This window comes from Sturnus vulgaris, chromosome 4, assembly GCF_052056855.1.
Source record: "Sturnus vulgaris isolate bStuVul1 chromosome 4, bStuVul1.hap1, whole genome shotgun sequence".
In the NCBI taxonomy this organism is placed as follows: domain Eukaryota; kingdom Metazoa; phylum Chordata; class Aves; order Passeriformes; family Sturnidae; genus Sturnus; species Sturnus vulgaris.
Genome location: NC_142246.1, coordinates 14,558,010 through 14,816,998, shown reverse-complemented (window position 1 = coordinate 14,816,998; position 258,989 = coordinate 14,558,010). Strand labels below are relative to the sequence as shown.

Below are 258,989 nucleotides of genomic sequence, written 5' to 3'. Positions count from 1 at the left end.
GAGAATACAGAGCCAGGCTCTTCACTGGTGTGTTTGATAGGAGAAGAGATCCTGGTCAAAATTTGATAGAGATGAGGTTCTGACTAAGTGAAAGGGAAAACATTAAGGAGGATAAACACAGGAATGGATTCCTCAGAGCAGCTCTGGAATCTCCATCTGTGGAGCTTTTCAAGACCGACTGGACAAAGTTTAAAGCAACATATTCTGAGTTGATGACAGCTATGCAGTAGTGCACTCTGGTGTTTTCTGAGAGAATTGTTCGGGTGTATTTTCTGGTCATTCTTGCATTGTATGCAGCATTACGTTTTGCATTCTTGATTTTTCAGTAGATGTCATAGTTAATATGGCATGGATTTTAGGGATAGATATCTCTCACAAAAAGAAAAAGGAAAAACTAAAATTTCCCCAAAGTTTCCCATTGCTATTCCTACTCATGTGGAAGCTTTATGGTTGTCACTTCCTTTTTTTCTGTTTTCTCTCGCTGTTGTTATTCCCGGTCTCTGCTTTCTTTCTGGAAGAGAAGTCAGGCACAGCACAGGAGATTTTCTTTCTGAGTTCTCTGATTTTCCCCTTACAAATGAGAATTGTTCTAATCAGACTTCACAGATCATTTTACAGTGACAAAAAGTATATGGTACCTACATAGAAGTGGCATATACAAGAAAAGGAGTAAGAACTCAAAGCAGAGGAAATGCAGTCAGTAGATGACAGGACATTGGTGTTATCTCATGGACATGTTGTTCACTTTCCCATCCTGAATATAAATTAAACTTCTTTAATGATAGGCAGGAGGCCAAGTCTCGATTTCCGGAGTGTGGAGCTGTGCCACTGCATATACAGAGCAAGAATAAAACTAAGCAGTTGTCTGATTTGGAGCAGAAGTTTGTGCTCCCCTCCCCGCTGCCCTCCTCAGCAGGTTATTAAACTGTTTTTGTAACCCGCTGCCCTCCACAGGAGTCACTGCCATGGTGGCTCCTGCTGCCTCAGGGTTCACAATGATTGTAGTCAGGAAGGGAAACAGAGGTGTCCATTTAGATTCTGCTGGCTGCAGACGTAAAAAATCCTGCATTGCTCTGTCACTACTGCTGTGGCCTGTAAAAATTAATGTGCTAGTGGTGACATTGGTTGCCCCTGTATTTGTCTTACTGGTGTAACATGAGGGCACTCCAACAAATGCAGCTGTAATAAAGTGAGGAATGTGCCTAGGGCCTAGGCTAGGAGCCTCACGATAAAGGAAATGGTGAGCAAAATTCAGGCTGTGAATTTCCTCTCTGTTTCCTCTGCCAAACAGCCCAGCAGGAGGGCAGGAGTGCTGCCCCATCCTCCCCTCTCACCCCACTCCAAGGCACCTGCAGACAGTATGGGGGCTCTCATTTCTTATACTCCAGAAATTTACCACGGGAATCCACAAATGTGTGTTTGCAGATGGAGAAGGTTATCAGATGCCATCGGAATAATTTGGTTGGTGTGAGAAGGTGACAGTACAGACCATAGAGTTTCCACATCTGTGTGCAGGACACATCACCTGAGCCTGTCGTGGCTGTTTCGTGCCTTAGATGGCACAGATGAAGCTGAAGCCCAAGTGTGTGAGCAGGACCTGTGTTTCCATGGGGGGAAGTCCCACAGCCTCCAGGAGGGATCCTCTGGAATGAGCTGAGCTGCCTGGCCCGGGAGAGAGGGGCTGTGCCAGCCCTGGGGGCTGTCCCTGGAGTGCTGTGGGGCCATGGGGGCTGTCCCTGGTGTGCTGTGGGGCCATGGGGGCTGTCCCTGGTGTGCTGTGGGGCCCTGCTGCCATGCTGTGGCTCCAGGGTGCTGAGCAGTGCTGAGGATGGGGTTTGCTGCCAGGTGCTGGATTTTTGGCTGCTCTGCAGGGGCTGCCTGGGAGCAGCTGTGCTCAGGGGAGGGGTGACTGGCAGGGCCCTGCAGCAGGGTGGAAGCTCCAGCAGGAGGGACACCAATGCCTTTCAAGTCACCGTGGTAAACTTGGGCCATGGGCTGGTGGGTTTGCCCCAAAGGTCGGTGCCAGAGCAGGTGGAGATGTGGTTTTTCAGAAAAAGATATCTGTCTTTCTCTAAGACCTTCTCTAAATACTGCTGTCCCCCATGACCCATCCCATGCCACTTCCTCACATCAGAGAGATGCTCCAAGACTTGTTGTTAAAGCTCCTCTGCACAAATCCACATGGGGCCTGCCACAAAGGGAAGCTATTCCAGGATGACAAGAGGTATTTTTCACAGTATACCAGACCAGGAGAAATAAGAGCCATTAAATGACAGAACATCACCTGCAGTCACGCTCTTCCCCTGCCTTCTCGGGCCTGAAATCTTTTGCATGGTTGGAATCAGTTCAGTATCCTTTGGTTTTGCTTCACACTGATCACATGGCATCTGGACACCTCAGCTCAGAGTAAATCACCAGCTGAACGAAATCAGAAACACTATTTCCCTTCGCCTTAGGGAACTATAAAACTTTTTATAGAACTCTACATATTTCACCTCAGCAGCAGCAGAGCAGTAGTGTTCTTTGGCAGGAACATACTTCATTTGAAGCACAATAGAAACAGTCATAATAATTTGAAGAAAAAAGCAATATTAGTAATATTTTTTCTTCCTCACTATTAATTTTTTTTTGTGGAGGATTATGTCATAAGTGTTTAATGATTACTTTTAGTCTTTACCACCAGAAAAAATTATTCTTCTGGGTATATCATGGCCCTTTTTAAGCATCTACATTTTAGTTTAATTCCAATAGCAAAGAATAGTATGACTACTTTGGAGCTACAGTGTAATTTACATGAGCAAAGAAAAATCAACTGTCTTGGACTAGAAAGCAGTGTACAAAACTACTTTAGCATCTCTGATAAGAAAGGCACATTGTAAATATCTGAGAGACAGGAAGAAATTCATCTGAAGGGAAATCCTCAGGTTTTTCATGTCTGTGTTTCTTCTGCCATATATAAAATTTATTTAAAATTAATTCTTGCCATATAAAGACACATAATATTTTAATTTCTAGTGTGCTTTCTGCAACAGCTTTGTGTGAGTGCATCACTTCTCAGCCCATAGACCTGGAAGTGAAAACTGAATGCAACAGAATACTGTTCTCAGCTACAAATTTCTCAGTGGTAGATATTGTTTAAAACTGTAATATATTTTATTTCCACATTCCCTTCTATTTGTACATTGCAGAATGTTTAAAGAAAAAAAGAAATATAAACATGGCTTCTTACATCTGTTTGACATAGGCATATATCATTATGTCTTTATAAGGTTAGGAAGGAGACGTAAGGGAGCCTCTGACAACAGATATATCGACAGAAACTAGGATGTTAAAGAGTTCTACAGGTGTATTTAAGCAGAAGCAAAAATTTAACAGACAGTTTTGTCATTCTGCTAGATGAGGACACATGTGAACAAATCCTGTCCCTCGAGTGTGCAGCGAGGGTTCCCATGCTGAGCCAGCCTGTCCCACTGTCTGTCATCAGGGGCTGGTGCACACGGCTACAATACTGCCCTGCAAACCCTCCCTTTCTCAGCTCTTACTGCTTGTGGTTATATCTGCCTGCATATCTTTTCTTCCAAACATAAATCTGTCATGCTGCAGAATGCAGATTAATATATATGGTGTGCCATTAATAATTACATTGAGCCCAGTGAATACAGTCCTGCCTATGTGTGCCAGCATAGGATTTAATATAAATCTCCCATCTGAATGCAGCAGTGTTTCTCTGGTTTAGTTATGTTTATACTTAATTAAAACCATTACTCTTCACTTCTTTCCATTCTTCACCTTAAATACAATGATTTGGAGAAGGGAGAAAAAGCTGATAAGGAGAGGAACAAAGATAATATTAAAAAACCTAACCTTGTGTTTTTATATTTTATAAAAACTTTGTGCAAATACTAAGCAGCTAGTCTGGAGCAGCTGGACTAACAGAGAACATACTGATGGGTTAACAGGAATGGTGCCAAGGTTTCACTGAGTATTCCAAAACTAAAATTTACAAGTGTCTATATGGCAAGAAGACAGAAATTAATAAAGTGGCTTTTGCCCTTTGTAATAATTCCATTTTATGTAATACTTAAATAAAATATGGTTTAAATTATTTTGTGAGATCATTTCATTAATTTTGCTGACCTTCAGAAATCTCTTTTTGTCCTTTCAGAAGCTGTCCAAATGTTGCAATTTTTATTCTTGATCCTGTCTGGTGCACCCCATCTCACCCCTACCACAGCGATGGGTCAGTCATTGAGCCCCTTTCTGGCTGTGTGGTGTAGACCACAGTTATACAGAATTCTTCAGTCAGCAGCTTGTCCTAGTTCAGAGCAGTTTTAGACTTTTAGTGGTGTTGAAATCAGGCAGGTCTAAGGGTACTTTGCTGAGCTCAACTATACTGTAAAATACTGTTGTCAAAAGGAATTGGGTAGCTTCAATTATTTTCATATCTGAGGTCAAATCCTGACCTAGCACCACTGTTTACACCACTAAACCATACAAGTGTCACATCCACATGGCTTTTGAACACTTCCAGGGATGGTGATTCCACCACTTGGAAGTCTGTACCAATACCTGACCAACCTTTCAGTAAGGAAATTTTTCCTAATATCCAACAGAAACCACTGGCAGAACTTGTGGCTATGGCCTCCTGTTCTGTCACTTGTTTTCTGGAGGGAGAGGTCACCCCCAACCTGGCTACCACCTTCTCTCAGGCAGTTCTAAAGAGTGATAAGGTCTCCTCTGAGCCTCCTTTCCTCCAGACTGAACACCCCCACCTTCCTTAGCTGCTCCTCATGGAACGTCTGCTCCAGACCCTTCCCCGGCTCCACTGCTCATCTCTGGACTTGCTCCAGCACCTCAATATCATTTTGCAGTGAGGGGTCCAAAACTAAACACAGGATTTGAGGTGTGGCCTCACCAATGCCCAGTACAATCACTGCCCTGGTCCTGCTGGCCACACCATTGCTGATACAAGCCAGGTGCTTTTGGCCTTCTTGGCCACCTGGGCACTTTCTGGCTCATGTTCAGCTGCTGTCACCCAGCACCTCCAGGTCCTTTTCCATTGGGCAGCTTTCCATACACTCTGCCCCCAGGCTGTGGCACTGCCTGGGGTTGTTGTGACCCAACTGCAGGACCTGGCACTTGGCCTTGTTGAACCTCATAAAATTGGGCTTGGCCCCCTGATCCAGCCTGTCCAGTTCCCTCTGCAGAACCTGAAGTCATTTGGACTGTGTCATCAATAATACACACATAATCTAGTAATTAAAGATTGTGTTCAATAGTCTAGGACTCAGTTTGGACAAAGTGGGAAGTGGTTATGGGAAGGCTGTTCTTTAACAGATACGGCTTTCAGCCCTGTTCCCAATCAGCAGGTTCATTAACAAGGACTTAGGTCCTCTTTACCCACATACAGGAGATAAATCCCTGAATTCCCTGACGGCATGAAGTAGGACAGAGAAGTGACATTTCTCTACAGGCACAGAAGAACAAATAGAATTAAAAATTAATAAAAGGTTACTTGTTTCAATTCATGTGATATCAGAGGGGAAAGCAGTAATTTACACTAGAATTGGGATTGCAATGCTGCACCTTCAGCAGTGACATACTGATGCACTGCTTTTTACCCATTTTCAGAAGAGTTCTGGCTGAAGGCAACTGAATTATTCTATAAAATGTCCTAAATATTTAGAATATTGCTAGTACTCTGCAAAACCATTAAAAATGCATTAATACTTGATGTTTAGGATTATTAATTTCTTGTCTGTTGATGGTGTCCACATGGAGGAGCTGTAGAGTTAGAAATGATCCAAGAAAAAACTCTTCAGAGATGTCATATCTTCTCTAGGTTAACTGAGCAACCCCCAGATCTATCATAAATGTTGAGGTATGTGCATCCTTTCAGCTTTTGCTAACCATAACAAGTTGCACTAGAACTTGGAAAGATGGATCAGGAAACTTTTTTACTTTCTTACTTTGGCTTCTATTCACTACATACCTGAACTTACTGAGATCACTACAATGAAAATGGCAAATGAGATTTGTCCACTTCCTTTCTCCTTTCTCTGTGCCTTCAGAGGGTTGTGTCAGATGTGGGAATGCTGAAGCTGCCAGCCCTCACAGCAGCTGTGAAATGCAGACCTCTACAGTCATTCTTCTGACTTGCTGAATTTTCAGCAGCAGTTTTCAGTCCCTTCCAGATGTGAGCTCCAGAGCCTTTCAGCTTATACTGTGTTTCAAGGATAACCCCAAGGATCATGGAAGATAAACTTTGTGGCTAATCCTGGCAGTGGACAGGTCACACTTTGGGGCTGATATGTCTTGTAGAGGCATAGCCTGTGTTAGCCCAAGACCACTTCTTCTATGTAGCTGAAATACTTTCTTCAAAAGAAGAAGTCATAATCTGACTCAGTCAAATAGTTGTCACAACTGTGACTGCACCTTCTTGTCTTTGTTGAGATAACTGCTGTGGTTTAGGAGCCAAGGCAGTGTCAGTGTAGCTTGGGCATCAGTATTTTTAGTGACAGAAAAGTTCTGGGAGTGAACCCTGTGTTCGTTCCTTTTCATCTGGAATCCACTGAAATAAAAATTCCTGTAGGTTTTTGCAGGATTTAGGTCTCTGTGATGGGTGACCTCAGGCATCAGTGAAGCCTCCCACAGCTCTTGCTCTCTCCAGTGGGATGGAGGAGAGAACTGGGAGAGAAGTAGGGAGGAAAGAATGTGGGTAGAGATCAATACATTATAATAAGTGAAGAGAAAAGGGGAGAAACAACAGCAAGTGATGCAAAGACATTTACTTTACACCTCCCCCAAGCAGGCTGTGCCCACTAAGTCTGTGGGCTGGGGTTACTCTAGGAGGACACCCCCCAGTTTTACTGCTGTGTGCAATGTCCTACAGCATTGGAATATCCCTGTGGTGAGCTGGGGTCAGCTGTCCTGGCCCTGCTCTTTCCCTGCCTCTGGCACACCCCCAGCCTCCTGGCTGGAGAGGGGGCACGGTGAGAAACAGAGAAGGCCTTTGTGCTGTTCAGTGACAGCTAAAACACGGGCATGCTATTAGCACTGTTCTAGTCTCAAATTCAAACACAGCACCATATGGGCTGCTATAAAAAAGCTAAATCCATCCCAGCCAGACCCAGAACAGTCTCCTACACCATGAAATGCCTGGTTTTCCATTCCTCTTTCCTGGTTTCCTTTTCCTGGAGCAGTTTCTTGGTTCCTGTTTCCAATTTCCCACTGTACTTAAAAAGTGTGCATGAAATGAGTATTTATTCCATAGCAAGTTCTAGAAACATCTTGCTGTGCTTTAAACAAGTGCTAAACTTCACAAAATTATAAGGCAATGATAAACTCATGAGAGTTTATGCAGTATGGTTTCTTAGTTGAGGTAGAACCATCCGTTCTTCTCTCTCCACTCAGAATATGCACCAGTCTTTTCAACAAATATACAAATAAAACCACTGATATTAATGTCCATAACAGAAAGAAATAAATTATTTCATGTATATTTTATGTATATTATATTATCACACGTATATTTATTGGTACAGCTTTATTTATTTACAAACTTCAGCTTTATGGAAAGGGTCATGAGATGAAGGCCAGAGCTATCACTGATATAATTACCAGACTTTTGAAAGTCCATGTATTCTGACCAGGACTGCATTAGAGAAAAACTAGAAATGAAATCCAAGTGTCTTTGATTTCTAAAAGTAAAAGGTTCAGATCACATGTGGCTTACAGAAGCCCAGACATAACCTCAAAAGAAGTTGTCAGCAGCTGGGGAAGAATGTCCCTCTAATATACCACATCTTGGTACATCCTGTACATACTCTGTCTTCAATTCTATTTATGTTGATCTGTGTCGCGCTGCAATGCTATCACCGTGTGGAAGAACTTCACCACTGATCTAGTCAGAATTTGAAATGTTCAATACTATAACCCTTTGCTGGTCTTGGTTCCCTTCACCTAGGCAGGATCAATTGGTATTTCTGCTGTGTCTACACGAAGTAATTCAGTACTGATCAGTGCATACCTCAGAAAAAAAACCTAAAATAAATACCTAAGTAATTTAGAAGTCCCACTAAGAAAAATAAATCTTACCTTTATGAGAAGGTGGACTACAACTAGAAGAGGGCTGAATCTCATTTCTTACCTTCATCCTCCTGAAGTAACTCTACAAATACTGCCTTAATGCAAAAATGTTTTTCTGCTCTTCTTCTGGAAGCATATGGGTACTTTTTTGGTGCAGTGCTTTAGAGAGAGCTCAGGCACTCACGACAGCTGAAGGAGGTTTGAGCATCAGGCTCAGTGCTTATGGCAAGCAGGACAATCCCTTGTGTTTTAGTGATACTGTCTGATGATTTCATGTAATGTGTCCATTTCTGCCTTCTCAGAGTTATGCATGACTTGCAACCACCCTGAGCAGACTAAAGGCAGTCAGTAATTTACAATGGCATCTTTTTGTTATTTTACTCACTTTATCTCTCTGTAAGAGACCCATCCTTTGTCTGATTGCATTGCTGAAGCTTTTCTGGTCAGACAGAGAGGCTCTAGCGTTGCTCTAAGTTATGAAAGTTTTAGCAGACTAAGACAGCAATTAGTCAAAATTTTTTTCCCCTGGCTGCCAAACCAACTTGAGCATGTCCTGAATATCCTGAATCTGTGCTAATAAATCTAGCAGGCAGCCTGGTCAAATAAAACCACAGGACGTTGAAATTACTGTTCTTGGAGAATCTTTAGCTAAGCTTAAGGTAAAGAAGTGATTAACTTGTATTAGAGCCTTTGATATATTTATCAAAGTAAATGAAAATATACAAATTCAGGTTCTGAGGATAAGTTCTTGCTGATGTTGGAAAGATCACTATGAAACACATTTAAGTCTAGTATAATTTTTTAAATTTATTTTTATTCTAAGATTGTTTTCCTTTTATATATAATGTATCCCCTGTATTCTGTAAAAGATAAATCCTAGAGAAGAAGACAAAGAAGTTGAGGGTTTTTTATCTATCAAATATCATCTCTTATTTGGTGATCCTCTCGCATTATCAGAAGCAATCAAAATCTTAGGGTCTGCTTAGATGTGGATATGTTTGCTGCCAACTCTTGTGTCTTGTATACTAACAATCATTTTTATCATGGCATCAGCATTTAACATCCTGTATAGAAGATCGTAATCGTGTTTATTTAATGGCACATATTTATACTTTGAAATTTTTCAAAGTCAAGGCAAACTTTCTTAAGGTTGGTCTGACATACTTTCACAATAAAATGAAGGGAGAGGAGACATCTCAAATGTCCCTTGTTTAAATTTGGAAAGCCTCCTCCTGCCAAGGCAGAACATTTTGTAAACTCCATTAGCATCAAAATGTTGGGTCTTCTGTATAATATGTGGGTTTTTTTCTCTGTATTATCTTATTAAACAAGAGGAATTTTCTCATTATTTCAAAAACATTCCTCGTGGCCATGCTCCATCATGGGCTTGGATCTGCTTGAGTTAGTCAAAACTGCCTGTATTTTTGTGAAAACACTGCTGTCCTTGCCTACAGAGACAAAGCAATTCTCTGCAGGTCTGAAAGCAAGCTCTGCCTTTTCCAGCTGCCAGTGACAGTGTGTTCAGTGAGCAGGTCAGTAACAGATTCACAACTGCTGACTGCCACCAATGAGCTGGGAGCCAAGAGGGCTGAACCTCTGCTGAACAGAGCCTTGGCAATAATGATGTCAGGATTAATTAGAATGTTCCCAACATAATGCATCACATAAATAAAGAAGCACTACAAGTTAAAACTACTGACTTCACAGATGAAGAAGGTAAACAGCAATACTAGACTTACAAATGATGGATAAAATGATTAAGCTGTTAGTCTCACTTAGAGATGACCACTGTATGAAGCAGTGTTCTCTCCATTTACTGATGTTCCAGGAATTTAGTTCTTAAATGCAAATATGAACTGGAGTTTGCTATAAAATAACCTTACTACTAATCTTCTAAAGTGCTCTTTTTTATTAGCTTAAAATATAAAGCAGTCATTTGATTTTTGTTGTTCTTTGATTAACTTACAGTTAATGCTTTTTTGAATTAACAAGTGGTTTTTTTCTTTTTATTTGGGTTTCATTACATTAGTTTTCATTTGGATGCTGCTCTGCCAAACTCAGTTTTCAGTTTTGGCCAGCTTGTGAAATAACTTGACAGTGTTAAAGACTCGATGAAGAGGGAACCAGATGATTTTTTTTTTTTTAATTTAACTAATGTGAATTTAACCCCAGGTCAGAAGTAACTGAAAATTGCTAACTGATGAGTTTGCTTCCACTTGTTTCAAATAATTGTGCCTCCATGTAGAATAATTAATTAGCAGATCTCAGTGCACTGAAACCATCACTACATTTTAAATTAAACAGCCACTTCCAGAGAAAGGCCAGTAGGCTATGGAATATTCTTCTGAAGTGCTGGGCACAGGCAGCGAGATGCAGAAGAGATGGTGATGGTGTCAGTGCCCGTGTGATAAGAATTTTATTGCTGTGTAAAAGGGCTGCAGCACTTAGAGCTGTTAGCTTACTGTCTTTTGTAAATTCTCAACTCACACGATCAAGAAGGAAATCAAGTTAGGAGTTCATTGCCTGGAGCTTGTTTACCTAGGGACGGGAATGCCATGCAGGAGAACAGCCCACAGTCACTGGCTGTAAAATGGTTATTGCACCGGGAGGTAGAGGTGTGACTGCCACATCTGTTAATTAGCACATTTAGTCTTTCAGCAGGTATTCCTAGAGAAATGATGTACAGCCTGTGCCTGATCATATTCTGTTAGTGCGCAGCACAAGAACAGGCTGCTTTGTTTTAATTACAGTAAGAATTCAGTTTTGATGATGTGTGTACACCAAAAAGTTATTGAATGCTGCAGGACAGTACTGATGGACCTTAATTTGAAATGTAAGTAGCTCTTCACATCACTGATGTAGGATCTGTTCTAATTCGCTCTGCCTGAGCATTTGCAAAGAGAAAAATATCCTGTTGTTCACATGTATGACTGACAAAAAGCTGATATTCTATGGATCCTTATTTTCAGGTGGTCAAAGGAGTTCAATCAACCATTTACTATTCATAAATTAAATTAAAGTTTTACTGTTTGTATATAAAATTTATATATATATAGTTTGTATATAAAATATTCTGTGGGGAAAAAGCTATGAATGAACAGTAGCCTCTTGATGTCACAGAGATGACACCACAAGAAACTGCAGTTTGCACATAATGCACCACTGCAATTAATAGTATAAATTATAATAACTTCCTATATAAAAATACATGTATGTGGATAATATTTAAGCAGAAATAAGAACTAATTGAGAAAATAGCATGATTTTTCCACACCAATGAATCATAGCTAGGAATTAGGATAAAACCTCTTCTTCTCTTTGCTTAAACAGCAGAATATAATTATTGATCTAATTATAACAGTTCTGATGAAAAACTAAAGATGCTAATTACCTGTCTGAAGTTTCAGTCAAAAGGCACAGGATTATCTCTGGACTGAGATTTTCCATACAGAATTTACACTGGGATTTGAGTATCCATGTTTGTAATTCTCAATGACTACTTTTATTTGCTAGTGTTGCCAATTTTTTCCTATACCTTTTTATTTTAATAACTAAACAGCTCTCCATAAATTTTACCTTGCCAAATTAGCTGTTCAGGTTTGCCATTTGTTGCATGGACCAAATTGTCTTTTGATGAATTGTCTGCATTGTTTGTTCTGTGGCAAATCTCTGTGTGTAGTTTACAAGTAAACAGCATTTCAGCTCAGCAAAGGGCACAACTAAGGTGTATTTTTAAATGTGCATGATAGAAAGGAAAAAACCACTTTTTTGGAAATCATATCATAAACAGGTTTTTGCAGAAACTTTTTGTTGGCAATTAGGTACTAATTAAGCATCTAAGAAATTGATCTCATACTTTAATTTTATGTACTTTCTTTGCAAGATGAAAATTGAAGAAAGTGACTGTCCTGGTCACCTGATAGGACAGTTCCCAGAAGGATTTCTGAGGTACAGGATGAATATGTACTATATACCCAGGTAGATAGAAGACAACCACAAAACATCAGTTCATATCTAATGATAACAAAACAAAGCAAAAAGATATTCTGAAGGCATAGCAATAAAACTGCCTCATGTCCAGACCAACCTCCATACAGTGAGGCTGCTTTTTATGCACCCAAATGTGTAAATCTCGGTTTACTGAGATTTTGAAGTCACCTAAGCAGGTCAGGTGAGAGCTCCAGCTGACTCAAGACAGATTATCCCAAAGATGATAACACCCATGTCAACAAACACTTGACTGCAGAATTCTCTACAGAAGCTTTTGCATGCTAAAGACAGGAAGAACTGACATGACCAACTTGCCACAGCCTCGAGGAGGGAGTACCAAAGCAGCAGAAAGCAGATCTTCACTTTTGCAGCCTTTTCTCTGCCTGGGCTCCCCCATTTTTATGAAGTAGTAGGACTAGGCTGATATGTCCTATTGACAATGGGGCAGCTGAACTGAGATTGACATTGAAATTTATTTTGCTTTTTAAAGCCATCAATGCAGGGAATTTTGGAAGTGATGAATGGTGGAGTGCTTAAATATTTTCAATACTTTGTCGCTGGTTTCACCAGTAAAGGGCATTTTGTAAACACTGACAAAAAAGTCATTGCAACATCATCTACAAGAAAATTTCCTTTTCAGGTGAAAAACATCTGGCACCTCCTAGTGAATATCTGTGAGAAAGTCTGTGACACAGCTGGAACAGGAATACATTGCTCCTTCCTGTGAATCGTGTGCTTGGTCACATTTTCCCATGGTTCTTTACATACTTGTAACCTTCCTCTCGTACCTTTCTGGAGATATAGTTCAGCCCCAGTAGGAGGGCATGGCCTGGTGGTTTGGTGAGGTTTTTGGCTTTTGCAGTTCCTTGCCAAAAGAGCATCTTGCTCAAAGCTCTTATAGCTGAACCTATGCTCTCATCTGTCAAAATATTTCAATTTACTGTATGTTTACCCAAGCAACTGGGCATGTTAAAACTGTACCTAAATTAGTACCAGAACATAAGGTTAGCACGGCCCTTTGGCTTTATGCTGTCCCCAGAGTAATTAGCCCTGATGAGAGGCTCATTAGCTACGGCACAGAGCCACACTAATGCAGCTGCTCAGTTTTGAGGATCCCAGCTAAACACTGTGCCTGCTGTGTGGTATGAGGCTAGGATTCCTGAACATGACAGTGCCTCTCTTACTTACCTCTTACTTGGTTCTACTTCTCTGATTCCCTTCCACCACACATTATATTATATTTTCTGATCCCTGAGTCATCCTTGCCCTCAATTCATCATCCCTTGTCAGTGTTAGCTACAAATCTTTCACATTTATGGACTATTGTGAATAATTTCATACACACTCATGCCAACCAGAAGTGCACAAGGCACATCTGATGACTGAGCTTGATCAAAAAGCAGACATATCTTAGTAGATATTCCTGAAATACAGATCAAACCTTTGGATTTCAAGTAAATTCATCCCATTCTCCTCATTTCTGTGCTGCACATGTTGCAGAATTGCACTTTTTCTTCCTAATTTTTGGTTGTGACTTTTTAAAAGAAAGTTAAGTCTCCTCATTGCCAAACTAGTCCAGACAATGCCTTGCCTATAGCTCTGTCCCTTTGTAGCATTCCTTTTACACTGGATGGAAAAGAGCCAAAGAGGAATACCTGTTTATATCTTACACCAGTTTCTGCTTTTGTCTCTTTTTCCCTCCTTCTTTTATTCTGATATTCCCCAAACGTACACAAGAAATACATTTCTTCAGTAAAACCACCTGAAGCAACAAAACTACGAAAAGGGATAGTTGTTGAATAAGGGATCCCCAACTCTGAATGTGTTTTTAGATTTATCTAATGCTTTTTCTTTCAATCTGGTCCCATAATGAGCACTCATAATGTTACCCACATCTTTACACACACAAAAGTTGGCATGGGAGGAACATAGATCATTGCTGTGCAGCTGAACCTTAGATCTGTCTGTCACTAATTCTGCAGGAGCTTGAATTTTTTTCTGAGTTTCATGCTTATGAACACTGTCCTAAATGCAGTAATAAAATCAGAGAATGGTTTGGATGGGAAGGGACCTTTAAATACTATCTAGTTCCAACCCTCTGCCATGGACAGGGAACCTTCCACTAGACCAGTTTGCTCAGAGCCCCATCCAGCCTGACCTTGAAATTTTCAGGGGTGGGAAGTCCACAACCCCTCAGAGTAACCTATCCAGTGTCTTGCCACTCTCATCATAAAAAAATCTCTTCCTTATGTTTTATCTAATCCTAACATCTTTCAGTTTACAGCCATCACCCCACCCTATCATTACAGACCTTGTACAGAATCCCTCTCTAGCTCTCTTGTAGACCCCCTTTAGGTACTCAAAGGCTTCTGGAAAATCTCACTGGAGTCTTCTCCAGGCTGACTTGCCTGCTTCAGTCTGTATTCACAGGAGAGGTGCCCTCTGATCAAATTAGTGTCCCTCCTCTGGACTGGTATTCCTTTCTACTCAAATATTTATTTGAGTGTTTCAAGTTCTTCGGTACTGGTTTTTTGTGACACAGGGTAACAGAAAGTTCAAAAGATAACTTTGAAATACTTTGTGGAATTGTTTTCATTATCATTATCAAATTCTGCTAAACACAATGATAGTGCAACATGTTGAGGGCGTTGCAGGATACATCCTTCAATAGCTAGTAAAAGATGTTTTAGAGAAGCTCATGATCTGATAAAGTTCTTATCATTGTTCAAGAGGAGGGAAGGATTCGGCTGAAGGAACACCTAAATTACGCAAGCTCACCTTGCCACCCCCATAGCCAGGTACTTTTTTTTGTACTAAGAATGAGAACTGGCACTTTTCCAGGGAGGTGTGTCAAAGGTAAGTGAGCATGGCACTGAAGTATCCTATTGTGTTGTAACAGTCTTTCTGCAGACCCGAAGGTGTGTCCCTGCCTTTATAAACACCGCTCTGCTGCTCCAAGGAGCTCTGACTCTTTAGGAAGAGGGGAATTTCATCAGGAGTTGTGTTTGGGTGTCTCCAGGCCTTCTGCAAGGTATGTATTTTAGTTATCTTACTTTTGCACTATTTTACTTTCAGCAGAAAGTTACTATTAAATCGTTATCCATTTTAATGTAATTATTTGCTGTGTTTTCAACAAAACTGTGAATACCATATGAGGTTCCCTAAAGAGGGGTATATGGAATGAAAGTTTGTGTTATAGTATAAAGCATGAAGCAAGTCGAGTAAGAACTAAGTAGATCCTGCTCACATAAGCTGCTACCTGTGTATTGTACATTTCAAATTCATGTAACTAAAGATATTTGCTGATAACTGAATGTTGAAATAGATTCTTTATTAGTGTGGCTGCATTTGAATCTCTGCTTTCTAAAGCAAAACTTTGTTTTCTAACACAAAAACACAGAGATAACTATGATGGAAACATCTAAAAAATGTATTTAGTTATTTAATCATCAAAATGCCAGGTTTAAACCCCTCTCTGATCCTGAAAGCTGCTTTATGAAGGCAAACATCTAAAGAAGTAAGCATTCTCTGTGCAGAGGCAGGGATCACCTCCATAATAATTTGCTAACTAGCTACATTTCAAAACTGGAGTTGCACATTAATCCCTGGAATTTAGTGGCTTTAAATACAGCCCAGTACACTGCAGGTTATCCTCAACAGCAAAAAGGTAGTTCTGTTTGTTTAGCAGTCAAGGTGGAAAAGGATGCAACAATAGTTACTTTTTGCTGTCTGGAAAGACAACCATAACTTTTTTTTCAGAGAAAATTTGAAATACTGGCATAACCAGTGAATAATCAGGATTTTCAGGATGCCTGCTGAATAGTTTTCCTCAATTCGAACCAAAGAGTTTCCTTTCTGTCTGGCATATTTTTGAAGAATAGCTAGAGGTTGGAGGCAAAAATGCTTATGAGTCATTTTACAAAATGGGAGATTGTGAGAACAACTGCTTTATTGTTGTAATTTAAGATATCCATCTGAGATTGGCAAATCCCAGGTTCAAATTCCTTCTCTGACTGCAGAAGAGACTTCAATTAAGGTACTCAGTCCCTGGGCAGTAGCATGTCCTGGCAGTGATTCTTCTGTTCCCCATTGCATTGGTAGCAAAGTAACTGAAAGTTACACCACGCCTCTTATAAAGATAATTCATAATGGTATTTAAACCAGGTATTACTTACACAAAGGACAGATCAATTTGCTGATGCCACCACTTTAATAGGTACCAAAGAGCAGTGTAATGCCTTGTCTGAAAAACTCCAACTGTCAAATGTAATGCAGCATTAAGTGAAAACATTTTAATCTTTTTGTTTGTCTGTTTGTTTGTTTGTTTGTTTGCTTTGAAGGTAGATAGCAAGCAGAACAGAGACCATGAGGATCAAAAGCTTTGGACTCCTTTGTGTGTTGATTCTGGTCTCCCAGATGCTACTAGCCAACTGTGAAAGACAGAAGGAAAGAAAAAAAGGAAGACAAGACATAGAACATGGTGGAAAAAAACAAAAGGAATCTAACCAAGGAAACGAAAAAGGGCAGAAGTCAAAAGGAGGAAAATCATCTCTTAAAGGCAAGTTTAAAACTAAAGAAAATGCTGAGTGCACCTGGTCAGTGATGGACACAAATGCTCTTACTGTGCATGTAAAGTGCAAGCATGGTGACAGTGAGTTCTGGTGTGAATTCTCTGGAGACCCTTCTAGCTGTGCACAGTATGCAGCAAACCAGAAATCCTACTGGAAACAAATCTCCCGATCCCTAAAGAAGCAGAAGCAGATTTGTCAAGACCCCAAAAGTGTTCTAAAATCTAAATTATGTAGGAAAGGCCCACAAAGTGCTCACCTCAGGTTGACTCACTCAAGCCTACTAACAGCAGTGGGTCCTGCCAAAGAGAACACAATGCATCACACAAAAGAAACTGCTCAGACTCCAGCAGATGCCTCTGTGACTGAAAAAAGGCTAGAACACAGTCCTCAAGACTGTGTTGAAGATGTAGATTACATTGACCAGAAAAAGGTGGCTGAGGAATACTGTCCAGAAAGCTTGCTTTCTTTCTGCAACTTTTTTATCACAATGGTCCAGGACAAACGATGCTGAGGAGGTGTTCCTAGAGCTCTGAATCGTGAAAGTCTGGTCTCTTTTAAGTTACTGCAAACCATTCCAGATTTTATTCTCATGTTATATAGTGTATATAAGGAAGAAGGAATATATTTTTCTGATTTTGTATATACACAACAGACTACTGTGACATAGTTGAAGGTGTTATAGATATGTGCCCACAGATTGCTACCCAATGGATGTGTTACCAGTGGATGTTACGTACTCTGTGCAGAAGTGTATCAGTAATCTCCTTGTCTCTCTTTGAGCTGTGCTAGCCAAAGTGATGAATTCAGTGCCATGCACTTCTTGGTTATGTACAATGCTTTTGACCTAAAAATTATTAAGGAAAATAAACTCCAAAATACATTAAAAAGTATTCCTTCTCTCTCTCTGTGTTTTACTGGATTTCTCTGTAAGTGCTAAACCTTTGTCAAAGAATGATCTTTCACAATATCTAGTGAAGTGTTGTTTATAAAATAGTTTTAAAAAAACTTCTGCAGCTTTGCAGACTTCAGCTTTTGATAGCAAACTAAATTATCCTTGGATTTTCATCATTGTAGTAATGAAGGGCAACAAGATTTTCTGATTTGTCAACAAGTGGACAAATCTTCAGGTTTTAATCTCACCAAAGAATGTCAGAATACTTTGGAAACATCAATTCCCTCTTTTCTCCTACAGTCTGTCTGAAGCACATTGTACAAACTTTCTGGTAGCTACAGAGAGACATGGGGATAGAATGAGTTATATGAATTTGTACATAGATCCAGGACTGGATCCCTTATTCAACAACTAAAGAGCTCATATTCAACCCTGCCTGCATGGTTTTTTGAAATTCCATATTCTTTTATCTTTCTATATGGAGGACACTAATATTTTTCTGTTCATTAAACTTTATCTGTTTTAAAAACTCAAACAAGCAAACAAAAACCCATAACGTAAAAACCTCTCCCAAACCCCCAAGAATAAAGGTTTTAGAAAATGTAAAGCTAAGTAATGACAACTGATCTTTGCTAATTTTTGAAAATTCAGCTGGAAAAACTGTAAAATACAGCTTACATTTTTCTTGTGGATCTGAGAACAGAAGTATGGTCTTCTGCTAGTGGTCCACTTGAGGAAACTTGAAATTTCAAGAAAGACAATTTCCCTGATAATTTTACCAAATTAAACTAGCATTTCTGACTCTTGAGAAAATGTTTCCTTCTGTTAATATGTCATTGCTGGAATATTTTAAAGATGGGTAGTTGTGAGTTGAATGTGTGATGCTGTTATTAGTCAGACAAACTGTGTTTGAGGAGGATTCAGATGTATTTTACCAAGTAAAAACGACAAAAAAAGAAGCAGATTCTTCTTACTGAAGTTCTAGTCTCTGCATGCCCTGTGGAAACACTGGCTGTTAGCAGGCTATGCAGGATAAATTTGGTTGGACTGGAGCCCACAGCAAAGCAAAATTCCAGTAAAAAGGGGCATCAACAGTAACACTTGCAGTGAGGCTGGAAGACACAGCTACTTTGGTGCCAAGTAGGGTGGGAAAACAGCTACCAGCTCTCTATTATTAAGGGAGATACAAAAATACTGAAAGGGCAGGTAAGTTGCAGCTGCTAGACACTTTGTGTGTTGGTCTACACCCCTTCACATTAGGAAATTATTGAGATAAGAAAGTAAAAAATGCAGAGGAAATATTAGGAGCTTTATTTGGCCCAAGTAATCATACACTGCAGTAATTAATGTCTACTCCAGTATACAGACACCTTTCTGTTAGTTCCAGATTATAACCAGAGCACTGGAAAGGCCTGATTTAAGAGGCTTACTTGCTCCAGATATTTTGGAGGATGTCCAATCCTACCCACCCTTAGCTGCTGTTACTCTGGGGAGCACTATGGTGAGGACTTTGCTGCCTGAAGCGTGATCACTCTGCTCTGAGCTGCCAGAAGGCACTGCACTCCCTGTGACTGCCAGCCATGCAGGCACACTGGGCCAGTGACATATCCCAGAGCTAATTCCAGCCCAGGATTCCAGAGCTGTGAGTTACATCTCCATGTGCAGGACTGTCAGCACCTGACCCACGTGCTAGAGTTGCACGTTCCTCTCCAGGGATGCATTATATTTCTTCTGCCTCATCTTCTTGTTTCCATTCAGGGCTGACTTTTATCTTCACATGTGGCTCTTTGCAGGGCTCATTCTCAGGAGTTCATGGGTGCATTTCACCTTCAATGCAAGCAGTTGTGCAAGGACAGTATAGAGCATCAGGAGAAAAAAGGGATCTCTGTGCAGCCTTTTTCCTCAGAAGGTGGGGCTAATGTGAGAGTGAAAATCTCAAAACTGTCTCAGACAAAGTATGAAATTTTTTACCTCCCTGAGTGTATAGTTTTGAATGTTCTTCAGAAGGGTACATTTCAGAATAGCAGGGTCTGAGGCAGATATATTTGGAGTCTAACTTCATTACAGCCTGTTCTATAACTGTACTGATCACAGCTCTATGCTAAGAGGGTCTAAGGTCTCATTGCAGTTACCAAGCCTTATGTTTTTTTCAGACGACATCCACAAAGCAATCACTTGACAGCGATCACATGAGTCTTTGGGGCATTTACAGAGTCACTGAAGTCAGTATAACTTTGGTGATTGTGGAGTCAAGCTACTTAACATCAATCAAACATTTCCTGGTATTGTTCAACTTAGGACCTCTGCTCATTATGAAAAAGTTCACAGCTGAGCTTTATTCTCTGACTCTCTGTCCCAGGTGCCCCAGTTGTTATTGTGTCAGAACTTTGTGTTTGAAGAACTTGATGATAGTGACTTTTCTAACACCCTTTCTAGCAGGGCAGGCAGGACTGCAGTGAAGGAAAACAATGAATGTGTTCAAATTCTGAGTCCATGGTCCAAGCCCTACCATGTTGAAAACATAACAGTCTCAGCCTTCTTAATGTTTATGTGAGTTATGGAAAAATCAGCCCTATTTTACACCTGGGGAAACAAAGTACAGGAAGGCTGGATGACCTTGACAATCATGGGTAGATTTGTTTTCTGGACAACCCTGGGTGTTATAATTTGAATATTTACTTGGGAAGAAAGATAGGGCTTTTGAAGAGAGGAAACTCATTTTAGCTTCAGAGATGAAGTTTCAGGGAGTTTCTCTTCTCCTGCAATATAGAATACTTATACATTTGGTAAATTCTTTAGAGGATGGATGATCTTTATAGATAGACCCAACCCCCCCCACACCCACAAATTCTTAAACTTTCCTTAAACTTAGGAAAGTCAAAAAAATCAATTTTATTTTAAGAAGAAAAGAGGAAAATTTGGAATTTTTCCAGGAGTTATCTCCTAACATATGATGGTTCTATCTGGAAAAAGTTACGTATTTCTTTGTATTCACTAGGAAATGGGAAGACATTATTAATGCCCAGCAAATAGCTTTGGCAGTGCAGCACTACCTAAGAATATGTAAAATTTCAACTCCTTCAAAGTTTCATTCATTACTATTTACTGCAGTGTATTTTATGCCCACTTTCATACACAATTTCATTTAAATGAGTTTCCGCTCCTTTTGCAACCTCCTTTATTCATTTACCACTTTGGCAACAGCACAGATTGCATATCTAATCTCGTATGTTGCTTGACTGCTTGAAGGAGAATAGAACTGAGTGACTCAGCCTTCCTTCTTGCGGGAGTTCCCCACCCTCCTCTTCCCCCAGGGGGCCAATGGGTACCTGCCACCTGATATCACCTCACCTGGAACTGGCCAACCCTGGTGGAGACTGTGTTCAGACAAGACACATTTCACATTGCCTTGCTCCCTCCGTGTAGACAGAGCTGAGCCTTGATAATAAATTCTCCTCCCTTTTCCACTTTTGCCTTGTTTTTTTCCTGATGCTGCCCTGAGCAAGGCAGCTCAACACTTGTTGGTTGCTGCTGCACCTCACTCGTACCTTTGCTGGGTTTGCATTCCAATTCAGTATCTTAAATAGTTTGTTCCTCCAGGCTATTCCGAGAATGATACCGGATCAGGAATTGACCAAAAGGAAAAATCCAGCTTCAAGGATGGGAAATTCAGCAAGTTCCAGCCTGCAGGGGTTCCTTGCAATCTTGTCACTTGGATGATGCTCCTGACGAGAGCATGCATGTCCTCAGCCTGTTATCACCATAAATGCTGCAAATCCTAGAGGGTATTTCTGTGTTCTAACATCCTGGAGCTTTTTTCTGCTCCCTCCTTGACCAAGCAGGAGAACTCTGAGCCCTGGCTGCAGTCATCACCTCTCTGCAAAGAGCCAGAGAGGAAGGAGAAGGCAGAATGCAAGGCTCCTAGTAAGGTTAGGGCTGTCAGACACTGGACACCTGGAGGGCTCAGAGGAATATCTGTGTGTCTCTCCTGCTCCTTCCATTGCTATTACTACTGTGAGACAATACATGGCCACAGATAAAGAGAGGAGACTGGCCATGTCATAAAGCTTTTTACCTTCTTTGCAGAGCAGGATGCATTAGGGCCCAGCTTGTCTCTTAAACAAGGGATTTCTTTGGAAACATGCTGTTATCCATGCGTGTGTTTTATTTCGCCATCAGAATTTCTTCCGAACTTGCTTATCAACCCCACTGGAAATACCTGGTCTTTAAAGAAATGATAGTGAGTAAGTGGAAGAACAGTGAAATGTTCCCATCAAGCCACTGTTACCTGCCTGCCTTGGCCACAGATCATACCAGGCCCCTTGTGGAAATGATAAACTTAATTAACCCAAAGCTCCCAGGGGAACATGTAAGACTGACACTGATTTCCAGGCAACAAACAGACACATCAAAGGAACTTTGTTATATAATGAGAGCCTGTGACATGTTCAAAACCATTCACCAGCATGCACATAGAAGTACTGTGTGGTGTTTTGTATGTGCCAAGGAAGAGAGTTGTTTCAGCCAGTCAGAACTTTTGATGTTAAAATTAATCTTAAAATGAAGGAATTGCAATATTAACTGTAACAAGAATGTATTCTATAAATCCATAATATGTGCACTAATTACATGTAATAAGCGTGCTTAGATAATAGAATATCATTTAAATAATACGAGTTACCTTTACATCTTTTGCCTGAAGGTGCTGTGGTCTCTAGAGTCACTCTAGAGGTGGTGTGGATCCCTGAAAAATCTTGCACTGCTTTTGGGGCACTCCACATGAGCTGAATCCCTACAAACGTGCATGCCTTATCAGCTTTGTTCCTACTGCTTGTTCAAAGCCTGCAGTCCTCAGTGTGTGCTAGGGAGGCCTCCAGGTAAGTGTTACACTCAGAAACACTCTATTCCTCACTCACACGTGCAAATGACACAGAGGAGAGCTAAAGGGTAAGCTCAGAGACAGAAAGCACTTGAACACTAGGGATGCTGGATTTGGTGCAGTTCCAGAGGAAATATTGTCTCCAAAGTAACTGTGACACAAGGGCTGCAGGTGCTGGTGCAGGTGGGGTGTTGGGGGGCACAGCCCCCGTCTGAGTTAGTGATCAGGTCCCTAGAGCTCCCAGGCCAGTCCCACTGGAAGTGAGAACATTGGCTGATGATGTCCTGGCCGATGTCCAGAGAGGTAATTACAGTGTGCTGCCCAAGCTCTTCTCGGAATTTCAATCAGATGCAGCTCTCTTAAACTGCTTCGTGCTCTGACTGTTAATACTCTGCTGTGGCTGATCCCACCTAGGCAGGAGACTGGGAGAATATTTACTGAAGTTCCCTAGGTCTGAAGGAGGATCAGTAACTAAGGCAATTTTCAACTCTTATTTAGAGAGAAGATACTAAAAAAAATTAAAAGTGATGTTTTAAAACCAAAAGCAGAAAATCATTGTTTTCAGAGAGGCAGATTTAATACTAACAATTGGAAACATTGTTTTCTCATCCTGTGGTTTTATTTTGAACGTCCTTGTGCTTGATGTTTCATTTATACTACAATCCACAGAATCCTATGAAAATGTGAGTATCTTTGCCCTCACAGTGTGAGGCTTAAAAACATAAATTAAGTCTGTATCAGCAGTTCAAAAGCCAGTTTCCAAACACAAAGAGCCTCCTATTTATTATTACCTTAAAAATTACTTTCTAACCTAATCTCATAAGGGTTATCCACAAATTTTGAGTGCTTTATGCTGTGAGGAGAGAGATACCAGGCAATCAAATGTGAGCGGTATTAGTAGAAATTACATTTGCAAAGTTGATTTTTTTCAAAATAAACAAGCGAAAATGTACCTGCAAAAGAGATGTTAAGAAATTATCACATGAGATTCTGTGAGAGTGATTCTTAGTGGTGAATGAAAGTGTAATTCACAGAAAACAGGGACTGGTAATGTAGGAGCTGGTGATCCTACCTGCATGGCTCATCTGAAATTGCCCCATACCTGCTCCTGTAGAAAGGTCTGGCAAGAGTACAGCTGACATTTCCATTAGTGTGTTGGCTTCACCCTCTGGAGCATTGAAAGGTATTTGGAGATTAAAGCTCTCTTACTTTCCTTATAGCACCTGTCTACATATCACCCTTCCTATCTCTCGAATGTTGAATTTGATTTCTCTTTGCATTTGTATTCCTTGAGTGGCCTTGTGTTTTCCTGCTGAGCTCCAGCCATGTACAAGAGCACTGTTTTCAAGGATATGTGTCCATTCAGTGCTAATGAAGCTCCTCGGGACTTGCATAAGCATAGCTCAGAAGTAACACTGGCTATCATTAGGATTAATTTTATCTTTTGAAATAGCTACTGTAATTTACTATTGATGAGTAAGTGAGAAGAGGCCAAATAATTAGGTGCTTGCAAATAGAATTAATTGAAAAATTGAAAACAGGATCAAAGATGAAAGTAGCAGAGGCACAATCAATGTCTATCTCTCAACAGCTCTCTCTTTCCACACTCTCATATGTCATGTGTTTTAGGCCATGTCTTTTAGGATTCTTCATGAATACAAGACACAAGTGCTGCAGGAGCTCAGCACACACTCCAGCCGACATGACCCCACTGGTACCCAGAGGTAATGGACCTGACCTGATGGGTAGGGAGCCATTGCCTGACCAAACAGATCCAAATGTGCTCATTCTGGCTGGTTTTGTGTCTGGGACACCCAGTTATCATGGAGTGTTATTCCCACTCTTAGGCTGGGGGCATCCTGATGGGACATTCTTAGGGGTGTTACTCTCCTGCAGCCCAAAGTTCAAATGATCATTGGTAGCGAGCAGTGGTGTAATCCAGTGGCTGCTCCTCATAATTTAAGTACAGAAGGAAACAAACTTCACTGTTTGCAGCAACACTTGAAATATTTGCTTTCTTTAGGCATGTTCTCACTAGTTTAAATGTTCTTGTTACTGCAACCAACTATGACGAGTTACTGCTCAGCAAAGTCACCTCAGATTTCATCCACCAATTGCAGGTATGCAAGAGACCACAACATATCTGATGTTTGTAAGAAACATCTTTGAGACTAGGCAATTTCATGGTCCTATTTTCTCTCCTTTATTTGGGATGGTGGTGTTTCCAAATGCCTCTGGTTCTCAGAAGTCAATCAACATGCTCTAAAACTTGATCTCTGAACTCTTAATGCCATAAGAAAAGATATTTTCATGGAATCTAGGAATCTCTGGGTTTGAGCCATCAGATGATGAGTTGGAGGGAGCTGTATTATGCTTCAGAGCTCTGATGGAGGCTGTTTAGTTCTCTTTCTCCTGTGTTCTGTTTAGTCACAAGGCACTAAATCACCAAGCAGACATACTACTGGTGCACAGAAACAACAAACAACAGCACAATCTGGGCAGTGCATCGCAGTGCACACCATTCAGGAGCTTCAGAGGTCCAGACTGGAGTTATAAAATAAATCTATTTTGATAATCATTGTTGAAAAATTATTACTAATGCTCCTTTTGTACCAAGTTGACTTACTGCACATGGGATATGCATCTGTCTGGCAACAAGTAGGACATATGAGCAATGTTTTCTTTGCTCTTTCCAGACTGCAGTTTGCTTTACTGAGATTTAAGGAGATGTCTCACTGTGAGGGTAATAGAAAGTGAAGTCTGTCTGATGAAGATATCATTGCTGGTGAGCTGCTAATAAAGTTCAGTTTGGAAAAAGAGTTTGAAAATACCTTTTTCACCTATTGGGAAGTTCATGTGCCTCTTTTGTGGTCAACATCTCAAAATCCATGACCAATGGATGTGACAAATTAAATAAGCCAGCAATCCCACTGCGTGCAAAATTTTTAAATGCTCGTGCAAAAACTACGATTTTCTGCACAATTAAAGAAGTTTCATATCTTCTACATCCACATTTAAATTATTGAAATCTGTATCGTGCAAGAAATAATTTCCTTGGCCTCACTTTTTCTTAGGGTTTCTAGACTACACTGTTGCCTTGCAGTATTCATCCTGCCTTAGAGGCAAAGCACCACATTCCAAGGAAGATCCCAGAGGTGGAGGCTAATCCCTTTCTTACAGCTGAACTTGGCTTGTGCTTCCACTGCATGTAATACATGAATTCAGGTTAGATGCTGTTGGACTACACCACAGTTATCACAAAGCTGTACATATAAAATATTGGCCTTCACCCAAATTTTTGGAAAAATCAAAGAGCAGTAATAATATAACAATAGAATCAAGTAGTGGTGTTAGACATTTTGTTTAATGACCATTCATATGAAGAGGTGGATCAAATGTGAAATGAAACACTCAAACTGTCACGCCTAAGTCTTCAGTTTAGTCAAAAGCCTACAGTTATTCATTCCTCTTTCATTCTCTACCATCTGTTAATGAAGAAAGGTGAAATGCCTCGGGACACGAGGGACGTGTTTGACTGCGTGTAACCAAATATTTGCTGTGCTTAGTTACAAGCAGCAGTACAGAGTACCCTAACAGGGCAAGGTGTTGGTGTTTTGGAACAGCAGGAGCAAGAGTTGGGAGAGGAATAAGATGGGAAATAACGAGCAGCAGCAGAGCAGCAGCAATGGCCATGCTGAGCAGTGCTGCAGAAGGCAATGGGACATTGCACGGGCACAGCCCTGCACAGGCACTCTCATCCTGTCTGAGGATGCTGAATACCTCTTTTGCTGATAACAGCAGAAACCTCTTACAATAAAAACTATAAAGATAGGGGGAAAGAGAAACGTGCTGCAGCATGATTTTCTTTTGGGGAAATAAACCATAAGACCAATGGGCAAGTTCAGCCTTGCCTGAACTTGACCTATTTTTCCATCAAGAAATGTAGACCTAGATTTCTCCGAGGACTGCAGCAATCACCCAGAATTCTGAACACCTCATAGTTTAAACAAGCTGAGGTAAACTGCAATGCAAAGTATATTAACATATTTTGGACAGACTTGTGTCTTCACATCCTGCCTGCAACCACAGTTAATTATGTTACTTTTCTGAGAGGAAACAGAGAGAGCAGCTCTAGGAGCGTGTGACAGCAATGCTAATCTTATCTGTGCTTCTTGCAGTTTAGACATGTGCCTTTGATGTGTGCCATTGTCCAAGGTCCTATAGGTAACAGACTGAGTTTCTGTTACTGCTGTGTTATTTCATCAAAAGATTTACCCAAAATAACCCTATGGCTTGCAAGCAGCATGCTTTCCACAGAACCTGCTGATTGCAGAAAATTTTAAAAATTAAAACTGAAGTTGACAGGTTAAAATCCAACAATAATCAGCTTTTGTTTGCTTAGTTCTATAGCCACGAAAAGAGCCTTTACCTGAGGCTAACTTGTGAATTTTGCAGGCAGGAACATCCCATGAAACAATATTTCTATAGGGAACAATTTGTTCTGTTTCAGTTGGTAATAAGAGCTGTGGTTTTGTTGAGACCTGTGTTAAGATACTATATCCATGACAGGTAAATATATAGTTGCAAAATTAAAAGTTCTTTATTATGCTAGTCCATCATCATAATTAGTAATGTGTGTCAATAATCAGTAAATATGTATTATTTCATTCAAACAATGATTTTTTATTTAAATTAGCTGCATTTTCTGAGCATCAAAAAAATGTGGGCGTGTGGGGAGTTTTGCTGGCTGCTAAATGTGAAAGTGGTCAGAGAAGCTGGCTAATCCCCCTTTCCTCTGGCTGCACTTTCAGCTGCAGGCTGCATGGTGAAACCTCTCAGAGATTACATTTTTACCAAGCACTGACTTTTCCAGGGCAATCAAAAATCCTGGCAATCACACAGGGAATAAAAATTCACCCCTGCCAATAATACATCACATTTCTTCACTGGTCCTACCGCTCTTTCTTCTGGGAAATGCTGGGTCTCTACTGACAGGGCTCCTATCCAGCCACTGGGGACCTTTTCCCTGCAGTGGTTCTTGTTTCCTCCTCCTCAGGTTTGAGCAGGCCCAGGGAAGAGCTGCTGCTCTCCTTCTCTGGGTATTCTGTCACTGCCAGCACTGCTCTTTGCAGTGGTGCCTGTCAGGGATCGTGGCATGCCATGGATGGGGCTGTAGGACAGTCAGGACATTAAAGGCTCTGCTCCCTCCATGTGCGTGGGGCTGGGCTGTTTCCTGGTTGGACTCGGGACAAAGCAGCACTAAAGGCTGGGCTCTGTCTCAGTAATGATTAACTGGAATATCCCTGTCAGTACTAACGAGGGTTTTAACTGAACTCAGGTAACAACAATCTGGATATCTCTGGATATCCAGTATCTCTGGATAGGGATGTTTTGCAACAGACTCTGCCGTGGGTTCATTGACCCACAGGTGCCAGTGAGCTCAGGGGACAGCCCAGGCATTAATATTCAGTACAACCCACCCACTGCTGAAAACAATACAGGAACTGATATATTAATAATTTCTTATTAATTTTTAATTTGCTGCATCAAGGTTTATCATGTCGTGACCACAATAACTTTTCCTGAACTGATTGAAGATTATCATGATTATTATATGTGAAGATTATTATAACTGAAAATAGAGAAAGGCAGTTTTAGAGAGGCAGACTGGTATGTTCCTACTGTGGGACTGTATAATTTTTGAAATTGTAATTAAAAAGCATTTACCTTTAAACTGGCATGATTTGTCATGCTGCACATCCTGAGATCAAAATCAGTCATCTCCCAATAAATTATCTCTGCTCCTTTGAGACAATATTGTGAGACTGTGAACACAAACAGTCCAAACCAAAAGAACATCAAATATTAAGTGATTTTGGTCCTTTTCTTTGAAATGTAGGTAATCTCTTTTTGGCTTCAATGTTCGGTTATATCCCATGTGCTGTGCCTTCCACTTATCTTACTTATGGACATCTCTGTTTTACTGGAGAACTGAGTAAAAATGGCATAAACAGGAAAAATGTGTATAATGATGGCCAAATGGAACACTTGTGGAGCACCTGCAGAACACAAGTGTGGCACTTAAGCAGGGTTGGGAAGTTAAAGGTGACTGTAGAGTATCATCAGGTCTACAGCCATCTTTCCATGATTTTCTGTGCTTCAACTTAGTATTCAAACCAGGAAATAACTCAGATATTGGTAAAGAAGTCTTTAATTTCCCAGGATTATTGTTTTTCTCCTGATAAATTGAGACAGAGAAATGCTCATGCTGGTGAAAACTTTTAGGCTTTAAGGAAGGCTAATAAATAAAGCTTGATACATATAATTTGTACTTGAAGGTATATTACTGTGTAGAATTCTTTTTCTCGAGGATGGAGTGAAAAAAAGTCTGTATTAGAAAAACAATCAGCTTGTTGTAGTTGTGTTAAAGTGAAATGTTTGGGCTAATAATTAAAGGAAACGGTTTTGTAATCAATTAACCATGCTCGAATGATAAGAGAGTATTCTGATGTAAATTTGAAAAAAAATCTTGCCTATTATAATGTGTTAATTGATGCCATAATGTTACATTATGAAAAATATTGTGTGAAATAGACCAAATGAAAGACATACTTGAAAGAGTGGTTCCTTGAAACATCCCTGCAGCCAAGTATTTTAACGATGATGTCCAGCCACTCCTGCTGGTTGTTATAACAACTGGGTTGGTTTTACATAGCAGACAATTGGCCTCTCAACTTTGCCCCAGCAAACTTGTGAATACCTTCTGTAATCATTTTATTATAACTCATTACTGATAAACACTGTAAAAGTAGGGACTGCATTTCAGCCTAGCTGTGTCAGTCAACAGGCCACAGGGAATACAAGATGAATCTTTGCACTAAAAGAATAATAAGGAACGGGAGAGGGTAAAGAAGAAATATAGAGATTCTAGCAAATGTACCATCCTGAAATGCTTACAAAGGTTGATCTCTCTAATTCACCAGGAAAAGAGAATGAGAAGTGCCTGGATTAAGAATTCCTATCAGGAGGAGAAGATGCCCTTCCCCACAAAATAAATTATCTTTAGCACAGGATACAAGAGGAAGTTGTTAACACCTGAGTATAATCACAGAATGAATCATAGAATGGCCTGAATAGAAAGTGACCTTAATGATCATCTAATTCCAGCTCCCATACAGGGACACCTTTCACTAGGCCAGAGCTCAGAGCTCTATCCAACCAGGCCAATATAGGCAAACTATCAATTAATTTCCAGTTACTGGAACAGCCTGTGATGAAAAGTGCTTCTATGCCTCATGTTATCAGAGAGCATGAGACAACTGCTGCTCTGCAGAAGTTGTGTTACCTAAAGCACAATTTGGGGATAAAATAGAGGCATGACATAGGATGAAACTAAAAAGCTGTAATATTCTTAAGATCAGTTTAGACATTATGATAACCCTTATGGTCTAAAAATTTTAAAATATCAGCTTATCATGCCACCCATTCATTCAGGAAATCTCAAATCTGAAGATCAAATTGTTTGCCCAGTGTCCCATAGCAAGTCCCTAGTAGCCATAGAAATTAATCCCTGGCTAGACAGTATATTTAATGCAGCTACTGCTCAAACAAAAATGTAGTTGATTGATGAAAAAAAGATTTAAACATACCAGGAGCTGCTTAAATTTATCAAGCCATATATTATTATTTTACTTCTTCACATGAAGCAGCCCCACATATCACGTATCAACAGTGTCTGATGTTACTCAAGAAAATTTAGAGCATAAAAAAATTTAGAGACTACAGCTGTCTTCCTGCTTCTTATTTTTAGTAGCATTTTTAGCTCAGAGAATGAGTAATCTGAATTACAATTGGGTTTATTTCTATAATTTATCTCTGTCTAGACCACTTCTTAGTCTTAATGTTTTCCTACTGTAAACCAAGCACATAACCACAAGCTGATGTTCAAAGTCTGACTTAGGGAAGCAAAGCTGGCTCCTTCTGGTCACCTAACATGGGATGTAACCCATTATAGACAGTGTTATGCTCTGTGTAAGGCCTCATCATCAACAAGTTTATCATCCATGCCATGGGGATCCAAATGGCTCTTCAGTGAGTTACACATCCCCTCTGTGTCTGACCTACTGAGATCAGAACTTTGCTGATGTTTTCAGATAAGAGGCCTTTTGTTCATTCCCTGAAGTTTCAGAATTCAGCTGCAGAGGTCCCAGGTCTAACTGTAACGGAGAGCTATTGATTTGATTAGTATTCCAAGAAGAGTAGGAATGGGAATGTGTTTTCCTCCAGAGTTTTCCCAGTCCTCTGCAAACCCTTATTGTCACTCTCTTGTACTGACTAATTTCTGGATTCATTAAGAACCACCCACCCCATTTTTTGTGATCTCAGTCTTGGAAATTCAGGCAGTCAACAGAAAAAAATGTATAAATTAGAGTGAGCAGGCTAATAACAATTTATTTTCTATTTGACTGCATTTGATATGCTCCAAAGACTTCATTCTCACACAGTCAGTTCCTGAAATTGTCGGCAAATTTTAGGACTGTGGCTTTAGATAATCAGAAAATAGATTGTGAAATTATAATTTTTAAATATTTTGCAAAAACCTTTTATCTGCTGCGTTTGAGAGGATGCTTAGATGTTCTTTGCTACTTGGCAATATTTCTCACAGGGAAATATATTTGAGGTTAATTTAATGCAACTTTAACCACCCGGAAGCTAATTTTATGAATTTGAGCTGATAATCTAGGAAGTTTTCATAGGGAGTGGATAGAGATAAGGATCTTGTGTTGGAGTGCACATTATCCCTTCTGTGCTCCCTCACTGCTGCCGGGCAGGGTAAGTGCTTTCAGGAGGTGCCTGGTTTGTCCTTTTGTTTATAGAGAAAGTCTGCACAATTAGGTGAATAACCTTAAATGGTAGGAATCCTATCTAAAGCATTTAGCATGGATTTTAACCCTCTCTGCTCTCCAAATACCAGTAATTAAGTGAACTGGGGGTGAAGTACCTGCATTGCTGTGAAATATGCTGGTATGGAGCACATACTGCTCTCTGTGCTTCTTGGGTCTTCTCACTTAGGCAACCACTGCAAGAGAGGAGGAGCAGCAAGCAGGCAGCTGCCCTCCCCTGCTCCACAGTGCAGTGCTGAAAATAACATGCTCTTCAAAATATAAAACCTTTTTCCCATTAGATATAAGATCTTTTTTTCCTAAGCAAGGAAAAAAAGTATTATCCCAGACAATTTGCCTTTCTTGGTTCATCAGAAATTGAATGAAATTTCTGTTGGCAAAGCAGAGGGACAACCACTCAGACGTACTATTTGTTTTTAATCTTTTCACCAGCCTTCATAATTTACATGCAAAGAATTTTCTTTAGATTAGCCATTGCTCCTTTCAAGATATTTAGTAAGAAGGATCAGCCTCTTAGTCCATTCAATTGTCATTTTAAGCCTGTAAATGATATTGCTGTTAAGAGAAAGTTCCTGAAATTCAGCCTATTTGCAGGGGTTTCCTCTCTGAATACTTGCTGATCTCATTTTTCTATTCTTTCTACTGAGCTCTTGTCTTGTTGCAAGACAATGTCCCTGCTTTGAGTATCAGGGAGTCTTCCCATGTACCTGCATGAAGGGTAGCCCAAAAAAAGTAAGGGGAAAATTTCTGCCTCATACTGATAGACACTGCAATGCTGCCACTACCTCAGGTTCCATCCAAAACCACTCCAGAGTCCAGGGGGACCCAGACCCACTGCACAATATGCTGCCACTATACATATAAACAAAATCAGAACCCTCTCAAAGATTGTCTCCCATATTACAGTGCTCAAGGCCAGGCAGCACAGGGCTTTGAACGAGCTGCTCTAGTGAAATGTGTTCCTGCCCATGGCAGGAAGGCTGGAACTATAGGATCTTTAAGGCCCCTCCCAAGCCAAACCATCCTGTATTATATTAAATCAAACATAAAGCCAAGTGCTGGTTGCCAAGGAGAACAAATCTTTCTATATTTCATTTTTTTTCCTAATAAGTTTAATGATTGCAGGCTCTGGTCAGGTGAAGTGTATCAAAGACCAGGGGAGCAGCAATGCTGTTGTCACAGGGTCATAGAAGTAGCTTTTCCAGCTCTGTGGTTCTGGGAGTGATAACATTGATATCATCTTATCACACAGTAATTCAGATTCCTCTCGTGTTTCTGAGCAGCATTCTTTAGCAGTGCTTGATGTGGGCCTGAGGCACAAGCCAGCCTATTTACTTTGAACAAATTATGAGAGTTAGCTTTTTCAGACTATAGGCATATTTTCAAAACCCAACCTTTTCCAAACCATATTAAGAAACATTTATTCCAAGTAGTGGGGAAAATGCATGGTTATTTTTTTCTTTTATTAATTTTCTATGGATTTGGAACATTTTGTATCAGTTTGGGATGGATTTTTCTTGATAACTCTTCAGCAAAGCAATAGGATTTGCAAGCATAGTTTTCTGGCAGGGCATGTCTGTATGGCCTTTCAGATGTGGATCATGCATAAAATTGTTTTGGAATTTGTTGGAAATGAGCTTGCTCATGTTCTGCCATGTATGTGATCCTAGCAGCCCAGACTTGCCAGCCACCTCATTACAAAGCCATCACTTACTCCAGTACAGTTGCCCATATTAACTGTGCACCTCAGCTTCCAAAAGTACAGTTTGCTTCTCAGCATCTTAGTACATAATCACTGACAAGAACAATCATCTTTTTCAGCTATTACGGCCAAGAACAATCTATGCTCAAGATAAAGATGCTTCAATTCCAGCCACCTACAAAGACAGTGACTTCTCTGTATCACGTGGAGAACACAGCCTGGGAAGGATGTGCTCTGTTTCTCTGTTCTCCTGGGTGGTTGCATAAAGTGTTTCATACACTGAACAGATTTCTCAGTTGTTTTTAAGAAGTGACCTATTTTGGCCTTCTGAGAATCTTTCTTTCTTAACTTTCTGAGGTTATGTACAATGTGAAACTGAATTAAGAACATTTTTCATCATCAATTTTATTATAGATCTTGATTTTACAGTCAATATTTTATATTGCAACAGAAGAGGTACAAATGTGAGCATGAGGACAAATTTTTAACTGATAGTCAGAAATAACCTACATAAAAGTATTGGTATGTGTCTATGTTGATTCATCTAAGCAGTTACATAACAGATTGCAAATAAAAATACATTTCATTTAATGTACACATTATGGGTGAAGTCTTGGGTTGGTCCAGCCAGGCTCAGTGCAAGCCTTCTATTGCTATTAACAAGATGAAGTTTATCTGGAGATGCTCAGAATTACACCAGCTTGTGTAGTTCCATAATGATGTTTTGCACTCTGGGTAAAACACACTAAAACATGTGGCAGTACAACCTTCTCCCTGTGGGATCATGGAAAACCCTAAAGTCTGCCTAAAGGCTTGGCAACTGCTGGTCACACTGTCACCTCAGCACCGAGGAGGGCAGCTGTAGCAAAGCCTGCTCTGCTCTCTTAGTGTCAATGGCACTGCACAGAGGCACTACAGCCATGGACTCAAGCTGGCTCAGATATTTGTTTTGCTATAAACACTGCACTTGAGACTGGTAAAATAGAAATCAAAGGAAATGAGTGAAACCTGTTGTTTCAGTGCACTATGGCACGCCGGTGCTTGTGAATTATGCACCTCAAGGCATCACCTTTCACTGTAGAAACTGAGGTCAGGAGAGACTCCTTATTGTGGCAACCATTTGGTGTTTGTTTCTATTCCAGGGGATGGCCAAGTTGTGTCCTGAGGGACCTTTTATGAAAGTTGGAAGGCTGTTTACTGCTATATTAAGAACAAAATGTAATCTGACCAGCAATGGTGTATGCAGTAGGATTTTAATGGAGCTATCTGAGTCAGTCTCACTATTTTCTCTCCCAGCTGCACACTCAGCAGTTCTTACAGATGCAGGCAACCCTCTGAGAAGTTTCTGGTTTTTTCTTAGTTCAGCTCAGCTGTGTTCCCACCAGCTGCTTACTGTGATACCCATTAAAAGGCAAGAACTGCTCTGCCTATCCCATTGCTTGCTTTACCTGGTCAGCAGTGTCACAGCACCTGGGAAAGCCATGATTAATACTACGTGCCACTGGGCAACATTCCCCTCTGGGATGCAGGGAAAGTGTAGCATGCCCTGGTCATTTCCTGCTTAACCTTTCAGCAGGAAGGAAGATGAGCACTGATCTGGACGAGTTCTGCCTCTCCTGGAAAGTCTCTTTCTTCTCTGTGCATGCTCCAGGGAATCCCTGTGCTATGCCAGTGGGAAGCTGTATAGGAGGGAGCAGGGCAAAGCACCTGCCTTCAGTCACTGACCCAGCCCCAGCCCACCTGGAACAGTGTTTGTGTGTGTGTACAGCATCACATCTCAGGTATCATCTCCTGCTATTTGGCTGTTAGTACCACAGCAAGGATTTCAGGTTATGGACTCAGTACACACCATGCTACTGTTATCACTCTTAGCTATGTAGCCACTTCTTCTCCAGCTTTACACACAAGTAATGAATTTTTCAGTAGCACGGAGAGCTCTGTTTCAGGCAATTGCTGAGCTGTTGGTGCAAAGCCTGCAGTCTGTGTGGGCAGGGTTATGCACACACTGAAGGAGCTGAACAGGCCTGAAATAAGACAAAAAAACAAACAAATATTTAATAATCACTTTGCAAGTACAACAGAATTACTTCACAGTTACTGAATGTAATGTGAAAGTCAAAGTGCATGTTACATCCGTGCTTATCAAGCAGATGAATTTTCTTAGGGTAATTCTTTTTGATCTTGCTGCAGAAAAGTAACTTTGATGTTTTTAGGGACAAGGGCAAGTCAGGACAAACCAAAGTAGGACCTGACCTCACAGCATGTCAGCTATGCTGCAATATAAAATATAATTACAAAAAGAAGAAAGATCTCTTGCACAGACTGTAGAATTCCTGCCATGCTGGAAGTTCACCATCTGTCTTACTCACTGGTAAACCCTACTGCTACCACAGAAAGCTGTTGCTATGAATGTCAAATATGATGAGATTTTTTTCTAATGCATCCTGTGAATGCAGTTTTGGAATTACTTCTGGAAGATACTGTTGACATGGACAAAGAGAAAATGACCAGCACCAGTTACTACATGGCATGCAAAGGCAGATGCTCAGCTGATACAGACCCACATGGTTTTGTTTGCAATGACTGCAGGGGAGTGAAGCCAACTTACTCACTCTATCCTGAAGTTTGGCTTTACCTGTAGATTTCTTATTTTATTATTATTCTGCATCTAAAATAGTGAAATCAATTGTCCATGTTGCTCAACCAAGGTGCTTATATACTTGTTAGTTGAGCTTTGACAAAAAGTCTAGCTTGTAACTTTACCTTCAGAAGAGAGTTGTGAGACACAGAAATGAGTGAGTCAGGTTCCTCCCTGGGCTAAGCCACAAGGGGCCTAAGCTACAATATATTTCTCCTTCCTGCCTCATCCCATAGCTTATTTCATCATAGGCTGAAATAATCTGTACCTACTTACAGGTCCTGGGAGTATTGGTTAAAGGCTCCATTTACTCAAAGAGAAAGTAAGCTCATGATTTGTCAGATTTATGCCCCACACCAGCACTAGTTTTTTCACAAAGTGCAGAGCACCCATTAATCAGGTTCAGCAATACCCAGACAGGAATATATTGCTCTGCCTTCAGATTTAAAGACCTATCATTTTTCTCCTTTGCAGACCAATTTTTCTTTGCTTAAACTATTGCCACAAACTCAGAAGTTCATAGAAATCTGTTTACTTTGGAAATGTTCTTATCCAAGTATGAGTCCTTGACACTGAAAAGTTGTTCCTGACAGATAAGATATGAGCAATATTGAATGTTTGCCACTTTTCTAATGTCTCTAAAGAACAATTTTGCTCAGTGTGAAGGGCTCTGAACCCACACATAGGGATGGAGGGTCTCTGGCTTTTGTATTTCCTCAGCAGGAAGACAGAGATTTCAGCAAAGTCAGGACTTGGGCTGCTGTTTCCCAGACTCCCGTTTTTCGCTCCTGACAATGGTAAATTAGAGTGATTAGTAATGCTTATCGTGTCTCATGCCTCACTCTTTGACAAAGCAGCAGGACAAAAAGCACACTTAAACTATCTCAAAGGAAGTAAGGACCACCCTTGGCACCCTGTGTTATCTGTATGCAGCAGGTAGGAAAGCTGCCTGTTTGGTTCAGATTATTCTAGGTAAAAGCCCAGCCAGATGAAAACCTGGTGGCTGATTGCTCCCTCCCTGAAAACAACTGAACAGACCCAGCCAACCCCAGGGCTGGAGCCTGGCTGGAAGCCCCTGAGAAAGACCCAGCCACACTTTGGGGATGTCATGGCAGTGAGGTGGAAGTCTGCTCTAGCTTGCTGTAAACCTGCAATATTAGTTTTAGGTTAGCAAAGTCATCACCAATAAGAGTGGGTAATTACCTGTAATTGTCTTCACAGATGATCTTGAAGTTTCGCTGTTCTAAAATGTTTATTAACCTCTGAACGGAACGACCTGAGCAGGATTCACTGTCAAGAGAAGACTTCAGTTACTTGTGCTCCTTGTGTGCACAAAATGCTCACCTAAATTCCACATTATGTCACTGCTATATTATAGGTAAGATTCTTTAAAAGCTTGTTTGCTAATGTGCTGTAAAGTCCATGGGGTTTGTGGAGCTTTGGCTACCACTGGGCCCTTGCTGGTAGAAACGATGTGATGTTCAGCTGTGCATCTTGCATGAGAGCTTAGAGCAGGAGGACATCGGTGGGACACGACTCAGTCCCATTCACAGCTCAGGGTGCTCCAGAACTGCCCCATTGCTGCCGGTGGCTTCTGCCCACAGCAGCATAATACAAGTTTTATTGAGATGTATCAAAGGACAAAAAGGTCAAGTCCTCTGTGTAATGAGAAAAGGCCAATCATGAGAGCCAGCAGCTAAGTCCCTGGTAGGAAGTAAGATAGGAGGAAACTGATAAAAAGCAGGGGAGGAAGCAGGCTGCCTTCTGTATGTTTATGGCTGCCGCTGCTGCTCTGTTTTGGCAAGGGGCTGTTTCAACCACTTTTGCATTGATAGGAGCCCTAACTTGTGTATTTCTTTCCTATCCAGATAAAGGTTCCAAGAAGCACGTAGCACTCTCACACCTTCAAGATCTTTATCTCAATGTTTAATTTAACAGCCTAAGGGCCCCAAAGCTGTAGTGAGAGATTTGACAAGTGTCATTGGCACAGACAGAGACATGGCAAAAGACTTGTTACCTCAAGGTAAAAATCATCTCCTCATCCAGATTATAGGATTCACTTCTACTACTGGGGACAAATCCAGTTCCTAACATATGACATTAGTGGAGAGCACTGCCAGCTCTTTCTTGTTCACTAGACTTGACAAGTTATCAGTGATTCAACATGGAATACAAATCAGAAGACATAAGGAATACATACTACTGGGGCTAACCCCCCAGTCTCTCCTTAGAAGCAAGTAGAAAATATAAAGGGAATTTCTATGAGCTGGTCACAGGAGGAGGATGTGTCCAGCAAGGGGGATGGCAGGGAACTGCCTGGTTGAAGCTGTTGAGAGGGAACGTGGTGGCTCTTCTGGTGCTGAGAAATCATGGGACAAAGGATGTCTGGGGAAAGTGATGTAAAGATTACTCAATGTCCTTTTCTTCAGCAAACCTTTATGCAAAGGACCACAAGAGTAAGTCTGGTATGCTGACCCCAGTATAGATGCACACCCATGAACCTGGGCAGGTGTGTCAGCTCATGTGGAAAGGGGACACTTCTGGGTGTCTGGGCTAAGGGAGTGGCTGCAACACTGGAGCTGGAACTGTGTCAGAGACTGAGGCTGTCTCAGCAAGGTCCATGCTTCTTCCTGAGCTGTACTGCATCATCACAGCCTGCTTCCTGATCCATGGCACCAAAGCTGCTGTTTGTAGTGGAGGTTGTTAAGAATGGGTAAAACTGTGGCAGTGCATTATGACTATGTGAACCACAGAACAGGCTCTGAAAGGAGGGGTCAAAGGCACAGAGCCTCATGCTTCGTGTTTCAAATGTGGTAGATCTGCAAATGAGTCTGATGGGGATGAAAAATATCACTCAAGAAGCCTCAGATGTGATTTGAGGTTGCTGTTCTGGCATCAGTAATTCCATGGTAAGCATTTCAACTACAGACTTGTTATTAAAAATCACAGAATCATTTAGATAAGAAAAGACTGCCTGAGATCAAACCAATATGAGTTGGAAAAGGCTGCCCAGGTCCCAGTTAGGCTTTGAGTACGTCCATAGAGGGAGACTCCACAACCTGTTCTGTCATTCAAAACTGGATGTGCTTGGCATAATGAAACTATTCCTGTGGACAAACACACCCATGTTTGGATGGATACATGGACATGTTTATCCTTGCAGACATAGGCTGGTCTCTGACTTCAGTGCTGTATCCCACAGCAAAGGTCTGTAGACCTCAGTGGAGTTGAAAGGAACTTAATGGTCAGGGGACCTCTTGAGAGCAAGGGAAATATTGTGTTTTACCTGTAACCGTTCAGCAGTACCTACAAATAATACTGGAGGAAACAACGGTAGAAATGTTATTTTCTCCAGAAAAGTAAGCACCTAGAAGGCGAGTCTAAAGCAGATTTCATGAGTTTAAGAGTGTTGCTGTCAGACCTGAGCTGTGCCCTGTGCCTTCCACACACTGTTCATCACTATGCACCAGTGTGACTTACCTTTGAGGTCCATCAATGTCTTGCATAAGCCAAATGTGCACTTCAGAGACTTTATCTGGATCCAGGTTAAAGACCTCAATACTTCCAAAAATGCTGTAAGAACATAAAACAGCAAAACACCTTTAGGTATCTCGGAAAGATGTAGAGAGTGTGCTCCCCAAATACTAGTGTTTATTAATGCTGCTATTACAGTCAGTGAGAGAACATTATCTTGCCAATGGATTTTCATAGACTATTTAATTGCCTTTTGGTCAAATGTTGTCTCCCCATTCTTATTTCACTTTCAGGAGAATTTTGAAACTGCTTGCAGAACGAAACAAGCTGAAGTTTTGCCATCTTTAGTGCTTCTTCTCCTGTTCAGTTTCCTGGCGATTGATTTGGTTTGGTACCAGGGAAATGACCATGGCTGTTCCCCCAGAAATCATAGTCTTAATCTTTTGATATTATTCAAGACTGTACTTCCAGCCAGGTAGCCAAGTCTAGTGAAGTAAAATAAAATAAACTGTAAAAATCAAGTTACTTTGAGCAGTAAGAGCTCAGTGGATACCCCACCCACATACTCTCTGAAGGATTTCAGTTACAGTCTCTGTATAGAAGGAGTGAAAAGAATCAGCTTTACAACAGCCAGGGGTGGGTTTACCAAAATCACTTCTGCACTGAGTCTCACAGGCAGACAAGCACATGCAGCCCCACAGAAACAAGAATGGCTGCTTGTTGAGTGAATACCTGTTGTTTCTGAAAGCTCCAGCTTCCACTGATCCATTGAGCATCACTTGAACCACACCACACGCTGCTTCTGCAAACTGAACCAAACCAAAGGACATTACACTCTGACACTCCATGCAGTGCCATGGCAGACTTGGGGCTGCTATAATTCATTTATGTCCTCAGAACTGTCTAATACAAGCAGAGGATCTGGCAATATTTTTGCAGAACATTTCAGCACCAAAAAAAAGCCTCTGAAGGCTATGGCAAAACTGTGATAAAGCCTCATTAGACAGCTATGAATTGGCAGTGTAAGGCTGCATGGGACTAGTACAGCAGCTTGTCTGGTTTCTGTTGTTATAGGGCTTTCCAGAGCCCCTACAGCTGCAAGTCTGTAACTCACAGAAATCTTCAGACTGCTTTAGCTCAGAGAGTAAGGACAAACCAGAACAGAGGTATCACTAGTTTAAGGACACACCAACCATCACACACTTGTTTCTTGTCCTTGTGACTCATGCTCTGTGTTCTTTTGTGGCTTGGGATTTTTCTCTCTTGATATTGTAGTAAAACTGAGTTTTGCTTGATTTGATTTTTAATATACTGGATCATGTAACCACTGCTTTTTTTTCTTTAAAACTCATACCTACTCCAGATATATAATCCATTATGGCAAAGAATTTTTAAAAAGCTTAATGCAAGTGACTGTACTTATCAAATCTTTCATGTCCTCTTAAACAATGTGCCTCAAACTCAGACCTTGAGAGTTGCAAAGTTTCAGGAAGTTTCATTATGCATAACTTCCAAATGTAATAAGCATGAGTTTTAGTAGATCTGAATTTGTATGGCAAGGAAGCCTCCAGCTGAGCAAACCTGGGTTTGTGTATGGTTTTATCTCTCACAGATTCTGGAATGGAACCATTTGTACTCCTAGTTTACCCACAATTAAAGCAATTGTTTTTTATGGTGAGTAGACTTTTTCTTACATGCATGAGAGTTGGAGCATACAGGAATGTTTCTTTTCCACCTGGGCAGTCGTCTACTAAGAGTCATACCAAGGGTGAAATCTCTAGAGACATGTAAAATTAAAGTAATACAGGACATCAAGTTTTTCTGTGGCAGTTTGTTCTTGTAAAGTGCTGATTCAACAAAGCCAGGCTAATTGCTTCACTGGGACTAGCAGGATCTCATTCCTGTGATGGGAGTTGGCATGTGTCTGGGGGTGGGGACATCACAGGAACCTTGCCAGGTACTGATGTGGGAGGATGTGCTCTTCAGGTTTATACCGGGAAGTGCAAGGGGATTCTCGGCCTCTTGGAAAATGTCTGTGCCAGTTTGGGTGCTGCTTTCCACATTAGCATGCCGAAATAGATTTTACTGTAGCAATTTACATTCTGTGATTTAATTAAGGTGATTGTTATAATTGTGGGTATTACTTGCAGAGCTCCAGCTCTCTGCCAAGGGTTGTTCTAGACACTGACACTCAGCCTCTGTCCACAAAAACAATGCTCAAACTACAAGGACATCAAATGTTGTACATAAAATATGGGACCTTGGATTCCAACACGATGATTTTTAAATTCATGCTAAAAGCTTTTGTCAGCTTCTATTATTCTATCTTTTCAGTCCAATCTGCAAAATCATATTTTTTGACAATGTCAGTAACTTAGTGCCTTTCCTTGCCTTTGGATTCAGGGAGATTTAGTCTCGATCTTACCATCTTGGATGCCATTTTCCAGAACACAGAGCCAGGGTTGCTCTCACATTCATTTCTTTTTGGACAAGATTCATAGTTGATTCCTGAGAAAAAATACATTTATAGAATAGCTTAGGTTAGAGTGAATATTTTTGCAAGGTTTATGTGACTTTGTGAGCAAAATTATTTGCCCCATACCAAAGAAAGAAGGCTAAAAGGGAAGAGGGCTCTAAAACGAAAAGGAATTTGCATCTGTTCAAAAGTCTTCCTGTTTGCTCACAGTCTTTTCAGGGAGGCAGTTGCAGATCCCAAATCACAAATAATCACAAGTTATCACAAATAATTCTCAGAAAACTGAGAAGGGAAAACACACAGTCTCAAATGTGAGAAACAGGTTCTTGACTCTTGACAAGTACCGTCTGATTGCATTGAAAAATTAAACTTTGCCCAACATTTTCAATAATTCCAGCCCAGTTTAAAGGTTCCTGGCCTTAAGTACCAACCCAGGAGTCACATGGGCAGTGATACCCCCAAGGTACCTGCACACTGCCCCAGCATTTTGACTGGCCCATGGCCAGGTCCTTTTTGAATGACATTCCTGCTTTGCAGTTTGCCCCATAGGAACCACAGGGTGGAAGCAAGCAAAGTAAAGGGGGCTAGATGTGGCCATTAATTCAAGCAACGAATTGATGTTAAAATAACATCCAAAGTTGTGGTTTTAATTTAACCTGAGAAATAGGTATTATTTTCAGACTTCTGAAATATTGGACAGTTAAGGTTTTAAACTAAATCACTAGAAAATAATGTGAGAAGATTTGTGTTTAGGTGTAGGTTTGTAGATTACCTGGGGCAGAGGGGTCTCCACACCATGAAACTTTATCAGCCATATAGCCCAACAAGGTGTCCTCCAAGGTGAGGAAATTTTGGTTGGATTTTGTGTAACGATGAGCGAGGTCACCTGTCTTGCTCCAAAACAGTGACTGTGAAATAAGGTACAAAGTCTGGTAAGTGATAGCTATACTACAGCTGGTCAGAAAATTTTTCTGGAGAAAACCAGAAAGTTCATAATCATGAAGGAGGTTTGGTTTTATTGAAATACAGCGAGTGGGTCAGTTCTTATATGAACACTCTCATTTGCAGAATGTTTTGTGTGGGATTTTTTTTGGTGGAAAGGGACACGGTTACCTTTTAAAGAATTTTGAAAGAAAAGTTTGACTAGTTTTCATAAGATATATACCAAATTTGCTGTTTGCTTTTGAGCTGTGCATGGAAGAACAGCTTTCTGGAAGCAGTGTCCCTCTAACAGCATGATGGCATGCTCCTTACAGAGACCCATATCCTCAGGGAATGGGGACATCCCTGTCACTTCTTTGGGATGATCCTGGCTTGTGGCAAGCCTCATACAGGGATGATTCCCAGCAATAGAGTATGGGCCAGGTTTCTGGGGTCCAAAGGTGTACCTGCAGGACTGTTGCAGTAAATGCAAAAGTAAAAGGCCATCCCCATCAACCTAGAGACCCTCACAGTCGTTTTGGGTGAGACCCCACTGCTCAGAGCACTGCCCAGACCTGGCACCCCCCAGCCCACCCTGCACTGTGCTGTTACCTTGTTACAGGGTATAGGATGACTCGCTAGCTCCATTAAAGGCTGATAATCTTCTGGTGTGATATTACAGGGATTCTTGTAAATGAATGCATCTCTTAATGATTCCCATATTTTTAGACAATCCTTATCTCTGCTGAAAGATTAAAACATAGTTAATAAATATTTGTGAGTATTTGTGCCTGTGAAAGGTTCTCCCTCTATTGTGATCAAACACTCTGGACCGGATGTTAGAAGATTTCCAACTGTGCTCAGGCACCAAATACACAATCCATTACAAAAGCAGAGTATCTTCAGCAGATTAAGCATATACTGAGGAATGAACAGTTCAGAATCATCTTTCTCTCTTGCCTGCATTTCAAATTAGTTTATTGCAATATCTGAATGTCATCTAGATTTTTACCCCTTAAAATGATCAGTGATTTTACATAACCAAAAGATCAAATTTCTTGATTATTCATATCAAATCATGAGAAGCAAATAGCTTCTCATACTACAGGTTGTATATTTTAAAAGTATGGTCAAAGGATACTGTCCCCTGAGATACAGCAAGCCAAAAATATGGCCATGTATCTCCCTGCAGAGAGTTTGATCCTAGAGAAAAAAAATCTGTAATTTTTATCTAAAACAAAAGCAGTGATTTAGCTATTTGGGACTTGAGATTATTTTTATTTATGCATTAATTTGAAGCTATTAACTTTGCTAGAGGCACCGTTGATTTGCACACGTATAAGCAAGATCCAGATGAGATGCCACTGTACAATGCTGCCTGAAACTGAGCCTGGGAGCAGGGACAGGGCACATCAGCCTGGAGGGTCTCCAGCTAAGTGGCCAGCTGAGGCAGCCCTGGCACATCCCAAATTCCATGTCGCGTCATGCTGTCTGTCACAGGGCCAGCCCCAATTGCACTAGGGACCACACCTCTCATTTATATAAATCAAATTTACCTCCTGGTTAATAAAGATGAGTAACAATGATGATTTTTTAGCAGTGCTATCATTATCAAGAGCCTAAATGCACTTTCATTTATATCACTGTAGAAATAAGAAGGCAAACTGTGGGTGCTGCAGGGAACATGGTCATTGTTTTGCTGTTGCACTCTTGTGTCAGCAAGAATTCATGTTTTACTCAGCAAGACTTAATTTGGGTGTATTAAATTTTCTCCTTGAGGAACATTTCTCTGGCTGCAAAGCATAAATAACCCACAGAGACCATGCTCCAAACTTTGGAGCTTTATTTAGGGGTTAGGAAGTCGTAACTACATCTCCCTGCCACTAAAGATTTCAACATGGACACACTGAGTCATCCAAAGGAGAGGGTTCCTGCTGATTGAGGGGTGACATTAGAGAGTAGGCAGCTGTCCCCTTTGCTCTGCACAGTCAATGGTATCATAAAGACAATTTGTAGAGCTTGGCTGACAGCACAGGCACATCTCATAAACATTTATATGGCTCACACTTTCTAATTTGTCAAATGATTTCTCCTCCAGGCAGGCCTTTATTTTTCCTTTATTTTTTAAGCTACTCCTGAAATCTGCTTTATGTAAGAGTGTTAACAGCCACAGGCAACAGCTGAGTACCTGGTGATCTATCCTTTCATATGGGAAAGTTTTTATGCTTGGTCTCAGAAGACAAAATATTCTTCAAGAAACCATAAAAAAAATGTTTGTTTTTGTTTTTTTTTTTAATTTCCAAAGCAGAGAGGTAGGAGATAGACACAATATAAAGCATTTCTGCTGCTAGACTCAATTCATGGCCATGAGAGGCACAAAAAACCCCCATCCAGGTGATTCATGATCATGCCAAGATAATTTACTGAGTCACTAATCCAAAGCATCAATGTTCTATTCTTTCAAGACACCAAACTCAGCACTGGATGACATGTGTCAATGTCACCAATATCTGAGAGAAGAATCTTTATGCACTGTCCTGGCAGAGCTGAGCCAAACTTCATCTTTAATATCATAAAAGCTGGTAGGTCTTAGCCTGCAAGTGAGGAAGGTTCTTCTACAGCTGCTAATCTTTGTGGTACTGCAGGGAAGAATGGAAAGCCATGAAGATGGGCTTTTACAGAAACTAGGCAATTTCAGCATTGTTCTAGAAATAAAAATACAGATCACCAACGTAAAAAAAAATACATTAAAAAGCTAAAAAACCTTTTATTTTTGCTGTCCTCACTTATCAACATGGGTTTTTTTATAAATGAATAATAATAAATCATTGATTTGCCACTGGAAGGCTATTTCCCTGATACTAAGCACAAATTTTGTCTCACATCCTAAGGAGATTTCCAGGCATATGGAACTGTGATTTTGGTTTACATATGATAAGCAGTGAGAAGACTTGAGGACCTGCAAACCCCAGCTCCAGGAAGATGTGCCATTCTTTCCAGTCTCACTGTTGAGGTAGATTCTGTTAATAAATTTTCACTTGCCCTTTTTCCAACACATAAAGAAAATACTTGTCTGGGTTGCAGCATTTAACCCACACCAAGCAGAGGTGAGGGCAGAGACTTTTGTAGCTCTGGGCCTTCTGAAACAATATGAGAAGTTTGCTGGCACATGGTATGCTAAAAATTCCAGCAAGAACAGCTTCAGGTTGAAACAAGAACATGTGCCTTACACAAGAAAAAAAAAAAAAAAAAAAGTCCTGAGAAACTAACTTTGCTCTTAAAGCTGCATCTAAATCATAAAATTTGTTGATTTAGTGTTCCTTCTGGCTTTACAGGAGAAAGAAAGGCCACAAAAGAGACCCTCACTCTACCAGTTAATTAAATTTATCTAATTCAGATAATTCTGGAGTCCATGGGGAATACTCCTATGTCTCACACTGCTGTGGGACTTGGGCACTCTCTTTCTCTGGCTTTTGTTTTTGGGTTGAATATGAACTAATTCTGCATCCTATCTGCAAATGCCATATAAACTCTTCAGGCATAATGGACTTTTTCCTTTGAGGCTAGCTTTGTTTATGTTGAAATATCTAAGACATTTTATTCTACTGTAAACTCTGAAATATTGAATCCAAATTCAGTGGTATGTAACAAATATACTCTAAATTTGTGTTTAATTTTTTCAAGTTTTATTTTTATGAATAGAGTTTGGGAAATGCTGGTAAATTTGAAATACTAACTAACAGAAAGAACACTTGAAATCTTCTGTAAACTTGAAAAATGCAACATCTCTCTGGAAAACAAGGACTGAAGAACTTGCCTTAAGACCTTTTTTAGCCAGAGACTCTACTCTGAACTCAGTATAGCATACAATAAGGGTTGGAATACAAATAAACTTTTCCTTAATAAATCCAAATGTTATGCATACTGCAAAGCATATCCTCCATTTGTCCTTATGTTGGGGTAGAAGTTACATTTTCCAATAAATTTGAGTATTTCTATCCATTTGCCTTGTATGTGAATATCACATTAATCTATCAAGCAAAAGCTGGGGCCAAGAATATTTCCATTAGCATTTATCCCAGCAGCCAAATTTTAATGTGCAAATTAGAAAAATGGACAGCTTCTGCATCATTATTTCTTGCATATTTATACACTGGTCTGGCTAACCTTGAAAGAATATCCTTACACTGAAAGGAATGGGACAGCATTGAACTATCTGGTAAATCACTGTTACTATAGATTTTTTTTCTTTGCTTTACAATTTTTTTTTCTTTAACTGGACATGACGAAGCAAATTCATTCCCAATTGAAACTGATTTAATTGGTATAATATCAAGGATAAGTTTCATCCCTACTGATTTCAGTTACACCATGAATAACATCTTGCTTTCAGTTCAGCACTGGATTGACCCTGAATGCTGAAAACATCTTAACAAAGCCAGTGTTCCCTCAGGCTGTGTTGCCTCTAGTTTTCTACTCAAGAATTTGAGGGAAATGCTTAAAGTATGGGACCCATTTTAAATTTACAAGTAAAGAATTACTTCCAGACTTTGCTCTGGAGAACTCCATCAACTCTGCCCATGCTTTTAAATCACCCTTCCAGGCAGAGACAGTTTGCTAGTGAGACCTGTTCTCCCCTGCAATCAATATCAGATTTTCCAAGGTCCAGAATTTATTTCTAAAATACTGCAATATCTTCAGGCCACCCTGAGTTTTTAATTGTGGTGAAGCTCTGAAGTTACAGCTGGGAACAGCAGCCTGAGCCCATGTACCTAACCTGGGCAGTGACCAGACCTCTGCAATTTGTGTAAGAAAATCCTTTTCATTTGCTACCATCTCTAGCCAAAACAGTGATGAATCTAAGCACTCAAAAACATAACTCTTTAAAAAGTCAGCAGGATGTTTGTGGTGATAACACATAAAGCCAGTTTTCACTCTTCTGGGGATCTAAAGAGCAGGTTTCACTTGTAAAAGCCCAGGTATCTCAGAAGGAGAATGCATATCAAAGGAACTAAAAGATGTAGCAACATTTCTGCATCTAACAGACCCATCTTTGCCTGTGTCAATTTATCTGCTGCGTTTTGGTAAACTGTGATGGCTGTACACAGCAGTGAAATTTATACATCCATTGTCAATCTGTTTTTTCATGTGAGCTTATGTGTAGCTACATCTTTACATCAGAAATTATACAAGGACCAGTGATATTTATGCCTGTGTTGAGAGTAAGCCCTCTGTAACTCATAATCCTTTTGCTACCTTTTCTGCCCTAAATTTTTCTGAGGTTTTGTTTCTTCAGCTTTCCCTTCCCTACTTCCAGCCTTGCCGTGTCTCACTGCTGCTTTTTTGGGGTTGCTGCCAAGGACAGCCCAGGCAGCTGCGGTTGCCGTCTCTGGAATGAAGCTGGGCTGGAGCTGAAGGCAAGGAGAACACTGCCATCAGGTGGGAGAAGGAGCTCCTGAGGAGCAGCAGCTGAGGTCAGCCCCAAAGGTGTGGGTTCTTCAGGCCAGGTGACAGCGTGACCCATCTCCAGGGCACGGAGCCAGAAAATGGGGATACAATGGATCAAGTCTGCATGCAATGGATCGGCTTCCTTATTATTGTTGTAGCACCTAAAACCTCCCACCAGGTATCCTTGTCCTAAAAATCAGGCAGATATGAATTAAGAAAGGTCAGCCAAAACACTGTCATTGCTGAGGATTTGAGGACACTACTGCCTGCTGGTTTTAGCATTAGGATAGTAGAAACGGGGAAAATTAGGAAGGAAAAAGATGAAGGAAAAAAATCAGACCTATCAATTTCAGTGTCTTCAATAAGCACAGGCCTCTCATTTCCCATTTATTTTAATTATTGCAAAGTGTCTGCCACCATAACACGCAGACCTTTTGTCAACATGAAAATGACATGCTTGATTTTTTGGCAGCCTAATTTGGTAAGTATTGCTTTCTGCTAATTAAATAGTTTAAAAGTCAGTAAACAAAGCATTGGAGGAACTGACTGGATATAGGGAGAGAGATCCAGAACCCTGTCTCACAGGAAGATGACTTCTGGGAAGGTTGCCTGTAGACAGAGCAATTAAATTCTGCATGGCAAAGAGAGGGAGCCTGGAGGTCTGGAAAAAGAAGTACTGAGTGAGATTGCTGCTGGGTGCACCTCAGGGCTTTGTATGTTCCTGTACAGTGAATGACCCGGGGCAAGTGACAGCTCCTCATCACACCATCCTTCACCTTTGGCAGCAATGGGAAGGTTTTAAGGGCAGGAGTATTTGGTTAATAGCTCCTGGAGTATTTTATGTGAGTCTGGAATTGTTGCTGCAGGACAACACAGACCTATCATCCTTCTGGGAAGGGTTGAGCCAAGAGGTGGCAGCTGTAACCAGTGAAGGGTTCATCTACACAAGCAAATTGTTCTGCTGCCTGGATTTCAGCCTCCCTGGGAGGGAAAACAAGCTGCTAAAGCAGGTGCTTTTAGTGATGCTCTCTAAGTGGAACAGAGCCTCCAGAAGAGCAGAAGTCTCACCAGGAGTGTATTTTGACAGAGGGTTATAGCTGCTCTATAGTTTAAGCCTCCAAGCGAGGGCCATGTCATCAACAGATACAGAGGAAATACATTTTAGCTGGCAACTTACCCTTTGATCAGAAAGGGTATTTGTAGCAGAGTTTTAATACTAATACTAAACTTCTAAGAACACTTCTATAACAGTGATCTAAATTAAAGTACGAAGAGAGAAATATTAAATGGCTTAATGCACTTTCACTTTTTCCCACCCATGAACTTGCACTACATTGTTTTGTTTTGTTTTGTTTTGCTCGTTTGCTTGCTTGTAATAGAAGTAAAGCGGCTGGGATGTGGCATAAATGCAGTAATTTGGGAAGAGGCCCTGCTTCAAGTGTGGGCTCTGTCAGCAGGACACAGACAAGGGAACAGATTGGAGATTTAGTGCATCTGTGAGTGAGCTCCTTGATAATTCCTTATTCTGTGATCATCTCTGGGGAAGACAGAATGCTTCTTTGGCATGTGTTTTCCCTTGGACACTTGAGACACACTTTTCCCTAGAGGGAAAAAGGATCTATTCCTCCTATCCCTATGGATAACCAGTTATATTTCCTCATGCTCTGAGGTGTTAAACAGCTCTTGAGTTTTAACCATACCTTGGCAGTGACAGCTGAATGATATCACATCTGAGTGATGGGGTTTTTTTACTGATATATCTACAGATGTTATAGGAGAACAGAAGCAGGAAAAAGTGGGAGAAAACAGTATTCCAGTTTTTAGCAAGGAGCTCATAAAAACATTTAATAATTTCAATCCCAGGGTAGTGCCGTAGTTTAGACAGACACCAGACATTGTCCGGTAGAGTCAATTCTATAAAATCAATAAACAAGAGAGAAGGTAAAGAACAGGCAGCTAACTGACTGCACACGACTAAACGGCTGTAAAGAGTCACAGTGGAAAACTAAGTTGAAAAGTATTTCATCAGCAAATACTGCTCATTAACATGTAGAAGGTCAGTACAGACAGAATAATATTCTTTCTAGTATCTGGGATTAAAACCAAAGGAGATTTTGACTGCAAGGATATTTTAATATAGTGATGCAATATGTGTAAACTAACCCAAATGTGAAAAATTATTTGAAACCCTATAGAATCTTGCAGTAAGATCCATTAAATATCTGTACACTGTAAAATTAATGTTAAAAGTTGTGTGTATGAGAAATATAGAGTCATTTAATAACAATTTTTATATGATAAAAACTCAGTACAGAAGACTGATAGGCAAGTTGACAAATGGCTGTCAAGTGAGAGATAAATTCAGATCTCAACAATGTTTCTGTACCTTGGGAGTACATCGATGTTGGCCATGGGCAAAAAGACAGTGTATCTTTTTACATCTCCCCTTTACACTTGCTGGACTCTCAGACCTTGGTTTTCCTGTGGAGTTACAGTGTGGGAGGGTGGATTTTCAGCACAGAACTGAGCCTGAGCTTTGCACAGAACTGCATGGCTTTTCACAGCCTAGCAGCATTTATACTCCAGAAGAGCAGAAATAAATATGCTGGTGATTAATTATCTTGAGAACAAATAAATGATGGCTACCCACTGCCCTATGAACTTGTCTGTTGTTAAAAGAAAATTCTTTCTAATGAACTTCCTTTAGAAAGAGTTAACAGCAAAACCCAAGTAGAGTCTTACCTTACAGCCCAGAGTAATTATGGAAACCAGCTTTAAGCAGCATGAGGACTCTATTGAAGGACAAACTCCAGAGCCAGTAGCCCTGCCTCTATATTCTCAAGTACTGATCACTGTCTATTTGTGCCTACTAAATATTATATTTCAGCTCCCCATTAAAGCTCAGTACAGCATATTTCAATAGAAGTGTACTTTTAAGTAAGACTCAAACAATTGTTAATATTTAAAATTATATCTTTGCTACCAATAAATTCCAAGAACAGTCAAAATCACTTGTATACAATTTAGGGAAAAACAATTGCAAAAGAAGACCTTGCTATAAACATTGCTGGATAGAATAAATGAAAAGTAGAGTAATGCAGGTTTCCTATAACAAAGGCTAACACAGAAAAGGTATTAAAGTCAGCACACGAGCATATGAAATAGGGAGGGGAACATTAATGGCATACACAAATGTTAGGACTGGGGTATTTTAATAAGCAGTGTGTTATTATGATGATACAGTGCCCATCTTAATGCTGAGAGACAAACCAGATATAGGAACAAAATACCAACACCATTTTCAATAAAGAGGAGCCAAAACATTTCTTCATTGCTGTTTGTCCTAGTTTCCCAGTGGACTTCTTACAAATCTAAAAGCATTTCCTAAGAAATGAGAGACAAGAAAGGCCCTTCTGGTGATCATCTAGTCCAACCTCTGTCTCAGAGAAGGTTGCTCAGGACCAGGATCCGTTTAGTTTTGAATGTCTCTAAGGATGGAGCCTCCACAAAGTCTCCAGTCAACCTGTTCCAGTCTTTGATCACCCTCATAGTATAAAACCTCTGTTTTTTCCCCTATATTTAAATAGAATTTTCTGTACTTTAATTGTCTCTTGTCCTGCAACTGAGCACCATTGAGAAAAGCTTGACTCTCTCTTCTTTACTCCCCTCATGTGGTATTTATCACCTTGAGCGTTCCCTTCTGCAGGCTGGACAGCCTCAGCACTCTCAACCCCTCTCTGTATCTCAGACACTGCAACCACCTTCATGGTCCTTCACCAGATGTGTTCCAGGTGTGTCCCTGACTCCCCTGCAGTGACAGAACTGGGCCCAGCACTCCAGACACATCTCACTGAGGGGAAAGGTCCCCTCTGTCCCCCTGCTGCCAATGCTCCTTCCCAGGCAGCCCAAGGCACCACTGGCTTTTGCCACAAGGGCACAATGATGGGTCACGTCCAGCTTGTCACCAGGCCCCTGTGTCCTTTTCCACAGACAGTGCAAATAAAACCTTTTGTTTGCTCTGGGACCAAAAAAGATGGCACAGCAATGATAACAGGTTTTTTTTAGAAAGTGTATTCTTACAGACAGAGAAACACCAAGTCCTTTGTGGTTTGATGGATATCAAATTAGGAAGCTTTAGAAACCTGCAGAGCACTCTAAGAGAGTATAATGCATTACAATTGGGTAGTAACTCGCACTCTTCAGAAGACTGGTTCAGTAATTGTTTCTCTCATGTAAGGCACATTTTCTCAATGAAAAAAACAAATCTCAGATAAGTTTCAGTATAATATCATGGCTATAAAAATAAAGCTAGAATTTTTTTCATGGTTATTTAGTACCATTGCTTGATGTGAAAGCATTATCAGTGAACAAACACAAAGAAATTTGATTAAAAATGCCTAGTAAAGCATGAAGGCAAAATGCAAAAGTAAGCATGCAACAAACCCCAGATTTCTTTTGAGAAGAAATTATGCTGTGAATGCAATAGCATCTCACACAAAATCATGGTCCATATGTTCTTTTTGACAAAATATATCTCCATCTCCACAGGCTGCAAAGGAATGGGAAGGCAAAATGCATTCATGATTGTGCAGTCAGGAGACAGAGCTCTTCTGGACATCCACCAACTCTTACTGAGTTTAATGGAATTACAGACTGTTAAAATTTGAATGATAGAACTTGCCACTAATGATAGAAACAACATTGGTTGATTTAATTATATTTAAGGGGGAAACATATTCTGTGTCCACACAAGATTGTGTGAAAAATGTATTGAAGTTTTACACTTTTAGCTCCATCATCAGGTTTTTGCACTGCTTAGTCAGGCACAGAGGCATTGTTTGGCCTGGCAGTTACATGTGTCATAGAAATTGCTCCCTGTCTGTGTCCTGGGTGCTCTCTTCTGTCAGAAGTTAGACAAAAAGTAATCTGGTTTGACTTCAAACTATTTTTAAATAGTAGGTCCTTGCCAACTTCTCTGGACAGAAGCCTGTGTAGTGTGCTCTAGGATGATCCTGCTTGGGCATGCAGGTTGGAGCAGCTGACCCTCTGTAGTCCCTTCAAACCTGACCTATTCTGTGATTCTGTGATTCTGTGACCGAGAAGTGACTGCAGATGTGCGGGGGGAGCAGTCATCAGCTGAGAACAAGAATTCTCTCGACCTAAAATGTAAAATCAGTTATTTCTAGATCCAAAAAAGGTATAATTTATGCTTTGGGCATTAGTGACTATGACCTTTCAGATAATGTGTCCTCTCTGCTCCTTCCCCAGGTCACAAAGTGCTGCTGGTTCCTGACCTCAGCCTGCCAATTCAAATGTGGTGAGGAGGAAACCTAAATTAGTTAATTTAGGCTACAGCTGTTACCACTTTTTCTGCCCCAACAGGTACAGAGGTGCCAAACCATCACAAGCAGCATCCTGCGAGTGATGGGTGAGTTGTCATGTCACCACAACTGTGTCAGCAGGGATCTGCTGAATTCCCTGACCTGGGCAGGTGAGCCTGCAGCGCTGAGCGCCTGCTGCGCTCCCCGCTCTGATCGTACCAGGGATGAATTCTTGGGAATTTCGCCTTGCATGTCATTGGAGGTGAGACTTGCAAGCAGTTTGTTAGCCACAAGAGGGAGTCTGGATTATTAGGAAAGAGAGGACGAAGTCACCGGAGGTCAAATTGTTCCTTCAGACCAAACTGCTTTTGGCTTTATGCAGCGAAAACTACCATACATACTGATGGCCACGGGGAATTTTTACAAGACTAGTGAAATCAGAACTTCTAGCTTCTGTTAATGTTGAAAAAAGGTAAGACTGCCAAACCGTGACAAACTATTGCTTTGGAGCCAGTATTTTCCAGGGAAGTCAAAAGAGAAATATTATTCTTTACTGTCAATATGTATGTGTGTGACCCTGTACGCAGGGACCAAACCCCCTAAAGCCCGCTGCTATACCATCCACATTTCTTCCTAAAAAATACTACTAATATTGAAAGTACTTTATTGAAATATTTGGTATTCTCTTCCTCATGAACTCTGTCATGACAAGGGTTATGCAGGAAGATTGAGGAAATTGCATGTGTATAAATGTTAAGAGTCAGCCACTCAGCAGCAGAAATAAACCTGAGGATTGCACACAAGCAGTATTGTACACAAGCAGTTCAACAAAATTATTACTGGCAGATGCTGTAATACAGTACCAGAGAAATGTCCTTTTGTGAGTAAGTTCAATGCAGAGTTTTGATGAATTTGAAGAATAAGCAAATCAACAGGATAATATCTGACTGCATGAGCTGTTTACAAAACTAGACAGCAGACAGCAAGAGCCTTTCGGTGGCCTCTCTGGGCTTGGGTTCAGCCCAAAGATTGTTTTGGAAAAGAGAAGAGCATGACCGGAGTGAGCTGGGTGGGCATGGTGTAAGGGCTCCAGTAAATGAGGGAGAGTGCAAGGAGGTATCCTCAAGGATTAAAGAGTTGTGATAGTGCAGGTGTACACTAACATGTTAGAAGCCTTCTTAAATTATTTACAGCACACAGATGCAAAAGCAGAGATAAATAGAGGCTGTAGAACTCTGCTAAATCCATCTTTGATAGCCAGAAATTGTATAATATCCATAGTCATATGTCAACAATCCTCCTTTTTTCCCAAACCTGCCAGCTATTCCTATATGAAATGAAATGTGTAATGTAGTAAATGTTACTAACTTCCACAGTGAATAGATTTTCTGTTCAGAAAATATCATCAAAGTGGAACTTAGTGACTCATATAAAAAAAAGTAAAAATATAAGGAAATGTCTGTGAGTTTATTAAAAGCAGATATATTTTTAAAAATGCACGTGTCAGTCTAAGATTAAAAGGGCAAGAACAGAATATGGACAAATTTATGAGAAAATGAGAAGATTTCTTACCAAGATAATGAAGTTCCCATGGTGGGAAGTAGTGGCAGCAACAGTCCTGGCAGAGTACAGGGCACAGCTTGCCCAGCTCATAAGACTGCCCATGTTTCTGCAGTTCCCTGTTCCTACTCTTCTCTTTGATTAAGTGCACCACAGATCCCATACAACAGAGGATCCAAGGCCCACATTAATGATGAAAGAGAGAGGGATGAAAGATCCCACTCTCTGATGTGTCCTAAAGGCACCCAGGCCACTGTCAGAAAGTGCCAGTGACAGAAGTGGTTGGTTACATCACAAACCACACAGAGCTCAGAGCAATCAGAAATGAGCAGTTTTGGGTTTGATTCCCAGAAAAGCACTTGCATTTAATTATCCATTCAGGAAACCTCTGAAAATTTCAGATGTACATAAACAAGCATATTTTTCCTTCTTCTGTGCTCTGTGCTTCAGAAAAATTTGTCACTTAAATAAATAAATCAAATAAGAATCCTACTATACAGACTGAAAGAAAGTGAGCTCACAGCCACAAAGGTATTAAACACTGTTGGATTATGAATGGCCCAAAATATTGTACTTTGTAATAAAAAACTTTTAAGGAAACTTGCGATCATGGATTTGTGATATTTTTAAAACTGTCCTTGAATTAATTGCCTAAACAAATCATTCCTAAAGATCTTTGTGATCCAGATTCAGACTGTGCTGTCAGTGAAAACACACTGTGGCTGTAGCTGAAAGCATATTCACACAAAAGTGGTTTTCACATCTTCAGATGTGAAGATTCAAATTGGGATTTGAATGAAACAAGCCCATGTAATAAAGGCTATTAGGCTTGAAAACAATTCCAGATTTAAATATTGAGTGTATAATTCTGTAATAAATTAATTTATGCTTTTAGAAATGTGTATATGATTTTGCAAGTTTCAGGAGCTTTTAAATTTTATTTGCAAAAGAATCCTCCTTTCCCTCACTAAGGCCACTCAGATATTTAATATAAAACGTGGACAAGTCTCTGTGTGCTCAGGCCATGATTTTCCACGTGACCCTTCAAATACTGCAGATCAGCTTTTTCATACAGTGCAGGATATCCAAAGCCAAAAGAAACCCAAATGCAAGCAAACTATATACAGCTCTGTTCTCATCAGCTCAATGTCATGAAAACAAGAGGTGGAATTGCCTTTTTTGGGTCAAAGAGCAGGATGGTTCTGTCACCTGGCCAAAATGTGGGGCAGCCCCAGAGCACTCAACCCAGGGTGATGGAAAATTCTGCCAGAGGCCACTGCAGACACAAAGCAGGATGGCTGTTGCCACAGAAGGGATGGATGGTTCCCTGCTGAGAGACCCTGGCTACTCTGGATCCTGTCCCAAGGGTCTGGGTGTCCCCAGTACCTGCTGGGGAGCCCGGGTCATTCCTTATTCTGCAATTAAAGGGATCAGAAAATCAGTTCTCAGCTCTAATACACTGTTGCAGACCTGGGCCCATGGAATCCCTTCTGCAGGAGAGGAGGGATGGGATGTATGGGATGTTGCTCTCTACCTGTCGTGATGAGCTGAGCAAGGACCACCTCTGGGGGAAGGTGTTTCCGGGGACTGCTGAGCTGGTATTGTGATCCATCTCTATTTCTCCACGCAAGCTCTCTGGGCTCATCAAGAAATCTTATTCACATGGTAAAACCAGTTTTGGATAAACCCAAGATACTTCTCAAAGTTATTCTAACATTTTTGTCTGTCCTATAAATCTGTGTTGAACCTTCACCTTTCCCTCCCTCCTGCGTAGTTTCGGTTACAGGACTGCAGTGTCACATTACAGACTTCGGCAGATCAACTTTACAGCAAATTGCTTCACCTCCTGTTAGAATTCAGTTTTTATTTCAGCTAGCATTAAGAAAGTTGCAAAATCTACTTATAGCTATGTTTTGACCTAGAATAAGTGTTACTTTTATTGCCTCTGCGGGTAGTTTCCTTAAAAAGTCACCACTGGGGCACCGAGTTTCTTTCTGTCTGTACATTTTTCTACATAACGGGGTTCTTAACCGCCTGATTTCTCCCTCCCACTGCAAACGCGGTGGTCACGGCCAGGTGGAGGCGAGAGACAGCTCTGTCCCCCCGATACCTCAGGCATGACCCAGACCTCTACTCACCCCAGCTCTGGGTGCTGCGCCGTGATGTAGTTGTAGCATCTTCCCAGGATGACTTCTTTCAAGTTCTTAGTGGTCCCCCTGTCCCTCCACTTCAGCATTTTGGGACTGGCCTCGTGCCTTCCGTGCGTCAGGAGAGAGGCCAGCACGACGGCGAGGACGAGGGCGGCCAGCAGGACGGCGATCCCCACCAGCAGGACCGTGCGCTGCCGCACCCGGGCAGAGCCCTGCTGCAGCGGCATCGCGCTGAGGGGCGGCGGCAGCTGCTCCCCGCCGGGGACAGCGGCTTCTGCGGCCAGCCCGCACCGCCCCCGCCCCGGACGGGGCCCCGGAGGCCGGGCTGACCCCCCCCCGCCCCGGGTCAGCGCCCTCCCGGGAGCGCCGGGCTGTCCTGGGAGCGCCGGGCTGTCCTGGGAGCGCTGGGCTGCCCGGGGGTCCCTGCGCTGTCCGGGGAGCACTGGTCGGTCCCGGGAGCGCTGGTCTGTCTGGGGAGCGCAGGCTATCCGGGGGTCCCTGCGCTCTCTAGGGATCCTTGCACTCTCCTGGGCTCTCTGGGCTGTCCCAGGATCCTCGGGCTGACCGAGGAGAGCGGGGCTGACCGTGGCCAGGGGGGTCCGGAGAAGCAGGGTCCGGACCCCGGAGCCGCTTCCCAGCGCCCCGGCCCCGCCGGCTCCGTCCGTCCCGCCGGCTTTAGAGCCAAACCAGCGCTTGTCGGGGCTCGGGGTGGGAAGGTGAGAGCCTGGATGCTGTTTGCGCTCTGTGCCTTACTTTGCCGGACTTCCCCGAGTTCAACTTCGGGAAGTTAGGGGCGGTAATGCACACAAGTGAACCCCAGGAAATAACTCGTAAGTCCCGGCGTCCTCGTTCAAATAATTGCAGCGACATACTCCATCTAACGTGTGAGTAAAAGACGAATTCAAACCACCCCAGTCGGTTTGCTCTGTTTTTTACAAGACAGGTGTTGAATCTGACTTTACCTAAGACAAGAACTCAACTTTGCCGAAACAACCTTGCAATAGTCATAAAAATATAGTTTAGCAACACACAATGGGTTCCCTGCCCATAGGCTTGGATTAGCTGCCACATGAATTTCTAAGGCAAGCGTGTAAATTATGTAAATTATGGGGGTTTGAGGCTGTGTGAAATCATCTAAGGAAGCATTAAGTATTCTCTTCAAGAGGGAAGTTAGCTCCTTATTAAGTTTCTTCCTTACTTCCTTACTGTACTCTCCAAAGAGGGAAATTCTACTTCCTTAATAAAAAGATCAAAATGGAATAAGACTCAAATCTCAAAGTCTTAGCAAGAGAAGCTATGCAATTCCAGAATGTTAAATAAAAATTGTTCATAGATTTTAAATAGTTGGCTACCAAGCATCTGTCTTTAACAGATTGAATGTGAAAAAGGGCCTTTGTGACACATCTCAGCCAGGCCTAAGCAGCTCTGAAAGACCTGAGAAATGCCGTGCTCTGACCAAAGCCTGCCCATATGCTGAGCACATAATGCAAATTTTTCTGATTCCATTTTCCCAGAAATCATGTAAACTTCACAGAATTGAAACCTCAGTTTTAAATATTAGGCTGTCAGATCCAAAGTGGTCAGGCAGTTACAACAATATCATCTCTTCATAAGAGACAAACGGTGCTCTCTATGACTCTCCTTGTGGTCCCCATTGCTGATAGTGCACAAAGTGCAAGAAAGTCTGTAGGAGAGAGTTCAGTAAGAATTAACTCATAAAGTAAATTCTTCCCCATATTCCTTTAAGTGAGCATGTGGGTTTTCCTTGACAGGCTCCATTTATTGTTCTTTATTTTCACCATCCTGTAAATGTGACCGCAAGGTACTCACAGCTGCAAGAGAAGTTCTTGAATTTAGTATTTTTTGGTATGTTGTTTTTTGATTTTTTCCCCTGTGTTTTCTAGTTGTGATTTTAGTTTCATTAACTAAGAAAATATCATGTTGGGAAAACCAGCTAGTTATCCTAAGCAGTTTATACAGCAGCACTTCAATCTCTGCTTGCTCTGGATATTGAAGATACATAGCTGCAGTAGGTATAAGAATCACTTTAAGAGTGAAAAAATGGAATAATTAATTTAAAGGTTTAAAACTTAAAAAATGCTTTTTTCAGTAGCCTGACTTGTGTAAGCTTTTTCTTCTCTTCAGATACGACAATGGTTCACCAAGAATGAGTAAGTAAATAAGGTGAGTGCAGACACAGAAGCTCTGGAATGTGTCCTTGCTGCTGGTTTTGTAACACCTCGAACTACATAAGGAGTGTCAAAGACAAGTAAATGTCAAACTCAGCAAGCCTTGGCAGCCTAATCGGGGTGAATAAATAGGACAAGCAGAGTTGAGTGGGCAGCACTAAAAAACAGTAAAAGCTCATAGTCCCAGTGTTTCAGAAGATGGTAGATTCTGTCCCAGCATGAATGCAAGCATGAAATCACTCCTTGCAAACTTTCTGGCCCTCAGGTATTTCCACAATTAAGCCTCATGTCTTAAGATAATAAAAGTGCCTCAACAAAGAAGAGATGAAACAGTGTTCCCTGAATGGGATGAGAGAGGAGAACAGAAGATAAAGTGAAATGAGGAGGGCTGAAGGAAGGTGAAAAGCAGTGCAAGGACCTTGCATTCCCTTAGGTCTGTGGAGTGAGCTGCATTCCACTTCTTTCCTAAGCAGCTTTCCAATGCCAATGACCTTAAGCTGAATGACTTTATTCCACAGGAATTCGATTTTTAAACAGGACCCTACTAAAATCCAAACTTAGGACTTCCCCTATTATTGCAGTTAAGGGTTCATGGATCTCTATTCCTCTTGAACTGTTCTCCTTGTGTTTATTTTTCCATTCTATAAGGAAAATCACAATTTTTGAAAGCACAGCATCTCATAAACTGACAGCCAACTTCTGGAGAGCTCTGAGCTATGTGAATTTCCAAGATATCAAATCTAAACAAATCTTTTCATGGTGTGTGCACTTCTTTGAAAGCCTTTACACTAAATCTTCAGATGGGATGATTAGAAAGTGTGTGTAAAATATCAGAAGACAGAAATACTTCAGGAATGTAATTGCCAGCCTCTGCCTTGACACCATATATTGCAGCAGGGAACTTGATAAAAATGATTCTGTATTAAGTACAGTTTATCCAACAGCATAGGGGTATTGTAAGACAAAAGAAGCAACCTCCCACTGTTACCTGAGAGGTCTCTGGATGATATTTGTGAGGCAACTAGGGATAAAAGACCATCCTCCAGCTGTTCCCAAGACCTGATCACTGAAACTTTTGATTATATTTTTATTTTTTTTGCTGTCAAATGTAGATAGTACTGGCACCCAAAGCATGGCTGAGGAGAGAAGGAATCCCTCATGGTAGAAATTGCTGATAAAAGATGATCTGCAGTAGGTGTGACTGAATCTTTTCAGAACAACTACAATATTCACAGTGCTACTAAATACTCCCAGTACTGTGGACAACTGTAATTTCTGGATGTCACTTCTCAGCAGAACTTAAAAATGACAGAACTTGATCTGAAAAGAGCAGAAGCTGTTACAATAATTAAAGAAATTATACCTTTCCCGGATTTTGTTGGAATAGCAGTGACTGTAATCTCACTGTTTCCCAATTTCACAGGGCAAATGCTGTCATAACATTTAGAGAATGTTTGAGATTAACACTGAAAATAAAAGGGCTGGGACAAGGAAACCAGCTAGCATAAAGTGACAGCTGTGGAGAAATATGTGCCATCTAATCACACACAGCAGCTCCTGCAAAAAAAAGCCTTTGTAACTTGGTGTCTGGGCATCCAGTTCAGCTCTTCTTTCTTTCACCTCCTCTGCAGATGTTGCGAAAATGTAAATTTTCCTGGTGAGCTGTGCTGTGGGCTCAGTGCATGACCTGCAGAGTGTAGGAGTATGTAACCTGTAAGTTGCTCTCTGTTTTCCTGGTGACAGCCCCCACTGCACCTAACCTAGAGCTATAGGCAAGCAAAGACACTGGTAGAGAGACAATGTTCCATAATATTTTAAAATTATTTTAATCTCTTCAGCATTTTCTCAATTCTTTGAAAGGATATTGTCTCCTTTTGTCTCTGTGCCTTGCTGCATAAATAAGCTGTTTGAAAGTTCATAAGCCTTTCTGTGTTTCCTGTGTGGTTTGCACACAAAGTGCTCTGTGCCAGCACACAACAACTGCTCTGTATGAAATTGTGTAGCAAGTCTAGAGATAGACTTTGCTTCCTCCAAGCAACTAAAGCTGAAGGTTTGCTGCATTTATCTTATAACTTTGGACTACTACATTGAATTCCTCTTTCCTTCAAATGGTAGTTTAATTTGTACCTGACCTGTGTCTAAGTAGTTCACTGGAGCAATCAGTAACATAGATGCAAAATTGGCTATTGAGTTTAAAGACACATAGCTGTATTCTCACTGCTTTATTTTAGACACTGGCAGCTTTTAAAATCTCTAAGGTTTCAGTCCTGAACTCTTCTTCTAAGTATCCTGAAAAATTGTAGAGAAATTAGTTGTGCACCAGCCCTCAAAACTAGAAATGCTTTCTGTGTGTGTGGGAGCAGGTAAATTGTCTCATTGTACTGAATTTTTATGAGGGGGTGCTCCTGAACTAATTTGTTAGGAAAATTAGTAATTTCTTAATTGCTATCTGTCTCTGAGTGGACATTTGTGGACTTGCTAATGCACTTGTGTTTAAGCACCCAAGGCTTTTCAGTGCAAACAGAAATACTATTAGATCTTAGGCATCCTTATATTTAAGAATTGCTGGATAGAAAATAGTGTGAAACTACTTTCCCAAGTCCAGATACCTATATTACTCACAAATGTGACTATGCACTCTCTGAGTGTTCTCAATATGGCTACATTATTCTTATTTTTGCTGCAAGTAAGGTCATCATGATGAGTACTGCCCTTTCTTAGGAAGAAGGACAGGTATGGGGCAGATCATTGCCATTATCTGCTGCTCTACACGCTACCACTTGGGCAGGAGAACACCAGCTCTCATCACTGCTATTGCTGCATTGAGTTGTGGATGCATACATTGCTCCGTGCTGAGGGGCTTGGGACTAACCCCCCTGAGTTCAGAACTGGGGAGTGTGCTGGGTTACAATGTAAAGATGTACCCAAAAATATGTATTCCATCACCATCTGTTGAAACCAGGTGGGACAGTGATCTTTTCCACTACCCATCCTTCCTCCAGGAGATGTCTTCTGTTAATGGGCCACTGAGTCCCACTGCATGACTGATAAAATGACATCATCCCACTGTGAAATGCTGCACCCAGGGAGAAGAGCCAAACATTTCTTACCTAGATAAAAACAGATTTGGAATACCAAGGCAGCCCTTACCCACTGGTTTCCAGAGGACAAGAGCTACCAGACCTTTCTACAGGATCACTACTTCAACAAGACCACTTCATCTGGACTGCTACCACCACCCTAACTAGCAGGGTGTCAGGTTGTATTCTGACTCTGTTAGTCATTTTTCTTTTGTACTATTGCACGCTTTTTATTTTTCTCGGTTTTTTTTTTCCCCTATTAAATTGTATTTCTGACTTAGAGTGCCTCACTGTTTTTTTCTTTCAAACCATTACAGGAGTCATCCAGGCTGCTTCATGCACAAATCCTCTAAGGAGTTCTGCAGGCAAGAGCAGATCCACCTGACCTGTTAGGTTAATGATTGGTCTCTGATCTTAGAAGCCTTTCAAACCTAAGTGATTCTGATTCTATGACCAGAGAGCAACAGGCTCAAGCTGCTGCACCCAAAGCACAGAGATTCATCCTAGAAATTGATGAGTCATTATTTTTGTAGTTTACCCACTACCAGCTGCTGGGGCTTTCCATCTCTTTCACCTGTTTCACTTGTAAGCAGCCTGTTTTGCCATGTGGAAGTTGATCCATTTCATTTCATGAGCTCAGAGGGGTTTGGGTGGAGAAATGAGACTGCTGGATCAGCCCATGCTGATGAGCACAATGCCTGTGTCCTCTTAATAATGTATTCTGCTCTCTCCACTGGAACTGACTATTTTTTCCTATGCCTTCTCACACGAGGAGAGTGTGGGAGGACCAAATGTCACCACTGTGCCTTGTGGCTTTTGTTGGTGACCTTTTCACTACCCTGCACACACGCGTGGCTATACAGGATGTAGTTGTTTTTCAAAACTTGAGCAGGAAGTTGAAGGTATAAGGAAAGAAAGAAATAACAATACAGTTATTGTATCGTTGGAATCTAACAATTATGATAGTGCTTCTGCTTTCTGTGTTACTAATGTGGAAAAGTAATGCATAAAGAGCTTAATGCTGGACTGCACCCCAAGGTTGATGCACTGATTTTGAATTATAAAGCCAGAAAGAGCCAGCAAAACAACATGTAACTAAGCAACATCTAAAATGAGAGCTCTTGATTCAAGACAAAACCATCCTGTATTTGCACAGGTGCATGCCAGTCTCCTTCCCCATTCTTTTTTCCTCCTCTTTCTCAAATATAATACTTGTGCACTGCTGAAGGGCAGGGTGGGGGATGACATAAGGTCACCAGCACAAAGCTATGTTATTCTTGTGTGAGTCACTGGATGATTTGGTCCGTCTGCCAATCACCTGTCAGATCTGCAAATGGGAAGAAGCTTGCATGGTGCCCAGTGGACCTGCTTGGCCTGCTTATGAAGATCCCCCCTTCATGCTTGCAGCTTTTTTGCCATCTTCTATAGTGTTCTGCCTCAGCCCCACTTCTGCAGTTTGTATGTGCAAAACCAACCTCTCAGGCAGGTCAGTCCAGTGCTCTGGTGCTGGGCACCAGCAGAGACTGGGCGGTCTTTCAGTGACCTGGTCCAGTAGAGAAGTGGTTGTCTCCTGTGGTTTATGCAGGATGAATTGATCTGGCAGTAGTTTCCTCAAAACTCATGGAGTCAGTGACCCATTTCTAATGTCAATCAGTAGGGTGGGAAATTTTATGATCAGAACAGATTATTGGTCAAAAATTACTGCTTAGGGAACGTTGAAAAGTGGCTTTATGAAGGAGAACAGATACAGAACTGTAAATGCACTAAGTTTGGTGTCACAGAAACATTTGTGACTGAATGACTGTGATTCCTCCAGAGACCTGGTGGGTGTGACCAGGATGTGATGTAGAGGAGCCACTGAATATCAAAGGAGGTCAAGAGAACAAGTTGATTCAAGGACAATCTCAAAGCACGAGAGTAGCCTATTCCAAAGGGCAGGAAGTCAAAGCTGCGGCAGGAATCCAGCTTGGCCAAATCAGGAAATCCTGACCAAGCTCAAATGTTGGAAGAAAGAATAATGGGAGAGTAGAAGCAGGGACGGACTGTTTGGGAGGAACACAGAAACATTTCCCAGATTGTTAAATTATGTAGCAAAGCTTATCTGCATGGCCACAAGGGAGCTTGGAGAGACAATGCCAGGGTGGGGAAACAAGTAATATTCTTCCTGGTATATATTGTGGGATGCAGGAGAAAAGCAGTTCATGATCACAGAAGACTTATACTAAGATCTTTAGAGGGGAAGCAAAGGTGGGACAAGAGGAATTTAGGTACATTGTGAGATACAAGAGTGGTAAAATAGACAGGTAAGGGACTTAAAAAGGGAACTGCATATGAATAGTTGGCTGGTCAGTTTGTTTGGCTGTGCTCTGTCCTGATTGGGCCAGTCTGTCCTGACTTCTCCAGCTCCTTCCCAGCTCTTTCTGAGCGATTTTCCAGTGTGGTTTTCCAGTCTGTGCCCCTGGGAGTGTATGGGGGATGAGTAGAGCAGTGGGTCCATGTCCCCGGTGCTGGTGACTGCAGTGAATGTGGGTGTGGGAGTGATTGTGTGAGCTGGTGAGCAGGTTACATGACTTGGGAGCAAGGGGGTGAGTGTGTCTCTAAGGATCCATTCTGGATGTAGCAACACCTGGATGTCAGGAACTATGGAACCAGGAGAGTCATAGCTGGTGTTCTGTGTGTGACAGACAAGCTTTGATTTAACTAAATCAAAGTTAAAATTTGTGAGGTGTGGAAGGGCATCAGGAATGGCTTCCACAGACACATGCAAAGCTGAAAAAACACCAAGAAAAAGATGGAGTCACTGCTGAACAGGCAGACCCAGTCTCAAAGAACACTGATAAAGCTGAGGTGACTCAAAAACATAACATTCTATTCACTGGCAAGGTCTGTTCTCATGTCTCATAGGGTCTTTGGGCCTACAACATTCACACAGGAGTTTTGGGCAGAAAATGACTGCCCATAGTAAAGGTTGAGTTATGGACCATTTAAGTATGCTGGTTGAATACAAGTCCCAGATGAGATACATCTGAGGGTTGTAAGGACAAGCTGGCTCACATCATTGCAAAGCTGTTCTCTGAAGCTATCATTTTGTGATAATCATTTGCAGAATGTTTTATAATGACTAACTAGTGAAACTAAAGAACCTTATCAGACAGGTCCCCAAAGATACTGGGATTTAAGGAATTGAAGACAGATGGAAAACTAGCTAATGTTTCCTTGAAGAAAATAGCTGAAGTTAATTACATATAAGGGAAACCTCCAGGTAGCTTAAGGTTGAGTGTGGATGCCACATGCATTATTTGTGCTGTCTAAATTAGAACTTTAAGTGTTCTTTCTTAAAACATGTTAGGCATCAGGTTTTAAAATAAATGCATCCATTATGACTGCTAAAATTCTATGGATGGCTAAGGATGTTATAAAAATAAAGCTGTCTTTCCAGTTAGGCATTAGTGTCATGAAATAAAAAAGAGGACAATGCTATGTGTGACCAGGCCCTTCCAGAAAGAAGACATTTAGTCACTACCACTCTTGGAAAACTTAAAATATCACAGAATGATAGGATAGGAATGTGTGCAGGTTATCTGGCCCCAGCAATTGCTCAAATCATGGCTAAGTATAAGGTTAGATTGAGTTACTCAGGGTGTTCTTCAGTTCTTCAGTTTTTTCTTCCACCTCTATGGATGAAGAGTGAAGACTCTCTTTGGGAAGCCACTCTCATTGCGATTTTTTTTTAATGCTTAATCAAAATTTTCCTTCTCTTCACAGTTTGACCATCATCCTTTGTCTTTTCACTGTGCATTCCTGAAAAAGAGTATAGCTTCATCTTCTTGAAAATGCTCTCTAGGTAATAGAAGAAATTGTCCTTTCTGGATATTCTTTCTAAAGATTTGCTGCTATAGCACAGAGAAGTGTCTCATGGAGAGCTGTGGTGTTCAGACTTTTACAAGAGTCTGACACCCATCCACATGATTTTGCAAAGATTTTTAAGAAATGCTTCCTCTTAGATGAGTATTTTTTTTAAGAATTGGTGAGATTAAGGGAAACTGGGGTAAAGAGTTTCAGCATGGCTATGTCAGGATAAATTAGGTGTTTTCCTCCCAAACATTATTTCCATTAGGGATTTGGTAAAGCAGAAGTTATGGACTATGAGTCCTTGAGTCCTAGAAAACAACCTCCATCTCACCCTATTTGCATTCTTCCAAATGTCCTTACTTTCACATGGGAGATCACAACTGGAAGAAGAAAAGAAGCAAAGTATCTTTTCACCTCTTCAAAAACTGTGTTATAGCATTGACGACAAATCTTTTACCAGTAAGTTCTAAATTGTCCTGATCAGTAAATTAAAGTACAAAATCTTTCAGATTGCCTGGTAAAGTATGTTTATGTTTGTATGGATGGTTATTCCTGTTTGCCTGTTTTCCTATGAGATTCTTCTTTTAATTAATGGTTCAGGGATGTCTTGAAAAGCTTTATATATATATAAATGTTAATTTCTCTAAAAATCTTCCTGATCAGGAAACTCCTACTGGACATCCCATAGAAAACTACCTCAAATTTTTAATATGATATTGTTTTACACCAGGGTATGGAGACAGCATAAGAGAGAAGAACTTTTCAAGGCAAATAACAGAGTTTAAGATTCCTGAATTAATTTTTCCGTTAATGCTTTTTCCATTGGTGTTGTGCTCTGCTGAAATGTCACTGTAATGACAGATTTTAAATTGTTTCTTTCTAGGATGTGATGTATGAATAGTCATCTTATTTCAGCAGAATCAAGCAACTGGTGAGATGCACTGACAAGAACATAGACATACCCTGAGCAGTCTCAGAAGTGGTGACATCTGTCCTTCAGCTCCGACGTTTTAAATTGTACTGCACCTTTGCCTGCCTTACAAATTAGTAACAGTATGACTGGATGCGCATTAAAAGGGAAGTCATGTCCAGGGAAGAGCTGTTTAGGAACAGCTATTCCTTCCTTGATCATTCTCCATGCAGACAAGCACAGCCTGGTTCCTTTCCCTTGTCTGTCTGAGCAGCCCTGGCCCCTCTGTGTGCTGGCTGTGCGGGCTCGCCTGTCGCCAGCTGGAGCCCTGACAGCACTGACAGTGCTGTTCTCTGTGAGACAGGGCAACAGACACCAATTACTGATTTTGCTCTTTGTTTACTTTAAACAAGGATCCCAAAGGGTCCAAAGCATTCTTTTTTGGACCAAGCATCTTCCTCTCATTTCTGTTTCTCCTAGTGGCTCTCTTCAGTGTCATCCCATCTGCTCCTTCCCCTTCTCTTGGAGAGCCTGGAGTTTCTACAGGTGCATCCTGAGCTTTGCTGCTTCTCAAGAATTTCCTGTTGCCACCAGTGCTGCTTCTTGTATTTTGCAATTCCCAACTTCTTTTTCCTTTAGCCAAAGTGGTGGGTTTGTAACAAAACAAAGTCATAGCTGGGGCTTGCACATTGATTTTGTCAAGGACCAAAGCAAAATGCCAGGAAATCTCCTACATGCAAACTCTGCTCTGGTGGGGAAGGAGGTGGAGTAGCTCCGGAACAGTTTGGGAAAACAGGTTGCTTCATTCTTTTGTATCACCTTCATCACTTTTTGTTATGCCTTTCTATTTAGACATGTCAGAAAATGATGTCCTAGGCAAACTAGAAAAACACATTCCAAAGTGTAATGTTTAAAGCACTGCTCTGCTAGTGGGAGACCCGTGTTTAATGACTCATTTATTCTACCTGAATCAGGATATGAACAAAGTATTTTTTACTCAAGATAGATTTAATTTATAAAAAATATAAACAGCTGTGATAGTCGAGTTTGCAAGTAAGTGAGAGTTGTACCAAAGCTACATCCTATCAGTGGGGGATCTATGATTTCTGATGAGGCTGCTGTACTTTTCTTGTGCAAAGCATTTCTCAAGGTTTAATTTAATGCAGAGGAAAAGCACATGCAGTAATCCCACCAACTTTCATGAAAATGAGTGCTCGTTTTCTCGCCAGTACTAATTGTTATGCTGCTCACACATTCTGAAGAGAAATACCCATAAGGCTCCCATCCCACTGAGGCAGCCAAGGAAACAAAGTCGATACAGAATTAGGCTCTCCAACTCCAAGAAAGCGTAAATAGCACAATTACTCCTAAAAGAACTATAGAGCGTAGGTATGCCACTTGGAAAGGCTTCATGTAATAGGTCAAAGGTCAAAAAAGCAAAAAACTTGACAAAGATCCTGTCCAGTTGACAACTGTGTAAAATGTGCTTTTGTATTCATGTGCAGAAATATTTGTCTGGGCTTTGATGCTGCATTTTACAAGACTACTGGTTATCCTTACTGTCCTTAACTACTTTTCAAGTGATATATGTCAAGTGATATATGTCATACAACTCCATGCTAATGTGCAGTGCTGACAGAAAGTTCTGGGTGAAAGCCCAGAGCATACATTCTGAGTTGTGGAAATACCAGCTCTGGATTTTCTGGTACCTTTCATCAGAGGGATAAGTAAAAATGAAGCTCAACACAGGCCAGCATGTCCTACAATTGGAATTTGGTATCAGAATGTGGTAACTGTAAATGAGACTGATAGCACTGTATATTTAATTAGCATATGCAGTTTGATAACCAAGATGCCTTGGCAAGAACAGAGCCTTGAAGATTACAAGAAGATTGAATCAAGTCTAGCTGACAGGAAAGAAGATTTAACTAAGTAGAAATGTAAAGTTTGTCTGTGTGATGTTTAACTAAATGAATGTAGCAAAAAATGTCTAGCCTTCCTGAAAATGTTATATAAGCATATGTAGCTTAGAGTAAAATCCGGATTCTGATCACGAATCAGTGGTCCCTGTCTCTCTCTCAACCGTCCGTATCAGAATATTTAAATTTCCATGGGATACTTATTTCTACCCATTTGCTTCTTTGCTTGCTGCTTTTCAAAATGGCACAAGGAGACTGAGGTGCTTTTCCACATCTGCACAGTGTAGCAGATAGAATGCCTGTCATTTCTTTAGCACTCTTGATTTTACTTGCTGCAAATGGGGAAAAAAATCTTCCTGCAGTTTGGTAATCCAGAATCCACCACAGTCTTGACTTACACAATACTTACATTCTTTATGCCTACAATACTTAGATTCTTTATTTATCAAAGCGTTCATACCTGATGCCAGGCCATATCAAGTCTAATCGCTGAGAGGTGCCCAGACAAATGCAGTTAGTGGGTTAAAAATATTTCTTTGTTAAGTATTGTAATGAAGGGCATAAGATACTCCAGACATAATGGAGGAATTCTGGAGGATGGTCTCTGTCTGCACTTAGGGAACTTACCACACTGACTGCTTTCACATCCCACAGGTATTCCTGGTCAAATGGTTACAAGTGAGAGACCACTTCACAGCACTGTCTGCTGCTGCAAGGAAATGTGTACTATAATTTCTGCCTTTGTTTTCCTTTTACAGAATTTCCAGCAGCATCATTTTCTGCTCATATATTTTGCTAAAAATACAAAGTAGCTCATCTGAAGGAAATCAGGTTCACCTTAGCTGTGGCTGCAGAGAAAGGGAGAAGGTGGGAGGAGGGGGCTGCCAGGCAGCACCCTGTGCAGGCTGTGAGCCCTGTGGCACGCTGTTAGGGGACATATGTGCCACTCTCCCAGCTCCAATTTCCTGCACCAGTCTCCCTGCCAGCCTGCACTGGAACTGTGCTGCTGCCTGAAGGGAATCAGGAGCTCTGAGCTTGCCTTCATAATCTTCAGGAAGCTAGGAAATCAGATGCCTGCAGATTATAAACAAAGCTTGACAAATATTATTTGCCTCTTACATAAAATTGCATGTAAATTTAGACTGGGCAGAAGCTGGAATTAGGAAAAACCTGAAAATAAAAAAAAAACCCTTGTGAAGTGTTTGAGCCACCCTGACATTTGGCTAAATTAAGATACTGTGCCTCCCCATACTGAGCTATTTTAAACCAAACTTCTTGGCTCTGCTAAAAGCATTCTTCTTTCACTTCACACTATTGTTGAAGCAAAATATGTCAGAATTATTTCTATGTAATTCAGTTGAGAAGAACACTATCAAAAGAGTTAGCTTTCATGGAACAAAAAGTATTATTCAAATTCTTCAGGTTTCAGGTCACATTTCTCTACATTTAAGATTGTTGATTGAAAACACAGTCATGTCAGCGGAATATCACATCAAGACCACCAATATGACCAAAAATAAACATCGGCAGTATAAAAAGGGCAGAGAGGTGATTAAGTTGTCCTTGCTTTATTCTCATAACTTTTTATTCCAGAGCACTCAAGAGTTTGCATTTAAAAATAGGCAGAGCAGGTGTGAGCAGATGTACATATGTACATGCACATACATGCTGGAAAAAAGAACTACTCTGAATTAGAGTTCAGCTTCTGTCAGATACAATGTCTGAAATGCATGTAGCAAAAAGAAAAAAAAGTAGGCTAGTAGGAGGGGAGATTATATTAACTTTTACATAGGAATGAAGAATGTGAGATAACTGAGCTCTTAAGTCCACAAAATAGGCACAGAAGGAAATACTGCCTTAGACTCAGTATCTTCCACAGCTCTCACTGCAGAAATGCAGTACACCTTGTAATGCTCCTGTATATAATGTTTTCATTTGCCATAAGTAGTTGGATATTAATAGATTTACACAGGATTTTGGCATCCAACAGGACTCAAAATTAAGTGATATACATATTGTTTTCATCTGAAACATTTTCTCCCTCAAATTCACATCTGGAGACAGCTGTTTTGTAGTACTGTTTGTACAAATATGAATGGTTGAAACAGTTTGAATTTATATTTGGGAACTTCCCCAGGCTTATGAGTTTAAGGAAAGGGGCAGATGCCTTTTGTATAAAATTATTTCTCCGCATTTAGTACAGCTCTTACACTGCTAATCAGAGCATTTCCTGAGTGTTCAAAACGTAGCACAGACTCACCTGGCTGATTGTCACCACTTAAGTATAACATGTATCTGTAAATAGTGCTATTCACATCCTTATAGATAAAGAAATTTTAAAAAGACATGTTTATGTTTCTCCCTCCCTCTGGGAGTAACAAATGACCTTATTGTTTCTTGCTTTGCTGACACTTTCTGCCTCTCAGCTTCCAAGACGCCAGTCACACTGTTCTTTGCACAAATTAAAACCATTATGTTAAGCTCAGAACAAATGATTCACACTCAGCTTGAAATGCGCTGCCTCTAAAAATCTCAGGAAACCTATGTGTCTAGAACTTTGCCTTGTTGCTTTTTTTTCTAGCTATATTAGTTGGTTAGCTAAAAATCTTTACAGATCTTCCCAAGTTATTTAAGCAAGTTTGAGACACATTATTGAATAGGCATTAGAAAAGAAACTTCTGTCTTTGCTATGAGTTGAAGTAAAGGGAAAAGATGAAAGAACATTAGAAAGAAAACACTGCAAGAGGTTCTGAGAGTGTTGTTTTTGAGGTAAGGTTATGCATTAAATAACCTCAGTTGTTTAAATTGTTGCTATCCTACTTTGTATTTTAATTATTTTTTCCAAAACAGAATTATTTAGCACTTTCTACAGAGTGGTACCATGTGTAACTACCAGCACTGGCTGTGCTGCTGGAATCAATCACATGCAGAGGCTGGAAAGGTTTCATAAGCTGGAAAGCAAAAGTTGGCCAGCTGGGGGGCTTGGCTTGTGGATGGAAGTTGCCTAAGAGGCACATGGTTAATGAAGCTGTTCTCTGGAGCTCACACACAGCTCAGTAGGTAGGACACACCAGCCCTGATGATAGCATGGACACTTGGGAGCCTCACACACATGACAGTCTGTGGCCCAAAATGTGTCATGATGTCATCTGCTGTGGGCAAATAGAAGACTGAAAATTGCTTGGCTTTAGTAAGCAATGAGATGTGACTGTATTACAGATACCTTTCTTGCTACTCTGGAAGCTGCTGTAAAAAATAATACATGAAAAAAAACCCAATAAAAAATGATGAAGATGTTCAAGGAACTAATCAAAGGATTAAAGTTACAGCACAGATGGGGAACAATTCTGAGGCATAATACAGCCCAGATTTTCAAAGGTCTGAAACTCCGGATTTCAGTACTTTTGTACTTTCAGTACTTTTTTTGTGTCTGAAACAGTTATAAAAATCCTTCAAGCTGGAGCCTAAACTCACCTGTGACCTAGGCAAACCCAAATATGTGTGTAATGTAAAGAGATTTGCATGAAAATCAAATTAAAGCTTAATACAGGCAGGGAAACAAGACAAATAAGCGACTACAACATATTTTAAACATTTTATCTTTCAAACACACAATATGATACACTTGCATCAGGGATTGAAAGGATGTAAATCTACTATGGACCCTTAAATCAGATTCACTGAGATAACAGGAACATCCTCCCTAAGTTTTCTCACAACCAGTCAATACAAACACAAATAAATAATACAGAAGCTAATATAAAATGTGCAAAAAATATCTACATCAAGTTATTCTCTAGTGGAATGACTATTTTCTTCTGAAGATTTATATGTCATCTTGGTAGCTGGATGTCTTGATGGTTTAGAGGAGCATCTAGTTGGAGCACTGGAATTCACACAAGTAACCCAAGAAACCTTCAGGCTGGCATCTGCTCTCTCCTCAGTGTGTTCTGAACCCTGCTATCCAAGCTTACTGCAAGCAGGCCAATGTCTGACTTGGCAGGTTCTTATCTGAATTTGATATACCATAAATCACATTGTGGTGGAAAAACTGTGGAACTTTCTAGACCTGGTATTTCTGACTATTTGCTGTCTAGTGGCCAGGAAACAGCCAGCTGAGGAAGAGCTGTGTTGATAATGAGGCAATTGATATTATGTGGTAAAATACTGTAGGCAAGTATGCACCCAGAATCCTGCTACACCCTAGTTTTTAAGTTTGGTCCAAGTACTGGACCACTTATGAAAATGAGTTTACTTTTTCACTGTCTTACCTACTGCATCTTGTATCAAGTGAGCAATCTAAGATCTCTCACACTTGAATTTATGTTTCGGCCTCCCAAAACATGATAATCGGTCCCTTAGTTTCCAAGGTCAGATGCTAGGATGGTTTTACAAACAAGTTATCTCTGTGGGTGATGCATGACAGACATAGTATAATTTTATTATCTGAAATATGTGAACAGGAAGTATTACTCTCAGTTTAATTCTGGAGAATAAAGATAAGAGGAAATAGCAATTAACTTATTATAGAAAAAGAAATGAAAATTAAGGGTGAGGCTTTCTAGCAGCTGTGGGATAATTTTTGATACTAAAATAAGCCAGTATCTAGTATGCAAGTTTAATATGCAGGTTTGCCAGACCCAAAAGTAGAAGGAAACTACTGTTAGAAATTAGCTGAAACCAAATTTATAGCCAGCTAAGGCAAACAGAGGATATGGATTCAGTTGATTAACTTAGTACACTAAAGCAAATCTGAACAAAAAGCCTGCAAAAGAAACAAACATGAGCTTGTTCCAGCTGCCTCCTCTGTCTGAAGATATAGGTCCTCTTTGTGCAGCTGATGCAGATCTGAAGAAGAGAAAACAAACAGGATGTTCACAGCACAGAGCTGAATTAGGATTCTTTTAAATATCAGGGGTTTGTTGCCAAGGGTGAAGTTTGTGGCCCAAGTGCTAAGCTGGAGGTTTCTTTATATGCGCCTGTCAACAGAATCCCTTTGGCTGTCATGATTCTGTAAACAGAATATATTTGCAAAACCCTGGGAACTCTTCTTTCTACCTTTACACCAGAGCCTTCTTGTCTCTCCACATCCATTTGCTTTCTCTGGCCTCATGCTTGTGATTTTATAGTGCTCTTCTAGACAGCAGTGGCCCTGGAGGACTGTATTTTCACAGCACTTGGTGCAATAGTATCCAGATCCACTTCTATGTCTCCCTGACATGTCAATAATGGGAGTAATACATACCACCACTAACAGCTTGCATCTGCCGTCCTTCCTGCTTACATTTGCAAGCCATCTCTGCCATCTAGTGGGTGTTTTTTACTCACAAGTTTTTTTCTAACACCTTTACAAGCCAAAGTCCAAACTGGACTCAGCAAGTGTACAATTCAAGTCTGGAGAGGAGTTAAGGGGCACCACCACCAGGTAAGAAGCCCCAGGTACATTACAGCACCTTCTAGGCCATCCTTCTGCTGCTCTAGCAGCTCTCTCGTTTGCTATGCCAAAGTAACAGGAGTTGTGATGACATAAAAAGTCACTTGTCCAACTCTGATATTTTGGGGCTCAGGATATTATTCTCTGGAAGCTGAGAGGCCAGCTATCAGCCTTGTAATAGCAAATAGCCCTCGTGAAAGGGGATGCATCAGAGCCTGCATGCCTGTTTCACGGTTTATTATGGAAATATGAACACCGAGAACAGCTACTCTGCAAAGCAAACTTTTCCTAACAGATACACCCTCCAAATAGTGACACCCCTACTGACCAAACTGCCCCCATGTGCCCCCATCACAGAACAGGGATCCACCCACACAGAAAATGTACCTAGGAAGATAATCATCAAATACTTTATATGGATCTGCTTAAGGCTCTTTCTGAAAAGGCAGCAATTTTCTATGGAGGTGGTGTTATTAACCGCAGAGAATTAAGTGATTTTGCGAAGAATGTAAGTATTCATTGGCTTGTAGTATTTAAGTTACTTAAATTGCAGGGAGAGGCAATGATAGTTTTGCATTCAGATTGGGAAGCTCTATTGTGATTTGGGATATATAAGAAATTAATCGAACTTATTACAATGCCATGCATACAGGATGGAATACAGTGCTCGTGAAGGAAACAAGCAAGGAAACTTTTCCTAAGGAGGATGAGAACAGCTGAGTTGCTCAGGAGTTACCCCAGGAGTATGAGGAGTGTGAGACTGGTGTTTCAAATACACCAGGGATTTTGTTACTTTGAGTACCAACATGGAGGGGAAGGAAGGGGCGGCTGCTCCCTTGCGTACACACTGCAAACGCCATGTGGCAACACTGCAGAACTGCATGCTCATCCCTTAGCTGAAAGGAGAAACACGTTAATGGTTTCCAAAATGCTTCTCATCCAGGTTTACTCAGCTGAATAACATACCACATCACAAAACTTTGAGGAAAATTATTTAAAACCTGGGAGAGGAGAAAAATATTCTGTTAAAAGCTCAATGCAATATTGTATTTTTCAAAGTCCTGCCAAGTGCTTTTTCTTCCAGTTTGTTAATATTGTCACTATGTTCACAGCTATTATTTTGAAGGGGATTACTGTATTTTCATTTGACATGTGAACAAAAGCCTTACCACTCAGTGGCAGAACAAGGAAACCCCATTTTACTCCACTGTGCAAGTGGAATTTTGTAACCAATCAAAGTCCTAACAGGAAGTCTGTTCTGTGATCTACTGCCTAGAAGAAGTCTGGGGCTATCAGAGGTATCTATAAACTCACCATTTTCATAACATTGATATGCTTGTGCCAGGATATAATTTGCATGCAATAAATGTTGCATGGCAAGGTGAGTAAAAGTTCTCAGTGACCAGCAAGAACAGGGAATACTCACTTTCTCTGTATGTGTGCACCAAAAACTGTACGTATGTTACAGGAGGTGATATCCACCTCCTTTTCTGTACTGTGTGAAGAACTACAGCCCCTCTCAGAAGCAAGCAAGCTGCAGTTGCACCTCTCTGCTGCCATAATCAGGGACAGCAAATCAGGATTTTCACAGCAGAAGTTATCATTGCAATATCACATATGTATTAACAAACAAAAATTTGCATGTGCTTGAAAAGGGAAGAAAGGACAGTAAGAAATAAAGCATGGATTATCCATAAAAAGAATGTAACTACAAAACAGTGTTATGTATCTATATGTTCTACAACATTCTAAACAGTGAGGAAGTTCTCATACAGATGTTCAAGTATCTTATGTGTACCTATATATGCAACAGCATATAGATTAAGAAACACAGAACTGAAAACAATAATCTTTACTGTAAATTCACTGAAATACATAATAAATTAATTTAATGCTCTTTACATAATATAGATAAATATAGATGAGAGTTTGGGAATAATGGTTGCTAATTAAGAACTTATGTCTTGGATGTAATGTACATTTTTTGTAGATAACTCACTAGCTCAAGGTAAATACATTAAATATAGAGATTCAGTTTCACACAAAATTGAGTTTAAAAAGAAACTTCCTCAAAATTTAGAACTGAAAATTCCAGTGGCTGGAGAAATATCCTTTAGATCTGTTGCCATTTGATCTATACTTTCATTATTCAAAGAATCATATTAATGAAAGCAAGTTCAAATTTGTAATAGAGTTTATATCAGAACAGTGATATGTACAAACTTCACATCATCAATAATGTACAGTGTTGCTATGTGATCAGTGAGAACCCATCAATTTTGAACAGCAGGTGCTCACAGACAGCTGTGCACAATTTGTGAATAGAAATTGCTAACTCATTCCACAGTAAGTAACAAATTCAAGACCACTGTTTATTGCATATGGGGAATATATAACAGGTGGTAGAGGTGGGATCTGTTGAACTGTTGACTTCTGCATAATTTATTCAGTTGTAATGACACTGAGGATAGGTTGAACTTCTTTTACTTACGATGCAAGGGCACACTTAGAATCATCAGGATTACCCAGGCAGAGTAAGAACACTACAGACCTGTGAAAATACCAATTTATTTAGCACCTTTCAGGAAGACAACTGAGAAAAAAAAATGAAAAAGTGAAACAAATCCATAGTACTATCACGTTTAAATCTTCCCTTCATTAAATTTATCTTACAATCTATGGGAATGACTAGAGCTGTGAAACCTATTGTGAATAACTGGTAATTCTGAAGACATTCAGTAGAATTTTAACTGTTGTTTAGTTTTTAAATCCAAATACATGAGGCCATCTTCTGTGTCTGACATTGAGTAAGTAGAATGTCCCACTCAATCATACAATAACATGTAGTGTTTTGTTCAATTCACAACCAAAAAATGCCAAGTCTCTAAAATGTGACATCATCCCTTCAACATATCAGCCCCTCCTGAAGACACAACATTAATGGCACTTCAGTATTCAACAGTGAGAATCAAAATAGATAAGATGCTTCTGCAAATGCATCATATTAATAAAAGGTTTTCACTTACTTGTTATTGTCAGTGCAAGTGACATCATAACCAAGAGTTTTCAGCCTGGTTTCTAATGTCTTTACAGTATTAACTCCACAGGAATCTCTGTGAGGAAGGATTTCAGTATTATTGCAAATCTTTTGTTATATAATTTCTTTTCACTGAACTTGATGGAATTAGTAAAGTAAATCCCCATTACTTTGCCTCTTCTGTATCCAAAACACCTCCAGAAGAGTGGTATACATTGCTATTTATGCTTCGTTTGCTTATATTTCTGTTGTTTCACAAGTTATCCTCAGTTTACAGAGTCTGGAAGATTAGCTTCAGCCAGTGCAGCATTTTCAGATTCTATTCACCAATAGTCCCACATTTAATATTTGACTAGACAGAAAAAGATCTAAATAATTTTGTAAAATAGTAACTGTTCTGTTTGTAATACTCTTTGGCAGCTATTTAGGTAGTGATAAAGTTGATGCTGTGTGTCTTTACAGAATAAGTTCGTTATAATAAATGAGAATTATATTTGGTGTTGGAAGCTTGTTCTCTCTCTTGAATGTTGAATAATAGAAAAACACAGAGAGAAAAAACCCAGAAACAATCCTAAACACAGCTCCTATTTCTAGCACTGACTTTTTAATTTGTAGTCCAATTAGTATAAGAAAGTTTACAGAACTTACTGAGACCTCTAAACTTGCACCAAGTTAAAGTATTAAGGCCAGTGCTACTTATCTGCTGGGCAGTAAATACCCATGAATAAAGAAATCATATGGAGAGCAACAAAGTAATGGTAGAAAACAATTAATAAACATATACAATTATTCCCATGCATCCATTTACTGAAACACAAATTAACATTCAGTGCTTGCTTAGGAAGCACTTTTGCAAAAAAAAAAAAAAAAAAAAAGGGCAACTTTTGCAAAGATGAGCTGTATGTTTTTTCCCTCCCAGAAGGTATAATTCTTTGATTTAGAGAGGCAGGCTGAGAAATGCTAATCTGAACTATGCTATGTAGATTCCACAGCATTGTGTTAAAATATACAACAGACTATTCTGTTTGGACTGATTGGTTTTGTTATATTTGTTTATTAGTTATTTGTTTGCTTTAATTATATTACCAGAAATATTAGAGACTTTCAAAGCCTACATGTTATTACTGGATTAAGTATTGAGAGAAAAAGAGCCACCTGATGGTATTTGGCTGCTTCTACAAATTTTCAAACAGTTAGGATAGGTGAAAATGAAAAGAAAGCATATGGCAAGGTGAAAGAAATATCACTCATTAGCACTTAATCTGAAATTCAGATTGACTCTTAATAAAACTTTTCATGCTCTATCTTCATTCAGGGTCTGAGATTCACACATACATCTAACCAAGAGTTGGCTCCAGATCTAATATTAGAATTTATTTATATTTTCTCTAATGCTGGTATTTCTAAACTCTCTGGGAATGGCATGTTATGTCTTCTGTGTTCACAAAAGCATCTAAAATATTTTGCTTTAAGTAGTATGAAAATAGAATCAAACAGAAAGATAAGGTGAAATTTTAAAGACAGGTCCAAAAGGGAGAAACGGATTTTTTTTTTAAAGGCATAACTTACATATCTGGTCCTTCGATATCATCCACAACCCAAATGACAATTTGTGAAATTTTGTCTTTCTGGAGATTAGGTATTTCATAATCTGCAAAAAAACTGATTCAAGAAAAAAAAAAATGAACTGTAAAGAACATGAAAAATAAATAGTCTTTTCCTCCTCTGCATTAATGAAGTCACCTAAAAGTGAAACAGAATGAACTTTTTAAAATGCAAAAACAAAACAAAAAACATTTAGTATTTCCTCATAATATCTAATCTAAGAAGAAATTAAATCCAAAGGTTGATTTTAATGAATCTAGATTGATTTTTTTGTGAGATTCCGGCATTTCAAAGCCACAGATTTCTAACCCTTTTAGCAAGATGTAGTGAAACGATTTCCAATCTTTTAGGTTTTTTTTCCCTCAGAAAGTTTGTAAGGGCTGTGTCTTCACTGAATGCCTGGTCCAAGTCTGGGCCTAGGTATCTCCTCTAATTTGCTATTTGCCTATCATGCTTCTTAAATGTCTGTATGAGCACTGCAGTGTCTCTTAGCCCTTTCAAATGTTCTGAGACCTCCACGGAGAAGAAGGGACTGTTAATTGCCACTTCCTGGATGGGACCAGCAGTGACAATGTGGGTCTGTCCTCCTGGTCCTTCAGGCAAACTACCAGGGCTCTGCTATGGAAGCACAGGACATGTGCTGCTTGTCAGTGTCTGTTGGTTCATGAAGTTAGCAAATTATTTCAAATTTCTGGGGAAGTGGAACAGGAGGACAGATATCAAGAGTTGCTTCCTCCAGTCAAGTCTGGTACAGCAGTGGCTGCCCAGTAGCAGCAACAGCTGGTTTGCCTTTCTGTCCAAGGCATCCAAGCCTGTCCGACTCATAGTGAAAATATAACAAAAAATAAAGATTCCAACTCATTTACTCAGCCATGCATATGTTATTGCCAGAAAAAAAGAAGCTTGTTCCCAAATCTGGAGAAATGTTTAACTAGAGGTGCCAGAAACCGTGGAGGAACAATGTACAAGTGACTTCAGTAAAACCAATTTTTGAACTTCCTACTATTATTAAAGAAAACTACCAACTAAATTCATACTGTGTGAATGAGAAAAGTTATTTTGCCATGAAATGAGAAATAAATCTTAACTGAAATGATATCAAGTGACTTAATGATGATTTAAGTGTACAAACTTTAAAACTGAATAAACTTTGAAAGGGGCTTTGAAATACTTAAAAACAGACCAGAGAGATGGTTAGGAAGACAGGCAGATCTTTCAGATTACCTTCTCCTATTAATTATTCAACTTCCAGCTTTTTTCAAACATGAGCTCTCAAACAAATTCAGTCATAAGTGGACCAGAAGGTACACAGCAAAGAAAACAGACGGAGTAACTGGCTTTGTTTTTCTTCTTGGCAGGCTGAGTTCCAGTGGTGATTTCACTGGTTAAAATACCACCAGACTGGCAACCCAGGGAATTGGTGGAATTTATGTGTGTGTGAGATATTTTTGAATTAAAGAATCTGTAAATTAACAGAAAAAAGGAATCCATTTCTAAAATAAGGAATCTTATTTTTGTGAGATGCTAGCATTTCAAAGCCACAGATTTCTAACCCTTTTAGCAAGATGTAGTGTAACAACTTCCAATCTTTTATGGTTTTTTTTTTATCCAGAATAAATTCTGGGTATTGGTCTGCTGCCAGGTATTACCATCTGCAGAAGATCTGATCCTAGCTGACCACTTGACCAACCCAAGGAGATTGTATAAGTCTTTGTGGTTAGCTGAAAGCTGTGTACAGAGATGGATGTTCTGGGGGACAGAGGTAAGTAGTTAGGAGGTGTTTTGGAAAAGATAGTTCTTGTTTCTTTCCTATCCAGAGTTAAAATTGCCTTTTCAATGGTCATTTTTAATCCTCAGTGAATACACAGGAGGAGGATCTCTTCTATGGGTTTTTAAAAGATGTAAGTTTTTGATCTGCCTTGGACAGGACAATTGTTGAAGTAATAAAGAATGCATTTTTTTATCACAGGTAAGTAGTCACTACAGACACAGTAGAAGTTCTAAAGGGTGTACTTTTACAATAAGTTTTGAATGTAAGCGTAGATGAGCTTCTGCATGGTGGTAAACCTCTGAATCAGGAAAAATACGCCTGTCCTTAATATAAAAGGAACTAAGGAGAAGAGGAAGCTCATCTTTGCTATTATCCTCCTCAGCAACCTTTTTTTTTTCTTTCTGAAACCATAATAGACTTCAAACTATGTCCACTCTTGGTCATGGGGAATACTTTCCTTTAGAATTGACCAAGTTTGCTCATAGGCCTGACAAAAGCTACACTCCTTGTAACAATATCCTGTACTTGGACATATTCCTGAAGAGAAATTGTGTAAACACTCATCTTTTTGAAAACATATACATTTTGCCACAGTATATTGGCTGACTTGAGGGCAGCTTTCAGAGCATTCACAGTGCTTGCCACAGCAGTTTGTAAAATGCAGGAGTTGAAAGGATTGTTTCCATCCACAATGTATTATTCCTTCAGCTAGGGACAACTTACAGTTTTCCCCACAAGTCAGCAGACTTCGATGCAATAGCTCCTTTCAGCTACACTTCCCATACCTTGTGCAGCAGAAGACCCAAATAATTGATTGACTTTTCTTTTTTGTAATCATCAGACTCTACACAGAAATCAGTCAGTTCTCTTACCCTGGCTGTGGATAAGCTCCTCCATCTGCAGAACCATTCAGCAAGACATGTATCACCCCAGAGCTGTGCTGTGCATACTGCAATAGATAACAATGCTTTGCAGATCTCACAGATTTGCCAAATAACTTGATATTTTATTGCAAACAACAGCGACCAAGGAAAGAATTTTAGCACGAAGAATATCAGAACTGCAAAAAAATACTAGGCTAGCACGATAGCAGGTCACTGCAGTGAAAAGCACAGGAACCAAACAGGCCATGGTTTAATTCAATGGTTCTTCTCAAGCTATTTTCTCTCATTTATAAGTAATTTCTTCAGCACAAGAAGAAAGCACTTTGGCATTCTCTGTTGATTTTGATTTGTGAGTAAAGGGTTTTCAGAAACACTGTCAAATGTCACTTAGGACCTGTAATCAGTAGACAGTCAGTGTGCTTATTGTGCTTAGTATATGCTTTATATTAACAAAACTAACAGAATTTTAAAACACTAGCTAAGGTGAATGTTAAATTCTTCTTGCTAAAACACTGCAGCCAGTCTAAAACAGTGTATTTGTATCAGGGGAAACAATACAGTAGAGTTACAGATTTAAATCTGTTTTGAACTAGCAATGGTTTTTTTCCTGAACTACCCCAGACACACTCGCAGATGTATGAAGTCAGCACTAATACAATATTTACAGTGATTGAGGCCATCCTCCAGAAAGAGTCCACTGCATTGTTTTCACATTCCACCGTTGTAGGGCAGGATTCATAGTCCAGTCCTGTAGGAAGGCATGTGATTTGTGCTATTAGAGAGATGATAGTGACTATAAAAAGTGACATTAGAAAGCAATTAAATATTTTTGTGCATTACTCACTGAACCCACAAGATCGTTTGACATAGCACTGAAAGCTGCTGTATTTTTTCAGTAATTTTCCATCCTTCGTAGTTTACACAAACACTGACATTCTGAGCATTCAGAATTAGGCTGAAATGGTTCTAACTCTGTTCCTGGGATGCAGGGAGCTCCAGATTCAGATGACTGAGAAAGAGGTTTATCCCCATTGCAGGACCATTTAGATTTCATTGTGTGCTCCCCTGACTGCAATGTTAAATATTCACACGATACAAGAGAGAACGACACAGTGAAGCTATCGCTGATTTTTCATGGGGAAAGAGCAAATTTAGTTTCTCCAGAACACAGCAGTTGGTCTCCATTATGGTTTTACAGATAAATGCTTAACACAGGACTTATTGTCTTACCAGGGCTGTCTGCCTGCCCACACCAGTACAGAAAATCTGCAACGAAGCCAAACAGAGTATCACCCAGAGACATGTAGCGACGTCCTCTGTCAGCAAAGCTATTGACTAATAGCTGATTATTTTCCCAGAAAAGAGACTATGGGGGAAAAAAAACATAGAGAAGAAATGTACCAACACTTAGGTGTGGACACAATGAGACTATGGGGTATTGAAAACAGTTTAAAACATGCTTTGGTATTTCTTCCAAAATCAAGCTAATAACCAGAAATTTTAGCTATCTCTTTAAGGGAATGGAGTTTTTTTATGTTGGGGGGGGGATATACCTTTTGATCACAGGTGACTTGAGGAACATTACTAGTTTGATGAGAAGGGATATAGTCCTATTTTAAATATAGCTAGGCCTATCTTTGCCTGCCTCAGCAGACAGATCTAGGGGAAGGAGAAAAAAAGGAAGATATTTACAAGACAGATACATGCTACCAGAAATCTCTCCTGTTGCTATGTTGGCTTACGGTGTGAGAAAAATCATATGTCTAGATGTTATTTCTGTGTTTGTGGAACTCCTCATGAATTAAGCTATGTTGACAGTACTAATTGTTGGTTTAGCTTGTACAATTTAGAAATGAGGAATAATTGTGCTAGAGTAAAAACTGCATTAAAGCACAACACGTCTTTTGCACTTTCACAGTTCTTTGAAATTGCCAGCACCCTTACTGTTTTCTTGCATAGAACAATGTCCTCTCTCATTTCTGCTTTTGCTTGTTCAATGTTTAACATGTCACTGTCATGAGACTTAGCTGTGAGGAGTAAAAGCCAAAGATGATAGCAGGCACAGCATTTGCAGCCAGAGCACCTAACTTAGCGAAAAATAGAAGTGGAAGTTCAGTGACGATGGTAGAGCTCCCAACACAGCAGGAAAAATGGGGGATCTCTGTAGCATAAAAAGAGACATTGCTGAGAAGTAACTGCATAAAATAAATGGAGCCAAACACATTGAAACATGCTATCAAGTCTGAGTCTAGTTTATAAATGACAGAGTCTAATTTATAAACCACAGAACAGTCAAGAAGAATGACTCACAAGTCGGATAGATACAGAATGACTTGTCAATTTTGAACTGTGTCACCTAAAATCTGTTGTATGTCACAGGGCAATTAACATAAAAAATTATTACCTTGTTAGGTGGAATCGTGTGCAATGTGAGATTGATAAATAATTCATAATCCTTAGGTAGAATGCTGCAAGGATCCTTGTTAATAAATGCATTTTTAAATGCTTCCCATATCTGTGAACAATTCTTCTCACTGTAATCATTGAAACAAACAAATAGCAAAATTGTTTTTTCAAAGCCGAGCAAGAAAGATACTTGTTCTCAACTCCTTCAAATACCCCAATTAAAATCCTTATAAGGTTAAGGCAGAAAGCTGAAGTCAGGGTGGTAAAAAACTTGTAGCTCAGGAAGAGCATAGAGATCTTGTATTCTGAGTCATAACTGCAGCAGACAAGGAAGAAGTAGCAAGGGAAATATTAGCATTTACAGTGTGGAATTAGAAACAAATTATGATTCAATAAAAATCTTAGTAGGTATGGTATACATAGGGAGTTTGCTATCCAGCACTGTAGAAATACTGAAGAAAAAGCTTTCTTTGAAATTCTCTAGATTCAAAAAGCTATTTCAAATAAACCATAGCTAAATATCCAACACTGCTGGAATGCAATAATGCTCTTAAAATGTCAGATTCAAATGCAGGACGAGTTGCTAAAAAGTTTTGATGGTAGAATAAGGATTGTGACAAAGAGATGCCTTCTGCTTCTAGGCCCAAGGATTGTGCAGTTTTATATTGCTGGAACAAGTACAGTGACCAGGGACTGAGTGGGACACACACTGTCACTATGTAGTAGCTACAAGAACTACAAGAATGTTGTTAGTATTCAACACTTCAAGCGCTGAAATAAGATGCCCAGCTGTGCACTCCAACATTTTCCTTCTGCCTCCCCTTCCCTTCACTTCCTCTCTTGGGAATGATAACCTCCATGGAGGGACAAGACAGGCTATCTACAGATGGAAGTGTCCTATCCCTTTGGGCTTTCAGGATCTCACCTGTCACAGCTGTGAGCCTGCCTGGAGTAATTCAGAAGGGAATTTCTACTTTCATCACTTTTCCACAGTACCTTCCCCACATAATGCTGTGACAATGTCTGTGCCAGGAACACTGCACAACAGAATAATTATGTTATGTGCATACAGCCTTCCTAGCATGAATAGGTGTCATTGCAAAGCTCTAGCTTGAACAACAGTAGTCCTGATAGGTAAACCAAACTTTACCAATACAGTGTTTTGATCATTTAGTATCATCCATAGACAGCATGGTTTCTGCTGGTACAGGTTCTTTAGGGAGCTGCTTTGTGACACTGAATGTCACAGCCACTTTAAAGGACCCCTTGTGGTGAGCTATGGAGGAAATAGACCACAGATTTTCTTACAGAAATCTCTGGTCATGCTTCCAACAGCTATGTAAAAATCTCCTAAATACTGTAAGCAGATATGGCTCTTGACCTGAAAATTTTCAGTGATGTAATATGATCCTTGATCAGTCATTTCAAGGTTTAAACAGATTTACTTAATAAAAGAATTTGGACCCTATTTCTGATTTCAAGCTGTTATACTTTGGCTTCTGATAATTGTATATACTTAGGTCTCATTTTGCTAAAGAGCTTCCTACTTGAAGCACTTATGTTAGTACTTGTGAGTTATGATCAGCTGAACTTTTAACATCTTTCTTGACAGTTGAATCCATCAGTAATTTTCTGGTTAATTCACATATTGCTTTTGTTTTTTCATGACTTCTCATCCAGGTTTGAACAACCTGTAAATCAAAAGGATTATTCTGCTCTGATACTCAAAACTTCTTAGCTGGCAAAAACACTTTTTGAAACTACAGGGCAGAGAAGGACTGCAGTGCAAGAAAATTCCTTCTAATCTTAGTAGACACTAATAAGTCAGATTAATTTCACATTATTTAGTTTAAAAAATTGTTTTCAAAGCTTCCATGATATACTACAAATATGGAGGAAAAGCACCACAGGAACATTTGTGTTATTTAGCATACTCCTGTTAGGAAATGTCATCTATGATCTTAATTCAAATTCTTCATTTCTACATGGCCACAGCATTTTTAAAATGCCTCTCTTGACTGCCATTTTGCATATAATGTTTTAACAAGTGGGAAAGTTTTTTCCTATATTCCCATAAACATCTTTATGTTTTAACTATGTTGTAGTGTAATGGCATGTTTTGCTAGCTTCCTTTAAGTTAGCAAAGTATTTTTAGAAAATTTACTCATAAATTCAGAAGCAAAACCTATCCAGGTGGTCATGACTCCATAAAAGCTAGCCAGGGGGCAACTAAGAAACAGACAAAGAATGGAAAGGGCTATAAATAATTAGAATATCTGTTTTGCACCTATACAATATGAAATTTCCACTTTGTTTTGATTACATTATTTGCTTATAGACCTAAAGGAAAGAGATAAAACCCCACATTATATAAAATGAGTTGTGTAGCTCTTCTTTTAATAATTCAATTTTTGGTCTAAATTCAGGAAAATCATCCTAATGTCCTGCCTGGCTTCATGCTATCCTGACCAAGAATATTTTGATGAACATGTTCAAACTTCTCAATTTTAAAATCATGTTGTGAAAATGTGACCAGAATTCATTAGATCACAAAACTATCATAACCATGAGATATACAGAAATGTTGTATTTACAGAATATTGCATTTACATCTCTAAAAGTCCAGATCAGTTAATGATATGGTTAAAATTTCTATAGTAACTATCCTTTATGTTGCTCCTTCTATCATATTCTATATTATTATTCATGTTCTGCTTCAGATATAAGTGGCACCTATTAAGTCCTGCAGGAGCCCTACCTATCTAGAGCCTACTGCAAGACCAGGTTACCAATACAAGTGTTAGCTAAGTTCACATATTTCACATTATGTATTACATTGTAGGAATATAGAAATCTACACTTAAAGTTTACTTCCACCTTCCATTGCGACATGTTTATAAATTTGCCAAGCTTGAACTGTTCCACTGAATTTGCACTGTTATTTGCATTAGGATGATCTTTTTCCTTCATAAGAAATTGAAAGAAAACACTCCTGATAAGTTAAGAGTGTTATTGTGCAGAAATCTATTGTTTTGCCTTTGTTCAAAGTGAAAAATTTTTTAAAGTCATTTTTCTTCCTCTTTTTCAACAGGAACTAAAAATGGAAGGTTGAAGAAATTAGGTGATATTTGCAATACCATCTAACCCTGCTTTAAGACAGCAATTCAGTGCTACAGGAACCCAGCCAGGGGCCCCTCTGCAAATACCTCTTCACACTGTTAGGACAACTTTTTAGTGGCAGAATAAAGGGCTGAACTCCAGGAGACTGTCCTTCTTATTTTCTTCCTTTTTACTGAAGCCCTTAAAAATGCAAGGAAGACAGAAAAGTGTTCATTTTAGCAAAGTGTGTGATTTACCTCCAATTCTGTGTAATTAGCACAACCAATGAAAGCTCACAGATAATCCTACTTGAGCAGTTGATTGGTACTTGATTTTTCAGGTAGCTGAGCTAAACAGGTTCCCTCAGTACACAGGATAGCTATAAAGCAAGGTGTTGCCCTTCTTCCATACTGGCATGCAGGGCAAAGCTTGTCTTCCCAGGAGTGCTGTCAGATTTGGTACTTCCAAAACACCATCCCTGTCATTTCTGTGTGTTGTTCCCCTTACAGAAAGTAGGGCAAGGGAAGGGAGGGGGCAAAAAATGTGAAATAAAGAATTGAAGGATTAAAAGTCTTGCCTCCATTACACTACTTTACTTAAAATATGGCATTCATCAAAGTTATTTTATTGTTTCCAGACAGCTACAAGCATGTTGGTTTAAAAAAGGATCACTTTCATGGCTAGAAGCATAACATCAGGCTTCTGATTAATAACCATTTTGTACAGAACATAAATAACTAATCACAAGAAACAGGCAAAACTTACCCAACAGCAGGGTTCACAATTCTAATATAATCATAGCATCTTCCAATGACAATACTTTCCAGGTTTTGAGTAGTACCTTCACCTTTCCACTTCCTTCCCTGCACTCCTGAGAAGCTGTTCATACACAGAACAGAGACAAATAAAAGAGGAAAAAAAAGGCTCATCATCATGAATTCTTGACAATCCAAATTCTTAAAAGACAAAAAAGAAATAAAAAAGGAGAATTCAAAGATACAATTTAAATGGAAACCTGCAGTCTTAACGTTTAATATTTTCAGTTCTAGCTACAGCTCAGTACAAGGGACAAAGACAGAAAAATAAACCCTGCTGGGAACTATAACCTAACTATTTCCTGGAACGATTGCAGCACAGGAATACATCATTTCCTCATGTCTAAACTATTCAGAAAAACAAGAGACTTTTAAGGCCACCTGGTGATAACTGAAGAGAATTACAGTATATTTCCGTATATGAGAAATTACAGTATATGTAAAGGGAGGGAAAAAAACCCTCTACCACTTAAATACTTAGGATGCCTTTGGTTTACTTAATACTCCTTGCTGTGCTACACCTTCCTAAACCACCAACTAATGCTTGCAAGCAAAAAAAAAAAAAAAAAAATCTAAAAGATGCAGTTACAGTAACGATAGTGTAAATATCCAAGTCCTCGAGTTATCTTGTATCACACATAGGGGTAACATTAGTCAGTCTTTTTCCATCTCTCCCCTGGACAGTGACATTTCGGTGTGTTGATATGTGCATCATATCTTTGTGAAATAAAACTGCCTCGCAGTCATGAATCAATTGTAACGAGAAACCTAAGGATTAAGACTTACATCCTGTGCATTGAACAAATGTCTTCAGGTTCTGCTGTCATTCTCCTCCAGGTTCTTTTCCCTGAGTACTCTGTTAGGACATCAAAAGGCACCAATCAATCGAATCTTCAGAATATTCTCTGCTACACACTACTGCAAATACAGCCACATTATTTTTTCCCTTTAAAAAACAAACAAAAAAAAAACCAAACAAAAAACCCAAACAAATAGCAACCTCCAAGTATTTTGTCTATGCACTCACATTTCTGAGGAGCATGGTGGTTTCTTTCTCTTTCTTTCTTTCTCTTTCTTTCTTTCTTTCTTTCTTTCTTTCTTTCTTTCTTTCTTTCTTTCTTTCTTTCTTCTTTCTTTCTTTCTTCCTTCCTTCCTTCCTTCCTTCCTTCCTTCCTTCCTTCCTTCCTTCCTTCCTTCCTTCCTTCCTTCCTTCCTTCCTTCCTTCCTTCCTTCCTTCCTTCCTTCCTTCCTTCCTTCCTTCCTTCCTTCCTTCCTTCCTTCCTTCCTTCCTTCCTTCCTTCCTTCCTTCCTTCCTTCCTTCCTTCCTTCTTTCTTTTCCTCTTTTCTCTCTCTTTCTCTATTTCCCTCTTTCCTTATTTCCTTCTTTATTTCCTCCTTTCTTTCCTACTGTGCCTCAGGGAATATATAATTTTATTTTTTGTGTATTTATTTATGTAGTGTCACGCTTCTGTTCATGCACTTGTACTCAGCTGGTGGATTTTGCTGAGAGAAAAATCTTGCTAATCATTGAGTAAATTCCTGATGATGGATTTCTGCTATAAATGTGACAAAAGATAGCTAATTAGTTTGCTACCTGCAGCAGAGTCTTCAGGAAAGCCATATTTACTCAGAAACAGATATGCAATATTGTGCTTGATATGGTGGAGAAACAGGAAATTATGTACTTTACTCCTGTTGCTTCTCTAATGGTTTTTCATCCTATTTCTCTTCCTAGCCTCTATGTGAATGCTGATAGGGCACCAGAACATTAATCAATGGTTTCAAGCCAATACTTTGGATTCAGGATTAGAGAGTACAATAGTCCATGGAAGTCACTGAACATTTTCTTTTATTATCAACTTTGCTGCAACCAAATTTTGTTCAGTTATTTCAGGGTCTAACAGAAACCAGAAGCATCACTGATGTGATCTTCTATACAGAAATGTGCAGAAATTGTCACTGATTTTTGCATCAAGGCTAAAATTTTTGCTTAAAACATACAGTATAAGAAGTCATAAAGACAGATACTGAGTATTTCTCCAAGTACATACTAGGTTAGGATGCAGCACCTTGGGGAATAAAATGTGAGCTCCCTAACAGATAGACAACCTGTCATAACATCCTAGAGGAATTGGATCCAAGAGTTATTGGGATCCCCAATAACTCCAATATCCCAGTTTCAACTCCTGTCAAGCTTTCTTTCCTCACTGGCAACTTCTAGAAACACAACATCAGGCCAGAAGGGCCTCTGATCTGATTCAGCACAGCCATTTTAAAAAAAGTGCAGCACATTTAAAAAAGTGTAGCACAGCTTTTAAATTTGTGTTCCTAGTTTTATTCTAAATACTTCACATGAGGGCTAAATTAACAACCTCCAGAGTTCCAGTGGTTTGATGGCCTTGAGAGTAAAACCTTAGTGGTGGCCTGAACTTGTCTACTTTTAGCTTTTAGTCACTGAATCTCATGATAACTTTTCCTGTTACATTAATGGAGAAACCATCCTCAGGATAATCTCTGCATGTAAAGTCTTGTAAAAAATTACCAAGTCTACCCTAAACTAGTCCATGAAAATTCAATATTCAATATTTTAATCCCTTTATCAGGTAATTTGTCTTGTAGCACTGTCAAACTGGCTTCCCATCTTGCCTCCTGAGGTCTGGCAATTCATGGTGGATGCATATCACTGTTCCTCGCTCTCTGCCCCTCTCTCTTAGATGTTATTGCCCATGAATAAAAGTTTGAAAATTGGCAGCATATCTGCTCTGGAGATACTGTAGTTCAGAAACTGAATATTAACCCAAACAACCATGAAATTCAGCATATCTTTACATTCTGAACCCCAGAAGATGAGGAACCAACATGTTCTCTCTTGTTATTTCTACCAGACAGGAGTGGTAAGTTCCAGCAGTAGGAAGGTGTAACAGCTGGGAACGTTAATCCTCTGTTACTACTCAAGCATGAATTTCTGGCAAAATAACCTCAGTTTTGTAAGACCACATACTTTAGGCCTGGAAATAGGACCTCATATTGACAAGCTCCTCCCTAAGCAAGGTACTTCAAACATTGTTTCTTAAGGGTTTGTGTCTTCAGTGCATAAGGCTACCTACAGCAGTAACACAAGGTCTCGCCTGTTCCCTTGTGTGCCAGGGCACACTCTCTGTCAAAGAGAGCTCAAGCCCAAACCCAGAGCTCTGCTTACTAGCCAAGCAGTAACACTGCTGTTTGTGTGCTGCCTAGCCAGCTGCATAACACCTGTGCTTTGCCTTCCTGCTTTCCCTCTTGTGTGACTGCTATTTTTTCCCACCCAAAAGTTGTAAGAATTTAACCTTCCAAGGTTTGTACATATTTGCAAATACGGCTAAGTAGGTCAGTGTGTTCCAAAGTCCTTCAAGGAGAAAAGGATTCACGGAAAGGGAAGTGCCCAATACTGCAATTGGTTAAGACTCAGCTCCTTAGATAAAGAGATAAAAAGATTATTGAGCACAGTGTCAGCTAAACAACACTCATAACATGATCTCTTCTGATCAGTTCATTATTTACTGCTTTTACCAGCATTTTATTCCGAACATTAGTATGTTGAGAAATACTGGACTAAAAACCCACGTGACTTTGCTGAAAATATTTCAACATGTTTGCAATGAATTGCTTATACCTATGAACTCACTAGTTCTAATACATTTAATATCTGCAACATAAGACTTTGTGCGGTTTTCAGTCAGAAAGGCCTGCTGCATTTATTGTGCATTTGACAATGTATTTCGGTGACATTTACTGAACATTGCGATGCTGGTTGACAGTTTTACTGCACTACATGGTGGCTGACAGTTACAGCTTTTGTCAAATCGATGTGCAATCTCCATTTGGCCAAGTGTTCCTGTTTACCTTGAATTGTTGCACAAGCAGATCAGTATGACAGGCAGGTGTTTCTGGTCCATTTGCCTCAGATGTTAAACAAACACACTTAACTTTACTTGTTGGCACAAATGCTGCAAAAGCCTGGGCGCAGATTCCCTGCTGCAGCATATCCAAAAAATAGCTTTCCTAGGACCTTTCTTGATGAGGTCACACTGCAAATCCTGTGTCCAATTCTGTGCTCCCCAATTCAGGAAGGACACTGAAGTGCTGGAGCACATACAGAGAAGGAAAACAAGTCCTGTGAGGAGCAGCTGAGGGAGCTGGAGGAAACTCGAGAGGGACCTTACTGCTCTCTACAAACACCTGAAAGGAGGCTGTAGCCAGGTGAGGCTTAGTCATTTCTCCCAGGCAAATAGCAATAGGACACGAAGACACAGTCTCAAACTGATCCAGGTTGGATCAGTTGCCTAGGTCGGACATTAGAAAGAATTTCTTCACAGGAAGGGTGATTAGACATTGGAATGGGCTGCCCAGGGAAGTGGCGGAGTCACCACCCCTGGAGGTAAGAAAAGACTGAACGTGGTACTGAGTGCCATGGTCTGCCAGACCAGGTGTTCGGTCACAGGTTGGACTCCACGACCTCAGAGGTCTTTTCCAACTTAACTGATTCTGGACTTGTTTTTTACATCCACAAGCTTCTCCCCTGGCGTTGCCAAGGATCGGATCTCAAGTCGCGCGGTACCGCAGCCCACTAGAACGGACCAAATGCCGCACGTCCGAACAGGAGCCGTGGGAGCGACTCCCACAGCGGGAGCTCCGCGGCGGGAGCCGCCCGGGCCCAGGCCGCCCCCCGCGGGACGGGCCGGGGCCAACTGCGCACGCGCGGGGCGGCGGGCGCGGTCACGCGGGGCGAGCGCACGCGCGGTGCGGATGCTCGCTCCGCCGTTCGCGCCGCCGGGAGCGGCGCGGCTCCATGGGGAGAACATGGCTCCCTTCCCCGAGGAGGTGGACGTGTTCTCCGCTCCGCACTGGCGCATGAAGCAGCTCGTGGGGCTCTACTGCGACAAGGTAGACGGGCCGGGGCGGCCCCCGCGCCGCTGCCCCGGGGCGGGAGGGAGGGTTTGGGGAGTGCGCAGCTGTCAGCGCCCCGGCCCCGCCGGTAACTTCTGTCCTGCGCTGCCGCGGGGCTCCCGAGCCCCTCCCGGGCTGCCGGTGCCGCTCCCCGGCGGCGCAGGGCTGGGGCTGCCCTCGCTGCCCTGCCCAGCCGGGCCGGCCGGCGCGGAGGGGCGGCGGTGGCGGCGCGCAGGGAGCGCGCCCGGGCAGCCCGGCAGAGCCGCCCGCGGGCCTGGAGCTCCTGCGCGGGCTGCGAGGCCCGGCCCGGCCCGGCCCGGCCCGGCCGTGTTTGTCAATCAGCCGGGCAGGGCACGGGCGCGGGGCGTGCTGCCCGCTCACGGGCTGCCAGGGACCGCGCTTGCGGTTCTGTGCGCAGCGTTCAGCTGGTGAGTGGCGTAAAGGTACCTTAGGTATGTTATTTTATTTCAAATAGATGTCATTTTGCTCGTGGACAAAAGTAGTTTTTATTCTTGGATCAGGGTGGTTAAGTAATCCAGGCTGATGTGTCACCTGAAAGGCAAACTTCCCTGCAGCAGGTTTGAGTGTTGTGGGAGGCTTTTGGGCAAATACTTCACAGCCAGCACTTCTACTGCAAGAAGTTGTGCCTCTCATCTCCGGGCATAAATGGCTGTTTGGAGATCCAGATTGGCTACAAATATTTAAAAGAAGGGTGAAGTTACATGAAAGGCAGTTTTAGTAGCCTACTGCTGCCAGCAGCATGCTTCCTTCCCGATTTCTACATGCCACCTTGCACTGCTCTGGGATTCACCAGATCCGTTGCTGTGCCTCTTCCATTTGCTGACAGGTTAAAGAAAACGTAGAGCTGTTTTTTTTCAGGATTTGCCGACTGGACAGGCTGAGCACGGGGTCTGGGAGGAGGAGAAGGGGAGACCTTGTGTAGTTTCTTTCATTTTGCCTTTTATCTGAGAGTATATTTGCAATCAACTTAATCTGTGGCATCAGAAAAATTTGCTAAATCGTAATTTGAACGGAAACAAACACATCCACTGACTTCTGGTAGCTGTTTCAGCGTACTGTTGACAGCAATGGAACAGGTTTCATTTAAACCTCCAGATCTTGTAGTCATTTGGGGTTTGTTCCTAAACAGGCATTTTTGTCGCTTTTATTGAGCCTCCCACAAAGTTTTGACCAAATTTGCCATGCCGGATAAAATTTCCTGGGGAGCAATTACTGTTTTCCTAAGTATTGCAAAATTTGATAAAAACTATCCAGGTTGTAATGTTCATAACCTTTCATTTTTTAACAGTTTCTATGCAGGAATTTTCTTGCTCCCTTTTTCCTTTGAATAAGTGCCAACATGAAGGAATGGAACTTCTTAAAAAAAGTGTTCAATTTTACATCCTTTAACCCTATTTCAGAACTTAGGGTCTGTGTCTTGCCTGTGATTTTTATAATGCTAGCTTTGCCCTAAAAAAACGTACAGGTTGTTTTTGAATTTCCTTCTTGTGTAATCGAGGTGCTGCAGTTAGGTAAGTCTGTAGTTCTGCTTACATGGCAATTGTCATCTTCAAAGCCATGCTCTTTGTAAATTTAGTTTGACCTTGAGGGTTTTTTAATTTTGTCAATTATATGTTACTTGTGTTCCTTGAGTTCCATGTACAGTGTAATATAGTTGCTGCTAGTGTCTGAATTTAGCAAATTCCACCAAATGTTAGTGAGGGTGAAATGGGCTCATCCATGCTTTGCTTCTCAGGAGAATAATTACAATGTTTCTGATGGTACTTAAAGTAGGCACTTAAATAATCCTTTAGGACAGAGATAAACAGTTTCTTTTGTTCTTCCAGGACTTCATGTGAGGCAGAACAGTAAATTGGATATTTAAGCTCTTTGGTGCTTTCGGAAAGTTATCCTACTTTTTTAGGTGTTGCTAGCAAAGATCTCACTGTACCTTTGCTGCATTCTTAAATGGCATTTTTACCTGTGTTGTATACTCTGCCCTGAAATTGGATAATATGAGTAATTAGAATTATGTTTAATAAGGAAATCCACACTATTATCAAATCTATCTCCTACTCTGATAGTAAGAAAATTCGTTAAGTGCCCTGAGGGTTTCCCCCCTGTAGGTAGAGGAGTGCTACAGCATACAGTCTTTATAACTAAAATGCTTGTCCTAATGCCTGACGTCATCTTTGCTACAAATAGAGCAGATTCTGTTTTCCCATCTCTAATGAACCGTTCTTCGTTTTCAGACAGATCTTGTGCCGATTTGCAGTTGTGGCCGTGTCCTCCATCTTAGTTATGTGGCATAAGCAAACGGATTCATTCTCCTTCATCACATGGGTCACGCTTGCTGTACCTCAGTGTACTTGTTGCTTTTGTCAGAAATAAGCTGCCATTCTCTAACAGTTTAAGCTATCTGACTGCTGCTGTTATGACTGCCTTCCTCTCTGGCTCCCATCAGTGCTTGAGGTGACTCACAAAGGCTCCAAACTGGCAGAAAACGTTTTTTTTTTTCTGAAGCAGAGTAGGTTTTCCGTTGATGTAGTGCTGCCAGCAAGCACCGGTCAGCCAGTGGGAGGCAGAGAGTGGGACTGTGACAGCCAGCAACTAGATTGACTGAAGCTACTGTGAAACCTCAGCCTAATTATGTCTGTGTTTTCCTGAAATCTTGTGCAGAATGGGACAACGCTGGTGTCGAGTAGAGCAGATTTGTTGTTCTGCAGTTCTTTTTTTAACAGCAGCATACTTGCTTTGTGCTTCTCTAATCCTATGCTTCTCTGAGGACTGATGCTCAAATTCCCTTTCATTTTTCTTTCATTAGACTCCTGTCCTGTATGGAGCAGTATGCACTCATCCAAGTCAGCATGCTGATGTCCAGTGAGGCAGTTTCTGTTGTTGCAGTATGGTCTTGTGTTTTCTGCACTCGAGAATGTGCCACTTGTGTAATACCAGCTTTCCTAGCTGCAAGTATTGTATCTGTCGTAAATGAAGCAACACAGATTTCAGCTGATAATGGAAATCCCATTTTTGTTTGGCTGGAAACTGGTAGCTTGCAGACTCAGTTACTTTGCTGTAAGGCAAAGCAATACCAAAAACCTTAAAGAGGTCATGATCTGTAACATATATAATTTTCCTTTTAAGTAGTTTGGTTATCTTATCAAAGGAAAGTCAGATTCTTTTTTTCTAAACAAATCTATGCTGGCCAGTTGTTACTTCATGTATCTTCAAGATTGGGACTACTCAAGTAGCAGACTCTGGTCTAGGTACAGACTGATTAAATTTTGGCTAGGCCTTCCCCAGAAACAAGACACCTGGTCTTCCAGTATGGGATTTCAAACTTCCTGCTTGCTTGTGGAGTTACTGCAGCCAAAGCATGTTTTCAAATCTTTGTGTTACAGAATTGCCCGGCAAGTTTAGGATGCTTTAGAAATAGGAAAAATGGTTGCACTCTTAAATGCTGTAATGAAGATATCAGTGTTTGATTGCTTGTTCTGATGTCTTTCTGTCTGCCTCTCGAAACTAGTGTGAGACTTCATACTGTGACAGAGTGGATGTAATAACTGGCTGCTGCCGGAAGGGTTAATTGCTGATAATATCCTTTGTGCTTGTCTGGCCCCTTGATGAGCAGCTCGTTCATCTGGGGAACTGAAGCGAAAGGTGATTCAGTAAAACTGGCTCACTAAGAGGTCAAACAAGCTCCAGAACCAGGTTGTCAGTATGGGAGGGAACAGGATGAACCATGGCAGAAGGGAACTGAGCTTTAATAGCTCAGCTTTATTGTGAAACCTTTGGGTGTTTGAGCAAAAACATCTAAGGTCCTTTTGTTTGCCTGACTTCAGTCTCCTGTGAACTCATCTTTCTACAAAGATCTGTGCAGGTCTTTCTCATGGTTCAATAATTGCTTTGGCTCATTCTTCCTGGAAATTTGGATCAATTTTGTAACGTTCTGGTGACTTAAATGCATTGAACTTGCATAAATATTTAACTAGTATTTTTCTTTTCTAGTCTACACTTCTGACTCTTTGCTAAAAATTAATGGCCATAAATATTTCTCCTAATTAATTTTTTCATGCAGACTTGAGCAAAGATGACATTAAGTTTTTCTGTTGTCATCTGCCTTTCCTGTTAAATAGTTGACTTAATCTCTTCTCTTATAATCTGTGTTCTCGGTCCTCCTAATTTGAAGTCTAAATACTGTTATGCACTTACCTTTGGCTTCTGCTGAAGAGAATGAATTGCTTTCATATGTTAAATTTGTGATTTTCTTTTGTTATCTGTAGTACGATGAACCGTTTAGGAGTGAAAAATACTTTGAATGAAGTTGTTTTGGCATTTTAAAGCATTGGACAGGGCATTATATGACCACATTAAGATCATACTTTTTGTGGCAGCCAGGGGGACTGAAATCTGAAAAACTGGACCAATTTTTAACTTAAGACTTACTTTTTCAAAGTGAAATGTTTTTCCCTTGATGGTTTTCAGAACAAGAAAATGCCTATTCCAAGAAGATAAGTGTATCTGTATTTCTAATTAAAAAAATGTTGGTAAAGCTTTTGTTCTCCTTTTGAAATCCTTTTTCAGTATTTCAGTACACTGCCATTCATTTTCCAGTGTTGCTTCAAATAGGTGTGTGTTGATTTAGAAATTCATAGTTTTTGGTTATTCCCAGTTAATGTTCTGTATCATTGAGCATCTGCCTTCACCTGTGTTTAGGATGAAAGAGCTACTTGAAATGTTTAGTCCTAGTAAGTCTGCAAACTTAGGTGGGCTATACTTTCACTGCAGGCAAAAGATGGAAGGAAATTCCTTCACTGATAGAAGGAAATTAAATCTTCTTATTAGCATCCAGAGATAGGTGAGCAGTTTGTCTGTTTCATCAGGGGCTGTACCGGTTTTCTTTCCATCTTAGCTTCAGGATCCTGAATAGTTCAGTGACTTCAGTACCTTCTGGGAAATGGCAGCTTTGAATTTTTTTTTTTTCTGAGGAAGAATATTTTGAAAATGAATCTGGAAGTGGCTGTGTGTTTTAAATATCTACATTTTAAAATAAACGTGTTTTGAGTGCCCACAGGAAGTCTGAAATGAGGGACAACAGTGATAAAATGTGTTTGGGGTTTTAATGAGGTTTTTCAGAGCTGCATAGTAATTTCACTCTTTTTTCAGGATACTTCTAGCACTTGTTGCTACTTTCTCGTAATTACTTTTGTCTATCAAAGCACCTATTTTTTTCTTACTTAACAGATGCTTTTATATATTTTTTTTTTTGCCTGCCGTGGTAGCAGTTATTTCTCCCAAGTAATTACTTACTAACTATTTTTGCCCTTGCATTGTATTAAAAAAGTTTTCTGTTCACCTTTCACATACTGCTGTGATTTTTCAGCCTCTTTCCCAGTCTGCTCTGGAAAGCAGGAACAACCCACCTCTGTCCTTCTCTGCTTTAAGCAACAATTCATTCTCTCACATTCTGTGTTAGGAAAAAAAAAAAGAAACTGATGCCTTCTAAAAATCCACAAACTAATTAGTGTGTATCAGTGTTAGTACAGGTATTGTGCAGCTATTCTAGAATATTCTTTAACTGATTGCATACTGCAAGTTGTAATTCTTGAGACTTGGCTTTTTGCTTTTGCAGTTAGTGACCAAGATGGATTAAGCTGGAGTGGTGACTTTTTCCAGTGCCCACCTTTGTGTTAGAAACTTGTAATGAGACTGGTGAAGGGGTGCAAAGACATTTTTGCTGTGGTTCTGTGTTTTGTGAGTTGCTGCAGTGGGAGATTTCCTTCCTGGGACTTCAAGTGCGACCTCACAGAAGACCAGGCCTTAGTAGGAGCATGTATCCTTGAGGGTGTAAGACAGGAAAGAAGTCTTCCATGGCACGTAGAATACAGGTAGATAAATAAGAGCATAGTTGTGAGTGTTCATCATGGTTTCATTCAAGGCCCTTGTAGCTCATATATTTTGTAGCTTTCTAATTGGTTTAAATTTTTTTTATTCTTTTTTGTTCTCTCTACGTTAAGCTTCTGCCTGTGGAAATCACGTGGTGAAGGAGGCTTAGCTGATTTTATCAGTGCACCTTGAGCTGTGCTTTCTACTGTGAACCCCGAGGGGATCTGATGCTTGTAGAAATTGCATCACTGGAAGTCTTAGTTGAGTTATTCCCATGTCGTTATTCATGTCTCATTGTGAAATGCTCTTCATGATTCAAAACCTGATCTATAGGTGTTCATTAGACAAAACTGACTGTGGATGTAGTACAAGGCAGTGATATGGAAGACACCGATGAAAATGGAAATACAGGAGGTTTTTTCGCTATTCACTTATGCTTGGCATTTATCAGCTTGATCTTAGTCTTTGAAAATAGAATATGAGGTTTTACATTCCCTGTTACCATTGTTCTTTGAAAACAAAATAATTTTGTAATTTCGTGTGCCTGAATCTTGTATCCTTTTGGTTTTGGTTTGTGAGGTTTTTTTGTTTGTTGTTTTTGGCTTTGGTTTTTTGTTTGATTAGCTGAGTTTTTTGAAAAGCTATTTCAAGACTTTAGTGATGCTGCAAAACAACGAGAAGATTAAACAGAGGACGGGGTTGCATCAAGAAGACAGCAACGGAAAGAAGGGCTTTTGAAAGCTTTGGCTTTCTTGTTGAGTTCTGCCACATTCTGTCCTTCCTAACTAATTTAACTAATTATTTTGAGTTGACCCATTGCCCAGAAAAGTGCCCAGGGTAGAAAACTGATTTCTCCCTGATTTAAGGCTTCATACACATAAACAGGTAGGAGTGTGAAGCAGTTCAGCTAATTCTCTTACTGTTCACCTCATATACCTTTACATAAAGAGCCAGCCAAGCAGAGGTGACACTATGGACAGTAATTCTCTTGGCTAGGCTACCTCAGCAGCTGAGTTCTTCCTTGGGGACAATATCAACTGAACTTCTTGGGGGTTCCTAAGAAGGCATGGCTTATAACTGGGTGTTACTAGTTCCAACCAGGTGAAAAATGAACCCAGTAAAAGGCAAAGCTGCTCTCTGGATTAGTACATCAGATGGGTTCATCTTGTAGCTGCATGATTGCTAGCACAGGGAAGCAGCGGGAATGTGCAGTTAGAGGCAGGGCTGCTCCTCTGCTGTGTTTCCTCCCCCATACCCACGCCCTCATTTCCAACAGATTATGCATAACGTGAAACAGCATGCTCTTTACACAGGCACACCATGTTATGGTTTTTGTTCCTCCATTTTCTTGTGCCTGAAATTAGGATAAATACCTCTGCAGAGTTCAGGGTTGCCCTCTGAATTTTAGTGCTACTGCATATGCAGACTTCTAATACCTAAAAATGTTAACAGGGAAAAGATACAGCTGACTAGTAATGCCTGCTCCTTTTTTTCCCTGGTGCTATTCTATTCTAAAAATCAGTTGTTTTTTTTCCATAGAATAGGATCATGGAATATTCTTGAGTTGGAAGGGACCTGTCAGGATCATCGAGTCAAATTCCTGGCCTTGTGCAAGAATCCCAACCCCAAGAGTCACACCATGTGCCTGACAGCATTGTCCAAAAGCTTCTTGAACTGTCAGGTTTGGTGTTGTGACCACTTCCTTGTGGAGCCTGTCCCAGTTCCCAGCCAACTTGTGGGTGAAAAACTTTCCTGATATTTATCCTGATATCTTTTTTCTTTTAATTAGAATGGTCTACCAGCTCCATAATGAAAAATATTCCACTATTTTTTATATTAGTTTTAAATCTAATGATTTAACTAGTGGTAGAAGTCTGGTCTGCATTGGTTATCAGGAATATTATGTCTTTTATTTCATATCCTGTGGCTGTCGGCTGATTGTATAAGCCTTAATGTGGTTATACATGGAAAACCGAATATAAAGGAATGACCAGTCAAAAATGTAACTTGGGATGACACGTGAAAAAGAGCAACAATTGATCAAAAAGACCAGGAAGAGAAAATTGTATTCAATTTTTTTAGATTCCAGACTGAATTTTTAAGGTTAATGGTTGTTCAGAATTCACGTATTGATAGGGGAAACCTTCATTTGAGATTAAGTGGTTTGTGAATTTGTAGCCACATTAGACTTTTTAACCTTGAGAAATTATTCCATTTTAAATTTGTGAAATCTGTACGGAGAGTGGAAAAACAAATTTTTCTGCTCCTATTCTCCTTCCTCATATTTTTTGTAGTTTTCCATCTTGAAGTTGGGAATAGAGATTCTTGTAACTAGGAGCGCTAGTATGCAGCATAGACTTTTTTTACTGCTGTGCTACTCTTATAAGAGCAGTGTACTTTTTCTTTATTCCTCTTTGCTACTTTCTCTTTGTTGGTTCATAGTATGCTTGGAAGGAAGAAGCAAATATTTTTCACTCCTTAAATATATTTTTGGCATAGTTAGTAGGAAAAAACTCTTTCAGTTTAGTTAGTTTAGTAAACTAACATTACTGGAAAACTAATTTCCTTCTCCTAAGAAGACATTTTTCCATATTGGCACACGCATAAAACATTTCCAGAAACCAAGTAAAACACTGTGTTTTGTTTGGTGATTTAATTAGCAGTTTTGAGCTTCCTTATTTATTCACAGCATTGTGGATAGAAATGTCTCTGTCTTCATCAGACAGGAAGTTTCATTTTATTAATGAAAGCACTAAAGCCACGAGGGAGATGCAAGAGTTGAGTGTAGAGTTATTTCAATTGAGTGTCGTGAACATGAAGCACTGTCTAAAGAGCAGTTGCTGTTAATATTGCCAGTATTGGTATCTTGTTCTTAAAGCACAAAAATTAAAAAGTGTGTTTCAGTAACGAAAGATGTACATTTGCTACGAGTCTGTACATTCATCTTGACCATGTTAATGGCTCTGTTATAGTCCAGTAAGTTGGACACTCACCTAAAACTGTCATGTACTTGTCTGAGATTTTTCAAGTATGGCTATGCTTTAATTGCATCATTTATTTTCTTTTAATAAAGGCTTAATAAATAAAGTTTGTACTGAATTTCAAAGCTCCTGGCTACTTCTAGACAATGCCTGCATCAGCCATAAGTCTCTGAAGTATTTCCAGCAGACTTTGTGACACAAAGGACAGTTGCTCGGACTGTTTAGATTACAAATAATTCTTGAATTTCAGGAGCCACTAAAACTGTTGCTCTTGTGGTACTGCTCCTCAATTAGAGTTTGCATTCCAAACACAAAACCAATTGTACTGTAATGTACAGCTGTTTAAATGTAATGTCTTGAGAAGCCCAGAAAGCTCCCAAGTTTCTTGAACACTGATGGCTGTGGTTTAGTGCAGTGTATTTTAAGCTTGTTTAGGGTTCTTATGTGCACCGTGCTTTGTATTTTTGATTAGTCAACAAAATTCCATAATCCAGTCCATTTCCTCCCCCTTGCCATTCTCTGAGTTTGGAGGTGTGTGGTTTTTCTTCTTGCACTACTAAACTCCTGCACTAGTTTTCTGTGTTAGAGCTGGTGAAGAGTGGACCTCGGAATGGAGTAGCTGCTGTCTGTTAATAGTCTTGGTCCCCCATCATGAGACTTCATCAATCCTGGTAATGAAATTACAGGTCTGACCGAGTGACTTTGTTGCTAGGCTACCTGTCCTCTGAAAAGCCAGTTGTTGTCAGCTTTGGCTGACCTTTTTAATACAGTGATTTCTGATTCAAGTATAGTTACTAAACTTCAGTATCCTCTCCACAGGTCCTAATCTGTTGGATATCTGCTAGAAGCCTCAGTATCAGAAGTGAATATACAAGTGCTTCATGTTATAGTGGCTTCTATAACAATCCATTTCTAACAGACATTCTTAAATGGAATGTACAAAGAGATTATTTATTTATTCCAGATTTGTGGATGACAATAAGTAGATCCAACAGAGCATTTTGAGTCTTGAAAAGGCTTTGAGGCAAGATGATAAGATGTTAGTTTTTTATCAGAGCCAATTGAATGATTTGTTTTTAAAGCCAACAGCAGAATACAGTAGATTTTTGTAACTTTCCCATTACCCGCTTCAGCAGTCTTGTTTACATCTTTTAAGTCAATCAAAATGCTAAGCATTTGGGAACATGTGGGATTTTTGGAGGGAAAAGGGTCTTTGGGGACTGCCTCCAGTCACTTTGTAGATCCTTATGGGTAGAGTGAACTGTACCAACACTGTCCTTAATCAGAGGAAAGCCACCTGAGAAGCCACAATTGGTTATTGAGATGTGACTCACAGATGCCAGGAGGTGAGGAGGCTGTCCTGAGGAGTAGCTTCTGTGTCCATTGCCCGTGCTTACTCAGGCTTCTGCTTTTCCTTGTGGGAAGTCAAGCCCTCAGTTTAATGTAGTATCACTGCTCCTAGTGCTGCATTCTCTGGGCATAGTGTAGGATTGAAATGGCTTTTGAAGCCAAGATCTTTCCCCATTAGGGATATATAAAAACATATGCTTCAAATCTTAACAGTGTGTTACAGATAGCAATTTTTTCTGACTTCTGTCAGTACTTGGTCTAAAGTGTATTGGAAAAAAACAACCAACCAAAAAACCCTCTTAAACCTCACTGTGTTTTCTTTCTCTTCTGGGGCTAAGTAACTTTGTCTTTCCATAGTTAGAGTAATTTTGCTCATATGTACAGCATATAATGTACAGTATGCACAGCTGACTTGGAGTTGCATAAGGATTTGGCAGGTGTCCAGCATGTTTCAGTTGCATTTTGCTGGTGGCTGCCAGCAAGTGGCAATGCAATGTCACAATGAGTAAGTACATTTGGGGGTTTTTAATAAAAAACATTTTGCATATCTCATTTTGGAGTTATTTTTGATGTAAGTATTGTGTATGAATATGTATGTCTCAGACTCCCATTTTTTGTAAAACCCATAGATTCCAGAGTCTTTGTAGCTAAGCCACTCCTGAATCTTGTGGTAGCTTGTTTTCTGAGTTGGAGTCTACTTTTAGAATGCTTGGTCTTGTGTACTGCTGCAGACTATGATTCTTGAAGCTGCACATGGAATAAAGCATAAGAATGGAAAAGACCCTGGTTTTCTGCATTCACTGAAGGAAAATGCAGTTTTAAAATATATTGTTGCCAATGGTGACTGTACACATGTAAAAATGGCACTACTGTATTACCTAGAAATTTGATCTGTCTTGATTTGTTGGGTTTTGCTCCATTGGAAACCTTCTCCAATAGCTAATGTAGTTTGTATTCACTGGTAGGACTCATTATTCCTTGTGGATAACACATCCCTAAGGATGGGCTCAGGGGCCTATGTTAATTGCTTTTTGATATGGACAAAAATGTGGATTGGGAAAGGGTCTAAGCCTGTTGGTAATCTGCCAGGCTGGGGAGATTGCATTGACTTCTGCCAGGAAATCCTTCTACATTTGTTTACTTTAGTGTTTCACAAGATTTGGTTTAGGTTGCTTAAATACAACTTTGATTTTACTGTCTTCATTTTATGTTAAAAACTGAAGGTGTTTACCTTTTGTAAGTAAGGAGAGCGATGAATCCCTTGTAGCTAATAGTTATTCTAAGGATTTAACTCGAGTTTGACATGATTTTCATTGGGGTTTTTTGTGAACTTTTCTTTCTTCTAGCTTTCCAAGACCAACTTCTCCAACAACAATGATTTTCGGGCTCTGCTGCAATCTCTTTATGCCACATTCAAGGAATTTAAAATGCACGAGCAGATTGAAAATGAGTGTATCATTGGTTTGCTTCAGCAGCGTAGCCGGACAGTGTACAATGTGCACTCAGACAACAAGCTCTCAGAGATGCTCAGCCTTTTTGAGAAAGGGCTAAAGAATGTAAAGGTATGTAGACTATGAGAGATTGGTGACCTGAAGAAGACATGCTATGATTACATATTAGTTTGCCTTGACTCTTCTTCGTGTTCTCTATGAATAAACTAAGGAGGAAGGAGAAACCTCTATGTTTTTTGTTACTTTCTAGCCCAAAACACACATTCTTTTACCATTTACCACAATTACTGAATTTCTAGTAAAAATTATTTTCAGAGATTTGTGATAGACAGTCTTTGCTGTATAATTTGAGATGTTTTGGAGAGATAGCATGGAAGTTTAAAGACTTTTGCTAACTGGTCAAAAGTTTCTGGCTATAGAAAAAATAGAGGTTTAATTTGTTAGGAAACCTTGAAGATCTCTTTTTTTTGTGACGCCAGCATTGTATTGTCACAAATGGAGATGATATCCAGACTTACAAAAAAAAGCAGCATTGTTTTATTCTGTGACTCATATACTCCTTCCATTAATCTGTAGCTCAGCAGTCCTATTAATGATCTAGTCGTTTCTCCAGCTGGCTTTTTTGACAGTGACTTATATCTAAGTTCTTCTCCAGTAGAATTCTTCTTGAATTCTTCCATGTCTTTCTCTTGGGGTACCCAACTCAACTCCCCCTTCCTGCCTCCTAAGAACTATAGTCTCCAGGAGTCATTTGACAACTCACATAACATTTCTAGTATGTGTGGTCCAGATTTTCAGTAAGAAAAATACTAAATATGCAGTTGATTGGCACTATTTTACCATCTAAGCCTCATTTTGACCTGGGAACCCTACAAATAATTTTTTCCGTCTGTATAATAAACCTTAAATTTTGTCTTGTGTCCATTGACAAATCAGGAAACGAAGGAAAGAGGGAAATTTAACACTTGGCTTTGTGTTACACCTTCTCTGCTAGAATGCTAGTGTTATTCTATTACTTGATTTCTTAAGTGTGCAAAACCAGATTTCTTTAGTTCTCTTGAGATACGTTAACTTCAGTTAACCTTTAACTATTTCTAGGGAGTGGTTAGTTTAATTTAAACTGGTGGCTATAGCTTGTCTCTGCAATAGTCAGGGTTTCCTGATGTTGTAGAAGCTTGAATAGAAAAGCAACATTTACAGTAAGATTTAGGAGGAACTTAAGTATGTTGCAATTGCTGGGCAGCTTTCAGAACCAGCTTCTTTTAAGTGACTCACAGAATAAGCTAACAAATTTGGTACATGAGGTTGGACTAACTTGAACTTTTAAAAGTCAGTTACATCTTTATTTAAGGGTTCTTTTACTTTCCAAAGTAAAAATCTTTACAGCATATCTGACTGTAAATTCTGATTATAATTCGGAAGTTAGAATTTTGAAATAACTAAAGTAAAATGTATTCAGTTAAAAGATGAAGTAGAACTGTTGTATCCTAGAACACTTTATATACAAACCATACAAATACTTAAATTGGTCTTCTACTACTTTGAACTTTGTGTGAGATTGTAGATTGGCAGATTTCAGTCTTTGTTCTAAAGTGAAAATGGGATTAGGCAAATGAATTCATATATGCTAAGAAAATAAATTGGACTTCGGCAGGAAGGGAATTCTTTGCTCTGCCTACTAACAGGCCAGTACAGAGTGTCAGCATCATTAAGTAAACACGTTCTTACCATGAAATAGAGCAAAGCTGCTGCATGCATGGGAAGGGCATAATGGGCTTTCCTTTGAGCCACTACTTTATTAGACAGTTCAATCCTTGGATGACTGGATGAGATTGGGTAACCATTAAGTCTTTGCTTTCTTCTCAGAATGAATATGAACAGCTAAACTATGCGAAACAGCTTAAGGAGAGATTGGAAGCCTTTACCAGGGATTTCCTTCCTCATATGAAAGAGGAAGAGGAGGTGGGTAAAGATTTTCTTAAATGTGATGGAGATTTTCCTTGGGGTTTGGAATAACTGAATAGGGACAAATGGCTTAGAGGTTCATTGCTTTTTCAGTTCTCTGTTTTTATTGCTATGCTGATTTGCATTCAGGACTGTGGTGTCATTGTTCTGTTCTCTGACTGGAAAGTGTCATGTTCTGAAACTGAATATATAGAAAGTTTATGATGAAATTCTAATTCTTGAAAAAATTGATAACAAAAGTCCATTGCACCTGGGATTTGTTTGCAGCAAGTAGCTAAAATGGATATGTAGCAAAACGTAAATGAGAAAAGAGAGGCCCTGTAAACCAGTGCTTCATGACTCAAACTGACACTCCCAAACAGCTTCTGACCTATATTTGAAACATAGACTAGTACTGCCAGTCTGATGATTTATGGGTATCCAAAAACTGGGAAGCATCTTCTGAAGTCTGTCCATTGGAAGTCTTTTCTCATGTTTTTCTTCCTTGCTATTTTGCTTTCCATGTGAGTACCTTGATAAATTATATACGTTAAGCAACTTGAATCCCTTCTCTGTTATGGTGGGGAAAACAATAAAAACAGCTTGCCTGATACTGTGCAGTGTTCTGTTAGAAAGCAGGGGGTTAGAATTTAAAACTTCTGTGGTCCTGTCCTTAGGTTCACTTAATGTATAACATGTTTTACTTGGAGAGAATTTGAAATAGGAAATTGTGTGTTGGTAGGTCTGTGTAGCATTGTTGACTATTTCTGTCAGCACCAGATTTTTTTCCCCTTTTTCCTTTATGTTAGGTTTTTCAGCCAATGTTGATGGAATACTTTACTTATGAAGAGCTGAAAGACATTAAGAAGAAAGTAATTGCACAGCACTGCTCACAGAAAGAGGCTGCAGAATTCAGAGGTCTCAGTAAGTGGAATCAAGCAGAAGAACTTCAGAAGGTCTTTAAATATTCTGTGGATGAGAAGGCAGATCAAGGTGAAGTATCTAATTCAAGTAACTTTCAAACTGCAGGTTTTTATCTAAAAAGCCACACCAGTGATATACCTAAAGTTATGTACAGTCAGACAGAGTAGTTCTTATAAAATGGGCATATCTGCAAACCAGTTTTGAAATTTCAGAAACTTCGTTTGATACGGGCATCTTGGCAGGTTGTAATGTAGATAATACTTCACTGTTTATCTGTTCTCAACATTCTTCTGCTCCCTTCCCTCCCATGTTAATATTTGATGCAATAAACTGATGGAAAATGTAATTAACTTCTAATTTCATGTGTCCATCGAAATAATATTTTCTATTTGCAGACTGCATTTCATTCTTGGTTTTTAGGACAGCTTTGTGAGCTTTTTGTGTTGATGTTTTAATAACACAGAATAGTTATCTAAGTGACAATATTTCAAATTAAAAACATTTACCTTCCCACCTCCACTACCTATGAGAAAGGACCTGTGAGTGTAGAGTATTGCAAGTGAATGAATGTGTGGAGCATGTGAATAGGTCAGATGAAATGTGTGTTCTGAAAGTGTATATTTATTTTGCATTTCTCTCTAACTACATTTTCTGGTGAAACTTAGAATAAATGGATAACTACTAAAGTAGACTTCAGACTTGTTTTATAACTGCTGAATCAGCCTAAGTTGTCAGTATTTACAGTTTTCACTTCTAACAAAAAAGAATTGATGCCCCAAGGAAGGAGAGTTAAGGTACCAAAGGTGTAATGCTGGTGTGACTGATACGTAGAGTGAGCTATCATAGACTTGGTTTGTGATGTTGATAAGACGTGCTGCTCTCGTTAGAAAAACTTGACAAATTACTCTGTAATCAGATTTTTTTATGAAACTTGACTTCTCTGAACTACTCAACTGGTCGTTTTCTGCCCTCCAGGTGAAGCCTTCAGAAAAGATCATGGTCCATTCTGTGAAATACTATTGAGTCTTTACAGATGAATGTGATAGATGTAGCTTTGTGACATTACTTGCTGTTAAATCTAGCTGGAATAGCAGTTTTGGGACAGCAGTAATTCTGCAATTGTTGTGTTTTAGACTTCAGAAGAGAAGAGTATGTGTCTTGCATTCATTTTTTAGAAAGGGAAGAAAGTAACATAGCTTGCAGTCCTGTGCAGGCTTAATTGCATTTTCCTGTGAATTCTCTGTAGTTCATGTGGCAACATGCTAGTTGTACAAATACATTGATTCATCAAGTGAAACTGTATTTAATTTTTTTTTTTAAGTGGCAATAGCTTATCACATGGTAAAGTTTACATTATGCTCACTTTTCAAGCTTCTTTGCAAAAAACAATCTGATGCTTGTCTCTCTACAGAAGTTCTAGGCACTTTAGAAGTAAAACCCCATTATTTGTAAGTAAAGCCTGCTATTTCAAAGGACTCCTGAAAACTCCTTTAAAATATTTTTTTCAAGAAAATTGTTCTGAAACAAAACATGAAAAATCTCTCAAAACAGCCAAAGGCCACACTAACGAAAACTCTGAATTTGTTATTTTATATAGTTTGCAGCTCTCTTCACAGTATGGCGATCAGGGAGAGCTGTTGGAAATAGTTCCTACTGCTGTCCATTGAAGTATTAATTACAGTGGTCAAATTTTAGTCTCTCATCTATTACTTAGTATTACTTTATGGCCTGAATGGTTCATTACCATTCAGAAATTAAAATTGTCAATGCTAGCAGCTCAAGCTAGAAATAAAATTCAAGCCAGGTGCAAAGAGTTGAGCATGAACTTTTCTGTGTCCCAGTCAAGAGGCTGAGCGCTTCCAGCGAGAGTGGTCCCAGCTGGTAGGTTCTGCGTGCTAGTACTGTTTCCTGGGAATGTGGCAGACCAGGTACAGATACCATCTGCAACAGAAGGCATTTTTCTTAAAGCATTTCATTTATAGCAGGTATGGCTTTCATCTTTCTGTGGTTGAGTAGCATTAATTTACTTTTTTTTTTTGAATGAATGAGCCAGATGAGAAAGTGGTAAACAGACAACTGAGCTGGTTTGTTGTTGTTGCTCAAGGTGTTGTTACAGTGAAAGCTTTTTAAAGCCAAACCAATACCTTTCTTTAACAGTTGTTAAATTTTTTTCAGACACATTTTTTTTTCATTGTTCTAGTCAAAATGTGTGTTCCACTACTATTATTAAAGCTGTGAGGCTTCACTTAACACACACTTTCTGTATTTCAGAAACCGAAGTAACAGGGCACACCACAAATATTACTAATCTCCCTCCTGAAGTAATGGTGACCATTTTCAGTTACCTTAACCCCCAAGAGTTATGTCAGTGTAGTCAAGTAAACACTGAATGGTCACAGTTGGCTAAAACTGGATCTCTGTGGAAACATCTTTACCCTGTTCGCTGGGCCAGAGGTAAGTTACATTTAGCTCCTTTGAGAGCACATCAATTATCAGAATTTTTGAGCCTGTAAAAAAGAGTATTTTAGTATAGGTTGAGCCTGACAGCTGAGCATGTGAGGTGTACTTTTCTGACAAGGATAACATCCTGAAACTTCATTTGGTGTTAAAAATCCCCAAAACATACTTCCGTCTTGTAGAATGAAGAAACTAGAAGTTGTCTTGGTTGAAACTCATGAGTACATTTTGTATTCAGTTTGCCTAGTTTTACTGAGGTAAAACCCCCCCTTTTTTTGCTTGTACGAATGCTAATACATTCACTAATACAACATCTGAATTATTTAATAATCTAAGGAGTTCTGAATTATAAATGTTGCTGTTACACTTGCATCAGTAAAATTATTTTCTTAGGTTACTAGGTAGAAATGAAATGCATAACTGCAGAAAGGACATTCAAAATAAGTGGAGTTCTAATGTTTCCTCACGATCTAGTCAAGCTTCAAGGAAAACTGAATGTTTAGTTTTAGTATTGGTTTTTTAGGTATATTACTTCAGTAACTTCTACTGCAGTAAGGATTTTTTAAAAACCTTTTTTCCTCAAACTCTTTTGTTAATTAGAATTTCCTATTGAGAAGTAGGACCTTTGCAAAAGTACCTGTTCAAATAGGCAAAACACTCTGTATTCCAGTGAGGCCAGTTACAAGTCATCAGAGTGTATTTGTAGCTTTCTGTCTATGTCTATATTTATGTGAGTATTAAAGAATCACTGGAATATGGAACTGTAGGCTTCACAGTGCTGCCACATCAGTGTAGTTCAGTAAAAGGAGAAAGTCTATGCTGTTTAATAAGTCTTTGTATGCCTTTAAGATTTCAAGAGAGAAAGCTGTGTTTACAGCTGTGTTTATATAACTTACATAACTTAGCTTTAGAGATACATAAAAATTAAAAATTTCATTATGGCTTCTAAAATTTGTACAAGGCAGAGAGGAATTAAATAACTTTTTGATCTGAATTTTTTTTTTTTTGGTAAATTTTCCTGAAAACGGTAGTTTGGTTCCTGAGCTTCTAAAGACTGAGCAGAGAGGCTCCAAGGTTCAAATTCTTAAATTTGCATTTGCAACATAGTTGTCTTGATAATTCAGTGCTACACACACACACAAAAAAAATATAATTGGCAACTGCTTAAAATGAGTGATTTAAACCTGGTTTGGCACAACAGGAAGCTGGTCTCATGATCTACTGTTTGTACTACCACAGTTGTTTGTGCAGAAGTGCTCCATACTGGGTAGAGGCTTCTCAGATGGGATTTACTGCTACAGAGAGGGGAAAAGAATTGTAGTTTTATGTAGGCTTAGTTAAATTTTTAACTTTTTTCCCCCTTCCTAGAACACAGAAGGTTTCTGAGGCTTCTTATGTAATATGAAGGTGGGTTAAAGATGATGAGAAATGTTAGCAAAACTTCACAGTTGACAGTTAATTAGGATTTCACTGTCATTGTGTTATTCATAGAAGAAACCTTGTTCTTTTAGATTACTACTCAATAGGAGTTGCTCTTGCTCTAGGAAGAATAGGGTTCCCCCCTGTTATCAGTTAAATAAGGTGGTCTGTTTGTCAGCCTGTCTACATCAAGGGAGGCAGCAGAGGTGCTTATCCTGAGCCCAGTACTGCCGTGTATCCAAACCAGAAGTAAATTAATGCCTGTGCAGTAACCCTGAGGGGGAAAGGGTGTTCCACCAACTAAAACAGCAGAGCTGTTGCTGATCTTCACATTCATCCAGATGTTCTAAGAAATGATTGTGTATTGATTTGAATCACAGATATGTTACAAGTACTGTGTAGCTGTTTTAAGTAGGATACTTTAGGAATTTGGTTTTTGTGATCTTGGAGTTGTCGTGTGCAGGGACTAAAACCAGGCTGGTTAACTATATATATGTGATATTCCAGAGGAAAAGAGAGATGTCTTTAACCAAGTGTTACACTAAATGCTGATGAATAATTTATTTACCAGAAGGGACTTGAGCACCTAGACAGTCCAAATATTCTGTGATTGTTTCCATTATTTTTGTGATCATATTGGTCCCTACTAAGCAAATAATAACAGCAGGCATGTCTCAGCCATAATAGGCTGTGAGATCTGGAATGGTACTGAAACTGTTCCAAGAATGTTTTGAAGCTTAAGGATAAGCAAAGAATTATCTTAAGATTTAGTCCAGTCTTAGTTGAGATGAATTCGAAATTCATTTATGTCTCTTAAATCAGGTCACAGGATACTGAAAATTTATCAGTGCTAACTTCTGCTGCAGTGGGAATTTCTTATTAAATTTTTTTCCTTCTTTTTGGGGGGTGGTGGTGAGCAGGTGATTGGTATAGTGGTCCTGCGGCAGATACTGAGACAGAACCTGATGAGGAATGGGTGAAAAATAGAAAAGATGAAAGTCGTGCTTTCCAGGAATGGGATGAAGATGCTGACATAGATGAATCTGGTAGGTAAAATTTATTTCGGTGAAGTGTTATTTTTTTTCCTGAAGATGATATAACTATAAGAAACAAGCTGAGTGGAAAAAAAAGGGAGATGAAGGTTGGTAGGAGAGAAGCAAACATCTGATTTTAATGACTGGAATTAATTCCTAGGAAATAGGAAACATGAGAGCAGGTAGAAGAGTTATGGGGATGTGTTGGGAGGTAAAGGCTAGGCTTCATCTCTTCAGAAAGTTTGGATGAATCGTCTTGCATCCTGATGCACTCTAGGCTTGAGTTAAAACTTATCTTAAGCTGTGAAATCACATATATATATATATATTCACACACACACAGTATGAATGCCCTGTGAAGATAGTATTTTGATATCTGAAGCAAATTGATGGAAACAGCTGCCCTGGGCTGCCCTGAGCAGTATATAATCTGTAGTAAATATTTCTCCAAGTCCTTTAATGATTTTAAGTCTTTCTCTCTGGGTTTATTTTGCAGAAGAAGCAGCTGAAGATTCACTTGCCATTAATATAGCACAAATGGAAAAACGTTTACTTCATGGCCTAATTCATCATGTCCTCCCGCTTGTAGGCTCCTCAGTAAAGACACTGGTATTGGCCTACAGTTCTGCAGTGTCCAGCAAAATGGTGTGTATTTTGAAATTTGCATTTAGTAATTGTGACTCTGCAGTCTTTAACTGAAGTGCTTGGGTAGTGTAACTGGGTTGCAGTCCAAAAGAATGCTAATTTGTAAGTTGTCTCTAGACACTGTGTGCAGCCTTAGTGGCCTGTATCTTTATTGATTATTTTCCCTTCTTTTTTCAGGTTAGACAGATCTTGGAGCTTTGCCCCAACTTGGAATATTTGGATCTCACTCAAACTGATATTTCAGACTCTGTATTTGAAAGGTTAGATAATTGTTGTTTCCTTTAAAAAAAAAATTATAATCCAGCTTTTTGGTTGGGGTAGAAGGGGGGGAACATTCAAACACTTCTTAGTCCATTGCCAAGAAAGAAAGAGAAATCAAATTCGTAACTCCCATGTGATTTGTGACTAAGAACTAAACCAGAGTAACAAATCACTGAAATACCAAGTGAAACATGTAACTTCATAGTGGCCATTTAAAATTCTGTCTTCACGACTGGATACTTTTTACCTATCGATGTGTAGCTGTCCATACCAATAGTTGTGTTTTTGCTCTAGTATTAACAGCTTGTCCATAGATTTTTATGGAGTTGCTCAATTAAGGAAGTTCTCTTGGTCTGCTACAGCTGGTAGGGTGTGGAATACAGCTATTTCAGACACTCAGATCAAGTGGTAGGCAAAGCTCTAAGGCTTAGGTGTATTGTCTGTGGATTCCTGAGTTTTTCTAAGGCCTGCAGAAATGTCATTGATGTCAGTGGGATGGTGTGTGGATGCAGAACCTGGCCAGTGGCCTTACTGTGGTATTGAAACTCAGCAGGTATTTCAGTGTTCTGCATTTACATCATCGAGTGCTCCAGATAGTGTGAGCACCACAGAAGATTTTACCAGCACGGATACTGTAGCAACACCCTGCAGCTTGTATAAGAAGTTTTATTTGTAATAAAAGCTTTATAGAATTTCCAGGCCTCAGAAGTCAATCTTCGTGAGTTTTTGTCAATATCTACTAGAATTTATCTTATTTGCCACTCCTCATATATCTGTATTTACAACACTCCAATTTGTAACTCAGAAAATGAGTTTGGCTTGCTCTAAATATAAATAAACACTTATAGAAAGTAAATGATAGTAACATTAACTATGGATAGGTAATCAGTTAAATCACTTACATACTTTTATAGCTAACAATGTGTAAGTATTACTGTAGATAAAGTTTCTATTCCACTTGAAAAAGGTAAGACTAAGGGAGTAAGCTTTTGTTAAAATGAAAAAGTCTGATTTCTAATTAGTTATGGAATATTTAGAAACACAGGCTGTGTTTCAGGAATCCATCTAGTATTCTTGGAAGAAATGGGAAAGCACAGGAGGACATATGATCTAAGTACACTGGCATTTCAGTATGTGTAAACTGCCAATCTTGAGAAACTCAAAATCCTAGAAATTAGAACTGTTACAATACTTTAAACTGAATATGGAATCTCAGATGTATTTTTGGGGAGGTAGGTGTGGGTGAAATTTGCTAGTTCACTGTTTTCAGCCTTTTGAGAACTAACTTTGATGTTTAGTAACTCAGACGTCTCTTGGTAGCTTCTATTGAGTATAATGCAGTTTTTTGTTATGTGTGTCTTTGGTGCTTGCAGTCTGATCTATTATTCAAACATTTTTTCAGTATATAGCAAATCTGGACTTCTTTTAACTCTCAGTATATGGAGAAAAAGTTGTTGTTACTGGTTCATGAATGATTTCACATTTCTCTAGGCATATATAGATCTCTTGCAATATCAAATCTAATCTGTCTGGGGTAGTTTCTTTGGATATTATGTGAATTAATATAAGTATTTTACTTGTGAAGTGTTCTTTCATATATTTAGCCTTTAGAGCTATTTCTGAGCAAAAACTAAAAAAACTCAACCACCAACAAACCAAACCACTTTTTTTTTTTTTCCCCTGATTTCAGTTGGTGTTCAGTTGGGTATTGTCAAAATCTACGCCACCTTGATCTGTCTGGATGTGAAAAAATCACAGATGTGGCTATAGAGAGGATTTCCAGAGCACTAGGTATCATATCAACTCATCAGACCAGAGGTATTCTGAAAAGCTGCAGGAACAGGAACGCTAAGACTTTGTGGAAAAACAGAGAGATTACTCTGCAGTCCAATCCGAAGTATAATGGTTTGCATGAAATCAGCAATGAAAATCTCATTCAGGGAGGAAATGGTGAGCAACACTGGACTAAACCTGACGGCTCAGAAAACTTCAATTCTGCTTATGTGTGGATGCTAGATGCAGATGATTTAGCTGACATTGAAGATGCTGCAGAGTGGAAACACAGAAATGTCGAAGGATTTTGTCTTATGGAACCAACATCCCATGTTAGTTGTTCTGCATTGTGCTACAGTAGAGACATTTATGGGTTAAGGACTCGAGGGTGGCAGCAGCACTGTTCTTCTACTGACTTGATTTACTGCGGTCACTCGTTTTGTTGTGCTGGAACAGCACTAAGAACTATTCGAGCACTTCCAGAGTCCTCTGCACTGTGTAAGAAACCAATAAGGACTAAACAGTCAGAGAAAAAAGACTCTGCATACTCTGGGAGTGAAAAAACAGATGAAGAGACTGCACGAGTTCTTCAGTTTCTCAGTCTGTCAGGCTGTTACCAGATAACAGACCGTGCTCTCAGGTGAGGAGACATTTTCAAACTATTTTGCTGCAGGATATTTTCTCTGACTTTATTTGTTGGGCTGTTCTGGGATGAATCTGCCTCATTTCAGTAGAAACGTTTTTATTGAAGAAACTGGTAAGTTTTAAGTGATCTTTGCTTCTTAATTTACAGTACTAGACTAGAAAACTTTTTCCAGCTTTTTCTTTTGGACATAACAGTAAAATCCTTTATATCTGTCTTCTGAAGTCAAGTATTTTGTGAATTTGTTGTTCTAGACAGTATTAATGCTTTTAGATTTGATCTTTAGTGATTTCTTGTAAGAAATTGTGTTGATTGACCAATTTTTTCATTACGCTTGCCAGTATGCTTGAAACTTTGTAAAATTAAAGTAGCATCTTGATTAACCTGTCTAGATAATGATGTAATTTATGGGCCGGCTGGATCAATGGGCTGAGGCCAATTGTCTGTTCAATGAGGTGAAGTGCCAGGTCCTGCCCTTGGGTCACAAAACCACAGGCTGGGGACAGAATGGCTAGAAAGCAGCCTGGTGGAAAAGGACCTGGGGGTGCTGTTTGACAGTGACTGAACATGAGCCAGCTGTGCCCAGATGGCACCTGGCCTGTATCAGCAATACTGTGCCCAGGACCAGGGCACTCACTGTCCCTTTGTTGTTGGCACTGTGGTGAGACCACACCACAAATCCTGTGCTCACTTTTGGGCCCCTCACTGCAAAAAGTATTGGGGGGCTGGAGTACACACAGAGAAGGGCAGTGGAGCTGGGGAAGGGTCTGGAACACAGGTCTGGTAAGGAGTGGCTGGGGGGCTGAGCCTGGATAAAAGGAGGCTTAGGGGTGATCTTCCTGCTCTTCACAACCCCCTGAAAGGAGGCTGTAGTCAGGTGGGGTCGGTCTCTTTCCTCAAGTAACAAGAGAAAATGGCCTCGAGTTGCACCAGAGGATGTTTAGATTGGCCATTAGGAAAAAAAATCTTAACTGAAAGGGTTTTCAAGCATTGGAAGAGGACATACCATGGGAAGTGGCCTACCTGGAGGTATTCAAAGGATGTGACACTTGGTGATGTTAGTGTGGATTAGGTAGTGCTGGGTTAACCGTTGGATATGATTATCCCAAGAGTCTTTCCCAACCCAAATGATTCTATGATAATTCAGTATGTGCAGAACAACATGTTCAATGTGGCCTCATGTAACAGTTAAAGGAGGAGAAAAAAATGTTTGACTTGAACATTGAGATGGCTTCATGAGTTATAGAATTTTCTGTTTGCTATTTGTTGCTAATACTTTGTATTGTCAGAATAATGTAGTTATTGCTTCATACTGAAAATGGGATGAGGCTGAGATACTTTCAGCCTCCTGCTCAGGTGTGCTGTAGCGCTTAGGGCTAATTAAAGCTTCTTGGAGTGGGAAGACTTCATGCATACCTGTGCTATTTGTTGTAGTTAAGTGAGGAATACTGTGAGGTGCTGCTGCTATCAGTTTGTCTCTCCTGAGATTTTATCCCCATTTGATGTTAATGAATACCAGCTATTCAGATGTCTCCTGTGATTCTTCTGGCACTTTCGCTCACCAGTGTTACCCTTGCTCAGGATGTGCTTCAGATATCTGGGCTTTGTGTTGGAGCTTGTTTCTCTTCGAGTGTTGTAGTGTCCTGCCAAATTTTGTTACGTGCTGATTAGATTGTGCTTTGTGTGTTTTACGTGTTACTGGTCTGGTTTTTCATGACTCAGTAATGTGGGAAGAAAGGGAGGTTTGGTTACTGAGTCATGGCAAAGGCTTAATTGCGCTGCTGGTTTCCCAATGGGGCTTTTTGGGTAAAAGTATTTAGGAGCTGAGAGTGTGTTGCAGCAAGTGTTTCTTGTAGTCACAAGAATACTTGGAGTCCCTGAGGAAAGAGAGTGAAACCCTCTAATACAAACACGTGCCAGTACATTTATTTCATGTAAGTTGTTACCTGATAGCTGTTTTTGTGGCCAGCAGTTCTACTTCTGCTTGCTGACAGGAGAAGCTTGTACAGTGATGCTCTGAAGGCATCTTGAGTTTTATGTCCTGGCTTGAAGCTGCAGTTTGATGATTCAAGCCTGGTGGGGGTTTTTTTGGGTGAGTGAACTTGTTTCTGCTTGAACTTGGGCTGGCTGCTCTGTGAATTTGCAGAGAGAGCAGGGTTACATGGAGTAATTGCTCAGGTGTGGTACATCCACATGCCTGTTGCATCAGCAGCCAAATTCTTTTGCTCAGAAGAAATCTAGAGAACTACATTTGAGCAATAAGATGGTGTGTGTTGGCGGAGAGAAGCTCTGCTGTCAGTCGTAAGAAAATACAAATTTGAATTCCAAAATAAGTTTAATAAAAAAGGTTCAAACTTTGGGAAGTATAGTGCACCAAACTTGGGAGTGTCATGTTTTAGTGTGAGATGAGGAATATACGTCACCTTGGAAGAGCTGACAAACTCATTGGTATTTTGAAGAATAATGGCTTTGTAATTCCTTGAAATAGTTGGTCATGTCTGGTGTCATCCATAAAAAAGTGGTTTCCCACTAATGTCTGTCTACAGGAATTGTTAGCTTATGTAGAAATCTGTTCATTTTTGAAGTCTGTTTTGTGGCTTCAGAGGTGATCCCCCTTTAAAAGAGAGTATAGGAGTGCCAGGTTTAAAACTCTGTTGTTCATTAGACGTGTGTCTGTTGTCAGAGGTGCAGTAGGTCTGTGGTGGGTGATGTGGTGGGGCACTTGTCAGTGCCACACTGCGCGCTCTTAACGCGTCTCTTCTGTGTCCCACAGGGCACTGACTCTGGGAGGAGGACTGCCGCATTTGGAACACCTGAACCTTTCGGGCTGTCTCACTGTAACTGGTGCAGGCCTGCAGGAGTTGGTTTCTGCATGCCCCTCTCTAAAAGATGAACACTTTTACTACTGTGACAACATTAACGGTAATGTCTTTCTATAAAGATGTGATGCTTTTCTGGGGAGTGATGCTTGATGTAGGGACTTCTTAAAAGAAAAAGAACAACCAAAACATCACCTTTTTTCATGTCTGTGTAGCACTGAGTTTCACAGATTAATTACAAAATTAGGACTGTTAAATCAGTTTTACCTCATTTTTGTTTTTTTCTGTTGCAACACTAGTACGGTTCTGTATTACGTAGGAAGGCATTTTTAGTGCCTGTATCTCTTAACTTAGTTTAGCCTAACTAATAGGGGTAGAAAGTAAGTCTCCATATAGCTGCTATTACACACCTGCCCTGTCCATATCTCCACTGTAAGTCGTGCAACTATGTTTTCTGTATGGTCATAACCTCAGACAGAGGCTTCATTAGGTTGGTAGCAAAGCAGGGATTTTTAGGAAATCAATGACGTGTGTTTTGCCATGCAAACCTCCCATATTGCACTAATTTTGGTATAAGATATTTTTGATTCTACTATCACATGTCCTTATGGAAAATGTAATTCAGGTTTTTTTTCTGGTTTTACCTGAGCTAGTAACTTAGGGATGGATCTAAGCTGGAGAAGGATCTGTATAAATGCATAAAATCTGTTCATAGTGCAAGTTTTTCCAGTGTTTACCACACTGGAATTCAGTCTGTTAAGTCCAGTAAGCATTTCTAGCATTAGAGATGGGAACCATGGTGTGACTGATACTCCATGTGTGAATTTAAAACAGGTAAGTGCAACAGAAGGCAAGGGAAAAAGAAGATGATAACCAAGTTCACAGGCCTGTACAAGCTATTTGTGTGTAAACCAAAATTGTATTACCTGGTACTTCGTGGTGTCCAGCTCAATAATTTGCATCTGTATTGAGATGCAGCTCCAGCCTGGGTAGCAGATGCCAGAGCTTTGGTACTGCAGGTAAATCTATACTGATATTTGGGTATTCAATCCATTGAAATCGGTACAAGATGATGCACTTGGATTGGATTGTAATATTAGAAGCGAAAGTATTAAATCTTACTTTGTTTCCATAGTTTTTGCATTTTATGCACTTCTTTGACACTGCTTTTTTTTTTTCTTTCCTTTGGGACATTTACTTTTTGTTGCTTCCTTGTATTCCATCTAGACTGCAGCATTTAAAAATCTATTTTCTGTTGTCTTTCATTTCCACCTGAAAATTTTAAGGTTCTTTTTTAAAAATACTTCACTGACTCTCTTTACCTGCAGTATGTTGAGTTTAAAGATGTCTTCAAAGACCGTTTAGAAGCCTTTTCATTTTATGTCTGATTGCTTGCTACTTTTCCTCTGTTTATACTTCTGTCAGTAATACCAGACATAATTTGTCCTCAGACACTTCTGTTTTTCATCTTGTCCCTATAAAATACACCATAACATCTTTGTATTGGTTTACAATGCCCAAATCTGTGAGTCCACCACTTTAAAGCCTGGCTGTTTCATAGTATCTTCAAGAAATTACTTAAATTTAAACAGGATATTTTTGAATTATTCTGTAAAATTATCTGATCCTCTTCCTGTTTATTTCCTTCTTTTACTGCCCGCTGGAATCTGTGAGCCTATAAACTCTGCTTGGGTCTCTAAAGCATCATGCATGCCTTTGGATCAACAGTTACTGCTGTAGAGAGAAATGCACAGGACAGTGTGGCTGTAATGCTCTGGCTTCTTACATCTGTTGAGAAATAATGTCATCTCAGAAGTTTATGGCTTTATGGAAAGCAGCCTTTATAAATGAATCCCCTGCAGCTTTGTCTGGGTTTTGTTCCTTGTATTTTCAATCAAACTTCATTGTGACAGGGCTGTTCAGTGTGAAACTGATGCCTTGTTCTATTCTGTGGGCAGCAGGATTCCTACAACAGCTGTTTCTCTATCATTTGGCATTTCTAAAGTAACTAGGGAAAGCAGTAGCTGTTTCTTTTAAATCAATCCATATCTGAAGCTGTTTGTTTATTTCCACATTTACAGATGGTATTACTAACTGCTGCACAAAGTTTACTGATCTGTAAGCATGTACAGAATAATTTCATAATTTTCTTTGCCCACCAGCTTATCAGTGATTGTTTTCGGGGAAGGAGGTGTATTCTGGGATCAGAGATTGGAAAACCTGTCGGTCTTGCAGAAAAAAAATGGAGTCAACAGCATGGAATTTAGCCATCTGTGAATAATAACGATACAACTTTGTCATCTGCTGATGAATAAGGGCTTTTTTTAAACCTGCTGCTTATTTTCAGATTTTTTTTTCCCCAATAAACACTAAGCCTGATGGGACCCCTTGCACACAACCCAACTTCATTGGAATTTCTTTGTGGAGGGCTTAATGCACGTTTGGTAGGCACATTGGTTGCAATTTTTGTGTTTTCATCAAGTGCTGCTCTACATTTTTAGTGGAGCAAGACTAGAAAGGTATAGCAGCTGTGGTGAGGTAGTTGGGTTTGAGTCTGACTGCTGTTGCACAGCAGTAACATGTGCGGTTTTAATGGCCAGAAACCATGAATTTGCACACACTTCCAGATCTGTTTTGTGTTTGCTTGCTGTTAATTTCACTTCAGTATTTGGTTTGCATAGTAATATTTAGAATCTCTTATATTTTTCACAATGCTGAAGACTTCAAGTTAGATAACCCTCAGCTGCAGCTGAAAACAAATGTCAATGTACATCTCTTCTAATGGCTGATTTCATTTGTCTAAAACAAATTTGGTTGTGGATCACACTGAACTCAGCAAGATGAGTTTTGAGTTACATCTTACCACTAAGTTCTTATTTTCCTAAGGCTATTTTGTCCAGCTGTGTCCATTCTTCTGACTTGTTTCTCTGTTTCAACGCCTGGAGTGCTTTCAGCTTTGGCATTAGAAAAATGGGGCTCCCTAATTTCTGCAGCAGTAGCTCTTAGCAGTATTTAAGTATGATTCAGTTTTTAAAAGGTTTTTTTAAATTATGTAATCCTCAGGTTCTGTAATTAAAGAAATAGGGCATTAATGAAATAAAGTTTGATTCTAATGATTCACTCTTCCAACATTCAAAATATAACTGGTCATAGTTATCTATCTTTAAGCAGTCAAGACTCTGCAAGTTCTTTTAAGGTGTATGGACTATTGTGTACAGACTTGCGTGGGAACACAGTGTTCTGAGAATTAGGTCTCAGTCTAAATTCTACAGATTCTAGATTACCAAGTTACTCACAAATCTCTGAAAGGATATTACATGGTGGTGGCAGCCACCTCCTGCTCTGGCAGGGGGGGTTCTTTTACCATGGTCTTGGTCCATGTTGTCATGTATTCTTGGTGGAATACCAAACTTCATCCTAGGGAATTCTGACTAATTTTTGTTCTACTAGTACATATAACAAAATGGAGTAATCAAATAGCTCCACTCCTCTCTTACATTACCAAACATGTTTATATGTTCACCACAAGTAAACAGACCTCACCTCTATTCTGAGTCCCCTAAGCATGTGAGTAATCAGATGTGCATGTAAAGAGCATTACAGTAATCCAGTTTAGAACTAAACCAGTAACATAGACTATGGAAGGTTAGATGAGAATCTGATTAATTTTGCTTTCCCAGGTGAACCCAAAACACATTTAATTTAGCACTTAACTGCTGGCTAAGCGTTCACAGTCAGAGGGATCCTTTTGAAATACGTTTCTCCTTATGATCCATTGCATGTACTGTTCCTTCCATCATGTTGTTTTAAAAGACTGCATTTTGGGCTCCTTGTTAAGTCCAGCAGTGATGGTATCTGGCTCATCCCTCTCAAGGTATTTTATTACATGAGCCAGAACTCGACAGTGCAAAAAGCTAGTGGTTGCTTGCTATACCTGCCCATCAATACTGTCCAAGTTCATTCAAAATCGTCAGCTGATCCTCAAAGTGAAATTGCTGTATGAAGCAGTGTCTTCCTAGATAGACAGTGCATTGCTAACGGGGCTCTGCTGAGAGCAATAGTGGGCACATGAAGATGGGAGACAGTGGAACAGGTTGCCCAGAAAGGTGGTGTAAGACTCATCCCTGGGCACATTCGGGGTCAGGCTGAAAGGGGTTTCTGAGCAACCTTATATAGTTGAAGATATGCCTGATTATTGCAAGGGGTTTGGAACTAGATGACTTTTGAAGGTCCCTTCCAACTCAGTCTATTCTGTGATTCTGTGGAAGTGATTAATCTCCATTGTTAGGTTGAAATTACCATCACACAGGACACTGTATAAGGAATATATGCAGTTACCATATTGCTTAACCTCATCAGTGAGGTGAGAGAAGTTGGAGACCTCATATACAGAGCCCAGAGGAAACAGAAGATGGTGTTCTTTTGACAAGATTAAAGCGACCATTTGAGTTAAACAGAGAGAACTCTGAAACAAAGTCTAGTCCAAATGAGGTCAGTAGCAAAGATTGGGAAAGTCAGAGGTTACGAAGCCAGAGATGTAGCCAAAGGTTAGTGGTAGTAAATAAAGCCAGGGAAACAAACCCAGTGTCTGTGGCTATCAAAAGTAAAGGCGTTTGAATTTTGTTGTCTGTATCAAATGTAAAAAAGATCAAACTAGGGAGTACTAGGGATTTTATAGAGGAGGTAAATGACTTGTGATGGAGATAACTGACATATCACACCTTAAATAACTCAGATCCAGATAGCCTTCCTGTTAACCATTAATGATACTTACTACATTGTTATAATAAGCATAAAATACCCTCCAAATGGTGGGAATTGCCCTTATATGCTAAGAAAGAGTATGAGAAGGGCAGATTTCAGAAGATGTGGTTGAACCCTGAATGTTTCATTATATCAGAATTCTTTATTACAGGCTATAAAGGAAAGTTAGTGATGGTATGAGGATTAGACATGGAGCAAGAAAGGCAGTGTGGGAAGAAGGGTGAAATTTCACTGTGATATGCTTAATGTCATTTTAAGTCAGTGCCTAATAAATTAGGATATGAACATAAAAGCTTTTCAGATGGTCCAGTTTACTTAGAAGTATCCAAGATTTTCAGATCTTAAGTTGCTGTAAGAGTAGTTTAAGAACTGAAAGCTAACTAAAGGATAGGAGGAAAGGGAAGGGCTTAATGGTCATTGTTCAGAAGAGGAACTTGGGAGGTGAAAACTTTCTCCTTGTTCCCCTCCCAAGAGTTCTGTGCGGAGATCAGTCTTTATCAGCATTCCCTTGTGGTGTAAGAAATGCACACAGTAATTTCCATGTTTTTGAGTGGTGCTGTGTGGTCTTCAAGTAATGATACTGGTGCTGATGATTTCCAGAAGGACACCTAGGAAGCTTCACTATACTGTATATGTGGTTGAAGGTCTGAGTGGCTGGGAATAAAAACTTGATTGCATGAAACTGAATTCAGAGCTGGCAGTTACAGTGTGGAGATAATGATTTCAGAGAGCTGTTGGTGCTAATTCTGAGATCTTTCCTATTTGCAGCAGCAGCCAAAAAAGCCACCAATGTTACCATCATCAGGGTGGTGAGAACAAGATAGAGGGTGCTGTGCTTGGTCCTGGAAGCCTTGGGGCACTCACATATGGAGCACTGCATGCGGGTTTGGTCTCCCCATCCTGAGGAGAGTATACACTGGAGTTACAGAAGATACAGAAGAGGCCTTCTAAAACGTTAGGGAGCTGAACACTCAAAAGGCTGGTTGTTTCAATCTGGGAATGAGATGGCTGAAAAGGGGGCATGACTGTTTACAGAACTGGGAAAGCAGTAGATGAGGTGAATGTGCAGTAGTAAGTCTCCAGATTTTGCAGTGTTAGAGCTCAGGGGCAGCGGGTGAAGCTGGTAGGCAGCTTAAAGCAGATGCACAGTGTACTGAACTTCTGGAACTCGGTCCTGTGAGGAATTGTGGAAGGAGGTTTAAAAAGAGGTTAAAAGCCTGTATGCACAACTGAGCCATAAACAAATACTGAAGGAAATGGACTTCAGTGTCCCTGATGGCAGCAATTAGGGTTGCTGGAAAAACACAAAAAGTGTTGATAGGCTTATATCATGTCCCTAGACAATACTTGCTGTTGCCAGTGGTGAAGGTAGTGTTAGATAGAGCATTGGTCAGAACTAGGAGTTTGTATGCTCCAGTTAGGAGCACGAGGAATAACAAAATGAGCAAGAAAAGGATGAAAACAATATTGAATTATACTAAGAATTCCCTTCCTTGGTATATTGTGGTTCTGTATGTTCTGTCAACAAACATTTTGCTAGAAATGTGATGGTTGCTTCAGAATCACTGCTGTGCTGTGTAGCTGTGGCAGTGCTGGGGAAGGTCAGCTGCAACTTGGAAAATGCTACTGCACAGAACATGCTCTGCTAAACCAGCTGTTCAGAAGCACTGAGCCCCCTTTCTTAAGGACTTATGAAAAAGCTTTCAAACTCTAGCTCATAAGTGATGTGGAGGATCAAAATTTAGTTCAGGTGAATAAAAATATTTGAAAAAGAAAATGAGTTTATTGGCTAATAGAAAGTTCACTATACTGTAGCCTTTCACTATAGTTTCAGGGTTTTTTAAATTCAGTCCTATATGTATAAACTTATTTACGGTATAGAGCATTGCTTATTGGTGTGTGACATGAAATAGGAAGCTGGTTTTAAGATCCCAGATTATTGGAAATTAACCGAATTATGACTTTACTGTTGAAGGAGGTAAAAAAAGTCCTAGTTTATGATTTTGTTAGAATTTCTGAATGCATTAAAAACACCTGAAATATTTGTTGATTTGTTTCTCAAACAAATGGGGAAAATTTGTGTTGTCCTGGTTAGGTCTTCACCAGCTTGTTTGAGTTGGCTCAGCAACCCACTTCCAGTTTTTGTTGGGTGCCAGAGTTCAGCCAGCTGGCCTGAGTCTCAAAGCAGGCATATGGCTGCAGGAAATAAAATCCTGTTTGAATAAATACAGTAATTTCTTATCTCGTGGTCACTTTAACATTTTAAATGGAAGGAATAAGTGAAGGTAAGTGGAGGTGGGTAGAGTTACAGTGTTGGTTTGTACTGTCTGTGCTTGCAACTCGTTCTTTCTTTCTGAATGGCTCATTTTCAGCCCTTATGGCTTCTGATGACTGCAGTGATGCTAAGGTGATTCTCTCTTTAGTTTTTGAATTTCCAGTCAAGGGTATGTGAGAGTCTGGCCAACCATGAAGTGTTCATGGAGAAAAAAACCCTTTCAGGCTAAAAAACTGTTTCCATTACCATAGACATAGTTTTGGAAGTTATGGTTTCTTTGGTAATGCCATGGTGTCATCATCTGAATTTGAAAAACGGGCATTAAAAATACATTGTCAAAACCACCTAGTTCTGAGCTGTAGCAGCTTGTATAAAGTTGCTCATTTAGTGTTGCTCATAGTATTTCTGTGTAATTTTGGATCTGTTATCTTCATAAGACTAAGCTACGGAGCAAAAATCTCTTGGAAAATGTTCCAAGTGAGGTTTTTACACTGTGATAATACTGGCAGTGTTTTGGATTTCACAGTGCTGAATGAAGGGGTAGTGCATTGTAAAAAATGAGATGTTTTCTGAATCACCAACTTATGAGAATTATGAATCTAAGTAAGTGGCCTTTCCTTCTTTTCACGTTTGTGTTGTTTTTGTGCAGGTCCTCATGCTGAAACCGCCAGTGGATGCCAGAATTTGCAGTGTGGTTTTCGGGCCTGCTGCCGCTCTGGCGAATGACCGCTGACTGCTGATCTTTCGGTCTACTTCATTTAGCTGAGCAGGCTTCCTCTCATGCACTTTACTTACAGTTCGCATCTTGTGTTAACAATCCTTGGAGTGAGACTTGTTCTACTAGCCTGACCCTGCCCACAACTTCAGAATCTTAATTATGAGTGTACTGTACAGTGTTGTAACAATCTCACAACCTCATTTGGCTTGAAGGGTGTTGGGTTTTATTTTATGTAATTTGGGGAAGATGGGAAAATCTTCAGATTTTTTTTTAATGCCACTTTATTCCAATTTTGGCACTTAAATATAGTTTACTGAATTATTTTGTGTTAGGTGACTTTCTTTTTTAAATTTTGAATCCGTAAGTACAATATGAACCTCCGCAGAGAATTTGAATTTTATTGTTTGCATTTGGGTAACAATGATACATCTTTAGGAGCCTGGTTTCTTCCCCTTTCCTCTCATCCTGAAGTCGTTCTTTATATTGCAAAATTAGGGAAATTGCCACCTTCCTTTTGCATTTGGTTTTGTATTTGGGCTTGAAAGACATACTCAAATAAAACATTCCCACCAATAAAAAATGTGTGCAGCGGTTTGAATATCTATGCTTCTGAAGTATAAAGTGCCATGCCAGAAGGCTGCAGAGGTTAGGTAGGGTGGGTGGGTGTCGTCAGATTGCAGAGCTGTGAACTGTGCAGTATGTATGGGGGTTTTGGTTTGGTTTTATGGTTCCCATGACGGTGCTAAGTTTCATTTTTGAAACAGCTTCCAAGGAAGTCAGTTTTCATTAATCTGAACTCTGTGAAAGACAGCAATACGTTTCCCCCCTTGCTTTGATAGTTAAAAAAATTCCTCTCTGGACAGTAGAGACTGGCAGGGAGCAGAAAATCTGTTGTGACGAGTGAAATATGCTAGGAAGAGATGAGTAGTGCATGAGTGTGTGTGTGTGTGTGTGTGTGTGTGGTGGTATAGGGGAGAGCCCACTGTGCGAGGGACGAGTACTGTAACCCATGGCAAGTTTTAAACTTCAATGGCCACCTGCTCATGGTTGGCACAGTTGAGGCTGTTTTTTCTACAGCAGAGGAGGGGCAAGTAGAAGCTCTCAGCTTTTGTAGAAGGCAGACAGGTTGTTTTTTTCTTCCTATCCTGCCTAATTTTTAGGAAATGCCTTGGGTTTTAGCTTTTATATTTGAATTTCAGATTCTCTGCTGCTCAGTATGTAACTCTGAAACTTCGTATTAGGTGTTAACAAAGTTAGACAAAGCAATCCCTTCCCAGCTAGAGAATCAGGGACACCTGTTACCCAAAAAGCATAAACAATGGTGAAGGGAAAGGGAACAAGTCAGGGGGCTGATACTTCATAGCCTGGGGCTGTGGTTAGATAATTGACCCCAATGTGTGGATGAACCAAAGCTTATAAAAGTGTAAACCTTGTGACCAGGATCCATCTTGGATTTGATTTGGGTATAGCCCTGGCCAGGCTCTTGCACTGCCCAAGGTGTATCCTTTCAATAAATATCTATTTTATTCCTTTTGCTCTGTCCAGTCTCTGTTCCAGGTCAGCCTTCTCAGGCATCAGTTCAAGCTAGTAATTTTTACCTGTTTTCCTAATTGGATAAATTCGTTTGAGCAATATTTATTTAGAACAGCAGTCATGGTGACGTAGTAGCTTTCAAGATTCTTGGTGTCTTGGATGTCACTGTGAGCAGAGCTGGAGGTTACAATAAACTGCAAGTTTTGCCACCATCTTGGTCACGCTAAACTGAAGAGTAAGATAAGAAAACCACGAGTGAGTGTAGATACAGCTGAGGACAGGATGAGCTGCAGATACACTGTGGATAAACTTGGGAGATGGCATCAGTGTTCAGCAAAGCATCATGTGATGACAGTGTACTTTCTTGTGGGGCCTGTAGAAGGGAGGGAACCTGTGGCAGCAACCCCTGACTCTCAGCTAGTCCATGAGTGCATGGTGAGGCCACTCATGATCATCTTTGAAAGGTCAGAGAATCAGGGGAGGTGGCCGAGGACTGCTGGAAAGCAAATGTCACCCTGGTCTTCCAAGGAGGACCCAAGGAACTACTGTCCAGTCAGCATCACCTCTATCCCTGGAAAGGTAATGGATATTTTCCCCTGGAGGCCATCTCTATTCACATGCACGACAGGAAGGTAATCAGGAATAGTCAACATGGATTCACTCTTTCACCAACCCATTTTCCCTCTGATGAAACAACTACCTGGCCAGATGAGGGGAGAGCAACTATCAACTCGACTTCAGCAAGGCTTTCAGCACTGTCTCCCACAACCCCCTCAGAGGCAAACTCAGGAATTGTGGACTGGATGAGACGACAGTGAGGTGAGTTGAGAACTGGCTGAACAGCAGATCCCAGAGGTTTGTAATCAAACACAGGGTGACACAGGGTCTAGTTGGAGGCTTGCCACTCCTGGTGCTCCCCAAGGTTTAATATTGGTTTTAGGATTGTTTAACTTCTTCATCAGTGACTGGGATGAAGGTTCAGATGCCTCCTCAGCAAGCCACTGACAACACAACGCTGGGAGGAGCTTTGGGCTGATCCCCCTGAGAGCTGTGCAGCTCTTCAGAAGGACCTGGACATGTTGGAGAGATGGGCAGAAAGGAACCATCTGAATTCAACAAAGGCAGGTTCAGCAAAACCCTGAACTGTCGTTTTTACTTGAAGAGTTTGACTGGCAAGATAAGAACAAGAAAAGGATATGTATTTATAGCAATATTAACAGCACAACTACTTACATACTAGTAAGTGAATCTGTTTTTTTTTTATAATCTTTTACTTTCAAGTTTGCTAACTTGCAGACAAGGATTTCATACTTCTAAATAATTTAAACAAATTCTTGTATAAAAGGTTCTTAAGGTTTGATATAAATATTTATTAAATCCTTCATCTTTAACTTCTTAAGAAAATGTCTTACACCTTTAAATGGTGCTGGCATTATACAGATAATAAAATAGAGTAGGACATGAAGTAGCCTCTTAAAAATTGAAGTATGGTCATCAGTGATGGCTCTTAGGTGTATGAAATCTATTCATAGCTAAAAAAAAAATCACCTATTACTACTGTAAATTTATGCTGTCAGTCTCTTCTTTAGCAGTAAATAGTGGTTTTAGGGTAAATAAAGCTACTAAAAATCATGTTCTCCTTTGATTTTTAAAATACTTGGAAGAATTCAGCACTGAGAGAAATCAATATTTACACCTATATAAGCAAATTTCTTGCAGTATTTTGATTGGTCTATACTACCTATTTCGCACAAGTGAAGCAACATAAATCCATACAGAGAGAACATTTTGGGGATAAGCATGAATGTACACAGCCAGAGCAAATTCAACATTGGAAATATCAATGGTGTGAACTCCCGTGCTGTGTACAGCTTCTATTAAAGGCCTCACTTCAGAATATGGCATATGAATAGGAAATCCAGAGACCTGGAAGAAAGAGAATAAAATATGTAAGAAGAAAAAATGAAGGCACCTGAATAAATACATAGTTTAAAAAAATTTACATGCTGAGTAACAAATTATCTTCTCTATTGCCAGCCTGAGGTGATGCAATAGAAGAACCTATTTTGATAACACCTCCCTTTTTCATATACTCTCAGCAAGCTTCTGACATTTTTCCTATGCAATTTGGTTCAAGTTCAAAGTGAAGTTCTTTAGAATCCACTAGAATAAAGTTATATTAATGAACACAAAGCAGAGCTTCATTGCTTTTCTGCCTCGTGGCTGGTTTTAAATCCCTCTGTTCTCCTGGCTTGGGATTTAAGCAAGTGTCTCCTGCTCAACAGGAACTGAAACCACAACTCATTTTGGAGCTGGCCAGAGCTGCCAGTACTGTCACAGGTGCTGCATGTGGAAAGCAGAAAGCCCTTCCAACAGCCTGGAGGAAGAATGCACAAGCACACCAGTGGCAGCAGTGAACACATCAGTCAATTTTCTTCTGTCTTTAGAGAGTGAAGCAAAGACTAGAGAACTGAAGAAAAGCATGTTGTGTGGGCTCCTGCACCTGTAAGTAGACTGTGTGTAGCACTACTCAGCAGCAGGTTCCTACTGACCCTGAGAGCTGCTGCACCAATCAGCCCCATAGCAGCTGCTTCTAGGAGACTGCACTCCTGTTTATGTACTGGCAGTAGTGGCTGTTGTGCAGCAATAAAACAACAATGCACCCAATTAACTTTATATTCTTACGTTCAGCAGAAACTTTTACCTTCAACATTGCAAATGAAATAAACAGGATGATCTCTCCTTCACTCTATAAATATTATAATGGTTTAACTTTGGTATAAAATTTCTTGTGAATTTTGGTAGCAGAAGAATTAACTAGCCTAGGACATTTCTATACCATAGAGTGGCAATACTAAAACCTAGGGATTTAACTTCTTGCTTCTATACACAAGCCATTTATGTTCACAAGTGTACCCTGTAATCTCCCAGCTGTTTTTGCAGCTCTGCCTGATGGTCATCTTCTACATCTTTGCCTTGATTTTGTTCGAGGAGTGGCAAAAAGTTACGGAGGGTGGAGGTGCAGTATCTGTTCCAACGTGTTGGGCGCATTGGTCTCCATTCCATAATCTTATCTTTTAATATTTTTTCAATCCTGCAATAAAACAGACTGATTATTACAATTCTAGTATTGGACATCTGAATTGATCTCCCTTGGCAGACAGTCCAGATTGTGACAACCACACATGACCTCAGTTAAACTTACTGCTCACTAGAAGTGCAGAAAAGCCAACACAGCTTTGTTGTAATGTCTGCATTGCCAGTGTCTGCATGGAAGGTCAGGGCTTACAACCCCTTTTTAGTTTACCCTCTCCTCTCATCCCCCCCACAGCATTTTGTTCTTTGTGAAATGGTAGAGCAATGATTGATTAGTTCTTTCTACCTGACAATCTCTATTGAAGAAAGACAGTTTTAAAAAGCCCTGAAACAACAGCTTCTGATTTTTTAGGCCCTTCTAGCACTGAAAGCAGATTTTTAGCACCTAGGCATGAATATCTAGGAATGCTCTGGTATTAGCACTGATGGCACTTGTTCTGGAGGTAGCATTACCTGTTCTGTAGTTCCAGTGCAGCAGCCTTATCCGAATGCTCGTAAGTTAGTTCTTCAGGCTAGCAATAAATAAAATAAATATTAAAACGTGCAGTCTCTTCTAAACATGTAACAATGTAACTTCAGAAGTTTCTGCCTTGATGATTCTCACAGAAGTTTAAAATTATGCTAAAATAATCTATTCTTTAACAGAGACATGATAAAAATTTAATTAGATATTTGTGTGTAATTCTGGGTTATTGTTTTTCCCCCCAGTAAATTTCGACTGCTTACATCTTGGGTAACTGTACAGAAATTTCTGGCTTTTTACTAAGGATGTTTATATAGGTTGAAAAAATGCTGTCTTCTTAGCCATGAGACAAAAGTTGACTTTTTCTTTATAATACTGAGCTACTACTTAAGGTATGTTTGTGCTTAAGATTTATCCCATTTACTTCACTGTTGCCCTGAGATCTTATGTAGACAGTTAGAGGGCAAAAGCATTAATTCTGTATAAAATCAACTTTTTGTAGTATTCCTGCTTTCTTTTTTTTAAAGGAGTGAGAAATCTTTTTAAAAACCAATACTTTTACATAAATATACTTAACCAAAGAAGTCCAAAGAACTTAATATGTGCTTCTTTATATCAAGTCTGTGATGTCTTGACCCCTTTTCAAGTTGGCAATAGATCCATCAATACCTGAATGCTGCGGAGACCAGGGAATGGCAAACTTCTTGAAAAGAAAGGCTTCCAATGTTTTGGTTTGCTGACATCAAAATTTATCCTTCCTGGGGAATCATATTCTTGCATATTAAACCAAATCTACAGGAAAGCAAATTTAGTATAGCTTTCAGCATATAATCACACCTATGGAACACATTCCACTTATATAGCAATGAAATACTATGTGATGTCAACCTCCTTTAGCAGTTTTTTCTGCTGTTCTGAGCTGTATTTCCACCCCTCTGGACTGCTGCACAATTCTTTCTGAATTCTGATTAAATTCCTCCAAGAGCCCAGCCCAGTGCTGCTGTGGCTGTGACGCCTGGTAGCTGCTGCACCCCAGCACCACTGCTCTTGCAGAATGCAAGCAGAGACTGCAGACACACAAGACACATTCTGTGCACATTGTGTCAGCAAGTGGAACCCATGTCTTGCACTTCGCTTCTTTACAGACATTTATTTTGGCCTCTGTGCCTAGTCTGGAGCATGCAGGCACTGTAGGATTCTTGTTCAAACAACCTCTATTTCTAAGGCTGCAAGATGTACCAGCACTTCCTATGTAAATGTGTGTGACCCTTTGTAACTGAGGTTCTATCTAGAGCCTTCTAGGACAGCTGGTTCTGCCCCAGTTGGATGTGAGGTGGCTCTCCTGGCAGCACACCTGCTCAGTCTAAGATGGAATTAGGTGCCTTGAAAGATGTTGTTGTGTTCTGCAGTTCAAGCTGGTGCTCAAGTCTTTGGTTGCTTCTTCCAGCAATTAACAATTGAGTTACATTTTTCTTAACTGTAGGTTTAATACTGCTTAAAAAAACCCACCAAACCAAACAACTCTACCACTCCCCAAAATACTTCCAAGTGAAAGAAGTGACACTTTTAAAATAAATGTGCTTTAGAATATTAAATTCCCATCTAAAGTTAGGATCTGTGTTTAGAATAAAACATTGAAGATTAAATAACAAAACTCATAATGCGTGACATTCCAAAAAACTGAGGAGCAAACTTTTAAACTCAACTTCCAGTTTCCATTCAAATAAACCCTAGGGTTCTTTTTTAAAGTTTGCCTTCTATTTTCTCATTTTCAGACTCCCACATCTTTCTACCTTGTTATCATGCCCCTGTTTGTGTCCTCAGAACCTGGGAGGTCTGGCTTCCAACCAAGTCAGGGAATGCTGGCAGGACACTTCCCAGGGTTTCTGAGCCTCCCAGCACAGGCTCAGCTCCCAGTCTGTGGCTGCTCCTTCCCCTGCCCAGAGCTGCACAGCTCTTACAACCTCTCCACTATCTCAGAGAATTTACAGCCACACAATGCATGATATATTATGAATATGCACTAGTATTACTTGTGTATTTTCAAATAAATGGGAGGACTTGATGCCAGGCAGAAAATCAATATTGTTTTTGTGCCCTGAGGTGCCACTCTGTATTGTGGACATCAAACCATTCAGGCTGTGCCTAGTGTCACATGGGCAATTCAAGTGACTCCTTTATACGTTTTTTCTCATTTTTCAGTCACATTTCACCTGCAAACTATTATCTTTGAGGAATGACTGCTCCTCACCTAAGCAGGCCATCCACTCTGGGAAACATGTAAGTAAAACTCAGTAACTAAATTTACATTAACAGATCTCTTGATCCACCTAAATGCTGATTAAAAAAATCTTTCTTATTTAAAGTATTTAAAGTAGCTGAAAAACCTACTTAATATTTAATAATATTTATAATAAATGATAGCCTAAATATGTTTACAACGATGAACAAATGATGCCAAAGGTTAGAAAAATAAGTTATTAACCTGTATGTGTATAGAAATGTGGCAAGACTGGACACACTTACATTATCACAGCTGATCAGACAGTACACATTTTGTAAGGGGCAGAAAGTATCATACTGCCCATAAAAACATCCAGTACTGGGATTCCAAATTACATACTGACTTTGTTCCAAAGTTAATACATATGCAGTTGGTCCCTAGGAAAGAAAAAAAAAGTATGAGAAACATGTCTGAAAACTGGCTACAAGGACAATATGCTTTGCATTCTTTGGAATACTAAATTTTTACTATTGAGGTTGATAGTGCTTTTTAGAGAAAACTGCTTGGAAGAATTTATAGGTTCATTAGAGTTCAACGTTTATATAATAATGTGGCAGAGAAATGTCAGACATGCAGAACTCCAAGCCATTCCTGACATACAGATTCTGAAAGTTGTCTTGTCTCAGCTACAAACAGATGTGAAATTCCACATACAGCAATGTTTACCAGATGCCACTTCAGTATCAACACGTCCTGCCTGGCTACTGCCAGGGCTCTCATCCATGGGCAGTATCTGAGCTGAAGGACTTCCACCTAGGCAGCACACTGTCAGCCATCAGCCTTCCTCTCAGGCACGTAACGAATTTCCCAGCTCTCTTTATATTCTCTATCAATAATCTCTAAACTGGTCTTCTATGTTATTGTCATCCCTTATATTTTCCAGATATCTTGAAATACCTGGAATAAATCCCCTCCTTACAAAATGTTTTATTAATGACTAGCATCTCCATCAGATTTTGAGGGGAAGAAATATATCTGAGTACCTGTTCCTGTCACTGCAGGATCTCAGAATGTGCTTAAGAAACTAGCTTAGACAGAAATTTTTACAAAAAAAACTTTCACATGTATGTAGAAATTTGCAATATAAACAGTTACCACCTTTCTGAAAAGAGCAGTATTGGTTAGTTGGAAATCTGAGTGCTTCCCTGAGAACAAAGGCATCTCCCAAGCAGCAAAACAACCTTAGTGTTTCAGTTCTGGGCCACTCTGAGCCAGCTGCTGCCATAACGGGTCCAGCAGCCCAAGGCAGAGCAGACCTCATCTGGCTGCATTGCAGTGGGCAGAGGGACTTGTCCAGCCTGAACCAATCTATCTTTACTATTGCTGCAGCTCTGCCATCAGCCAGAGAGAGAATCAGCAGATGTGTGTGACCATTGAGAATACCTGGCATGCCCCTAGCCCTCTTCTATCACCTCTGAACCTGTACCAAATTCCACACAAACTCACTCAGAATCTGTGCATCCGTGACTGAGATGCTGTGAAGGGACTGTCTCCATCAATTTGTCCTGGACACACCATTTATACAAGCTAAAGTCAAATCAAGGGTTACAGATGCTTGGTACTGTATTATCATGACAACTACTACCAGTTTAAGCATGGAAACAGAGGTCCATGAAAAAAACTCAGACGTATACTAAGATATACTTTCAATTTATTTGTTTCTCTGAAAAGAATCAGTTCCCAGCACCAATGTTTAGATAATATCCGGGAAAAACATCCCAGCAAGAAACAACTATGCATTGCTGGGGCCAAAGACTTCACAAAATAAAAGTTAATACTTAGGCCAAATGAAAGAACCCTCTTACCTCAGGAATGGCATTTCCAGTGATAAGCCAGGCTTTTTTCCCCATTCCAAGAAAATAATTACACAAGAGCACAGCGTGTTCTTCCTCATCTCCAGCCAGAAGATAAAGAAATTGCTAATTGAGGTATTAAAAAAAAAGGAAAGTTTTTCTAGGTAGTTATCAACTTAGAATATTTGATAATGTTTCTTAACACATCTGAAGCAGGGAGTCCTTTCAGATCATTGTAACTGATCTTTACTATTAGTCACTGCCTCAACACACAGGATGAAGAGTGATTGGTGTGAGAATCCATCAGATCTGAGATCTTATCACAAGAACTGGGGTCTTTGTCTTTTTTAGAAAGATCATTTTTCAGAAAAGTTCTGAGATGATAAAAACTTCATCTATGATAAACAACGTCTGCTGTTATTCTTTAAATGACAGGATTTGTGTGACAGAGAAGGCTAAATATCCCATTACTGTTTATGCTACATGCAGTGTCTTTTCTGTAGTTCCTTGGAATGACAATGATCCATTTTAAGTCTAGTTGTAAAGTCTACATCAGCATCCCTTCACTTGTACATGACTATGATATTATGGACTGGTTTATAACTGAGAAAAAATGGGAGATGCTTGGAAGACCTAATGTATTCTTAGCTTATTGCAACTTATCAAAGATAAAATTTTTGGCTCAGATCAGAATAAACATCTTCTTTCAAGCTTTGGTCCTTATTCTTTGAAATAAATGGCTCAAAGAAAAATATTCCTCACAGTAACAGAAGCACAGAATAATTTAGGTCTGAAGGGACCTCAAGAGCTAATGTAGTACAACCTCCCTCCAAAAACAGTGGCCACTAGGATGTTCCATCACATTCAAGAGGATAAAGAACTTATTTTTAATGCACTGCTTACATCTGATGTACTCCATAAATCACAGATTCCAGCAAATGACACACTATCTGGCAAAAAAGGAATCAAAGCAACGTATCGAGCCACCAGTTCCTGCAAGAAAACAAAACAGAGCAGGTCACCCCTTTAATTCAAAATACTCTAGTGCTATTATACCAGATGTGAAGAATACTGCTGTTTCCACTCAATGACAAAACACTGAGCAACCTCAGTACAGTAGCAGCTAGCTCATTTCAGAACTTGTATCAAAGACTGATATGATTTACTGCCACTGAAATTTGGCATAATTATTTGTCTTTTAAAGGACAATACTCTTTAATACACTTATCTTTTTCCCCTGAGAAGACAAATTATTTTACAGTATCGTTATAGTTGGACTTGTTGTATAATACACAGTCGTTCATAGTCATCATTACTTTTATTTTGTATCTTTGTAGTTTTTCCTTTGCAAAAGGTGTAGCTGTACAGCAGAGCCACAAAGCTGAGATTTGCTTAAGAGAGCGTGCACAGGCAAACAAACAAACAATTTGAAATCTGTATCCCAGAGGCTTCACTATCCTTTCACAGTACTTACTGCTGCTGCTTGAGATCCATCTGGGACAGCATCAAGAAGCTCCTGTGGTGGATTCAGAGGTCTGATATATCTGGTAATAAAAACTGTTTTTCCATCAAGGTCAATTACAGTTGTTAGGCACTGCCGGCTTGGAAACTTTGATGTACATTCAGCTTCGTATTTTTCTGCTGCCTGGAGCAGTTTCTCATCTTCTTGGGTATCAAACTTCAAAAGACAGTAGAATTTATACAAAACCAGTTTTATTTATAGTTTGGACTTAAGTCTTTACTGTATTTGGCCATATTTCACCATTTAGAGGACAATAAAAAGAGTGTTAAATTCTTTTCTGATAGCACTTTGAACTTGACTTGTAGTGTAAAGCTTTGCTTACAGTCATAAAAAGAAGGTCAAGGCCATGGAAATTTGATAATTTGCATTTCTTATGAATGCACATAATGATCTATATGTATAAGCTGGCTTTACTAAAGCACTGAAAAATGTAGTGAAAGTTATGGCCAAGTAACACTGAGGGCATGAGGATGTACACCACATATTAAGTCAAAAGTAAACAATTATGGTTAGGTACTAATCCTATGTGCTATTCCCACAGCACTCCATTAAAACCACAACTGACATTATAACAAAACCCCAGTGAGTTTTATATAAATAATACTGCAACAATGCTGCTCAATGCCGAAATATTTGCAGAGAAGATTAAAGTGATTTTTAGATTAATCCTTATAATGCAGAGGTGTCTAAAATTCCCACATTTTAAAATGAGATTTGTAGAAGCAAATGTAGGACTCAAAAGCACATATTAATTATATAACAATGACAATGATTTCATGATGTTACCTAAGATGTCATCTTTTAAAGGTATTAAGATTGGTCAAAATTACCTATCTAGAATTCCTTGTATACTTCTAGTGGTGCTGAGAATTAAAATTCATCCTTCATAATATTTTTGTTTAAAATAAGGTACTTTTGTCTTTGTTACTCTTCTTCTCGAGCTAGCCTGAGGTGGAACAGCTGGGCACTGCCCTGCAGCTAGACCTCCAAGTTAGAAGAGAAGGCACACAGTGGTTGTCTTTCTCAGCCATAATTAACAGCAGATTGGCACATTGTAAATTTAAATGTAGCAATTTACTGCAAATATTACTGGCAAATAAACAATTACTATGTCACAGTTAAGTAACACAAACTGTAAAAAGGCTGCTGAATGGCACAGACCCAAGCTAAATCTTAAACTGGGAACAACAGGAGTATCTCAACTGATTTATTAATATTGTACCTTCTTAAGCATTTCATTCATCTAATAGAGGTTCAGGAAGGACAGCAGGAAAGAGAGGAAAAATAAGTAAAGAAGCAAAAAAAGGTATCATAAAATTAAACTAAAATTATGCTCAGCACCTTAAAACACTACACAAGCATTTCAGATTAACTGCAGGTGAGGAACAGGAAGAAAACATGACAAATTATTTTGTTATTTTTTTCTATAACACGCCAAACTCTTTCTATAATAAGTGTATGTGTTGTCTCTGGAGAGTTGCAGCAAAGAATTGTAATGACAATTGTTGTTAGTCTAAGGCACTTCTGGTTCACTAATGAAACTGAAAAAAAATAGCAGTTGCTGTTTAGGAATTATTATCTTCAAGATCTCGAGGCATGCATGAAGCCATAAATAATAAATGCTCATTTGAACAGTATAAACAAAGAAGCAAGAAAATACTCTTTGCACCTGCCACCTCCTTTTTGTCCACTGTTCACAAATACTCACACAAATGCTTTATTGTTCACACAAGTAAACTTGTTTACATGAAAAACTACATGCTCACAGCTAGGAATGCCAATTTGCTTTCTCTTAAGACTAAAATTAGATACCAGGGAAAAGTTATTTCTCATGCATTAAGTGCACATCTCACTTAATGGTGCATCTAATTAAACTGAACTGAGATAAACAATTTGAATTAAACCACTGCAAATTTGTATGAATGTCCTTCTGTACTTGCATTCATGTCCTTTGGTACACTAAGGAGAGAGCTATTAATATGCACCTCAAGAACTGCACCACTGGAAACAAAGAGCAAGAGTATGATGAATTAGTGATTAGTTACCTTCTCTCTGACAGACTCTCCAGGGATGAGCTGTGGTTCAATGGTAATAAACAGTGTTATATATGAGCCCTCACTCAGATTTCGCACAGAATCATAACCTCTCTCCATGCCCATGTTCTTTTCTTTGCTGTAGCCAAGGAGAACTGGAGGAATATTGACCTTAAATGTACCATCAATCTATAACAGATACAGAGAAATACTCCTCATTAAAAGCAAAAAAGCAAAAGTTCCCTCTCACATAAATTTGCTATTTGTGTCTGCATATTTTCTTATTTTGATTGTTATTTTAAGTTACAAAATAATAAAATGAGAGAATATGGATCAACATATACATAAACACGAGATACTTCATTGTTAAATATATTAATCACAACTTGATTTCAGCCTCTCTTGCATATTATGAACACTCATATTTAATGAAATGGAAATCATACTAGTTCACAGAGAAAGAAAGAGTGTCAGCCTTTCACTACTTTTGTTTCAAACAGTAAACTCTACATGGCTCTGTTCACCTGGAAAAATGAAAAAATGTCAAAATACAGGTTGCATGACTGTGCTTCTCAAGGTAGCAGCAGACCAACAGACCTTTGCCTATGAATGATGTGGAAATGATGCTCCAGCATCCCAGAGATGGACCCTCTTACTTGCACAACCTACTGATGCTTCTTGGGTGGAACTGGAGCTGGGGCCATTTATCCAGCTTCCACATGGAAGTGCTCTGATAGACTCACCAGCCCTTTGCAGCTCCCCCTGAGCTATCCTCCCAAAAGAGAAAAAGGTGTTTCTGAAGGGCTGGTGAGACAAGAGATGGCAGGCCCCACACCTGCTTGGGCAGGTTTCAATAGTAGAAGTACCCAGCTTTAAAAGAAAAGCAAAAAAATTAAGCTCCTGATTTGGACACAATTAAGGCAACCGCCACCAGAAAGGGTATCTTGAGTGGATGTGGAAAATGAACAGATGACTCACTGGCATGGCTCATCAAACATTTAAGAACAAAATTAAGTTTTGATGAGGAGAAAACTAAATATATCACTCAAAATTTCTGCTCCAGTATATTAGACTAGGATGATGAAATGCTTCATTTGCTACTGAAATTCAGTCACTAGATGCACCTTGATATTACCCTATTATGATCAGGCTTTTTCATATTCCATATGAAATCCTGTTCAAATGCAAAGAATCTCTACTGCTGGGAGGATCTATACAAGCACTCACACTCTGCTTATGCAATCACAAACTCCAACACCTCTGCAGAGAGTCAGAAGTGTATCTGACAGGAATTCTGGAGCTACTCTGGTTCTAGAGCAGAAAGACCAAGAAGCTGAAGAACAGAGGTTGACATCAGTATGGGAAATCCTTAAAGATGGACTGTGGATGGTGGTTGTGTCCTTCAATATGTATTGGTAAGCAGTCTGTTAAAATGCCAAGTCTGCCCATTAAGTCTCTCAGGACTGTGAGCAGACACACTTCTCAGGTGGATTTCACTTACTCAACATGGAACAATTCCCTGAAAATGAGCATTGGATCATGTTGTTTCTTGTTCATTGACCTATAGCAATGGCAGTCACATTATGTGACGTTGTCTGCACAGGATGGCTAAAGACTCCTGAAAAGAAGGTCGGGTCTTCTTACTACTTATATCTTCTTTAAAATCAGTGAAAGCTTCATGCTACAGGGCACCGCAGATCTCAAACTGATAAATTAACTGATTAAGCTCCCAAATTGAAGAGAGTATGTTATCAATGAACTAACAGAAACAAGTGGACTAAGCCTGGTTAGACATACACTGTCCAAAATTTCTCAGCAATGAAAAGTATGCCATGCTTTCCTGAATCTCAGGACTATTACATTCTGTTATGCTTTGCAGACAGCCCAAGAAAACCACTATGATCACCAAGCACTGCATCCAAATTAGATTCTCATAGCTTTTCCCTTCACCCAAAGAATCTGGGAGGCTCAGAGTATTCCTTGAAGTCCTTAAGGTTCTGAAAAGTGCCCCATATGGCCACAGAACAGCAAATGAATGTGTCAATTAGGAATGCAACTGATGTCTCAGTTTCTTCTTTCACGAAGATTCTGACTTTTGTGATCGGATGATTTGATCTACACATAAAAGCAACTGCCATGCAGAAGAAGTCCTATAGCTGGATTACAATATGAAAGAACTATCAATGAAAAGAAGCAGTTTCCTTATACGAAGTCCAGGATGAGTGGCTGGACAAAAAAAAGTATTTCCTCTGTGAAGAAGTGCATGTTTTACTACTACTCCCATGACTAACTCTTGCTATTTCTTGAAAAAAGCTTCTCTTGAAAAGTTCTAAAAATGGAAGACAGACGGGATTGGGAAAGGCAAAAATCAAAATCTTGTGATCTATGGAAAATGTGAAAAAAAAGCTCAGTCAAATTTCCTCACCTATCTAGGTGATTCTATTCCTAGTTCATCTATCTAGACTGTGCAATACCAGAGCCCTCAAAAGCCACTGAGAAAACCACCTAAAAAATCTGTGCATTTAACCTTGCTACTGAAGGAAGCCAGGCTGCACTGTCACCGTTGAGTAAGTTTTATCTCTTCTCCCCTCAAAACCTTGAACTTACTGGGAAATACTCACCAAATCTGTCAAAAAAATCCCAGTTGTTTCAAAGACATCTTCAAACAATTCCATAAAAATAAACTAACAATTACAAAGAACATAATTAAATCTGACATTCTATTTCCAGCCCTCTTCCATTCTCAGTTCTATATTTTACTTCAAATAAAATCACTTACCCTTGCTTGAAAATATATGGTAGTAAACGGAATCTTAACACATCCCAGCCAGTGTCTCTCGATGCGAGTGTGGATTCCACTTCCTCTTTCACAATCATCCTATTAAAAAGTTGCCCAACATAACACTTTGTAAGACAGCTTCATTTCCTTTAATTCAATCATGAATAAAAATTCTGTATTAATTTTCTGTAACTATCAGTTCCATTACTAGTGCAGCAGTAATTATTCTGCACACCTTTCAAGCACATCAGATGCTGAAAACATAATAGAACACCATAGTCCATGATACAATGTGCTTGCAGTTTAGGGTTTAAGTCCTGTATAACCTGTGATGGAGAACTTAAAACTCTGACAAGGAGTCCACAAGATTCTTCTGAGACAAAGTAAATGAAGCTCTGGTCTTTTAATGAAATATTTTATTAGTATTTAGAAAAGCTTTCTGAAGTTAAAATTGTATGAAAATCTAAGTAAATACTGTGAAATGGAAAAACTGTTTTCATGTGTACTGCCCATGAAATTTCCAAATCCTCTATGATCAGCCTAGAATTATTTTTAAAAAAACCTCTTCCATATCCAAGTTTCAAGAGTGTAGCTTTCTTCCTTCTGCTTCACCAAGTATCATTTCAGTTTTGAGGACAGAATTCTGTTCTCAGTGAAGTGTGTGCATTATTTATTTCTGGGTTATGTTTTCAAGAATGTTGAGTGCTGCTACTTTTGTGTCTGCTGAACTGACTAGGAAAGCTTTCACTGGATTCAAGAGGGGAAGGAGTTATGCCAACACTGAGAGCCTACAAAAATTTCTTGTTACTAGTACTTGCAATTTTTTGTCTTATTCAAAAAAATTAACAGAAACAACCAATAGATGGTTTGGGCTTTTTTAAAATATTTCATCAAAGAGCTTGTAAAACAAGATGAGACAAAGCATAACAAGATAGTTAGTAAAAAATACAAGAACTGGGATCAGTCATCTGGAATGAAGTAAAAAGCTCTGATTAAGATTAAGAACAGAATTCAGATTGCAATTCATGATGCCTCTCAATTTTAGGATCTCCAATTTCATTAAATATTAGTAAAATGTATTACAAACATGTGTTCAACTCTAGCAGCATTTTATGTGGTACAAACTGAATTTGTACAAAGGTTAACACTGTAAAGATTGCTCTCTCTGACAACCTTGCAGTATTGACTAGATATAAAATCATAAGAAATGACAAAATAGAGAAAAGAGAGGTGCAGGAGGGGGCAAGTTATTACATGGAAAAGTCTTGTTCTGACAACTTCAAAAAGCTCACAATGTTCTCTAATGTACACTGTCCTTCAATAATGAACTCACCTCTACAGCATCATGAAGTACTTCATCAAAAACATTAATGAAGACTTCATCTTTTACTGACTGCAAACTGTGGGTGCTGTAGTCACCATTAGGAGCTCTGAAGAGGTTAAATAAATCAAAAAAGTGATTTGAACAGTACAGGAAAATGAGGATAAATTTGCATGCTCAAATTAAATTATTGTTATGCAGAAATAATTTGGTTTCATTTTGCCATACTTAAATGGAAGCTCAAGTTCCTCATTCCAGCAGGGGCTTGGACCTTCTGCTGTTGTTGTCCGGCAGACTGTTCGCTGAAAAGAAACTTCTACAAAAGGACGGACCAAAACCTATAAATAGATATCAAAACAAAGGAAACAGACCTCTGTGGAAATTCATCAGAGCACATTAAATTATACATTTCATGCATTTAGAAATACACATGTGGCAATCATGCTGGTTCAGCCCAGAAATAACTTTAATACACCTTAAATATTGCACTTCATGGGTTTCTTCATGGGTTTTTATGAAGCTTTTAAAAATATGTTATACACTAGCACTTCCAAAAGTTTATGTGTATTCAGAATACTTGACATATTTATATATACTGGCAAAACCACATTTTCTCCTGAGAAAATATACAGGCTATCTAATCAAGGAAAGTAACTGAAACAGAACATGTGACTCAGACATCAGTGGAAGAAAGTGCACTTGTATCCTCTTATCTGTAATCCAAGAAGCCTACAGCTACAATCCCAGTTGTCCCTGAAACTGGCTCCTATGACAGATAAGCAACTTCATCCAGACAAAACAAACCCCTAATGTGATTAAAAATGCCTTATTTAACATTCAAATGCATATTGAATCTTTTCTACATTTCAAAAAGCTGTAATTTTGAAGGAAAATCATAAGGAAACCACTAAAAACCCTGAAGGTCTTTCATCTTAATTCAGAAGGATGCTGAATTTAGTTTTAAATAGCAAGCAGTTATAATTTCATAAGAATGGCTGTGCTGGTTTAAACTAAGAGTGTACTGGACCCAAAGTGCAGCCTGTAAAAACAGCCAGCAGCCAACACACACAGAAAAAAGTAAGAACTGAGCAGGCATAGATGGTATTTTCTCCTATTACTCTTCCAGACTTCAAACATTTTCAGATGAAAGACTTTCCTAAGTCTGTAATGATTTTTCTATTAAGTAATTCCCAATGGATCACTCTTCCACATACTTGTCCAATACCCACTTCAGCACAAACAAACCTCTTTCATCCACTATACCCATAAGCAACTTCTCTGGGCACCGACCAAATGCTGATTGAAGAATCACAACCTTCTTCTGAAGGCTTGTTTTGAACGTAACTCTTACCAGCTTCATTTGCCCACCACTCACATTTGTACTTACAGTGCCAGGAAATAGTCAATTCTTACCCTGTGTCTATGACTCGTAATTTTGTGCCTTTCTACCATTATTTCTCCTCCTCTACTCGCAGTTATGGGTGTTCTTGCTGAAAGTCCCACCATTTTTCACTGGGCAGGAGCCATTCTGTGTATCTGACATCCTTATCACCCTTCTCTGAACCTTTTGCAGCTTGACTCTCTTTTTGGAGATGAAGGAATGGGCAAGGCAACCTTGCCAATTAGGTATCTTTCTGAGGGTGAATGCTACTGTCTGTGGAAAAGAGGAATGCTCAAAGCTTCACAGAAAATGTCAGTTTGGTAACACACCTGGTTGAATGCCCAGTCTGGGCTGTTGGGTGGGCTCTGAGCTGATGGAGAGGCTGCAAACATCTCTTTAAAGGCCCTCGAAGATTTTGATGGCTGTTTAAGTTTGCTAAAGGAGGAAACAGACAACAGCAACCAGAGAAGACAGAGAATTCATTACAAAATATGAATTTCTCACATTGTCTATTAGTCATACAGAATTCTGGAAATACTCCTCATGTTTTTTTGTTACAATTTTAACCATGGGAAGATATTTATTAGACCAAATAACAGAAATAAAATGCCAGAAATGGGTATTCAGTGTATACTCCTTACAAGTCTCATTGCAAAAGAGTACTTTGTGCCTGGAGGCTCGCTTTTCTGAAGAGTTTATCCACTGGAGACTCTGTTTTTCCTACCCCACACCATCTCTTTGAGCTACAAGTTATTAAGTTCAAGTAGCTGAATCCCTGCAGAATTCATGAACAGTGTAGATCTCATGGTATTCAGGCAAGGCCTCTATGGCAAAAAAGAATTCATATGAATATTACAGATTTGTCAACCCATGAGTAAAGTAAAGGAAAATATATGTTAAAACATTTATTTTTATAGTACTTCCACATAACTTTTTTTGTTATAAGACCACATTATAGACCATAAAAAGTAACCATTCACGTATAAAGCAGATCAAAATAAGGTACCATATAATGCAAAAAGATTGCACTGGGGTTTTAATTACTTTTGTAATTCTGGTAATGAATTGAATTTTTCATCTCCTTTTTCCTATCAATGCATTGCTTTTCGCAGTATCAATTTATTCACAGAGTGCAACAGAACCTCTAATACAGTAAGAGAAAGAACAGCTGATGGTGCTAAATTCTCTAACTGCCCAGCTTGGAAATACCTCTGAGTTAAATGCAAGGGGTATTTCACTTTGGTGGGGAGAGAGAGAGAACCCTGCATTAACACATTGCTTCAGGAGCTGAACCAGACTGTTCAGTCTCTGCATGACACACCATCACGCAGTGCAGGCATTGTCTTAATGTGCCTGAGTGTAAAGGTCACCTTTAAAATTAGAGCCACATTAGGCTCAGTCTATTAACTTAAATGGGTCATCAAGGAGAAGACCAACGTGCTGCACTCAGGAGGCAAATACAGTATTCCTCAGTGAAGAACTAGATTTTTTAATACTTGTTTTTGAAATTTAATTAAGATATTATGAATTAAAATTTCCCTGAGTATTATCAAGGGGCTCGCTTAAGAGATAATTCATCTGGTATTACCAGAGTTATAATGCTGTCAAAGCTGTAACTTATCTTTCTGACAGTTTCTGGTAAAACATGTCTTGAATTTCACAGCTACTGAAAAATTACTATATTAATCTACAAACTTACAAAATATCAGTCCTTTATCATCATTAATAGAAAGATAAATGTATATAAGTATGTTTTTATCATGAGAATCAAAACAGCACACACGGCTCAATTGTAACATCTGTTAATTCATCTGTCCTCAAAACAGTAGAAGCCAGAAAATGAATCTGTACTGGAAACAAGCTTTGAAACATACCTCATCACTGGTTTTCTCACTGGAATATCATAGGCTCTGACGATGTTCACTAACAGTTTAATGTCTCCATCTGATAAATTCTGTGCTGTGACCTTCTTCCTTTCTTTTCTTCTTGGCCTTAATGGTCGTTTTGGCTCTGCCAGTTTAAAGAGGCCAAGTCCCAAAATGCTAATAATCATAAACCAGGTATTTAGTCAGTTTTGTATGTAATCCAGCATTCTGACACACATGAAAATTATGCACTAACAGGAAAAGGAAATATTCGCTCCTGCTAGTGCCAAACACTCTCTGAAATGTCAAAATGTTGCAATCGTTTAGTATTGCACAATCCAGTTTTGTCATATATTTCAGGAATTTGAACTTCCATGTGCCAAAAAGTTTGGTTGTTAGGGTTTTATCCCCCCAAAATTCCGTAAGATGTAAAAAAGACAATTACACAGCTTCAAGATAGATCTAAACTACAGTGCTATAATCAAGGGATCTAGCAGATGACCATAACCACTGTGTGGAAGAGGCAAAGCATCTAACTACACAGCTACATGTGCTGAAAACAGGCTACAGGAAAGAAGCAGAAGCAATATACCACAACATACCCTGGACCCTCAGAACTTATAACCCAAGGTAAAGCAGAACCAAAGGAAAAAAAAATTAAGATGTATTTTATTTATGCAGATGTATGTAATGTTTACATCATTGATATGAACTGCAGACACTCAAAAATCACATTTAAAAACTGAAAAACTGATAGCTAATAGCATTTCTTCCTTATATGTAATAAAGCCCCCACATTAATTACTGTTAACACAAAATCATGAGTTACTGAAATATCTCACTAACTGAATATTAACCAAGCCATGATATATTTTAAATCCAGTAACCATAAAACTTTGCAAATAGAATACCATATGAATTAGGATTCATGATGAGAAAATATAAATGAAGCATTTGATTTTAAACAAAAAACTAATCGTAGTCTTGCTCATATTTTTCTCTACTGTGATGTGAAAACATCCACTAAAACCAAGTGTGAAGTCTTTTGTACGAGAGCAAGTCTCTGTATCTCCAGCAGATGGGACTGTTTAGATTTATACAGGTTGAAAAACACTTTGACTGTATTATAAGGGTGTTTAGAGTGAACTAAAGCAACTTCTACATGAAAGAAAAAAATAACTTTTGCAACTTCATTACTTACACAGATTTTAGGTGAGCAACACTAAGAGTCATCTATGCTCTGATGACTGATACATGTTAAAATCAAAAGCTTTGGGATTTGAAATAAAAGTCCAAAGAAAGTGCTCAAGTAATAAAAGAAACTAATCTTAGAAGAGAAAAGCAGTAATTTCCAATATCAATATCTTTTTTGAATATAAACAGCATATGACAACATTCAGCATCAGCATCAGAAGTATATGGGAAGTGAAACAGAAAATTTCAGCTAAAAATCTATTGCACATTATCTGCAGGGCAGGGGCACTGACTGTAAGTAGGTATCACCTACAGAACAAGTCAGTGATAGCATTTCTAACTCTGATACATGCCTGAAAATTGGAAATATTCAATCTGGCACCAGCTGGGCTATGCTCAGCTCATCAGAAATGCATCATATCCTGTTATATCTTATTTACACGCTGTCACTTTATTTCTGTCAAAACCAGACTTTTTTTCAGAAAGGTTTTTACTACACTTTGTTTATCAATACACTGTACTGGCAGAGGTGTACACAGTGATTGGAAGTTTACCTATTATACTGGAGTCACATCAGTTAATCACATCAACAGACTTTGCAAAATAGAAATTTAAAAAGCAGATGGTTTTACATTAATTTTTTTATTTGTAGCAAATGAAGATAGTTCTCTTACCCCAGGCTTGGAATCTCCTCTTCATTCACAAGGTCAGAGAGAACGAAATGGTGCTTTGCTATGAGGAAACGGTTGATTACTGATTCTCGAACCTGTGAACGGGGAGGGAGAAGAGAAAAAAGTGCATTTCTAATCCAAACTCACTGCCAATATTTGCATTCTGATTATTAAACACAAACAAAACATCAACATACATATTCTTCATTTTTTCCCAAATTTATGAGGGTCACAGTTGAAAGAAAACTTTCTTTCCACCAGCTATTTCTTTAGAATGTAAGAGCAGCTCGTTTTACCAGTAATATGTTTCTCTAGAAATATACTGCTTAGATTGAAAGAATATATGAAAACATACAATCAAAAATTATGTCTTTATGTCTTTACAGATCACCATCAGAAACAATTAAAACAACAAACCATACTAATGGACATCTCTTTTCCACATCTAAATGAAGCTGCAAAAAAGGCTGTAGAGAAATCTATATGGTACCAGTTATGTGGATCAAAAGAAATACTTTGGACTACAGAACTAGTGAAGCCTGTATTACAAATACTGTGGTTCCAAATAAATGTTTAAAATTCTTAGTTCCTTTCATATCTTTGCTGAGGTCATAGAGTGAAGCAGAGAGATGAAAGTCTTCCCTCTTCTCCTAACCACTATGTGGAAGCACACTGAAAGAATATTGCCTTTGTCCTTTTTTCTTAGCCCTAATGCTAGTAATGGCTTTATACTCTGTGCTAGTACAACATCAGAAGCAATACACATATAAAGATCACATTTCAGAGTGAATTGAATTTCAGTTCTCATATGAGCAATCTAATTTTCTAGTCCATCTGACAATTGACAGAAGTGTAAAATATCCAAGTACTGTTTTAAAAAAGGCTACTTGTATTTTATCTAAGAAAGAGGCAAACAAAGGTACTATAATGTATGCTATTCTGTACTACTCCATTACTATTCAGGGTGCTGCAAAACCCATATGTTCAATGCCATGCAAACATACGGGGCTGATACAGGCATGACAGCTTTGTCAAAAATAATTTTTTATACTATCATATTGAATCTGGACTTTGGCACTTGCCTGGAAGATTTAAACACTTTTTTTTTTCTATGCTTCTTTCATGAAGCATTCTTTCTAACCAACAATTTGTTTTGTCCTACTTTAATTCAACCATATCATCATATTTCCTGTTTTTCTGGCAGGCTAGGATTTGATACACTTTTTGATATTTACACAACTGGTAAGAAACTGGTTTTGCACTTGATTTGTTGCCAGTCTGAAACTGTAAACTTTTCTTGCTTAGATGATGAATGTTTTCCTTCTTTTTCCCTAAGGATTAAAGAGAATGTCATCTTAATATAATGAAAACTAGAAAAATAAATTAAATCAGTACAAGGGGAATGTTACTGTAATACCACAATGAGGGTAAATGTGATAGAAGATATGCCCTCTGCCTTAGGCTGCAGGACAAGACACTGTGTATTGCTTTAAATGATTTTTAGAAGTTATTAGGGCCACTTTCATGAAGATAATTAACCTCTTAGCATCACAGCCTCCAACAAGGAAAACAGGGAGGAAGAAAATCACTGAATTCCTGGGACTCAGCAGTACAAATCTCTGGGGCACTGGAGCAAAGAAGAATTTACAGAACTGTCAGAAATATCTAGAATGGCTGGTGATTCTGTATATTGCATCATTCTCAGTAGCATTAAATAACACAAACCTCCACTCGTTCAATTACACCAGTTTCAGGCCTAACTTGGAATTTCAAAGATGTCTGTAGGTCATGTTTAGAGATAAATTAGGTTTTAATATTCATGGAAATAAAGTACCCAAGTACAGCAGCAACATATGGCCTACAGGAATATGGTGGATCCATATATTTAGCATCTTACCTTCTGTAGATAGTTGGCAACAACTGCTCTGTGTGCATCTAGGTAATTTTTGCTGTCAATCACATCTTTCTCTTGCACTCTCTTCTCATAGTCCTAAAGATATTTATTACAGTTTGTGCTTCAATATATATTCAGTGCTTTATTACATAAAAGAAAAATGCTAAGTATTTAATTAATAATAATGTATGAACCACAGTAAACCACAGCAGATGTAAGAAGTTTGTAAAGCTATTTTTAATCCAAGTGTATACAATATTTGCTAAACTTCCATGAATAGAGACAAGAATACCATTCAGTTACAAGATTCATTGTAATTTAATCCACATGAATAACTTGATGATTTCCTTCTCTTCTTTTAAAGCTGACCTTTGACCTGGATGTGGCTTCACTTATTGCAGCTTCAACAGGAAGAGTCCTTCTAAACAGAAATGATGCAGTATTCTTGGAAGATGGTCTGAAATCTGAACTGTGTTTTAATACTGGTAAGTACTTTTCCAAATGATTAGTAATTACTTTCTATAGGGTGTAAAACTCACTTGGTGAGTAGAACTACACTTGATTCTTAGGAAGAAGTATGTTCATAGTATCTCTCTCAGGATTGGGGTTACTATTCTGATGGACTACAGTGAAAGCTGTACTGACAGATGCAACTTCTAGCCACAAGTTTAGGTAAGTGTCTCATAAATTAAGAAGAGGCTAGAGCTAACACTCAGCTTTCAAGCAGAAAACAAGGCTTACAAGTCAAGAGGATCTCCCAAGATCTGTGAATCACACTGGCTTTAAAACCACAGCTAGTTATGTAAAAGTATTCAGTAAAATTAGTCTTCAGGTCTGAGCTGTAACAGTAAGGATGAACAGCTCAATGTCTAGTTAGCGTCCTCTAAAAAGCAAAGTGCCCCTGGGATTGATCATATTCAGTTTCTTCACAAGTGACTTGGATAAGGAAACTCAATGCACTGACAGCAATTTAGCCAAGGATATTTGATTAAGAAGAGCAATTAATATGAGTGACTGAACCATAGTTCAGAGAGCTCTTTATGACTTAAAACTATGAGAACTGAAGCCTCAATTTAAAAAAGGGAAAATTCTGCATTGAGAGTGGAGTAATTTCACGCATTGGCACAGACTGGAAAGCAATCAGAAGAGTAACAGCCATACTGCAACAAGTGCAGGTTTAATGACAGCCAATGACATGCTCTTTGGCAAAAGGGAAACCACAGGATACATAAGGATCAGCATGTCCTACAGACAAAGGGAATTACCAGCCTCTCCAGCCTGACACTTGAGGGGGTATAAATACTGAAATACTGCAGCCAGTTTGCAACTGCCAATTCAAGAGGCATGTGGAGACACTGGATGGGATTTACTAAAGGGCTACTAAGACTGTAAGAGGCCTAGAGGACATAACCTACAAGAAGAGGTCAGAATCTTAGAATAATGTAGATTTGAAGTGACTTCTAGTGGTCATCTGATGCAAATGCTCAGAGTCAGAACAACTCCAATCAGAATGCTCAGGGCCTTGGATAATTGAATTTGCAGTATTTCTAGAGATGGCAGTGTTACAAACTCGATGGACTATGCATTCAAGAACTTGAATACGTTCTTTATGAATTTTTTTTCATTATATTTAACTGGAATGTCTCTTGGAGTAACTTGTGTCTATCATCATCTCACCTCAAAGATGAGTCTCTCTGTTTTCTCTGCACCACTGGGTACCTGAAAGATGCAGTAAGAAACCCCCTCAAGCCTTGTCTGCTCAGGTAAAAACAACCTTAGCCCTTTCTGCCTCTCCTTGCAGGTTATGTGCTTCAGCACTGCACATATTCTGGTAACTCTCTACTGGACTTACTCCAGTATTTCAGAGCCTTTCTTGCACTGGGCAAGGTGCTCAAATTAATCAGTCTGGTGAGGAAGAGATTAATGAGCAATGCAGTATCTGCCCACAACTCTTTGAGGGGCAGTTACAAAGGACAGAGTGCCAGAATCATCTCTCTAAGTTACAGACAGTACAATAAGGGAAAGCAGCCATTAAACACAACTTGGAAGGCTCAGGTTGGACTTTTTTTTCTTTTCTTTTAACAATCTCTGGAAGAGTAGTGAAGCCCTGGTTATCCAAAAAGGCAATGGAGTCTTCCATTTAGAGGTTTTCAAGTCTTGGCTAGACAAATAAACAGCTGACCTCATCTAGAGCTGGCACCACCACTTCAGCAGAAAGCAGAACCAGATGATCTCCAGAGAATATTTTCCAAATAGTATTTCCATGATTCTACAAACTTTCAGACCTTTTTGCCAAATAGCTAGTAAACCAACTAGGAACAATATCACTTGAAACTTAATTTTGAAGATCACAGCATACAAAATAAACTTGGAATGGACAATCATGGGTTTTTCCAATTTATCCTTAATGGAAAAAAACAACAACCCTCCACTGAAATAATTCTTAAACTATGGTTTTCAAATTTCAAATGATAACATAAAATGAATGAAAATAGTCCATAAAATGAACTTAAATAAAATATACAAAACTAACCTAAAATTGTAAAAATAGTATTTATTGCAAAGAGCCAGGTATGACTGGATTAATAGATATCTTAAAAAAAATCATCCAATAGAAAGGAAAAAAAGAATTTTTCAAATAAATCTATATCAGAAGAAGTCAGGATGAAACAGCAGTTGCCAGATTCTGAGATGATTCTGATCCTCCTAAGCCAATGAACACACTAAAATGCTCCTTAGCTACATGAATTGCTAATAACAAAAAAAAAATGCATGACTTAACACTAATAACAGAGTTGAGATAAAAATAATTGAAGTATAACCTAAAAAAAAAAAAAAAGCACACATTGCATTTCAATAAGTTAATTAACAGACAGTCAAGGACAAGGTAAGCTAATTGGAGCAATGTACTAAAACAGAAATATCTGTAACACAGGCTCCAATAAAACAAAAAAGGTTTTAATTCTTGTTAGAGTCATTGCTTCTAACAGTCTGCCCCAAAAGGGCCCAAAAGCTAATAAGCCTAAGGCTGAATTATCTCTGAATTACCTTTGTATATCTAAAAGCACTTTTAAAAAAGTATCTCAACTTTAATGAAAACTATCTTATAACAGTTTTGTCTACAGCAGTTTTTCTGTTTTATTTAAGTCTTAATGAAGTACTGCTGTAGAAATATTGCCTTGGAAGGAAGCTATTTTAATTAGATGAAAATAACACTAGAAAAGACTGAAGAAATAAAATTCGTATTTTTTTCATGTCAGCATAGCTTCACATTCTTTAAAGAACCACCTGACTTAATTGCAAGTCAAATATTATAAGAACTTAAACTGGAAAAGAAGTATTTCAGATAACACTCTACCTGGAAGATTTTGTCACTGATTTCTCGTTCATGTAAAGGGACTTGCTTATAGTTTCGGAACTCTGCCACCTCCTGATTTCTGAGCTGCAAGAGTCTGAATCTCTTTGATTTATTAAACTCCTCATCAGAAACAAAATTAAATTCTTGCTGCAACTGTTCCAATCTGAAGAAATCAGGAACGTGTGCTTCTCCACTTGTAGTAATCTAAATTAGTAACAAAAATATTAACCTTTTCATAAAAAGAGACAAAATAGCTTTTTTAAGTTTTACATGCACATTGCAAGGATGTTCATTTTAAGCAAAAGCAATAAAGATGGATCAGACAGACTGAAATACCAAGTATTTTATAGTAGTGTTTTGCTGAGCAAAGCATATGAGATTATACATTACAGAATATAATAAAATTCTATTTCCTTGTATCATAAACAAAAGATTAGAGAGTATGAAAACCATAACATGTCAGAGTAACCTAGGAAGCTGTACTGTAAAGGAGATCCATTTACAACTTTGTAAATCGCTATGTAAATTAAACAGCTATGTAAATAGCTCCTCAATTTGTTGTTTAGAAAAGCTGAAGCTTCTACAGCACCCGAGATCTCTTTGTGCAATCCTCACTAACAGCAGCTTCTTATTTAGTCCCACACAAGTACACTGGAAATTCCCTTGCACTTTAGGGAACAACAAACTCAAAATCCGTAATTTGTTTTTAATTTATTCACTGATCTGTATGTGCATTCCCTTATACCTATTTTTTGCCACTACTGAATGGATTAATAAATCATATTCATTAATATGTAAACAACCCACTACTAAATGCATTAATCATATTTTTAGTAGGTATTTTGCTTCTTAACATTCAAACAAGTATGTCCATCACAATTTAAAATGCTGCTACCTCCCTGCATGCATGCAGATTGCGTGGGGAGGTTCTGGTAACTAGGGGTTCCACAGCTACCATTAGCCCTTCAGCTCTGAAAACACCACTTACCATGATCAGCTGCATCAGAGCTGCATTGTTTGGGTCATTTGGATCAAGTTTTGCTTCAGCTGCCCACTTAGCTAATTTCTTCATATCAGTTAAGCCTGATGTGCCAATGGAGGCAATAGCATCAATATTTTTTAAAGCACTAAAAAGACAGAATTGAGAGAAAAACACATTTGATTTAGCAATATAAAAAACTATTTAAAACAATCTTAGAAAAACTCAAAAATCTCCCCACAACCTGAATAGCAAATTCCAGTACACAGCTCTTAGTTGTAGCTATGGAACCGAAGGAATCATCAATTGCAAAGCAAAAAAAGGGGAAATATGAAGGAACTGGTGGAAGACAACTTTTATACAAGATAATAAGGTGCTTTTTGATACATTTCTGATACTCCTATGCTATTCCACTTTGCTGCATACTAGAAAATAAGAAGATAAATTGCCTCACATTGTTAAAGGTATCACAGAAGTTTTGACTAAGAACTTCTCAGACATACAAGCCCTTGCTTGCACTGTATCTTAACTCCTGTCTTTGACCTGTCCTCCTGGATGGTGCTTTCAGGGCTGCATTGTAGGCGTCATCTCTGCCCCCTCCTCGCTGTTTCTGCACAGATCCAGGGGCCTGAATCATCCCCTCACCATGTGTGGGATTGCTGCCAGCACCTGCTCTGCCTGCCATGGTCCAGACTGCGTGCTGACTGGAGGACACTGCCTGTGCTTGGGAAACCCGTGCAGCCTCCTCTCTTGTGATGCAGCACTGCTTGTGGCCCTCCCTGTAACTACAGGGCCCCAGTCCTTATCCTCTGGGTGCTCCTACTCACTTTCTTGTATTCACAGTAGGCAAGGAAGTATGGTAGGTTGTCTGGAGGCCATTTGTACACTGCCCCACTCGCCAGGCTTCTGACATCTTCTCACAGAAGCCACCTTTGAAGGCTCACTACTACTCCAACCTTGACACAAAAGGTCAATATACCAGTGCATGTGTGTTACTTATCAGCCAAATACCACCGGAGTGGATGCTGCCCCTTCTCCTGTTAGGGGTGCTAGTTTCAGTCTTTGATCTCTATTTACTTGAGTATTTTCAATAAAGTTTTAAAAACTTACAGGTCTGTCTTGTGCTTGGTTAGAATCAGCCAAATATCCAGCAGTTACTGGAGCAGCAGATAAAGCAGCAACATCGAATTTATCTTTAGGTATCACTCTTGAAAAAATGCCAACTAAATCACAACTGTGCTCAAAAGCTCATGAGCAGCAAAAGCTGACATTAGTCATGAAAATTCTCTGACCTTCCCAATAGACAATGGAAAATCACAGAGAGCTGTTCATCTCCACAAGGTGTTTTGAAGAAGAGTGTTTCACAGAAAATTTACTTCTGAAATTCTTCAGTCTTCCATTTATTACAGTGATTAGTCTCCACAGTTAAGAGTTAGCTGTTGGGAATCTTTCTGTACATTTTAATCTCATCTACTCTAACCTTACTGAATCAGCAGAGTACTGATACATTGATCAGCAAAGTACTTGAATGGCTACAGCTTGGTTAACAATAGTAACAGAATGATTTGTAAGCCAATGTCTAGCCTCTAAATAAATAAATAAAAACCTGACAAACGAATCAGCTGAAAAAAGTATTCATACTTGCTCAGTATTAATAACTATAGGAAAACTTTTAAGGGTTTCTAGTGAAGGTAGCCAAGGACATTACAAAAGTGGCCTTTATGTATCATCTCTTTGACTTTAGGGAATTAAATAAAAGCAACAAAATGGACAAATAATCTACAATAACCAACTTGCAGCCTGAAGGCCAATTAGACATAGCCACTCCAAATGCACTTCAGATAAGAAAGAGCCGGATTTTCTGCTCTTAGCAAAATAATTGCAGAAAGGTTCCTTGACAATATATTCACACTCTGTTAGAAAATCGTAAAATTGAATTCATCAGCTTGAATGATCTGTAAATAATATGCTAAAAGGTAAAATTTCTAACTAAAATATTTTTACCAAAACATGTACCCTAAGACATTCACATAGGGTTACAGCACAAAGTAAAACCTCCAAATTTAAGGAAAAAGATTATGGAAAGTCTTGATTATGAAGTATTTTTTTTAAAATATTAGTATAATTAGATTCCCATGAATCACTGAAAATTTGTTTCTTATTACCTTGGAATGCCTGTGTTCTGCTGAGATACTGGAGGAATTAAGGGGATTCCTTTTTCTCCAACTGCCCAAGAGACACTACTGGATACTTTTCCAGAGGTCATTAAAGTCATTTTGTTGCTACCATCAGCTTCAAATGAAAAGGACACACCTATCAAGGGAGAAAATTCCAAAGTAATATATTTATGCATTCAAACACAATATCTTAACATTTTTAAAAATACTTCCAGAAAATGAGTAGTCAAATAACCTATGCCTTTATACAAAAAGGTTAATGTGAAACAATGATTTTACTGTGTGCTGTGGGGAAGAACTCTGTTTTACAATAATGAGTGAAAGATTCCATTACACCTGCTGAAAGGCTTTCCATTTGAGCTGGAAAGAAAGGCTACGCCTCATTTTTTTCCTCTACAGATGCACACCATTTAATATTTCTGGTAGTTTTCAGTTTCAGCATACTGTTATTAACAAACAGAAATTCAGAGTCAAAAGAATTATGTAGGATTGAAAAGTCAGTTCTAAAGCTTTTGACACACAATTGTACATATGGTCATCATAGAGAGTGACATTTACAAACACATTTGCTGTAATGATTTTTTAACCCTTGTGTTTTCCTCCTCATTTTCTTATCTATTCTGCTCTAGCTTTATCTGTGGAAAATTTATGCAAGCCAGTCACCTCACCATGATGTTCAATTTCATTATACACACTTGCAAGTTCCATATCCTACTATGTATTCTTCTTGTTTCCCCTTTTCCTATCTCTCCCTAGTTTTATTTTAGCCTAAAGCCCCAGGGAAAAGGTCTGTGCAGCTTGTCAACAAATCAACAGGACAAAAAATTACCCTGCATATACACTTCTACAGACAGTTTTTCAGTGGTTTAAAACATTAAAATCACTGGAGCTACAATGATTGATATCTGCTTGCTCTGCAGTGTCAGAGGCCTGATTACTCAAATGTTCAAAAAATCCTAAACATCTTCTATAGCTTGTAAAGCTCCACTAATACGGGACAGATAATAAACAGACATATTTACGCAGAGCTTAAAATTAGTAAGAGACAAAAATTCTAAAGTGAACTTCAATAATAAAAATCACGATTATTTATGGAAGACTCAGTTACAGAAGCTGTGAAGACTCTTAGCAGGATTTACTCTGAAACCCACCCCAACCTTATCTCTACATGGTTCCAGCAAAATGAGAAACACTGAACTAAGGAAAACAAGAGTCCCTACCACTCCCAACTCCTTCATGATCCAACATCACACGCTGATCACTGCTGAACTCTATTTCTTCCAGAGGAGCACTGCCTGTCAGAACTGCAGTCTCAGGAACAGGTAAGAAAGCTTCAGCCAACAAGGTCGTACTGCTGATACCTGTTGTTTCATAAATCTAGGAAAAAAAATACAATGAGGGATAGAAGAAAATTTTTCATGTACATTCTTGAGAAGTTGAAAACATATTGCAGGGTGTTTAGAGAAAAGGTTTTACTATGGCTTATCCATTAAATAAATAATTAAAGGCAATTGTATTAATTCACTTTCTAAAATATCCAATTAACAGACATTTCAGCTATCAGCAGCTTACTTGATCTGAATTCTTCCTTTCTTCACTTTTCTAATGCACCTGAGACAAGTATGACAAACTCCAGGCTTCACTGTACAATATGCATCACTGTACAATATGCAACTGCTTGTGACATTCACTTGGATCAGCTCAAGATTCTGGAGGGATTCTGCCTAATTCTCCCTTAAAATGAAAGGCAGGGTATGGCGCACAGTTCCCATTCTGGCAGGACTGCAGGCTGCTTCTCTCTTTCCTAGCCAGCTGCAGGCTCAGAGTGATGTTGTGTTGTTTGTCCATTCAAATGTTTTTAATCCAGGAAAACAGTATTCCTTCTCCTTTTCAATTTATGTGTTAAATAAATAAGCAGACAAGTTTTCCTGAACTACCAGTTTTACCTAACCAGAGGAGTCTTCTAAAGGGAAAAGTAGGATCCTGATTCTGTTTCCCCTAAATATATTTCGTATTAACTCTGAAAAGTATTCATGTGAACCATTTATTAATCCATACTTGGAATGCAGGGTGGTAGTGGCTTGATTTAACTGCACTGCTGATCAAGTCAAATGTAGTTATGGACATTACTAGAAATTATTGTTTTTCCTTATTCCCCTCCAGTAAATATTAGGGTTTTACCGTGTGGAAAATAATGTTTTAAGAAGACCATGTTAACAATTTCATCTGCAACACAAATCAGTTTTTCCAAAATTAAGAGGCTGATCCACTAACATATTTAATCACAAGTTCCAACTAGTTTCTCCCATCCAAACTATAGTTTTGTTCTATATATACCTAGAAAGCATAAGCATCAAAAACATAGCAGCCAAGGAAAAAGTTAAAGACTGGAGAAGCAAGGAAGAAGCATAAGATAGATGATTTACAAAGGTCTTTCACAGGTTTTATGACACTACCATAGAGCAAAACACAAGCATTACAGGACTAATTATATTTTATATCATCTTTTAAAAGTTATTGTGATAAATCAACATCTACCTGTAGTTTCAAACTCTCTGGCCAATTGATTATTTGTAAATTGAAAATCTGTCCAAAGTGAACTCTAAAATCGGAACTTATTGGTCGGGTAACAGTCCTTGACACTTCTTTGGAGTTGAAAAGGACTTTTATAAATGCTGAGCGTTTCTTCACATCTTCTCGTCGCAAAACTTCTGCTCTGTAAATATGTCAAACAAGCTATCACATAATTTTTAATAACATTTTTATTACTTTAATGAAAATCTGATTTCTCAGGGGGAGACAGAACCCACCTAAAAATAGATGTATTCTTCTAAAAATGTGACTACAGGAATGACTTTAGAACTCTTATTTAACAACTGTTTTATCTTCTTTTGAATATAAAATGATTTTAAAATTATCATGTCAGATTTTGGATCCACTAAAGGTAACTCCATATAAAAGAAGTTATCTAGGAAAAAAAAATTCTCTTCCACTCCCTTCCTCCAAAGCACAACAAATTGAGATAAAATTTTGTAAGTTTTCAGTCACTGGGAGTACAACAGCCAAGCAGCATTCCCTAATGAAGCTATTTATGAACTAAGTACAAAACAAAGCAGTATTTAAATGACTGAAAATCAGGAGAGGTATGTTAAATTGTGTGTGCAAATGTGGAAAGTAGCAGAAAACAAGTATATATTTTTTTTCCACAGTGCAATCTCTGGTTTAGTACACACTTTCTTTCTTTTCCCTTTGTTCACTACAGCACAGACCTCATGTAAAGGACTAGCTAGTGAGAGTGGTAGTGCCAGCAGCCACCCAGACTCTACACTGAAACCAGATTCCTGGTCTGTGCAGATGCTCAAGGAATATCAGAGGGTTCAAAGGGAATGTGCAGAAATGCATTTTTAAGTGTACTATGTACAAGGTTATATGTGACTTGAAAATTAAGTTATATCACCTTCAAAAGTAGAAGCTAGGCTAAACAGAATGGTGAGCTCCTGCTTCTGAAGTTGCAAACAAACAATTAATAAATTACAAAAAAATCACAAATAAGGTAATTTGCTTGCCAACATTCATTTGTCTTACCGAGGACACTGCTCAGTTGGAGTTATGCTTCCTGAGAGGGTCAGCTCAGGAACCAGAATAGGCTCTCCAGGTTTCCTTCTGCAGTTGTCAGCTTTTTCTCTAACCTGCTGCTCTATTTCCAGGCTATTGGCCATTTTAGGTGGAATGGGCTTTATACGTTCCTCACCAAAATCATAATCTTCTGATTCTTCATCTACATGAGTATCTTTTTTCTTCTTTTTCTTCTTGGACTTCTGAATATAAAAACAATAACATTTTTTCTGAACTTCTTTCAATCTCTGCAATTTTTTCTCTTTTTCTCTTGATTCACAAGTGCTAGAGACAGATGGTGTATGTACAGTAAAATGACAGTATAATTTTAGTATTACACATAAACACATAAAAGATTTCTCTCATTGTAAAGGACTGCACTAGTTTCAGAATTCAGCAATACATTCCATTCATATGCTTCAAAATCATAATGTGCTCCAAGCAAAACATTTACTTAATCTTCTCTTCCAACTTTCAAAATCAGCATGTTTCTTGAACACTCTGGCTAGATGCTGCATTCTCATTTGCCTGAGCTACCACGTACATTCTGTTAGGATTGAAGGAAGGTTACTCAGCCAGTAGACACAGTTGTTTGAGATGCACTTCTGCACATACACTGACAAAACAAATCCACCTCTGCCACGAAGTCTGGAGCACAAGTGTTTTTGGCTTAGCAGTATCTTTAGCATGAACAGAATGATCCTTTCCCTTCCTCATGCCAAACAAGAATAAACAGAACACATGCCTTTCAGCATCTCCTAAACTGCTGAACTCCAGTGTTTACATGCATGTTCAGCTTTAAAAAACTGCAAAACAGTTCCTCCTTCCACAGACTTCTAGATTACTTGGAAGTACAGCTTGGTTGGAAGCACCAACCACTTCACAACTTAACACATCATAAGCAACAGAAGAGGAAGGAAAGAAAACATATTCTCCTCATTAACTAAAGTAGTAAGCCAAACAACTTGTTCACATATTTTTCTTAAAAAATATTCTCTTTGCCTAACTTTATGTTATCCTTCTTGCTCTTGTATCTGCTTTTAAATTTATTTAATCTCACCTAGCTCTAGTGAACTTATCACCCTCTACAGCTTCCTGAAAGGTGGTTGTAGTTAGGTGGGGGTTGGTCTTCATCAGGCAGCAGCTGACAGAACGAGAGGACACAGCCTTAAGCTTTGCCAAGGGAAACACAGGCTGCATATGAGGAAGAAGTTTTTTTTTTATGGAAAGAGTGCTCAAGTACTGGAATTGTCTGCCTGGGGAGGTGGTTGAATCACCATCCCTGGATGTTTTTAAAGAAAGACTGCATATGGCACTTGGTGCCATGGTCCAGTTGAGGTGTTAGGGCATGGGTTAGACTCAATGATCTTGAAGGTCTCTTCCAACCTAGTGATTCTGTAGGGTCCTGGATTCATGTGATCTGTACTAGTAAGAAACCAACAGCAGTGATTAAGTTAAAAAGTACTTTCAGTAAAATAAAATAAAACACTTCTCAGTACAAAAGAAAGATAATTTCATTCTAAAACAAAAGAACCACAATCCTGTCAGTCTCAAGATAGTTTGTGACTAGCACAATAAAAAGATGCCATAATGGTATTTGTGAAGGCATAACTGGTGGATGAACAGTTTGCATTAGGATCAGTGTTCATGACTACCTGCCTTCGTTTCAAGGTTTACACTTATTCATCTTATCCTACAAGTAACTGACATGATGTGAATGAGTCATGTGCCCGCTTGTGTTCTGATAACAGGAATTTCCAATTCCTGAATATTGGCTTCCTCTCAAATATTTTAAATGCCTTCCATAGAGGCTGCATGTATATGAAAAAACTCTCCATAGAAGTATCAGCAGACATACAAAAAAAAACTGTGAAAATTTGAAGCATTTTCTTTAGCTTTATTTTTCTTTGGTATCCAAAAACCCAGGGTGTTCAAGCTGGGCAATAATTATATTCAAGTATAACCCCGATTATCCTGAAGAATCAGTGTATTGCCACCTAACTATGAAAGCAAACCTGATTATGCCACAGTCAATTTCAAATATGATCTTGTTGCAGTGTGCTGCTGTAGCACTTGTACTTCTCAATATCCCCTTGAAGCACAACTGAGACCTTAACTACAGCACACACTGTTAGCAATAAAGCTTTTCAGAGGTGAAAGGCTAGAATATTAATTAAATCTTTCAGTCAGACATTCCTGAACTTAGTGAGACATTCTCAAACATATATCTACATGAGATGACATCAAATGCTACTTCATTAGAAACATCCCTTAATTATTTTGCTTCGCCACTCACATGAAGAAAATGCAACCATATTTTTTCTTTGCAAGAAAGACATTAATTTAATAGGAATGCTGCAAAACTACCAAACTGAAAGAAAGAACTGAAGCACAGAAAATCAAATCAGTAGCAGAAAAACAATACCTCACAAAAATCTAATACATTCTAATTTTTTAATTAACAACTACCAGACTAACAAATTCTAAATAGACAGAATGCATCTGAACATAATAAAATGCGTGCATAACTCTGATTTTTTTTTCTGTATTAGGACAAATTTTGGACACATTTAGTAGCAATTTTTTCCTGTGAATTTGAATGATTTAAACAAACCTGTGCCTTCTTCCAGGACTTCCAGTCTTGTAGCTCAGTTTTATACTCCTCCATTTTCTTTTCATATTCTTCCATACATTCTTCTAGCAACTCCTTTATCTCAGCCTGAATTTCTGCTTCATATGCTTTTTCATCTGATTTCTGATCAACCTCTTCCCTTCAAAACAACAATCATCAGCATGTTGCATAAAATTACATAAAGGTTACAATTAAGTTTGTAATATATAACAGAAATCTACTTCTTCATTAATTAATTTTATTATATCAAAAGTGTGTTTTATTTAAAAAGACTAGCATAGATACTCTTAAGTATTGATAGCAGATAATTATATTAATTCCAGACAGTAACTTTTTTTACCCATTAGTCTGTAGAAATTCCTTTCTGCTACAGTAATTACTTATTTCAACCTTCCCTCTTCCCCAAACTCAAAAGGAATAGTCGCAGGCTCAAAGTGCCAGCACTGCTCAAAGTCTTACTTCTGCATATCAAAATTCTAAGCTTCCAAATTAATTAATATTACAACTCCACTGCTAGCAAATAAAGCACAAAAAGTGTTATCAAGACATACTTCCTCAAATAAAGTTTCATGGGTGTGTTAGTAAACCTCTGAAAGTCCCGGAGGGATTTAATTTGTTTCCAAACTTTGATAATGGTTTTAAGCAATGTTCTGTCCTTTTCTTGTTCAGCATCACGAAGTCTTCTGGTTTGTCTAGAAACATACATACATAGCACAAAATCAATTGGAATTGTCTAACTCAGTGGAACATCAGATTGAAAACTTGGGACCAAAAGCCAAGTGATGGGGGTTTCAGGTTGATTGATGGCTGCAGTGGTTTAAATCCAAGGAACGTAAAATTCAGACTTGAAGATTACAGGATTTGATTTCCTCCTATATTCCAGTCTCTTTTATTTTGAACAATCTGACTTTAATTTAGTCTGTTCTTTAGAGATCTCACAGTTTTCGGAAATGCTTATTACAGCTGTACATAATTAAAAACATTTTAAAGTATATTAATGTAAACAACAGCCCAGGAAACCTAAACTGTTGCTATGAAGCAATGCTCATTACATGTGTACATTACAAAAGATGTTTTAAACTTCATGTACTTCTAGCTCCAGTAAGGACTTGGAGAGATGAAGTAATGTAGTCAGTCCTTTGACAGATGCACAAGATTCTTAATAAGAACAAAATTAATATGGGCCTTTTTTGTCTCAGAATTGGTATTTCACATTTCCACCCCCTAATCTGTTTGTAAAAGAGCTATTCATTAACACTTTTAATGACCATCACACACTTCCAATATAAATATCCATACAGCACAAGCACAGTCTGTTTCCACTATTATCTTGGTAGAAAAACAAGTCTGTGATTAAAAAAAATGATGTAAACTAACACATTATTACTTGTCATATTCTGAGAATGTGGAAAACAAAGACAGAGTTAGGGCTGAGAGAAGAAAGACATCATACATCATTTAACAGCATAAGCCAATTTAGGGAAAACAATAAACAAAGAAATGCAAACTTCAGAAAGCAGTATGAGTAACTTCTCTACTTCATTAGCTAGTAATTTGCATATTACCTAGCCATGTAGCAACCTTTTCTTTTTTGTCAACCAGATTATGCTAGAAGATGAAACTTAAAGGCATGAGGAGCATGAGATCAGTAATCACACTTATCTAATGAACTGGATTTGGAAGCAGGACCTTTCAGTAGAGAATCATCTCTGCTAAAATGCATTACCCACAAGAACTTGAATCACAGAATCCACAGCATACATTGGCTTCCTGCTTCAGGAAGATAAGGCAGTAGGGCTGAATTCACCAATCTGCAAAAGTTTTCTGTATTCAGATGACATTTCTTCCTAAAGCCAATGGAAAACTATGGCTTTGATCTTCAGAAAGCAAAGCATATACATCTGTTATGTTATTGCAGGGTGGAGGAAACAATTACATTATTTTCCATGCTACATGTCTGTAATTTCTCACAATTATTCTACATTGACCATCAGGGAAATGCAACGTTAAAGAGAGACAAGGCAGGTCAGATGATTTTACCAACATAAGTGGTCCAAATTAGTACTGAATACCATAACAGCAAAAATTCCTGAGCCCATCTGAGCTTCATATGTGTAACAGCTTCCAATAACAGAGCTGTAGCCAAAATGAATTACAGATATGAAAAGCCCTAGAATAATACCAGCCAAACTCATCTCATGTTACTTAGGCAACACTGATCTCACTGATTTCAGCTGAGTTTCTCCAGATTCATAATAGCATGAAACTAAATTAAAGAACTCAAGATCTAGAAAAACACATCAAATACACAGAAGGCATATTCTTTCTAATTTGAGTTCACCATCAAGCAAGCCTCAGGGTTGTTGCCAAAATCCAAGAATCTCATTCCCACCGTGAATCTTCCCACTACAATTCTCATGCTTTCCCTGGAGAGAGCTCCTGTCTCTGAGGTACAGTGTGGTAACTGCACACCTCCTGCTCCTTGTTCTTTAGCAGATATATTAATAAGATACTGATAAAAGCTATTCTATTTTCAATTGAAGAAATTCTCTGTCCTTCAGTATAAAATAATAAATTATAGACTATTTTATGTTCTGTACAGATAACAGTGTATTACGAGACTGTACATGAAGAACAAAAATCTGAAGAAATAATTCTCAATCTAAGAGGAGTGTGTGGATGCATAAGTTTAGCAGATGTAAATTTCAAGGCTGAAAGTAGGATTGTTATTAATTTTTTTTTAATATTGTGTTATCATGTGACCTATTATATCACTTTACAGTTCTGTTTCATTAAATGAATACATTACTGCTTACTCTTAGTTGTGAAAAACTTTCAGACTTTTGTTATCTATTAGTTAAAAGGCTGTTCAGCATGGATATCCAAAAAACCTTATTTTTTATCATGCTGCTAACACTTACAGTTCATCACTGTTCATCTGCCAGAAATAATACAAACTACCACTACTGAGCCAAAAACTGCAGCATGCTTTTACTACCCAGCTGTTCTCCCATAACAATAATTGTAAACCTGTAAAACAGAATTCTACCATTTTATTTGTATTAATCCATTGGCACAAACATGGCCAAAATACCCTATAATGGGATGAAATCAAGAACACTTGAGTAATGAGGAAGAGGATGGAAAAAACTAGGGGTTTTGTCTGTTCAAAAAATTACCTTATTGCATTGTAAAACAATTTTGTGCATCCAGCTGCAGTCTACTGAAATTTTATTTTAATTACATTTAATTATACAAAACACACCAGTAAATAGCTATTATGAAATTAATAAACATAATCAAATTAGACCACTTTTGAAAATTTCAGCCTAAACTGTATTTTCTTTCTAAGTTTTTATGTAACTTATCAGTGAGAACTCTTAAATCCTCAAAATTCTTCTAGAGCTACTTATAGTAGAATTTTAAAGTCTGACATGAATCATATTCTGTACCAACGTGTAAAGGAAAAAAAGGAATATGGTTTTAAAACCCAACAATTTAATGAATTCATACCCACCTGATCTCCATTTTGTATTCAGGTATGCTTTGTTGAGCCACAGGAACACCATCGCCACCACCACCTTCTGTACTATACTGCACAGCACTCCTCAAAGCATGCAGCTTGAACAAACAAAAAAACAATTAACAGATGGCTTAACAAGGTATCCACCTTTACAAGGTATGCACCTTAACAGGAAAGAGCTAATTACTAATGACAGAAAACCCTGAACTGTCCTGATTCTGTGTTTACAGGGTTTTGCCATGTCTGTGGGGTGATTCTTCAGCATGACATTTTAATCAGGATCCCTGGATATAGCAGGGAGATTTACTAACTTTGATCACTGCAACAGATCTAATCAAGGGAAGACTGATCTAGGAAGTATTCTGAAAGCTCAAGAATCAAAGATGGAAGTGGTAAAAGACCTCAAGTCAGCAAACTTTCAGTCTCAACTTTCACAAAAGCCTTTCCTGGGACGAGGAAGGGCCACTAAAGGTAATGCTTAGTGGATTAGAAAAGCCCAGAATCATAGAATTGAATTACAGAATCATTACGGTTGAACAAGACCTCCCAGATCATCAAGTGTAACCTTTGACTGAATCTCGCCATGCCAACTAAACCATAGCACTAAGTGCCAATCTAGTCATTTCTTGAACACTTCTAGGGATGGTGACTCCACTTCTTCCCTGACCAGCCCATTCCAATATCTAATCACCATTTCAGTGAAGAAATTCTTCCTGATGTGCAATTTAACCTTCCCTGGCACAGCGTCTGGCTATGTCCTCTTGACTTCCCTCTGGTTGCCTGGGATAAGAGACTGATCCCCCCACCTGGCTACAGCCTCCTTTCAGGCAGTTGTAGAGAGCAATAGGGTCCCCCATAAGCATCCTTTCCTCCAGGTTAAACCATTCCTGAAAGGAGGCTGTAGAAACATGTTGGTCTCTTCTGTTAAGTAACAAGTGATAGGATAAGAGGAAATGGCTTCAAGTCCCAGGGATGTCAGCTTGGATCTTGGGAAAAAAATGTCTTCACTGAATGTTTTACCAAGCACTGGAATAGGTTGTGCAGGGACATCAGCCGCCCCTGGAGGTATTTAAAAGATGTGCAGACTGGCACTTGGGGATTAGTGGATAAGTGATGGACTTGGCAGTGCTGGGTTAATGATTGAACTTGATGGTATTACAGGTCTTTTCCAACCTTAATTATGCTATGATTCTATAGGTTCCTGTAATGAAGACATGTTATCCATTCCAAAAGGAATAATTTTGAGACACTGTATGAAATGTCTGTCCATCATTAGAATTATAACCTAATGTTTTACATAAAAATTCAGAAGTATCTGTACACCACCTACTGACCCTCATCACACTAATATAAAAATTAACTTATATACAATGATTATTTTTCCCTTCTAATAGTTCTTTAATGTAGAAAATCATGACCTTTAGTTTATGGAAATCTGAATGTATATGTACTTAATAATCCAACCAATTTTTTTTTACAGACAAGCACTCTTGTGTGCCCTGATGACATCAGCACTGTATTCACAATGCCTAATGTTCATGAACATATTTACACCAGAGAAGAGCATTGCCATTACTTCCAGTAATGAAGTAGAGATGGAGCAAGAGTGGTGGTACACAGAGGATGAGCAGCCCACTCAAGCTCACCCAGCAAGTCAGTGACAGTGCCAGAAACAGAGGAGTCTACATCTAGCCTTGGGTTTTGCCATGTCACAAGAGTGCTGCAATAAATATGGCAGAAGTATGCATTTGAAACGCAGCATCTGTCACAGATACATACCTGGAAATGGGCTCTACTTTTGTACAATTTGGTGAAATTAAACTGATTCCTTTTACTTTGATTTGGTAACTGAAACTAAATTTCACTTACTTCCCTCCATCACTGAATAATGTCTTTTGCTGTCTCCCTGTCAGAACTGCTGTACACAATCTTTAATGTCTTATTTGTCACTTACTGGAAAACATTTTGGATACTCTAAGGAATATTACGCAAATGTTATTGTATTCCTTCCACTTCAAGGTTAATTCAAAATGAAAGATCAAAGAAATTCGTAATCTTAAAAATGCAATTCTGCACTGAACACACAGCAACTCAGTCAAATATTTAGGTTTTTAACTTCTGACAAATTCACCTTCAAGGTATGAAGACAGAACAGAAATACCTTGTCTGTGAGAAGTTTGGTAAGATTCTTCTGTTTTCTTGCTAAATACTGATCATATAACTGAGCCAGTTTAGCTGCTAACACATGCTCACGGCTAAAACAGGGATGATGGGTGAATATCAGTCCAGAAATATCAATATCCAATTGAAACAGCCCCTGAAAATCTCCAGGTCCAACAAAATACTGATTGGTAGATGTAATTTTTATTGCCTGAAAGAAAAGAAGAATAAAATGGATTTACAGATTCTGAAAACGGTATCCTTCAAGGATTTTCTTTGTCAGAAAATGACCCATTTAGCATTACCTACATTTAAATGTTGAGTCTTAAACTGTGTTAACTTCTTGCTTTATTGACAAGTGGATAGCACAAAACCACCATGTATAGGCTACACAACAGAATTTCTATAGCCCATGTGAGGCTGAAATAAGAAGTCATTCTTTGTATAATGAAGGTTTTGCCGAGCAATGAAGACAATGACACTGGATTAGAAAAAGCAGAGCCTGCTAGTTCTCTTTCGACACACTTGTTTAGTACTGCTTTGTTTCCTCTTAGAATTGAGCTCTAGGATAGAGTCTAGCTCTCACAGAACAGCTCTCCTTGTAGATTAGGAAGACAAGGAGCTCTCCTTGTAGATTGTATAGATTAGGAAATATATTACTTGCTTTCCCATTCAAACATCTGGGAAATTCAGACCAATGAAGGTAAATGAAAGCTTTCAGCAACAAAGCTTAAAAAGCCTGCTTAAATCCACTGCAGCCAAAAGACTTCCATGGCTTACATCCTCAAGTTACTGAAATCAGAAGAGAATTGAATTTGCTTCCAGATTGGCTACTCCTTCTCACTTATCAGGATCCTTCAGAAGACATTAATCATTGATATTATGCTACCATAAAAGATTGTTAGTTATATAGTGTTTGTTGCAATTCCTTCCTGAGAAAAGGAAAAAAGGGATTTGGAGGGAAATTTAGCTGTTGCATAGCCCTTTTATAGGACTGATACAAATGGCCATGAAACACACTTGAGTCCACCTGATCCTTCCACAGTTTCTCATCAAAATGTTTAGTAAGATACAATGTGTCATAAAAATGACAATATTGAATTCCTTATGCTTTATTTATTTTTCTGCCAATAAAGGACCCGTAAGGTCTTACCACTGTGACTTAGATATGTAAGTCACATTCTATGCCACTGTTCATGTAAACACGGTATTCTTGAAACATAAGCTCTCTTGGCCTATCTTTACATGGTCTAAACAGTAAATTTTTCCTGCCTGCAGAAGCACCCTGCACAGATCTGTGGTACTGGATGCAGCCTGTGGATTGCATATTTATCACCAGCATCAACTAAAGGGCAACATTTAAATCAGTATCAACAAAAGTAGTCAGAAACACTTGTGTGTCCCACAAGAGCACTCTATATAAAATTTTGAAAGTCAGCTTTTCCAAGAGGGCAATAGAGTTCTAACAAGCAGAACAATTAATGCTTGCTTCAAGATTGCTGAATGGTTTAAATTGAAACTTATTTTGATTTGTCCTGACTGCACATTGAAACTGTTGTTTGCCAAGGTAGGTAATGCTGTGACTAGAAAAAATTTACCACAAAAAACCCTGCAAACAAAACAAAACAAACAAGAAAAACATCAAAGAAAAAAACTCCACAACCTCCCAAAAATATCTGAATTGATGCTACATAACTCAAAATTAGTCGCTGTCTACATGAGCAAACTTTATAGATACACTAATATAGGAGCAATCCTACTTTGGCATGAGAATATCCAAGGGAGCCTTCACAATGATCTTAGTGACTCACAGACCTGAAGGTGTTTGTCATGGGCTGACACTTTACTACTTCAACCAGCACTACCAGCTAAACTCTTCATCCTTTTGTATGCATTTTTACAGGAAAAAACAGATATATACTTAATAAGGTAGAACTGATTTAAAGAACAGATGTGAAATCACAAAAAAATAGTCAATAGTCATGGTTCTCAGCACAAAACCCTTCAGGTCACAGGGGATTTCTGGTGCAGAAGAACTGGGATACTGGGTCTCAGGAATCACATATATGAAATATGTTTACCTTTCTATACACTGTTTCAAGTTCTGGTGCAATGCCTTCTTCAAATGAAAATATTGGAGGCCTAGTAGAAGATTGTTTAATTGGATTAGGTAATGCTAAGATTTTGCCATCATCACCAAACCACTCTTTCCCCTACAAAGGAAAACAAAATTATATATTGTTTCTTGCTCTATAAAGGAATTACTTGCAAAATCATAATTCTTATAAAAAATACAGAATAAAAGGTGACTATTGATTCTTTGTGACTTTAGTAACCAAAACTTTCCTAATATACCAAAATGAAATCTTCAAATATACCAGAGGCAAGTTTTGAAATTAAAAGACCAAGACGTTGCTCAAACTTTGATTATACTGATTTATTTTTCCTTCAACATTCAGCGTTACAGATTTGAAAGGGGAAAAAAATCAACACATCACTTATTTATATGTTATTTTCTTAAATCACTAAAATGGAAAGAAGTCTAAGTCTTGTTTTACACAAGACCTAAATGGCAGGTCAGGTAATTTATCAAAGCACCTCTTAAATCCTCTGTTCCACAACCTGAACAACCTAAACAGTATCTATGAAAGCAGACTAGTAACTATTTTACACAGCAATTGCTATCTGTGGCTTTGCACGTTCAACATTGTTCTAATTCTGTTCTCATTACCTGGATTCAAATACAGGTTAAACCAGGGCAGCTGTCCAAGGATGCTGCCCTACCCTGTTAGTTCCACACCTGTTTTAATCTGACCATTGAGCCAAATGCTGATGTGGTAACACCATGAAGTCAACCTGTTAGAAAACTAAGAGGGCTGAAACTGCCCACTCACAGATTTTAGGTCCAAATGTTCCCAATCTGCTTAACAAAAGCACATGGGGAATATACAGAATCACAAAAAAATATAAAGGGCAGCTGCTGCTCAGGAATTGAAGTCTATACTGAATACACACCTTTCCATGTATAGGATGATAATAATATAGTAGGACAAAATATATTCAAGCCACTTTCCCATGTCTTTCCATAAAATGTTCTTAAAAATCTGGAAGGATTCTGAAACCTCTCTGATAAGCGATACCAATATTTAATTAGCCTTACAGTCTGATCAGTGACCTGCTCCCCAGAAGGATACAAGCAGAGCCAGGAAAAGACACCAGTTTTGTAAGACGCAGTCCGATATTATGACAATGAGGTTACACTAAAAACATGCTCCTACAAAAATTTGTATTTCCCAACATCTGATGCTGCTAAACATTTTGAAGATGAAAGCCCCATATTAACATGACCATCCACTTACTTAAACTATAACAAAAATAAGATACTTAAAAAGATAAATAAAATACTGATAGAAGTCACAACTAAAAAGGCAGCAGTGACTTACTTGGTCCTGTCTGAGAATTCTGTTTTCTAAAATATTTTGATTAGACTGTGATACAAAGGGCCTTTCTCCAGTGTAAAGACCTTCATCCTCAAGGTATCTAGGCTGCATATTTCTAGGCATCTTCTCAGAAGCAGGCACTAACGAGAAATTAAAAAGGCAACCATGTAAAATACCTTGTAACTGTAGTTTTAGTTTGTTAATTCTTAAAATGAACTGTATATTAAGTACGGTGTCAGAAGTATTTTTCTACATAGAAAAAAAAGAAATAAATACAGAATTAAAATAGGTCCTTATCTTAATCAAGACAGTACCACGAAGTGTCACAATTCCAATCAACCGATAACTAAAAATTTCCTTACCAAAAAATATTTCAAGTTACTTAGTGGAGTTTAGTATTAATGGTTGCTTGCAAAACATTGTAAAAAACCTTGAGCAGCAACTGACTAGAGAAGCATTTCTAAGCCTTTCCAATGGAAAGTGAAACTTTCAGATGAATCAGACCTACTGTTAATAAATAGTTTGCTTAACCTGGTCTCACACAAAATACAAAACATGCATAAAGAGTTATGTTAGTCAAATAACAGCAGGTGAAATTCATTTTGAAGACCTGCCTGCAGGGCTTTTTCACTATGTGTATGGATTCAGTATTTTTCAAGAAGCAATCTCCAGACAGGGAGGGATTGTACTGAGGGTTAAAACAAAAGTTCTCCTCTAAACCAGAACACAGTGGATCACATGGGAAATAGTCAGAACTAAATTACAGTACATGATAAAACAGGCACACAATGTCAAATATTATGACATTGCACTGCAAGCTGTACTGGTATCATTCCAGTATATAGTGGGAGATTTGTTTCTATTTCTTCCAGTTCAAATATCAAATAGCAAGTGATATTACAAAGCAATTTTTAGAACTTTGAAGCTCTTTGGGAATCAGGCAAAAAGCTCAGTCAGAGATATGATCAATGCTGCATACATTAAACAGCAGAAGAGGGGCCAGCACCTTTCACTTCTTGCAGATAGCAGTGAGGAAGTTACCCCTAAGCAACTGAGGCGCCCTGAGTACACTTGCCCGTGCAGCAGGTAATGACCCTGCTGAGGTGTGCATGTTCCCAGCTGTGAGACCTTTGCAGACTCGACTGGATGATCAGTGTCAGAGAGCTGCAATTAAACATCTCTCTCTGCTGCCAGAGACAGTCAGTGCAAGATTTATTCAGCAGATCAAAGGGTGCCATGCTATGCAAAAATACAGGAACTAAACGGTAAGCACAATCTTCATACCTGCTGACATGCTGGGAACAAAGAGAAATTCTTTTTCCCTTTTCAGTTGCTCAGTGTAGCTTTCCCAATCAACAGGTTTCATTACTAAAAGGTCTTCATCTGTCTGCCCCATGAATAAATCATCATCTTTCACCAGGCGTACATCTTCATCCTATAGGTTAAGGGCAAACATCTGTTAGTCTGTTTCTTAAGAAAGTTTCTTGAGAAAGTACACTTTGAGAATTTTTAAGGAAACCAAAGATGCCATTTTACATAGACTAATAAAATTAACAGAAGTCTGAATAAAAAAAATGAACATTTATCCTATAGTTCTCACCATTTCACCTTCCTCTTGCTCATCTTCATGAGTTTCGACACATTCCTCTCCTACCTCTTCCTCATTTAATCCATTCTTTTTCCTGGCTCCAGCTTTCATTTGCTCTGGTACAGCATCAAAATTGAAGGTAAAGAAATTATATGCTTCTTCCTCAGAAGGAAAATCATTCTGGAACTAAAAATAGAAGACAAAGATACTTTATTACGGTATTTTTAAGAAAATTAGAGCAACTGAATAAATTTTCCCATTAATAATATGAAACGATAGCATGTATAAGCATTTGTTACAAGATCATTATTATTTTATCTCAAACAGAACTCACTCAAATGCTGAAGCTAACTGAAATTTTCGTGAAATTATTAAATTAAATAATTTTAAATTAAATAATTAATTAAAATAATTAATTAAAATAATTAAATTAAATAATAATTAAATTATTATTAAATTATTCCTGAAAACGTCTCTATTTGTATATATTTCATTCAATATTTCTTGTACACTTCTGTTTAAAAAGTTACCTGCTCTAATTTTAACATTCTTATTGTTTTAAATATAAATCATTTGTGAATCAGAACACCAAAGCTTAAGCTCTTGCCATACTGCAGATACCCAGGTAGATGATATGAAGAGAAATTTCTAATGGCCTTTTACCTCTGAAGGATTCTAGCTTTACGATTAATCCTCTAAGAAAAGAATTAACAGTCGTACTTTGTGGCTAATAAATATCAATATACTAGTCTTTCAAATGCTTTAACTGCCAACTGGTGGCATTCAATAAAAAGGATTTAAACAGAAGACATATTTTTCCTGCAATTCCCAGTAATTGTGTCCAAACGGATTTACTATAGTTTTTTGGGTTTTTTAATCAAATGATCCAAAGCCATTCTTATATTTGAAGAAGGTTCCTTTTATATACTTCAATTGTTGGCATATACTGCTTGTGAATTTTTAAATTAAATAAAACCTTCTCCACTGCTTAAGACTGAATTTTGTCTGCTTCTTCAAACAGAATCATGTACCCATATAAAGGTTAAACTGAATTAATATTCATCATTGAAATGGAGGAATTGGTACTTACTGTTGACTTTTGCTTAAGCTTTTTTAGAGAATCACGAAACTTTACTTTTGATGGTAAGTGTGATTCATCCTCTGGCATCTCCCTGAATTTGTCATTATCAGACTGCATAAAAACATATAGATAAGTTTTAGCGTACATTTAATGAATCATAAAAAACCACAAACAATTGACTACAGTTATTAGATACTGCATTTTTTACAGAAAAAAATAACAAAACAGAAACTTCACCGTGGTAACAAATGGATTGTATATTTATTTTACAAGGCTACATCTAAGTATTGCTTAATTCCTTTGGGTCAAGAAATCGACTGTAGAGTATGAAGAAATGGTTCATTGCCTAAATGACAGTAGCTGTCTTCACTGCTGACGGGTCCATTGTTCCTGCACTCCTGAACACAAGCAATCACACGCTGATGTCCAAAGGCAGCGAAAGGAGGCAATGGCAAACCCTGCCCTCGGGCAGACAGCCCCGGCACAGTCAGGGCTGCTGCAGGCAGGGACTGCGGCCCTAAGGGAATCAGGGCACTTGGCAGACAACCCCTGCTGCAACCAGGAAAACCCTCTTGGGTATTGCTTAAAAAAGGTGGTGTTCATTGCTTGGGTGCTGAAATACACACTCGATTGTTTATTTTATTCTCTCAGACAATTATTGCTAGGCTACTCTCTAACTGTGGGTGACACTCCCCTGCCTTTTGATGAAAAGAGGTATCATGTTTATTTATTCCCAGTTCTCTGAAGCCTTATCTGTCCCTACACACAGTTCACTGTAAAGGTAACTGGTTCTGAGGTTGCTTCAGCAAGTTCCTTTAAGGGCTTCAAAGTGATTTTCATCAGGCTTAACCAACAAAAACATATCTACCATTCTATCTGTTCTTCCATTCTATCTGTTCTTCCTCCTTGTGGCCTGAATTGTTAGATTAAAGGAACACGCTTCTCAAATTTACCTCTATTACGCCTATACTTCAAAATAATAATTTCAAAAAGAAAATCTCAAACTCTGTCAATCTGATGGTCGCTTATCTAACAACAAAACAATACCTTGTGCATAAGTACAAGAAACAAAACCAACATGTGGAAGGCTTCAAATATACTTGATATAAAATTAATAAACAACTCTAATAAGGGTATTACTTCTGCATTTTCCTAATACAAATATATTAAAACAGTACTACTTAACTGAAAGCTGTAATAATTACTTATTTTAAGATTAATATTGCCAAGAATCTTTCCACAACATATATGAAATGGCAATCCTTCCCTAGACAAATGATTTAGCCAGGTTAAATCATATTGTTTGGAATTCTATATAAAGGTGTTACTGCTATATGCTGTTATTTCCTGGGAATAACACATTCTTTGGAACACATTTTCTACAGACGAGCAATCTCTTTGTGAATTCTGAAGAATATGAGTGCCAGTTCTGCATAGGCAGAGCCTTTGTTGGTTTTCTTAATACAAAATTCATTTTCTAAAAAGAAAATGCTTATACAAAAAAAAATCAATATAAAATGATAACAAGGAAATACAACAAAATACAAAGACATAAAGTTAATATTCAGTATTTAGCAATTGCACTGTTCAAATTTACATAAAGCTCTATTACAGTGGGAGCTTTACTTATATAAAGCTCATGTTACAGTACATTTTAAGTATTTCAAGGCATCTTAAACAACAGAAGTCATGAACCTTTAAATGACAGAAGTTTCACATGATGTCCATGCTACAATATAAGAAATTTATTAGTGTTAAATACATACAATAAAATCAATAATCAGAATGGTTCTTTTCTTACTTACTAATTCAAACAGTAGCATAATTCTGATAAATGAAATTGATCTTCAAGAGCGTGCAGACTTTGATTTTTCTCATGTTTCACATTCACTTTCTTATGATAAGAATAGCCAGATACAATGCACATTTTACCGTTTTATCCAGTCTGGCTCCTGGTTTTCTTTCTCTGATGCCTTTTAGGCGCCTTGGTTGTGGACTGGAGTCTTCTTGTGATAAAGTAATTTCAGCTTTTATCTAAGCAAACAAATGAAAAAAACGTTTAGCTGTAATAGGAACAGAAATAGATCAAAGCTACAGTAATTCCCAGGAATTCAACACTTACAAATATTTGGGTTAGAGACAGAATCTTTTAATTATAAAATCAGCTTAAGTGATTTTTCAGATCCATATATTAATATGCCTTATTAAATTGTACAGCAAACGTACAAAGAAATCCATTGCTTTTAAAATAGTGTAAGAAATTTTTTGGCAAAAAGCACAGAAGGAACTTGTAATGGTTGTATCTATATAACAAAATATATATATATTACATATATATTACATAACAATAATATAATATATATAATAATATAATAATTATATATATATATATATATATATTACAAAACAATGATACCTTTTATGTTACTATCAACAAATTAAATATAATCTTTAGAAAAGAAAATAGCAATAGGGAATGTAGCTGTACTCATGAACTGAGTTCTCTTTCAATTCCAGAAATAAAAAAGCAGAAATCCCAACTCAAATTCACAAAGCACCACACAAGTAAAATGAACTGGGTATTCCTTAGAAGACTGAGGTCAATCAACCAGGATTTCTGAAGGATTCTTACCCTTGCTGCTTTTAGTTTCTCTCTCATTCGCTGCCTAACAGAAAGCTCTGCAAAGCTTGTCCTTGATGTAGAAGGAACAGGTGGCAACTCTGAAACAGAGAAAAATTATAATGTGTTTAAATTTTTTCTGAAAGAAATGCATGGAAAATAAAACCATTTATACCAGAGGCCCATGTTCCAACAGAAAGAACTTGCATGAGAAAATGTGAATGAATTAAATTTTTTTTGGAATCCAGTCGTTATAAAGTATAATTTAGATGCCTTAAACTGCAACAGATCTCCCTTTCATTATGTATTATGAACCACTGTAAGAGATGCTTAAGCACGATTTTAGTCCACCATCATTTAGGAAAAAACGATACTTTAAGATAAACCTCGCTACTACTGATTCTACTTAGAATCATCAAGAGATTTAGGAGAATTCTAATATTTCCAAATAATACAATTTACTGCCTGTATTTGTAGAAAAGAAACATTCATTGCACTTGGAAACTTTCAAAAGAATGAACAAGGTGCAGGAATTTTCAGCACCTCCCTCAATCTAACACCTTTAAAAGATTTATTAATTATTTGAATGGTGCAATAGTGTTCATCTGTGTACAGAATACACAGGCAAGAATTCTCAGAAAGTCACATTTGCTCAAAGATGGCCTTTGAAAAGTTTTTGGAATTGAGAAAAAAACCTTAGCAGTTTTTAAAACTTTCATGAAAGATTGTGGCACACAGAAAAAAGGCTCTGTTGGCTGTAGATAGAAATGACGAACTTTAATTGCAGTATGAAAGGTGGGTAAAGGCTGGAAAAAAATTAAACTTTTTATTATAGCACTGGATCTGAGTCCCTTAAACAAGTACGGAACCTTCACCAGTGCAAGCTTTTAAGTTAAAAAAAAATAAACCAAACAAACAGACAAACCCCGACCCTCAAAGAAACGCAACCAAAAATCTCACCAAACCCAAGTTTCAAGAGTTAGAAAAAAATATTTCAAGGAAGAAGCTGGGCTGGAGTTACCTTTAGATTTTCCTCTTGTGAATTTTTTCTATCATTTTATTCTGTTCAGTTAGCATGCAAAAACATACTCTATTTCATTGCAGCAAATGCATTATTTCAATTCCATTCTGATACATGAAAACTAGAAAGGAACACATTACATGACCTGAAATCCTTTACAATTGTCTGCAAACATTTCCAGACAAGCTAGGTGAACAGTGTAAACATGCAAAATTAGGGAAGAAAAAATCTGCTGCTACTTTAGGCACCTCATAATGCATCAGAACTTATGCTCTGTATACAGAATTCTCTATTATTTAATCTACTCCTTGAGACAACAGGGTCATTATCTTTTCTATAGATAATGAAAACCATTTTAAGGCTTTGGTAGTTGCATCAAATACTGAGATACTGTAGTTCTTTGAAAAAATGACCACATTAAAAAAATGTTTTTGTTACTTTATTTCTCGAGAATACACTTTTTCTCTGCTTATGTGAATGGGCTCTGCAGCAAACTAAGTTGTGCTCAACTTCAAAATATATCTATGAAGTGAACAAACTAAAACTGATATCCATGAACACATTACTTTGCAAAATCACCATTAAAAGGCTGTATGAAAAATATCTACACCATGTTTTACATTGGAAGTGTAATTATCCTTTAGTGGCTCTGTATTTCACGTCAGGCAGATCTAACAAGTTAGCTGGATAGTCAAACTGAAATTAAACCTGAGAACCTGAAAATGTCATCTAGTAAGTCTTCTCCCTTGATTTCATCTGCACTCAGAGGAGCTCAAAGCCATTGGATCTCAGTGTGGCTTCAAAGCTCTCTGCACTGACACAGACTCAGAACTTCGGTAAGTATCTGAAAGGATGCAGAAACCAGGCACAAGACAGATATTAATGCTGTGACCAAGCACCAGTTACTTGAATGAAAATGGGGTATGGTAGTTCCAGCACAGATCCTAGAAAAACTGCTGTATTTTTCATTACAACTGCATAAATGCATAGTGAGACACAAACCCTACAATGAAGAAAACAATGAAGAAAAAGATACAGTAACACTGCAGTTGTGCTGGCTTCACAAGGTAGTAACTATAGACATGGGTTTTTTATTTAAAGCAATTCTTCTTTTGAAACTCTTATTTACTAGTCTGACTAGTGGACTGACACATAGCCACGTTGTTCCATTTAAGATCTAAAGGCATTAAGTGCACATATAATTGGATTAGAGTAAAATGCTGAATTTCTGCAAACAGATTGCATTAAAAATAGCAGAGACTGACTGAATGCTTGAGACTAGTACAGAGATTATGCAGAATATTAAAATGAAGAAGTAGCTGATGGACATGTTTCAAGAAAAGCTTGCCAGAGTGGGCCGAATGATCATTCCATGCTAGAAGAAAATAAACCACCTATTTGAGGGACGTGACAAATTGATGATTCCAGAAACATTATCTGCTTCCCACTTGTTTTAAAATACGGTTCCTTCTTCCTGAAAAAAGCAGTATGGGGGTGTGTATACTTTTAACACCACATATTTAACATAATATGGTGACGACTGTGACAAACTAAAAAGGCCTCGGAATAAAGGTGATGTATTATTACAGGCATTAAAATAAAATCAAAACAAGATAGGGGAGCAAACAGAAAATGTAGAACTTTTCAGTAGTACCTGGGAAACTGCAGGGGGAAATTTTTTTTTTAATGGTTAGATATCACTTGGCAAGAAAATGATAATCAGAAATTCATACACAGATCATCATCACTCTAACAAAGCAGTGAGAAACTCAAATCTACTTTTACTTTATAACTGGGCAGCACAATAGCTAACAGCAGTGTCAGCATATTCAAAGCTATAACATACAGAACATGGAAATTTAAATTATTTACAAATCTGTCAAACTGAATCCTGGACAGGTGGGGAAGAACTGAGATAAGTTTTGAATAGATGCATGAAGGCTTCAGCTCAAGGTGTAGTCTTTCTCAAAATGTGAGATGCAATTTCAAAAAACCCAACCAAACAGATGGATAAATTATACTGCAATTAAGTAAATCAATGCTACGGTCTATCCAGAATACCACATGCTGTACTTTTCACTTGGTCATATAAAATTTGCAAAATTACAGGTATTCTGGAAGCAGAAGTAACAGAGCAAAATACTTAGGATAACAAAACATTTATCACAAAGGGAAACTAGCAACTTGTTTTCTTCTGAAGAGTACTGCTGAGCTATTCTGTTTATTCTTGGGAAATGAGCTTCTGTAAAAGAAAATAACCATCACTAGGGGGTGCCTCAGTGTCCCCATGCAATCAATTCTGAAAATTGTTTGGACTCCATCTGTCAACAGCATAGCACTTCCTAGCACAAGCTGGCACAGTGAGACTCAAAAAACATACAGAAGAAAAGTACACAGATCCTGAAGAGCTGAAAACATCCCTAAATTGTAAATGTCTTTAAAAATTTGCCTGCACCATATTTTGTTAAAATGTGTTTAAGGATAATATATATATTTCATTTCAGTAAGACTTGACATTGATGAAAAACTAATAAGTATGTTTATACTTCACTAGATTTTCATTCTACTTATTTTTTTAATATTTTGTTCTTAATTAGCTCCTTTACACATCCTATCTAGGTAAACCATAAACCCATGCAGAAAGATTAGACATCCAGTTCTAGCAGTTTCCCACCACCACATCACTCCCTTACACTCTCCTGCTTTGTAGGAGTATTTAATGTGTGACAGTAAAAATAGCATGTCAATAAATCTACACATCTTCATACCCATGAGAAACACTTCAAGCACAAATTATGAGGTTTACAGTATCATTAGGCTTGGAAGGCACTTCTGGATATCATCCAGTCCAACCCCCCATGGCAAGGCAGGGCCACCCAGAGCAGCTTACACAGGAATGCGTCCTGGTGGGTTTTGAATATCTCCAGTGGGAGACTCCACAACCTCCCTGGGCAGCATTTTCCAGTGCTCTGCCACACTATGCAAAAAAGTTCCTTCTCAAATTGAAGGAAAACTTTTTGTTTAGTTTATGACCATTGCTCCATGTCCTGTCGCTAGGCACCATGGAAAAGTCTGGCATCAATCCTCTTACCATCTGCATTAATGATACCCCTTCTCAGTCTTCTCCAGACTAAACAGGCTCAGCTCCCACAGTTTCTCTTCCTAAGAGAAATAGGCCCGACCTCTCAGCATCTTCATGGCCCTCCCTGGACACTCTCCAGTAGCTCCATGTCTTTCTTTGTACTGAGGAGCCCACAGCTGGACACTGTACTCCAGAAGTGGCCTCACTAGGGCTGAGCAGAGGGAGAAAATCACCTCCCTGGACCTGCTGGCCACTGCTCCTGGTGCACCCCAGGATGCCACTGGCCCTCCTGCACAAGGGCACTGCTGGCTCATGGACAGTTTGCCACCCACCAAGACTCCCAGGTCCTTTTCAGCAGAACTACTCTTAGCAGGTGAGTCCCCAGCCTGTGCTGGTATTTGGGGTTACTCCTCTCCAGGTGCAGGACCCTGCCCTTGCCCTTGCTGAGCCTCACTAAGTTTCCCTCTGCCCAACTCTCCAGCCTATCAAGGTCCCACGGAATGGCAGCACAGCCTTCAGGTGGATCAGCCACTCCCCCAGGTTTGTACCACCAGAAAACTTGCTGAGGATACACTCTGTCCCATTGTTCAGGTCACTGATAAATAAACTGAAATAGACTGGGCTCACTATCGGTGAATGCCACCCAGAGAATGCCACAGACTGCAGACGTCCTACTCTGCTAAGCTATGAGCTCTGCCATTCAGCCAGCTCTTGATCCACCTCACTGTCCATCCATCTAACCCACATTTCCTGAGCTCACCTGCAAGGATATCATGGGACACAGTGCAAAACCCTTGTGAAGTTACGACAGACATCACCCATTGCTCTCCCCTGATCCATCCTGCCATGCCATGACAGGCAGCTATCAGATTGATTTCCCCATGGCAGAGCCTGCTGACTAGTCCAGATCACCTTTTCTTCTGCCTGCTTGGTGATGGCCTCTGGAAAGATCTATTCCATCACCTTCCCAAGGATGGAGACAAGGCTGACTGCCCAGTTTATGTCCAATTACACAAATACCGCACGTCTACATAAATGTATCTGAAAAACCTAAGGGCATTTCATAATCTAACCATATTTAAATGCGACAGGAGCACGTCTTTCGAGTGCACCGCTGCCGTTTGTGGCCGCAGGGAACCTCGGAGCGGAGACACGGCCTCAGGCACAGCGCCGGGACTCCGCACGGACGGGCGGGCAGCCGGAGCCCGGCGGAGCCGCCCGGGCCGCCGCGCCGCTGGGAGTCACTCACCGCGCTCAGCCTCAGGGGCGTCGCCGGGCCGTGCTGCCGACATGGTGCTGCTGCCGGCGGGACCGCAGTCTCCGGCGGCTGAGGCGGCAAGGGAAAGGCGGCGGCGGCCTCAGCGCGGCCAGGCCAGGAGCGGGATCGGGAACGGGAGCGCGACCCGGCCCCGGCCCCGGCCCCGGCCCGCAGCGGGGCACAGCGAGCGCGCGTGCGCGGGGCTGCGCGTGCGCGCGGGACGGGAGCGCGCGGGACGGGAGCGCGCGGGACGGGAGCGCGCGGGACGGGAGCGCGCGGGACGGGAGCGCGCGGGACGGGAGCGCGCGGGACGGGAGCGCGCGGGACGGGGACGGACGGACAGACGGACACGCGACAGCTTCACACCAGTATATTCTACATCTACAACTATAGATATCTGCCTTTATAGTTAATCTACTCATACCATAGGGGTTTGGGCTTGCTTTCCCCCTGCTGACATTTTACTGTTCAAACACAAAAGCTGCTCTGCAGATGAGAAAGCAGAATAACTTAGTGGTTTGGAAACCTACGCAAGGCTAAATATATTTAACCAGTAATTTGAAGATAATTCAGCTAGGTGAGGATCAGTACCAAATGGAATTTAAAAAAACCCCACAAATCCAAAACACATTAAGGGTGCCTACTTCCAGCAGTGGTACTTAGACTTGCAGTGTATTTGCACAGAAATTAATTATGCAGATCTGAATGAACTAGAGTGGTACTGACAGATGAGAAGACCTTAAAAGAGAGTCTTGGCTTATTTCTTTTACTTTTCACAGCTATATATATATAAGATTCCTATTATTCTCAGTGAAAAATGATAATATACCATGTTTGTCTCATGAGCTGGACACTAACCTCCATCATTATCATCGGGATTTTTTAATGCAGTTCACCTAGGCAGTGTTTGACATCTGGCTGTCACAAAGCAACACAGGAATTGCTAATGAGAAATAGGCTTCTATATCTGCATAATGATCATGAGAGATGTTCCATCTAACATTTTTCCTCCAGACACTTAAATTACACTATTTAACATACAGGCTTAGTATGCTAAAAAAAACCACTTTTTTTTTTTTTTTTTTTTTTTCATAAAGGAATGCTTAAAAATATATGTATCCATTTAATTATTCCATATAAGAGTTAATAATGTGAGCCTGTACATGCTGTATGAACTCTTGTAATTTTTATTTACATAAACAACCCATCCATGATCCATGAAGCTCACTGAAATATTCAGATCACAGGGACGTGTTCAGTCCCTTTTCTCCCTGCTTTCAGATTTGGACTGAAATCACTTCTACCCACCAAATTACTTTGGTTTTGTTTGCAGTAGAAAATGGCTCTGTTTGGTTACAAGCATGAGGAGAAAGTTTTACATTTATATCTACACGACTCAATTTATTGCTACTCTTAGTGCAGGTCCCTGTCCTGCTTTACCTTTCACAGATTGAAAAACAGCCATGGCTCTACTTGTTCCTGGCACAAAGCTTGTGCCAGCATAGCTGCACCCATGCAAAACCCCAGGGCTGATGTACTGTGCTCACAGATGAAGTAAATCACAGCAGAATAGTTTAATCTGGGTTTTTAAATCCCCATGAAACTACTTATGGGAATAAAATGTGGGGCCTTTTTGTGTACCTGGCTAAATTTTCTTTGGCAAGAGGGTAAACTGAGGCTGACACAGGTCACTTGTGGTTTCCTTGTCACTTCTTTGTACTGAGTGTGAATAGGCTCGTGCATACTTGCTTCAAAATGTGCTTCCAGCCCAGCCTAGAAGATGTAGAGTGATCTTCATATCCCTGCTTATCTCTTTATGAGATAATGAAAAAGGAGAAGTTATCTCCTGCCTAAGGCTTAGCTTTACCAACTACTGGCCTCAAGTATTATCAGATATTAATAATATCTAATATCAGATTTCTAAGTATGTCTCAACTAGCACAGGGAACTGAACTCACTCTTTAACTTAGACAAAGGCAACTCCCTCCCAAACCACCTGAGCATTTGCTTCAGCACCACTTCTCTCAGTCTCTCACCAGGCTAAGGGTTATGTAAAAATGACCACATTTCCTTGCTGCTGGCAAGGTTCATCAAATACCCTCTTCACGGAGCAAGAAGTACAGCACTGCAAGAAACAGCAACCTTTTTATCACTTGGCACATAAATCTCTTTTTCATATCAAGCTTTATGTATCAAATTTAAACAGTCTTTCCTAAAGGCACATGTAAATGTAAAACACTGACAACGTTGAAGAAGTGCTTTATGACTGCTTTCTTTAACAGTTTGGAAGCATTTCTTGAAGTTAAGTACTATAACAGACACTTTAAAATGTAATAAACAACTGGATGCAAGAACTATAAAGCTCTCCACTAGCTCAGAGGTGGTTTCCAAGCACTGAAAACTAACAACAGAAACACAGAGAAGTTTCTCACACTGCTCTTTGAAAAAAAGTATTGCATCAAAAATACCTAGAAAATAATTTTGAGGATTTTGGGTTACTTAAATCTGTCTCATTCATGAAAGTACACTAAATGCAGCGACACTGAAACAGAGCTTAAGGAAAATGTTTGCTTCCTACCTGGTTTTTCTTATACAGCAGCTCTTGGATCACAGACAAGAGCCAAACACCACACTCCCCCTAAAACCAGTGCCTCCACTGTGCTTTTAAAGAGAAAGAGTCAGATTCCCTGCTCAAACCACTAAAACACTTCTGGTAAACTTCTTTTTGCAAACAATTTCATCTGCAGTAAAAGGGAAATCATAAATAAAATATGGAGAGGATGCAGCTTCAGCAGACCATTTCAGTTACTGCAGTGATTTTAAAAAGCAAGTATCCGCAGTATATTTTCACAAGGTCAAGGATGGTTATTTCAGGCTGAAGTACAATAAAATAGTCACTCATCCTAACTTTAAGTATCTAACTTCGCTAAATTATCTGACTTAATTTCTGTGTACTTCTTCTAAAGTAAGTGGAGGAGTGGCACAGACCTTCTTGGGATTTGTAGGAACCAGAGTAGTGATTCCTAAATATCAATCACTTATGGAAGAGACTGGTTCCCTCTGTTGTCTAAAGAGAGGTCTTAAACCTCTAATTCAGACTATATGACAACATTCCAGCAAGTAAATATTTTTTAAAATATTTAGAAATATCTAGTTTAGAAACTCTTAATTTCACTCTGAAAAAAATCTCTGGAAATTTCATGTAAAGATAAATCCTTGAAGTTGATGGTTAGTAGCCATTTTTTTTCCTAGTGTTCTCTGTGTTCCAATGCATTAAAGTACTTGGAGTTACTACTGGAGATGCATCAAGGGAATAACACTGCATTATTGTTTACAGGAGATCTTTACAAATCAGCATCAGCCTCAGCAAACTTCTTAGCTTGTCATTTGGGGGAAAAATTACAGGAAATATAACAGAGTTAAAAAAGATATTACCTCTCAGAAGCTGTTATTGGCAAACAGGCTTTTGGCTGCTCCAGGATTAAAAAATGTACCAGTAAATGCTCAGAGTAAGAAGATAAATAATAACTTCCTAGAGTTATCAATATACTTTAATATTTCTGTAGCAGAAAAAAAAAGGTGTGAAGTCTATGATAGTTGTTTTAGAGCCTGCTTAAAGGCAATCACACTCTTGAAGCCCTTAGATAAAAGAGAAGGGATATTTTATCTGCTTGTTAAATGCTCACAACCAGCTTATGTTGATACTAGGAATGGCAGAAATGCCAGCACTGTGAGATGGTTTGTAGAAATGTGGATTGTCTTATATACCATCCCTAATTTCTGTAGCTACAAAGGCATTTATAACTTTCCTGTCAATTCTGGAGAGGAGTATTTTCTGCTGCACTGAATTGTTAACAAAATAATTTCTTATGTTAACATGTGTATTAATATCTCTAGTGTGATCAGAATAAACAAAATTGAGAATACTAAATAGATTTATTAGACCTAGTTATAATTGTCTGTATATAAACAGTCCCTATAATATCTGAAGGTCTATTACTGCAAAGTTTTAGCAGTTGGAATCACATAAAGAGAGGTGGATAAATTGCTTTTCCTTACGGAATACTGTACTAAGAAAGAAACCATGGGAAGAAGTAAGCATAACAGTTAAAAGAGATAAGGAGTATGCATTTTTAATTGTAGAAAGATGAGCTGTCATAGCTAGAAACATCTGACATGACAAAAGCTTCATGAAAGGGAAAGGTCTGTAATGGGGGACAGGTTTCTTAGGGTAACATGCACAGCACACATCTCTTTTATCTGCTAAGAATCACAACATGTGGGACTGTGGAAATGATCCAGTGGGTGAAACTTCATACAAAATTTTGGCAAGAACTCAGGTTCAAGATCTTGTTTTGCTAATAAGTCTGTGTCCCAAAAATATACTCCAGTATCAGAGACAGTTGTACACACAGTTTAAATAATGGACAAATATGAACAGCATTTATGTAAAGAACATTACTATGAGACCCTAAAGGAGAAGTCAGGAACCTTTGCTTAACAGGATAGAAAGCTGCTTAAAAACACAAGTCAGTGCAATGACTCTTCACAGGAGACATGCAGAATCCAAAGCACGTGTGTTTCCTGGGGTGGAGGACAAGTGATTTATCTTGGTCAGCATTATAAAAACAAAGGCCAGCCTAATGGCACTGATTACTCTGGGCTGCAGACCTAGTGCTCCACATAAGGTGGTGTGAGCTGCTCTGCTTTGTTAGATGTGACACTGTCACACTTGGCCATTAATCAGTGATGGCCAAGGCTGGCTTTTAGAACAGGCAGAGTAGATGGCAGCTTGTCATGCCCACCATGCAGGATGCCCCAGGAGTGAGCAGGGGCATCATAGGCCCCTAGTTCAGCGTTGAAACATTTTAAAACTCAACAGGGGACAATGAGCAATGGAGTTATTTCTCAGGCTTTGAGGATAATATAAGGTTTGCTTTGCCATATACACCTCTTATTGCCTGCCTAGAATCGAAGTCAAAATTTGTCAAATCAACAGAAGGGAAATGGCAAATGTTACAAGCCACATACAGCATTTACAGAATAAGCATACATGTTTCTGTGTTCTTAGAAAAGGAATTTAGGTGTTATGTGCAACCCTACAGTGATCCCAGTTTCAGGGAGGTTGCAAACAAGAAAGAAAAAACTCTGCTCATCTTAATTATTTTTAAACTGATCATACCTTACTCCAACATGACAGAAATCACAAGTAACATTTCCTGTAATTTGTCACATGCAGTTTGGAAGTCTGTGTTCACACATCAGAATGTCTGACAAAATGTGCATGAATGCAGATGGTGCATGGAAGGGAAATCAACATCAGTGGTAGGCAACTTTTCAGATGATGTAAGAGATTGTTGTTCAGCTCAAAAGTTTTAAGTCCTTTTCACTTTCTTCTGAGCCTAGAGATAACACTTCATTTAAAGTCGTGAAAGAAAAATCACTGCTGGTACATTTCCTTCATGCAATTCTTATTTCTAAAAATCCTACCTTCTTCTTGCAAAAAATTCACTTAAGAGCCCACTGAGAACCATGGTTCATTCATTTTCTTCAAGGATTCAGTATTTTCGTCCCTTTGTTAAGATGGCATAAGCAAGGTTATTCTACTACAGAGATTATTTTACAAATTTCGCCTTAGATTTTGTATTGGATTTAGGATTTAGGACAGGTTCTTTAAAGCTGAAAAGAAATTTATTATTTTTTACTTTGATGTGAGTAGAATCACTCCAGGATTCATCTAAGTATCCTTAAAAATTTCAATATTTTTAATAGACTTAAGTGTATTGAATTTGGAGGCATGAGAGGATTGCTAGCCCATCTTAATATATTGCAAAATTTTCTGGAAACCAGACAGATTACTTCATTTGAAGTTGTCCCAGGAGGAACTCAAGCAATACTTTATAGAAGATCTGCCAAGAGGACACTTCCATTGTTAGCAGGGTACTTCTCTGTTCTCATCAATCCATATCTTCCTTCTGATTTTGAGACGTGGATAAATTGCCAAATTAAATTATGCCAATTTCTCCACTTAGCAGATTGTTCTTGAAGAGCAGACATCTTATTTAACTGTTGCCATCTCAAAGCTAAAGGCTAACCTAGTTTAGTAACTTTGGTACAGGTGATGTGAAGACATGGGTACCTCCTGATTCCTTCTTTCTTAATACAAGTCTCTAGTACAGGGTCATCCAAACAGAGATTTACCCCACCTATTTCTTTGCAGTGGTAACAGGAGAGCCAAAAACTAATTTAACCTACACAGTGATCTTTGAACTTTTAGAAATTAAAGTCAGGTAAAATAAATTTTACACTAATACTTGCTACTGCAAGAACAATCTTTCTCTGGAGGAAAAATCTCCTCACATCTCTTGCAGCAGGTAGCTGCCAAAATTATAGCAAAATTATACTCAGAATTGAGGAATATAAGCCAAATAATCCAAGACAACTTTCTCTTTGTGAATATTTGCTATTAAAAGATCTCTGTATAATATATGTGATTAATTTTTCTTTTCCCTTGGATAGTAACTTTCATGAATTGATCTGATTTGTGCAGCCAGGACAAAAACAGGTATCAGTGACTGAGGATTTCGTGACAGTATTTCGAAATTTATTCCCATAGATGTGAGGAAGAATTATGCCTCTGAAATTCAGAAATGTTGACGTAATCTCAGTTGGGAGTGTTGACCTAAGGAGTCACAGAAAAATGTATATGACCTCTAAATGCTCTCTGGGCTGAAGTCTAAATAGTTTATACTGAAAGGACTAAATTGCTTCTTGAAAGCATTACTCATTGGTAAAGATAGTGGTATATTGCTTTCTCAACTCTATTTTTTTCCTATTTACTTATTTCTTGGATGGAACTCATCAGCTACTGAAAAACATACCCAAAGCAAGCCCCATTTCCACATACAACTGAAATTCCTGCTGACCAAACTGCTTAGTACAGCATTAGTATAATTATTCTGAATATGAATATGAATATGAACTGCCAGTGGATAAATAAATCAATAAGTAAACCAATCAGTGAAAGTGAATTTATTCAGTAAAGACCTTAGTGAATGAATATGAACACAATCTAGTGATATCAGGTGACCTGTGGAAGGCAAATAGAATATTAAATGAACTGCAACAACTAATGTAACATACTTGGTAGGAAATTAAATAGGTTGCTTCCAGTTTTGTATATTTTTGCTTATCCTAATAGTAGCTAAATGGTGTTAGGTAGATTTTAAAAGATTTGAAGAATGTAGATAATATTCTCAGTACTGATGTCCATTAGTAATTATTTCCTCTATTGTCTCAGCATTGTAAAACTTTGAGGACCTATTGCTCCTGAAAAAATTGTTTAACAGCCTAGCCATAGGAACATGAATACCAGTAGTCAAGAAAGTGAAAGTATTTATTCTATGTGACATACTCATAAAAATTTGAAAATGTGCATAGATGTTTAATTAATTATCTAGGTTAAAAATCTTCAGCAGTGGAACATGTGACTAACTTCTTCCTTAGTGTCACTCTACCAAGTATAAAGAAAGTCTGAAAGAGTAGAAGACTGTGGAGAGCTGTTTTGTTTCAAAAAACTTTATTTTTACTTATTTATCTTTACATACATATATATCCCAAGTAAGTGTATATATATACTTCTACTTAAGAATTTCAGGAATACTGATGTTCTCAATATTGTTTGATGGTTTCCTGATGGTTTGAGGTTCATATAAATTGTAGCAGCCTTGATCAGGAAGCCCAAGAGTTGGTACTGCAGTAAAGACATGCTTCCTCCTGGGAGTTTCTTCTGGTGACACTTATTTCTCTCTGTGGACTGTAGGCAAAGTCTAGATGACTAATTTGATCTGAATGCCTAATTTTATATGTCATTATGGCATGTGTGGAATGACCAATATATTGTGTAGAAATCATTGATTAATTTCAGATTTGATCATGAAGAAATTTTGCTCTTTGTTATCCTACAATGCTTTGAAATTAACCAGACCTCCCGGTGCACTGGTGTGAATTATGAGAAGACATCAGCCCAAGATATTTTCCATATAAATTCAGATTTATTCAGATAAATACCCAAATGCAATATCATGTCATCAAATTTGATATATTTTCAAATACTATACTGGCAATAGCAATGATTTACTTTAAGATAATGTCTTGAGACTCTTAATGAGGGCGGGGACACATGGTACTTGTATACATATGTCATCCATATGTGTAGTAGAAATATTCTTCTTGCCAAAACCTGCAGAAATAATTCAACAGAATTACTTATTTTTAACTCTTCATGCCAAAATATTAAACTGTTCAAAAAAGTATAGAATCCAAATGGGAAAACTTTGGGAAACTAACGTTACTTTTCTATCATTGTACAAACATAAATCTAAAATTGCTAAGAAAAGGAAAGCAATAACTCTTGGTTTACTTTTTTCCCCATGGTGTCACTTTCAACATGGGTGTGGTTAAAATACCTCTTCTATATTGGATTAATTTTTACAGATTTTATGTGGGAGCAGCTTTCTTATAGTTAGGATTGCAACCAGGAATATTTCGCTATAAAGCTGTATATTTTCTCAATTTAATTGAGAAAGATTAGTTTTGTCTAAAAATTTCCAGAAGCATTATAACTACAATACATTTCTGTAGAGCCTGGAGAAAATCAGTCATACTCTTTCCTTAAGGCTGGGTTAATAGATATTGTTTGATAATTAGGTAATAATTAGATAATCGTCTAATTAAAAACTTCTATTGGTTGCTTTTGCTTCATGATACCTATTCTGGGTCCAGTCCTGCATCTATTGAATTAGTTTTCCTGGGAGTCATGGGCTAGATATGGTCTTGTTCTGTCCTCTGGAATTCAGTGCAGGGAGCACCGAGCAATGCTGATGGTCTTTGTGCCTCAGATAGGCACTGATGGCTGTGAAGCATCAGTATCAATCATAATTGTAAATGATGATTGGACTGCATTTTGCACTCATATTGTCCTTAATTTGCAGATGTATAAACAGCAAGGTGATAAACCGAATCTCCAAGTGTTCTCTTCCATATTTTTCACGGAAAGCAGCCCTTGTGTGGCACTAATAAATTAGATGTCTAGTTAGAAAAATAATCTACCATTGTCTTGTATCAGACATCTCTCACTGTCAAATAAAATAATGGTTGTACAAGCATTGCCAGTTTGATTTGTGGTCAGGGTTTTGCACCTGTTCTCTGCATAAAGCAGCAGTCGTGTACTCACAGCCATGAATGCTGATGTGGGAGGAAGTGAGGCCATGGGTACAGAGTGCACAGACTGATGGTCCATACATTGCCATGCTGGTTCTGCAACCTCAGCAGCATTTTTGTGACATTTTGTCTGGTTGTAACTGTCTTAATCTGTCAAGTACACAGAAAAAAACTAGAAATTTCCTTCTGATTTGGTCATAACTAAAGTGATTTCAAGAGTTGTGTAACATAGACCACTAACATTTAGCATTTTCTGAATAACTGTTAGAAATGACAGGTCTCTGTAAATCTGGGATGTAGAAAAGATTGTAAATTCTTGGAACCCAAAGAAAGATTGCCAGTCTTGCTTGGTGTTGAATGCTGGAGAACTCATGATGTTCCTAGATATTTTTACAATGGTTGGGTGCTGCCACTGGTAAAATGGATTCCTCATTTCCAGTGGGGATTGATTCAGTTTTTCACCAATGGACCTTGCTGTGGTCCTATAGATAGATGGAAGTGCCAGGTGCTACCAGATATTTTATCTCCAGATGGGTGCAGATGGTGATTAAATCACCTCTTAACCTCTTTGACAAGAAAAGTGAATTGACCTCGTTACATGTCTTCTGTAATTCCCATGAATAGAAGTAGAAGCATTTTTTGCAACTTTCAAGTAAGTTTTTGGAATACTGACAGAAGTAGTTGCTTTCTAGGTAACCACTATTCATCTCTTTTTTATTCCTTTTAATTCCTTTTTTATACTTTTAATTTCATTTATCATACAGTAACAACAGCCTACTTTTATTGCTCCTATTTAGCTGATAATCCATGAAGTCTCATGTACCTTTTCCAAGTTCATTGATTTGCTGAATGCAGTTTTTCATCTTGTGTGTGACCTACATTTATTTCATTGCATTTGGCCATATTGAAATATAACTTCTGCTTTAATGATGTAACTCACTTTGTTTCATATCATTTACTCTGATTAGTGATTGCTGTTCTGTCATTTTTGGGCATCTACAATTATCTTCAGCAAAAAGTTTAAGCTTTTTATTCTACATTTATCATAAAGGTAGTAGATAGCATTTAAAGAATAGCAAAGACACTTGGAATTACACTGAAAATACCCACTGAATACTATCTCCAAGTTTTCAGATCTTCCAGTTTTTAGTTTCTGTATATGTTTGATAGCTTTGTTCTAGTCTTTTATGGCTGCTATTGAGTGGTCCTCAGCTAGTACAAATCTTCATGCATTTATTGGGAGGTTGGTTGAATGCTATTTGTTGGTGTAAATATCAGATGGGACTGTTCTTGTGGCCTCTGCAGTGGCATCCTGAAACAGTCATTCCTATTTTATTCCTCTCCTATCTGTTTTTAATGTATTGCCTGTCTTAAAATGACCAAAGATGATATTGCAGTGAATTGTTCAATTTCACTTTAATGTAATATGCAAAATATCCATTTAAAATTGCAACTTAATACATTTTATATAAAACCCAATGTACAGTATCTTAAATTTGTTTAAATAGTATTATAAACATAATTTTAGGGAAGAGTCAGTCCTGGAGTTACGCAGTCTTTTGTTAATTACAGTTCATTTTGATATCCCTCCTGTTCCTTAAAAAATCCATCCTTGATTCAAGAAATATCCTTACAAGCTCAGATTTGGTTCTAATCAAAACAACAACAAACTCCCAGTTTTTGTTTGTTCGTTTTTTTTTTTTTCATTTCAGCTTTGTTTTCCCCACACAGTTGAATAAAATCCTGTGCTGGGGTCTCCAGTTTGAATGTCATTTGACATCTGCTTCAGAGCTCATCTTCATCCGATAAGGCATCCAGGTAATCTGTATCAACATATAAGAGAAATCCAGAAAACAAACTGTCTGCCCACGTTGGGTCAGAAAAGAGACCATTTTGGTCAGTGTAGAAGATTTCAAGCCATACTTCATCTTCTGGCTGCAGGTAGATCACTGTGGATCCAGAAGCCACATCGTGGTTCCCGGTGTTGGCATCAAAAGTCTTGATCCGGTACTTCCCATTGTGAACCAGCCCAATTGCAAGGTGCTTGTTTGCTAAGGTGATATCATAGGAAAAGTAATAAATCCCTGGGATGGCACAAATGAACTTTCCTGTGGCTGGGTTGTAATGCTCCCCCTCATTGAAGAGGACTTTATTGAATACAATTGGTAATCTTTCCTCTGGGTAGCTCGTGGTGATGCCAACAGAAAAGGCAGATTTCAGCACTATCTTTCCACACTTGCAGACCCCTGGTGCACCTGGCTCTCCTCGGTCTCCTTTATCTCCCTTAGGTCCAGGTGGTCCAACTGGACCTACTTCACCTTTGGCACCCGTCAATCCTTCAGGTCCTTTCTTACCAGACTGACCTTGGTCTCCTTTCTCTCCAGCTGGTCCTATTGGCCCAGTCTTTCCTCTTAAACCTTCAAAAACATTTTAAGTTAGTTAATCGTTGCACATATCACCTCAGTAAATGATTGTGTGGACTACTGTGTGTGCCTGAACAAACAAGAAAAACATGGTCAGAATTTCAAAACACTTTAGAAATACTTTCAAAATTTTCTAGTAAGTTTGCTAAAGGAATGCCAGTTTGGAACAAATGACCAGACTTCACAGCCTGCAGGTCCTTTGTGTCTATATTCCTACTTATCTTCATGTGTCTTGATTGCATATTAAAGAATTCTGTATGTAATCAGTCTACTGCTGCCCAAACTACAGGTGCTGCTGATGGCAAGGACAGCAGCATGTCTACCTACGTAGTGATACTTGTGTACTAAATATTTCCTACAAATAGAGCATTTTTAGTGCATTCCTAAGCACCTGCTAATTTTTTATGCCTGGCTAATGGCACAAGTATTTCCTTGACACCACACATGCTTCATTCTTCCCAAATTTTTTCTTAGCATCTGTGCAAAGAAAGATTGTGCATTTACATTTCTTTACACTGATATAAGTATGTGTATATTAGACATATCTAAAATATATGTGTGTGCTTTCTTTCTCTCACTATATTTATATATGCATCACACTTAAACCCACACAGGCACATACATACATTCATCATATATATATATATATATATATATACACATTCATAATATATATATGTATGTATACACCTAGATATAGATAATAGATATAGATGATATAGATATAAATATATAACAGTGATTATGAAATGTCTTGCTTTCTTGTACTACTGTGTTAGGTTACACAAATATTCAATACCTGCACTCCCTTTTTCACCTTTTTCTCCCTTCCTGCCATCTCTGCCATCTCTTCCTGGGAGACCAATACGTCCATGGGGCCCCGGGGATCCGCTGGCTCCAGGGGGACCCGCAGGGCCTGGCAAACCTGGGATGCTGCAGATATATCTGGTGTAGTAATTTTCTCCTTTGGTCTGGCTTTGAAGAGGTTGTTCACTTGTGTAGATGGCAAAACTTGTAATGTACAGCAAAACAAACATCCTCAGATCTGGAGAAAAAAAAAAAGACAGCCTAGTCACATGGCTCTGAATATGCAAAGAAGCATGGCACTGAGATGTGTTGTGCACAAATAGAGGTGTAGACCTCATCCTGGAATTTCTGCATTACCAAAATCCATGTAGGAGGCAAGGAGGAAAGTCAGTCAGATTGGAGCTTTTTCTGGGCACTGAACATGTTGCTGTATGTCTTTCAAGTAAGTAGCTGTAGACTGACATAGTGTAACTGGTGAATGCCAGCTTTTTGGGACCAAATGTTGAGAAAGTAATCTGGATTTTTTCAATGCAAAGACCTTTGATTGCATAGTTTATTTTTTGTTCCAGGCATCATTTGGGCCCTATATAAGCTTTCCAGATGAAAGCCCTCTTGCTGAAGGGAGTCAGTCTGTGCTAGAGGCATGTGCCTGTAGTGAGGATAAAGCTTATACTTTCATTTCATTTTGAGATTTGCCTTTTTGGTGGCAAATGAATCTCCAGTTTAAATAACTGCAGCAGAAACTTGCTGAAGCTGGAGAAGGATGTCAGATAGAGAACTACAGCTTCAGTGCCTCTTGGAAACAGCACAAATGAACACCCTAATCTGTCAGGTGGAGCCAGGCAGCTGCCCTGCCCTGCAGGGGATGGTGGAGTGTGAATGAGCTGCTAACAGGTTGAGTTTAAGCCTGGCTTGGGTTGTCATATACAGTAAACTGTGTTGCAATATCTTGCAAGAAAATTGGTTAAAACCTTATATATAGTATTTGAGTGTTTTCATAAACTGTTGGATGGAAAATAGATTTCTCTGTCCCACTGGATATTGGGATACTAAAGAAAAGTCACTATACAAACAGTGAAATGCTGAGTAATTGCAGTACCTGATATACAAAGTCGTCTTAAATTAGTGTTGCATTAGCAGAGAGTCAATCGTAGGTCAGGTGAGAACCTATCTATAAATCAAGCTGTTTTTTCTAGTTCCTTTGCTGTCTTCTCAGAAAACTTGTGTGGGTTTTTTTATTGGAGCTGTCCATTCCGTCAGAACTAATTTACAGCATTCAAGGAAATCAGAATCCACTGCTTTCTGTGGGGAGAAAAAGAAGAAATAGAATGGGTGATTGAGAAAAATATCTGTGAAATCCAATCTATTTTTTTTTTTTTTTTACAGTGAATCATAGACTCATAGAACCATTAAGTTTGGAAAAGACCTTTAAGATAAGATTATCAAGTACAGCCATCCACCTAACATCATCACCATGTTCATCACTAAACAATGTAAAATCCACACGTTTCTTCAACACTTCCAGAGATGGTGTCTGCTGCTTTCCTGGGCAGCCTGTTCCAATGCTAGTCAACCCCTTCTGTGGAGAAAGATTTCCTGCTACCCAATCTATACCTCCAGTGCCACAACTTGACATTATTTCCTTCCATCCTGTTACTTGTTCCCTGGGAGAAGAGATTGACTCCATCTGGATATAAACTCCTTTCAGGGAGTTGTAGAGAGTGATAAGGTCTCCCCCAAACCTCCAGGCTAAACACCCCCAGCTCCCTCAGCTGCTTTTCATAGGACCCGTGCTCCAGATCCTTCATCAGCTCTGCTGCCCTTCCCTGGGCTTGCTGCAGCACCTCAATGTTTGTCTTGCCGTGGGGCTCCAGAGCTGGACACAGGATTTGAGGTGTGGCCTCACCATTGCCCAGTTCAGGGGGACAATCTGCTGGCCACACTATTTCTGACACAAGCCAGATGCCTTTGGCCTTCTTGGCCACATGGGCACATTCTGGCTCGTGCTCAGCTGCTGTTACCAGCACCCCCTGATCCTTTTGCACTGGGCAGCTTTCCAGCCACTCTGCTCCCAGTGCTGTGGCACTGCCTGGGGTTGCAGGACCAGGCACTTGACCTGTTGAACCTCACACAACTGGCCTCAGCCCACTGATCCAGCCTGTCCAGATCCCTCTGCAGAGCCTTTTAATCTAGAAATTGTTCTCATTCTCCCCTTTATGATACTGATTGCCATGAACCGATTTATTAAAAACTCCAAGCCATTACATTTATTTGCAGTTCATGATGTTTCAACTGCTATATGAATAGCATGGTCAGATCTATTCAGCAGGGAAAAGATCAGCATGTACATATATACATCCATGTACACATATACAGTCTTTATGAAGAATCTTTTATTTTACAGAGTGGAAAATTAGAAACTATTATGGTGTCAATGGTAATGCAGAAAAAAAAAGATGAAAATATTGTATTTGGAGAGAAATAAACAATGCTCCAAAATTCTCTTTGGTAATATATATTCTGCTTTTCCTTTTAGACATCTTGCATCAAATTGGCAGAAAACAAACTATTAATTTTGCTGTCATTTGATAAAGCCTTACCATACAGTCAGGCACAGCAGTCTCCACAAATGGATTAGCATATGAATGCTGAGCATTGCAGCAGAGCAGCAAATGATAACTCCAAGGCAGTTGTTAGCTACAAGATAAACTTCACAGTGACGTTTGCTCTGATGTACTACTGAGTGAACTCAAATAAAGCTCATGGATTTTCATAGGACTTAAATCAGCCACAAGAAAACTCTCTGCAGAGAAGAAAAACTTTAAACACTTAGCCAGGAGGGAACAGCTTGGAGGGACTTCATGCTTAAGGCTGCATATGCATTTTACACAAAGCTGATGGATAAGAAGCAGACATGACCTAAGGATCAAGGACTGGAAAAAAATCCTGCCCTTTGCCAGATGAAAGTCTGAATCAGTAGGCTGGATGTTCCCACACTGTGTTGCATGTAAGCCAGGCAAAAACAATCTGAACAATTGCTAGTTTTGCCTGTGTCAAGGATATTTAAAAATCAGAGTAAAAACCTTCACACAGCTGCTCCTGTCACTAGCTGGCCAGGACCTTATTGATGTGTGAAGCTGTCTCCAGCTCCCAGACCTCCCCTGCTGTTCTTCTCATGTGTCTACAGGAAATTAATTAGTCTGGGACATGTATTTCTGAAAAGACCATGGGAAAAATGTCATTTGGGGAAGGTGAGGGGAATGGGGTTGTTGAGATAGGGATGTGCCTTAGATGGCTGAGGCATTGTGTTTGGAGGACCAGTTTGGGAAGGAGAAGGCATAGAGGACAATATATGGAGTTTTATCTCTGTGTTGGGGGTGTTAAGGAGAGTCAGGGCTGTGTAGCTGAATGGTGGGAATGCAGTAAGGCAAACAGCGCTGGGCTTGGAAGAAAATGATGATAATGGTTCAGGTAAGGATGTTTACAGATCTGAATTTACTCTTGGAGGAACACAGAAAGCTGCTTCCAAAAGTGGTAGTCAAAAAATGACATTCTGGAAACCACGCAATAAGCCAGAGAATCAAGACTTCTCTTGCCCTTTGAATTCAGACTCTTGCATTTCTATGTGCATAGCAGTAGTAATTTTAAAAGGAGAGGAGGGGGGTTGTGTGCCTGTTTGTTATTGCAGTGTCTTGGAAAGAGACTCGAAAAGAAATCTCCTCAGACCAAGGAAGGAAGTACAGTGTTGATTGAACCATATTTCCCAGTGAGTGCTCTGAAACGTTAAAAGGGAAAAAGAACATATGACATGGCTTTTGAAATTTCAGATTGACTTAGGAGGCCAAAATCAGAGATTTCAGTTCACAGGGATTTCTAAAGTTAGAGGGTATAGTAGAGTTCCCAGATCACTTTCTGAGGAGTCACCTATGTTGTAGTAAAATACTTGTTCACAGAGAGTTAACTGGTAGGCAGAACATAGATCATAAATAACACTTTGTTCTTGGCTTCTGGTTGTCCTTTTCAAAGATAAAAACTTTTGTCCATAAACCGGGGTAGGAAACAAAGTCATTTATCTATGCCAAGTGATTTTTCTCCAGAGAAAAACAACATTTGAGGAGTTCAATGTATTTTTCCAAAAACTGAAAGCCAGAACAAACACATGATATTCTTCTTTAGAACAATAACAGACATCTTCATCATAGCCATCACCAAAAATAATAATGAAAATGATATAAACTCAGGGTTAGAATAACGTTATTCCATGTTTAAGAAATGGCATTTCAATAGGTTTCAAATCCACTAGGTAGAGCAAGAGTGTGCATCAAAGCATTCACTGGAAGATCATGGACATGCTGGTCAGTTCTAGTCATAGAATCATAGGATGGTCTGTGTTGGAAGGGATCTTTAAGATCCTCTAGTTCCAGCCTCCCTGCTCTGGACAGGGACACTTTTCACTAGACCAGGTTGCTCGGAATGGTTTCTGAAACATTTTCCAAGTGAATTCTTAAAGTCATCTCATTCATTTAATACTATAAAAACATTCAAAAAGCTTTTCTGGACCTTATTGCAGTCTGTTAAGGTGGCAGATCTAAAGAATCAAAAGCAGCATGGCCAGCAGGTCAAGGGAGGTTCTTATGCCTCTCCACTCTTGTGAGATCCCACCTGGAATGCTGTGTCCAAATCTGGGGTCTTCAGTGAGGAAAGACATGGACATGCTGGAACAGGTTCAGAGGAGGCCACAAAGGTGATCAAAGGTCTGGAGCACCTCTCCTATGAAAATGCACTGAGAGAGTCAGTACTTACAGTGGTACTCGTGAGAAAGATGGCAACAGACTTTTTAGTAGGGCCTGTTGCAATAGGACAAGGGGGATATGGCTTTAAACTAAAATAGGGTAGATTTAAAATAGATAAAAGAAGAAATTTCTCATAATTATAATGGTAAACACTGGAACAGGTTGTCCAGAGAGGTGGTCAATGCCCCATCCCTGAAAACATTCAAGGCCAGGTTGGACAGGTCTCTAAGCAAAGTGATCTAGTTGAAGATGTGCCTGATGATTGCAGGGGGATTGGACTAGGTGAATTTTAAAGGTCTCTTCCAACACAAACTGTTCCATAACTCTATGATCTCCCTTGAGAGCATACTCTCTAAGTTAGATCCCCATTGAAGCCAGGGCTCAGCAGAAGCTTTATCATCAAGCCATTAGGAAATCTCATTTCATTACTGATATACTCAGGCTATGTCATTAACATTTTTTTAAACTTAGAAATTAAGGGATTGTCAGAAATTCCCAGTTTTGAAACTTTCTGGTATATGATCTAATCTTTCTCACTCGTTCAACTGTGTAGGGCTAATTCTAAAATTTATTAATTGGCATTGTTTTGAAACAAGCCTAGAAGATTTCCCATGAATCTGTTATAAATAAAAGCTGAGTCAAGCGCCAGTAACTCTTATTCACAAGCTACCCTGGCTATGTTCTTACTTTTGTCTTGCCTTGCTAGCTTTGAATTCACTTCCAATACATACACACAACTGTTTAGGCAGTAGAAGATGTGTTTTAACCTCCTTGTGCACAAAGATATAGATGAGAAGTTGTGATAGGGCCCTTTCTGACTGCAGCCCTGGAAATGGAGTAGTGGTAAAGAGCAAGATTGTCTACATGTCCTTTGGCTTTCCAAATGCAAAGGCCCCAAATACCCCACACTGCTACCATGAATCCTCACTGTGAGAGGCACAGACCTCCCCCAGCTCTTCCATCCAGGAACTGTAGGGTAGAGAAACAAGGTGAATAAGAGATAATAAGTCAGGATGAGAAGCAGAGAGAGAGAGAGAGACATCTTCAGCAATTCATTTGAAATCTCACTGGCTATGCCAGTCTTTTCCTCTCAAAACACAATCCACAAAAGTCAGCTGTGTCCACATGCCTGAAGGATTCAGACCTGCCATTCAATCTGCCACCACCACTTACCTTTTTACAAGGCCTCAGAAACAAACAGTGCTTATGGTTTGGCACGCCACACTCAGCAGTTTCTTTGCTCTGTATGATTTTTATGCTATTAAAATATGATTCTTAATGATGGATTTTTTTTTCCCCATGGATTTTACAGTGACCATCCACCTTCAGTTGGCTGAAGGTCATGTATCAGATGGGAGAGGTGTTGGCTTTATACATCTCCCAGCTTGTTTTGTGTTATGGGGGCTATGCTGAACTTCCAGAGCTTCACCTGCCACACCACGCCTTACTCTAATGAATCAAGAGCACAGCTGGCCATTACCACACTCCTTGGGTTAGCTACACAATCCAGAATCTTCACATGGCTTTACACTGTTTTGTTTCCCTTGTCTAAGAAGGGGAAAGTGACCCAACAGTTTTTGAGCAGTCTGAACTGATTCCCAGTATAAGAATGGCTGATGGTGCCCAAAGGAATTGATCAGCCAGTGGGAAGGACCATTAGCTAAATATTTCTGAGAAAACAATCCTTAAAGGCCTTATTAGCAGTGCTGACATTTAACAGTCTCATGCACTTAGGTTTGTAGTCAGTCATGTTTGAACAATCTTCTTCATAACTATGTTGAATGCAGTCAGATCCTTCAACTGTGTCTCAAGCCTTCATGAAAAATTGAGTGCTTGTAATCAAGGCCAAAAGTTTAATATGTTTGATTTTCAAAATATCAGAAGAGTGGGATCATTTTTATTTCTCAGTGTCTGACTTTAAGCATAGTGTCTCCAGGTATTCCCATTATTTGGAAGGTTGTTTTTCTGAAAAATGCTGGAGAGCCTGGTCAAGGTGTGCATTGGTGAGATAGCTGGACTCAGCTGGGGGGAATTTTAACAAGAATGCTGGCAGGCAAAGCAGTTTCACTGCCAGCTGTACCAGAACACACAAATAAATATAACCTGACAGAATTTGTTTTGACAGAAAGCCAACAAGTGAGGCCAGTTGCTTACAGTTGGCAAGTAACATGACGACAATAACATGTTTGCTTGCAGTGTAGAGAAAAATGGCCAAGGGTTTACACTGAGAGACTCAGGATATGAGTGTCCCTACACCTCAGGTACAGGCTTATGTGAATTTTTTTCTCTGTTTTCTTAAAATAAGAAAAAGAGACTGGAGCCATAAATTAGGAGCTATCTTCAGGGATGACCTAGAATTTGAAGGGTTAGTTACAGCTCTGGACTGGAATATAGCATGGAAGCATGTAGGCACCTAAAGACATGGATAGATGTGTGCCCATCTCCTGTGAAATGTCTTTCAGTTCAAGCAGGCTTCCTCCTCTTGGATCCTCTCCAGCCCTTACCAGGAAAATTTCCACCTCCTGTCTTAGATCATTCTGCTGTGCTAACCTTGTGATGATAGAAGATAAATAAAAAAGAAGCTGGGTAAACCATTTTGGATAGTCTGGAAAGAGGAAAAAACATGGTGCAAAAATAAAATTTCAAACTGCAAGGCACATGGGGACAAATAAGAACAAAAGTCACAGATTCTTGCCACAGGTCATGGGGACAGACTTCCTTTGCCTTGTGCCTTGTGGTCACTTGTGTTCTCACCTGGACTTTGTGAGCAGAAGTCCATAGAGAACTCCCCTTGTGAGAGCAGTCACTTTGCACAGGAGTGACCAATGCGGGACAGACAGCAAAGCAAGAACTACTTTAGGAACTTCACTGGATATATACCTGAACATGCTGTAGTCCCTGGGCATGGCTTGATTCTCATGCCCTCAATGTAAATGTTATTGTTTAGATCATGGACACCTCTGAAGATGGATTCTCCTTCACCCAGTTGCTCCCTTGGTACAGCATATGGCACCAAAGAACAGTGTTCACCATGTAAGAAGAAAAACGTGAAGAGAAGAAAGCTTCCAGACCCTCAAAAGGACACTCCTTCCCCAGCACATTGTTTTCTTCTGGAAGTTCATCAAATGATATCACCCTGGCACTGTGCCTTTCTGGGAACTCTGTTGAAAAGTAGGCATCCAGCCAGAGACTACATTCTACATTGAACTAGGCAGAGACCAAAGGAGCAATTAAGCAGTTTAAAGGCTTAGACTGCATTAAGCTGGATGATTTTTCTGAAGCAAGTTGGGGAAGGTGCCCATAAACTTCTCTGACAGTGGGGCAGGGAGCAGCCCTGTTCAGCTGAGTGGCAGTCTATTGTCCCTGTTCTGCTGTAAATGGAAAAGGATATCTGTCCATGGCTTGACATGAGTAAATTTTTTCGAAAACCGTCATAGTTAAGATAGCAATGCTTTTAGGTGCACAGAGGGTACACTTGCAACACACCAAGCTGTTAGCTTTTCCAGGAGGAAAACTGGAAGTTTTGCCTACCTGGGCAACACAGTTGGTCAGGACAATGATGTGAGACCCAGGCTGTGCACAGCTCACAGTGCCTGAACAACCTGTGGCCATATCAATGCTGGCAGCTCTCTTGCAGGACTACATCCTCCAGGCACTGCAGTATTCACTGCCCAGAGTTTGCTGCAAGGTCTCCATCTTCTGACCCTTGGTGTAATGTTGGCTTGGTCAAGAGCAGCAAAGATGGAGCTTCAACAAGAAACTGAAGTCAAATATAAGAGAGAGGTTGTGATGGTGAATCTGAGTCTCACAGAGGTGTGAGTGGCTGTGTCTCAACACAAATGATAAATGCATTTAATACTGAGATTTTACTGTAAATTAATGATGTTTGAACTTCTGAAAGCCTAAGGCATTTTGAATTGGCACAAGAGCTTTGAAACCTCCTGTGCTTTTCAGAATGCCACCAACACTGGCTTGCATCCCCAGCCTCTGCCAGGCTCTCACGTCAACCCTGGTGGTCTCTACTGCTCCAACTTGTCAGTAAAAACCTGGCTTCAAAATCAGCACACTTTCCTGACTCTGGCTGTTCTGAGAAAAGTCCTGTTCTCGTGGAGGGAGTCTACCTCAAAGCTATTACTTCAACAGTATTACTTCCATATTTATATTGGAACAGAAAAAAGAGAATTTGGCCTGGTTTAGTCACATGTGCAATTGTTATGGTTAGTGTCAGATTCAGGAGATTGGAGCCAGAAAGATATAAAAATAGAATAAAATTTATGTAATGTCTGCTTTTGGGTAATAACGCGTTTTTAAAGTATGGTTCTTCCTGATTAAATCGAACCTTTTATTTTCAGTGAGGTTGACCTCTCTGTGAGGCAGAAGGCATGCACATTAGAAAGACAGCTCTAATCCTCACTCCCAGCAGACTTGCCAGGAGTGCTGCCTCCACCCAGTCCTACCCCTGGTATCTTCTCAGTATCTAACTGGTACTCAGCACTCAATCAGGATCTGCATTTCTGCTTCATTAGGCTGATGTTCTACAGCTTCATGTCTTGTGGAGGTTTTTGTGTTGGGCAAGGGCTGGCTGTTCCCTGGGACTGGGAGTGATGGAACTCACAGGGAACAAGGCAGCAAGGCAGGATCTCTCCATCCAGAGCCCATCCCCAGCAGGGACCAGGGCAGCTTGGAGATGGCCAGAGGCAACCATGGTCTGGCATTGGAGGCCAGACCATGAATATCAGCTCGTGGATGGGGTCAGCTGGGCTGCAATGGGGTCATGGACCATGGGCAGGGTAATGGGACACCCCAGGAGAGGCTGACAGGGATTTCAGGGATGTCAGTGCCCACAGGGCTCTGGGAGGTTCCAGGTTGTACTTATTTAAAGAGGAAGACAGCATAGTGATCCCAGTCTGGCAGCATAAATTCAGTCTACACACATGGAATTGACAGTTTTCAGCACAAGGCATTCAAAGGTTTGTTTAATTTCATATGCATCTTTATGCCTCTCCCCACTGAGCATTCACTGAGCCACGTAGACAACCTGTGTCCTTGAGAATTTTGTCTTGCTTTTATCTGTCTCCTAATGAGAACCATTTGTATATTGGACTGTTTGGATTTGTAGAGTCTCAGTCCAGCTTGTTTAGAGTTTGTTTAATACATGTATTGCCATGTACTGTGAAGTGTCAAACTTGCTTATTTGAAAAAAATTTTTGGATTGTTCTTACAACACATTGTAAAAATCTAAAATATGTTTTAAGAGCTCTGCCATGTTGAAATAGCACAGATGAATTTTCTTCTTCTGTATTTCTGATTTGGACAATTCAGGCAGGCAGTTTTAAATTTTCAAGTAAAAAGCTTATGAAGAAAGTGGAAGTATTATCTCATGTATTTACTTTCTAATTTGTACAAACTTTGAAAGTGAAAATCTCATGGTGGGTCTGTCCACCTGTTTAGTTACTACTGTAGACTACTATATATCCTAATCACAGTATGTCCTGACAGTATGTCCTGTCTTTAAAAAGAGTTTAATGAGAGGAGAGGAGAGGAGAGGAGAGGAGAGGAGAGGAGAGGAGAGGAGAGGAGAGGAGAGGAGAGGAGAGGAGAGGAGAGGAGAGGAGAGGAGAGGAGTTTGTCTTCTTTTGTTTGACAAAACTTGTCTGACACGAATTTGTCTGATAAAAATTCACTTAAAAGAATGACAGTTTTTCTTGTGCTATAATAACTTCAGTTTGATACACATAATAATTTGTCTACCTGCTTCTGGATGTACTGAAATCAAATGCAAATCTCTCTTTTATTAGTGTAATTTGATCAAATTCACAGAGAGGAAGAAAGAAAACAGAGCACAGTTTTCTTTCAGGAGATCTAATTTCTGTTCCTCGATCAGAAATGTCTATTCCATGGCAATTATTTAATCTTACATGATTTTATTTCTTCACCAGTAAAATAACAACATCAATAATATCAGGGATAATATTGCTCTGTTGATGTAAAAGCAGGTAATTTCAAGAGCACTTTTCAGATTTTGCTTTTCTTAAGTAATTGTGAAGTGCCATTTTGTATTTCAAATCAATTCTCTCATGGGAGATTAAAATGGATGAAGTCAGCATAATTCTTCCAGTTTTTTTCATTACAGTGCAGATGAGGTCTAGCATCTGATAACTGGTCATTTCTGACAGAAGGTGTTTTCTCACTTAAGTTCTTGCAAAAATAATTGGTCTGGTTTCTTTTGAAATCCATCCTGTCTGGGAAGTGTTTGTTTCCTTGGGTTCCTCCAGGGTATAGCACAAAAAAAGCTGCAGCTGTCAGTCAACATGCCACTCTTCAGGAGGAAAATCTGGCCTTTGTCTGGTAAGGAGCAGGATTTACTTTGCATGTGGTGGGATGTGATTTCAGCACAGTCTCCATGGGACATAAGTGGGCATTCCCAGATGGTCTGAAGGTCACAGAGTGTTTAGCAACCAGTTAAATCTCATTTTCACTTTAATTTCCCCTGATCTCAGTCTGTCAACAAGTTCCACCTAACCTTGAATCACAGAGTGTTGGAGTCACCTTAGGATGTCCCCAGTCCAGCTGGGCTTCCCCTCCTTGATTGAGATGCCACTGGAATATGCCACTGGAATGCAGCCACCTGACCCACACAGCAGCACTAGTGTGCACAGCCAGGAAGGGTCCATTGGGGTCACCCCAAAATCTGAGTGCTGCCCTGTGCCCAGGGGTCCCAGCTGGCTTGTCCGGACACAGCATCACAGGGCTTCCCGTGGGGAAGGAGCAGGCAGGACACACAGGTAGCACACAGTCATATCCACGGGTCACACCTGCAGCTGCAGTGCAAACACAACCCCAGGTACTGGAATGGGCTGGGTTATGCCAATATACATATATTTCTTACAAAGAGAAGTTATTGTAGAGAGTCCTCTTCACAATTACATAATCAGTGAATAAAATTCTCTGTTATTGTAGTGCCTGGAGTATTAAGTATCTCCAGATATAATTTACAATGATGACAATAAACTCAGTGTTATTTTGCAGTTGCAACTCCATGGCAGCAGACTGCCATGAGCTTTTTATATTTTAAACAGTAACCTTGATTTAAATTTATTTCTTAAGAAATTCTGGCAAGTTTGAGACGAGCCGTATGCCAGAATCACTTCTAATGATCTGTCCCCCAGAAATTTCCTTACATAATTGTTAATACAAATAAAATACATATAAAAAAGAGAAGTCATGTAGGGCTTAGAGCATATCAGCTTCAAATTTCCATCAGGGTAAAGGGTTTTGCAATTTCCACTTTAATGGAAACCTACAGAGATTCAGAACATATTGACTTGCAAATAAAGTTGAAATACATAAAACATGGAGAAGCTTTCTCTTGCCTTGGTTAAAATGACCTTTCTTTCTTTCTATTTAAGTTTTATGGCATGGAATCAAGATGTAAAACTGAAAAAAATTATTATAATTTAAAGTCTTTCAGATCAGTCAGGCAGTCACTTTTTCCTCAGCCAGGGCATATTTTCATCACAGAAAAATAAGTGTATGTGTACATGTGTGTATGCACACATGCACACATATATCCTTACATTTACAAGCCAAAGGAGTCCTGCTTTCACTTAGCTTTTCTTCAATGCCCTGGAGTGTGGTAATTGCATTTTATGTAAAATATATTATTAAAGTTTTTTTCTATTTGACTTTGACTGATGGAATTAATTTTCTTTAATTCAGATCTATTCTCGGATGGCCTAAAATACAATGTACTTAGATTTGTTTCTGGCTGATAAACAGTAAGCTGACATGCAATAGGCTGGTTTTTTGGTTTTATCTTTGTTTTAGTTATCTTCATTAGGCACTGCAGAAAGTTCTAGTTTTATATTTGTGATTTTGTTTATTGCTTAAATTACCCCGTCTTGGGCAGGTAATTGCAACTGAAAACTCTCCTATGTGCCAAAGTCATCTTTCCTGCTTAGAATTCTCCTTTTCTACCTGTGAGATGCTGTGATTTCTTATGAGTCTTCTCTTTTTCCTCTGTCTTTGGAAAAATTTGAATGTATGTCTGTTCAAATATATGTATTTGTACACACACTGTGAAGATAAAAAAATTGGTCTCATAAATTTATCAGCTCATGGGAAAGAATATCAAAACACTTCATTTGGAGATGATTTTCTTGGCATAACTGCTCTTTCTAGGGTTTTTATCTATTCTGTTATTTTGTTAATGCAGGAAACTGGGTCTCTGTGGAAGTTCATAAGCCACTGCTGGTCCTTCTCAATTAAATTAATTGGTGTCCCAACTCGTTCTCTTGGGGCAATGACCATAACAGTCATTTCACAGTGTCTCTGTTTTGGGATGAATGTTACCTGTGAGGGATTCTGGTAAATGTGGTCAGAAGCCCTTCTAGCCCTGCACCCTCTGTCTGGGGCAGTGTCCTGCAGCAGGCTCCTGCACTGTTCCCAGGGATGTGGGCAGCACAGGGAAGCTTTCCACGAGGTTATCTGCCTGCTTCCTCTGCACTGAGGTCTTCCAAACTGAGATGCTTTCTGAGTCCTTGCTTTCTTGTCAGCCTTGTTGGACTCTTTCTTTATAAACTCGGAAGGAGCTTAAACTCTGGCTTTTCACAACATTTCTCATAACTGGTAAATTTGTTAAATAAATTATGCGCAGAAGGCATTTGTTTCCCTTAAACCTTTTTACCCCCTTAAATCTTTTAAACTAATAATTTAATTCGGTTCCTTCTATTTCTTGCTTTAAAAGACAGTGATTAATCTGCTCATTAGTATGTTATCCTTCTCAGAAAGGTAGTAACATTATGATAGCCACAGCTTTTTCTTTGAGTATTATAAATTTAAAATTAAAAATGCCAGTTGTTATATGGTCCAGCAAATTGTAAGAGCTGTTTTCCTGTAGTGTATTAACATTAGCAAGCAAGACTGAATGACACACAAGAGTAGTTCTCATGTTATGTCCTCAGGTCAGCATAAACCCATGATATCTAACAAAAATGCAGAAGTACAGCTGCAAAAAATGCAGCAGCCTGAATTGTGTTATCTGGCCTCTGCCCACTGTAGCGATTGTCATTCTGCTAGACTTAAAAGTCAGGGAAAGTAGTATATATAAAATATTTTTCTAAGTGACATCAATGGCTCTTACAGGAGGAGAAAAAGCCCTTTGAGTTCATCAAAGCTGCATAAACTATGTTCTAGCTACAAAAAGCTCAAAGGACAGTCTTTCAAATCCTCTATAAAATACTGCTTTCATTGGCACACTTTTAACAAAACAATCATGATTTCTTAATACAGATGTGTCTCATTGTTATTCCAAACCTAGTTTGTTTATTTATCTGTTTTAACCTCAGACTGTCAGATTGTTCAGGCCCTTGTTTTGCTCCTCATGAGTAGCCAGCTGTACACAGTGGTGTGCCTGGTGACTGCATGTCACAGCCACAGTGCTGGCTGGTCACAGTGTGGTGACACTGCCATTGCTGTCAGGGGCTTTCCCTTTCTTCCTCCTCCTCCTCCTCCTCCTCCTCCTCCTCCTCCTGTGCTGGGTCCCTGGCACTGCTGAGCTCTCCAAGCAAGACAGATTTGGACCTTTGTGCTCCTGGTGCTGGAAAAGACCCTTTCCCTCTTTGTTCCCTGTCTGTGGGGATGTGGATTCCCCTGGGTTTTTTGCTTTAATTGCTGGACATGAGGCTGAAGGTGAGGGGAAAGGGGAGGTACAGTGGCATGTGAAGGAAGCCCAGGAGCAGCCAGGGCCACCTTGGTGCACTTCTGCTCCTCCAGGACTTATGTTCTTCCGTGCCCATATGGGAGAGAAAAGGGCACCTGTCCAAAAAGTGGCATGGTTGCAGGAAGGTGGCAGTGAGAAGGTTTCTTTCCTCTGTGTAGTGCTGTAGCTGGCTGAGTTAAAAGATGGTTGGGAAAAGTCCTTAAATGGAAATCTCAGACATGGAACTTGCTTTTCCTGCCAGAAATCTGGCTGAAATAGAGTGTTTGTTGTGGAGAATGTTGAAGTTGTGGTGAGCCCAGATGTCATAGTCACTTCTCCCTGTTTGGAATCTGTCTTCAGACCTTGGCAGGGATGCAGTAGCCAGCAGTTACAGAGGAAGAACCTGTCAGAAGGCCACAGGGTGTAGGGCATAGCCCCAAGCCTCAGGCACTGTCCCTGCCTTCCTTTCAGCTGTGGGCTTCTGGAGACATGTTCTGTCTTCTGAGCCCTGGAAACTGAGCTGCTGTGCTGGTGGTACCACTTGTACAGAACAAATCACAGCCAAAATATCCTCCTCTCCAGAGGAGAGACACATTCTGTGTGCTGTGGAGAGGGGCAGCAGTGACTCACCCTTGATTATTAGCAAATATCGTGGATTTGGCCAAAAAAGGAATCCCATTACCCGAAGAGGTTTGTTCTGGTTTTGGAGTTTGATCTTTAAGCTGTGGGCTTTGTTTTTTCTACAGTTTTTTAAACCTTCCATGTTTCTGCCTTGTTGATGTGTGATGCAGCCCCAAAAGCACAAGGAGCTGGAAGCTGCTGGGGCAGCCAAGTGTAGTGTGTGCCATAGACACAATGCTGCTGCTGTTTCCTGATTACAAATGGTCAGTAGCTCAGCTTGCTTTTGGAATCTGAGAGGGTGTGCTTACTGAGCTGCAAAGAGAGAGAAAGGACAGCAACACACACGGACTTCTTTGGGGGGAAAAAGGCCAACTTTATTGTATGGACAGCCCGTATTTAAAGTGTGTTACGTGCAGCCAGGACAGAACAGTAGTTCATTGGACAATTGGGAAAAACATCTTTGGGACAGTACCTCAGGAAGTATCCCACGGGAAAGACATCAGGTGTTAATCTTTATTGTGAATTCTACTCTGTTTTTCACCATGTTATCACCCTGGGAGACTTCCTCCCTAACTGAAGCTGTAGTCAGCTTGTCACTCTGGGAATGGACCTGAGAGACAGGAGAAATCCAGGCCTGAAAAGGATTTCCAAGCTGTAATTCCCTAGCTCTCTGAATGTGTGTGTCCACAAGAGGGAAAAGTGAATGTAGCCAGAGAATGTAGCAAGAGGTTGTGCAGGTCTCCCTGTGGTAAGCAAATGGGGATTTGTGCTTTTGCCTGAAGGAATATCTTATTCCAAGAGTGGGCAGTAGACACTCATCCAAGGAGTAGCAGGACATGGCTGAGGCTCCTCAGCCTTCTCACCTGCAATGCCAGCTAAAATCACAATGTGCAGAGACCAGATAGAGGCTTTGTGCAGCATCCTTCGTGCCCATGAACTTGCACCATGTCCCAGCTCAGGAATCCTGAGGTCACTGTCTGACTCTGTATGTGCCTGTTTACCATCCTGCTCTAGTCTAAAAAACCAGGAAAAAACCAAGGGCACATGAAGTCCAATAAGACCATTTGATGAGTTATCAATGCTATTCTCTCCAAGAAAACAACAGAAATTTTTTGAAGGGCATCTGTTCCCTTCAGCTCATTGCTTGCCTCTTGCCATGGCCTTTCTCCTGTGTTGGATAACACAGCTCCAGTGTAACAGGGGATTTCACTGCTCATGGTCTTCCCTCATTCTGGTTTACTTTCATGACAGGCTAAAGCTTGTAAACCTTTGACTCCTGTTTACAAATAGACAGACTGGATAATATTAGCAAATATAAACAGTCCTTTCCATGAAAATCCTATTTTAAACACAGATTTGAAAAGACCAATTTTATCTCTACCATCTGTAACTAGTTAAAATTCCAATTGCTTTTTCCTTGAAAAGCATTTAGATAGTAAGCATGAGGTACATTAAAACTAGTATAAACTGTAGCCTTTTATTAAGAGTTTACAAAAGAATCTAATAGAGACCTGGGTTATCTGCAGCCTCGAAATAGTGCTGAAAAAGCAATGGTGCTTTCAGTTCTCAAACGTGATTTCTTTTTCTTCTTTTAAACTCGACAATATATTTTTCTAACATTTATGCACAAACTTGCATTTGTATAGCTTCAAATAATTTGTTAGATGAATGCCAGATCCTTAGATTACATTTTAATTCATCTAGAATCAGTCAGTCTATATTTATTTGGCCCAAGCTGGAATAAGGAGTTATATAAACTAAGGATATAGTCAGTCTCTAGCTGCAAAAACCTGTGTACCAATTTAAAATGTAACTTTCCCTCTTCAGTTTGTTGCTGCCATTCTGCTGGGGCTCCCTTGGTTTGTAGATTTGCCACTTCCATAGGCTGTTTAACCCATCAGACACTGCATTAATTAGCATTCTTTGCTATCCAGTACTGTTGTGTAGGGGAAAGGAAGAGCCAGAAGGGTAAGGGTATTTTCCATATGGTAAATGAGTGACTGAGGTACAGTGCAATGTAACCCTGTAATTCCTGAGCTCGTTGGACCCACCAGAATCAGCTATTTGAGCTCTGGGCTTTCCATGGCTGCAGGCACACCTTCCCCCACTGCCCCTTCTGCAGATGTGCCCACCTTGAGCAGGAGATCTCAGCTCTTTGTAACTTCATAAAGGATCAGGCAACTTCAACTCATCAGGATGCACCAGATATATTTGTCAAAAGTTTAGGATTCTGGCATGGCCGATTCATCATCCTTTCCTTTTGACCACTTTGCAACTGGGGCAGGTATAAACGATTTTTATCCATTGCTGTTGTCTGCTAGGTGAATGGGAGCCAAAGAGCTAAAAGTATCCAGATGGGTGCTTGTGCTGGTCTAATTAAATCAGTTTTGAAACATCTCTTTAGGCTGTGGACAGATGTTCTATTTGTAGAGAGCTGTGCCAGATGAAGATTACAAGCCACACTGCTGGAGGTTATTGCCCTCACAGCTCTGCTGGCACAGCCATCCCAGATCCTCTTCAGCTTGAACAGGGTGCAGACATGCACTGAGGGGTGGGGACAGGACAGGTCACTACCTGCCTGCCCACGCTGCCTCCTGGGCACACAGTCAGCTCTGCTGAGTGTCCAAAGGTGAATCCTGGCCTCTTTCCGTCAAAATTAGTCCAGTGGGAATAACATAGCTCTTGTTGCTCTGGTTCATTGTGTCTGTCAGGGAGTGGAGAGCCCTAACGAGCCAGGGGACAGTGTGGGAGCACAGGGGACAAGCCGGGGCTGGCACAGCTGGATCTGGAGGAGGCCATCTATTGCAGCTCTCCTGTGCTGGGGTGGGAGCAGGAACCTGTCCCACTGCTGGTCATGGTACATGGCCTCTGGGTGAGGAGTTTTGGAGAATGGCAGGGATTCAATGTCTTTGCTCATTTACCAAGGTCTTGGTATTGGCTTGAGCTAGGGCCGTGGGGATGCTGAAGGATTGCCAAAGGCAGTCCAATCCAAACACGGAAGTTTTTCTCATCAAGCTGTTATATTTTTACCAAATGTGTTAATGTGTGTACAGACAAAGTATGAAAAAAATGTTGACCAAGTCTGGTGAGCTGCTTAGCTTCACTGGGCCAAAACTATCTCAGCAGATAGTATTGGACTTTCTATGTAACACAAGGGTCAACTGTGACAATCACATTTGGTTTATTGCTTTTTGTATCTTAAACTCTATCTGCATTAGGAACTATCATATTTATTCTCAGTAAAAATGTGTTAGATTAAGAGCAACTTAAATCCCTTACAAAATCCATCTTCCACTAAAATGCAGGAAAAATATCTCTCTTGCTATTGGTGGTGTCTGGCTTTCTTTAACTCTCAGAGGCAGTTTTAATTAAGCATATATGGTGCAGTCCTTCCTCATTGCCCTTGCTAGAGCATTATTTCTTTTGATTGATTATGGCTATATGCAGAAATCAGTCCCTATCTGTGTTTTTGGAGAAGTTAATAAAAAAGATAGCTGAAAATAACCCCAGGTCTAAATCTCATCCCTGAGGTCCTCTCTGAGAGTTGCTTGTCCTCCCTGCAGGTGTCCAGGCCAGTGGAGCACCCAGCTCCCTTCTCTAAGGCACCTGCTTGTGTCCTTCTCCTCAGGAAACAAATGAGTAATATTCTGTTTATATTGGTTGCTTCCTCAGTCCCCACAATTTCCTTCCCACTCTCCAAGCAATGAAGGAAGTGTTCCCTATTCCACAGAAACACAGCATATACATAAGCTGAGAGCAGTCTTGGGAATATCCATTTACTTGTCTCTTTTCTCAGACCACTTCTTACTGCAACTTTCCAGAGTTTTAGCAGTTCACTGCCATACAAGTGAAACAACAGCAACAGGAGCAGCAAAAGAAAAAGAGGCATATGCAGCCCTAAGCAGGGCAGGGTGTGTCAGGCAGGAGTAGGATGTGCTGTGGCACTGGTGCTGGGTGGCACATTGGGGCAGAGCCTGGCATCTGATTTTCTGCAGCCACTAGATGGCACAAAAAATGCTGCTGTAGGATCAGCTTGTTCCTGGAAAATTACTTAAGCATCAGGCTCACGCTGTGGTTAAAGGGGATCCTTCTGTCCCTTTAATTCAAAGGCACATTTTAATGTTTCTCTTAGATGCAAGGATGTTGGTTGGAGTCATCCTGTTGAGTGGAAATTAATCTTAACAGCAAAATTCGGCTTCAAATATCAAGCACTGCTGGAGTCAGTGCCATTCCGAGGTGGAGGGTAACACAGCAGAAGATGAGGGGAAGGGAGGTTGCTCTGCTAATTGCATTACAGGACCAGGCACTAAGAAAAATCATCAGTTCTTGTCCTAGTGCTGATAACAATTCTCTTTTTAGCTTTGGGCAAATCACATAATCCTCTTCATTTCTCTGTTTCCATATGGAGGGCAATGATTTCCTGCCCTGCAGTGGTACCAGAGGAGTTAATTAATACTCATAAAGCACAAACACAGAGAAGAAAAACACAGTTATTGTAAGCTACTTGCAAGGGAAAGATGCCGTGGTCTGTCCATCCTGCACCATCCTGCTATTGCTGAGACACCGTGGTGGTTATAATATGATGGTAGAGTATGGATAAATATAAAACATAATGAAAGAAATACTTGGTTGTTGTTGTGTTTGCAGTGTAATTCATAATGGAAATTTCATGTTGAGTGAAAACAGCCTTGCTGCTGCTCTCCAAAGCCCTCTCTGAGTCAAAGAAACAGCCTGATGCTGAGGGATGGTGACTTACATGACCTGGCCCCACCCACAGTCCAGCTTGCCTCCGGCTGAGGGAAGGAAGCTTTGGTGCAGTCTCTGGTTCATAATTAAAGCTCCTGGTTACTCGGAGTACTTTGCAGCCACTGTGAAAGGTAACCAGCTCTGTGAAAGGAGCTGGTGCTGGATTTCTCAGTACAAGAGACACATGCAGCTCCTAAAGCAGGTCCAGAGGAAGGAGAACAAAGATGATTAAGGGATTGGAGCATCTCTCTTCTGAGGAAAGGCTGAGGGAGCTGTGCCTGTTCAGCCTTGAGAAGAGATGACTGGTCGGGGAGCTCATGGATGTCTGTCAGTATCTGAAGGGTGCCAGGAGGATGGAGCCAGGCTCTGCTCAGTGCTGCCAAGCAATGGGAAAAGAGGCAGTGGGCAGAGACTGATGCACAGGAAGTTCCACCTGAATATGAGGCAGAATTTCTGTACTGTACAAGTGAAAGAGTGACAGAACAGATAGCCCAGAGAGGTTGTGGAGCCTCCTCAAAGTAATCTGGACACAATCCTGAATAATATGCTCTAGGGAATCCTGGTTAAACAGAGCGGTTGGACTGGAGGACCTCCCTTGGGACCTTACCCATTCTATGATTCTGTAACACCTCTTGTACATCCTCAGGATCAAGATCTTTGGTGATTTTACCACTGAAATATGCAACCTGATAATAATGGCTTCTGATAGCCCGGACCATAAACCAAGACATTCCTGAACCCTATTAGGAGCTAAGTGAAAATCATAAGGATTCCACTGTAAATCATTAGCAACTGGGAAAATCTCACCACAGCAATTGATATGATTGTTGTGCTCATGAGATGACATATTTCCTTTTCTCTTTATTAAGTTTAGTGGATATGGATACCCTAAGGAGAGACAAAGAATTTTACTACTTTTAATAATTTAGAAATAAAGGGTTTAAAGGTTCAGATAAGGACAGTACTGAAAAAAGAGAATTTGGCATGATGTCCCTGAGAAAACAAAGAACAATTATATTCAAGCATACTTCATGAACTGATTTCACTGCCAATGAACAGAGACTGATCGTGTCTTCCCATAATCACAGAGGGTATTTATGGCATAAATGTCATTTTTGGTTTATCTGAAACTGAGTTTTATCAGCTGTTCTTTACCAAACCGAGAAATCAGGCTGTGAATGAGAGAGACATGAAAACTGTCAGACCAACACAAACCCAACAAAACAAATGGTTACTGATTGGACATGAAGAAAACTGAGAAAAACATTTTTCATATATAAAAAAGAAGACACTGAAGTGCTGTAACTGCATTGCCAAACTGATTTCTAACCACTCACAAGAGTATTGTCTTTGTTTTTCTAGTGATAAATTTAGTTTTTCTGCTTGTCCCTGCTGCACATTTTAGTGATGATCTTGGAGACTATTCAATTTCTATTAAAGATTTTAAACAGTAAATAGACTGATCTTGGCAACCTGTGGGAGAGCTAGTGCAGTATACAGAAGATGTTTTACATAGGAGGGGTTTATCTATTTTGTCTCTGAAGCCACACTGTGCCCAGGTGATGGCAGGCACCACACAGCTCAGGATTACCCAGGAGTCCTTCACATGGACCAGCAGATCAAGAGATATTTCATCAGCTTGTTTCCTTGCTGTGGTGCCCCTGTGCCCGGTGTCCCTGGCTGAGGTTCATCGCCCTTTGTAAAGCAGGGCTCGCAGGGCAGCCCCTGTCCCCTGTCGTGACGAGCCGTGTGTGTGCAGGGCCAGCACACCCAGCACATGCTGTGAAACCTGCCAGCCCCAGGGAGGACAGCTCTGCTCTCACCGTGTTCATACACCAGGGGACGGCTGGGAAGGCCCTGGGGTCTTCTGGAGGAGCCTGCTGTGGGAGAGGAGATGTGGCAGGAGGGAGACAAGGAGCAATTCCAGGCTGGTGCTGCCTTGAGGGCTATTGCAGGGTCCCTTTGGGAGTGGACTGAGTCAGGTTAATGCAGGCATTTAATTATGCTGCCATTTAATCATCCCCAGAGCTGAATACCCTGCTGTGGAAAAAGTGTCTTGAATTTGAATGTTAGCATTATAATCAAAATCTTTTGGGACCCATGGCTCATCCTCCCTTGTAGCCAGGTCTTGCTTCTGTTCGCCAAGTGAGTACAGTGCTCTCCTCCTGTCCAGAGACTGTGTGAGGCAGTTAGCCACCATGGAAACCTGCAGAAAGTGTTTCATTATCCTAAAAAACCCTCTTTATGTGGGAAATATAATAACACACCCAGCAACGGTACCGACTTTAACACCATTTTCTTCCAAACAACTAGCCTTCAGATACTGTGATTTTTTAATATGCTGAAATCTTGGTATGTTGCTGCTCCTCTAAATGGATCAAGATGCATCTCAAACAATAATAGAGCAATAGTAAATTATAGATTATTTTAGTTTAAAAAAATTATCAAGATGAAATTGAAAGTTAGAGAAATTAAATGAAGGAGAAAAAAACACCATAAAGAAGAGCAAGCACTTGATAACAGCTATTAGACTTGAGAGATGCCCTTATTCTTGTTGCTCAGGGAATGGACTTATTTTTCCCATGAAGAACATTCACAATACCTTATTTAGTAATATTTCAAGAAGCTTTTTTAGCATCTGGCATTCAGTGCAGTTGTTGCAATGCTTTGGCAGCACACTACACTGTAAAGCCAAATTAGCATATTACAGAGATGAAAATAAATTGGAGAAGACTCATGAAATCTTCAATGCAAGGTGTAGCTCCTGTTACATTCTGCTCCAGGGAGGATTGACACTGTAATGCTATTCTTCTGCTCTCTACTCCTATGACTGAGAGCACAGGCACCTTTACCTTTTTTTTTTTTTTTAGGTGAAAGGGTCATCAACTTCAAGTACATTGCACATTTTGCAATGCATCACTAAGTGGGGGTAGTGATGTGAATCAAGTGATGTATGGGCACTGGTGTGGTTTATAGGATTATGCAAGCTATAAGTACAGAAGCTGACTTGGATCAGATGTGCAGTATTTTATGAATCATCTTTAATGGCATGAGTAGTATTGGATAGAGCCTAATAATAGACTAGAATATTTTTCTATTTGAGTTTGCTGCAAAAATTGCTATGCAACTGATCTTTAAGTAGAACAGTTTTCCTTAACAGTTTTTAAATACCATCCTGGATGGTGTTAACAGGGTCAATGCAGAGATGCAGTAATTATTATCAACATTTCTTATAACAGGCTAAAATATCCTTTTCATAAAGGAGATGGATAAAATGCATTTTGGTTCATGGCATAATTTTTGGGTGTTATAAATTATTTTTCTTTCAAAACTCTACATGAATTGTTTCCAAATACAGTAATGCATTCTGGAATTAAAAAGACAAGGCTCAGAAAGTCTAAGCTGACAGCAAAATACTATGACAAATAAAATGAGAAGTGTGGAATACTTCACAAAAGTTCACTAAGGACTTTGCAATTGCTGCCCATTTTTATGGCCAAGGTGCTCAACGAATACAGCAATAATCACAGAAGACCAAAAGAGAGTGTATGGAGGTAGTAAAGCAAGAAAATGCATTTTAGAATAATCCTCAGTAAATGCCATTGTTACTGAACTCCTAATCAGCATTCAGATAGGTTTTAACACACTGCATATATTGTCCATGTCCATTGGGATGTGATGTAAAATCAGTGGACTGAACTGTGTTCTCATTGGCACTGGTGCAAATCCAGAGGAAATCATCAGACTATGTCACAGTCATTTCCAGTTTTTCAAGGAGTAACCAAATAGAAATTGGTCCATGTTTCTTGATTCTCTCTTACACTCCTTTGAATAGGAACTACTCATAAATAAATCAACAAAAACATCATGCCTGCTGCATCTTCTCTGCTTTTTAATAGGACAAAAAATAACACCGCAATGTTTTTTCCTCATGTACCTTCTTAGTTCAGTGTGAGAATTACAGAGTACTGCCAGCCTCAAGGACCCCAGGAAAAATTAAACCAGTGGGTCTGGGGAGCAGAGGAAGCATAACTCTGAAATCTGAAGACATCTGCCACCCAAAGGAATGCCTGGAGGTATGGGAAGTGACACAAAAGTCACTTGATTGACCATTTGATAATGGTCAGCTTGAAAGTAAGGAGTGTGATAGAGACAGACGTGAAATGAGAAGAAACTCTTACTGGAGGCCTCGGAGGGCCAGGAACTGAGGGAATGAAGTGGCAGAAGCAGGAACTATTGTTCAGTTACAAAAACCAAGTCCTATCCTGGCCAAGCCCCATTTGTCTGCCTCCAAATTCTTCTATCCAACTCTCACCTTGCTGTGTTTTAGTGTGACAATACATGCAAATAGAGTGGGCTGGGGATAGCTAAGCTCCCCTTCTCCCCACCAGTGAAACACTCAGGAATCTGATGTACAAGTGGTTAATTTATCTTATTTCACAGAAAACATTCAGTCTGAATTGGGCATCTGCAGAGCAGACTCACCATTGCCCTGCTGCACGAGTGGACATGCAGTGGTGCCTGGGAAGAGTGTGGTGGGAGAGACAGACAGGAGGGAAAGCACAGCCCAGATGTGAATTGGACCCTACAGAAACAGCATGACTGAGCAGCTGCAGGCAGACATGGACCTTTCTGCCATCAGTTTCATTACCATGGATCTACTCCACTGTCAGCAACAGTCTGGTAATGTCAAAGCAAAGATGCTGTTAAAGCCCAGACTTGGTAGAAGAGCTTTGCATTCCTAAATGATTGAATCGAAAAAAGATTATAAGCCCCATAGGCAACAAGCCTGGCACAAGGTTCATTTTCACTGTGTGAATTCAAGCACTGGAATGTCCTGAATTAATTCCAGAAGGGTTAACACTCTCATGCCTTGCAGCCTGGCCAGGCACCCAGTGCTGTGGGTACAGGCTGTATCCTCATTTTCCTTAGATTTCAGTTACCAAAACAGCTATATCTTTCTAGCCTTTTTTAGCTCACCATTCCTTTGGAGCCTCCTTGAATTATTGCTCCTACATCTCTTACTTCTCCTTCCCCTTCCTTGTCTATTCCTAGAAACTTTCCTTTCTTCACTGTGGCTGAGACCCACTGCCACCCAGCTCATGGCACTGGCTGGGCCCCCAGCCTGCTGCAAGTGGGTCCACGTGAGCCCAGATGAACAATTCCTTCTTCCAGTGTTCATCACTTGGCTGTCCACTTGGGGAAGCATTGCCTTGCACTACCTTCAGAGACAGAGACACTGTTTTTGTTGCTTAGCAGAGCTAAGCAGAGCTAAGCAGCTGACAGACACGTGAGAAGCCATAGTACTGACAAAAGGCAGCACTGCTGGCAGCTTCCTACTTATAAGCTCTCTGGAAGAGTTCAGAGAAAGTGGGAAATGTTAGTAGAAACAAAACTTATTTACTATAATCTGCTTTCATCTTATCTTCTAAAAATGCGCTCTTTAACCAAGACTCACTTTAACCAAGATCCCTCTACTGAGCAACCACAGTCACCTCTTCTTATGCAGCTTTCAAAACTTTTGGAAGATAGTAGGACAGACCATGTTGTATTTTATGCTGGGTTTTCTTATGCTTCTTTCTGGTGAAAAAAACTAAGAGGCCACTACTGGAAAACTCCTTAAGTGTTATGACTTTTCCAAGAGCTGCTGTCACAGCGTTCATTTTTTCCCAGTCAACACCAGTTTGGCAAGTGAACAGATTAAGGCAAGTTCTGCTGCCCTGTAGACATCCACATTTCTTCTTTATCCTATATATTTTCTCCAAAACGTTCCAGTTCTTTTCCTAAAATCGATTTTGCATCTCTAGCCTAGTCAAGGGCTTTTAAACAACTTCTATTTGAAGAGACAAGATGGGTGAAGAAGGAAAGAAGTATTTGTTCAGGAACCAAGACAAAAACTGAAATAGCCCACTCAAGGGCACAGAGGAGCTATGACAATGAAAAGCTTGAAAACGGGTACTCACTCTGTAGCTGTACCATAAAACATTTCCTTTGTTCAGAGAAGCAATAAAACATCACAACTGTGAACTCATCATAACCTCAGTTTAAATTTTAAATGTATGTCTTTCAAAGGAAAAAACACCACATAAGCACCTTCTTTAACCCCTCACTAACCATGGGTACAGTTTGTATCCCATAATTAAGCAAGAATTGACATTTCTGCAGTTTTCCTGAGAACCCATTGCTCAGCAGCATAACTCCATCTCAGCCATCACCACAGATCTGTAGCAAGCAGGCAAATTTATTCATTAGATTTATCCTATGTTTATTAACAGCCTGGCTCAGAAAAAGAGTCAGTGACAAAAACCATCTGGAATAAACATAATGGAAAACAAACAATGTAATATATTCCGTCACTCCAGCCTAATTGCACTGTTTGGTGCAAATGCAAGTGACAATTTACAAGCCAAACTCTTATTAAAGGGAAAAATGAGCTGTGCAGGGAAGCACAAATCAAAGTAACTAATCAACACAGGCAACACATTCAGGGATTTAAGAGCCAAGGTACGGCAGTCTTTTATTCCTCTTTGTTTTCAATTTGGGAGACCTGCTGTGATGTTGCAGTACATTATACATTTTATATCTACTTATGCAACACTGGGGAGAAGCAGGCCTCTGACTGTTGTCTAATTTTTCACCAGCTACAGCCTGTGACTTTTGTGTTTAAACAGTTCTTTTCCTATCACTTAAGCTGGGAGCAAGGCACACTGTACGAGGCACCAGTTTTCTTTTAAGGCAACTCTCCTCTTTTAGAATATAAGAAAAACTTGGAATTAAGAATAAGGTTAAAAAAGGTTTGAGTTAGCTAAAAGCAATGCCACTTTGATCTAAAACAAGTTCTTATTGAGAGAGTTGGTCCAGCAATAGAAAAAGGAAATTCCCTTCCATGCAAGAATCTGAACAACACATGGCTGCTGTCCATGACCCGTTTCAGCTTCGAAGCTGGAACTGACTCATTAGATGCATCTGGCGTCCCCAGGGAAGCAAGAGAAAACCCTGGCAGCAATAAAGAAAAGATGGTAAAAGCTATCTGAAGCAGAAATCAGCCACACATCCTGTCTGCACTGGAGCAACATCTTCAGGAATGACATTAGGCACCTGTGTGAAAACTGAGCCCTCAAAGACATAACAGTGCTACAATATGTAACACAGTTAGTTTAGGGAAAGTACTCCCATGACCTGGAAAATACCAGCTCAGAGCAACAGGGAAAAAATTTAAGACCTCATTACAACAAGGGGCAACCATCTAGCATTACAATGAAATCAGTATGAGTAAATATGCTCACAGCCCTGCCTGCAGAAGCGTGGGTCATAACTTCCATAAATGTAGCAAGATATGATTTATAAAATCCTGTACTGAACAATTCTCTCAGTGATGAGATGCTGAAGAAGGTTTTTTCCAGACTTTTTTGTGAGGAAAAAAAGAAAGTGAGGAAAGGCTTCACTGAGGGGAAAATATGTCAGAAGTCCCATAAGCTGATTTATCTGCCACAAGGAGGGAGACCAGAGTCATCACCATCCCATGTGCAGAGGTGCCTCTCTGGACTTTCACATCCTTCCCTAGTCTGCAAGGAGCCAGGATCCTTTCACATTTTGGAAATGGCCCTGTAGCTCAAAGAGAGATTGTCTTGGAAACAACATTCATCGATGAGAAAGCATTTCATATTTCTCCCTGAACTGATATTTTTCTGGAACAGGGTCTACTGCTCTGTTTCAGGGTCCAGTAGGCCCTGAAATGTAGCTTATTCTCAACCCTAAGGTAGCCTTATTCTGAATAAAAAGGCTGATAATGTCCAAACTTTTGTCATAGCTCATGTCTGTGAAAAAATGTCCATATCTTAATTTCTGCACCTGCTGTTTTCAGAAAGAAATGTGTGACACTCCTTTCTCCTTGAAGATGTGGTGTCATAGATATGTCCACAGCAGGGTGTTTCTTTATTTAAGAGACAAGGTGTAAAGTCACAGAAATACGCCCCTGAGAATTCTAAAATTTCAGTGCTTCAGAAAAGCCAGAAATTTTATTGCCAGCTAACTGTACATCCATCTCTCCAGAGCATCACTGCATCATCTTATTAGCATGCAAACCAAGATGACATAGCTGTTGCTGACTAATTTAAAATTATATTTACAGCATAGATGCACTGTTGGGATGGTCTTTGGCAATACCTTCCAGGCATCTCTGCATGCTGCTGACTTGAAACTGTAGTTTTTTTCAACTAGGAAGATAATTGTGAGGATGAGTCTTCCCCTCATGTGCTGAGTGCATGTCTCTTCTTTAAAAATATTGTATTTGAGTCACCTGTCCAACCTCACAGGTGTGCTCATTTATGCCTCTCCTCTTCTAATTACTTTCATTTAAGCAGAAATCCCCAAAACTTGTAGTTGTTTGTTCTTTCATTTCCACTCAAGTTACAGCAATTTAACTAATGTTTAAAAGTGGGTATAAATAAAAGAAAGATGACTCCATGTTTGTAGATCACAAAATTCGAGGTGTATGTGGTGTCAGGCAATAATTATAATGATAAAATATTTTAATTATCAGATAATATGGATTCTTACTCTCTTGTTCTATGACCACTGGTAGCTAGTTTGACCAGGGAACCTGAACATTTTCCTTCCTGAACAAGGAATGGCCATGAATACAGAGCATTTTCTCTAAGGAGAAGAACACAGCAGCCGTGGTATGGTCAGCACAACATCCATATGTTTCCAAATCTTCATCTTTGTAAGTTTGTCATTCTGCCCACCTGGGATGCTCAGACATTCATTTTGTTGCTCTCTTGTACCTTGAGGAATTTTTGTAATTCTCCAGGATTCCCTTTTTCCCCTGGGGGAGGTGATCCAGGGGACACGCTGGTGACTGTGCACGTAGGTGGGAGGTTGTGACCCGGGCATGCTGGCAGTGCCCTTGTTGTTGCAACCACGTGAGACTGAATCTGGTTCCTGATTGTCACCCAAAAAACCCCAAAAGTCCCAATGCTTTCTTTTGACTCCCTGCACTGTCACCTTTGCCCGCATGCTCTACCACACACCTTCAGTGCTGTCAAGGACCTGAACTACCAACAAGTTCCAAAATCAATTTGTGGTGAGCACTGAAATTTTTCTCAGCGTTTTAAAAGGACTTTACATGGACAAGGTAGCCAAGATATTGAGCTATCTCCAGGAACTATCTATCAACAGCCCCTCGAGGCAGAAACTATTTGCTAGAGCATCAGCTGATAAACAAAACCAGAGATGACATTCAAAGAAAAAATTGTTTTACTTATCACTTGCTCTGCTCCAACATTATTTCAGAAAAAGCTGGATGCAGATCTTGCATGAATGTAATTGCAGATTTCAGGAAATAACTTAAAAGCCACAGAGGAAACCTTACAAATACAACAGAATTAATCCTTTCTGGAATATGAACACTAGCAGATTTCCCTCCCCTTCCCCCTTTCTCCTTCACTCTTTTCCCCAGCTACATTTAAGATATCAAGTTTACAAGTTACTTCACTGAAGTTCAGAAATGGGCAGTCACTCAAAAATAAGTTGCATAAACCAACATCAGTTGACAACAAAGGATGATGGTATTTGCTCCTGCAGACTCTCAGCAAGAAGTCCAGGTTCCCATTGCAACCCTGCATTGCAGCAGCTCGCTTAGAGCAGCTTCCAGCCTTGCTTTCCATCTGCAGACTGGAATATCACCCCACGGCTTCCTTCCCTGCCAGGAACTTTTCCACTACAGACAGCACAGTACTGGTAAGTGCTCTCAGCTCTCCACATTGGTCATCTGGGGATATTTTGCTACTTACGGTCCTCTGTGGTCAGTTTTGCTGATTATCTTGTATGAAACTTAGATTGAGAGCTTTCTAGCAGGTTTGGAGGTTTATTTTTTTTACCTCTGAACCTACGGGAAAGTTGCAGGCACACAGCACCATAGAAAGGATTAAAAGTTGTTTCCTTTCTTTCTGAACTTGTTTATCTATGGGTGGCCATGGATGGACTCATGTTTCCAGAATTCAGGAAAACTACCTTCAGTTTACTGCATCTTCACAGACTTTCAGTAAGATCTCAGTTCTACAATCATTGAGTCATGCCTCAGTTCTCAGGACTGTAAGCCTGAGAGGTGGTATTTGGCAAAATAAATACATATGTGCTGAAGTGTTGTACCAGAGCAGCGAGGGATAGTAGGGCTTTACAGAGAGAAAAAGGTCTTGAGATAGAGACCAGAGAAATCTAAGTCTATCACACATCAGATTGTAACCTCTTTACATTGCAAGGATTTATTCGGGAGAGCCACTCTCTGAGTTAGGCTGCTGTCAAGAGCAAAATACTGCCTCTGGTTTTTGAAGTATTTGAATTTGCAGTCCTTAAATAATTAGAATTGTCAGAAAGAAAGACAGTCCATCAATCAGAAGCTTTCACAACTCCTCATTTGTATGTAGATTCCTAAACCTGAAAACCTGATATTGTCAAATAATATAATAAAATAGAACACCTCAATATTTTTTTTAAACTCTACTGTATTGGATAGAAAAGCGATCTTAAAACATTCAAAGTGGAACTGGAGGAAATGTTCTCTTTTGTCAAGCTACTGGATTTGTCAGTCTACTGTTGTTTAGGGTAATGAACAGTCCCAGAAGATCTCTGGGTGTGGAAACCACCAGGAAATGCATAGCATTAGGCAGCAATTAAATGCAAGGAAGTAATTAAATTATCCCTTAACCTTGGGTATCAGATTTCAAGGGTCATAAGCCTTCATGCTTTGCTTACATGTGGGTGACTTCACCTGTACCTGCAGAGATGGGGATTAGCCACTGAAATCCAAGCATGTGGACAGCTGGGCTCACTCTGCCCCCATCAGGCCCCTTCTCCATCCCAAGCCTCTACTCCACAGAGGCTGAACAGCAGCTATGGAGCTGTGGAGTAAGGAGAGGCTGATTTGAGGAAAACCTGTGTTCTGGAAGAGCCTGGAATTAGACGATTCTGTATCCTGAAGAAGTGAGAAAGCAAAAGGTTTCAAGAAGAATTGGAGAAAAGGGGAAAAAGAGAGGGAAAGAGCATGTCCTGCATCACCACTGAGATCTTCTAGCACCCCTTCAGCACCAGGGACCCTTCAACAGTCCCATTCTTTCTCAAAGATGGAGACAAAAGCTCCAAAGCTTGGTTGAAATGAGGCATTTCTCTTTTTCCGAGTCAGGCTGGTGCATTAGATATTAGCACTGATAACATCTCTTATGCCATTATAATTAATAAAGCTTTGGACAATATATGCAATAGTCCATTCTTAAGATCAGCTAAGTACAGTTTAAACAGTTCACATGTCACAGGTTGTCTCTGGTGATTTCTTTAAAAACAAACTCTTCAGGACCGAAAATCAGGCAGAGAGGGAGAAAATAACTTTTTAGAGCAGCAAATTAATATCCAATAGCAAGCCATATGGATGAAATCTTTTTGTATGATTTATTTTCTTTGAAAGAAAACGAGTTATTTTCTTATTTCAGATGTCTTCTTTCCATTTGTGTTCCCAAATTTAAGATCTTATGCTCTTAGATTTTCCACTCATCAAATTTCATAGCTGTACCTCCTGAAAATGAAAGTTTAGAGTAAGAAAGATCAAAAGATTTTGTTCAGTTGTTTCCATAGGCACTGCATTATTTCCTCTGGGATATTGTGCAAGAGGAAGATTTCGCCTGCTCACAGGATATATCAGAGTGAAAATGCAATTCACAACTGGGGCAGCTCCTTTGGCTCTTTTTGTTGCTTGTTCTCTTTGAGCTCACATCAGATTGGAGCATTTTGCAGTTTGTTTCAAGCATGAAAACACAAGCTGAATAATTAGATGAAAATATCTCATAAGAAATAATCCTGAAAAATATGTGGTTTATTGGTTTGTGAGCTAGGAAGTGACATCAAGCATCCAGACATGGATACTTTTCATTTAGTGTATCAATTCTGCATAGTAAGACAGAGTGCATTCCTCACCATAAAATATACACAAAGTATTTAAAGATGTTCAAATTCAAAGCCAAAACCATCTGCTTATCACTGACATCTGTTGCTTCAAAGAAAAGGACTATATGAAAGGTTCAGAAAGCTTTGGAACTCAAAAGATGCATTTGCCAAGAGAACATATGAATATACATAAATTCAAAAACTATAATAAACTGCTGTTTTCTCCCTGGAGTGTAGTTGCACCAGCCAGGTATAAGACAGTTTTGTATTGCAAAGACAACAGCTCCTACCCATCTCTGTGCTGAAACTATTTCTCATTCTCCAAACACTCTTGAAAAGCAACCTTTTCTTCTTCCATCATCGGAGAAGTTTGACTTTCACGCCATCCCCATTCACCTCTGACTTGCTCCTGCCAGTGCACCTTCGAGATGTGATCCTTATTACCCTGAAAACTTCTTTCTGCAGAGCCTTTCCCTGTCCTTGCTCAGGGAGGTGACTCCCCAGCATCCCTGGAAGCAGCAAACTGCATCTCCCAGCCCTGCAGGTCTATTCATTTCCTTGCTGCTTTGGCACCCAGGTCTGACTGCCTTGCTGGCAGCAAGGAGGGCATTCCCATGGCATCCAAAGAATCGTGAGCATCTCCCTCCATGGACAGTGCCCCTCTCCCCTGCAGATCCTGCACTGCCATGGAAATGAAGGGAAGAGGAGGGCTGGGAGGCGTGGTAAGGTGTTTGGGACAGCATCCACGTTCCTCTGAGCACCTGATGCAAGAGGTGATTGTGGTGGCATATCTGCAATAAATAAAGTTGGGTTGGGTACCTGTGGGCATGTGATGGGTTTGAAGTGTTAGAGGGTAGGGTTTGCACCTTCCAGATATGTGGGCCTGGAAGAAAGGGCCTATTAAAAGTTATTGGGAAATGGGAAAACATGTGAGCCAAATAGGATGTGCAAAGTCATAGGGATCAGATGCTTTTTGGATAAGGAATGCAAGTGAACTAGAGACTCTCTGAACAGGAAGACACTGAGAATTCTGAATGCATGAAATTTCTGTCTCAGGGTAGTACTACCTGTACCTTGTCAGTGAATCTAATATAGCTTCTATTTATTTATCATCATGTCTACATTTTGGCAGCAATCAAAATGGCAGGGAGGACTTCACAGACAAGAAGAGAAATTTGGCATTTCAACAGCTCTCTGTCAGGCCTATTGATGCCAAAAGTATACGAACTACATAGAAAACAAGTATATATTTCATAACTTTAAGTTACATTGTGAAGCTCAGAGAAAGGTTATCCATCCCCTGCCATAAGCTCCAGATAACCATAGAGAAAGTGACAAATTTAAATATAAGCATGAACGTAAAGTTACATTTTATAAAGCAATCAAAATATTTCTTCTGTTATTTAATGTTCTTCTTAGTCACATAATCTGTGACTCCTTAAACCTCACCATAAAGCACATAAAATCTCACAAGACCACAAGTTCAACATGAGGGTTACACACCACTTTTGGGTTCACTGACAACACTTTATAAACTACTTTTATGCTCTTTGTTTTCCTTTGCACAGCCTTTTCATTTCCCTACCAGCTTCTCGTTGTACTTGAAATCAAAGAAATCAGAGAAATCAGAAAGATCTCTGTGCCGATCACAGAGAACAGGAATGGTCAGCAATCAGAAAAGCAAACAGAGCTTGTCAGAGGTGCTACAGATTCTGCTCCTTACAAGACTCACAAGCAAAACAAGGTAAGATATTTAATTATTGTGCTAACATGCATGCATTATTCAAAGGGACAGCAGGACAGCAGTGTTAGTAGTATTAGGAAATTCATCTAAAGTTTAGATTATCTCAGAGGTTTTATGAGGCAAGAGAGTATACAAAGTTTTCTTCGGCAAAATAAAGCCCTTTACTTACATGGCTTCAAAAGTTTGCAGCAGCTGGAGCCTCTGGCTTGCACTTGGTGCAAATATTGTCCCTTGTTGAAAGCCTCCTAACTCTGACACTGCAGACAGCACATAGCTCACCAGTGCTTTGGATTGATAAATCCTTTAAAAATGCTCTCAGATGTTTCTTTATCGGCAGTGCGCACTGACAGTAGACTGCAAAGCAGAAAGCCTGTCTGGTGCTATGAGGAAAGAGTTCCCTCTCTGCTGAATCCAAAGAAAAGGAGTCCTTGACCTCAACAAACAAACTAGAATAAATCTACTGTATCTGCTGGCTCTTTCCTGAGCGCATACTTGAGCAGTAACATAAGAGCGCAGGAGCTGTGGCATGTGTGCTCTGCACCGGAGGGCACGAGAGCAGGGCTGCTAGCACAGGCACAGCACAACCACAACACAAGGCTTGGCTTTAGCTTTTAATTTGTTCACATATTTTAAAAATATAGCAAAGATGACAGGCTTCTCTATTTCAGTTCCTGGCTCCCAAGTGGCAGCACTCTCAAGCTCTGTCCCCTTTGCTGAGCTTCATTGTGCTCCAGATGAGATTGCTGCTGGCTTTCTATTTCAGACCTGGATTTTCTGAGAATCTTTCTGTATCCCATACTGAAGTTTAGCATTTTGGATGTCATAAATGCAATGAATCACCTGAAAGCAAAATGAGTGGTTTTCAGATTTTTTTTTTCTCCTTCAAAAGAAAGATTTGTTTACTACTTTCTTTTCTCTCTTACTTCCCTTTTGTCTACTTAAACTTACTAGACTTCATAAAAACAAGCGTAGCTTTTGCAACAGGTCCTTGGTAGAACTACTAGTGAGACAAAGAACAAAAGCAAAAAGATATTGTAGCTGAAAATAGGTAAATGTAAGGTTTCAGGAAAAAACTTCCCCGCTCTATTTTAAAATTACATCTTCAGGACTAAAGACAATAGTTTAAACATAGGCATATAATTCTCAGGCGATAAGGACAGAGGTTTTATGGAGAAGATGAAAAAAAGCCATATTAAAGGAGCAGCAAAGATAAGAAAGGAAATCAAAGTCCTCTTTCATTCCATTGTATTCAGTTGCAAAAGAGGGAAAAAGAGAAATAAGCTTACAGTCCAGAATCAAACGTTAAAATATTGCAAATTCAATTTTGGTGGCTTTATGAAATGTAAAGATAAAAGAAACAAACAAAAAAGCCCTCAAAATTTTTAACAAGCATTTCAAGCTTAAGGAAATAATAGTTTTTAATGTCAAGTGAGCAAATGATCTCTTTTGTTATTCTCTTGTGTGAACAATGGACTTGAAAAAATTCCCTACACATTTTATATGTGTATTATCAATGTTTTTCTTGAACCTGAAGACTTCGGTTCAGTTTTTATTGTTGCTTTGTTTTTTAGCTTTATTAAGACACTAAAACACAAGTATAACTTCAAAGTTGTTTTTTAGTAATTAAATTGTCTTTCTGCATTGTAGCTGACTAGTAGCAGTAATATATTTTGTTGAATGAAAGAGAACTCGGTTTCAATTTAGTTTCCCTTTATATCCATTTCCTTTGTCGAATACTGAAACAATAAGTCCACAATAAATTAATTTTGGCTCCTTTCAGCTCTTCCTGTTGTTTTCACTTTTCCTTTCGCCGCTAACAGTTTCAAAATATGAAGCACTGCCAAACCCTATAGCTTAAATTTCAAATTATTTGCCTCTTTTTTTTTTTTAATTTAAATACATATTTGAAATCTTTTGCTTTATTGCTCAGCCATGCTGAGGTGAGCCCGTTGTCAGCTGCCTTGCTGGACCTCTTCCCCCATTGCTAAACCATCGGCAAGGATGCATTTTCTCCCTCTCTCCCAGCTCATCTTTTCTATTTTTAGAAAATAGCTGGCATTTTTGACTTTCAGTCTTGTTTTATGCTGGTGGAGACCTTGTGACCTGGTGTGTAGGAGCAAGGCTTGGCACAGAGACTGCTTGCACACGCCCAGGTTGCAGGCAGCAGTCCCTCGAGTGGGGCGTATCGGGATCCTGTCCAGATTTCTGTCCATAGCTACAAGAGGCTACACTTCAAAAACTGCCTGGGACCTGGGACCTGCTGCTCTGTGAAGTGTTTTGAGACAAGCAGAATATATCCTTAACTTCTGAGGTCTGAGCTGAGTTGAATTCAGCAGGGACATCTAAACCACAGTACTAATTTGAGCACCATTTAATTACTCGCAGGCATGACTTGGTTTCTGCCCCAGAGATTTGGCTTTTGACTAAGGAAGCCACAAGCCATTGGGCAGTGCACTTGCAGCCCCCAGGAATGGATGATGTCATTTATCCACAGCCCAATTCAGCCACACCACAACTGCACTGCAAGCCTCTGGGTGCTTCATTCTACTCTGGCCCTGTGTAATGTTGCCTCACAACTGGAGGCAGCTGGTCACTGCAAATGTGATCATTTGCCTTACTGGATATTATTGTATATGCATTCACAGATGTTCAGGCAGAGTTAAGAAAACAGTTCCCAGCATAAGGGTCACAGTTACAAGTGCAATTGTGGATGTGAGCACAGAAGCCTGGCCAGGACCCCACGAGCTCTAATGCAGATAGAAAAGTATGAGACTTGAAGGGTGAAGTCTGTGTCATGATCAACCACATCAAAAATTTAAGAATATTTTTTCTTTCTTTTTTTTCCCCTCAGAGGAAGTGTAGATCTTTATACATGAACTTATGTCTTATATTTCTCATGTATCTTTCCACCCAAGAGATTGGTTGGTCTGTGCTGTCTGCAGGCTGGGAGGGCTGCTGTGCTGGCATGGCACTGTGGTTCTCTCTGAGACCCTGGGAAAGTAGGTTCCCAGCTGTGATGTGACACAGCCTATTAAACTGCTTTGATCAGACTTTGGAAATTGTCTAATTTTACTCATTGCTTTAAAAAGAACCCCAACTATATATATCCCAGTAGCTTTTATTTCCAATGTCAGTGCACAGGGCTTTTACAAAGCCTGCACTTTATTACTTCATGAGAAATGCCACATAGAGAGTCCATAGGAACCACAAGGCTTAATTTTGCTGTTTCATTTTTTGCTTATTTTTGCTGTTTCTGAGTAAGAATGACTGAAACACTGATGCAGTGGTGAAGTAAGATGAAATGGCAGGTAAATGTGAACTAGAGAGCATATCCCCCAACATGGTAAACTTTCATTACCTTCAGTTAGTTAATCTGGAGATGAATCTGCCATTGCTTGGCTCCCTGGAGGCCCAGTTCTACCTAAAGCCACCTATACTGTTTCTAGGATGAGCCTGGGGCCACAAGTACCAAAGTGATTTTGGTGGATGCACCAAGCTGCCCTGAGTTGGTTCAGGCCGTGGGTTGCTCAGTCCCTGATGGAGGCAGGCTGTGTCCTGCAGCACTTCTTTGGCTCTGTGCACTCTGGTCCCCAGTGGTCCAAGAGGATGTATTTGCAGAAGTGCAGCATTAGAACAGTCACAGGAGTAATTTGGGATGGAAGGGATTTTTTGAGTTCATTTCATTCAACATCAGCTTAAAGTAGGTCTAATCAGCTGGCAGCTACCTCTTCAGTAATCACTCTATTATTCAGAGGTTTCCATTCCATACAGCACACCTGACCCCCATTACCTCCAAGAGCAAGATGACTCAGTGATTATGATTCAGAGGGATTTTGATCTTTTATCCCAGGTAATTACAAACTTGTGGTTATTGCCATAGCAGATCACCCAGTCATTTGATTGTACTCATTTGGCATGGAAGCCAAAACATTGTATCTCGTTTTACAGATGTGGACCTAGGGCATAAGGATGGTATCTGCCAGAGATTACAATCTGTGCAGAGTAAGAACCTGAGTGGGCATCTCTCAGGGCTTCCATCCTACTTGCTGTCAGCTCTCTGTGCATTCCTGCTATTAGTTATTAATAGCCACTTTGCTACTACAGATGATTTTTTGAAGTAAGGGACAAAGTAACACAGCACTTCTGAGATGCCAGCTATGTAATGGGTTCCAGTGCTGCGGCTGAAAGTGGGGGAAAATGAAAAAGTGCTAACACTGCTGCTGTACATGTGGTAGGCATCTGTACTAGGGATTGTCAAATGAATGATTCTCCTTTAAAACAGCCCTTCTGACAGTCTAAAATGGGATCCAAATGAAAAAAAGCTGGTTCTGGAAATGAGGAAAGGTCCCTATGGTCTTTACTGCTGTCAGTGAGCATTCATATCATAATGATCAAAAACTGTATGAAGGTGAGTATTGCTGTAACTTGTTTAAATTGAATGCCTGGAAAAATATACTTAAGACACCTGCAATCAATTTTAATTTTGAAATTCAGTTCATACATAAGGAAGGCTTGGGAAGAATTGAAAGGCAAGATAGTATTTTCTTGAAAGACAAGAATGTTTATATTTAAATGGGTGGCTCATAAGCATGGCCTTGACACTTTGATCTTATACATAGATTTTGGTGAGTAATGCTATCTTATACATGGTCCCACCATGGTTATATATATATATATATGGCATGTAGCTGGGAAACAATGTATCACTTTTGTGAAAAACAAAAAAAATGTAGTATGGGCCACAGATGTACGCTAGACTAGTTCTGCTTCCTGGAGGGATGCAGTTAAGCTCCTTTGCAACCCTTATGTGGATGTCCCATATTGCCAGCCCCCATTCTAGACACTGCTGCATACCTGCTCAGGCCTGCTGCCAAACCAGCCAAAATAGGATTGCAGCAATTTCTCACTTGAGGCCAGATGCTAATGACACTAAACTCATGCGGCCTCAGCTAGTGTAAGGACTAGGGAAAAATGAGCAAGGACTCAGGATATGCAAATTCCTGTTGATGCTTCAAACTGCAGATTAAAAAAAGGAGGAATTCTGACTTTTTAGTTTGTAATTAATTTTAATATGTCATTAAAATGTAAAAGGCAAATCTCCTTTTTAAACTTGCAATGTGTAATATCTTGCTCATATGACTTCTGTCTTGAAATCTGAACAGCCAGTTCTTGAGCTGATATACACTAGTACTGCTGTACTGATTGCAAAGGCAGCATAATCAGTTTGCAGTGGCAGAAGTTGAAGTTCTGGCTCAAAACTGTATGAAAGCATATATATTCCTTTTCTGGTCACATTGGTGCCACTGGAAAATGACTCAGGATCTGACAGCCATCATGGCTTTATATCCACATCAAAGCTTATCCTTAGGCCTTGTACCATACCCCAGGGGGGCTGAACACTTGTTTTTGAATGCTTCACTGAGCTGTATAATTTAGGAACATCAACAACATATAACATTAAAACCCATCAAAAGAAACTCTCACGCTCAGATATAAATGTCCTGAGCCTGCACTCATGTGATCTTCCATCTGAGGGTCAGAAAGGATTTTTTTTTAAATTGCCTTTCCTCTCAGAGGTCAGACAACATGGATGAATCCCAGAGATGCTTTAAGGCAAGGACATTCACTCTCTTCCATTGTGGGATGTATCTTCAGCCAAAAGCAAAACCCATTTCAAGTACTGCTACTTTGTCAGAGACAGGAAGGCAAAATAAACTCCCCAGGAATTAGAGAGCAGGCTTTCTATCAGTAGCTTGTGTCACTTTCCCATCTAAAATCTGCTGCTCATGTACCTTGAACATGATTGCAAAACATTATGTTTAATCTTCTGACAGTTTAAGTAAATGGTCCTTTATGCACAGATCAAGTCTCCCATAAGTTAAATCTATATCCCTTTCTTCTCTATAGCCTTGGAAAACCAAGCAGAAATAAAAATTAGGGCCCCAGAATATCATGTACAAGATATATCTGGAAATTTGAAACAACTTTGCTCGCTCAAATTCATCACTTTTCATCAGGTCTGGAGTGAGGTTGAGGCTATTTCAGACCAAGCTATTGAAAACATCAAAGTAAAATGTTCTTTTCTTGCGATGAGCTGCAATTAGATTTCTTCTTGCAAGCACAAAGCTTTCAGACATGAGGATATCTCTGACCATCCCTTATGGGTATAGAATGAGGGAAGGCACCTCTTCAACTAGGTAGAGGGGAAGCCACTTACAGTGTATATCACCATTTGAAGCACAGCCTAGTTCTCAAGAAATAAAGAGCTATATTACTGGTAAAAGTGAATTGAATGGCTTCTCTTCATGAGATGGCTTCATGACTGAAAAGCAGACTGCATCCTTGCATGTTAAATTATGGTGCTCCCATTGCATGTAGCTTAAAACTATTAAAATAATACAGGTTTGTCTGGATTGAATTACAAAAAAGAGTGATTTCTTTTGTTAGACAAAAACTAGAATTGCTTCAGCTCTTTTTAAGCTCAGTGTTGTTCCAAGTGTCTTCAGTTTTCTTCTCAAATCCATTGTTTTCCAGCTTGCTTTATACATTTTGTGTATAGGAGGGAGGGGAATGTAGTAGCTGTAGCAGAGCACTAAGGGCTCTAATTCCTGCTCCCACTGCTGCTGCTGCTGCTGCTTTCCTTCTGTTTTTTTTTCTATTCTCCTTTCACTCATCCCTCTACCTGATATTTGGACTTGAAGAGAAGTTCATTGACATCCTGGTGCATTGTATTTAATAGAAATAACGTAGGAGAAGGATTTCCTTACTGCTCCAGCTCCAGGAGATCCTGCTTACAGCCAAAGAGACTGCTAAGGAGAGGGGCACTGGTCATTGCAACAGCATCCCACAGCCTTATACCATTGCAGTGACCCCAGCAGAGAGCTGTAGGCGAGGCTATTTTGTATTTTCTTACAATCCACACAGCTACAGCAATCAAACCTGGAAGCCCAAATGTCCAAAAGCAGTGTGCTATGCCATGGCTGCAGTACAGGTGCTCACACCCCTGGGTTGAAGGGACTCAGTCTTGTGTGTAACATCCCGGGGTCAGCCTGTGCCATTGGGTCCCTCTCTGCATCAGGGGCGCTGGATTTTGAGGAATAAGGAACACTGCAATGTCTACCAGGAAAGGACACATAATGAAAATCCCTATTTTTAGACATGTAGCTGAACAAATCAGTATAGCTGCTCTTTTCCCATATAACCAGGCTAGGTTTAGTGTGCCAGTTTGCTCTCCTGGTGTTCCCAGCCTGGCACCACAGGGTAGGGGTCCGTGGGCTCCCAAGGTCCCACACAAGGACCCCCTCCCATTGCTGCACCAGGTATTTTCTGTTTTGTGGGTGCCCAGCTGCTTCGACAATCCTGCTGCTGGTTGGGGTTGCCTTTCCCCCTCACCTTTCACAGGCACTCAAGGCTTATGCTGTTAAGATCTTTCTAAGGCTACTGCATTGCTAATACTTCACTACTGCTGTGCATGGCAGATGTGCTGTGGCTGAGTGCCAGCTGCTTGGAGAAGAGCCCTTTTCCATGAACAACCACACGAGCTATGGGCAGTAGGGCTGGTGGTCTGAAGTGTCAGCAGAAGCAGGATGTGTGCTGGTTGTAGGAGCAGGGTGTGTATTGTTTGTAGCTGGATGGATCAATAGCTGTGCATGTGCAGAAATACAGATGATCTGACGTTGGCCATGACCTCCAGGACTGATAAACATAAGGAAACCCAATAATTTTCTCAGTCTAATCTGAAATTGTCTTGGACTCAGGACCCTTCCCATCAGGGCCTTCAGCCATGCTGTGAAGATGCAGTTTCTGTGCAAGCCCCACTGCCAGGGGCTCCCAGCACTGGTGCCAAGCTGCCCTCCAGCCATCTCTACCAGGCAGCCAAGGGAAAATAACACTCCCAAAAGCAAGAAGATGTATGCTAGGGGGGCTGCTGAGGCCTGCCTCTGGCACCCGTCCCACAGAGGGCTGCGATGCCAGTTACACCCAAATAATGTTCTGAAGGGCTAAATAGATAAATATTGGAGTTGTTGATGAAAGGAAACAGTGCCAGATGCTTTTGGCCAGCAGAACAGGAATGAGTCCCATTGCCTCAGGTTGAAAAGGCTTTGGATGTTTAGGACTTGCAAAAATTAAAGGGAGGAAGCATTAGTAACAATATCTGAGACAGATTTGCCTCATTCATAGACAAATTAACCTTAATCATCCAATTTATAAATCAGCTTTAAGTGAAAGCCCCCCCCCCACCCCCCACTGCTGCATATTTGGTGGATTAAGTTGTTTGGTTTTAGTGATAAATTAGAAACATCTGCTTCCGCTGACAGCCTGGAATGGAGGCGTGCACAGGAACACTGCTGGGCTGCTCTGCTGGGGGAGTCTGTGCCAGGGCATGGTCCTGCCCAGCCCTGGCCATGGGTCTGGGAGGCTCAGGCTGTGTTCCCTCTGCACTGGGGCTCAGGGGGCAGGGGAGGCACACTCCTGCTCCTGGGCTTGCTCAGGATGGTTCTTGGGGAGCTCAGAGCAGTGGTGAGCATCTCCAGCAGCGTGCTCTTGGCACAGCCTTCCTTTTAAGGGTGTCTTGGCAGTTCTTCCATGCAAACAAAATTGTTTCTGCTATGGGATCATCAAGTCTTAATGACAAGGAATCCAAAGCTCGTGCCAGAGTCGATGCAGAGGCTGCTCAAGCATAAGCACTGATGGCAGTGAGTGTCAGGCCATCCCTTCTGATGAAGAAAATGGTCCTAACTAAGGGAAATGAGAGGTTTTACAACCCTGGCCGATCCTTGCAGAGGTGATACAAGTTCCTGATTGCTGAGTCAGGTTGCAAATGGCCAAGAGACACATCTCATCAAAGTCCTTCACATGGGCATTTCACTTGCTCAGGAGGTATGAAAACAATCCTTCTGGCTACAAGCCCTTATCTGCAGAAGGGAAAATCCAGGGCTAAATCCTGCCAGATACAGCAATCCAAATAAGTCCTGGGCATCCCTGGAGCTGCACCCACAGCAGACCTGATCTGTGCATGTCCTTATGTCACACACACAAAAGGAACTGTGAGGACAGATTTGACCTCATTTGTGACCTGACTCTCACTACAGGGATTTTATACATGCCCTGTTGGGCTGCAGAAACAGATGTTTTACACACACCATTCAGACATTTTTTTCCCTGGCCTTTGGAAATTAAAAGTTTCAGACAGAAGCCCTGACTCTCAAGGACAGTGCATGTCTGCAGAAAGGGAGAATACCAGATAATCAGTGGTTTCTAACTGCTCCTGTTCCCAAGGTGCCCTTTATTCTTTCCTGGATATTTTCTCCTGGTGATTTTAAGGATTATCTGCATTTAATAAAAAAATTTATATATTCTGTTTTATCTGTCAGTGGCAGACACTCCAGGCAGGTTGAGAGCAGCTGTACAGAACAGGTCCTACAATTTAGGCACCTCCTGGTAGTGCAGGAGGCACTGTTCAGGTGTGACACAGTGCAAAGTGATGTATTTCTGTCTGAGGAATTCCATGAACTGGAATTTTGAGTCAGGGCTGAGGTGTGTGGCCTGTCAGCATGGAGATAGCCATCCTAGGCAGGTCTGCAGAGGAAATTTTCAATTCTTCTTAAAAAGCTGAAGGCAGTCTCCAATGTAGTTTCCAAAAACTTGGTCCAATGTAAAGCTTTGTAGCCCATCTGTAAATCTTAAAATACAGAGCAACACAGCCCCTTCTCTAGAGAATCAAATAATATTCACTGCACAGCCATGCAGGTCCATGGAGGCTGTGCAGCACAGCCCCTCTGAGACCCCAGGGGCCAACCCTGGACAGGGAGTACCCACTCTCTATGGGGCTGCAGGAAGGAGGGGAGAGGGAATAGGACAGCCTGTTTCACAGCTAGCCAGGACTGCTGGTCCTGCTCATCCAGCCTAAACTATTTCCATCTGTCTGACTAGTGATGTTACTTGATCTTTGCATTCCCATGTGGGACTTTTGGACACATGGAGAAATTAATGATGATGAAGTTGAGTCAGTAAAGGGAATATTTTTTTCTTTATTTTCCTTTCCCTTTACCCAAGATAGAGAAAGAAATGAAAATTCCCTTTTTCCAGGAGAGGAGCAGGAGCTGTGATCCAGACACCAGGCCTTTCTATTTTGCTGGAGCATAGGAAATCCTATTCCCACTCCCAAAACTGCTGCCTCTCCCTGGAATAGTTTCTTGCTGCCCCACATCAAAGCTGGTGCTCAGAGGTCATCTGCAGATATATATATATCACCACTTTCTAGCAGGAATATCTGCACTGAATGGCACAAACAATAACTCAAGAGAGGCTGAAGCAGCCTTGGTCTTTCCACTGGGAAATCAGCTGTCCAGAAGCCAGAATGCCTTCCCAGGTCAATCTGAGCAGGCAAAGGGTGGCCCCTCAACCACCCTAATTTTGGGAGGAATGGGGCTGCCCCCCTCAGGAACCTCCTGTGAGGAGGCAGTAAAGTGGTTTATTCTGGGTAAACACACAGACACACCAGGAAAATGGAAGGTCTATGAGAAAGAGGCTACCAGGCTGGTAATTCACAGGAGGAGACAGATGAAAATGTGTTGGTTGCAAATGCAGGGCTGTGATCTCAGGTTTAGGGGCCAAAAAGGGACAGTCTCTGGAAGATAACTTTCAGAGCACGTCTGTGCAGAGCTGGAACTTACAGAGACTGAAAGGAGCCAATTGCTCTGTAAAATAAATACCAGCATGGTGTCTTGAGTAAGGAATGGATGCAAAGAGTAATCTACATGCTTCTCTGCATTTCCACTGTTCAGTGACAGCGAAAAAGAATTGGACACAGCAGTCTGGGATGTGCTGGGGATGTGTTCAATCCCCAGGTGCATTGAAAGGCAGCAGACTGGCGCTGTGCAGGAACATCAGTGCAGGCCTAGCAAGGCTGGCATAACATCAAGTTTTTATAGACTCCTGAAAAGGAAAAAGACTTTTGGTCTTGAGTTGTAACTGCTAGTGAGAATAGCAGATGTATGTTCCAGCACCAGGAGAGTCCCCCTCCAAGAAAAGGGAGAGCTTTCCTGGACAAATCCAGAAAAAAAATCAGATTTCTCTGTTTTTTTCCAAGGGGTAAAAAGCCCAAGGGAGGTCTCTCTCTCAGCAGCTCACAAATCACTTCCCCTGTGCTGCAGTGATGGGGCTCCACGCTGGCCTGAATCCAGTCACGAGGCCCATCAGACCAATGGAAGAGGTGGGGTGAGCACTCATCTCTTCAGCTCTGTCCTTCCAGCTCTCCTTGGTTTTATAGCAATGCCACGCCCTGTTTTTATTGCACATTTTTTAAACTACATTTCAGGTCCCACCTCAGCTATTAATGCTCTCTCCACTCTCATTTTTTCCTGAAAGAAAAATATCTTTATTGAAGAATGTAGAAAAAAAAAAAGAAAAAGAGAAATAAAACAGAGTGCACGAATTACAATTCATCCAAAACCCCGTTCCCTTAACCAAACAGTTCCTTTCCTTAAATCTCCCTTATCCCTTCCCTTAACTTTAACCTTGAACTCCTGCCAAGGAGATGTTCCTGTTTGTTGCAGGATGTCTGATTTTGGGTTTGGGGTCTCTCCAAAAGAGAAGGCAGGAATGTGAGTTGAAAGTAGGATAGGTAGCCTGATGGTGTCCAAACATAATCAACTATCTCCATTAAATTTTTGAGATTTGGCCTCCACTTCTGTAGGCTGCATCCCATTTAGGTCTGAGAGATGTGATACTCACATGGATGAGGAAAACAAATACAGTAGATAGACTGAAGATGAGCCAATACACTTAAGCCAGCACAACATATGGACTATCACATCTCTCAGCCTAGGAATCATTGCTCCCCACAGATTTCTGCTAGGTTTGCCCAGAGTAAGTGAAACATCCCAGCCAGTGAGACTTTTCCCTTCTTTCCCTCTGGATTACTTTATAACTGTACATCTCTCACTGCCAGGATGTGTTTTCCCATTATTCATAGTCTATTCTTCCTCTTAAAAAGTGGTCCTCATCATCCTCTGTGATAAGAATTAATTTTAATAAGTTCTGTTCCTGACAACAGCTAAACCTCACAGAAATGTGTAGACTCTTTGGTCATATGGCCTTATCTCTGCTCTAAGGTTTAGTGAAACTGTAAAGTATCTTTGAAGTCTTGAATCAGGTGGTTTGCTGTTGTGCTTTCATCACTGGGCTTTCCCATCTGCATCCAACATTAGGTGAGTCTTGAGGGTAGACAACCAAGAACAGTTTCACACTGCTTTTCTAAAAATGAAAGCTGAATCCTAATTTATGAAGAATACGAGCTGTTTATTTCAGCTTTGGGAAATCAGAGTAATCTAGATTCCTTCTTCAGCCCAGCAGAGAAATACAGAGAGACAATGTGCACCTTTTCTTTAGAGATACTGGGAACAGAAATAAATACCCTTTGCTGACAGTTGCAGCCCGATATCTGTAACTAAAATATAAATCTTCCCAATGGTTATTTCATTTGCAGCCTTTGTTTTCCAGGTAGGACCATGAAGATTCACCTGAAAAGACTCTAGATTTCTCTGCCAAGGTAATCACATAATCACTTTGCTGTCCTTTTGACTAACATTTTCACTTCAGCAGTGAAAATGGAGTTTGACCTGTCTTGTATCTGTGACAAGCAATGTCTCTGAATCAGAAAGACTTTTTAAATGGCCATTATTTGTGTAAAAGTTTGAAGCCTTAGGATTTTTGCTCCTCTAGAGGTTAAGTTTCTCTGGTGAATCTAAATTTTAGTTTCATCATTTAGAATATGATCCTTTGGTAACAGGGATATTATTTGATCATGCAACACAATGTTCATACAGTATCTGTTTAAGGACTCTGAAAATGAGGCTTACCAGTGCATGGGATAGACTTGTGAATGGGCATGTGACAGGGAATTAAGGATATAAATTAGCTATGTGAATGGGACAGAACTTCTCCTGCAGGCACTCAAACCCAGCCCTCAGAAATGTGGATTTCCATTTACCTCCTCACCTTGTCACTGTGACTGAACCATGGATAAGTGCAACAGTGAAGTTTGGAGATGATGAAAAGGATGAGATAACAAAACACTGCCTTCTTTTTTTGCATCCTTCCCTGTCATTGCTGCTGAGCCAGAAGCAGTCCCTTTGGCTGAGATATTCAGTTTCAGAAACCCTCCTGTCTCCAGTATCAATAAGCAACATGGAGCAGCCTTTACCACCCTTACTTCCACCTACTAATCAGGTTGGTGGGGTATTGTATAGGAAAGACAAGGAATAGGCAAGCACTGAGAGAGTCAATAGAGTTCCCAATCCCTACACTATGTAGTCTTCCTCCAGGACACATCTGATGGAGGTGTTCCTAGCTCCACCTTCCCAGAGTTCAGCAAGGATGGTGATGGTGGGCTTCTCATTCAGCAAAAACTCAACACAGGGTTTTCAAAGTCAACAGAATTTTAGCATTTTTTCATGACAGTGGGCAAGCATATAATCTTGTCCATTTTTAATTTTGATTTTCTGCACTCTCTTCCCTGCCCTCCCTCTCTGTGTTTCTCTACTCTTAAATACATTTCTTACAGTGTAATCCATGGGAACACAGCAGTAGGGGCATAGGCAGCCCTCCATTCTCACCAGGGTAAATCTGCTCCAGTAGCATAGCTGAAGTTGTCCCAAGTTAGGGAAAACGGGGGACAGGCACTTCCCTACAGGAAGAAGGGGTTTTCTGCTTCTCAAATGCAGCATGCTATAGAACACAATAGTTGTGTGATTTCTGAAGCAGGTTCCTATTATTGAATTTCCATAGCTTGTAGAGCTCCAAGGGCTGTGGGTAATGCTATGCTCACACCCATATTTTCCTAAAACTTCAGCCTAAAAAGCTTCATCATTTCCTTGAAAATGAGTGGGTTAGAGGATTTAGCCCCCACTGTGACTATCAGGTTTTGGGCAGCAGGCAATGAATGCTTGCCTCATCCTTGCCTGGGTAATGGTAACCAGAAACCCAGCGGAAAAAAGGGAGCTTGAAACTGCTAATCCACTTATTCTCTCACCTACCCAGACCAAGGCTGTGATAAGTCACTTACACTCAGCATTTCATTTGTATTTTACAACACACAGTCTTGCCAGCCTACTCTTGGGCACAAAGCACACTGCTGGTAGCAGTGGAAACACAAAAAGTAAGATGACCTGGGAAAAACCCAACCAAGCAGAAGAAACACAGCAGCAAAATAACAAATGGATATATTTGCGAGAGTTTAATAAGTTAAATGCAGGAGCTTAACCTTGCAATAGTGCAAGCCTGAAGCAAAATGGTTTATTTGGTATTTATAGTTTGGGGTTTTTTTTGCAAAACAAGTTTCTAGGAAACCATAGCAACTACGGTTAAAGTGAAGATTTGGAATGATGATGGAATCATTCATGAGCGAAAAAACCCAAATAATCTCTGGTCTGGGTTGGTGGAATGTGAGATTAATGCTAGATAGAGAGAAATAATTTTAAAATGTTTTAGGTAATTTAATCACCCTGAACCCTGTGAAAGGTAGACATTTAAAACAATTTCTTTTTGCCAGAATATTACATCGTTGATTTTTAAACAATCTGTCTGCTAACTTTCTGATGGGGATGTTTTGTGCATAAATGTCCAAATTTATTATTCATCTCTTACAAGAGAAGATACATAAGCAGAATTCACTGAGATACCACAACAGTCTATTTCGAACAGAATCACATGTATCTCAGAAAATAAATATGCATTTTCCTCAAAGATCTTTCTATTTCATTCCTTTCCCCAAATGCATTTCAGAGAAGTCAGTTCAGGAAAGTAGAATCACTTACAACTTACCTTCACAGTTGAGTAGATGGCATCTGATTTTTCAGGGAAAGCAACGTGCTCTCTTTAGGTAGTTTAAGAGTTGTAGCTTCAAGCCAGCAGGTAATTTTTGGTGATTCAAAATCCTTTAAAACAAATTTAAATGCTGGGATGACGAAAAACGGTACTTTGTGAAAACCTATCTGAGGCTTGATGCTCTTACAGAGTTTTGTAACTATCTGTCTCAGCTGAACAAGCTCCCCGCTCCTTTCCTTGGCCACCTGCCAGCTTTTCTAATTTAAAGCAACTGTGAGCTTGCTGTAAAAGTCTTGCTGGAAGGAACTCGTTTTATACCATGGAGCAAGGAGCAAGCCTGTGCTCCAGACTGATGTGGTGTGACAGAGTCCTAACAGGACTGGGAGCATAGCCTCCCCAAGGTAATGTTATATCATCTTTGGAAAGTATCACAGGCTGTCTCCTTCTTGGTAAAAGCACAGAGAATAGGAAAAAACCAAGCTGCTTTTGGCATGAGTCCCCTCAGCACGGGATTTGGGAGGAGCAGCATGTGCCTCAAAATGCAGGAAGAAGTGACAGCCTCAAATACATAAAGTGTTCAGAGCTCCCAAAGGAACCTGGTGCCCACATTGAGCACAAGTCACCAGTCCTTGGTTTCCAGGCTTTGGGCAAAGGGGCTGCCCCCAGGGCTTCCTCTGCAGTGCAGTGCAGGGTGCCCCTGTCACAGGGTGGCTGGGACACCCCAGCTGAGGGTCACGGCTGAGCACAACCACAAACTGCTTGATTTTGAAGGATTTCAACTTGGTGCTTCGGATAGTTTCAAAATACACTCCTGGCAATGATCCTGCCTTCTGAGACACTGTCAATAATAGAGGGAGACACTTGAGTAACAGAGGCTTGAGTAATAGAGGCGTGGTTTTCAAAGGCATCCCCTTAGTGGGCAAGGCTCTGTTCTGCTTTGCTCAAATTAAAATAGTGAAGCATGTAAAGTGTTGTTCGTATAGGAGAGTTGCCTATGCCCATGTTGAATCCTCCTCTTTGCAAGGAATTTGTTTCAACCAGTTATGGTTTGCACACATGGTCTGCATTTATGAACTTAGGGTAAAGGTCCCCTTTTGCAAATATGAATTTTCTCTGCAGAGTAGCTAAAAGCAAACAAACAAATAGACAAATAATAAAATATTGTGATCTGAGAAATGTCAGTCTCTGAGTTTCTCCCTGGGTAGCATAACAAACTTTTGTTTACAAAATGAGGATCCTGAAAAGCCTACCTTAGGCTGTGCTCAAACCTTCCAGCACCTTTGGAAATGCATCCAACTGATGACCTGCTGATGCTAAGGGGACATGAGGCTTATTCTGATTGTTAGTAAGTAACTTTAGTTTTGTATGCCATACTTTCTTGTAAAACTAATTAAAGTGAAGATGGAAACATTAGACTGAATTTTCCAAAGGTGTTTTATGCCACTAAAAGAGGAAATGAATCTTCTGTGAAATATCAAGTCAACGCTGGAATGCCACGTGTGATATAGCTAAGAAAGATATTGTTTGTTTGAATATTCCAATTTCCATGGCACTGAAATATTAAGTATTTTATATTTTAAACAGACAATTAAAAAACAGAGTCCCATGCATTCAAAAATTTAGATAAAATTCTGCCCAGTTCTGTGATAAAGGGTTTAAGGAAAACCAAAGCTTTTTTTTTTTTTTCTTTATTCTAATAGTTTTTCATTCCAGTGCTAAATGGTAATAACCAGGATATAGAAAACTCTGTTACAAAATCATATGATACTGTGAAAACTTCAATATATGATTTTAAAAGTCTCCATTTTCCCCCAAAGTATTTAAATCAGAGTATTTTTATCTTGCTCTATGGATCTGCTGGTGAACTTAGTTACTGATGAACAATAGTGAAAGTAGAAATAACATTCTATCATGTCATTTCAATATTCCTGTTTTGTATCTTAGTTTTCAATTAGTGATCATGCATTAAGCACGTCTTTTTAGGTACTGGCACCTCTGGAAACTTGGCCCTGCGTCCTTGTGGGAATCAAAGAGAAGTTTTAAAGATTACCCAGAAGTTTTAAAAATTACCCAGAGATTATTGTCCTCATTTCCTCAGTTGATCTCTTTCTGATTCTGTGTAGGGAAGCATGAGATGGTGCTTCCTCTTCCTGATGAATCTTTCTGGGGGAAGCAAGAGATGTTGCCCATCACATTGGAAACAAAAAAAACCCCATGTTTTCTAACAATCTATGGAGAATTCTGGTGGGAATTATGAACTTAGGCTTTGCCACTGATTGATACCTTGATCTGGGCTGGGAATTTTCCTCAATGCCATTTACTTACTTGTTTCATAGGAATGTGACAAGGCTAAATAGCCATTGGTGAAGTAGTACATAAGATTAATCACACTAATTTTATAGTAGCAATAATTAAAAAAAAATATATCTTTTAAGATGTTAACATTTTGTGCCCACTAAGACTACCTGAATGGTTCTGTGGTCCACAACATCAAGATAAAGAAGCAGCTGGAAGTTCCACTCTTAGGTTATAGGGAAGGAGGCTAAAGGTGGAAGATGCAGTTAAAGCTTTGTCAGAGGGATAGGGATGTGAGCTACAACATAGCAAAAGTCTTAAAAGGGAGAAGTTGAATCCATTTCATTTGCTTACCAGACAGGAGGAAGGAGACACGGGTGAAGGAGAAATTGCAAAGTGCTCTGCAAGCTCTGGAGCATTCAACAGAAAATACAGGTTGAATTTCTTTGGAAGTAAGACTTTATTTTTGTAGGGTTGCTCGCTGGTGGTTGTCATAGGCTCGTTTTTACTCCCTCTAAGGTTACAGTTCTCGGCAACTATTTCACATTTTAGCACTTTACCAGAACACTGATTTTCTTGCTTTTGGCTTTGTGTAGACACAGCTGAGGTAGGATCGAGCCTCCTGCTGCAGCTGCTGCACCAGGAATGGTAACTTGGCATTCATGTTCTCACAGGTATAATGGAACAGCCAACAGAGGGGTTAGGAAAAAGGAATCATTCATCTTGGGGAAATTTCAATGGGAAAGAAAATGCTTCTGGCCTCACCTCTGGGTGCAAGTCTGTGTGTGTGGACATTTGTTTCATAACAGATTGTTGCATCATGAATGTTTGTACGAGTTACATGAGATTACATGTGCTCTAAGGAATATAGTTATCACACCCTTGACAAACTGTGGTCCTTAATCCTCTCATGTGGCAAGCAGCTGATAATTTTTCTTGGTTACATCTTCAAGTCTCTTCTCTGAACAAAACATTTTAAGATGCAGCGGGTTTTAATAAGTATAAAGGATGTTTCCAACACAAGTATCTGAACCAACAATCAAACAAAATCCTTCATCTGTGAACCACTAAGAAGTTGTTTTGTTGGCAGGAAGGAATTATGATATTGTGGCATTAAAAAGAGAAGTATCCTTTGATGCTGGGATTTGGGATTTTCCTGTGCTATGGCTGAATGCATTCACATCCATACAGTGCTCAGTTCAACTGCCAAGATGTGCCTGTAAAGGCTCAGGATTCATCTTGCTCCAGTGCTGAGACAATGAGCAGATAGAAGTGGCACAGTGCACTCTAGGAGGTCACAAAAATGCTAAAACCCAGAAGCCTAGTTGTTCCCTCATACAAAGACTGGCTTCATCCAGGTAAACAAAAATATGTCATTATCCAGTGCCCCCCAGATGAGAAGAATAATTGGCTGTTACACAGAAATAAGATGTCAAAATACATGGAAGTTTTTGCTTAGTTTTATGGGTGAGAATTGGAGGATTTTTTATTGTTGTTGTTTGTTTCTTTCAGTTTGGTTTGAATTTTTTTGGTCACTAGCTCCTGGCCTTTACAGCTCCATGGAAGAAGAGGGGATGGCAGAGCTGCTTTTCAGGGGTACTCCTTTCATGATGAGTCCTGACCCATTTTAAGGGGTACTGCTTTTGGATTGATGAGAATCTCAGTATGGCGTGGCAATGTGCCTTTGCAGCCCAGAAATCAGCATGACCAGCAGGTCAAGGGAGGTGAATTAGAAAATAAAATTGAATTTGAAAATAACCTTTAAAGTCCCTTCCAAACCAGACCATTCTGCGATTCTATGATTCCCAGTTGGTGCATCCCTCTGGAGATGCCTGTCCAGTGAATGGCTGAAGGATAACAACAGCTCATGGCCAGGTGACTGTGGGTGTAGGGGCTGTGCACCTCAGGAATGCAGCTACGTACTAATGGATTAACTTCACACGCATTTTTTTACCTATGTGAGATGCAAAGTGCAATTCCAGCAGGGTCTATAATTTTTCAAAAAGTATAATTTATTCTAAGTCTAAACTTGCTAGAAAACACAGTCAAAATCTCGTTTACCCAGTGAGATTACCTACCTAAAGATACCTTTGCTCTGCACCTCCATTCAATCATTAGTCACCAATGTAAAGCTAGCATGCTGGGTTTAAATCTTATCTGCTTGGAACAGCTTGGAACAACTCTGGTATACTTACTGTTTTGAAATCAAATGTTGTTTGTGGCAAGCAGTACAGCACATTAAATTTCTCACCCTCCAGTGAGTCAGATCGCCCCAGTGTTAGGGCTTGGAGTCTTAATGGGGCAGAGCATTACAGCTCCATTGCCTCCACTACATATTTGCAATTAAAATTGTAGTTGGAGTTTCACTTCACATGGCTACACCTCCACATGATGAGCATTTTTCCACCCCACCTCCCTCCTCTTTGCCTTCAACCACGCTTTTCCAGCAGGAGTCTTAAATACCAGAGCCCAGACTTGCAAAGGTGTTTTGACACCATCACTGAAAGCCAGTGAGATTTATAAGGCTCCCGAAATGAGTGGGGGCTATTGTAAGCTGACAATAACTGTAAAAAGCAATGCTTTGAATAGATCTTCTAGTTAATTTCCTGTCTGTTAGTCTGTTTTCCCAAAGCAGAGAGAGTGGCTTTTGTATCAAATGCAGATCAAAGTATTTCTTCTCCCAGACTGGACATTTGTGTCTCTCAGAAAGTGCCAGGGCACTTTATAAATGTTACTGGGCACAGGTTCTTCCTGAAAGTTACAACATGGTCTACCTCCACATTACTTGAGTGGGAGTTAGGATTTCACATGGGCTGAAGTGAAGCTCCCTCACAAGATTAGAGAGGTTTCATTAAATATCCAGGATTATATTTCTCCCAAATCCCCACAAACTGTTCAAGATAGAAATAGAAATAGAATACACATCTGTCATCCGTGTCCCTTTCAGAACAGTATTATTGTCTTTATCTCATATGTGGTTGCACAGATGTACCCTCCAGAGCCACCATAGCTTCCTCTGCATGAGGTCTCCACTTATCAATCTCCTTTATTTTGGTAAATAAAGAGGGAATAGGCTGCCAGTTTATCTTCTACTCATGTTAGCTAGATGGAATGAAAACATGCTTGGTATTCAAGATAGTGCAGCAATAATGGCTTGTATTTATTTCTCTCCTGCCAAGTGCAGTAGAGCAGCAACTGAAGATAAGCCTGAAAGTAACAGAAACCCATTAAAAATTAGGCACGCACACTGATTTAGGAGGATTCGACAACCAAATACTTCCTCTGATCATTCTGAATAGTTTTCCCTTCCCAGGTGCACTGAGTTTGCCCAGGTGAGAAGGCAGGTTCTGCTGGCCCTGGGTTGCCAGCACCTTTGCCATTATGGGGGTTCTCATCCACGCTCTGCTGACACCAGTGAAGCTCCCACAGCCCTGCTGCTGCTGGCATGCTGCAGGCAGAAATCCCCCAGCACTACCCACCAAAACATTAAATCTTAAGCTTCAATTCAGTTATTGCAATGTAGAGCTGTTGGCACAGGAGACCACAAAGAGAGACCATGGCAGCCCTCCAGTGCTCCTTTTGCTTTGCTGTGTCCATTGCTCAGGATCTAAGGGTACATACAGAGGTCAAGTTTCTACAAGCCTCTCATTTAAAACCCTTACAAAGAAGAAAGCTGTAACCATACACAAAAGTTAACAGCATCTCTCCGCTTGCACAGATCAGTCTTAATTTACTTTAAATGTCAACACAAATCTATTCATCATTGTAAATGCAAGCTATTTAATTTTGTTCTATTTCAACAGGATAGATCAGTAAAGGAGTTTTATCCTATTTTGTATTTACAGTGCTATGCATGGTGGTCTTCAAGTCATAAAGAAAACATTAGCATCTTGAACTACTTCTGGTTTCCTTATTTTGTTTGTTCTAAGAGAAACTTATCTGATTCATTATGCTTGGGCTATCTGGAAGCAGTCCACAGTGTGCTCGCTGAGTGCTTTGACCTTTTCATATTGTGGAGTTGATTGGTTTGGCCATCCATCTTCTTCACTTGTTGAAACCCTCACTTAGCAAAGAAAGGCCAACAGCCAAGTCTGTGTGAAAAATGTGGTGCAAAAGGAATCAATTAAGAACAGGGCATATTTCATTCTATTTCCCATAGACATTGATGATTATGTGAAATTTGAAAAGTTGGCTGAGGTGTCTGGGCTTTACAATTGCTGAAAAATTATGATGATATTACAATATTTTGATAAATCTGCTTTGGGAAAATAATATTCTTATGTGATCCCATCACCTCTGTACAAAGCAGTTAATACTCCTGTTTCTCACAATGATCTAACTTCTACTGTTGGTCTCTACAGTTTCTTTCTAACTATCTTGCCAATTCCTTTAATTTAACACAGCTAAAACCAAACTCCGTATTTTCCTTGTCTCTAACCTATCATTTTTCCTCCTCCAACCTATTATTTTTTTCCCAGGAATATGAATAGAGGCAAAAAGATGGAGATAAACAAGCTGATACAGAGTTAGGAATTTAATCACAGCTGTCAGGTAAGGTTCTCCAGAGTATGCCCACTCCACTGTACCTGTTCAGATTTGCCACATTTCCAGCTCCAAACTCCTAAACAAATGTTATGGTTATTTTAACACTAACATTGCTGGTTCTAGGAATGGGTATCAAAGCAGCCCCAGAAGCACAATGAAGATATGCATTTTGGGAATGAATGGGAAGGAAGATATGCCTTTTCCAAACAAGCACACTGAGCACAGGGCTAAAAAGCAAACAATGCTTCCATTCACTCAGTGACCCTTGGACCCACAACTTCTGCACTGCAGCATGACACAGATGGGTAGAGAACATCCTTTGGGCACAGCCTGATGTTTAGGCACTCTCCTGAGCAGCAAGAGGTGTAGATTTGAACTCTCTCATGCTCACCTGCATATAGAACTCCTCTGGACAAATGCTATTTTTAACATGGTGCCAAGGATGTGAAGGGATGCATCTCTTCTAATAATATTTTACAAGGAGAGAGTCCTTCAAAAGTAAAGGAAGTGCAGAGAACGTCAACCTCTCAAAAATGGGGTTTATGAAAGTGCTTCAAACTCTATTGGCCTTGACCATATGTGAAAAAACTCACCGTAAAATAAATTCAAACACCAAAAAAAAGTGAATTTTAAAGCGTACATGCAAAACAATTTATGCTGAAATGCTGGCAGACAGAAATACAGCATTAAGATGAGTCTCAGCACAGTTACCCAGTCTCAAAACTCATGATTAGGTTCTAGCACTTAGTCACTACAGAAAAAAAGAATTGGATAAGAAAAGGGTGCATACCTCCAAGAAGGATAGGAATTGTACTGAATTAATGAACTGTGTAACCAAGAAGACAAAAGCATTAAAAAAATACACATTTACTTTATCTGTGAGAGTGGTTTGTATAAATGGCAAAACTGAAAAGTCTCCTACCTGAAGAGGGACAGCTTTTCTACATAATTCAGAAAATGTTCTGCCTTCCAACCCATCCAGTGTGTCCCTTGATCCATGAATCTCCCAGGCAGAAAGGGCAGCTGCCAAGTGCAACTCAGAGCTCATGCCATGAGACAGACTTTAGGACTATCTTCAAAACCCAGCAAATACCAGCCTTGCACAAGAGGCACCATATGGCTCTCCTTGACTGCACATACAGCTGTCTTGGGTTTGAAGAAAGCATTATCTGACACTCTCCTGCAAATGATTCAAAGGTTACTCCAGGATAAAATGGCAATTGCTCAAGAAAACTGAGCTCTACATATGGATACACATGTATATTCAATTCTGCTGTTCCTTCTCTGGCTGGCTGATAGACTATACTTCTGGCTGCTAAGCTTCTATCAGAGGGTGGCATTTCTTTTTTAAAATGCTCTCTAATGTAATGGAAAGAGGATTATTTTAATTTTAAATTGACACCTTGCCCCAAAACTTAGACAAAACTAATGCAGAAAGGTTGAAGGTTCATTAATTACAGATGGCCCCACTGTACAGCAGTGGAGCTAGATGCAGCCTGTGCTACCAGCAGATACTTAACTAAAAGGATTCAGCATTAAAAATCATTTATGCTCAGCCTCTTTGGAAAGTCTGGAAAGATCCATGCCATTAAACTTCTGTTCATAAAACTTTATTGTCTACAGATACCTTTCCAAGTGAGTAGATAGCTGGCTCTATGCATTTCCTGACCTATACAAGTTCTCCGACACTAATGGTAACAAAATATAGCCAGTAACTTTCCATACTGAAACTTCTGATTCAGAACAAACAAATCACTGCTGTCACAATTAGCTTGACTACTTAAGGCTGCTGAGGTAGCATAACAGCAGTGACCAGAATAAGCAATTTATCCTAAAAAGCTAGAGCGTTTATTTTTGGTTAGCAGAAAAATCTGTCTGTCATGCATTCAGAGATGTACCAGAAAGACCAGAAATTTAAGTTAGCAACTTCAACAGGCATTGCTGAAGGTTTTAATGCTTATCTTAAATCCTCAAGATGTGCTGCCATGGTGGGAACTGACTGCTACCTTTGTGCAACTGAGTATTGTTACTAACAGAACGCTGGGGATCAGGTCATGATGGGCCATGCATGTATGGTTTTCAAATATGCAGGCAGAGGAAACCAGCTATCACTGGGCACAATTCAAAAGACAGACTGACCTTATCTGGCGTTTCCCCACTGCCAAATCAGGGGTCTGCCCCTCAGCACCCTGTCATGCTCAGCTGTGTGCTCCTGCTGCTGGTCCTCCCACCTCACTGATGGGAGCCTGTTAACCGGGCACTCCCAGCATGAAGTTACATCTTTCACCTGCATAATTAACAAGCTGAAAGAGTCACTGGGGGACTCAGAATGCATCAGAGGTGGTGAAAAGGGCTGTGACAGAGCAGGGCTGGAGTGACTTCCTGCAGCAGGATGCTGTAGGGATGTGCCCACCCATGCCAGGCAGCATGTTAGACCTGGGTGCCTGAATATGTTGCCACCCCTGGCATCACCACCCTCTTCTCTGCAGACTGCCTAGCCCAGAGCAAATGATAGTGGCCCATGCTGGGTTGTTCAAGGTACTGCAGTTCATGTTTCAGTCCAGTTCAGGTCCAGTTTTCAGGAATGTGGCTGGAGGCAGTGATACTGCAACCACTTGCTGGGACAGGGAGTGCACAAACTTTTCCAGGCAATGGGGTTTGATTTAGGTTTGAAGGATGCATTTCACTGAATTAAAGAAACAAAGACTCGAATCTACTAGTCTCCATTCTAGGTTTTTATTGGAGTGCCTCAAGCAGAAGATACTTCAGTGTTACTGCCGCCTCCCATGGTTCTGTGGCTCAGCATCCCTCTCTGTGGGAGAGAAGGAGGCTGCCCAGCCTGGCTGCTGGAGCATTGAACTGGGAAAAAGGTCTTGGAAACTCTGTTCCTTCCTACCCCACTGCTCTCACAGCAAAGCCTGGTGCTTGGGAAAGCAAAGCATGGTGCAGATGGAGAGAAGGTGCTGAAGCAGCAGTGGGGAGCAGCCCAAAACTGGCTGGGGGAGTGATGTGGTTTCAGCCAGGGCAAGGATACAACAGTCCCTTGTGGTGGTCAAATGGTGTTCATGGAAAAAGGAGCAGGAAGAGGAGCAGAGGAGTGTTAAGGCTTTCCTTGCTGCTGCCAGGAACAAGGGCCTCTGCAGCTTCACTGTCCAGGGATGGGACACTGCCAGAGGCTGGGTCCTCCCTCCTCTATCCTTGCCCAGTCCCCCAGCTCAGCCTTCACCACTTGGAAATGAAGGTACAAGTGTAATATGAAGAGCAGCAAGGAATTTGGAAAATCATGGAACACGGCAGAAGTTGGAGTGGTAACAAGCCCAGAAAGCTGCAAAGACCATCACAGCCATGCCCTGTTCCCATCTAAGGCTGGGGGCTGTTTTACCTCACTCCAGCAAAGAGAAGAACATGAATCATTAGATTAAAAACTTGTCCATGTTTGGATACGGGATTCTAAAAAGAAAAACCTAGTCTTATGTACCCTTATTTTTTATCCTTGTGCATCTATATTTCCAAACCCATTGCTAATTCAGACCATCTATGGTGAATAAACAGATCAGTATTCTGGAATGTGTTTTTAATTACAATCTTGTTTCTTTCTAATGATGAAAAATGAGGATATCCTTTTTGTGTCCCAGGTGACCTGTTTTCTATAGGGTTTCTATTTTAAAAGTTTCCAAATATCTTTTTTTTCTTGTTCCAAAATGTCCTCATTCTCCACCCCTTATATTTTCTAGACATGATTTCAACTCCACAGTAACTAATTTTGCTGTGAATATATTATCCTCACAGATATGAGAGAAACCTCTAATTTCCGCAGTGCTGTTTTCCAAAGTTTCTTGAAGTTTCCTACGTGACTCCAGCCAAACAACCCAGGAGTATTAGTGCTGCAAAGCAAAAAAATTACATCATTAGGAATTGCTAAGAAGTCATGGGCTTGATCTCTTTTTGCAGTAATGTGTCTTTGTGCCTCTTTGTGGAATTTAAAAGGGCTCATTAAGGACTGCTCTGCTCGCACAGAAGCACCTGAGTGGACTCACACATAACAGGCTCATCTCTGAGAGACACAATTACTTTGGCTCCCAAATAGCCCCCAATGCAGAGAGAACAACCATGGCTTTGAGGACCATTTTTGATACCCTCTCTGCCACTAAAAGCCTGTTCTTCGAGTAAGAATGGAACACCTGAAAACTGGAACGACTTCTGTAGGGTGTTCTTGCTATTTTTAGCAGATCTTTTAAACAGCAACCTGGACAGGATATTACCCTGCCCATGGCCAGCTGCTGGTGAAGCCAGCAGGGAGAATCCCACTGGCATCAGGGACAGTAAACTGGCAGGGAGGGAGGAAGGAGGGAGGGAGGGAGGAGGACACTCTGCACACAGGTGTGCACTTCCCTGGACTTGCTTGGCCATCCAGAGCTGGCACCACAGCAAGTGGCACCAAAGCCAGAGGCCAGCATGCTGAAGAACAGGCTACTCACATCCCCAGGTCCCCTCCTGGTGCCAGTGCTCAGTGCAAGGAGAAACACTAATTTTTAGATGGGTTTGAACAGCACTTGAAAGAAAGAACTAATTTTTTTCCCATAAGTTCTTGGTTAAGATTAGTATTTTGTTCCCCTCTAGTATAACACAAGGTCTCAGTGCACCATGGAACTCTATACATATTCCATAGAAAGGGAGCATGGCTTGACCTTTCCACTTGTATACCAGCACATACACAAAGAGGTAATTCTCTTTCTAACCACTTCCCTCTATTTTCTACATAAGTTAAACTACTCTTTTCATCTCTATGCTAGAATTTGTGTGTGTACGGTTTTCACCCTTACATAAGGAATCTGCTGTTTTCAAACATCCTTGTTTGACACCTTTCAGTATGGGGTTAAAAAGTCTAGATAATGGTTTTGCAGCTCATGGATTGTTTTGATTTAACTGCCAATTGGGAGAAAAAATTGGCTAAGCTGCTTTCAAATACTTCATTTGCTTTTTTTTTTTTTTTTTTTTTTTTTAAAGCAAAATTACAAATGGAGGAGAATGGAAGAGCTGCTTTGAGTTGGAGACAAATTTTAGTTTTTGAATACCGATATTAAAAGGCAATGAATGAATTGAAACAAAGTGAAACAAACAAAATGTGGCTGTCATGAAGCGTGGGAGACAACTTGTTCCTCTGCTTCAGAATAACTGAATCTGTCCCTCCCTCCAGGAAAATATCCTGATGTTCAGCTGTGATAATATTCTTGGGTGGATCCTCTGAGTCTTGCTGACATAAGTTCAGCTTTACAGACTAGGTAACGAGATTATTTTACCATTGAGAGGGTGAGGACACTCCCCGGTGAGGGGGGAGGCTCCAGATCCCTGTCTCCTCATGATTCAAAGAAAATCTCAGTATGAGTCCACAAATTCACATCTGCTGCTTGTAAATGATTTTATTTAAAGAGTAAGTTATTTGTTCTCCTCCCCCCTCCTCAAAGAAAAGGCATAGGAAATAGAATAGTCTGCTTAGCTGTACTCCAGAAAATCCATCTCTTTGTTAGTTTTAAACTTTTAGGAAAAGAGAAGAAAAGGGTGATGTAAAAGCAACAGTTTCTATTGTGACGGTGAGAAATGACCGAATCACTGCTCCCAAGTCACTCGTTGAGGGGAATGTCTGCTGCTGAGCAATGGGGGAAGGACCCTCTGCAGCAGATGTGCTGCATCAGGGAAGGGAAGATCTGGGCTGCTGTGCTCAGGCAGGGCAGCGTGGAGATGTGAAGATGTGGGGGATGCAGCGATGTGAGGAGGTGATGGCCTCCTTCCTGATGTGAAAAATCCTCACAGCTCCACAGACACATCTGCCCTGTGTGCCTGAGGTTGAGTCTGGTTCCTGTGCAGTCCCCACCACAGCCATCTAACCAGCTTTTCCTGGGAATGAATTAAACCCAAATCCCATTAGAAAACAAAACAAACAAAGAAACAAACAAAACCAGCAGAAAACCGGTTGTGCTTGTTGCAGCTCGTGTGCTGCCCCAGTCGAGCAGGGTTTAGGAACAAGCTCCGTCCTTAGGGAAGCTGAGCTTCCCGAGCGAGCAACGGGCACAGCGGCGGTACCTGCGGGGCTGGACGGGCTCTGCGGGGCCTGAGCGGGGCTGGACGGGCCCTGAGGGGCCTGAGCGGGGCTGGACGGGCTCTGCGGGGCTGGACGGGCTCTGCGGGGCCTGAACGGGCTCTGTGGGGCTGGACGGGCTCTGCTCGCTCCGCTCACCGCCCACACGCAGGGAAATCTTTAGGAAGGGTTGAAATGTAAAGCCCTCCCGCACTCCCATGCAGGGGGAGCAAGGCAAATCACAGTGGACATTTTCTCTCTAGGACAAGCCAAATGACCTTCCATGCCCGGAGGCGAGAACTGCCCAGCCCCAGGGAGCCCCGGGCTCTCTGGTTTTCTGCCTCTTGTTGCCCTCTGGTGGCACTTGTGGAAATGCCATCGTGGCTGTCCCTGGGACCGCCCTGCAGTCCCGCACGGCTCGGCTTCCTGGAGCTCTTCTTTCACAGTTCGCCTCCAGTGTGTTTCACTGCCAGCTTAAGCAGCCTCAGGCTGGTGACGCTAAAGCATAACTGCTTGGTTACCGAGCTCTTCTAAAAGCTCCTCCTTCATCAGTAGGGGTTTTGGTACTGATGTTTCACCCACCTAACGTGCTCAGGGTGGGCACTCCTGCAAAGACGCTGAATTGTGTCAGGTCAGACTGTACCTTGGTTTAACACACCCTTTAAGGCACTCTTTGAGCAGCATATCCCAATGAGCCAGCTACAATATTCACCTCAATATTCCATTGCATGTTTATGTCCAAGAAAGGTTTGGAGTTTTTTTTTCTGAAGCCAAGACAACAGTGAACTGTTTTTTCCAGGCCGTCAGTGAAAATGGTTGGAGCTCATCTGCCCTAAAACAAGCTTAGCATTGCAGTTTCTCGGAATAACTTTGGTGCATTTGGAAGGACCAAGACTTGGAGTCAGCTCCACCAAAAGAAGAGGCAAGCATCTTTTATTAGAGGTATAACTTAAAGTTTAGAGATATTTCATATAAAATAAAATAATGAACCCTCCTTACCTACAGTTAATCTAATTTTGGAAAATATCCACTTTTTTATTAGACTTGACTGAATATGGGAAATATCCCCCCAAAACCAGACTGTCCACACAGGGGAATGAGGGTTTGCTGTGGGAGGGAGGGTGCAGGGTGGCACCCACACTATCTTCTGCTTTCGTGGCTGAGTAGCAGACCTGGTCTGTAAATAACACAAGATAAGAGAGCATAAAAAGGATGATTTACGTCTGGATTTCCACTCTGAACCATTGAACCCAGCTGTTCCCAAAATCAGAGAAGCTCTTTCACAGAGGTTTAATAAGCATTGTTGCAGCCTCTGAATGAGAATTCAGAGCTAACACCAAACTGACAAACAAGCCAACAAACCCAAAAGAAAAGCAGAGCTCAGATCTGAACCCTGCTTTATGCCAGGGCAGAAGTGAGATGAGCAAAGCCAAACTGGCATTTCAGAGTCTCCTGCTGTTGGCAATATCTTTTACATTTACATGCCTTAGGGAGTGCCTCAGGTCAGAGTGAGAAAAGTACATTAAACGTGCCCTTCTGGTGGGAAGCCTTCAGCCCCTGGGGCTGTGCAAAGGAGAAAGAAAGGGCCAGGGAGCTCATAAATGCCTGCAAGAATCAAGAGGCATCTGCTGGGCTAGGAGAAGTTGCAGAGGAAGGAAAAAAGATACCTTAAAAAGGATTTAATGTGCAGTGAAGGCAGCAGATCTAAACCCGGGCACAGAATCCTCTGATGCAGTAAGAAACATCCATCCTTATAGTGCAAACTAGTCTGGTAAATTAATTCCTCATTATGGAAATTGATATGACAACAGAATGAGCTTTGACTGATAAAAAAAGATTAAAAAACTGTTCTTAGCAACACTGCTGAAGTGGCTGAAGGGTGGTTCTGAGCATGCCCTTGGATGCTCAGGCACTGGCCAGCAATATCAGGGTGCCTTGAATGAGGGGAAAAGGACAAGATCTTTATTTTTTGGGCATCTGCCTAGAGATTTGTTTGTGGTTTTATTTGATGAACCACAGGGCCAGATTTGAGGTGTGGAACTGGGAAATTTTATACAGCATCATCTAGAAGATGCTTTTTTTATAGCACAAGGTAAGAGGAAAGCCAGGGTCTTTGGTGTGGGGTTTTTTTATGTTTGTTTTTTTGGTTTTTGTTTGGCTTGTTTGTTTTTATTTGTTTTTTGGTTTTGTTTGTTTTTCCAAAGCCCTCGCATTCAAAGGAATAATTTCTTTATAATTTTGTTAGCATCTCTATTTTTTTTTAGATATCTAAGATGCTAATATCCTGTGATATTTTCAATAGCAGCTGCATGACACACCTCTGTCTTGCTGCTGGAGGCTAAGATGTAATTTGGCTTGTCATTTCACTCCAAAAATGGTCTTAATGATTCACATTTTTTTTTAAACGTTTCATTTTGAGCTTTTGAATCTTTCACTATTTATTTTTGAATATACAGTTATGGGAATTTTGTACCTGTTCAATCACCTGCCAGCACCTGAAAAGTCTCCTGAGTGGGATCAAATACACATTTTACGTCAGTAATATCAAGCTCCCAGAACTCTGTTGCAGTTTCTTCTTACAAAAATTTGAATTATTTACATAAT

The 258,989-nt window shown here is 39.7% G+C and overlaps 6 protein-coding genes across 11 annotated transcripts; 2 read left to right on the top strand and 4 right to left on the bottom strand.

The window, feature by feature from the left end:
- The first annotated feature begins 16,408 nt into the window (after positions 1-16,408).
- FGFBP1 (fibroblast growth factor binding protein 1) lies at positions 16,409-17,264 on the top strand. Its single transcript, XM_014883216.2, has one exon. The coding sequence runs from the start codon at positions 16,444-16,446 to the stop codon at positions 17,158-17,160; it is 717 nt and encodes a 238-aa protein (XP_014738702.1). The 5' UTR covers positions 16,409-16,443; the 3' UTR covers positions 17,161-17,264.
- A 16,141-nt stretch (positions 17,265-33,405) lies between these two features.
- LOC106857250 (ADP-ribosyl cyclase/cyclic ADP-ribose hydrolase 1) lies at positions 33,406-57,287 on the bottom strand. Of its 2 annotated transcripts, none has more exons than XM_088163169.1 (8): positions 57,002-57,287; positions 43,147-43,279; positions 42,386-42,521; positions 41,563-41,645; positions 39,870-39,946; positions 39,144-39,236; positions 36,867-36,953; positions 33,406-35,049 (listed from the first exon to the last, which is right to left on the bottom strand). In XM_088163169.1, exons 1-8 carry the CDS (start codon positions 57,238-57,240, stop codon positions 34,968-34,970), a joined length of 930 nt encoding a protein of 309 aa, XP_088019295.1. In that variant the 5' UTR covers positions 57,241-57,287; the 3' UTR covers positions 33,406-34,967. The 2 variants fall into 2 exon arrangements, with proteins under 2 accessions (XP_088019295.1, XP_014738700.2); XM_014883214.2 differs by having other exon boundaries at positions 43,147-43,276; positions 57,002-57,286.
- A 16,089-nt stretch (positions 57,288-73,376) lies between these two features.
- On the bottom strand, positions 73,377-88,233 carry BST1 (bone marrow stromal cell antigen 1). 4 transcript variants are annotated; one of them, XR_015803034.1, is made up of 10 exons: positions 87,965-88,233; positions 84,099-84,228; positions 82,925-83,060; positions 82,360-82,442; positions 81,683-81,759; positions 79,004-79,096; positions 77,424-77,510; positions 76,889-76,948; positions 75,134-75,293; positions 73,377-73,811 (listed from the first exon to the last, which is right to left on the bottom strand). XR_015803034.1 is itself a non-coding variant. In XM_014883204.2 (9 exons), exons 1-9 carry the CDS (start codon positions 88,132-88,134, stop codon positions 73,697-73,699), a joined length of 951 nt encoding a protein of 316 aa, XP_014738690.2. In that variant the 5' UTR covers positions 88,135-88,233; the 3' UTR covers positions 73,377-73,696. The 4 variants fall into 4 exon arrangements, 2 of the variants coding, with proteins under 2 accessions (XP_014738690.2, XP_088019293.1); XR_015803033.1 differs by having other exon boundaries at positions 75,204-75,293; XM_014883204.2 differs by lacking the exon at positions 75,134-75,293.
- A 4,536-nt stretch (positions 88,234-92,769) lies between these two features.
- Positions 92,770-126,864, top strand: FBXL5 (F-box and leucine rich repeat protein 5). The gene is made up of 11 exons (XM_014883194.2): positions 92,770-92,937; positions 104,504-104,719; positions 106,475-106,570; positions 107,362-107,545; positions 109,748-109,930; positions 112,273-112,398; positions 112,883-113,031; positions 113,209-113,291; positions 114,983-115,705; positions 118,482-118,630; positions 126,216-126,864. Exons 1-11 carry the CDS (start codon positions 92,800-92,802, stop codon positions 126,290-126,292), a joined length of 2,124 nt encoding a protein of 707 aa, XP_014738680.1. The 5' UTR covers positions 92,770-92,799; the 3' UTR covers positions 126,293-126,864.
- A 2,302-nt stretch (positions 126,865-129,166) lies between these two features.
- Positions 129,167-182,807, bottom strand: CC2D2A (coiled-coil and C2 domain containing 2A). Its single transcript, XM_014883200.2, has 34 exons — positions 182,639-182,807; positions 177,299-177,387; positions 176,599-176,700; positions 174,676-174,777; positions 173,598-173,771; positions 173,282-173,432; positions 172,001-172,137; positions 170,639-170,770; positions 168,559-168,768; positions 166,392-166,495; positions 163,426-163,566; positions 162,857-163,013; positions 160,213-160,445; positions 159,166-159,343; positions 157,848-158,004; positions 156,616-156,763; positions 154,460-154,598; positions 153,472-153,675; positions 150,117-150,209; positions 148,223-148,314; positions 146,364-146,531; positions 144,819-144,924; positions 143,337-143,446; positions 143,121-143,217; positions 141,788-141,886; positions 139,021-139,197; positions 136,928-137,131; positions 136,357-136,446; positions 135,466-135,579; positions 133,903-134,037; positions 132,046-132,168; positions 131,367-131,425; positions 130,734-130,911; positions 129,167-129,743 (listed from the first exon to the last, which is right to left on the bottom strand). Exons 1-34 carry the CDS (start codon positions 182,679-182,681, stop codon positions 129,555-129,557), a joined length of 4,635 nt encoding a protein of 1,544 aa, XP_014738686.2. The 5' UTR covers positions 182,682-182,807; the 3' UTR covers positions 129,167-129,554.
- Positions 182,808-193,260: 10,453 nt separating this feature from the next.
- On the bottom strand, positions 193,261-243,729 carry C1QTNF7 (C1q and TNF related 7). 2 transcript variants are annotated; one of them, XM_088163166.1, is made up of 4 exons: positions 243,467-243,729; positions 196,199-196,401; positions 195,092-195,337; positions 193,261-194,286 (listed from the first exon to the last, which is right to left on the bottom strand). In XM_088163166.1, the coding sequence occupies exons 3-4, from the start codon at positions 195,327-195,329 to the stop codon at positions 193,655-193,657; spliced, it is 870 nt and encodes a 289-aa protein (XP_088019292.1). In that variant the 5' UTR covers positions 195,330-195,337; positions 196,199-196,401; positions 243,467-243,729; the 3' UTR covers positions 193,261-193,654. The 2 variants fall into 2 exon arrangements, with proteins under 2 accessions (XP_088019292.1, XP_014738695.1); XM_014883209.2 differs by lacking the exon at positions 243,467-243,729 and adding an exon at positions 228,810-229,207.
- Positions 243,730-258,989: the final 15,260 nt, after the last annotated feature.

Coding starts and splice junctions, on each gene's coding strand:
- FBXL5 (XM_014883194.2), top strand. CDS start 92,800: ATGCTCGCTCCGCCGTTCGCGCCGCCGGGAGCGGCGCGGCTCCATGGG. Junction 113,032..113,208: donor CTGCAGTGTCCAGCAAAATG/GTGTGTATTTTG, acceptor TTCTTTTTTCAG/GTTAGACAGATCTTGGAGCT. Junction 115,706..118,481: donor ATAACAGACCGTGCTCTCAG/GTGAGGAGACAT, acceptor TGTGTCCCACAG/GGCACTGACTCTGGGAGGAG.
- CC2D2A (XM_014883200.2), bottom strand. CDS start 182,681: ATGTCGGCAGCACGGCCCGGCGACGCCCCTGAGGCTGAGCGCG. Junction 176,701..177,298: donor AGAAACTAAAAGCAGCAAGG/GTAAGAATCCTT, acceptor TTGTTTGCTTAG/ATAAAAGCTGAAATTACTTT. Junction 166,496..168,558: donor CCAAACTTCTCACAGACAAG/GTATTTCTGTTC, acceptor TGTTTGTTCAAG/CTGCATGCTTTGAGGAGTGC.
- LOC106857250 (XM_088163169.1), bottom strand. CDS start 57,240: ATGCCGCTGCAGCAGGGCTCTGCCCGGGTGCGGCAGCGCACGGTCCTG. Junction 42,522..43,146: donor ATCCTATACCCTGTAACAAG/GTAACAGCACAG, acceptor CTTATTTCACAG/TCACTGTTTTGGAGCAAGAC. Junction 39,947..41,562: donor GGAAAATGGCATCCAAGATG/GTAAGATCGAGA, acceptor GGTTTGGTTCAG/TTTGCAGAAGCAGCGTGTGG.
- C1QTNF7 (XM_088163166.1), bottom strand. CDS start 195,329: ATGTTTGTTTTGCTGTACATTACAAGTTTTGCCATCTACACAAGTGAA. Junction 194,287..195,091: donor AGGTGAAAAAGGGAGTGCAG/GTATTGAATATT, acceptor ATGTTTTTGAAG/GTTTAAGAGGAAAGACTGGG.
- BST1 (XM_014883204.2), bottom strand. CDS start 88,134: ATGATGATGAGCCTTTTTTTTCCTCTTTTATTTGTCTCTGTTCTGTGT. Junction 84,229..87,964: donor ATTGTGAACCCTGCTGTTGG/GTAAGTTTTGCC, acceptor CAATGATTACAG/TGAGAAGAATTGTTCACAGA. Junction 83,061..84,098: donor ACACGATTCCACCTAACAAG/GTAATAATTTTT, acceptor TTTCCCCCATAG/TCTCTTTTCTGGGAAAATAA.
- FGFBP1 (XM_014883216.2), top strand. CDS start 16,444: ATGAGGATCAAAAGCTTTGGACTCCTTTGTGTGTTGATTCTGGTCTCC.